At 41.3% G+C, this 274321-nt stretch overlaps 11 protein-coding genes, 1 long non-coding RNA gene, 15 other non-coding genes and 1 pseudogene across 99 annotated transcripts; 10 read left to right on the forward strand and 18 right to left on the reverse strand.

The window, feature by feature from the left end:
• The first annotated feature begins 387 nt into the window (after positions 1-387).
• ZKSCAN4 (zinc finger with KRAB and SCAN domains 4) lies at positions 388-9152 on the forward strand. 3 transcript variants are annotated; one of them, XM_021099808.2, is made up of 5 exons: positions 388-1223; positions 2659-2806; positions 4811-4893; positions 6424-6547; positions 7797-9152. In XM_021099808.2, exons 2-5 carry the CDS (start codon positions 2701-2703, stop codon positions 8657-8659), a joined length of 1176 nt encoding a protein of 391 aa, XP_020955467.2. In that variant the 5' UTR covers positions 388-1223; positions 2659-2700; the 3' UTR covers positions 8660-9152. The 3 variants fall into 3 exon arrangements, with proteins under 3 accessions (XP_020955467.2, XP_020955466.2, XP_084823840.1); XM_021099807.2 differs by having other exon boundaries at positions 388-1082; XM_084967714.1 differs by lacking the exon at positions 6424-6547 and having other exon boundaries at positions 388-1082.
• Positions 9153-15885: 6733 nt separating this feature from the next.
• On the forward strand, positions 15886-18928 carry NKAPL (NFKB activating protein like). The gene has a single exon (XM_001929021.5). It carries the CDS (start codon positions 15955-15957, stop codon positions 17170-17172), a length of 1218 nt encoding a protein of 405 aa, XP_001929056.1. The 5' UTR covers positions 15886-15954; the 3' UTR covers positions 17173-18928.
• Positions 18929-22108: 3180 nt separating this feature from the next.
• Positions 22109-42464, forward strand: ZSCAN26 (zinc finger and SCAN domain containing 26). 5 transcript variants are annotated; one of them, XR_014809812.1, is made up of 6 exons: positions 22109-22162; positions 27963-28443; positions 28755-28872; positions 38720-39807; positions 40677-41445; positions 42309-42464. XR_014809812.1 is itself a non-coding variant. In XM_084967718.1 (5 exons), the coding sequence occupies exons 2-5, from the start codon at positions 28024-28026 to the stop codon at positions 40678-40680; spliced, it is 1413 nt and encodes a 470-aa protein (XP_084823844.1). In that variant the 5' UTR covers positions 22109-22162; positions 27963-28023; the 3' UTR covers positions 40681-42464. The 5 variants fall into 5 exon arrangements, 3 of the variants coding, with proteins under 3 accessions (XP_084823844.1, XP_084823845.1, XP_020955470.1); XR_014809810.1 differs by having other exon boundaries at positions 40677-42464; XM_084967718.1 differs by having other exon boundaries at positions 38720-39590; positions 40677-42464.
• On the reverse strand, positions 33141-34125 carry LOC100152500 (L-serine dehydratase/L-threonine deaminase pseudogene; annotated as a pseudogene).
• A 778-nt stretch (positions 42465-43242) lies between the features above and the next one.
• Positions 43243-112800, forward strand: PGBD1 (piggyBac transposable element derived 1). Of its 17 annotated transcripts, none has more exons than XR_014809789.1 (8): positions 43243-43551; positions 45305-45881; positions 47317-47461; positions 51574-51662; positions 53192-55460; positions 55940-57775; positions 60375-60447; positions 60962-61704. XR_014809789.1 is itself a non-coding variant. In XM_084967670.1 (8 exons), the coding sequence occupies exons 2-7, from the start codon at positions 45486-45488 to the stop codon at positions 60415-60417; spliced, it is 900 nt and encodes a 299-aa protein (XP_084823796.1). In that variant the 5' UTR covers positions 43243-43551; positions 45305-45485; the 3' UTR covers positions 60418-60447; positions 60962-61704. The 17 variants fall into 17 exon arrangements, 4 of the variants coding, with proteins under 4 accessions (XP_084823796.1, XP_020955452.2, XP_084823794.1 ...); XR_014809791.1 differs by having other exon boundaries at positions 53192-53915; positions 57220-57775; XM_084967670.1 differs by having other exon boundaries at positions 53192-53321; positions 57679-57775.
• Positions 50609-65951, reverse strand: LOC146401257 (uncharacterized). The gene is made up of 2 exons (XR_014809842.1): positions 60946-65951; positions 50609-52354 (listed from the first exon to the last, which is right to left on the reverse strand). It is a non-coding gene; the product is annotated as an uncharacterized LOC146401257 (long non-coding RNA).
• Positions 80691-88291, reverse strand: ZSCAN31 (zinc finger and SCAN domain containing 31). 5 transcript variants are annotated; one of them, XM_084967722.1, is made up of 5 exons: positions 88212-88291; positions 84527-84999; positions 84226-84368; positions 83567-83717; positions 80691-83081 (listed from the first exon to the last, which is right to left on the reverse strand). In XM_084967722.1, the coding sequence occupies exons 4-5, from the start codon at positions 83619-83621 to the stop codon at positions 82279-82281; spliced, it is 858 nt and encodes a 285-aa protein (XP_084823848.1). In that variant the 5' UTR covers positions 83622-83717; positions 84226-84368; positions 84527-84999; positions 88212-88291; the 3' UTR covers positions 80691-82278. The 5 variants fall into 5 exon arrangements, with proteins under 5 accessions (XP_084823848.1, XP_005665734.1, XP_084823847.1 ...); XM_005665677.4 differs by lacking the exon at positions 84226-84368; XM_084967721.1 differs by having other exon boundaries at positions 83567-84368.
• ZSCAN12 (zinc finger and SCAN domain containing 12) lies at positions 91930-130876 on the reverse strand. Of its 34 annotated transcripts, XM_084967699.1 has the most exons (8): positions 115730-115943; positions 114149-114638; positions 108608-108752; positions 105230-106373; positions 100234-100343; positions 96637-97077; positions 93274-95428; positions 91930-92769 (listed from the first exon to the last, which is right to left on the reverse strand). In XM_084967699.1, the coding sequence occupies exons 2-5, from the start codon at positions 114572-114574 to the stop codon at positions 100331-100333; spliced, it is 1728 nt and encodes a 575-aa protein (XP_084823825.1). In that variant the 5' UTR covers positions 114575-114638; positions 115730-115943; the 3' UTR covers positions 91930-92769; positions 93274-95428; positions 96637-97077; positions 100234-100330. The 34 variants fall into 34 exon arrangements, with proteins under 34 accessions (XP_084823825.1, XP_084823832.1, XP_084823827.1 ...); XM_084967706.1 differs by lacking the exon at positions 115730-115943 and adding an exon at positions 121904-122137 and having other exon boundaries at positions 91930-95428; positions 108608-108713; XM_084967701.1 differs by lacking the exon at positions 115730-115943 and adding an exon at positions 121904-122137 and having other exon boundaries at positions 91930-95428.
• Positions 118915-135136, reverse strand: ZSCAN23 (zinc finger and SCAN domain containing 23). 13 transcript variants are annotated; one of them, XR_014809814.1, is made up of 6 exons: positions 135081-135136; positions 132387-132805; positions 131616-131763; positions 130641-131267; positions 121632-122551; positions 118915-121584 (listed from the first exon to the last, which is right to left on the reverse strand). XR_014809814.1 is itself a non-coding variant. In XM_084967729.1 (5 exons), the coding sequence occupies exons 2-5, from the start codon at positions 132792-132794 to the stop codon at positions 122528-122530; spliced, it is 744 nt and encodes a 247-aa protein (XP_084823855.1). In that variant the 5' UTR covers positions 132795-132805; positions 135081-135136; the 3' UTR covers positions 122387-122527. The 13 variants fall into 13 exon arrangements, 2 of the variants coding, with proteins under 2 accessions (XP_084823855.1, XP_013832991.3); XR_014809817.1 differs by having other exon boundaries at positions 120710-121366; positions 121738-122551; XR_014809824.1 differs by lacking the exons at positions 118915-121584; positions 121632-122551 and adding exons at positions 127052-127813; positions 128232-129097 and having other exon boundaries at positions 130316-131267; positions 132474-132805.
• Positions 135137-140067: 4931 nt separating this feature from the next.
• LOC100522686 (olfactory receptor 2B11-like) lies at positions 140068-141012 on the reverse strand. Its single transcript, XM_003128233.3, has one exon. The coding sequence runs from the start codon at positions 141010-141012 to the stop codon at positions 140068-140070; it is 945 nt and encodes a 314-aa protein (XP_003128281.3).
• Positions 141013-148792: 7780 nt separating this feature from the next.
• Positions 148793-148866, reverse strand: TRNAT-UGU (transfer RNA threonine (anticodon UGU)). The gene has a single exon. It is a non-coding gene; the product is annotated as a tRNA-Thr (tRNA).
• A 2892-nt stretch (positions 148867-151758) lies between these two features.
• Positions 151759-151840, reverse strand: TRNAL-AAG (transfer RNA leucine (anticodon AAG)). Its single transcript has one exon. It is a non-coding gene; the product is annotated as a tRNA-Leu (tRNA).
• A 1792-nt stretch (positions 151841-153632) lies between these two features.
• TRNAM-CAU (transfer RNA methionine (anticodon CAU)) lies at positions 153633-153705 on the forward strand. Its single transcript has one exon. It is a non-coding gene; the product is annotated as a tRNA-Met (tRNA).
• Positions 153706-156185: 2480 nt separating this feature from the next.
• Positions 156186-156259, reverse strand: TRNAT-CGU (transfer RNA threonine (anticodon CGU)). The gene has a single exon. It is a non-coding gene; the product is annotated as a tRNA-Thr (tRNA).
• Positions 156260-160467: 4208 nt separating this feature from the next.
• GPX6 (glutathione peroxidase 6) lies at positions 160468-172417 on the reverse strand. The gene is given in 5 exon segments (NM_001137607.1): positions 160468-161408; positions 162180-162279; positions 163055-163172; positions 168650-168803; positions 172318-172417. Coding segments are annotated over 5 exon segments (666 nt in total). The 5' UTR covers positions 172405-172417; the 3' UTR covers positions 160468-161201.
• Positions 172418-193945: 21528 nt separating this feature from the next.
• On the forward strand, positions 193946-205248 carry GPX5 (glutathione peroxidase 5). Its single transcript, NM_213886.1, is given in 5 exon segments — positions 193946-194044; positions 196846-196999; positions 201968-202085; positions 202715-202814; positions 204287-205248. Coding segments are annotated over 5 exon segments (660 nt in total). The 5' UTR covers positions 193946-193963; the 3' UTR covers positions 204494-205248.
• Positions 205249-208696: 3448 nt separating this feature from the next.
• TRNAI-UAU (transfer RNA isoleucine (anticodon UAU)) lies at positions 208697-208790 on the forward strand. Its single transcript has 2 exons — positions 208697-208734; positions 208755-208790. It is a non-coding gene; the product is annotated as a tRNA-Ile (tRNA).
• Positions 208791-211585: 2795 nt separating this feature from the next.
• On the reverse strand, positions 211586-211658 carry TRNAR-UCG (transfer RNA arginine (anticodon UCG)). Its single transcript has one exon. It is a non-coding gene; the product is annotated as a tRNA-Arg (tRNA).
• A 3320-nt stretch (positions 211659-214978) lies between these two features.
• Positions 214979-215052, reverse strand: TRNAT-UGU (transfer RNA threonine (anticodon UGU)). Its single transcript has one exon. It is a non-coding gene; the product is annotated as a tRNA-Thr (tRNA).
• Positions 215053-216907: 1855 nt separating this feature from the next.
• SCAND3 (SCAN domain containing 3) lies at positions 216908-237469 on the reverse strand. 2 transcript variants are annotated; one of them, XM_084967667.1, is made up of 4 exons: positions 236439-237469; positions 224915-225053; positions 221279-222474; positions 216908-219025 (listed from the first exon to the last, which is right to left on the reverse strand). In XM_084967667.1, exons 1-4 carry the CDS (start codon positions 236856-236858, stop codon positions 217109-217111), a joined length of 3672 nt encoding a protein of 1223 aa, XP_084823793.1. In that variant the 5' UTR covers positions 236859-237469; the 3' UTR covers positions 216908-217108. The 2 variants fall into 2 exon arrangements, with proteins under 2 accessions (XP_084823793.1, XP_003128285.3); XM_003128237.5 differs by having other exon boundaries at positions 220979-222474.
• A 1516-nt stretch (positions 237470-238985) lies between these two features.
• On the forward strand, positions 238986-239057 carry TRNAQ-UUG (transfer RNA glutamine (anticodon UUG)). The gene has a single exon. It is a non-coding gene; the product is annotated as a tRNA-Gln (tRNA).
• Positions 239058-241620: 2563 nt separating this feature from the next.
• On the reverse strand, positions 241621-241702 carry TRNAS-GCU (transfer RNA serine (anticodon GCU)). Its single transcript has one exon. It is a non-coding gene; the product is annotated as a tRNA-Ser (tRNA).
• A 9051-nt stretch (positions 241703-250753) lies between these two features.
• Positions 250754-250825, forward strand: TRNAA-AGC (transfer RNA alanine (anticodon AGC)). Its single transcript has one exon. It is a non-coding gene; the product is annotated as a tRNA-Ala (tRNA).
• Positions 250826-256154: 5329 nt separating this feature from the next.
• Positions 256155-256226, reverse strand: TRNAA-UGC (transfer RNA alanine (anticodon UGC)). The gene has a single exon. It is a non-coding gene; the product is annotated as a tRNA-Ala (tRNA).
• A 2929-nt stretch (positions 256227-259155) lies between these two features.
• Positions 259156-259227, forward strand: TRNAA-UGC (transfer RNA alanine (anticodon UGC)). Its single transcript has one exon. It is a non-coding gene; the product is annotated as a tRNA-Ala (tRNA).
• A 3308-nt stretch (positions 259228-262535) lies between these two features.
• On the reverse strand, positions 262536-262609 carry TRNAT-CGU (transfer RNA threonine (anticodon CGU)). The gene has a single exon. It is a non-coding gene; the product is annotated as a tRNA-Thr (tRNA).
• Positions 262610-267197: 4588 nt separating this feature from the next.
• Positions 267198-267269, reverse strand: TRNAA-AGC (transfer RNA alanine (anticodon AGC)). Its single transcript has one exon. It is a non-coding gene; the product is annotated as a tRNA-Ala (tRNA).
• Positions 267270-273689: 6420 nt separating this feature from the next.
• On the reverse strand, positions 273690-273761 carry TRNAA-CGC (transfer RNA alanine (anticodon CGC)). Its single transcript has one exon. It is a non-coding gene; the product is annotated as a tRNA-Ala (tRNA).
• Between the last annotated feature and the right edge of the window lie 560 nt (positions 273762-274321).

The raw sequence follows: 274321 nt of genomic DNA on the forward strand, positions 1-274321 counted from the left end.
GGGCAGCCACTACTCTCTCCAAGTAAGTGCCTGCTGATGTGATCAGCCTCTTCCATGTCTCTGAGAGAAAAGGAATGTCCTCCTGCCTGGAGCTCTCAGGAAGCCCTACTTTCTTCAGAATTTTAGTGTCAATTTTATGTCAAGCTTACGTCAGAGCATGGTGGGAGCCTCAACAGCACCTTTACAGGATTGAAAGATTTAGTCTCATTGCTTAAGATACAGAGCCTGTCCCATCCTTTCTTTCTCCTCCCCCTAACTGCTTCCCTTGAGGGGCGGTAAGGGCTTGGTTGCTAATGGGTTAACTCGTGGACAACCACCGAGAGATGCTTCCTAGAGAGCCCAGGAAGTGGCATTGATTCCCACCGAACCTTCCTGTGCCCCAACCGTAATTTTTCTCCAGCATCAGGCTAGTGTTCTCTCTTGACCAAGACATCTTTTGGGGATTTGGCGGTGGGGTGTAGAGGAGGGCGCTGCAAAGGCACGGACTGCAGCCGACAATCTATCAAGCTGCGCCGCAGGGGTGTCCTGGGACCCTGGACACGCGGAAGGGGACCACTGCAGTTTCACAGTCTGCACTATCAGACCTCTCATCCTTCAAGAATTTTCCGAAAAAATACTGCTCCCAACTAGAGAGAGGCCCCGTATCGCCCTGGCCCAGGATGGCTAGGGAATCGAAGGAAAGCGCAGCCTTGGACGCCCCGTCTGCAGAGGACCGGACCGGGATCCTGACGGTGAAGGTGGAGAAAGAGGAAGCTTCCTCCCTGGCTGCAGAGGCGGGCGCCCCCGGCAGCCCCGCTCCCGGCCTCGAGCACTTGCGCCAGCGCTTCCGAGGCTTCCGCTACCCGGAGGCTGAGGGACCCCGTGAGGCATTGAGCCGGCTCCGGGAGCTGTGCCGGCTGTGGCTTCGGCCTGAGATGCACAGCAAGGAGCAGATCCTGGAGCTGCTGGTGCTCGAGCAGTTCCTGACCATCCTGCCAGGGGACCTGCAGAGCTGGGTGCGGGAGCAGCATCCGGAGAGCGGAGAGGAGGTGGTGGTGCTCTTGGAGTATTTGGAGAGGCAGTTGGATGAGCCAGTGCCACAGGTAGAGAGAGCAGACTTAGTGTCTGAAAGCTGCGGTTTGTTTCTTCCTGAAATCTCAAGAGCAGAGTGAGGCGCTTTGCTTTAAGATCCGGGAGTTCTCAGTCTCTTGTTGTACCTGTACCTGAACATCTTTGGGAATAAGGTGAAGTTCCTGGACTCCTGCCCGTAATGGTATTTTCAAATACATAAAGGACTAAAAAGAACACAATTGTATTGAAATACAGTTAAAGCATTAAATGTATGCTACAGTTATATATGTGCTTTTTAAAAGTAAAGATTTAGCAGCAGGCCTAATAACCCTAGTATAATTCCAGGGTGGTGATGAATGACTGACAGCTTTTAAACCTGGTTGTAATGTGATTTGAAAACAGCTGCAGTTTCAGTTGATGACAGATTCCTGTGTGCTGTTTATAACATTTTGGTTTGCTGCTTCCATTCATAATTGAAGGAAATGCTAAGTTTTGCTTAGAAGGTAGTAAAAATAAAGTTATTTTTCCTATTCACATTTGTGGAATACCTGGGAGGGAGTCTGTGGACCACAAGTTAGAAACCCTTGGGTTCATTTTTATCTGCATCTTCCTGAATGTTGTATTAGACTAGTTTCCTTTTGCATTATCATCTGCCCTTCTGTGTTCCTTTCAACTGGTACAAAACCAGACCAAAAGCTTCTAACTGGTGACCAGGAGACCAGGGTCCTTGAGTTGTCATTAATGCTCTCAGCCCTGTAACAGAGAAGAATTATTTCAAGTCTCAGCTTCAGGCTTTTCATTCTTTAGAAAAGATATGGGAAATTCTAAGCTGCCCATGAGCTAATGATTATGAAATTGATCTGAAATCCAACTAATTACAAATATCTGGAAGGAAACCTTTATTTATGAGGACAAACTATGTACCTGGCCCCCTGTGTTAGGTGTTTCATGGACTGGTTTTGTTTTGTTTTGTTTTTGTTTCTTTTTAGGGACTCACCTGCAGCATATGAAAGTTCCTGGGCTAGGAGTTGAATGAGAGCTGCAGCTGCTGGCCTACACCACAGCCACAGCAATGTCAAATCTGAACCCCATCTGCAACCTACACCACAGCTCACAGCAATGCCGGATCCTTAATCCACTGAGCAAGGCCAGGGATTGAATCTTCATGGATACTAGTTGGGTTGTTACTGCTGAGCCACAGTAGGAACTCCTTCACACTGTGATCTTATTTGCTGGTCTCCAAACCCCTGTAAGCTAGAAATTATTATCCTCATTTTTCAAATATATGAGTGTTCTCTGAGAACTCAGCACCAATTCCCAAAGACTTTTCGTGAAGCATAAATGTATATAATGAAGAAGCACTGAGTAATGCTTACACATTACTGAGCTCCCATCCTAGCATTGCTGCTCATCAGCTGAGCAATTTGCTTAAACAGTGTGCCTCATTTCCCCACTACAGAAATACAGATAATAAAGATTAGCTCATAAGGTTGTTATCTGCATTAGGTGAGTTAATATTCATAAAGCTCTTATAAATAGTGGCTGGGAAATAGCACATAGAGAGTGTGATAAAAGTGTCTGATAAATAAATAAATGAATGACTTCTAGGTCCCAGGTGATGACCAGGGGCAAGAACTGCTCAGGTGCAAGATGGCAGTATTGACACCAGCTCAGAAGTCACGAAATGCCCAGTTTCAGCCAATGAAGGCTCTGCTCAAGCATGAATCTTTGGGACCCCAGTCCTCACCAGACAGAGGTAAGTGTTATCTTATGGGCAGTATAAATTCTTTTAAGGATTACCTAAAAGACAAATCTTTTTTTTTTTGTCTTTTTGCCATTTCTTGGGCCGCTCCACGGCATATGGAGGTTCCCAGGCAAGGGGTCGAATCGGAGCCATAGCCGCCAGCCTATGCCAGAGCCACAGCAATGCGGCATCCGAGCCGTGTCTGCAACCTACACCACAGCTCATGGCAACGCCGGATCCTTAACCCCCTTAGCAAGGTCAGGGACCGAACCCGCAACCTCATGGTTCCTAGTCGGGTTCGTTAACTACTGAGGCACGACGGGAACTCCCTAAAAGACAAATCTTGAAAAGTGAGTTTATATGCCCATCACCAATCTACTTTACTTTGAGACTGACACTAACAGGGAAATTTCAAACAATAATGACAAGATTTCCTAACCAAACCTGGACATAGTAAATAAGATTGTTAAAATTGATGTTTGGGAAGAATTGATATTTTTTTTTAGCAACACAGTGGTCTCCATTCATTTAACATGTTTTTGGAGGCTCCCTATGCGATAGCTAGTGTTGTAGGTACCAGTGGTAGCTTTGTCAGTAGGACAAATTTCTTCCTCCAGCGGTGCTTACATTCTAGTCAGGATGATAACAAATAAGTTAGTAATATAACTTCAGATATTGGTAAGCGCTGTGAAGAATTTAAGGCAGAATGTATAAAGCCAGTCAGAATATTCTAGAAATTGTAGGACTTCTGCAAATCAAAGGGTATAAATCTTCTAAACTGGGTGGTCTGTAACTGGAATAGGATGACAATCACTCAGTAGGAAACTATTCTATGTTCCCGAGTGTCCCCCATGTGGTGGGCAGATTTCCAAGGCAATAAACACTGGGACACACCAGCCAACATGAAATCTTTATTTCTCAACAGAGGTCCTAGCCTGACCTAACTTGTTTTCTGGCCCCTGCAAAGTTTACCTTTTTTAGGAAAACTTGGAGTTCCCTTTACTTCTCTGAATCTCAGCAAGTCCTATATAAGCAGACTCCTATTTCTTCCTTTCCTGGCCCAGGCTTATCTGACTTTTCCTAGTCTTTTTGAGCTAAAGTAGAAAGCACCCGAAGAGCTACTAAAAAATTTTAACAACAGTAAAAATCCTCTTATCCCCTCTTAGCAAAATTCAGGATAAAAGACTTCAAATGGAATGCTTTGCTTTGTTTTTATGTTACTTCCATTTCCTGGGAAGGATCCTGCCCATTGCTTCTGTGTGTCTGTAGAGCACACCACATCTCTTTAGGCTCTAGATTTGAGCTGGCATGGATCGGGAATTTTGGAAAGTAATCTTGATAAACTTCTTCACGGGAATTTTTTTTTTTTTTTTTTTTTTTTTTGTCTCTTTGCTATTTCTTGGGCCGCTCCCGAGGCATATGGAGATTCCCAGGCTAGGGGTCTAATCAGAGCCGTAGCCACCAGCCTACACCAGAGCCACAGCAATGCGGAATCCGAGCCGCGTCTGCAACCTACACCACAGCTCGTGGCAACGCCGGATCGTTAACCCACTGAGCAAGGGCAGGGACCGAACCCGCAACCTCATGGTTCCTAGTCGGATTCGTTAACCACTCAGCCACAACGGGAACTCCGAATTTTTTTTTTTTTAATGACCACACCCACAACATATGGATGTTCCCGGGCGAGGAATCAAACCCGAACCTCTGCATCAACCCAAGCCCTTACAGTTGGATTCTTAACCAGCTGTGCTACAGTGGAAACTCCCTTTGTGGGAATTTATTTATTCAGGGGTTTTTTGTTTGTTTTTTGATTTGGTGGCACGGTGGCATGTGGGAGTTCCCGGGCTAGGAATCAAACCTACGACACAGCAGCCACCCAAGCCTCTGCCCTGGTAATGCTGGATCCTTAACTCCCTGCACTACAAGGGAATTCCTAATGCAGTTTTTGAACTTGCACTCCAGGGGGCAGGGAAGCTGAATGCCAGGGTAGATCTCATCCAAAACTTTCCTTCTTAGCTCTCCAGGTTCCTAGGCTTGCCCTGGGAGGGCGCTGCAGAGAAGATGCAGTGGTAGCTGCCAACCTCACCCAGGAGTCCCAGGTGAGCTGGAGCCCTTCTTTACCCCAGCACCCAGCACTCTTCACTTCTGATGGGCTTCCCTTTCTCCCTGTTCCTCCTCCACCCTCATCCTAGAGCCATAGGGAGTTTGACTTCTCAGCTATCTCAAGGTTGCTTGTAATCTGTATTAGTGTCTACTTAAGAGGATTTTCCTATTTCATTACTAGCTTGGAGGCTGTCTGTGCTTCCCTGCTCTTCTTCTCCCATTTGTTTGGTCACCTCCTTCATCAATGAGATTTTCTTCTTCAGCAAGGGAAATTTAGCAGATACACACTGAAGATTTTGTTGTAATGGTGATTTAGTTTTGTTTTTTAAATTGTCATAAACAATTGCTGTTAAGTGTGGGATATAAAGTCATGCCCTCTGCCCTCCAGGAACTTAAAACATGAAGGAACGGATAAGGCATGTCCTTTTAGTCTAAGGTTTATTTATTTATTTATTTATTTATTTATTTATTTGTCTTTTTGCCATTTCTAGGGCTGCTCCTATGGCATATGGAGGTTCCCAGGCTAGGGGTCGAATTGGAGCTGTAGCTGCCAGCCTACGCCAGAGCCACAGCAACGCCAGATCCGAGCCGCGTCTGCGACCTATACCACAGCTCATGGCAATGCCGATCCTTAACCCACTGAGCAAGGCCAGGGATCGAACCTGCAACCTCATGGTTCCTAGTCAGGTTCGTTAACCACTGAGCCACGACGGGAACTCCTTAGCCTAAGGTTTAATATTACATTTTGAACAACCTTTTCCTTTTCTTAACTTAGATTTTAATTTCTTACCCAGTCTTTCTTTCATGTTCGGCTTGAAGATCTCAGGCTTCTGTATTTGAGGCTCTATAGAATCTATTTTCCCTGGTTTTCCCCCACTTCAGACCTAGATTTCATTGTTTTGTAAAATCATTAATATAAATACCCCCCAAATAAATAAATAAATAAATAATAAATAAGCCCCCATCTCCACTTTGCCAAAGCAAACAAAAAATATTTTGAAAAGTTTGGATATGGTTCCATTCTTTCCACTTGTTTTCAAACCTTTTACTTTCTAGACTGTTTAGATATTTATATGAAAGTACTTACCATAATGTGTATAATACTTCTTTCCATTAATTTTTTTTTTGACAAAGATGTTATTAGAGACTGGGTTAGGTAGGCATAAGTGTGCCATGTGCCATACTTGCTCTTTTTTAAAAAGTCCTGTGGGAGTTCCTGTCGTGGCTCAGTGCTAACAAACCCGACTAGTATCCCTGAGGACGTGGGTTCAATCCCTGGCCTCACTCAGTGGGTTAAGGATCCCACATTGCTGTGAGCTGTGGTGTCACGACGCTGCTTGGATCCCACAGCTGCAGCTGTGATTTGACCCCTAACCTGGGAACTTCCATATGCTGCACCTTAAAATTAATTAATTAATTAATTAACTAAAGAACTCCTGTAAAGGGGATGTTCCTTCCTTACGTGTACCCAGCTCTGGAAGTGATTTTGGGCAAGAGGAATTATGTGGGATTACTTATTGTTTCAGAGGCCGCTGAAAATGGAAGATGTGGCCCTGACCCTCAGTCCTGGGTGGACACAGCTGGATTCATCTCAGGTGAATTCGTACAGAGATGAAAGGCAGGAGAACTGTGGCAGCCTAATGGCCCTGGGTAAGATGGATGGGCACTGATTTCTCATAAGGTTTCTTGGCTTTCTTTGTGTGTTAGAACCTTTAAGGCTGTTAGAAACTGTTTGAATTATGTTTGGGTTTAGAACCATTGTTTCTGAATCCCAGCTACTAACCACCTATATGACTAGTGTATTAACCCTTCTGAGCCTTGCTCTTTTTTCTGTCTTTTTGCCTTTTCTAGGGCCGCACCCGCGGCATATGGAGGTTCCCAGGCTAGGGGTCTAATCGGAGCTGTAGCCACCAGCCTACACCAGAGCCACAGCAACGTGGGATCCAAGCCATGTCTGCAACCTACACTACAGCTCACAGCAGTGCCGGATCCTTAACCCACTGAGCAAGGTCAGGAATCGAACTCGCAACCTCATGGTTCCTAGTCAGGTTCGTTAACCACTGAGCCACGACGGGAACTCCGAGCCTTACTTTTTTTTAATCTGTCCTGCCAGTGTACTGGTCAGTTTAAGTGGAATGAGGTAGGTACAGCCCTTAGTACATAGTAGATGCTCAGTTAATGTTGCTTTCTTTCCCTCCCTTCCTGTTGCCAACCCTGACAGAGGAGGAGAGCTGGGTCTCTCCGGGAAATGGGCCATGGGACTGTAGAGTGTGAGATCTAGATGTCACCTAGGGATTGACGGCAGAGCCTGGCCCTAGCAAGATGGTGCAGAGGTGCACAAGATTGCCTGACGCATCTGAGTTCACATAGCTCATTGGTAGCGCAGTGGGGGCTCCAGCTCAGATCGCCCAACATTGATGCCACTTTGATTTAGCCAATCCTGCCACTGCCTGGGCACAGCCAGAAATGATGGCAGCTTTCACTGGTCAGTGCATTCTGACTCCCCACTTTCCCTGTTTCTCGAAGAACATTTCAGAAGTCCTTTCACTTGCCATGCTTCCTGTCACCTTCTGCTCTGCCCTTTACTAACTAATCCTAAGCATAAGACCCTCCTTTCTTAGAACGTAGAGCCCCTACCTGTATCCCCAGCACAGCCTTCAGGCCCCACCACCTTCCCTCCAATCCCTTCATTTACAGTTTGGACCCTTCTTCCAGGGGCCCCATTCTCATTCAGGCCTGCCCCCTCCCCAACACCCTTGTGCTCCCCCTTTATTTCAGTACCTAAATCCTCATCCTCAGCATATATAGACCTCTATAATTCTCTCCTCCCTGGGCTTATCACAAAGCTTTCCTCTGTGGCCAGGCCTAATTGACAGTTGCTGGCCATTTGTTGTTTCAGGTGGTGAAATACGGACTAAGCTCAGGGACCTGCCTCCAGAGGAGGAACCTCCAGAACAGGAGCCTGGGCAGGTACCATGCCACCTGGGTGAAGCCATTGGCCAGATTCCTGTGTGTGCAGAAGCTGGTGAACAGGATGGCAGGTTACAAAGAAAGCAGAAAGGTGCTGCAGGGACGAGGCGGCACTATTGTCATGAATGTGGGAAGAGCTTTGCTCAGAGCTCAGGCCTGACTAAGCACAGGAGAATCCACACCGGGGAGAAACCCTATGAGTGTGAGGACTGCGGCAAGACCTTCATCGGGAGCTCTGCCCTCGTCATTCATCAGAGAGTCCACACTGGTGAGAAGCCGTATGAGTGTGAAGAGTGCGGCAAGGTCTTCAGTCACAGTTCAAACCTCATCAAACACCAGAGAACTCACACTGGGGAGAAGCCCTATGAGTGCGATGACTGTGGGAAAACCTTTAGCCAGAGTTGCAGCCTCCTCGAACATCACAAAATCCACACCGGGGAGAAGCCGTACCAGTGCAACATGTGCGGCAAAGCCTTTAGGCGGAATTCACATCTCTTGAGACATCAGAGGATCCACGGCGATAAACACGTTCAGAATCCTGACCATGGTGAGACCTGGGAGAGTCGGGATAGGATGGAGCACCAGTGGCAAAACGTCGAGGCTCCCGTGTCTTTTAAATGTAATGCGTGTGAGAGAAGCTTCACTAGGAATAGAAGCCTTATTGAACACCAGAAAATCCACACTGGTGAGAAACCCTATCCATGTGATGCGTGTGGAAAAGGTTTCACTCGACCTTCATATCTTGTTCAGCATCAGAGAAGCCACGTTGGGAAAAAAATCCTATCACCATGACCCGTGTCTTATGTGCTAGAGTTGGTGCTCATTCTTCATTGAACTGAAGCCACCCTGGAGCCCTTGCTGATTACAACACTGTGGGCTGGGCTTTATTTACCACCACACGTCAGCAGCTCTTTGTTGGAACATACAGAGTCGGGTTGAAATGAATTCTCTTCTGCGTCCTAGAAGGTGATTAAAAAACAAACAAACCCTTGTTTGATAGGAAGCAACAGGAGAGTTGGTCCGGAAGAGGTAGGACCTGAAATGGTTCTCCCCTTTTGGACTTAAACGGGCTTTTAGACTGGCTAATTAATCATACTGGGTCAGTGTGTTATGACATCTCCTGGGTGAACGGCTCTGATTTGGGGGGCTGCTGCTCTGACTGTTCATTTTGCCTCTTATGAACCCCTCACCACTTGGTTGGATCGATGATGTCTTATACCCCTCATTGTGCCTTGCATATAGGTGCTATAAACATTGATTAAACATACCAGTGAGACGACCTTAATAGCTCTGAGAATCTAATGTTGTCTAGATTGCTGAGGACTTTCCAAGGCTATTGGTGTTTGTCCAGTTCTCTGAGGTTCTAGATTCTGGGTTAATCTTGTATAGTTTTTGTCAAGTACAGAAGATTATCAGAGTTGGAGTGAGGATTCCATATTTCTTCACGAGCATAATAGTAATAGTAAGAATGCCTTAAACAGATTCTTTATCATTAAGACATGGCGAGACTGCTCCTTCCATACAATTCCATTCTGTTGTCTATGTTAATTATATTAATTCACATTAATTTTACTACTCCTTAGGGGGAAACCTTTCACACTCAGGTAAGTAAAAATCAGTTTATCGAGCCAGATCAAAAGGATTATGAATCTGGACATAAATCCTGTGATACTCAATAGCTTGTTTCTCACCTTTTGGTTATCTTGGGCCTAACCAAGTGCCCAGACACCGTCCATATCCCTCCCACTCGACCTAGGGCCAACTGTGCATCAAGGCTTATGCCAGCTTAAGCTTAAACTTCCTCCAGGTCAGAGGATTCACACCAATATTTATAACAAGTATCATTCATGTTTTCAAAACTGCCCTGTGGTTGAGTCTTTTCAGAAACACATTGGGAATCCTGGGTATCTGACCAAACTGATTCCACAACAACCAAAGTATCAACATGTGAGATCAAGACTCTCAATAAGAATTTCATGATTCTCCTATTTTCACCCAGATCACCTGTCTGCTAATTTCCTCAAAGACCGCTAACTTCTTCCTGGGCCCTGAATGCCTCGCTCCAGCTCCCAGCTTTACCAGGCTGTGCCAAGAATGGATTGTTTCTCATGAAATCCTGGACTCTGTTTTTTTCAGTCACCAGCATATCATCTCTTCCGTTCTCAAGTACCCTCTCTGGACTCCTGCTCTGAAGTACCCTAGGTGACTAGGGGCTTTGCAAACTGTAGGGCTCTCTCTTTATCACTTCCCTATGGTCTTTAATCACCTTGACTATCCCCTCATTGCAATCTAAGTTCAAACTTTAGCTTTTCTTCACTTAGTCTTGTCAAGCCTTTTAAAGTAATCATATTTTTATTACCTCCAGAGCTAGCCGTCTTCTTTCCTCTCCTTATCTTTACTTTTCCTAAATATTTCCTGATAGCCCTGATCTTAACACTGTTTTTTTTTTTTTTTTTTTGTCTTTTTGCCTTTTCTAGGGCTGCTCCCGCAGCATATGGAGGTTTCCAGACTAGGGGTCTAATCGGAGCTGTAGCCGCTGGCCTACATCAGAGCCACAGCCACTCGGGATCCAAGCCCTGTCTTCGACCCACACCACAGCTCACAGCAACGCCAGATCCTTAACCCACTGAGCGAGGCCAGGGATCGAACAAGAAACCTCACACTTCCTAGTCGGATTTGTTAACCACTTTGCCACGACAGGAACTCCAACACTGTTCATTTTTATTTGGCATTTGTGTCTTTTATCATGTGAAGAGATATGTGTGAAAGCCTTTTACAAACCAGAAAGCATTATATACTTAACTTGGTAAGTGTAACTTTTTGGAATTAACAAAGGACCATTGTGCCTCCTCTCACTCTTTCTGTGCCTTCCAAACCTAAAAGACTTCGCTAAGAAATCTAGAAGAGGAGTTCCCTGGTGGCTTAGTGGGATAAGGATTTGGAGTTGTCACTGCTGTGGCTCTATTTGCTGCTATGGCGTGGGTCTATCCCTGCTCCATAAACTTCCACATGCTGTAGGTGTGGCCAAAAAAGAAAAAAAAGAAATCTAGAAGAGGGAAATAGGGTAGAAAAATACTTGTGAGTGCCTACTATGCCTGACAGTGAAAAGAATGAAGCACACACACACACACACACACACACATGCATACATACTGGGGCTTAGGCTTTCAGTATGGTAACATTGATAAGACTTGCACATAAAAACAAGGCAGTGCCATGATAAATGACTTGTGAATGGTGAGTGAGCTGAATGCTGTGGAAGTTCAAAGGTTACTTCTGGCTGTGTGCTGTTACTATTACATGGATAGGGTAACATATTAGCTGAAAAGACTAAAGGAGTTTCTCAAATTCAGTAAATAAGGCAAGTTTGAAGAGGTAGGTACATCGTAGGGCCTTCAGTGACACAGCAAAGGGGTTGAAATTGGATTCAGTGACAACAGGAGCCACTGACATTTTATGATGAGAATATTATTTAGGGAACTATCTGGCAGTACTGTATGATTTCAGATTTAAAAATTACTTTGCTGATAGGCTTTTAGACACCCTATTTTTGTGTATAACAGGTGTGTTAAGTATAAAATAGTAGTTATAAAGTAAGTAAATTATAAAATAGCTTTTGTTTTGTTTTTTTTGTCTTTTTGAGGGCCGCTCTCGCGACATATGGAGGTTCCCAGGCTAGGGGTCTAATTTGAGCTGTAGCCACCAGAGCCACAGCAATGCCAGATCCGAGCTGCATCTGCGGCCTACACCACGGCTCACAGCAATGCCAGATCCTTAACCCACCAAGCAAGGCCAGGGATCAAACCACAACCTGAGTTGGTTCCTAGTTGGATTCATTTCCACTGTGCCACAATGGGAACTCCTATAAAATAGGTTTAACTCTAGCCTATTTTTTTAAGATGGTCAAAAAATTATTTTCAGGCAAAGTTAGATCCATTAAAATAAGTTGCTTAGTTAAGATATTGGCAGTGTATAAAGTAGAATAAAATGCCTCCTTTCATGCTTTTAAATACTGTTTTTAGGAATTTTAGTGTCAATTAGCCACTCTATTTTTTCCAACTGAAGCAATGCTGAAATCCTTCATTTTCTTTTGCCTTCTTTTTCATGAATAAGTAACTAGTTATAGCATATTTTTTCTACTTAGGTAGAATAAATAGTTAAAATGAAAAGAGCTTTTCATGAACAGTCCTCCTAGATGTGTTCTTAATTTTGGAAAAGATTCTCTTTCTCTGCCTTCTTCTTTAGTGGGGGGAAAAAATAGTAGGAATGCCAGCTTTCCTCAGGGTTGTGAGGATCTGCTTATACAAATAAGAGGTGCTGGATAGAATGAAAATGCTTAATATTGAGAGAGAAATGGAGATTAAGCACTTTGTTAGCCAAAACCTCTGCATACTGGGATGACAATTGTTTAATCGTAAAAACAGTCTTAAAATAGTGTCCTGATGCAAGTGTACCACAGCAATGATCTGATCTTGTAATGATGAACCAAAATTATCTGTTTGGTTCCACCTCAATTATTCCTCATGAGAACGGTAACCATTCAGTAAACTTATCTACCTTTCTCTGTCTTTTCAGTCTATTTTTTTTGTTTGTTTTTCCTCATGATAGCTAAAATTGGGTTAGACGGATTCAAACGAGGAAACTTTTTTCAGTCAGCTCTCCTATTTTGTATGTTTCAAATGGAGTTGCTACTGCAGAAATACTTGAAGATAACTACTTTCCTGTGAACTTTTTTGTTAGCATACCATTTTTATTGTAGAAATATCCTTTTATTTCTGCATCTACCCACATTTCTCATTTCATTTATGGCATTAGCAATTCCTTTATATTTACCACATTAATCTAAGACCTTGGAATTTGAACAAAGCAAAGGTTCCTGGGAGTTCCGGCTGTGGCACACTGGTTAAGGATCTGGCATTGTCTCCGTGCTGGCGCCAGTCGCTCCTGAGGCACGGGTTCCATCCCTGGCCTGGGAACTTACATATTCCTGTTTTTATTCCAATTTCTAAGCTATTTCAAGATTTTTGAGGGCCTAAGTGAAAAAATCTGAACAATCCTAATGTAAATTATTTGTATAAAAGTAATAAACCATGTGATTATTCCTTTTGTCTGAGTAATTTTTTTTTTTTTTGGCCATGCCCATGGCATGCAAAAGTTCCCGAGCCAGGGAAAGTTCCTAGGCCAGGGATCAAACTTGTGCCACAGCAGTAACCCGAGCCACAGCAGTGACTCTGTTAAGTCATAAACCACTAGACCACTAGGGAACTCCCTATAAAAGTTAAGTGAGTTTTAACTTAAACTTAGTTGAGTTTTTCTTTCCATAGCATTTATCTAGCTAGTAGAGCATACAGCAAAGCACATCCCAGGTAAGCAACTTAATCTGGCTTCCCTGAGTGAATTCTTAAACAGATAACACATTGCATAATTTCCAAGCTGTCAGAAAATAACTATAGTTTCAGGTATTAATTAAAGCATTAAAACTTTAAACTGGAGTTCCCATCGTGGCGCAGCAGAAACAAATCCAACTAGGAACCATGAGGTTGCGGGTTCGATCCCTGGCCTTGCTCAGTGGGTTAAGGGTCCAGCCTTGCCATGAGCTGTGGTGTAGGTCACAGACACAGCTTGGATCTGGTGTTGCTGTGGCTGTGGTGTAGGCCGGTAGCCGTAGCTCTGATTCGACCTGTGGCCTGAGAACTTCCATATACCATGGGTGCAACCCTAAAAAGCAAAAAAAAAAAAAAAGCTGATGGCAGGTCTTATGGGTGAAAATTTTTTTATTTTATTTTTTCAGCTGCTCCCACAGCATGTGGAAGTTCCCAGGCCTGGAATCAAACCCACATCCTCATGGATACTAGTCAGGTTCATTTCTACCACAGCTCCGATTAGACCCCTAGCCTGGGAACCTCCATATGCTGCAGGTGCAGCCCTAAAAAGACAAAAGACAAAACAAACAGCTTTCAACCATTTTCTTCCCTCTGCTCTCCCACCAATTCTGCACATCAGCATTGAGAAACTGGGAAGTGGAATTTGTGGCCTTCCAGATTCATTACAGCAAGGGGTATAGAAGGGCTAGTGTGGGGCTGAGACTTAGGAGATAATGGTCATTTATCTGGAAATTGATCCAATTTGTTCTTGTGTATTATTTGTCAAATAAAATTCGTATTTTATGGCAAGACAAGAAAAACTTAAACATAAAAAACTTTCTCTGCCCTTTGGCATCCTCTCTCCTCCCTACTGTATATTATGTATCTGCATTAAGCAACCAAATCTCCGCATCAGCAGAAATATCTGCTCAACTCTGAAAAGCAACATTCTCCTGGCACCAGCAAGATACTCCTTAAAAGATAACATTCCTGGAGTTCCTGCTGTGGTGCAACAGGATAGGCTGCGTCTCTGCAGCACCAGAATGCAGGTTCAATCCCCAGCCAGGCAAAGTGGGTTATCCGGCATTGCCACAGCTACATGGGTCACAACTGTGGCTTGGATCTGATCCCTGGCCCAGGAACTCCATATGCCAGGGGCAGCCAAAAAAAGAAAAACAAAACAAACAAACAAAAACAACACACCACTCCAAAGTTCAGACTTAGCTTGTCACTTTCCAAGTCAACTGAGCAGCTCAACTTAACTACAGAGAATCAGAATGACAGTAGTCTCTATTCACATTTTAAAATAATCTTGCAGAGCTCCCTGGTCACTCATGGAGTTAAGGATCTGGCATTGTGACTGCTGTGGTTCAGGTCACAGCTGTGGTTCAGGTTCAGTCCCTGGCCAGCAAACTTCTGCATGCCACAGCTGAGTGGGAGGGTGGGGGGTGGGGGTGGCAAAAAAAAAAGTCTTGCATGAAATGCTTGCTATTTTGGAGAATGAACAAAGTGTGTGCAGAAAATGGTTCTCAAACTAAGGTTTCTGAAGATATCAACTAAATAAGAAAACATCAAGTTTGAGTTGGATGCTTCCCTGTGTTTCTAGGGTAGAAAACTATGAATTTAAGAATATAAGTCATCACAGGGAGTGCCCATTTTGGCGCAGCGGAAACGAATCTGACTAGGAACCATGAGGTTGCCGGTTCCATCCCTGGCCTCACTCAGTGGGTTAAGGATCTGGCGTTGCCAAGTGCTGTGGTGTAGGTCGCAGACGCGGCTCAGATCTGGCATTGCTGTGGCTCTGGCTTAGGCCTGCAGCAAGGCAGCAGGAGCCCCATTAATTAGATCCCTAGCCTGGGGACATCCATGCGCTGAGAGTGCGGCCTTATAAGGACAAAAGACAAAAAAAAAAAAAAAAAAAAGTCATCACTACCATCCTCACTTAACAGATGCAGAGCTCAAACTTTGATTTTATTTATTTATTTGTCTTTTTAAGGCCTCGCCTGCAGCATATGGAAGTTCCCAGGCTAAGGATCAAATCGGAGCTATAGCTGCCAGCCTACACCACAGCCACAACACCACCTGATCCTTAACCCACTGAGCAAGGCCAGGGATCAAACTTGCGTCCTCATGGATACTAGTCAGGTTCGTTTTAGCTAAGCCATGACAGGACTTCAAACTTTGATTTTAAAATAAGTTCCAGTTCTTACTTCCAAGTGGGATGTGATAGTCATTAATAAGCATATCTCTGCCATGAAGATTATGAACAAATTTCTTTGTAAGGAGTAAACAAGAGGACCGTGAAAAGTAGGGAATTTTCACCAAGGGGCAAAGATAAAGAGGGTGAAAGTGAGGGTGAGAGAAGAGAAGGGTTAACCAATGCATTTAAAAGCAAATTACCAGGTAGAGAAGGGAGTGTTTGAACGGTAGAGGGACTCCTTGATGTGAATTCCTCATTTTATATTCCCACGGGTCTCAGGTTGGGGGATGTAAATCCTAAAATAGGCGCGACCACGCCCCCTTTATCTGCTCTGGAGAGGAGGCCACCCTGCATCCCCAGCCAGAGCAAGAGCCTCAGAGCCCACAACGCTGATTGGGGCCCTTGCCTGGCAACCAGCCGGAAGCGGAAGTCATGCGCCGGACCGTTGCTAGCGCGCCTGCGTGGGCGGGTACCGTCCACCTGCGGGGATCTGTGTAGTAGCTGTCCCTTCGAAAGGGCGGCCGATGGCTCCGGTGTCTCGGTCCCGCTACCCCGAGGACACCGTAGGCTCTAGGAGACGGCGATGCAGCTCGTCCGGGAGCCCGCCTTCCGCGCAGGCCAGACGCTCCCCTTTGGGCGGCCGTTCCCACTTTTACTCCCGCGGCCGCGAGGGCCTCAGGCCTCCGTGGGGTGGGTCGGGCGTTGGCGCTCTTTATTCCCTTAGCGGTTCTGGGTCTCGGGAGCGGTCCCCAGGGCTCCGCAACTTCTCATCCTCGTCCTCTTCTGTCTATTATGGGGGATACCGCTACCATCACCATCACTATGTGGGCGACAGGCAATGGGCAGAAGACTACGAGAAGGAGAAGGAGGAGAACTATCGCCAGAGAAGGCTGAAAGAGAGAGAAAGAATTGGGGAGTTGGGAGCTCCTGAGGTGTGGGGACTGTCTCCAAAGCTTCCTGAGCCGGATTCAGATGAACACACCCCAGTTGAGGATGACGAGGTAAAGACTAAGAAGACCAGCAGTTCAGATTCCAGCTCCGAAGAAAAAAGGAAAAAGAAGACCAGTCATTCAAAAAAGAAGAGGAAGAAAAAGTCCAAAAGAAAATATAGGAAGTATTCTGATAACAGTGACAGTAATTCAGATTCCAACACTGATTCTAGCTCTGATGATGATGATAAAAAGAGACCCAAAAAAGCCAAGAAGAAAGAGAAGAAAAAGAAACACAGAGCTAAAAAGCCCAAGAAAAAGAAGACCAAGAAGACTAGAAAAGAATCCAGTGACTCAAACTATAAGGATTCAGAAGGGGAGTTGCCAGAAGGTATCTGGATTGAGCAGTCAAAGATTGCAGATAACATGGATCTAATAGGTCCGGAAGCACCTATAACACAGATCTCTCAAGATGAGAAGCCTTTGAACTATGGCCATGCTCTGCTTCCAGGTGAAGGTGCAGCTATGGCTGAATATGTAAAAGCTGGAAAGCGTATCCCTCGAAGAGGTGAAATTGGGTTGACAAGTGAAGAGATTGCTTCTTTTGAATACTCAGGTTATGTTATGAGTGGTAGCAGGCATCGCAGAATGGAGGCTGTTCGACTGCGCAAAGAGAACCAGATCTATAGTGCTGATGAGAAGAGAGCCCTTGCATCCTTTAACCAAGAAGAGAGACGGAAGAGAGAGAATAAGATTCTAGCCAGTTTCCGAGAGATGGTGTATCGAAAGACAAAAGGGAAAGAGGACAAATAAGGACTTCTGTTTTGAAGCAGGACTTTTAACAATAGTTTTATACGACCCAAATTAAAAGGCTTTCTGGTGCTACTGTGCCTGTTATGTTAATAAGTTCCTTGAGAAAAAGCTGCTTTTTGAGACCTCTTGAGCAGTTTATTTTTTGTTACATTTAACTTTAAAGGTAATACGTGTACGTGATTTAAAAAATGTTCAAACTGCAGGAGGAGCGTCAATAAAATGTGAGTCTTTTACCCCAGTCCCTGGTCCTTCTCCCCAAAGAAAGCTCTTTTTGGCATCTTCTATATCTGTCCATAAGTTCTGTGTATATACAAGCATATGTGTTGCAGGATAAAGGCTGGAGCTATTAACCAGAAGAGTTGCTTTTTTTTCTTTTCTTCTCTTCCTTTGAGGGCTTCATTGTCTCATGGAGCCATTCATTTACCCCAGGGAGAATCAGAATAATCCACAAAAGAATGAAAGATTCGATTGAGTGTGTACTTCTGGCTTGCATTTAGCAGACTAAGTTAAAAATTAGACATTTGGGAGTTCCCTTGTGATGCAGCAGGTCCAGTGTTGTCACTGCAGCAGCCTGTGTCCCTGCTGTGGTGCGAGTTCAGTCCCTGGCCTGGGAACTTCCACATGCCAAGGGTGTGGCCAAAAAAAATTAGGAATTTATTGGCTGGTTTTTCTTTTCAGGCTGGTTTCCGTTAAATAGCAAAAAGGCTGCCAAAGCTTCTGAGTTCTGCCCTATGACGAGAGACAGTGAGGCAGAGTGATGTAGAAGGGCACTTTTACCTAGTATGTGAATTGGTTGACACTGAACCACACTAGCTTGAGATATTCCCAAAGAGTTGGGTAAAAGCCACCTTGTTACATATGTGTATTTCCATTTTTAGAAACAAACCATACCACACTATACAAATGGATCTATACCTTGCTTTTTTTCAATGACCTATATATCTTGGAGATGTTTTATATCAGTGCCTATAAATCATTATTATTTTTTTTTTTTGTCTTTTTTTGTTGTTGTTGTTGCTATTTCTTGGGCCACTCCCACGGCATAGGGAGGTTCCCAGGCTAGGAGTTGAATCGGAGCTGTAGCCACCGGCCTACGCCAGAGCCACAGCAACGCCAGATGCCAGATCCGAGCCGCGTCTGCAACCTACACCACAGCTCACGGCAACGCCGGATCGTTAACCCACTGAGCAAGGGCAGGGACCGAACCTGCAACCTCATGGTTCCTAGTCGGATTCGTTAACCACTGTGCCACGACGGGAACTCCTAAATCATTATTTTTAATCATTAATCATTGATTAATTAATCATTAACCACTGTGCCACAATGGGAACTCTGATATGTGAGTCTTTTGTACTCTTGTGTATGTGTATGTGTGTGTGTGTATGTGAGCCACTCACATAATAACCTTCGTCCATTTTCCTACCAAGTTGTTGGTCTTTTTCTTACTGATTATAAGAACTCTTTAAATAAATAAATTAATTTTTGGAGTTCCCGTTGTGGCACATCGGAAACGAATCCGAATGGGAACCATGAGGTTTTGGGTTCGATCCCTGGCCTCGCTCAGCGGGTTAAGGATCTGGCATTGCCGTGAGCTGTGGTGTAGGTCGCAGACACAGCTCAGGTCTGGCATTGGCAGTGGCTATGGTGTAGGCCTGCAGGTGTAGCTCTGATTTGATCCCAAGCCTCGGAACCTCCATATGCCACAAGTGTGGCCCTAAAGAAGCTAGCTAAATAAATAAATAAATTCTTTATTACAGATCTTGAAGATGTTTTCCCCTTATTTAAATTTCAAATTGCTTTTCTGGGAAACACTTTATTGCCCTTTATGTACTAAAAAGAGTTCCCTAATACTAGCCATACAGTTAAATATATTTGTCTTTCTCACTAGAGAAAAAGATGCAGCTGAGAAACCATGGCTCTTAAGTAGGCCAAGGTAAGATTGGTGGGCTTTTTTAAAAAGACAAAATACACACAATGCAAACACTGGTAATAGTGTTTTGTGCTGTTCTTACGCTTAACCTTGCTTTTTAATGTTGCTGTTAGAGAGGAACCTGGCCGATAAACCTACCTTAAAAGAGATTTTGAGAGTTGGAATTTGTGGATCACTTTGTTCTCAGGAGAACCAATAAAAGAAGTTATAGCAACTTTTTCTCCGTTTTTTTTTTTTTTTTTTTTTTTTTTTTTTTTTTTAGGGCCACACCTAAAAAAAAAAGGTTAGGTGTCGAATTGAAGTTGTAGCTGCTGGCCTTCACCACAGCTTATGGCAACACTGGATCCTTAACCGACTCAGCAAGGACAGGGATCGAACCTCGATCCTCATGGATACTCATTGGGTTTGTTACCACTGTGCCACAACAGAAACTTCAACTATCTTTTTATTCTTAACAAATTCAGCTGGATTTTTATGAGGGTACTTGTAAAGTTTCACCATCAAGCATGAGGGAGATTTTAATCTGAGTTTTGCCTTTGTTTTCCAAACCATATAAAGGAACTATCCATATATTCCTGTTCTATTAGGATCCCCCCATTTTTTAAATGGCTGCACCTGTGGCATATGGGAGTTCCCAGGCCAGGGATTGAATCAGAGCCACAGATGTGACCTATGCTGCTGCAATGCTGGATCCTTAACTCACTGCAGAGGCCAAGCCAGGAATGAAACCAGCACTTCTGCAGCAACCACTTCGCCACGATGGGAGTTCCAGGACTTTCCCCTTTTAACCATGAATTCACATTGAATTTTATTAAATGACTTTTTAGCATTCGCAGAGATCATACGATTTTTCTTTGTTAGCCTATTAATATACTGATTTTAAAGTTACAAATTTCCTAGTACTAAATTATGGGTTAAGTTTATTAGAGTCATCTGTAAGTTCTTGGTTGTTTAGAACAATCACTGGCTACATAATTTTCCATGTCAAAATTCAGAGTAATGAATGAGATATTGCTGTATGAGTGGAAGCAGGGAGGAAAGTGAAAAGCCGTTATTACAAAAGTGTAATTATAACTCATGGCTGTAATGCAAGAGTGCCTCTACTGATCATAGATAAGAAGCTTTTATTTTAAATATCTTATGGATGGACTTTATGGAAACATATAGATCACTATTTTGTTTACAGAACAGAAGATAATCCTGGAAAATGAAAATTTCAAGTTTGAAAAATTATTTGTATTATTAGTGATACGTAGCTCTGTCCTGGCAAAAATGGTATTTTGATTTTTCACCTTATCTACCTCTACCCCTTCCAAAAGATACAGACTATTTAAATTAAAAATGCACGCTTTGAGATTTTTTTTTTTTAAAAAAAACCTCTTCTTTATTAAACTACATTTAAGTGTTTTGATTTTCATGGGGTATCCAATGCAATGCGAATAATCTCAGTCTTGATGAATGACATTTAAGAAGCCAGCCATGGTAGGGAGTTTGTAAATGGGAGTAAATGAATTAGGATATATTTACTTCCTTTTAAAATTAAATTTTATGTTTATCCCTTGTATAAATTGGGGTGTAAGCTGCTTTTTATAGAAAAAGCAGATTTTTCATATAAAAATCAAATATGTGTTTCCCTTTCAGGACAGTATTTAATTTCTCATTAGTAAAATATTTGTATTGACTGGATTTGTTAGCCTAGGGAAATTTTTTTAAGTAAATATATATTACTTTAACTTTTAAATGGTATTTTCAAACTTCTGACACTCAAGAATAACCCCCCTTCTGATAATGGAATTTTTTTTTTTCCTATGATCTTTTCGGTCTTGAACACACTATAAACCTTGTCATAAAACAATGGTTAGTATAGTATTGTTTCAAAATCATCAGCTGATTAAACCAAAGTTTTTCAGATTTTTAAAAGGGTTAATTTTGTTCAGAAAGTATAAAAATACAGTTTGTGATGAGGTGGGCAAAATGGAGTATTTCTGTTTTTTTCTGCAGACTTTATTTTGGTAGTGATATCTGATGTCCAGCACACCCCACCCCCAGCCCACTTATACAGCAGAGACTAATCTGATTATTCTCTCCCATAGTAATAGACTGTAACAAAGGAGGACCCTATGGGGCCTTCCTGGAACATACACCTGCCCCGGTGTCCTCTGCTGTAACTTCTCTCTGAAGTACCTAGATAATAGTCTCTGATGAACTCTTTCTAAGTTGTTTTACAGGTGCTAAAATTACCACCAAATGGGAGAAATTAACTACTTGATGGTCATGAGCTCCCAGACCTACAGGTTCCTAAGGACTAATAACTGTTGATGCCCTGTTACCTCAACATCAACCAGTCAGAGAATTGTGCTCCAGCTGATCACGTACAAAAGAGCCCACTTTCCTTACCTGGTTTTTAAAAATGCTTTGCTGAAACCCTTTGGGGAGATCCGGGTGTTTTGAGCACAAGCCTCTCCCTGCAATAAGCATTTTCCTGCTCCAAACTGTGATGCTTTGGTTGTGTGTCTGGCACACGAACTTGCGTTTGGTAACAATTCTTAATTTTTTTATTACTTTAAACATTTCAATCCAAATAGATGTTCATTGTTCAATTGAATCTTCAAAATACTTAAATATTTATTTTTGCCACTGTATCTGATGACTTTCTATATTGGGGAGAAATGATAAAAATATGTGCCTATGTTTTAAATATGTGGGTGGGAAAAGTGGAATGCTGGCTGTTTGTAATAATACTAAAGTGACCTGGCCTGTTTTTACACGAATAAAATAAATTTCGGTTTAAAAAAATAATAAAAAAAAAAAAATCTAAGTTCTCGCCGGCACTCCCCTTCCAGCCTCAAGGCTGGGAGAACATCCAACCAACGCGGGGAGCCTGGCCTCCTTAAGCGAGGCGAGAGCAGGAGGACCACAGAGCCGCGGTCCTCCGGAATTCCTAGAGCGGACGCTCAGGTGCGCCGTGGTGCGAGGGCGGAGCTAAGATGCGCCGCTCTGCAAAGAGATAAGACCGTGGTTCTTTAGAGCGTGTGGCTGTTCCTGCGGGTCCTTGGAGAGGTGAGTGGTGACTGTGCTCCAGGTTGGGGAGGAACGGCGGCCGGTGGGCTGGGGAACATCTGATTTGACTGAGGTTGGGGGTCCAGAGAAGCCTTACCCGGCGGAAGGGTTGTGTGGACTGGGGGCGTGTGTGGAGGCGGGCGGGGGTGTCAATCCTGCGGCCTAGGAAAGGGGTGAAGCTGTGGATGTAGTTTTCAGGGCACAACCTTCTGCTAAATATTTTTCATCCATTGAGCTCAATTTTAAATATGTAGTAAGATAAGTCTTAGATGGTAGCATTTGAACAGAAACCTGAGGGAGGTTACAAGACCTATGTAGCCTTTGGGGGCACGAACTTTCTAGGCAGGGGGAGTAGCAAGTGCAAAGGCCCTAAAGCAGGAGCTTGCTTAACATGTTCAAGGGATAGCACGGAGACCCGAGTGGTTGGAGCACAGTGAATAAGAGGGAAGTGTGTAGAGGATGATATCAGAGACTGGGGGGTAGGGTGGCAGGAGGCGTGTAGAAAAAGTACGTATTTTGTTGTGTAAGAAATTTGGTCATTTCTTGCTGCGAAGAGTTTTCGGAAGATTTTGAGCAGAGGAGGAACATCTGACCTGTTTAAAAGCATCTGCAGCTGGGAACTCATCAGGCTATAAAACTGTAGCGGGGGCGGACAAGAATGGAATCAGGTGATTCCCAGGCAGAAAAAAGCTCATGTCCCAGTTTGAAGGCTTTCAAGCAAGGAGAATTCTTTCTTACTTAGGGAATAATTAGCCTTTTTGTTCTATTCTGGCCTTCAACTGGTTGGATGAAGCCCACTCCTTTCAGAGAGGCTGATCTGCTTTACCCAGTCAACTAATGTAAATGTTAATCTTATCCAAAAACACCCTTCCAGAAACACCCAGAGTAATGTTTGGCCAGATATCTCGGTACCCAGTGGCCCAGTCAAGTTTCACATAAAATTAACCACCATAATACCAAATGTTAATTTTCTGGCAAACAGCCATTACTTTCGTGGACTTTTTTTTTTTTTTACACACTTCCATTAAGAATACAGTTGACCCTTGAACAACACGGGAATTAGGACTCCTATCCCAGGGCATTCGAAGATTACATTGGACTCTCTCTATTCCGGGGGCAAATTTGCAGATTCATCCATCATCAGTTTGTGTAGTACTGTACTACATAGTTATTGGGAAAAAAAAATCCACATGGACCTGCACATTTCAAACTGGTGTTGTTCAAAGGTCAACTGCGGCAGGGTTGGCTTTTTGAATTTTAAGTCTTTTTTTTTTTTTTTTTTTTTTTTTTTAACGGCCACACCTGCAGCATATGGAAATTCCTGGGTCAGAGATTGAATCTGGGGCACAGCTGCGACCTATACCACAGCTCTGGCAATGCCGAATACTTTAACCCACTGTGCTGGGCCAGGAGATTGCTGGCCCTCAGCAGTGACCTGAGCTACTTCAATCAGATTCTTAACCCACTTTGCCACATTGGGAACTCCTTAGGTCCATTTTTTACAAAGAAAAATAAATATCGGTGATACTGTATACACATCCAGGAATATATAACAGCAAGTTGTATTTGGAGCCTAATTGGGCAGAGCCACTAATTGAGTGAGCCTCATGGATATTGGTTCAGAAGTGTGTATCAATAGTCAGCAGACACAATTTCACCGATCTTTAGGGTCACTCAAGAGTAGTCAAAATCAAGAATGCTAAGTCCACGTATACCGAGAGCCTATTTCAAAGGATGGTGTAATTCTGAGTTCATTTTTGACATGTTTGGTTTGAGAGGCTTTTTTAGGGTATCTAGGTACCAGATAGCCAAAAGGAAATACAGATCTGGCAGTATTGAGATAATCTGGGCTGAAAAATAAGGAGGACATCCACATAAACATACCTGTCCTCTACATTACCCCCCTCCAGCTTATGTCCTATGCCTCTCCTTCCTTTCAATGTCCTATCTTTTAAAAGATTAAATTTTTGCCTACTTTTGGCATTTTCTCATTTTCCTGTGTCAAGGTGACTGTTTTCCCTATCCCTAGACCAGAATTGCCTTCGCAGCAGTGCAATGACCTCTGCGTTTTTTAACTAAGTGTATATGTCAGGTTGTAGGTTAACCCCCCTTGCTGTAACATTTCACACTCTTGAACACTGCCTCTTTATAATTCCAATTCCAAATCAATTAGTTCCAATAATTATAAATCAATTGTTTTGTTTGTTTTGTTTTGTTTTTGTCTTTTTGCCTTTTCTAGGGCCGCTCCCATGGCATATGGAGGGTTCCAGGCTAGGGATCCAATCAGAGCTGTAGCTTCCAGCCTATGCCAGAGCCACAGCAAGTCGAGATCTGAGCCGCATCTTCGACCTACACCACAGCTCACGGCAACGCCAGATCCTTAACCCACTGAGCAAGGCCAGGGATCAAATCTGCAACCTCAGGGTTCCTAGTTGGATTCATTAACCACTGAGCCACAACGGGAATGCCTACAGTTATTTTCTCATTTACCTCAAAACATCTCTATGGGAGTTCCCGTTGTGGTGCAACTGAAACGAATCCAACTAGTATCCATGAGGATGAGAGTTTGATCCCTGGCATTGTCGTGAGCTGTGGTGTAGGTCACAGATGCAGCTTGGATCCTGCGTTGCTGTGGCTGTGGCCGGCAGCTGTAGCTACAATAGATTCCTGGCCTAGGAATGCCACAAGTGTGGCCCTAACAACCACCCCCCCCCCCCCCCCCCCGCCACCGCCGCCACCAAAAAAAACCTCTCTGAATTGGGTATTATCTTCATTTTACAAATTAGTAAACTAATGCTCCAAGAGGATAAGGACCTTTTCCCCGGTCAGAGTATATGTGACAGGGCCAGATTGGAGCCCAGGCTCTTTCCACCACTCCACACTTACAGAAACATCTCCTTGGCCTTCTGGATACTGTCTTCCTACCTCTGTAGTCGTTCCTTCTTACACCTTACATGGAGGTGTATCCCAGGGTTCCAGCCCCACTTAGCTTTTTTTCAGCCACAATTAACTACTCCCCTGAACATGCTAGGCTTTCCAGTAGCTTGATGGGTCAGACATTTCTCTGTCTGAAAAGCCACATCCCTGTTTTCCTGCCTAACTTTCACTTGTCTTTTAAGAGTCAGAAGGATTCACCTCCAGAAGCCCTTTCTGACGTGCTAATGAAATTAACTCTCTTTCCACTTGTGCTCTGCTAGGATCCTGCACTTACCTTCATCGTGGGGCTTAATACACTGAACTATTATTGCTTATTCATTTGAGATTTCTTGAGGAACAGAGAGCTATAGAGGCCAGGGAGCTCTTTTATCTCTGTATATCTCCAGCAGCTACGAGAGTCTGGCACATAGTAGACAATAAATGAAATGAGTTATGAATATCCTTACATTCTTTTAGCTAATTCCGACATTGGCTTTAGTTAACATACAAACAGTTTTGCTCACTTTGTGTCTTTTTTTCCCTCTCAGCATTTTAGGAATTTTCAGATCTATAGAAAAGTTGAAGGAATAGTAAAATTTATGCTATGTACCACTCATAGAGCATCAGTTGTGAACTTCATGGTACATTGTGTTCTTTTTCTCTTCAAATACCCACACGCACAGTTCCCCCTCCCCAAAACATACACAATAAATTTATTACCATCTCCTGGGAATATTCGCTTACATGACCATGAAACGTATCCCACAAGAGAAAACTCTGAGAACCTATACACTTTGTCTGTAAAGGGCCGGGTAGCGAATGTTTTCAGCTTTGTGGGTGACATGATTCTTGGCAACTACAGTTGATTGAACAGAAAGCTTTGAATTACATTCATTCAATTGTATGTGGATTTTTTTCAATAAATAGAGTAACTATTTTCATTTTTCAGATCTTTATTTTTTTTATTTTATTTTTACAGCCACACCATATGGAAGTTCCCAGGCTAGAGGTTGAATTGGAGTTGCAGCTGCCGACCTGTAGCACAGCCACAGCAACACCAGATCTGAGCCTCATCTGCAACCTACACCACAGCTCACAGCAATACTGGATCCTTAACCTGCTGAGCGAGGCCAGGGATAGAACCCACATCCTCATAGATACTAGTTTGGTTCTTAACCTACTGAGCCACAACAGGAACTCCTCCAGATCTTTAAATGAAGTATGGGGAAGTTTGTGTTTGATTAGAGATCACAGTATTGTGGAATCAGAGGAGCTAGAGTTTGAGTCCTGATCCTGTCCAAGCTATTTCAGCTTCCAACCCTTAATCATTCATCAGTTCCTTTGTTTTTTGTTTTCTTTTTGGCTGCGCCCACGGTGTGTGGAAGTCTCCAAGCTAGGGATTGACCCAAGCGCAGCCGTAACAATGCTAGGTCCTTAACCTGCTGAGCCACAGGGGAACTAAAGTTCTTTTGTTTTTGAGGTAGAGATAGTAGTACCCAGATTTTTGGCTATGCAGGGGTCATTGTCCTATAGTTCGAGTCAGCTGAACTCGGTCTTGCTAGTGTATTGTGAAAGCAGATGTAAACAGTATCCACACAAATGGGTATGGCTATATTTCAGTAAAGCATTATGTATAAAAACAGGCTTTGGGCCCTGTTTGGTTTCCTGGGCCAGAGTTTGCCTATATAGCATTCATATTCAGATTTCTGAATTCTTTAAAACATATTTGTATCTTTTTTTTTAAACTCGACCAAATTTCACACATTGTTGCTATGTCTCTTTAATCTAGAAAAATACCTTTCCCATGTCTCTTTTTGTTTTCATGAATTTTTTTTTTTTTTTTTTGTCTTTTTACCTTTTCTTGAGCTGTTCCCATGGCATATGGAGGTTCCCAGGCAAGGGGTCGAATCGGACCTGCAGCCTTCAGCCTACGCCAGAGCCACAGCAACCCAGGATCCGAGCTGCGTCTTCGACCTACACCACAGCTCACGGCAACACCGGATCCTTAACCTACTGAGCAAGGCCGGGGATCAAACGTGCAACCTCATGGTTCTTAGTCAGATTTCGTTAACCACTGTGCCACGATGGGAACTCCGAGATTGTCCTTTCACCTAAAGGTTTCCCCCATTTGTGGTCCTTGATTGAATCAGTTATTTCATCAAGGGTTACAAAATGGTAATTGTTTTCTTTTTTGTTTTTTTTTTTCAGGGCTGCTCCTGTGGCACATGGAAGTTCCCAGGCTAGGGGTCGAATTGGAATGCCAGCTGCCAGCCTGCGCCACAGCAACATGGGATCCGAGCCCTGTTTGTGACCTGTACCAACAGTTCATGGCAATGCTGGATCCTTTGACCCACTGAAGTGAACCTGCATCCTCATGGATACGAGTTGGGTTCTTAACCCACTGAGCCACAACAGGAACTCCCACAATGGTGGTTTTTCAAATCCATTCTTCCTGCTATGTGAGCTGGCAGCCTTCTGTAAAACAGTCTTCTCGTTTTGTGTGGTTGTTTCACAGAGAAAAAAAAGGATAGTAATTGTTGGAAATGTATAAACCCAACTAAAGGGTATTGATATTATTATGGTTACTAATACTATTACTGTTTCTGTGATTTGTTTTTCTTTTTAGGGCTACACTTGTGGCACGTGAAAGTTCCCAGGCTAGGGGTCATATCTGAGTTGCATCTGCCGGCCTGCACCACAGCCACAGCCACGTGGGATCAGAGCCGCATCTGCGACCTACACCATAGCTTACAACAAATGCCCAATCCCTAACCCAATGAGCAAGGCCAGGATCGAACCCAAGTCCTCATGAATACTACTCAGATTTGTTACTGATGAGCCACAATGGGAACTTCCTCTGTGATTCTTGCTACTACTTTTTCAGGAATATCACTGAGGAGGCAGTCACAAGAAGGTTCTCCAAAACAGAGCAGTCTGAACTGGGAATGGCGACAACATTGGTGACTGCTTATTCCCCGGCTCCTCTGAATCTCAAGAAGGGGGGGCTGCGAGTAGTGGAGGAGAATCACTGCTCTGCTCAGGAACAGGGAGTCAAGCTGCAGGGAAAGAGCACAGGCCTCGGACAGGAGCCATTGTGCAAACAATTCAGGCAGTTGCGGTATGAAGAGACTGCAGGACCTCGAGAGGCACTGAGCCGGCTCCGGGAACTGTGCCGACAGTGGCTGCAGCCTGAGACCCACAGCAAGGAGCAGATCCTGGAGCTACTGGTGCTGGAGCAGTTCCTGACCATCTTGCCTGAGGAGCTCCAGGCCCGGGTGCGGGAGCATCACCCAGAGAGCGGGGAAGACGTGGTGGTCGTACTGGAGGATTTGCAGTCAGAGCTGGGTGGAGCAGGACAGCAGGTGGTAAGGATCAGCTGTGCTCTTGTGCAGGAAAGTAGGAATTGAGACCTCTGGCCAGAGAAGTGGCCATGAGCTCAGCAGTGGAGAATTGCTAAGGTTTGGCTCAGTTCTTTTCATTCTGGCTGTTCACTGCTGAAGGTCTTACCTCAGCCTTGACTGTCTTTGCTGGGAGGAAACAGAATGTGCTCCAGATTCTCCAGCCTCTTTTCTTTGCCCTTCTGTGGTTTCTCTTCATTCTCTCTTTTTTCTAACATTGTAGTGTTACTCTGAGCAGCAGTTTCCTCCTAAACTCACGTGTACATAATCACCCCTAGGACCCAGACCAGGCAAAGAAACAGAAAATGCCTGTGGAGGAGACAGCCCCTCTGAAAGCAGTGCTGGAGCAGCAGGTCCAACCTGAGTGTGATGTTCCAAAGCCTGAAAGAGAGAAGGGTAAGAAAAGACTGCATCTTCTTTGTGTGAGATGCAGTGGGCTTTGTAGTCCCCCGCTGAGACCTTGCTCAGCACCCTTGGCATTTTGCTTTTTGCTCTGAGTCACGTTTGTCGAGGTATAATTTACATGCAGTAAAATTCTCTCTTTGTAAGTGTATGTAGGCTGTTGAGTTTTCACAAACATGAAATAATTACGGGGTCTAATCATTACCACAGTCAAGGTATAAAATTTCCTTCATTCCGTACCCTTCCCTTGGACCCTAATCCTTTTTTTATGTTTGTTTTGGGGATTTTTCCCTCATTTAAAACTGAATCCTTCTCCTGTGTGGACCTTCACCTTCCTCTTCTCCCTGTTACTTTTGGGGTGAATTTAAAAAGTTTCTCTCCAAGGCAGAGAATTCCAGCCACATGATTCATCACTCATTTTTTCTTACCACCTTCAAATTATTGTAAATGACCGCAGTCTTTTCTTTCTTTCTTTGTCTTTTTAGGGCTGTACCCTCAGCATACAGAAGTTCCCAGGCTGGGGGTCCAATTGGAGCTACAGCTGCCGGCCTACACCACAGCCACAGCACCACAGGATCAGAGCCATATCTGCGACCTATACCACAGCTCATGGCAATCCAGATCCTTATGAGCGAGACCAGGGATTAAACCCTCATCCTCATGGATAGATACTCATCCTCATGGATAGGTTCGTTACTGCTGAGCCACAACAGGAACTCCTTATTTCTGTTTTTTAATTCAATGGATTTGTATTATATTTGTAGTTGTAGAGCCTTCATCAAAACCTAACTTTAGAACATTTCCATCCCTTGGAGTTCCCGTCATGGCTCAGTGGTTAACGAATCCAACTAGGAACCATGAGGTTGCAGGTTCGATCCCTGGCCTTGCTCAGTGGGTTGGGGATCCAGCCGTGGGGTAGATCGAAGACGCGGCTTGGATCCCACGTTGCTGTGGCTCTGGCGTAGGCCAGTGGCTACAGCTCCAATTGGACCCCTAGCCTGAGAACCTCCATGTGCTGCAGGAGTGGCCCTAGAAAAGGCAAAAAGACAAATAAATAAATAGAACATTTCCATCCCAGATCCCCAGCCCATCCCTCCCGTGCTTCTCAACCTGTCTCCTTTGGTAACCATAAGTTTTTCTTTTTTTTTTTTTTTTTTTTTTTTTCCTTTTTAGGGCTGCACCTGTAGCACACGGAAGTTCCTGGGCTAGGGGTAGAATCAGAGATGCAGCTGCCAGCCTATGCCACAGCCACAGCAGTGCCAGATTTGAGCCACATCTGGGACCTATGCTTGTGGAAATGCCAGATCCTTAACCTACTGAGTAAGGCTGGGGATCAAACGCACATCCTCATGGATATTAGTCAAGATTCTTAATCTGCTGAACCACAAGGGAATTCCAAAATTTTTAAAGTCTGAGAGTCAGTTTCTATTGTGCATATAAGTTCATTGTGTTCTTTTTTTAGATTCCACATATAAGTGATAGCATATGATGTTTGTGTCTCATTGTCTGAGCTTCACTTAGCATCATTTCTAGGTCTATCCATGTTGCTGCAAATGCCATTATTTCATTCCCTTGTATGGTTGAGTAATATTCTACTGTGTATATGCACCACATCCTATTTATCCTCTCCTCTGCTGATGGACATTTAAGCTGCTTTCATGTCTTGGCTATTGTATAAAGTGCTACAAAGTGCTACAATGAACACTGGGGTACATGTATCTTTTCCAGTCATGGTTTTCTCTGGATAGATGCCCAGGAGTGGGATTACTGGATCATATGGTAATTCCATTATTAGTTTTTTGAGGAATCTCCCTACCGTTTTCCATAGTGGTTGCACCAATTTACCTTCCCACTAACAGTGTATTCCCCACACCCTCTGCAGCATTTATTATTTGCAGATTTTTTGATGATGACCATTCCGGCTGGTGTAAGGTAGTACCTCATAGTAGTTTTGATTTGCATTTCTTTTTTTTTTCTTTATGTAAATTAATTTTTAATTGTAGCATTTGTTGGAAATTTCTAAATGCTTTTTTTTATTTGCATTTCTTTAATAATTAGTGATGTTGAACATCTTTTTTTTTTTTTTTTTTTTAATTTTCCCACTGTACAGCAAGGGGGTCAGGTTATCCTTACATGTATACATTACAATTACATTTTTCCCCCACCCTTTGTTCTGTTGCAACATGAGTATCTAGACATAGTTCTCAATGCTACTCAGCAGGATCTCCTTGTAAATCTATTCGAAGTTGTGTCTGATAAGCTCAAGCTCCCGATCCCTCCCACTCCCTCCCCCTCCCATCAGGCAGCCACAAGTCTCTTCTCCAAGTCCATGATTTTCTTTTCTGAGGAGATGTTCATTTGTGCTGGATATTAGATTCCAGTTATAAGTGATATCATATGGTATTTGTCTTTGTCGTTCTGGCTCATGTCACTCAGTATGAGATTCTCTAGTTCCATCCATGTTGCTGCAAATGGCATTATGCCATTCTTTTTTATGGCTGAGTAGTATTCCATTGTGTATATATACCACATCTTCCGAATCCTGAACATCTTTTCATGTGTTTTTTGGCCATCTATATGTCTTTTTTTGACAATTGTTTAGATCTTCTGCCCATTTTTTGATGGGGTTGGGTTTTGTTTTGTTTTGTATTGAGCTGCAGCACGTGTTATATATTTTGGAGATTAATCCCTTGTCAGTTGATTCCTCTGTAAATATTTTCTCCCATTCCGTGAGTTGTCTTTTTATTTTGTTTAAATAAAAATATTCCTTTGCTGTGCAGAAACTTTTAAATTTAATTAGGTCATTTGTTTATTTTTGTTTTTATTGTCATTAGGTAGATCTGAGAAGATACTGCTGTGGTTTATGTCAGACAGTGTTCAGCCCATGTTTTCCTCTAAGAATTTTATAGTATTCAGTCTTACATTTAGGTTTTTAATCCATTTTGAGTTTATTTTTGTGTATGGTGTTAGGGAGTGTTCTAATTTCATTCTTTTACATCTAGCTCTCCAGATTCCTAGCACCATTTATTGAAGGGACTGTCTTTTCTCCATTGTATTTTCTTGCTTCATTTGTCATAGATTGGTTGACCATAGTTGTGTGTGGGTTTAATTCTGGGCTTTCTGTCCTGTTCCACTGATCTATATTTCTGTTTTTGTGCCAGTACCATACTGATTTGCTGATTGTATGTTTATAGTATACTCTGAAGTCAGGGAGCCTCATTCCTCCTGCTTCATTTTTCTTTCCCAGGATGGCTTTGGCTGTGGTGGATCTTTTGTGCTTCCAAACAAACTTGAAAATATTTTGTTCTAGTTCTGTGAAAAATGTCCTTGGTAATTTGATAGGGATTGCTCTAATCTGTAGATTGGCTTAGGTAGTATAGTCATTTTGACAATGTTGATTCTTCCAGTCCATTGTTGGTTCTTCCAGTCCAAGCATGGTATCTTTCCATGTGTTGTGGCATCTTTGATTTCTTTCATTAGCATCTTATAGTTTTCAGAATACAGGACTTTTGTCTCTTTAGGTAGGTTTATTCCCAAGTGTTTTACTTTTTTTGATGTGATGATAGATGGGATTATTTTACTTAATTTTTCTTTCTGACCTTTCAGGGTATAGGAATGCGAGATTTTTTTTTTTTCAATAAATACATGTTTTTCTTTTTTTTTTTTTTTTTGTCTTTTTGCCATTTCTTGGGCCACTCCCGCAGCATATGGGATGTTCCCAGGCTAGGGGTCTAATCGGAGCCGTAGCCACCAGCCTACGCCAGAGCCACAGCAATGCGGGATCCGAGCCGTGTCTACGACCTATACCACAGCCCACAGCAACGCCGGATCGTTAACCCACTGAGCAAGGGCAGGGACCAAACCCGCAACCTCATGGTTCCTAGTCGGATTTGTTAACCACTGCGCCACGACAGGAACTCCCACATGTTTTTCTTAAATGAAAACATTTACACATTAGAAAAGGGGATACCCACTGCTGTCCCTCCTACCTACCAGCCCTGGGGATGTGGTGTTTTCCACGTGGGAGGCTGTCACTCTATCCGAGGTGGATAAGGGTGGCCACAGAGTTGTCACATGGATACCAGAGTGCTGTTCACAGCCTCACTGGCTGCTGACCTTCTGGCACCTGTATAACTGACTCATCATGGAAACAGGAAGGTTACTGGCTGCCTGGGCCAAAAGGCTCCCACTGGACACAAGAACAGTATTTATAGTCAGGCACTGGATAAAACTCCAGCCCTTATGGAGGAGGGGAGGGGTCCTCACTGGGGAGGCCTGTTCTTCATGCCCAGCTGTTCCTTGAGGGCCAGCAGCTGGGCAGGCTGATGTTGCTGCTCCCACAGACAATGACCACGAGGGAGGACAGCTGGGTGCAGAGTTTGCCCTCTCCCTGCAGCTTCTGAACCACCTTGCCGTAGTTGGTGGCCAGGGCTGCCCCACAGGCAAGCTCTACCAGGATCATATCATCATCCACAAATTTCTCAAGAGAGGCCACAGCCTCCTGGTCCGAGATAACTTAAGAGAAAACAGGCTTTTCCTGAAACACTTTCATGGCTTAAGCCGTCACGGTGGTCACACCCAGGGCTTTGGTAATACTGGTAATCCGGGGCAGGGTGACCAGCTTGCCGGCCTTGGTGGAAGCATTGAAGCTGTTGGCTCCAATGGTCTCCATGGCAATGATGGAAACATCGCCCCAGCCCACTTCCAGCAGCCCCTGGGCCACTCCATACAACAGGCCTCCACCCCCCACTGCCAGTATGATGGCCCCCGGCTTTGCACTCATCATCTCCTTCAGCTCTTTCATGATGGACATGTGGCCTTCTCAGATGAGGGGGTCATCAGAGGGAGGGATGTAGACCCAGCCTCGGTTGTTTTCACCAGGTCCTTGGCCAGCTTGATGGCCTCGTCCAAGGTCTCACCCCCCACCTTGACCATGGCACCCTTATTCTTGAACCACTGGATGGTGAGGGCAGGTGTGGTGCTGGGCACAACAATCAAGGCAGGGATGCCCAGCTTCCTGGCTGCACAGGCGGCTGCCATGCCTGCTTTGCCTGCAGAGGAGCAGATGAAATGTTCACAGCCTCGCTCAGACCACATCTTGCATAGGTGTTTAATGCCCCAGATCTTGAAGGAGCCGGAGGGCTGGAAACTTTCTAGCTGGAGATAGACTGTGGTGCCAGCCACTTTGGACAAGGTCATACTGTCACGAATAGGAATCTTAATGTGCAGGTGTTTTCCTGACGCCATTGCTGGCACAGGCACCAAGGCGGTGAGCTGGGTGGCTGGACAGAGCCTGTGAGCAGGGGAGAGTTAGACTGGGTAGATGATCCATGGAGAGATGAACAGGGGGGGCAGGTAGAGTGTCTTGGTTGGAATGTGAAATATTTCTGAGTATTAATTTTGCATCCTGCAACTACCCAATTCATTGATGCGCTCTGGGGGTTTTCTGGTAGCATCTGTAGGATTCTCTAGGTATAGTTATCATGGCATCTGCAAACAGTTAGTAAAACATATAGTTTTACTTCTTTCTTTCCAATTTGGATTCCTTTTATTTTTCTTCTCTGATTTCCATGGCTAGGGCTTCCAAAACCATGTTGAATAATAGTGGCAAGAGAGGACGTCGTTATCTTGTCCCTGATCTTAGCAGGAATTCTTTCAGCTTTTCACCATTGAGAATGATGTTAGCTGTGGGTTTGTCATATATAGCCTTTATTATGTTGAGGTAGCTTCCCTCTTGGAACCACTTTCCGGAAGGTTTTTATCAGAAATTGGTGTTGGATTTTGTCAAAAGCTTTTTCTGCATCTATTGAGAGGATCATCCTGGTTTTTATTCTTCATTGAGTTAATGTGGTATAGATCACACTAATTGATTTGAGGATATTGAAAAATCCTTGCATCCCTGGGATAAATCCCAGTTGGTCATGGTGTACCATCCTTTTAATGTATTGATAAATTCAGTTTGCTGGTATTTTGTTGAGAATTTTTGCATCTATGTTCATCGGTGATATTGGCCTGTAATTTTCTTTCTCTGTGGTATCTTTGTCTGGTTTTTGTGTCGGGGTGATGGTGGCCTTACAGAATGAGTTTGGGAGTGTTCCTTCCTCTGCAATTTTTTGGTTTTTTTTTTTTTGTGTGTGTGTGTGTGTGTGTCTTTTTGCCATTTCTGGGGCCACTTCCTGCGGCATATGGAGGTTCCCAGGCTAGGGGTCTAATCGGAGCTGTAGTCACCGGCCTACACCAGAGCCACAGCAATGTGGGATCCGAGCCGCGTCTGCAACCTACACCACAGCTCATGGCAACACCAGATCGTCAACCCACTGAGCAAGGGCAGGGACCGAACCCGCAACCTCATGGTTCCTAGTCGGATTCGTTAACCACTGCGCCATGACAGGAAGTCCCCTCTGCAATTTTTTGGAATAGTTTCAGAAGAATAGGTGTTAGCTCTTCTCTAACTGTTTGATAGAATTCACCTTTGAGGAGTTCCCGTCGTGGCTCAGTGGTTAGCGAATCCGATTAGGAACCATGAGGTTGTGGTTCGATCCCCAGCCTTGCTCAGTGGGTTAAGGATCCGGCATTGCAGTGAGCTGTGGTGTAGGTTGCAGACGTGGCTCGGATCCCGAGTTGCTGTGACTCTGGTGTAGCCCGGCAGCAACAGCTCCAATTGGACTCCTAGCCTGGGAACCTCCATGTGCCGCAGAAATGGTCCTAGAAAAGGCAAAAAGACCAAAAAAAAAAAGGAATTCGCCTTCAAAGCCTTCTGGTCCTGGACTTTTTGTTTGTTGGGAGTTTTTTTAATCACAGTTGCAATTTAGGACTTGTGATTGGTCTGTTCATGGTCTGTTCATCTTTTCTTTTTCATCTTGATTTAGTCTTGGAAGATTGTACTTTTCTAAGAATTTATCCATTTCTTCTAGGTTGCCCATCTTATTGGCATCTAGTTGCTTGTAGTAGTTTCTTATCTTTGAATTTCTGTATTTTTGTAATGTCCATTGTGACTTCTCCTTTTTCATTTCTAATTTTGAGTCCTCAGTTTTTTTCTTGATGAGTCTGGCTAAGGGTTTATCAATTTTGTTGATCTTTTCAAAGAACCAGCTTTTAGTTTCATTGTTCTTTTCTGTGGTTTTCCATGGTTTTCTTTGTTTCTGTTTCATTTATTTCTGATCTGATCTTTGTGATTCCTTTTCTTCTGCTAACTTTGGGTTTTTTTCTGTTCTTCTCTCTCTAGTTGCTTTTAAGTGTAAAGTTGGGTTGTTTATTTGAGCTTTTTCTTTTTTCCTGAGGTAGGCTTGTATTGCTATAAACTTCGCTCTTAGAACTGGTTTTGCCTCATCCCATAGGTTTTGGATTGTTGTATCTTTGTTGTCATTTGCTTCTAGGTGTGTGTGTGTGTGTATATATATATATAATTTTTTTTTTTTTTCTTTTTAGGATCGCACCTGTGGCATATGGAAGTTCCTAGGCTAGAGGTCGAATCGGAGCTGTAGCTGCCAGCCTAGACCACAGCCACAGTAACGTGGGATCTGAGCCATGTCTCTGACGTACACCACAGCTCATGGCAACACTGGATCCTTAACCCACTGAGTAGGGCCAGGGATCGACCTGCATCTGCATGGATCCTAGTCGGGTTTGTTAACTGCTGAGCCACGAAGGGAACTCTGCTTCCAGGTATTTTTTAATTTCCTCTTTGATTTCTTTAGTGACCGATTGGTTGTTTAGTAGCATGTTGTTTAGTTTCCATGTGTTTTTTGCAGTTTTTTATTTGTGGTTGATTTCTAGTCTTATAGAGTTGTGGTTGGAAAAAAATGCTTGATATGATTTCAGTTTTCTTAAATTTACCAAGGCTTAATTTGTGGCCCAGAATGTGATTATCCTAGAGAATGTTCCATGTGCACTTGAGAAGAATGTTTTTTCTGGTGTTTTGGGATGGAATATTCTATAAACATCTATTAAGTTCATCTGGTCTAATGCATCATTTAAGCCTGTTTTTTCCTTGTTGATGATCTGTCCATTGCTATAAATGAGGTGTTACACTTAAAGAGCAACAAAATATATATACATGATTATTTTAAGTTGTCGATCCCTTAATTGCATCTCCAGTATCCTGCATTTGTACTCTCCTCTCCTCACAATTTCTGGTTTTGGTAGCATATTTGTTTGTGGATGATTTCCCACCTTTACTGTATGTATGCCTTTACTGGTGAGCGTTGTCATTTGCAATATGTTTGTTTCTAGTAGAGAAGTTGCTTTAGTATTTATCATAAAGCTGGTGAATTCACTGGTGCTGAATTCTATTAGCTATGACTTGTCTATAAAGCTTTTGATTTCTCCTTTAAATATATATATATATATATATATATATATATATATATATATATTTTTTTTTTTTTTTTTTTTTTTTGCCTTTTCTAGGGCTACATCTACGGCATGTGGAGGTTCCCAGGCTAGGGGTCTAATTGGAGCTGTAGCCGCTGACCTACACCAGAGCCACAGCAACACAGGGTCTGAGCCACATCTGCAACCTACACCACAGCTCACAACACTGGATCCTCAACCCACTGAGCAAGGCCAGGGATCGAACCTGCAACCTCATGGTTCCTAGTTGGATTCGTTAACCACTGAGCCACAACAGGAACTCCCCTTCTTCAAATCTGAATGAGAGCTTTGCTGGGTAGAGTAATCTTGGTTGGAGGTTTTTTCCTTTCATCACTTTTAAGTGTATTGTGCCACTCCCTTCTGGCCTGCCAAGTTTCTGCTGAAAAATCTGCCAACAGCCTTATCGGGGTTCCCTTGTCTGTTACTTGTTTCTTTTCCCTAGCTGCTTTCAATATTTTCTCTTTGTCTTTAATTTTGGTCAGATTGATTAATATGTGTCTTGGAGTGTTCCTCTTTGGGTTTATTTTACATGGTACTCGTTTTGCTTCCTGGATGTGAGTGAGTGATGCCTTTCCCATGTTAGGGAAGTTTTCAGCTGTAAATATTTTCTCTGGCCCTATCTCTCTCTCTTCTCCTTCTGGCACCCCTATAATACAGATGTTGGCGCATTTAACGTTGTCCCAATATTCTCTTAGATTGCATTCATTTCAGTCTTTTTTCTTTTCTGTTTGGCATCAGTGTCCTCCACCTCACTGACTCCTTCTGCCTCCTGTATCTTGCTGTTGGTTGCTTCTAGTGAATTTTTTTATTTCAGTTATTGTATTTTGCATTTCTGCTTGCTTAATCCTTAAATCTTCTATTACTTTGCTCAGTGTTTCTTGTAATTTATCAATCTTTCTCTCCAGTTTATTTCCAAGATCTTGAATCATCTCTACTGTCATCAGTCTAAAGTCTTTTTCATGGAGGTCGGTAATCTCCAGATAGCTGTTTTTCTGTTATGTTTTTTTTTCCTTGCTCCTTTATCTGAGTCATAATTCTCTGCCTTTTCATTCTGTATGGATTTTGGTGTGGTCTCCTTTCTGCACACAATAGATTAGACCCCTAGCCTGGGAACTTCTGTATGCCTTGGGTGTGGCCCTAGAAGAGACAAAAAGACCAAAAAAAAAAAAAAAAAGAACCTACAACCATGCCCTTTACAACAGTTTTCTTGCTTGCTAACTTATGTGTGTATGTGTGTATCCCATGATAACTTGAAGCCATTTAAAATCAGTCACCTCCCACCACAGTCCTCAAAAGGCAGCCCCTATTAAACAGTTTTTTATGTATCATTCTTTGTTCTATGCAAGCACAAGCAGCAGCAACATTTCCATTTTGCACACATGGCTTGATTCAAATTTTTTTCCTTCTAATTACAGATTCCTTTCCCTGAGCACCAAAAAATTGCTAATCGGTGGTATATATGTTTTAGGTAAGGAGACCAAGATTGCGAATGGGAAGCTGGTTGTAGAGAAAGGCTCCTGTGGAGGAGTAGAATCATCTGGGAAAATATCTGAACCCAAAGAGACTCATTACAAGGACTCTGACTTGGATAGGCAGCAGATCAAGCCCAAGGAGATTGACTATAAATGCTCAGAATGTGGGGAGGGGTTTATCCACCACTCAGACCTGATTAAGCATGAAGGTTTGCACAAGGGAGAAAAGCTCTGTGAATCTGAAGCATCTCAGAGTTCTAATCTTACTGGACTTCAGAAAATCCACTCTAGAGAGAAAGGTCATCAATGTGATGAGTGTGGGAAAGCTTTTCAGAGAAGTTCACACCTTGTCAGACATCAAAAAATTCATCTTGGCGAGAAGCCTTATCAGTGCAAAGAGTGTGGAAAGGTCTTTAGTCAGAATGCTGGCCTTCTGGAACATCTCAGAATCCATACTGGAGAGAAACCTTATCTATGTATCCATTGTGGAAAGAATTTTCGGCGCAGCTCTCACCTTAATCGACACCAGAGAATTCACAGTCAGGAGGAGCCCTGTGAGTGTAAGGAGTGTGGGAAAACCTTTAGTCAGGCCCTTCTTCTCACCCACCATCAGAGAATCCACAGCCACTCCAAAGGCCATCAGTGTAATGAGTGTGGGAAAGCCTTCAGTTTGACCTCAGACCTTATTCGACACCACAGGATTCACACTGGAGAAAAACCTTTCAAGTGTACTATATGCCAGAAAGCCTTCCGACTAAACTCGCACCTCGCTCAGCACGTGAGAATCCACAACGAGGAAAAACCCTATGGATGTAAGGAATGTGGAGAAGCGTTCCGGCAGAGGTCAGGTCTTTTTCAACATCAGAGGTATCACCACAGAGATAAACTGGCCTGATGCGGTGTCTTCTGTGGACTGTCAGAGACAGTGCATTAATAAGCAAGCAGCACTTTAGGAAAGGTCACTCTAGCAGAGAACTTTTTGGGGCCAAGTTGGAGGCTATCTACTTCTACTCTTTCTCCTTTGTTTTCCTTGTAGTCGGCTTTGGACCACAATAATTTGACGCTGGGTGGTGTGGGATCAAAGGTAAACAAGCGTTCTTACCGCAGGACTTCTCAGAGCCTTTAATGTGGTAAATGCATATTTGTATATCTCCAGGTAGTAGAGAGCCTCATGAACTATGGCAGCAGACTCCTATACGATAAAAGCAATGAGCTTTGGAAATGTCTCACACTCAGAGGGATCTTAAAGTGCAGGTCAATGTGAACATTTACCCCACTGGCTTTACTACCCTTCCCACCCCCAACCCCCAGTCAGCAGAAGCGTTTTGGAAAGCAAAGATCATCTAATTTTACCATTTCCCAGCCCCATCTCTGCCATAACACCTCACTGATTCAAGTTAGAAATTACAGTTTCATTTAGACTATGGAAGAGATCTCATAAGTCATTTAAATGAACTGGGCTGAATTAATCTAAGTAGCAACTATCTTACTTGATAACTCCAGTGTCAGTATAGTGGTTGCCACATAGACTCTATTCAATAAATGGTTGGGGGAAGAAATTGGACTTTTTTCCTTTAATACTGATGGTGTAATTTTAAAATATTCCTTGTTTTGGAATTTTGGAAGTCAAATAATAAAGTCAGCTTGGAGGAGGTCATGATCTTCACATTGTAAATGCCAAAATGTTAATGGTAATGAATATTGAGCTTTGGGGAGTCCACTTCTGAATACATCACTGGGGTGATTGGTTAACACCACTTGCAGGTTAGTAAACATCACTTGCTGGTTGGTGGTAGTTGCTTGGGATACTGCTGTCTGGAAAAGACTTTGCAGTCTGTCATGCTGATGGAAAGACTGGTGAACCCTCATATTTTACTAAAGTCTTGGTTCTGCTGCATATAGTTTAAAAAACAAAAGTGGGAATGACTTAGTAAAAGTTTGTTTTTCTTTCAGATAGGAAAGGCCAGAGACGAGCAGTCCAGGACTGGTAAGGTGGATCCATGACATCACTAGGGACACCAGTCTCTGCCATCAGCCCTTAAGGTTTACCATGTGATCCTCAGTGACTGCTGAAGCTCCAGCTATCATATGCAAAATGTGGACAAAAGGAGATTCCTCCTGGTCAGTCAGTTCCCTTTGAGCAGCCTTCCCATAAATAACTTCAGCATGTATATCGTAGGCCAAAATTTAGGAAAGGGAAGCTGGAGAGTGTCTTATTCTGGGTTGCAGAGTACCCAGCTGAAAAATCAGTCTTCTGTCACCAAGAATAAAGGGGACAATGAAGGCTGAAGTAAGGGCTTAGGAGTCTTTGACCCACTTCCCACTACACTCTGACTGGGTGCAAGCTGAGCAGAAGCAACAGTTAATACCATTTTTGGGAGGAGGACCAAATCTGCAGGAGAAGCAGCTGTAACTTTTTGAGTATTTGAAGAATTTCTTGAAAAGTCAGTCATATTCCATCGCTTAGGAAGCCATGAGGTATGTATCTTTTATTCTGCCTTTATCAGTAAAGTTAAGTGGATAACGGGAATTTTTCCAAGAGTTTTGAGGGGTTTGCTGAGGTCAGTGAGTAAACATTTAACTCCAGATCAGTTTAAATCCATTGGATTCTGTTCAGTTTAAGGAAAGAACATGGAATATCTTTATTATTCTCATTAGAAAGTAATAATTAGGAGTTCCCATTGTGGCACAGTGGTTAACAAATCCGACTAGGAACCATGAGGTTGCGGGTTCGATCCCTGCCCTTGCTCAGTGGGTTAACGATCCAGCGTTGCCGTGAGCTGTGGTGTAGGTTGCAGACGCGGCTCGGATCCCGCGTTGCTGTGGCTCTGGCGTAGGTCGGTGGCTGCAGCTCCGATTCGACCCCTAGCCTGGGAATCTCCATGTGCTACGGGAGCGGCCCAAGAAATGGCAAAAAGACAAAATAAAGTAAAAAAGAAAGTAATAATTAAAAGATTCAAAGTATGAAGGCTTATATAACAAATATCTGGAAAATTTATTTTGACTTTATCTTTTCATGATGATTCCATACTTGGAGGTATTATAATTATTCTAAGTTCATTGACACTTTAACCTAATTGTTCCTTTCAGTTCCAAAGGAGGTGGTTTTCTCACCTATACCCTGGGGCCAGACCCATAGTCACTTGGGCATAAATGTTGGATAGAGCTATATTTAAATAACATGTTTTCCTTATTTATTCTTGAAAACTGGACAAAGGGCAAAGGTTATAACATCTTGATTCGGGTTGTGCTTGTAGTATAAGACATCCTAAACACACTAAAAGACAGTTAAATTTTTTTTTCAGAGGCAGAAACCCAAGAAACCCCAGCAGTGTCTTGTCTTGATCAGATATTTTTTTTAGGTCTGCTTTTTTTTTTTTTTTTTTTTTTTTTTTTGTCTTTTTAGGGTGGTACCTGTGGCACATGGAGGTTCCCAGGTAGGAGTACAATTGGAGCTGTAGATACTGGCCTACGTCACAGCCACGGCAATACCAGATCTGAGCCACTTCTGCACCCTATATACCACAGCTCATGGCAAGGAGGATCCGTAATCCACTGAACAAGGCCAGGGATCGAACCTGTCAGATTTGTTTGTGGATACCAGTCAAATTTGTTTCTGCTGAGCCACAACAGGAATTCCCTAGGTCTGCTTTTTAGAGGAGTGAAAGAATGTTTTTACTGTCAAAATTGAATCTTTTCACTTGTTAATAAGTGAATTCTGATTAAACATGTTAATTCTGATTTTGAGTCATTATGTTCCTCTTAGCTGTATTTTTCTGTTGGGTTCTCAGTTTACTCTTAAATAGTAGCACCCTTAGAAATTAAATAGGGGAGCTGTATATCAAATGCGCATGCTCTTTGACAAATTAGTTCCAACGTGTAGGATTTATCCTAGAAATATAAACGCATGCGAAGATGTTCAGTGGTGGTCTCTACAGCGTTTCCTATAAGGAGAAATACAGTAGGCATAGTTAAGTAAATTCACTCATACAGTGGAGTACTAATTAGCTGTTAAAAAATAAACTGGCATGGAAAGATTGCCAAGGCATCTTAAATGAAAAAGATGAGGTGCAAAATTTTATTGTGATGCCATAGGTGATTTAAAATACACACTTAACAAATGTTTACTGAGAGCTACAATGTGGCTGGTAGTATCCTAGGAAGGTATACACGAAATATTCAACGATAGTAAACTCCGAAGAGTGGGACACTTTTCGTTTTGTAGTCTCTATACAACTTGATTTTTATTGTGCATATATAAGCTGTATGTTTACGTTTTAAACATTTGCGCTGCTTGCTATTATGTTTAGTCATCTGTTCTCCGCACCGCCCCGCCCCCCCCCAGCAGCCTGTGAAGAACTTAAACTCAGTTTTGCCTTCATCATCTAGTTGGTTTTTAATCGAAACGATTGCGTAAATGCGGGGATGAGGGGAGGGATGAGGCTGACGGACTGAGCCAGCTTGGTGGCGGCAGGAGGGGTCGGCTCGAAGCACCAGAGAGACGAGCAGCCAGGTTCCTAGAGCGGACGGAGTCGGCGCGCGGTGACTCGGCTGCTGGAGCGGCGCGGGGAGAAACCTTGGAGACTGGGCCCCCAAATCCCGACGGCAGGAAGCCGGGATGTGCCGGCCTCCGCTGTCCACTTCGGGTCCGTTAACCCCCAGTTAGACACGCACTTGCCGAGTGCCTGCTGCATGCCCAGCGGTAAGTGCTGGGGAGAAATACGTTCTGGGCCTTCCGGAGGCCCTGGAACTGGCATCGCAGTACAGCTACCTGTGTCTGACAGTATTGGCTGAATACCTGATACACCCCCGACGAGACTCTGTAGAGGTAAGTACCTGGCCTCAAGGAGCAGGGATGATAAGCTGGTGATGAAGGGGGTGTGCTCTGTAACACGGGATGGAGCGGGAAGCAGGTTGATGAGGCAGGTTTGGGCTCACTTTTCCGTGGAAATGCCTTCCCCCTGAGCAGCTTAAAGGGGAGAAGATTGTACATCAGGTTTGGGGGTGGCATTTGCACTGGGGTCCTTGGGAATTTACCATTAGAAGACTGGTACTGGCCATAACATACAAGGTAGGTAGAGCAAGTTTGGTATCAGCTGGCACTGACAGGCATTTGGGAAGACCATGGCTTTCTTAGAGGTAGAGTCTCTGTCTTTTTTAGAGTTATGCCTGGAAAATAATGACGTGCTCAATAAATGTTTTTCGAATGTTAATACATTAATGAAAGTCGGTTAAGATCAGATCCTGAGGAGTTTGAATTTAGTTCAACCTGGAGCAGTTGAAACCTGTGTTTTGGTGGGGGAGGTCGTTGAATATAGTCCAAATTGTGCTTTACGAATATCGATCCAGTGATAGGTGTGTAATAGGATAGGAATACCACAGAAAATCATTGAAATAGTGAATGCAGATTGCTATAAGGGAATAAATGGGAAGGAACGGCTGTTAAGAGGCATTTTGGAGGAAGAATTGACTGGACTCAGAATGATTATATCGGATGTAGGCCAGTTTTGAGCCTGAATGCCTGGAAAATTGTGGTGATGCCAACAGAAAAATACAGAGTGAGTACAGCTTTGAGGGGACTCTGATTTCAGTTTGGGATGTGTTGAAATTATGGTGTGCGAGGGGCCCAAAGCTGGAGGCATCCTTCTGACATTTCAGGATGCGAGTCTGCAATGTGAAAGGCAAGTCAGAGCCAAGCAGAGATTTATGTGTTCTTGGAATAGAGACATATTGAAATTGTGATTAATGAGATCACAAAAGGAGAAAGTGAAAAGAGGAAAACTTGAAGTATTTCTGTTGTTTCAGTTACCTGTTGTTACATAAAAAAAAGAAAACCCAAATTTAATGGCTTGAAACAACTTCAGCTTATTACTTCTTATGATTTATGGGTCAACTGGGCAGTATTGCTGGAATTACTCTTGTGGCTCCTGGTGAGTCAGCTGGGGATGAGGCCTAGCTGGGCTTCAGCTGGCTTCAGCAGTGTGCCAGGAGCTACAAGAGCACTTCCTCTTCGTTTCTGCTGTATTCTGTTGGTCAAAGCAAGTCATAGGCCAGCACAGGTTCAAGGAAAGGAAAAATAGACTCCATTCTTGATGAGAAAAGTGACAGAATCTCATCACAACAGGTTTTGGGGGATGGAGACTTTGGAAAGAGTCTACCCCAGCTACATTTAAGGTGGAGTATTCTGTGAGAAATACAGAGATAGATGATCTTTGAAAATATATTTATCTGTCCATGAAGGCAGCCATGGCTCCTCCATGGATAAAATTATCCCTTCTCTGCATTTAAAGTATGAGCTGCTCAGGCATTCCCATTCCTTCCCTTATATCCCTTACCTTACATCCCTTACCTCTGGGCTCAACTTCCTTAGGATTCAGGGTATACTTCTCATTAATTTCACTGATAACATAGGCAAGGAGGCTCAGTTTTTGAGTGTGACTTAGAGTGCGGACAAAAATACAAGTCTTTTACATAGTTTTGAAGCTCTTATTTTCATGTTACTAATGAATTCTTAGCCTCAGGTATATACTTGGAAAAACATTTCTTTCTTTTTTTTTTTTTTTTTCTTTTTTGCCACACAGGCTGTATGTGGGAACTCCTGGGCCCCAGGGATTGACCCTACGCCGCACAGCAGCAACCAGAGCCACAGTGGTGAGAAGGCAGGAACTTCAACCCGCTAGGCCATCAGAGAACTCCCTGGCAAAACATTTCTGAAGCATAGACCCCAGCTAAGTGAACCTTTTTTCAGCCTTGAAGCTCAACATGGATGAAGCTTTGCCAGGCCCCGCTCCTGAAGATGGAGTTAGCCTTGTGAAAGTGAAGGAGGAAGATCCCGCATGGGAGCAGATGTGCAGCTCACAGGAGAGCAGTTCTCACACTCTGGAGCTTCGCCGCCTGCTCTTCCGGCAGTTCTGCTACCAGGAGGTAACCAGGCCGCGGGAGGCCCTGGCCAAACTCCGAGAACTTTGCCATCAGTGGTTGAGGCCAGAGACACACACCAAGGAGCAGATCCTGGAGCTGCTGGTGCTGGAGCAGTTCCTGACCATCCTGCCCAAAGAGCTCCAGGCCCGGGTGCAGGCGTATCCTCTGGAGAGTGGGGAGGATGCCGTGACAGTGCTGGAGAATCTAGAGAAAGACACGGGAGACTCGGAACAGCAGGTGGGAAGAGACTGTGTGTGGTGGTGTGGGAGGAGAAATGGCAAGCATTTGTTTTAACTTTATTTTGAAATAATTTATAACTTACGGAAGTATTGAAATAGTACAGAGAACTCCTGCGTACTCTTCACACACAGGTTCACCAGTTGTGTTAACATTTCTTTCAGGATGTGCCCCACTCTTGTTGAGCTAGTGCTCTCTATGTTTGCATATACATTATATGTGCACACACACAAACACACAGGCTCACATATTTTTCTTCTTGTGAGTTAGTTGGACATACCATGCCCCTTTACCTCTAAACACTTTAGTGGGTATTTCCAAAGAACAAAGACATACTCTTGTATAACTAGAATGCAGTTATCAAGTTTTGGAAAATTAAAATTTTTATGATACTGTCATCTCAATAGTGATCCTTGTTCAGATGTTACCACGATATCATAACAGTGTTCTTTGTGGCGTTTTCCCCCCATCCAGGGTACATCCAGCATCACACATTTTGTTGCCGTTGTTTAGTCTTCTTGGATCTGGAACAGTTGTTCAGACTTTCTTTGTCACAACAATGATACTTTTGAAGAGTACTAACCAGGTGTTTTATAAAATGCCCCTCAAATTTGGGTTTGTCTTATATTTTCTCATGATGAGACCCAGGTTAAGCCTTTTGGCTGGAATACTGCAAAAGCAATGTTGTATTCTCCCAAGTGCATCACATCACAAGGCACATGGTGATGGATTGTCCTAGTACTGATGCGTTTAAGGTGGTATCTGTCAGATTTCTCCACTATAAAGTTACCATTTACCCCTTGGTAATTAGTAAGTAATCTGTGGGAGACATTTTGAGACAGTATGCATGTCCTATTGCTCCTTAAGCTTCTACCCACTGGTTTAAGAAACCTTCTGGATTTTTGCTTTTCTAGGCAGGGATTCTTCCTTTTTCTTTTCTTTTTAGAACTGCACCTGAGGGACATGGAAGCTCCCAGGCTAGGTAGGGGTCCAGTCAGAGCCACAGCCGCCAGCCTACACCACGGCAACATGGGATCCGAGCCTTGGCCATGACCCTCACCACAGCTCATGGCAACGCTGTATCCTTAACCCACTGAGTGAGGCCATGGCTCAAACCCACATCCCCATGGACACTGTGTCAGGTTCCCAACCCGCTGAACCACAGTGGGAACTCCCTAGGTAGGTATTCTGTGCTTCTCTGCTGTTTCTTGTTTGCCACTATCTCCGCAGCACATAGAACAGAACCCAGCTTTTAGTTGGTATTCAATCCGTATTTGCCAAATAATTGAATGTCTGTTTTGCTACTCTGTCTTACTCGCTGCTGCTTTAAAGGATTAAATGGGGCTTGCATGGGTTCCCTTGAGGATGTCCCTAATGGCTGTTCCCTTCTCATTCCTGCTAGGATGCCTTTTCACAGTGAATCTTTTATCCTCAGGCTTCTGTCTACACTCAGGGACAGGATATGCACCTACTGGTGACAGAATATCAAGGAGCCTCTCTGGAGTGTCAGAGCCCCCTGCTCCTGCCTGGGGTAACCACCTTGAAGTGTGAACCTCCAGAGCTCACGCAAGAAGTGAGTGGTGAGTGTCAGAGGGCGCGTTTACTGAGGACGTTGTGAGCAGGCCACTGACAGGTGTGTGGTCTTCTAAGCCAAAGTGTGTTGTATGTGTTTTTCAAGTTTTTGTCTATCCCTGTACCTAAGCAAGCTTTTAAAAACATTTGGAATTGTGAAATTTAGAAGTCTTAAGATCTTCTCATCCAGTTTACCCTTAACTGTTAGGAAAACCAAAACTCAGAGTTTAAAAGACTTGCCCAGGGTCAACAGAGGCAGAGTTAATTCACCTGACCGTCTGACCAAAAATCCTCTCTCTATTATATACCTCTGTTCTACATTTCTAATTCTAACTTATGGATGTTGTAAGTATTTCTTGGTAGCTTTCCATACATTTGTCTTTTTCCCCATGGTAGCATTTTCTTCAGTAGCCTCCCTTCCTCCAAATTGTCAGTAATTTAAAGACAGCTTTAGTCTTAACCAGGTTCTGTCCTTCCTGCACTTGGAGTGCACCCTCTCGTGTGCAGGGCTCTCACTGTGCACATCCATCCCCGCCACTGGGTATACTTCAGCTCTGTGCAGTAGGATAGGCCATCCAGAGACAGCAGAGTCTGTGGCCTGTGGTTTGCAGATGCATTGAGGACAGACAAAAGTACACAGAATGTCCAAAAAGGAGATCTCACAACTCAGTGCAATTTTTTTTTTTCTTTCTGTCTTTTTAGGACTGCACCCACAGCATATGGAGGTTCCCAGGCTAGGGGTCCAATCAGAGCTGTAGCCGCCGGCATACACCACAGCCACAGCAGTGCGGGATCCGAGTGGCATCTTTGGCCTACTCCACAGCTTATGGCAACGCCAGTCCTTAACCCACTGAGGGAGGCCAGGGATTGAACCCATGTCCTCACAGATGCTAGTCGAGTTTGTTAACTGCTGAACCACAACAGGAACTCCTCAGTGCAGTTTTTTAAGCTCTGTGGTGAGGGAATGCTATGATTTCCCCCCAGAATTTATTGAAAGCGATTAACTCATTTCCCAAGAAAAGACATGTACATAAAAAAATTAAGCCCACAATTCAGAGCATTCGTGATTTACCGTAGTCATGATTTACACTAGTGATCTGAAAATATTGATGTTTTGACATCAAATGCAGAACAGATGGTTCAAATAATAAATGGTAAGAGAACATTCAAGGGAGAAAAAAGGACACGTGTAGGGCTCAGATGACTTGTGATCTTTACCCACTGCAACATAAATACAATTTATATTTCCCTACTGACTTGACTGGTAGTTTTGTCATATTTCTTTCATTATTAAAAATCACCATGACATAAAGCCCAATGTTTTGTTTGTGTGAAGAAGTTTAAAGATGGAAGAAGTTTAGAGATAGTCCTGTGTGTGTGTGTAGGGATGGGATGTTGGGGAAGTTTTCCTGGAGGCCTGAGCCTGTATTGAACCTTGATAGATGAGAGGATTTGCAGTGGAGCAGAAACACTTACCTGTGATGAGATGATGAACACGCATCTGCTGAAATTTCATTCTATTTTGACTGGGGTGGGTGGGTGATGAAGAATGGAAGTGAGTACTTGTCAGAATGGTGATGATAACTGACAGAAAGATAACACGGTCATAGCATGTAAGATTCTTTCATGTGAATGTGAGTTGGCTCATAGAGCTGGACTCCAGCAGCATCTCCTGGACAGAAGGTGGCTTCTTTGGTTCTCTAAGTCCCCACGGGATGAGCTACTGCTGTGGTGTGTGTCACGGGGATGAGGGTGCTCTCTGGACCTTCAGGAAGTGCATCCTGTCATTCTCAAGGGCTTTGTATATCCTCTTAAGCCCTCCCAAATATTCTGGAGAGTCTGGCTAAGGGCCTGTCTGCCTACTAGTTGTAATCCAACCAGGTTACCTGAGACCAGATGAACTAAAGACGGTTTTCCAGGCTACCTGCTCTCCCTGCCCTTCTGCCATTTTCAAGGGGATAATAAATCAATTGGCATGGCTGGAGGCTAGGATTTGTTTAGAGAAAGAGTGGGTGGAAGGAATGGGAAGGTCAGTTGGGGCCATTTTATGGAGTATTTATATTCAAACCAGGAAGTTTGGACTTTTATCATTAAAAAGTTGGGTGCTGGAGTTCCCGTTGTGGCTCAGTGGTTAACGAATCTGACTAGGAACCATGAGGTTTCGGGTTCAGTCCCTGGCCTTGCTCAGTGAGTTAAAGATCCGGCGCTGCTGTGAGCTGTGGTGTAGGTTGCAGACGAGGCTCGGATCTGTCGTTGCTGTGGCTCTGGCGTAGGTCGGCGCCTACAGCTCCGATTAGACCCCTAGCCTGGGAACCTCCGTATGCCACGGGTGCGGCCCTAGAAAAGGCAAAAAGACAAAAAAATAAAATGAGAACTGTTGGAGTTCCCGTCATGGACAGAGGAAAAGAATCCCACTAGGAACCATGAGGTTGTGGGTTCGATCCCTGACCTTGCTCAGTAGATTAAGGATCTGGCGTTGCTGTGAGCTGTGGTATAGGTGGCAGGCGTGGTTCGGATCTTTCATTGCTGTGGCTGTAGTGTAGGCCGGCAGCTGTACCTCTGATTTGACCCCTAGTCTGGGAACCTCCATGTGCCTTAGGTGCAGCCCTAAAAAGCAAAAAACATTAAAAAAAATGAGAACGTTGAGTACTTTATTTTTGCCCATCTCCTAATGCTCAACTGTGATTGATTCTTGGTGTCAGACACATTGATAAATGTTCAGATGTATTGTTGGAGAAGTAAAAGACTTTGAGATATCATCTGATTCATTGCAACTTAAGCCCATTCTCTCTTATTCTGTCTTTGGCAGAGATCGAGAGCAGTGGATTGGTGTGGTGTTTGTAATGAATTTTCAGACGTTTGAAAACATTCCACTGCCTCTCTCCCAAGCTTAACCCTAATTCATTTCCACCTTAGGGGGAGGATAAGGAGCAACACGAAGTCTGATCTCACCTTCGCTTTCTGATTTCCCACTGCCTTTGATCTCATTCCTCACCGCATTACACCTCTGTGCCTTTTCCACTTTCTCTTGCCATCTCGCCCCTCCTCAACCTTACCCCTTTCTCTGCCAGGGAACTCCTCCAACACAGTGCTTTTGAAGCTGTTGGGTTTGGGCATATATGCATTGTAGTAACAGTAAATCTGGAGCAAGGCTATTTTATTTTCTCAGCAAGCTTTATTCACTTTAGATGTGAAAAACAGCAACAAAAGGAATTTAAGGTAATAATATTGTGTCTGGAGCAAAGAAAAGTGGTATATTCCATGTTATATTTTGGGTTAGTAATTATCCCATGTGCTCTTCATTTAGTAAATCCTTATATTGTTGCCATCTTGAAAAATAATAACATTATTACCTCCTGGGGTCTTGCAGTTTACAAAGGATTTTTGTGTTCATTATCTGAATCTTCATTAAGTCTGTAGACTATGTTCTCCCCATTGTACAGATAAGGAATTGGAAATAATCTTTTTAGGTAACAGTGCAGTGCCTGGCACCTACAATCATTTTCACCGTTTTGATTATTGTTGCAGTTTCCAGTGTGGCAGAGTCTCAGAAGTTCTTCTAGCTCTTGGCTAGCATCTCCTCTATGTATGTGTGTTGTATGATTTTATTTTTTTGGAGCAATTTTAGGTTCACAGCAGTATTGAAAGGAAGATAAAGAGATATCCCATATACCCCCTGCCTCTCACGCATGTATAGCCTTCCCCATCATCAATTCAATTTTTTGTGTCTCTTTTCATCTTCCTCTTACCTGCTTTCCTGTTTCCCCTGTGCCTAGTCTCTGTTAACTACTTTTCTTTCATCTTTGTTCTCTGATTGTTTCCTTCATCATCAGCTTCTTCTTTCCCTCTCTTTATTTTCATCTATGATTTCTAATTTTTCTTTATGTATGTGAAAGTACATTACTGTAAAGAACCTTGTGATTCATAAACACCACCTAATTTTGTGGGTGGCAAATCCTAAAGTTTTAGTGTTTTAGACTTCCTGACTCTGTGCTTTAGTAAGATTGCATCCTAGTACTTGGATGTTTAACAAACATAAGATTTGGGGGCTAAGTCCCCACAAAGGACCCTCTTAAAAGCCATGTGTTTCATTCAGGACTCTTGTCTCCTCCTTCCACAGGGCCTGCCCACCAGGGACCAGCCCTGCTCCAGGAGGAGAATCCCAGAGACCAGGCCGCAGTACCTGAGCTGAACTCAGCCAGGTCCCAGGTGAGCAAGATGCTCAAGCTCTGGAAACCTCAGTAGCAGCCCTCCTTTCCTCAAGCACCTATCCCTTGCCTTCTCATGGCTCACACTGCTCCCCCGAGAGCCTTTGAGGTGGTACAGTCCCTCTGCCTTCACATTGTCACAGAATATCACAGACCGTGTATGCCTCATCCAGGAGCTCACACAGGTACATGCTGTTGCCTCATTGTGTACCAAATGCAGGAGGCACACCAGATCTGGGGGTGAGAGTAAGGGGCAGGGTTAGGCCCTTGGTTTCAGAAAGTGCCTCCACTCATTGGATTCTTAGTGCCAGATGTTTTATCCTTTGGGGAGTCTCTGGTTTCTCTTCCCCAGTCTGAGAACAAAGACTTCCTCGTAGTCCTTTACAGTCCCAGTGTCCTGCACATACCCCTTTATAGTATATGATGACAGTGGAAATTCTGGGTATCCAAGGCAAAACTTCACAGCTTCTTGGCAAAGTGGACTCTGTTTTTTTTTTTTTTTTTTTCCTTAGTGATTCAGTTATTTTCATAGTCATTTAGTTAAAAAACATTTAAGTTCTCTGCTGCTGAGTCAGTTTTCTCAAGACAGGGTCCTCATGGAGTCCTCTCTTCTCTCAGTTCTTTTCTGTGACTTCTAGTTGTTTCTTGATGCTGTCAGACCCACTGCCTCCTGTTCTTAAATACCCTATCTTCCTGAAAATAAATGTGTAGCAAGTAAAACTTATGTGTGTATTTAAATAAATGTAATCATCTAAAATACAGAGCTGATATTGCTTATATGTGGAATCTTAAAAAAAAATGGACACAAATGACCTTATTTACAAAATAGAAATAGACTCTCAGAAATAGAAAACAAACTTATGGTTACTAAAGGGGAAGGGAAGAGATAAATTAGGAGTCTGGGATTAACATATACTCACTACAAATAAGGTAATTAAAAGTTTGCACTGATGTATAATCAATAAGTTTGAATTAAGGAGGAATAAGGTCAAAAGTCTAGGAAAATGAAAGGGCAGAGATGTGAGTGGACAGTTTAATGAAACTAGTGTTGAGTCAAATGATGAAAGACTAGCCAGAAAAAGAGAAAAATAGCATTAATTGTAGTAGGGCTAAGATGAAGTTATGGATGATCTTGTGCCTTAAAAAGATATACTGAAGTCTTAACCCCAGGTACCTATGATCTGATTTGGTAATAGACTTTTTGTAGATATAGTCAAGCTAAGATGAGGTCCTACTGGATTAGGGTAGGCCCTATATCCAACGGTTGGCATCCTTATAAGAAGGCTGCGTGATGACAGAGGCAGAGACTGGAGTGATGCATCTACCAGCCAAGGAACACCAAGGACTGCTAACAACCCCCAGAAGCTGAGAGAGACGCAGGACCATCTTCCCCTAGACCCTCAGAGAGAGCAGGGCCCTGATGGTTGGCTCAATACTACTGGTTTGCAGGGTGGTATTCAATAACCTTCACAGCTGGACCCCTTATCTTTACCACACTGAAAACTACGAGACCATTTTTTGCCTTTTTAGACATCAGTGAAGACTGAGGAAGAAGCAGCCCAGGCTCTTGTCCCAGGAGAGTGGCCACATCTGAATCTGGCTCAAAGGAATCTCCATGGGAACTCAGCTCGGGAGAAGGTTACAAATCTGAGTCTGATGAGTAAGAATAAGCCTCTGGCTCATCCCCAACTATGCTCACTTTCCCCGTCATTCACCCTGACTTGGCCCTTGTGAACCCACATTTCCTTCATGCCCTCACCCTTCCTTCCCCTTCTGGCCTCTGCTTCCACACTTCTCTCAGCCCCTGTCATTTTGCACCCTCCCAATCACTTCACCTTCTGTTGCTAATCATTCAGCTGATTCTTTTTATTATTATTATAGTTTTTTTACATTATTCTGCCAATTTCTGCTGTACCGCAAAATGACCCAGTCATACATCTATACACCCTCTCTTTCTCTTATTATCTTTCATCATGTTCCATCACAAGTGATTGGAAATAGTTCCCTGCGCTATACAGCAGGACCTATTGTCTGTCCATTCTAAATGTAACAGTTTGCATTTTTTTTTTTGTCTTTTTGTCTTCTGTTGTTGTTGTTGTTGTTGCTATTTCTTGGGCCGCTCCCGCAGCATATGGAGATTCCCAGGCTAGGGGTTGAATCGGAGCTGTAGCCACTGGCCTACGCCAGAGCCACAGCAACGCGGGATCCAAGCCGCGTCTGCAACCTACACCACAGCTCACGGCAACGCCGGATCGTTAACCCACTGAGCAAGGGCAGGGACCGAACCCACAACCTCATGGTTCCTAGTCGGATTCGTTAACCACTGCGCCACAACGGGAACTCCAGTTTGCATTTGTTAACCCCAAACTCCCCTCCCCCTCGGCAACGAGTCTGCTGTCCATGTCTGAGTCTGTTTCTGTTCTGTAGATAGGTTCATCTGTGCCATATTTTAGATTAAATGATATCATATGGTAACTGTCTTTTTCTTTCTGACTTTCTTCACTTAGTATGAGAATCTCGAGTTGCATCCATGTTGCTGCAAATGGCATTATCTTTTCTTTTTTTATGGCAGGGTAATATCCCATTGTGTATATGTACGATATCTTCCTCATCCATTCATCTGTTGATGGACATTTAGGTTGTTTCCATGTCTTGGCTATTGTGAATAGTGTTGCGAGGAACATAGAAGTGTATGTATCTTTTTGAATGAAAGTTTTTTAATTGGGTTGTTTTTTTGCTGTTGAGTTGTATGAGTTGTTTATATATTTTGAAGATGAAGCCATTGTCACTTACATTGTTTGTTCCAGATTTTAGCAGGAAGGCTTTCAGTTTTTCTCTGCTTAGTATTATATTGGCTGTGGGTTGTCATAAATGGCTTTTATTATGTTAAGGTATGTTCCCTCTATACCCACTTTGGTAAGAGTTTTTTTTATCATGAATGGATGTTGGATTTTGTCAGAAACTTTTTCTGCATCTTGGATTTTGTCAAAAGCTTTTTCTGCATCTATTGAGATGATTGTGTGTTTTTGACTTTTCTTTTGTTAATGTGGTGTATGACGTTGATTGATTTGCATATGCTGAGCCATTCTTGTGAACCTGGGATGAATCCCACTTGGTTGTGGTGTAAGATCTTTTTTAAATGTTGTTGGATTCAGTTGGCTAAAATACTATGTCTGTTTTTTTTTGTTTTTTTTTTTGGCTATTTCTTAGGCCACTCCCACGGCATATGGAGGTTCCCAGGCTAGGGGTGGAATCAGAGCTGCAGCCACCGGCCTACGCCAGAGCCATAGCAACGCAGGATCTGAGCCACATCTGTAACCTCCACCATAGCTCACGGCAACGCCGGATCATTAACCCACTGAGCAAAGGCAGGGACCGAACCCGCAACCTCATGGTTCCTAGTCGGATTCGTTAACCACTGCGCCACAACGGGAACTCCGTATGTCTGTATTTATCAAAGATATTAGCCTATAATTTTCTTTTTTGGTAGTATCTTTGCCTGGTTTTGGTATCAAGGTGATGGTGGCTTCAAGTTTAGAAGGATGGGTATAAGTTCTTCTTTGTATGTTTGATAAATTTTCCTGTGAAGCCATCTGATTCTGGATTTTGGTTTGTAGGGAGTGTTATTCAATTTCATTTCTTGTGATTGGTCTGTTCACTTGGTCTGTTTCTTCTTGGTTCAGTTTTGGTGGGCTGTATGTCTCTAGAAAGTTATGCATTTCTTCAAGGTTGTTAAACTTGTTGGAAAAAAAAAAACCCTGGGAGTTCTGTTGTAACTCAGCAGAAACAAATCCAACTAGTATCCACGAGGATGCAAGTTCTATCCCTGGCCGCGCTGAGTGGGTTGTAGACCTGGTGTTGCCATGAGCTGCGGTATAGGTCACAGATGTGGCTTGGATCCTGTGTGGCTGTGGTGTAGGCTTGCAGCTGCAGCTCTGACTTGATCCCTAGCCTGGGAACCTCCATATGCTGCGGGTGTGGCCCTGAAAAGCAAAAAAAAAAAAACTTGTTGGCATATAATTGTTCACAGTATTCTCTTATGGTATGTCCGTACTTTTGCAGTACCCATTGAGATTTCTCCTTTTTCATTTATTTTGTTTTTGTTTTTGTTTTGAAAGAAGCTTTATTTATTTATTTTATTTTTTTCTGTCTTTTTTTTTTTTTTTTTTTGCTATTTCTTGGGCTGCTGTCGCGGCATATGGAGGTTCCCAGGCTAGGGGTTGAATCAGTGCTGTAGCCTCCAGCCTATGCTAGAGCCACAGCAACACGGGATCCAAGCCGCGTCTGCAACCTACACCACAGCTCACGGCAACGCTGGATCGTTAACCCACTGAGCAAGGGCAGGGATCGAACCCGCAACCTCATGGTTCCTAGTCGGATTCGTTAACCACTGTGCCACATTGGGAACTCCTCTTATTTTGTTTTCTTTCTCTGCTTTTCTTACTCTGGCCAGAGGTTTGCCAATTTTGTTTACCCTTTCAAATACCAGCTCTTGGTTTTATTGATTTTTTTTCTATGTTTTATTGATTTAATTAATAAAATTTTTTAAATTTTAATTTGATAAAAATCTCTATTGATTTCTTCTCTGATGTTTATGATTTGCTTCCTTCTGACTTTAGGTTTGGTTTGTTCCTTTTTTTTTTTCTTTTTGGTCTTTTTTTTGCCTTTTCTAGGGCTGCTCCCGTGACATATGGAGGTTCCCAGGCTAGGGGTCCAATCAGAGCCGCAGCCACCAGCCTATGCCAGAGCCACAGCAGCGTGGGATCTAAGCTGCGTCTGCAACCAACATCACAGCTCACAGCAACGCCGGGTCCTTAACCCACTGAACAAGGCCAGGGATCGAACCCGCAACCTCATGGTTCCTAGTCAGATTCGTTAACCACTGCTCCATGACGGGAACTCCTGGTTTGTTCCTTTTCTAATTCTTTTAGGTGGTAGGCTAAGTTGTTGATTTGAGATCTTTCTTCTTTTTTGAGGAAGGCCTGTATTGCTCTGAACTTCCCTCTAAGAACTACTTTTGCAGCATCCGATAGATTTTGAATGGTTGTGTTTTTGTTGTCATTTGTCTTGATGTAGTTTTTAATTCACTTTTGATTTCCTCGTTGACCCACTGTTTTTTTTTTTTTTTTTTTTTTACTAGCATGTTGTTTAGTCTCCACATGGTTTTCTCTCATTTCTTTTCCTGTGGTTGATTTCTGGTTTCATGCCATTGTGGTCAGAGAAGATGCTTGAAATAATTTCTATACTCTTAAATTTATCAAAGTTAGTTTTGTGCCTCAGTATGTGGTCAGATCGTTCATTCTTGTTCTGATCTTCTCTGATCATCGCTCTACTTTCCCTGAGTCTCTCAACATCTCCTCCCTTGCTCCCCCTTTTCTTCCCTCTTTTTTTTTTTTTTTTTTGGTCTTTTTGCCTTTCTAGGGCCGCTCCCACGGCATATGGAGGTTCCCAGTCTAGGAGTCTAATCAGAGCTGTAGCCACTGGCCGACACTAGAGCCACAGCAATGTGGGATCCGAGCCGCATCTGCAGCCTACACCACAGCTCACGACAATGCCAGATTCTTAACCCACTGAGCAAGGCCAGGGATCGAACCCGAAACCTCATGGTTCTTGGATTCATTAACCACTGCGCCACGACGGGAACTCCCTTTCTTCCCTTTTTGAGGGTCCCATATAATTTGTTATTTTCAGACATCCCTTCACATTTGGAAATGCCATAAACTCCTCTGCTTGATTCCCTCTTTACCTCAGAGGAAGTTCTCTTCACTCTCTGAGAACACTACAGTCCATGTGTAATTTTCTTTAAATATGCTTTGCCCTGTTAGACCCTATCTCCTGAAACTTGACCTTTCTTATTATCTTCCCATACTATGCCATATTTTTTAGGATTGCTGTAACTGCACTCCTGTGATACCTGTTGATTGTTTTAATTTGAAACATCCCATTCCTACCCTGGAGATTTGTTTTTTTCTAAATTCAGGCAACAGATAACATTTAAATTATTAACATTATTTTAGCTGAAGAAGTAGTAACTAAAGATGGATTGTTTAACCCAAAGCAAGAAACTTCTGAAGAAATGGAACCAGGTGCTGAGGCCTCAGGAATAGCCAACAGGTAAGTGTACATGGTCTTAAGTAGAATAAGATGCTATAGATGTAAGAAGAAATTGGAATGGAACGAGAGAAACAAGTTGGTAAAAGCCTACTTCCCAGGAATAATACAGGAAGAGTATCACTCACTTCTGTGATCATAGGAGACCTCGTGCCAAGAAGGAGACCTGTCACTTTATCATAGTTATATAAAATCTTCAGTTTGGGAGTTCCTGTGGTAGCTCAGCAGAAACAAATCTGACTAGTATCCATGAGGACACAGGTTCAATCCCTGGCCTCTCTTGGTGGGTTAAGGATCTGGTGTTGCCATGAGCTATGGTGTAGGTCACAGACGTAGCTCAGATCTGGCATTGCTCTGGCTGTGGTGTAGGCCGGCAGCTACAGCTCCATTTTGACCCCTAGGCCTGGGAACCTCCATGTGCCCCAGGTTTGGCTCTAAAAGGGTAAAAAAAAAAAAAAAGAAATCTTCAGTTTGTAAGTTGTCTCCAAGAATCCTATCCTGACTCAGTCTACCCTGCTTGATCACTCTTCCCCTGACTCCCTTATGTCTTTGTGGGGCTATAGTTAGAGAAGCCAGAAAAAAGAGAAGGCAGAGGATTTAGACAAGAGAGTGAGCACTGCAGGTGAGGTTGCTGTAATGAGTAAGAAAGAAACTCAGGAGTTACCATAGTGGCACAGCGGAAGCGAATCCAACTAGAACCATGAGGTTGCGGGTTCAATCCCTGACCCCTCTCAGTGGGTTAAGGATCCGGCATTGTTGTGAGATTGCAGATGTGGCTCAGATCTGGCATGGCTATGGCTGTGGTGTATGTCGGCAGCTATAGCTCCAATTAGGCCCCTAGCCTGGGAACCTCCATGTGTCGCAGGTGCGGCCCTAAAAAACAAAAGAAAAAGAAACATCAGACCTGGAGGAGGACTTAAGACAGTGTGAATATTTTCAACCTTTATTAGAGTCCTGAACAAGAATCAGAAGGAAAGTAGCTGATGATGAAGGACAGGTGAAAGATAGTAGTAGGCACTTAATGAGTGTTGGTTCTGGAGCTGTGTAGCATAGATGCTCCGAAACCAGAAAGAGAGGGACTGGATCATGAGCAGAGGGTTGGTTTCTGGTGAGGCCATTAACTCCTTGGAAACTTGAGAAAAGAGGAAGGAAACAGCAGGGGATAAGCATTCTCCATATTGACATTTGTTCATCTTAGGGAAACAGGGAGCGTAATCTCAGTTAAATGAGACATGCTTGAAGCTTAAGAAGAGAAGTGAAATCCTCCATAAAGTTGCTGAGGTCTGAGGAGAAGGCATCCCAGAAGAGGTAACATTTGAAACGAGACCTGATGAGTAAGCCGGAATTTACTAGCTAAGGAGCATCGGAGAGAGACAGAAAGAAAATGCAAGTACCTGGAGAGGTTAGGAGAAGAACTAGGAGAGTTAGAGGAGCCACAGAAAAAGGTTTTGAAGAGTAAGTTCTTGCATGAAAAATTCTGGGTCCTCTTTGGAATGGGAAAAGAGGTTATGTTTGGAAATACCAAGAACTTGGGTAGCAGCTGTGAGAAGAGTGATGCAATGCCTGTTGTAGGGAACAGGGAAGAAAGGCACAAGAAGAAATGAGAAGGATTTTTGGGAACTATTAACTAGGGAGACCGACATTTTGAGCGACGCCAGCTTGCCTAGTCATGTGATTTCTCTGGCAGTACTCACTCCTGGTTGAGGAATAAAGAAGACCAAGGATGCTGTTGATTTGGTATTGAATTTTGCTGGTCCAGGGTGGTTGATGATCCTGGCAAGAGATGGACTAAAGTGATGGATCATGGGATCTAGATGGAATGGGAAGGAAGGTAAAAGTAGGAGGGAATGGAGGAGTCAGAGGAGATAGAACAGCTATTGTGGGACAGAGGTGTAAGGAGCCTAGAGTGAAAAGAAAGTGGGGCTAGAGTTCCCATCGTGGCTCAGTGGTTAGTGAGTCTGATTACGAACCATGAGGTTGCAGGTTCGATCCCTGGCCTTGCTCAGTGGGTTAAGGATCTGGTGTTACCATGAGCTGTGGATGCAGCTTGGATCCCGAGATGCTGTGGCTGTGGTGTAGACTGGCGGTTACAGTTCCGATTGGACCCCTAGCCTGGGAAACTCCATATGCCACAGGTGTGGCCCTAGAAAAGACAAAAAAAAAAAAAAAAAAAAGACAGAAAAGAAATTGGGGCTAGAGAGTGAGTTTAGTTTTCCAGTAGTGGAGAGTTCAGTGTAGTGACAGGATTCAGGGACAGTCCTTGAAGTTGAAGATGTTTGAGAACTCTAAGATGGATATGTCGAATGGCTCATACATACAAACATTAAAGACACTCAGGATGATAAATTCTCTAAGCAAATAAGTATATGTAATGTAAATTATATTACAACATACTTTCCCCACTGTGTTCTCTCCTCATGTCTTCTAAAATTAGACCATTTACCAATAGCATACTAGTAAATGCAAATTTCTAAAATTAAAAAAGAAATTTGTGTAAAACAATACTTTTTTCATCTTAGTATCTTTGGCCAGCTTCCTTGTAAACCCCATAAAAATTGGTTCAAGGGCAGTAAGTTTGAGTTTCTGTTTTGTTTCTCTCCAGAGTGGTGCATCAACCAGATGAATGCAGAACTAGGAGAGGCTAAATCCGTCCATATTCAAAAATTCTGTGAGAGGTGAGGGGCTCAGTAAATAACCCATTTCCTTGTCCAAATCAGAACCAATTGATAGAGACACAGGAGTAAAACAGATGATTCTGGAAGCCTCAGTTTTATGACTTACACAAGCTAGACTGATAACTCAAAGGCATGGATGCATAGTGACAGCAGACCTTCCTTCCCCACCGACCCCACCCCCATAGGTTTTTCTGATCCATAGGTTTTTCTGATCCATAGGTTTTTCTGATCCATAGGTTTTTCTGATCCATAGGTTTTTCTGTGGCAAAAAGGCAATGTCTGCAACTTGCTCTGAAAGAGGACAGCCCAGTCCCTTCTCCCAGATTCAGCAGTTAGTTAAGTGGGAAGTGGGGCAAGGTTAGAAATGTTCAGTCTGGCCAAAGTCCTCCCCATGGAACCATGAGAAGTAAGAAGTAAGTATTCCCCACAAAAGAATGCTTAGGTATGAGTGGATTTATCCTGTATCAGTGAAGAAGACTGAGAATTTTTATAGCATACCTTTTTTCTTTCCCAGAGATTGCACACCCCAGGCCCCTTGTGGAATTTCTGTCCCTGTTGAAAGGACAGTTGTGCGTTTGAACACTCTGAAGGACCGTCACCCAGGCGACTTGTGGGCTCGGATGCACGTCTCATCCTTGGAATATGCTGCAGGAGACATTACTCGAAAAGGGAGAAAAAAAGACAAAGCTCGAGTGAGTGAACTACTCCAAGGCCTCGCATTTTCTGGTGACTCAGATGTGGAAGAGGATAATGAGCCAGAAACCCAGCCTGCCTCCAAACGGCTAAAAGTGTCAAGTGTCCCAGAGAAGAACTGGACCAAAAGAGACATTAAACCCAACTTTCCAAGCTGGTCAGCCCTGGATTCTGGACTTTTGAATCTCAAGAGTGAAAAGTTGAACCCAGTAGAGCTCTTTGAGTTATTTTTTGATGATGAAACATTCAACTTGATTGTCAGTGAAACTAATAATTATGCTTCTCAGAAAAATGTCAACTTGGAAGTCACAGTTCAGGAAATAAGGTGTGTGTTTGGTGTCCTGCTTTTGAGTGGACTTGTGAGGCGTCCTCAACGGGGAATGTATTGGGAAATGTCTGATGTCGATCAGAACCTGGTTAAAGATGCAATCAGAAGGGACAGATTTGAATTGATTTTCTCATACCTGCATTTTGCAGATAATAGCCACCTAGATCAAAAAGATAAATTTACAAAATTGAGGCCTCTCATAAAGCAAATGAATAAAAATTTTCTTTTGTATGCTCCCCTCGAAGAATACTATTGTTTTGACAAGACAATGTGTGAGTGCTTTGATAGTGACCAATTGCTGAATGGAAAACCTATTAAAATTGGCTATAAAATTTGGTGTGGTACAACCACACAGGGTTATCTAGTTTGGTTTGAGCCCTATCAAGAAGAATTAACTATGATGGCAGGTAAGGATCTTGATCTTGGTTTAGGTGGAAATCTAGTGATGAATTTCGCTGATGTTCTTTTAGAGAGAGGTCGATATCCCTATCACCTGTGTTTTGATAGCTTCTTTACAAGTGTCAAATTGATGTCAGCCTTGAAGAAGAAAGGAGTGAGAGCAACAGGAACAATTCGTGAGAACAGGACTGAAAAATGTCCCCTTATGAATGCAGAACATATGAAAAAAATGAAGAAGGGGTATTTTGATTTCCGAGTAGAAGAAAATGATGAGATAATTTTGTGTCGTTGGCATGGTGAAGGTGTTATCAGTCTGTGCTCCAACGCTGTTGGCATAGAGCCAGTCAATGAGATATGTTGTTTTGCTGATGACGAGGAGATCCCTGAGATAAGTCAACCATCTATAGTGAAACTGTATGATGAATGCAGGGAAGGCATAGCAAAAATGGAACAGATCATTTCCAAGTATAGGGTGAGAATAAGAAGCAAAAAGTGGTACTCAGTTTTGGTAAGCTACATGATTGATGTAGCCATGAGCAATGCATGGCACCTACACAAAGCCTGTAACCCAGGTGCCTCTCTAGACCTTGGGGATTTTCAGAGATGTGTGGCACGTTTCTACTTGGAGCACAATGCAAATATATCAGATGAAGGCAGGTAAAACATCCACAATGGAAACATTAATAAAACAGAAAAATCACAACACATCAGATTGTACCCAAAGCAAACGTAATGTATGTAAGTGTACAAGGAAATTATAAAGTAATATTTTTAAAATTTTATGTAGAGTTTAAAAAACTTACAAGTAATGTTAAAAATGATCTATAAAAATATTGAAGTCCATTGGTAACTTTATCTTTGATGTTAAATATTGGGAAATTACTTGAATTGATTGGTTACTTTGTGCACTTAGAGAACAAAACCCTGCCTCTTCCCCCACCCCTGGTGGTTTTCTCTGGGGAATGCCCTATTATTTTATTTTTGGCTGCACCTGCAACTATATGGAAGGTCCTAGGCCAGGGGTCAAACATATGCCACAGCAACCCAAGCTGCTGTAGTGACAATGCTGGATCCTTAACCTGCAGTGACAATGCTGGATCCTTAACCTGCAGGTAAAGATACCACCAAGGGAAGAAAAAAAATTACAGACCAACATCACTGATGAATATAGATGCAAAAATCCTCAACAGAATATTAGCAAACTGAGGCCAACAATTGATTAACAGGATCAAGTGGGATTTGTTCCAGGGATGCCATCTATTTTTCAGTATCTGCAAATGAATGTGATACACACCACATTAACAGACTGAAGAATAAAAACCAGATGATCTCAATAGATGCAGAAAAAGCTTTTAACAAAATCCAACAACTATTTATGATAAAAACCATCCAGGAAGTGGGCATGGAGGGAACCTACCTCCACATATAATAAAACCCATATATGACACACCCACAGCTAATATTTTCAACAGTGAAAAGCTGAAAGAATTTCTGCTAATATCAGGAATAAGACAAGGATGTCCACTCTCACCACTTTTATTCAACATAGTTTTGGAAGTCCTAGCCATGGCAATGAAAAAGGAAAAGGAGTCCAACTAGGAAAAGAAGTAAAACCTTTGCTGTTTGCAGATGACATGTTATTATGCATATAAAATACTAAAGATGCTGTCAGAAAACTGCTGGAGCTCAATGAATTGGGCAAAGTTGCAGGATACAAAATTAATATACAGAAATAGCTCACATTCCTATACACTAACAACAAAAGATCAGAAAGAGATTAACAATCCCATTCATCATCACATCAAAAAGAATAAAATACCTACCTAAGGAGGCAAAAGGATCTGTATGCTGAAAACTAAGACACTGTTGAAAGAAATCAAAGATGATACAAACAGATGGAAAGATATACCATGTTCTTGAATTGGAAGAATCAGTATTGTCAAGATGACTGTACTTACTACCCAAGGCAATCTACAGATGCAGTGTAATTCCCATCAAATTACCAATGACATTTTTCACAGAACTAAGAACAAATGTTTTAAGTTTGTAAGGAAATGCTAAAGACCCCAAATAGCCAAAGCAATCCTGAGAAAGAAAAACAGACTTGGAGGAATCAGGTTCCCTCACTTCAGATTATACTACAAAGCTACAGACATCAAAACTTTATATTACTGGCAAAAGAAAAAATAGAAATATAGATCAATAGAATAGGATAGAAAGCCCAGAAATAAACCTACATACCTATGGTCAATCAGTGACAAAGGAGGCAAGAATATACAATGGAGAAGAGATGGTGCTTCAATAACTGGTTACTGGGAAAACTGGACAACTACATGTAAAAGGATGAAATTAAAACATTCTCTAACACCATGCACAAAAATAAAATGGGATTAAAGACCTAAATATAAGACTGGATACTATAAAACTCTTAGAGGAAAGCATAAGCAGAACACTCTTTGGTGTAAATCACAGCAATACCTTTTGGATCCACCTCCCAGAGTAATGAAAATAAAAGTAAACAAATAGGACCTAATTAAACTTAAAAGCTTTTGTACAGCAAAGGAAACCATAAACAAAATGAGAAGACAACCCACAGAATGAGAAAATACTTGCAAACAAAGCAACTGACCATGGATTAATCTCCAAACAACTTTAGATTTAAAAACAAAAGGCAGTCTAAAAATGGTCAGAAGATCTAAATAGACTTTTCTTCAAAGAAGACATACAAATGGCAAAAAAGGAAAACATGAAAAGATGCTCAATATCACCATTAGAGAAATGCAGATCAAAACAACAACGAGGTATCACCTCACACCAGTCAGAATGGTAGTCATCAAAGTTTATAAACAGGAGTTCCTGTTGTGGCTCAGCAGGTAACAAACCTGACTAGTATCCATGAGGTTATGGGTTCAATCCCTGGCCTCACTCAGTGGGTTAGGGATACAGCATTGCCTTGAGCTATGGTGTAGACTGCAGTTTGGATCTGGTGTTGCTGTGGCATAGGCTGGCAGCTGCAGCTCTGATTCAACCCATGGCCTGGGAACTTCCATATGCTGCGGTTGTAGCCCTTCTACACCATTGGTGGGAATGTTAATTTGATGTAGCCACTAAACATAGGAAAAAACTAACAGTTACATGATCCAGCAATCCCACTCCTGGGCCTGTACTTGGAGAAAACCATTAATTAGAAAAAGTACATTCAACCCAGTGTTTGTCACAGCACTATTTACAACAGCCAAGATACGGAAGCAACCTAAATGTCCATCGACCCAGGATTGGATAAAAAAGATGTGGTACATACGTACAATGAAATATTTGGCCATACAAAGAGTAAAGCCATTTTTAGCACCATGGATGGACCGAAGAAATTTTCATACTAAGTGAGGTAAGCCAGACAAAGACATCTCATTTGATATCACTTAGATGTGGAATCTTAAAAACACAAAAATATTACAAAATAGAAACAGACCCAGACTTCAAAAACAAACTTATGGGAGTTCCCACTGTGGTTCAAAGCATTAAGAATCCGACTAGTAGGAGTTCCCGTTGTGACACAGTGGAAATGAAGCTGACTAGGAACCAAGAGGTTGCAAGTTTGATCCCTGGCCTTGCTCAGTGGGTTAAGAATCCGGCGTTGCCATGAGCTGTGGTGTTGGTCGCAGATGCGGCTCAGGTCTGGTGGTGTGGCGTAGGCCCGTCGCTACAGCTCTCATTGGACCCCTAGCCTGAGAACCTCCATATGCCTCAAGAGCAGCCCTAAAAATACAAAAAAATAAAAGAATCCGACTATTATCCATGAGGACCTGGGTTCAATCCCTGGCCTTGCTCAGTGTGTTAAGAATTGAGTGTTGCTGGAGTTCCCGTCGTGGCACAGTGGTTAACGAATCCGACTAGGAACCATGAGGTTGCGGGTTCGGTCCCTGCCCTTGCTCAGTGGGTTAACAACCTGGCGTTGCCGTGAGCTGTGGTGTAGGTTGCAGACGCGGCTCGGATCCCGCGTTGCTGTGGCTCTGGCGTAGGCCGGTGGCTATAGCTCCGATTCAACCCCTAGCCTGGGAACCTCCATATGCCGCGGGAGCGGCCCAAGAAATAGCAAAAAAAAAAAAAGAATTGGGTGTTGCCATGAGCTGCAATATAGATTGAATCTGGCATTGCTGTGGCTGTAGTGAGGCTGGCAGCTGAAGCTCTGATTTGACCTCTAGCCTGGGAACTTCCATATGCCATGGATGTGGCCCTAAAAAGAGAAACAAAATTATGGTTCCCAAAGGGGAAGGGAGGCAGGCAAGGATGGATTGGGGATTTGAGATTGGCATGTGCTCACTAGTGTATATGGCATGGATAGTCAATGGGACCTACTGTGTAGCACAGGAAACTCTACCCAATGTTCTGTGGTAACCTTTATGGGAAAAGAATCTGAAAAAGAATGGATATGTATGTTATAATCACTTTGTTGTACAGCAGGAATGATCACAACATTGTAAATGAACTATATTTCAATAAAACTTTAAAAATGGAATAACCAAATGCAGGCAGAATTTAATGCTATTCCCATAAAATTACTAATGAAGTTTTTCATGGAACTAGAACAAATAATCCTAGGTTTTATGTGGAACCATAAAACACCCAGAATTGCCAAAGCAATCCTAAGGAAAAAACAAAACTGGAAGCATAACCCTCCCAAACTTCAGACAATACTAGAAAGCTACAGTAATCAAAACAGTGTGATCCTGGCATAAAAACAGACATTATGGATCAATAGAACAGAATAGCCGAGAAATAAACCTACACCTATTGTCAGTTAATCTTCAACAAAGGAAGCAAGAATGTACAATGGAGAAAAAAGTCTGTTCAGCAAGTAGTATTAGGAAAATTGAATAACCACGTGTAAATCAATGAAGTTAGAACACACACCATACAAAATTTAAAATGGCTTAAAGATTTAAAGACCTAACACCATAAAAGTCTTAAAACATAGGCAAAACACTCTCTGACATAAACCATAGGAATGTTTTCTTAGGTCAGTCTCCCAAGACAAAAGCAAAAGTAACAAATGGAACCTAATCAAATTTATAAGCTTTTGCACAGCAAAGGAAGCCATAAACAAAAGACAAACTGGACTGGAAGAATATATTTGTAAATGATGTGACTGACAAGGACTTAATTTCCAAAATATACAAACAGCTTATACAACTCAAAATCAAAATATACAAACAGCTCCTACAGCCCAACCAAAAAATGGGCAGGAGACCTAAATAGATAGAAGACATACAGATGGCCAATAGGTACATGAGAAGATGTGCATCATCACTAATTATTAGAGAAAATGAAAACCAAAACTACAGTGAAGTATCACCTCACACCAGTCAGAATGGCCATCATTAAAAAGTCTTTAAAAAAAAAAAAAAAAACAGCTCTACAGATAAATGCTGGAGAGTGTGTGGAGAAAAGGGCACTGTGGGTGGGAATGTAAATTGGAGCAGCCACTATGGAGAAGAGTATGTAGTTTCTTAAAAAAAAAACAAAACTAAAAATAGAGTTATGTGATCCAGCAATCCCATTCCTAGACATATATCTGGAGAAAACCATAATTCAAAAAGATATATGCACCCCAATGTTCATTACAACACTATTAACACAATTAACTATTAACAATAGCCAAGACATGGATGTAACCTAAATGTCCATCAACAGATAACAGATAAATGGTTAAAGGTGTGTGTATAGATAACTGTTGTGAAGAGTTCTAAAGACATATCAGCATCAGCTGTGCAGAAGATACAATATGGTATATATACATTATATACAATGAAATAGCCATAAAAAAGAAATTATGCCATTTGCAGCAACATGGATGGGCCTAGAGATTATCATACTAAGTGAAGCAAGTCAGAGAAAGACAATTATCATATGATACCACTCACATGTAGAATCTAATATAGGATTCAAATGAACTTATTTACAAAACAGAAACATACGTACATAGAAAACAAACTTATGGTTACCAAAGGGGAGGGAGATATTAGTAGTTTAGGATTAGCAGATACACACTACTATATATAAGGTAGATAACCAGCAAGGACCTATTGTATAGCAGAGGGAATTATATTCACTATCTTGTAATAAACTATCATGGAAAATAAAAACTATAGAATGGCACTGAATCCGTAGATGAAAACCAAGACAGGGAGTTCCTGTCATGGCTCAGCAGAAATGAATCTGACTAGCATCCATGAGGACACAGGTTCAATCCCTGGCCTCGCTCAGTGGGTCAAGGATAGAGCATTGCAGTGAACTGTGGTGTAGGTCACAGATGTGGCTCGGATCTGGTGTTGCTGTGGCTGTGGCGTAGGGCAGTGGCTACAGCTCTGATTAGACCCCTAGCCTGTGAACCGCTTATATGCCACAGGTGCAGCCCTAAAAAGCAAAACAAACAAAACAAACAAAAAACCCAAGATGGAGCCAATGATGTAAGGATGATCTAAATAAAATGTAGGTGTCAGAGGCTGAAGACTTGCACATTGGTGTAAAATCACATATGACTGTGAGTATGCAGGGATGTTGAAGGATAGTTCTGTAAAGGGAAAACCAGAGCTGAAGCAGTGTCTTTGAATATTGAAATGAAAGGTGTGTTCTCTTGTGACTGTGCAAGTTGGCAGCAGAAGCCAGAAGAGTCAAGAAAACTAAGGAAATACAGAACAAATCAGGCTAACAATAGAATCATCTAAGGAAAGGAAAGGATAGCAGTAAAGTTGACATACAGCCCATGCTGAAAACTACCAAGGAGATTAAATGAGTCCAGGATTCAAGTCATCAGAATAGATAACCAAAAGAGAAATAGTTGAAAGAAGTGAATGATATGAACTTGTGACTCTTTAGTTTTGAAGCCTAGTTTTGATGAATTAGTCAAAGACAGATCTCACCTCATTTCTGAGTGTCATACCCACAGCTCCTTGTGTCTTTTCACACCATAACATTTACTGTCCCATTCCTGGCTGGATGGCAGATAGGCTTGAATTCTTCCAAAATGTGTCAAATTATGCACATGCTGAGGTGCAAGTGTAAGCCATGCGTTACAGTAACATATTTGCTTACTCCACACTCAGATGCTCAAAGAAAATATGTTCATTATTTCTTTTAATCTGTTATTCCTTGTGAAATACACCACTAAAGGGGGTTGGTTCCCACTTTCAAGTGATGATACTTATAAATACTGGAGTATTAATAGAATGCAGGTTTTAAATGACAAATGAATAGAACAGATAATGATTGCTAATGTGGGTAGGAATTACTTACAAAATAAACTCATTTCAGTTTCATTTCTATTTTGATTGTTAGAGCCTTCTGGCCATCCCCTCCTTGGCAGTTATCAAAGGCTGCGCTTAATGTCTCCCCCTTTCTAAATGTCGTCTTCTCTTCTCTAGGGTTCCATAATTAAATAAATGACTTCAGTACCCACCTAAGTGGATAGTCATCTGTGATTCCTTCTACCACCCACCTCTAATCTGTCTTGAATATGCTTGTATGACTCCACCCCTCTGCCATTACTATCATTTTTAAAAATTATATTTTGTCTTTTCTAGGGCCACCCCTGAGGCATATGGAGGTTCCCAGGCTAGGGGTCTAATTGGAGCTGTAGCCGCCGGCCTATGTCACAGCCACAGCAATGCTGGATCCAAGCCGCGTCTGCAACGCTGGATCCTTAACCCACTGAGCAAGGCCAGGGATCGAACTTGCAACTCCATGGTTCCTAGTCATATTCGTTAACCACTGAGCCATGACGGGAACTCCTGCCATTACTATCACTTAGATCACAGTGCCATGATGTTGCCTGGCTTCCCACCACAGCCTCCCCACAAGATCACCCCAGCCACGCCCAACTCCAAATCACATCTGCTGTGGAGAGTTCTAAAGAGCAAATCAGCATTTGCTATGCAGAAAGCAGAGACACTATGTTATAAAGTAGCATAAATAATATAAACAAAGCAGCATAAATATGGGTATTGGCACCAGGAAGTCATTGAATTCCAACTATATGACCTTGAGCAGATGACTCTCTGAGCCTGGCCCACACTCTTACCATAGTCCTCAATACCACTCCACAGTTGAGAAGAAACAGCTCAAGGGAAATGGTCATTTTTCCTAAGACTAGGGCAGAACTGGCCTGGGCTATCCACACCAGCTTAGGAAATAAATGAAGAAATAAGCTAGAAGAAACTTGTTTCCCTAAAGACTGAAATAAAGCTCTGGAAATTGCCTCCCTCCAAAATTTACATATGAGGACATAAACATATCTTGGTGAAGTCATTGCTACTGGGGGGAGAGCGGGGTTGGATCTTTGTTACTCCCAAGTCTCCCAGAGATGCCTCAGAGTCAAGACCTGGAAAATTCTGGAGGTCTGCAGATTGCCTGGTGTGAAGGACTCTCTCCTAGCAGGCTGGATTCCTGATTCTACATGAAGCTATTTTTCTCCACCTTGATTTGTGTAGCCCTTTTCTGTTCTGGAGGGAGAAGGCATGGCCACACTGGGACTTTTCTTGTTTCTCCAGATAGTCCAAATAATTTAAATAATAGGTTCACTCTGCCTGGAGTCTGGGACTCAGGAGGACATCCATTCAGCATCTTTTCTTCAGAGGTAGCCCTATTTTTTTTTAAAATAATATATGTATGTGTGTGTGTATGTATATATATATATATATATATATATATATATTTTAAAATTGGGCTACCTCTGAAGGTATATAAATAAGCACACATGTATGAATATGGATTAGTTAATTCATATTAAGTGGTTAATATAAAGACTACAAGGAATTTCTAGGAGTTCCCGTTGTGGCGCAATGGAAATGAATCCGACTAGGAACCATGAAGTTGTTGGTTCATCCCTGGCCTCGATCTGTGGGTTAAGTGAGCTGTGATGTAGGTTGTAGATGTGGCTCGGATCTGGCATTGCTGTGGCTCTGGTGTAGGCTGGCAGCAACAGCACCGATTAGACCCCTAGCCTGGGAATCTCCATATGCCGCAGTGCGGCCCTAAAAAGACAAAAAACAAAAGACAAAAAAAAAAAAAAAAAAAAAAAAAAAGAAAGAAAGAATTTCTACACATCAATAAGGAAAAGTTAAAAGGCCCAAAAGGAAACAGGCCAAAAGATATGAATAGAGAATTCACAAAGGAAGAAAAGAAAATGGCCAGTAAACATATTAAAAGATGCATAATTTAGAGTTCCCATTCCCACTGTGCAATGGGATCAGCAGTGTTCTGCAGTGCCAGACTCAGGTTCAATCCCTGACCTGGCAAAATGGGTTGAAGTATCAGGCATTGCTACAGCTGTGGCATAGGTCACAACTGTGGTTTGTATCTGATCCCCAGTCCAGGAACTTCATATGTTACAGGGCAGCCAAAAAAAAAAAAGCCTAACTCTATCAGTATTTGGAGGTTAAAAATACAAATGGCACATTACATACCTAACAGATTGGCAGATATTTAAAAGTTTGATAAATATTGACAAGAATAAGGTATATGTGATATGAATTGGCACAGCCAATTTGGAGGTACCTTAGTATCTATTAAAATTTTAAATGAATAAATGATATATTTTAATTTTATCATCCCACTGTCCTTGAGAATTGGAATTCCTGATATGAGAGAAAAGTGTGGTATGCAGGCTCTAAGATATCCTCAAATTTCTCAGTTCCCAGTATTCAACATTAAATAACCCCTCCCACCACCACTGCCACCACCCCTCCTTCTTTTTGCTATTAATGATAAAAGGATCAATTCAAGAAGATGATACTACACTCATCAATATACATGCCCTAATACAGGAGGACCCAACTACTTAAAACAAATTCTAACAGACATAAGAGGAGAAATTGGTAGGAATACAATAATAGTAAGACACTTTAACACCCCACTCACATCAATGGACAGGTCCTCTAGACAGAAAATCAGTAAGGCAACAGAGATCCTAAATGACACAATAGAAACATTAGACTTCATTGACTTAAGGACATTACATCAAAAAAAAAATCAGAATATATATTCTTTTCAAATGCACATGGAAGATTATCGAGGATTGACCACATACTGGGGCACAAAATTAACCTCAACAAATTTAAGCATATAGAAAGTATTTCAAGTATCTTCTCTGACCACAATGGCATGAAACTAGAAATCAGCCACAGGAAAAGAAATGAGAGAAAACTATGTGGTGACTAAGCAACATGCTACTACTAAAAAAAAAAAAAAAAAGGGTCAATGACGAAATCAAAAGGGTAATTAAAAAATACTTCTAGACAAATGACAATGAAAACACAAGCACTCAAAATCTATGGGATGCCACAAAAGCAGTTCTTAGAAGGAAGTTCAGAGCAATACAGGCCTTCCTCAAAAAAAAAGAAAAATCTCAAATCAACAACTTAACCTACCACCTAAAAGAATTAGAAAAAGAAGAATAAAACATAAAGTCAGAAGGAAAGAAATCATTAAGATTAGAGAGGAAATCAATAAAATAGAGATTCAAAAAAAACAATAGAAAAATCAATAAAACCAAGAGCTGGTTCTTTGAAAGGGTAATCAAAATTGACAAACCTCTGGACAGACTCACCAAGAAGAGGAGAGAAAGAACTCAAATAAAATAAATGAAAAAGGAGAAATCTCAACAAATCTGCAGAAGTGAAAAAAAAATTGAGAATACTATGAACAATTATATGCCAACAAACTTGAAAACCTAGAAAAAATGGACAACTCTCTAAAGACATACAGTTCACCAAAACTGAATCAAGAGGAAATAGCTCAATTGAACAGACTGATTACTAGAAATGAAATTGAATATGTAATAAAAACACTCCCTACAAACAAAGTCCAGGACCAGATGGCTTCACAGGAAAATTTATCAAACATATAAATAACTTATACCCATCCTTCGTAAACTTTTCCAAAAGGTTGAAGAAGAAGGAACACTCCCAAAGACATTCTATGAAGTCACCATCACCCTAATACCAAAACCAGGCAAAGGTACTACCAAAAAAGAAAATTACAAGCCAATATCTTTGATAAATATAGACACAAAAATTCTTAAAAAAATTTTAGCCAACCAAATCCAACAACATATAAAAAAGATCATACACCACAACCAAGTGGGATTCATCCCAGGTTCAAAAGGATCGTTCAACATATGCAAATCAATCAATGTCATACACTGCACTAACAAAAGAAAAGTCAAAAACATATGATCATCTCAATAGATGCAGAAAAATCATTTGACAAAATCCAACATCCATTCATGACAAAAAACTCTTACCAAGGTGGGTATAGAGGGAACATACCTTAACATAATAAAAGCCATTTATGACAAACCCACAGCCAATATAATACTCAGCAGAGAAAAGCTGAAAGTCTTTCTGCTAAAATCTGGAACAAGATTAGGATGCCCACTCTCACCACTTTTATTCAACGTAGTATTGGAAGTCCTAGCCACAGACAAACAAAAGAAATAATATCCAAGTTGGAACAGAAGAGGTAAAATTGTCACTTCATGCAGTCAGCATGATACTATATATAGAAAACCCTAAGGACTCCACACAAAAACTACTCCAACTGATCAATGAATTCAGCAAAGTAGCGGGATACAAGATTAACATTCAGAAATCAGTTACATTTCTATATATTAACAATGAAATATTAGAAAAGGAATATAAAAATACTTTTAAAAATCACCCCCCCAAAATTAAATATGTAGGAATAAAACCTGACCAAGGAGAAGAAAGACATATGCTGAGAACTATAAAACTTTTATAAAGGAAATTAAAGAGGATTCAAAGAAATGGAAAGATATTCCATGCTCCTGGATTGGAAGAATTAATATCATAAAAATGGCCATACTACCCAAAGCAATCTACAGATTCAATGAAATTCCTATCAAATTACCCATGACATTTTTCACAGAACTAGAACAAACAATCCAAAAATTTACATGGAACTCAGAATTGCCAAAGCAATCCTGAGGAACAAAAAGCAAACAGGAGGCATAACTCTCCCAGACTTCAGGCAATATCACAAAACCACGGTAATCAAGACAGTGTGATACTGGTACCAAAATATATATACAGACCAATGGAACAGAATAGAGAACCCAGGAATAAACCCAGACACCTATAGTTAATCTTTGACAAAGTAGGCAAGAATATAAAGTGGGAAAAAGACAGTCTTTTCAGCAAGTGATGCTGGGAAAACTGGACAGCTGCCTATATAAATCAGTGAAACTGGAACACACCCTCACACCATGCACAAAAAGAAACTCAAAGTGGCTTAAAGACTTAAACATAAAACAAGACACCATCAAACTCCTAGAAGAGAACATAGGCAAAACATTCTCTGACTTCTCTGGCATCAACAGTACAAATGTTTTCGTAGGTCAGTCTCCCAAGGTAACAGAAATAAAAGCAAAAATAAACCAATGGGACCTAATCAAACTGACAAGCTTTTGCATAGCAAAGGAAACTGTAAAAAAAAAAAAAAAAAAAAAGAACCTACAGAATGGGAGAAAATAATTTTTTTTTCTTTTTTGCCATTTCTTGGGCTGCTGCCACGGCATATGGAGGTTCCCAGGCAAGGGGTCTAATAGGAGCTGTAGCCACCAGCCTATGCCAGAGCCACAGCAACGTGGGATCCGAGCCACGTCTGCAACCTACACCACAGCTCACCGCAACGCCGGATCGTTAACCCACTGAGAAAGGGCAGGGATCGAACCCACAACCTCATGGTTCCTAGTTGGATTCGTTAACCACTGCGCCACAATGGGAACTCCAAGAAAATAATTTGAAATGATGCAACTGACAAGGGCTTAATCTCTAAAATACACCAACAACTTATACAACTCAACATCAAAAAAACAACAACCCAATTGAAAAATGGGCAAAAGATCTGAAAAGACATTTCTCCAAAGAAGATATACAGATGGCCAATAAGCACATGAAAAAATGCTCAACATCCCTGATTATTAGAGAAATGCAAATCAAAACTACTATGAGATACCACCTCACACCAGTCAAAATGGCCATCATTAATAAGTCCACAAATAACAAATGCTGGAGAGGGTGTGGAGAAAAGGGAACCCTCCTGCACTACTGGTGGGAATATAAATTGGTACAACCACTATGGAGAACAGTATGGAGGTACCTCAGAAAACTAAATATAGAACTACCATATGACCCAGCAGTCCCACTCTTGGGCATATATCCAGACAAAACTTTCCTTGAAAAAGACACATACACCCATATGTTCATTGCAGCACTATTTACAATAGCCAAGATATGGAAACAACCTAAATGTCCACTGACAGATGAATGGATGAAGAAGATGTATATATACACAATGGAATACTACTCAGCCCTAAAAAAGAACAAAATAATGCCATTTGCAGCAACATGGATGGAAATACAGACTCTCGTACTAAGTGAAGTAAGTCAGAAAGAGACAAACAAATACCATATGATATCACTTATATCTGGAATCTAATATATGGCACAAATGAACTTTTCCACAGAAAAGAAACTCATGGACTTGGAGAACAGACTTGTGGTTGCCAAGAGGGAGTGGGATGGAGGGGGAGAGAGTGGGATGGACTGGAAGTTTGGTGTTAGTGGATGTAAACTATTGCATTTGGAGTGGATAAGCAATGACATCCTGCTGTATAGCAGAGGGAACTATATCTAATCACTTGTGATGGAGGATAATGTGAGAAAAAGAATATATATATGTATGTATGTATGTATGTATATATATATATATATATATATATATATATATATATATATATATATATATATCTGGGTCACTTTGCTGTACAGCAGAAATGGATAGAACATTATAAGTCAACTATAATAAAAAAAATCAACAACAACAAAGCCCTTGAAATAAAAGAAAAGGTTTACTTGAAAAAAAAAAAAAAAAGACCGGATACTATAAAACTCTTCAAGGAAAACCTAGGCTGAATACTCTCTGCATAAACCACAGCAATTATCTTCTCCTTGAGTAATGACAATGAAAACAAAAATAAACAAATGTAATCTAATTAAACTTAAATTTTTCTACAGCAAAGGAAACCCTATATGAAATGAAAAGACAACCCACAGAATGGGAAAAAATATTTTCAAATGAAGAAAGTGACAAGGAATTAATCTCCAAAATATAAAACACCTCCTGCAGCTCAATACCAAAAAAAACCAAAAACCCCATCAAAAAATGGGCAGAGGAACTAAACAGACAATTCTCCAAAGAAGACATACAGATGGCCAAAAAAAACCAAAACAAAACAAAACAAAAAACAACAACAACATGAAAAGATGTTCAGCATCACAAATTATTAGAGAAATGCAAATCAAAACTATTATGAGGTACCACCTTACACAAGCCAGAATGGCTATCATCAAAAAAGTCTGCAAAGAATAAATCTGGAGAGGATGTGGAGAAAAGGGATCCCTTGTGCATTGTTGGTGGGAATGTAAATTTGTACAGCCACTGTGGAAGACATTACAGAGGTTCTTCAAAAACCTAAAAATAGAATTACCACATGATCCAGCAGTCCCACTCCTGGGCATATATCTGGAGACAACCGATTCAAAAAGATACCATGCACCCCAATGTTCAATGCAGCACTATTTACAATAGCCAAGACATGGAAACAACCTAAACGTTTATCAACAGAGAAATGGAAAGAAGATGTGGTACACGTATACAAGGGAATATTACTCAAGCCATAAAAAAGAAGGAAATAATGCCATTTGCAGCAACATGGATAGACCTAGAGATTATCATACTAAGTGAAGTATGTTGTACAGAGAAAGACAAATATCATTATCATTTCACTTTTATGTGGAATATAAAGGAGTATTCAAATGAACTTATTTGCAAAATAGACTCCCAAACATAGAAAACCAACTTATGGTTACCAAAGGGGAGATGGTGGAGAGGGTTAAATTAGGAGTTTGGGATTAACATACACACACGACTCAAGGACCTATCATATAGCACAGAGAACTCCATTTGATATTCTGTGATAAAGAATTCTGGGAAAAGAATCTGAAGAAGAATTGAGATATGTACATGTATAACTGATTTGCTTTGCTGTACATCTGAAACTAACACAACATTGTAAATGAACTATACTCCAATATAAAATAAGAATTAAATTTTAAAACAAAAATTGGAATGCATGCACTTACTGGATACATAATGATAAAAGAAATAACTATTAAGCTTTTATGTGATAAAAGTATTAATTCTTATGTTTTAAAAAGTATTTATTAGAAATAGTGAGTTCCTGTCATGGCTCAGCAGAAACGAATCTGACTAGCATCCATGAGGATGCAGGTTTGATTGCTGGCTTCAATCAGTGGGTTAATGATCCAGTGTTGCTGTGGTTGTGGTGTAGGCCAGTGGCTATAGCTCCAACTCCACCCATAGCCTGGGAACCTCCATATGCTCATGGGTGCGGCCCTAAAAAGACAAAAAACAAACAAAAAAACAAAAAACCAAAAAAGTATTTGTTAGAAATACATCCTGGAATATTTCCTGGTAAAAGAGTATATCTGGGGTTTGCTTCAAGATAACAAGAGAGGAGTAGATGGATGTGGATACATAACACAAAACTGTTTGTTTTTTGCCTTTTGGGGGGGCAGCATGCACACCTGGGGCGTATGGAAATTCCCAGGCTAGGAGACCAATGAGAGCTACAGCTGCCGACCTACACCACAGCCACAGCAACCCGGGATCCGAGCCGCGTCTGCAACCTACACCACAGTTCGCGGCAACGCTGGATCCTTATCCCACTGAGCGAGGCCAGGGATCAAACCCACAACCTCGTGGTTCCTAGTTGGATTCGTTTCCGCCGCACCACGACGGGAACTCTGGGCATGGTTATTTAAAAAACAAACAAAACAAAAAAACATGGAGTTGGTAATAATTGTATAGGTCATTTTTGACGATTAAATGAGTTAATACCTGTTAAGTGATTAGAACAGTCCCAGGCATTTAGTAAGTGCTGTTTAAGTTCCTGTTAGTACTAGTTATGGAACATTTATTCCCGAAATGCAGGCATTTACCCTGCCTTGGTTCGTAGTTCATCCTGCACTGTGGGCCCAGCCCTCCCAGACCTGGACCTGGAACCCGATGTACCCTGCTCTCCCTCTCCCCTAAGCCGGGCCAACCTGCAACCAAGACTCTAAAATGTCTCTGGTGGGACTTTGGGACCTGGGCCGGCGGGGCACTGCGATCCCTGTCTGCGTCCGCAGGCGTGGACACTTCGGCTGGGAAGCTGTTTCATCATGTTGGCTTCCCCGCTTTGGGCCCACCCAGGGCAAAGAGGCAAATACGAAACTGCCTCGCTTCCTCTGTACCCCCACATCCTGGGACTTCCCATTTCGATTCACACCAGCCTGGCTCTTTCCTTCCATTTCCAAGCCCCACCACATCCCACTCTCGACTTGCCCCTCAAAAGGATTTCATGTGATGACCAGAGGAGCACCAAGAGACCTAGAGAAGGCTCGCTGTACTCACCGGCCTGCCTTCATGTCTTTCCACTTGGGCACAGAGAAGTCAAGTCACAGCCACACTAGTGGAGAGGAACAAACAACAGCAGTGTGGTGCTACCAGGATGCTCAATCTCCCACCTCTCCGCTTTCCCGGCCCCTCCTTCCCATCAGGCTCTGGCTGCCTGCAGAGCCCTGCACCTGGCCACCCTCACTCCCGGTGTCTCACACCCCACAGCACCTGACCTCCCAGGGGTCCATCCGTTTCTTCCTCTCATGCACCAACATGGTAACCACACCACCTTTCTCCCATGCTTTCCAGACCCAGCTAATCACACAAAATAATTACTTGACGCCTACCTATGTGGTTATCACCTCTATTTTCTATATAAGGAAGAATAATAATTTTCTGGGTGGGAACACAAAGTTTTTGGAAGGTTAATAGGAAAGAGTACTAGATGGAGAGTCAATCAGTCTTGAATCCAGACCTTTGTCATCTTATGGACATGCAATGTTGAACAATCAGATGTCATTAAGTTCCGTTTACTAAACTGTAAGTGTGACTGGTTAAGTACCCATGGCTTCCCCCACAGGGTGCTTATGAGGATCATCTGAGAAACCCCATGGGAAACCTTTTAATTCTATACCTTAAGGCCTTTGCATCAGCTGATCCCTCTTCCTGGATTACCCTTCCAGGTAGCACCGAGCTGACTCCCTCACCCCCTCCAAATCTTGGCTTAATAAAGCCTCCCCTGACCACCCTATGGAGTGAAACTTCACTCCTTTATCCTGCTTCACTTGTTCTGTTTCTACAGTGCTTAATCACCTCTATAAGACTTACTGTACTTAATGCTTTTCTCAGGCACTGTTCACTGTGTCCCAAGCCCCTACATCGGTGACTGCTGGCCCAAAGCGGTGCTCATAGGATGCTTTCTGACCACCTGAGTGCCCCACTCACTGCCTCAACTTCCCTCTTCTCTAGATGCTCCTCTGACCAGAGGCACTGAAAATCCTTCATGTCATTGTTAATGAGGCTGAACGCAGGGGAGTGGTTATCAGCAACTCTTAACACTTTGGACTAGCTTGGCGAAAGAGAAACAGAAAAGACGAAACATTCCCCAATTCTCCCTTCAATTTTCTCTGCTGCAGGCTTGCCTTATCTGGCCCCCTCTTCTTCCTCCATCTCTCCCCTGCTCCTCAGTCATGGGGAGGATTCTCCTCCCCTTTGCTTTTCTCCTTTACCCCACTGGCTTCCATTTTGTGGCTGTTTTTCTCCTCTGTGAGCTTTTCTTTGCTTTTCTGGGTAGGTGAGAGAGGAAGGGGCTATCTGAGCAGAGGAGTTGGAGACTCAGAGGGACCTCACTAAAATTCAGTGTTGAAGGTGTGGTCTGTAGTAGCACCCTATCCAAGGACACTGCAGTGGAGACCTAGTCCTTGTGTCCTGAGATGCTCAGGGAGCCTAGGGAGTACTGCAGGCCTGCTCTGTGCTCATAAACGTGCAAAGGCTCCTTTCCCCTCACCCTGGGAGCTCACGTGAGGGGGGAGAACGGAAGCTCTGTAGCAGGGGCTTTTTTTTCTGAAGCAAACATTACTTCTTGGGTAAAGATTTGGCTGAATTGCCTGTGCTAGAGCAGAGGACCCTGCCTGGCCTCCCAAACCTCGCTCCCCTTAGGGTTAGAGAGAGGGCAGTGGGGAGCACAGGTGGACGGGAGACATGCTGATGTAGAGGTTGCAGGTGTAAGAGGATGGGAAGGAAATGGAGTTGCCTGGCACCTCTAGCTGATTACACAGCCCATCAGGGTTGTCTGGGGCCTGGATGCTCAAGCGTTTTCTCCATGAACCAGCAGCATCAGCATCATTGGGAGCTTACTGAAAATGCAGATTCCCAGGCTCCATGCTGACCTTTTGAATTAGAATCTGTGTTTTAACAAGATCCCAGGTGATTTGTAGATACTCTAAAATTCAATAAGCACTACTCTAGGTAATTTGCATTTAGCTAATTGTTCTACTTTCAAATGAAACAGTCAAGGAATTTTAAAAGAGGTTTTTGTTTGTTTGTTATGGTCCCTAAGTTATAAGGAAAACCAAATATATATACATATAAACTTATTTAACTTTTTAAAAATAAACTTTGAAGATGTATTTAGCACAGTATTTTTTAAGTTGAACTTTTATTTCTTTTGAAACGGTTTCAGATTTTGACTGTGGAGAAAAGTATGAGATTGTTGGCAGAGCCACTGAACATTCTATTTAGTTCAAACCCAAAACTTGTAATTCCACCTACATTCATTAGATTATTTCTCATATAAATCATTGTACACATTTATTGAGTTAGTTGTCAGAGGTTTATAAGTCTGTAATAATTTCATCTTACATACTCTATGAAAAGGTACTCTATCCCCTATCTTAAGACAGGGAGACTGTAGCACAGGGACATTTAATTAAGTTGCCCAAAGTCACAGAGCTCACAGACGGATAGGTGAGGAACTGAACCTAGAGAGCGTGGCGCCAGACTTGTGGGTTTAACCTTTATAATAAATGGCCCGAACATGCTGGTCTCTCCAATTAAGCAGCAAGCTGCCCAAGGTCAGAGGCTCCTTTTTTTATAGTCTCAATGATGCTGCTTGTAATGGCTTTCCATCTTGCTGACTACCCTTCAAAAGGTGGTGGCACAAAAGGCTATGAATAAAACAGGCACATTGCAAAGGTTTTAAAGTTATCATCTTATTTGCTATTTATAACAAAAATAGAAACCTTAAAAATGGCAATGACCGGAACTAAGAATTTGGAGTTAAATATCAAAACACGATATGGATTTATTTATTTATTGTCTTTTTAGGGCTGCACCCAAGGCATATGGAAGTTCCCAGGCTAGGGGTCCAATCAGAGCTGCACCTGCTGGCCTATGCCACAGCCACAGCAATGAATGATCGGAGCCGCATCTTCTACCTACACCACAATTCACAGCCATGCTGGATCCTTAGCCCACTGAGCAAGGCCAGGGATTGAACCTGCGTCCTCATGGATACTAATCAGATTCATTTCCACTGAGCCACGATAGGAATGCCACGATATGGACTTCTAAACCACCATATCTAAGATTTTGCATCATGGGTAATATGTTGCTTAGTAATTGAGTTTTGTCACCCATTCTGATGAAGCACTAAAGAGATCATCCACTACATTCCTAGGGAGACTGTGGCAATGATTTTCTATGGGAATGGGAATAATTATTTCCCAAAACTTTAATTGTATTTAAAATGTCATTTATAGAAAAAAAAAAATTCATCTCTGAATATCCTTTGAACATACCCAATCTTAAAAAATATGCACAAATGCTAATTATTTAGAGTTGTTCAATATTATGTATTACTGAATAATGGCCCCTCCACACCAATTTATTTCCAGGTTAAGATTTGGTCCCTTTAAGGGAAATCATTAGAAGTGAACTGCAGAATAGGGAAGAAAGAGGCTGCCTAGCAACTGCCCACACCCACAGTCATCCTCCCAGGAGAGAGCAGCACCTGCTCTACAGAAAAGCCACGCATTCCAAAGCAAAATAAATTTGATAAGAACAAAATAAGCCACTTGAAAAATCTTACTTCCCAAGATGTCCCCGTTTAAGGGATCTAGTGGTCCATGAGATTAGTCCAGTTTGGTAACAGTATGAATTTTTTTCTCTTTTTGCCATTTCTTGGGCTGCTCCCGTGGCATATGAAGGTTCCAAGGCTGGGGTCAAATCAGAGCTGTAGCCACCGGCCTACACCACAGCCACAGCAACGTGGGATCCAGGCCGCCTCTGCAACCTATACCACAGCTCAGGGCAATGCCAGATCATTAACCCACTGAGCAAGGCCAGGGATCGAACCTGAAACCTCATGGTTCCTAGTCGGATTCATTAACCACTGAGCCATGACGGGAACTACCAACAGTATGGATTCTAAAATGCCTAATGAGGTTGCAATGATGACTGAAGGCTTTCCCACACTCATCACACTCATATGGTCTCTCTCCAGTGTGGCTTCTCTGATGTTTGATAAGGAGTGTTCGCCTACTGAAGCTTTTACTGCACTGACTACACTGATAGGGTTTCTCACCGGTGTGGATTCGGAGATGCTGGAAAAGCCCTGCATTCTGACTGAAGGCTTTCCCACACTCATTACAGCGATAGCGCTTCTCTCCAGTGTGTATCCTCTGATGCTGAACAAGGTATGAGCTCAGGCGAAAGGCCTTCCCACACTCTTCACATTCATATGGTTTTTCTCCAGTGTGGATCCTTCTGTGTCTAATGAGGCCGTTGCTGGCACTGAAGGCTTTCCCACACTCCTTACATTGATAGGGTTTCTCTCCAGTGTGGCTTCGCTGATGTTCAATCAGGCCTGACCTCTGGCTGAAGGTCTTTCCACATTCTTCACATTCATATGGCTTCTCCCCAGTATGGGTTCTCTGATGCTGAATGAGAACTGAACTTTGAGTAAAGCTTTTCCCACACTCATTGCATCTGTGACGTCTCTCTCCACTGGGGTGTCCCCTCTGATTTTCTACTCTGTTCTCACGTTTACAAGCTTCTCTGTACTTAGAATCTAGAGGAACATCTCTTTGGAGTCTGCTGTTCTCAAAATGTCCCATTTCTTTTAAGACTTCTTGCTTCGAGACTAAGTCCTTGTTTTCAAGTATAGTTTCACCATCTGGAATAATAAATGGATCAAACAATGTCATCACTTTCCTTTATGAAAGAGTACAACATAGGATGGAAAACAGGAAGATGTGTATCACATTCTAGGAACGCAAAACTGGTAGCTAATGTAAAGAAGACCTAGAAATATTGAGACCCATGAAGTAAGGGATCATCAGCACCTGTTGAAATGGCTGGCGAGGGTCACCCAGAGAAGGCGAGGTTTCTGTAAAGGATGTGCTCGAGTGGCACTGTTTTAAGTGTTTTTTGCATTTATTAAGTTTTCAAATGACTGACTCTATACTATGACTATCTGTTTTACAGATGCATAAACTGTAGGCATGGGGAGGTTACTTGACCCACCTAGTGTCATATAGATACTAAGCAGCTGCACTTAAATTCCAAGCCAGGCAATTTGGCCCCAGAGTCCACAGTCTTAACTATTACCCTATGCTGAGCCACCAGAGATCACCTGAAGAGACTTATTAAAGTCCTTACCTTGTTCTCCAAGTTTTTGAGGCCCAAAAGATTCATATTTAAGCTGTGTCACCATGGACTGAAGCTGGGTGGCTGCTGATTCCTGCTTGGCCTTCAAATGCACTGCATCCCCTGAGAGCACTTCAGAATGTCCATGTTCACAATCTGGGGCCTGAAGGCAGGTAGGTATATTTGGGTTCATAAGAGAAGGACTATAGGAACCCAGGCTAAAACTCAATGAAATATATCATGTGGAACCACATGAAACATTTTGTAGAGCACACTGGAAGGCCCAGAGTTTAACTCCATACCCAAGAGCAGAAGAGGGAGAACAAGAACGGCCCAATGCAGTGTGGTAGTTTACAGTATGTTCACAAGTTCTTTGGTGCTCCTTCCATTAAAAGGTGGGGCCTCGTTCTTCTCCCTTTGACTAAAAGCTGTATATAAAATGGCTCATTTCTACTTAATAGAAGGTGTATAGCAGAAGTGATGGTGTATAACATCTGAGAATAAGTCATAAAAAGCATGTGGCTTCATCCTTATTCTTTCTCTATTTCTCTGTCTCTCTCTTTTGAGGAGGCCAACTGATATGTTGTAAGGACACTCAATCAGTCCTAAGGAGAAACCCACATGGTAAAGACCTCCCACCAACAGCCAATGAGGAACAGAGGGCCCCGTACCAACAACCACGGGAGACAGCCATCTTGGAAGTGGATCCACCAGCCACAGTCGGGTCTTCAGAGGACTATAGTCTTGGCTGACATCTTCACAGCAACCTCATGAGAGATCTTCCTAAGTGGCTCCCAAAACCCTGACTCAGAAACTGGGAGATAATATTTGTTTTTTTAAGCCATTAAAGCTTGGGGGGAATTTGTTACCCAGCAACAGAGAACTAAGTGGCTATAGCCAACCAACCTGGCTAACCCAACTTCACCCTTCATTTAATATTCTGAGTCTAAGAGCCCATCTTCCTCCTCTCACCTGGTTCTCTGGCTCACTAAGCTCTCGCTCCAGATCTTCAACTGCAGCCACTGCTTCCTCCCCACTCTCTGGGTGATGCTCCCGCACCCAGGCCTGGAGCTCCTCAGGCAGGATGGTCAGGAACTGCTCCAGCACCAGTAGCTCCAGGATCTGCTCCTTGGTATGTGTGTCTGGCCTTAGCCACTGATGGCAGAGTTCCCGGAGCCGGCTCAGTGCTTCTCGGGGACCAGGAGTCTCTTGGTAACAAAAGTGTCTAAAAAGTTGGCGGGAGGCCTCCTGGCCAGAAAAGCTGCTCTCTTGAAGGTAGGTTTCTTGGTTCCAGACAGGGTCTTCTTCCACCTTCACAATCTTAAGTCCATCCTGTTCCCCTGTTGAAGCCATTCTGGGATTAACTTAGAAGGGCTCACTCTAGCCTGGGTGGAGGGATAACTGATTTAAGATCCCCTGATTTAATCTTCTATAGGAGAATATACCTGATGAGAAAACATTATGTATAATGGAAATTAAAAATTATGGGAAAAAACCACAAAGTATAAGAGCAATAAATAGTATGCTATCATTTATGTTAATAAAAGGTATACATAGTAACTTACTTCTGTATGTTTAGAAACTGGAAAAAAAAGGTATATGGCATTAATACATTAAGGAGCCTAATTTTTCACCCTTCCCCATAGACATATACTTTATACTGCCCTCCCACTGTGATTCTGGGCTCAATCATGTGACTTGACTTGATCAGTGTAATACTAACAAGTGTGATACAAGCTAGACCTGAAAAATACTTACGTGATTATGCTTGCTTGCCCTTGCCCTCGACAACTGCTAGGAGGGTATACCGGCATTCAGATGATAAGAAACTTGCAGGACAGAGCCAAATAACCCCAGTGAAGCAGATGAGACCATCCCAGGTCTACTAACAGCTAGCTAACCCTCAGACATGTAAGCCTAGCTGAGATTTGCAGAGCTGTTTTAAAGACCCACAGCTGACTACAGATATACAAGGAAGCCTTGCCTAAAGCAGCTCAAACCCACAGATCCATGTGGTGTTTATTGCTGTATACTTCCAAAGGTTTGTAACTGCTTGTTACACCACATTATTACAGCAATGAAAAACTAAAAGAGGGGTAGCCTCTAAGGAACAAACTAGGTAACTCAGAATGAGAGGAAAGAAAATTTACTTTTCATATAATATCAAGTATTTTTTCTGATTCTTGAACCATATGAAGTACTTATTTCAAGGAAATAAACAAATTAAGAGTTCTATGGCTCAGTGGTTAAGGATCTGGCATTGCCACAAGCTGTGGCATAGGTTGCAGATGTGGATCAGACCTAGTGTTGCCGTGGCTGGGTATAGGCCACAGCTGCAGTTCTGATTTGAACCCTGGCCTGGGAACTTCCATATGCCACAAGTGCAGCCATAAAAAGAAAAAAATAATAAATGAAGAAATTGTAATGATTTAAAAGCTTACCAGACAATATGTGGTAGCTTTAGGGGAAGAACAGGACATACAAAACTAGTCTTGGGAGTTCCTGTCGTGGCTTAGTGGAAATGAATCTGACTGGTATCCATGAGGACACAGGTTTGATCCCCGGCCTCGCTCGAAGGATCCAACGTTGACATGAGCTGTGGTGAAGGTTGCACAAGTGGCTAGGATATGACACCACTGTGGCTGTGGTATAGGCCAGCAGCTACAGCTCTGATTTGACCCCTAGCCTGGGAACTTCCATATCCCACAGATGCGACTCCAAAAAGCAAAAAAAAAAAAAAAAAAAGTTATTTACTAATGCACTGTTTGTGAGCTAAAAGACTGGAAATAACCTAAATGTCCACCAATATGGGACTGGTTAAATACATTACAGTAATCCATATACTGGACTACTGCTATGGAGTTTTCAAAAATAAGGAAGCTCTTTATGTACAGATATAAAAGAAGTGGAAAGATACATTTAATGAAAAAAGCAAGGTGAAGACCCACTGTGAAAACTATTATCAGTTGTTTTAAAAAACAAAAATAGATACATATTATATCTTCTCTATTTGGATACCCAAGCAACATTACTTGTCTCTAGGGATGGGAAATGAGTGGTTGGGGCAAGCATGATATGGAACTTTTCAATGGATAGCCTTTTTTTTTTTGGTCTTTTCGTTTTTCTAGGGCTGCATATGGAGGTTCCCAGGCTAGGGGTCCAATCGAAGCTGTAGGCGCCGGCCTACGCCAGAGCCACAGCAACGTGGGATCCAAGCCTCGTCTGCAACCTACACCACAGCTCATGGCAACGCCAGATCCCTAACCCACTGAGCAAGGCCAGGGATCAAACCTGCAACCTCATGGTTCCTGGTCGGATTCGGTAACCATTGCGCTACGACAGGAACTCCTAGATTTTTTTTTTTTTTCCGGTCTTTGTAGGGCTGCACCAGAGACATATGAAGATTTCCAAGCTAGGGGTCTAACTGGAGCTACAGCTGCCACCCTACGCCAGATCTGAGCCACGTCTGTGACCTACACCACAGCTCACAGCATTAAAAAAACAAAAAACAAAAAACAAGAGAGATTGTTTCTATGTGCTACTTGTAACAAAGGACTTCAGAAATATTTACCAAGTGCCTAGTAGGGCGTCAGGCAGCAGACACATGATAAAAGAGTGATACAATTGCAGAATCTGATGTGCCCTCATCTTCCTTAATCGAAGTAACAACAACAAAAAAAAAATGGCATGGCAGAAAGAGCATAAAAGAGCATTTTTCTACTGGCTTCAGCATGTTAGCAAATAAGGAAGAGATAATGAAAATCATAAATTCCAAAAAAAAAGAGGAATAATTTAAATACCATGAGGAAACGGACAAATCCAGAAATGGAGATACTTTACAGGAGGACTAGCAAGTCAACCAGGCAATAAAATGCGAAGAGAGGGGAAAGATAGAACTTTTTTCTTTTTTGGCTGCACCCACAGCGGCCATATGTAAGTTCCATACCCCGCAGACCTACGACCTAGGCCCAGCTGCAGCAACTAACCGTCAGCGCCAGCCGTTCCTTCACAGAGACAAGCCAGATAAGTAACTCACTGCGCCACAGCGGGAACTCCAGGATAGGGCTGTTTTAAGTTAAGAGACTAACTACTTGCAACGAATGGTCTTTAACTGGATCCTAGTTGGTACATACCAATTGCAAAAAAACACTTGTAGGACGAGGGGAAATTTGAATATTAAGCAGGTGTTATGTAATATTAGGAAATGCGTTTACCTTTATTTGGATGTGTTGGAGTTACGATTTGTGTACGTAAAATGCCCTCAGTTTTTAGAAATGCACATATGAAACTATTTACCGGTGCTAAGTCATGATGCTTGTAATTTACTTTTAAATAAAGAAAAATTAGATGTGATACTGTATAATGTTAACATTTGTTAAATAATACGATAGGTATATAGGCAGTTGGGCTTTTGACAGGGACCGAGACCCTCCTCTCCTCATCCAGTCCAGCTACAAGGCTCCGCCCCTTCCAGGGGTCTTTCCTACGACGTTGGCGGGGGGCAGGGGTGGGACCTCCTTCTATTTCTCTGGGGCCTCAGCCCTGTGTCCAGGCAACGGCGAGAGAATGGCGGGGGTCACTCCCATGCAGACATGCCCTCCCTGCCTCCTGCAGTCTCTGGGGTCGGGCGGGTCGGAACAACGGGCCTGAGACTTACCTTCAGGGTCCAGGGAAGCTTCAGATCCGCGGCGCGGACAGCAACGCACGGACAGCCGATAAACCACAAAGGCCGGAAGTGCGTCAGCGTTGGGAGCCTCTTCGCGGAAGTGGAGCAGCCCTTTCTTGCTAGGAGCGTGCTAGCACCCCCTAGCAGCTCCGGAGGTTACTGCACTCGGTGACTACCTAGTTTCAAAGCTCGAAGCCAGAAATCCAGGCTGATGGGGGCGAGGAGGGAAAACGCAGCGAGATTTCTGTGTCGAGTGGCTCCCAGCATCTGGGAGTTAGACGGACACAGCAACACAAAACGTTAGGGGCGGAAAGGGCTTCAGTTACTCTAGTTATGGTACTTGGCACCCATTCTTTCCTGAGGCTCTCCTCTAACTCCGAGCCCTTTGACACCACAAAGGAAAGATGGTAGTTTAGTGTATGTTTTTAACGCTCAACCTCTATTTTCTGGAATCGTAGTCAAGAAGGAGACAGGGGCACACAAAATGGTAATTACATAAAGCTGATTTGTATGTGAAATGAAATAAAGTAAAATGAAGCAAATGTTTGTAAATCCATTACGACAGTCCCTGGACCATAGTAAAAAGGTATTTTATAAAATAAATGTTATTAGGAGTTCCTGTAGTGGTGCAGCAGAAACGAATCCAACTAGGAACCATGAGCTTGCAGGTTCGATCCCTGACTCACTCAGTGGGTTAAGGATCGGGCATTTCCATGAGATGTGGTATATAGGCCGCAGATGCGGCTTGGATCCTGCGTTGCTGTGGCTCTGGCGTAGGCCGGTGGCTAAAGCTCCGATTAGACCCCTAGCCTGAGAACCTCCATATGCGGTGGGAGCGGCCCTAGAAAAGGCAAAAAGACAAAAAGACAAAAAAAAAAAAAAAAAAAAAAAAAATTGGTTATTCTAGATCATTTGCCTTTCCATATAAATTTTAGAAGTTTATGTATATCTTCAAACAAAATCTTGCTTGGATTTTGATAGGATCTATACTAAGCCTATCAAATCAATGTAGGCAGAAGTGATACCTTTACTGTGTGTTCCCCTTTGCTTCTGGTGTACTGGTTGTTTTTTTGGTTTGTTTTGTCTTTTTTTTTTTTGCCTTTTCTTGGGCCGCTCCCGCGGCACATGGAGGTTCCCAGGCTAGGGGTCCAATCGGAGCTGCAGCCACTGGCCTACGCCAGAGCCACAGCAGCGCAGGATCCGAGCCGTGTCTGCGACCCACACCACAGCTCACAGCAACGTCGGATCGTTAACCCACTGAGCAAGGGCAGGGATCGAACCCGCAACCTCGTGGTTCCTAGTCGGATTCGTTAACCACTGCACCACGACGGGAATTCCTGGAAGTTTTTGTTATGAATGAGTATTTGATTTTGTCAAATGCTTTTCCTGTGTCAATTGTATGATGTTTCCTTAGTCTGTTGACATGATGGACTACATTGATTAACTTTTATTTATTTGTCTTCTGTTGTTGTTGTTGTTGTTGCTATTTCTTGGGCCGCTCCCGCAGCATATGGAGGTTCCCAGGCTAGGGGTAGAATTGGAGATGTAGCCACCGGCCTACACCAGAGCCACAGCAACGCGGGATCCGAGCCGCGTCTGCAACCTATACCACAGCTCACCGCAACGCCGGATTGTTAACCCACTGAGCAAGGGCAGGGACCGAACCCGCAACCTCATGGTTCCTAGTCGGATTCGTTAACCACTGCGCCACGACGGGAACTCCTGATTAACTTTTAAAGATTGAAACAGCCTTACATATTGGAATAAATCCCACTTAATTATGGTATATAAATTTAAAAAATAAATACCTAGATTTGATTTGCTGACATTTCATTGCATCTAAGTTCATGAGAAATACTGGATTCGGGGAGGGGGGGTTGTTTTGTTTTTAGGGTTGCACTCTTGGCATATGGAGCTTCCCGGGCTAGGGGTTGGAGCCACAGCTGCCAGCCTATGCCACAGCCACAGCCACGATGGATCCGAGCTATGAAGGGATAAAAGCTATAGAAAAAGTTGAGAGGGTAAGGATTTTGGAGGTATATGTGGTGATTTTAAATACCACCTGAGTGGTAAAGTGGTAAAGACAGGCCTGAGGTGACATTTGAGTCCCATCTTTGAAATGAGTCAAGCAAGCCAGAATAGGGCCTGGATCCTTCAGACGCGGTAGGACCTTCACAAAGGTCCTTTGCCTCAGCCTCCCAAATGGAAAGGCCTCACCCAGCAGGCCTGGTTGTAGAGGCAGTAGGGAAGAGGCGGTGACAAAGGAACTGAAGGAAGGATTCCCCAACCCAAGAACCCTGGCTCCTGCAGCCCCTTTTCCACATCCCACGGGTCCTAACCAAAACCATACCCGATCTCCTGGATGATCCTGAGAGGAGAGGTGCAACAGTGGACTCTAACCATCTTCCTGGAATCCTCGGACCACCCGCACCAGCAGACCACTGCAGCTTGAGGTTTTCAGTGCCAGGTTGGTACTGGAACTTCCCTCCTCCCAGGTGCACTTCCAGGTCCATTCTCGGATTGTAGGAAGGTCCCCAAACTCTGTGGTTGCTCTTGAGAAGCCTGAAGGACCTCAGCAGGATGGGCCACAGACTGAAGAACCCTGTTCTTTAAGCTGGACTGCCCTTTCCTTGCTGAAGGAGGCATGTTGTACCCCTATCTGTTGCTGTCCAGTATTGGTGGTCATGACTATGGACTTATTTCCTTTTATCTGTTAAATTATGACACTTTCTTTATACAGTTGTTTGCTGATATTACCAGACATACATACATACATACATATATATATATATATATATGTATATACATACACACACACACACACATATATATATATCTGGCATCTAGAGACAGGTACTTTGTTAAAGTAGTAGTGCCTTACCTCTACTGGCCTGACATTCATCTGACCTACCTTTGACTAAAAAAAGGGCAGTGGAGCAGCCATTTTTCCAAAGAAAACATACAGACGGCCAATAAGTACATGAAAAGATGCTCAATATCACTGATTTTTTTTTGCTTTCTAGGATGGTACCGAGGGCACATGGAAGTTCCCAAGCTAGGGGTCAAAGGGGAACTGGAGATGCCAGCCTACACCACAGCCACAGTAATGCAGGATCCAAGTCACATCTGTGAACCACACCACAGCCCATGGCAATGCCAGACTCTTAACGCACTGAGCGAGGTCAGGGATTGAACCCACACCCTGATGGACACTAGTTGGGATTGTTTTTGCTGAGCCACAAGGGAAACTCCAATATCATCAATTAAGAAAATTCAGGGAGTCCCTGTCGTGGCTCAGTGGAAACAAATCTGCCTAGCATCCATGAGGACGCAGGTTCGATCCCTGGCCTCACTCAGTGGGTTAAGGATCTGGCTGTGAGCTGTGGTGTTTGCTAGCCTGGGAACTTCCATATGCCACAGGTGTGGCCCTACAAAAGACAAAAAAATAAAATCAAATCAAATAAAATCAAAACCACAGTGAGCTATCACCTCATGTTTGTTAGGACGGTTATTATCAAAAAGACAAGAAATAACAAGTACCGACAAGGATGCCAAGAAAAGGGAGCACTTGTGCACACCTGGTAGGAATATAAATTGGCACAACCACTAAGAAGGATAGTACGGAGATTCCTCAAAATATTAAAAATAGAACTACCATATAATTCAACTATCCCACTTATGGTTATTTATCCAAAGAATACAAAAACACTTATGAGAAAAAGAATGTATATATATATATATGGATGACTGGGCCACTTTGCTGTACAGCAGAAATTGACAGAACATTGTAAATCAGCTATAATAAATTTTTTAAAAAACAAAGACAGGATAAACTTCAAAAACAAAATAAAACAAAACCTAATATTCACTGTAGCATCTATTTACAATAGCCAAGATATGGAAACCACCTAAGTGCTCATCAACAGATGAGTGTTGAGGAAGATGTGGTGTGTATATACACGACAGAATACTACTCAGTCAGAAAAAAAGAGGAAATCTTGCCATTTGTGACATGCTAAGTGAAATAAGTCAGATGGAGAAAGACTCTATGATTTCACTCATGTGAAATATAAAACACAAAGAAACCCCTAAAACACAAAATAAATGAACAAACCAAATCAAACTAAAACAAACATGTAGATACAGAGAACAGAGTAGTGATTACCAGAAGGGAAAAGGTGGAGGGGAGGGTGAAATTGGTAAAGGGGATCAGCTGTATGACGATGGATGGCAACTGCATTTTTGGTGGTAAGCATGCTACAGGGTGTACAGAATTAGAAACATAATGCTGTACACATGAAACATACAATGTTAAAAACCAATGCTACCTTAAGAAATAAATTTAAAAAAACCTGGGAGTTCCCGTCGTGGCGCAGTGGTTAACGAATCTGACTAGGAACCATGAGGTTGTGGGTTTGGTCCCTGCTCTTGCTCAGCGGGTTAACGATATGGTGTTGTCATGAGCTGTGGTGTAGGTTGCAGACAAGGCTCGGATCCTGCGTTGCTGTGGCTCTGGCGTAGGCCGGCGGCTACAGCTCCAATTAGACCCCTAGCCTGGGAACCTCCATATGCCATGGGATCGGCCCAAGAAATGGCAAAAAATAAAAATAAATAAAAAATAAATAAATAAATAAACCTATCATATTCAGTCATACACTTCTGCAGTTTACCGTATATCAATTTCCCTTCACAAAAATGTTTTAAAGTCATAACAGATATATTACAGATTTTAAGCAAATAACTTTAAAATCTAGACAAAATTGATAGTTTTGTAAGCAAATAAGAGATGGTCAAAACTGGCCCCCCCTATAAATAGAAGGCCTAAATAGACCATTTTGTAGAATAGAAAAAAGTTACCAAAGGAGTTCCTGTTGTGGCTCAGCAGTAATGAACCTGACTGGTATCCATGAGGATGTGGGTTTGATCCCTGACCTCACTCAGGGGGTTAAAGGATCTGACATTGCCGTGAGCTGTGGTGAGGGTCGCAGACATGGCTTGGATCTTGTGCTACTGTGACTGTGACCCAGGCTGGCAGCTGTAGCTCCAATTCAACCCCTAGACTGGGAACTTCCATGTGCCTTGGATGCGGCCCTAGAAGAAACAAGAAACTATCCCACAAAAAAGTACCCAGCCCAGATGGTTTTGTATCAGAATTTAACTTTCAAAGACTAGGTAATTTCAATGCTTTATAAATTGTTCTAGAGCATTAAAAATGAACAATCAGTCCTTTTTATGATGCAAGTAAAATAAAAACCTATACCTGAAAAATACAGAATAAAATTATAGAGCAGTTTTACGTATTGAATAAAAATGTACTAAATAAAATACTAGCAAGTAGAACCCATTAAGACATTATGAAAACACCATGACTAAGGAGTTCTCTTGTGGTGCAGCAAGTTAAGGATTTGGTGTTGTCACAGCAGTGGCTTGGGTTGCTGCCATGGTGTGGGTTCAACCTCTGGCCCAAGAACTTCCACATGCCATGGATGTATCCAGAAAAAAAAAAAAAAGAAAAAAAGGAAAGGAAACACCATGACTAAGTGGAATTTACTCCAGGAATGAAAGGTTGGTTCACTATTAGGAAATCCTTTTATGTAATAGAAGCTAATAATAAAATTAAGGTAAAAATAATGTAATTTCTATAGATGGCTGAAAAAGCCTTTTATAGAACATAGTCCATCTTTTAAACTAATGACTGTAATACCTATTCAGAAAATTGAGGCATATACAACAGATAGAAACTCAGAATTCTGAAATAATCATTACAAAATTTTGAAAGCTGTAGTACTTATATTTAGTGACCTACGATAAAATCCGTACATCTCAAAGAGACTGGGCTACATTGCCAAATTGCTAAAGAGCATCTAGAGATTCTTTCCTCTTTTAGCTTGTATGTTTCAGAACTGAAAAGAACAATAAGCAAATTACTTAAAGTATTAGCCTTCATGATACTATATGTTATCCATAAGGGAAAATACCTCTATCATTATCTGTCAATAAGCTACATGTGAAATATCTTCTTCAATCTTAAAAAAAAACCCAAAGCTAGGAAATGTATACTCTGTGAATGACACCTATATGGCTTTGTGTTGGGAGAACACAGAGGGAGTGCCAAATTTAGGAAAGTGTCCAAAAATTCAAAGATGTGTTTCCTTTCATTACAGTTCCTGAAATTTTGTCATTTTTACATCCTGGGGTACTCATACAAGCCTATTTAGCCCACAAAAATATAGGTGTATATATTTACAATACAGTCTACAATTGTCATATGAATTTAAGATATGATTAGAGTGGGTATGGTAAAATAACACGTCCCAAATAAACAGATAATCCTCTCAGAGACAGTATCACAAGTCCAGGGATACAGGTAAATATCTTAATTTCAAAAGTCCTGGTTGTTAATGTTTATAGATTTCTTTGGGAAGTGAAAAGAACTTCTGACTTTTCCTTTTCTTGACCTGAGACATTCACTGAATGTTTTTAGTGGCTAAAATGGGCCGTTTAAGATAACCATTCTCCATACATCTTGCCCACTTACACTAAATTTTCCAATACTACAGAGATTCTATTGTTAAGGCTTGATGTCTGTCCATACAACTTCCCATAATCTTCTCATTTATAAAAGCCTCTCTAATACAGACTTGATGATGTTTACTAGGTCCAACCTCTGTCTAAATACCTTTTCATATCCATCACACTGCCAGGGTTTTTCTTTAGTGTGAATTTTCCAATGCTGAATAACGCTGATTCCATGGAAAACATTTCCATATGCATTCCGTTTATAAGCTCTATCTTCTATGTAGATTCTCTAGTGCAGTCAGTCCTAACTTTTGGGTGAAGGCCTTCCTTCCTACTTCTTTCATATAAGGTTCTATAAGGTTTGAATGAAGGCCTCCTTACCATTATCACATTTCGTGTGGATTGTCTGATGTCAAATAAGGCCACTTGGACTGAATGCTCTCCCACATTCCTTATACTGATAGCATTTTCCCTTGTGATAGTTCCCTTGTGACTTGTTGCTCTCAAAGACATTCTCTTTGGCATGTACTCCCTAATGCTGAGCAATGACTCACCAGTAACTAAAGCTTTTACTAAAAATTTACTGCGTTGATGTTGCAATTCTACAGATTCCCCCCACATGACTTAGCATCTTCAGAAATTTTTTTGTGTTGGAGACAAGTCGTTATTTTCATTCTCAGTAACACCATCTAAAAAAAAATGCAGACAATTCAAATGTCAGTTGTCTCTTCTGCTGAGATAATGAGACTTATGATGATAATAAAACCCAGTTTTACCTGAAGTATGTGCCTTTTCAGTGTCCCTAAATTGCCATCTCAATTTTGAAAAGTACCCAAGAAGGCATGTGAGGTTCCAGTTTGAGTGAGAAGAGACAGCTGGACAGAAAGACACTGGAAGGGCAAATGTGACAAAGAAATCAGGAAAAGTATAATAAAGAAAGTTAAGAGGAGATCAGTTTGAGTCCAGAGATGATAAACAGGGAATATCATGAAACCAAAAGAAATTTTTAATTTGCTAAAAGGTAGTTTACACCACTTACACCAACTGAAATGTACCTAGACCACTTGTATAGACGAACAAAATGCTCCATAAATGTTTGCTAAGTGGATATAACAAACACTGGCATGTGATGAAAGTTAATTTGAAACAATAGCTAGATCAGCTTCAAAATGCATACTATTTTGATTTGGGGAAAAAGTAAACTGAAAAAAATTATAGTGGGGAAAATAACTTCTCCAGGAAATAGTCAGGATTAAAAGAAGAAAAACATCTTGAAGCTACGGGAATTGAAGTCAAACAAAACAGCAAAACAAAACATAAACATCTCCACAAATACAGCTGAAAGTTTCTACCTAAAGAATTTGGCAGACAATGAGGAGATGGGTAGGGACAAGGTTTCGAGGAAAAGGATACTATTAACAAGAGTTCTATAAAGCTTCCTTTCAAGGTGTCTTCATTCCCTGCAGACATCTTTTCTCATCTTGCTTTCCATTCATAAGGCAATAATGTTGAGAGTTAAAATAAGACTGAGTCTTAACAGGGTGGACCTGACGCCTTTGATTCCAGGGTACTATCTTGTCAAGTAAGCATATTTTGTTCTATCCTCTAGCCTGGGCCCTAAAAGAAATAGAATGAAGACGGTCCTGGAAAACTGAATTTGAAGCTAGTCCCTCAGTGAAAGTACCCAAACAACAACAAAAAAAAAACCCCAAACTATAGACAGAGAAGATTCCAGAGGTACACCTGAATAGCAGGGGGAATTAAAGCACATGAGGGAGACACTGGGTTATGGCTCCAGAGACATCTGGTGGATGCTAAGTTCAGTTTTGCTGCTTCCTGTGCTATTCTTGAAGCTTTCACTAGTCAAGCCATAAATGATCCTCCCAACCCTTCCCACCTGATGGCTTGTCCTTCCAAGCTGTATCTTCACCTTCTCCAGCATAATTGATGCCTCTTCTCCATTCTGGATGACATTATTCTCCCAAGGTCTTCAGTTCCTCAGGCAGAGGTCAGAACCTGCTTCAGTACCTGTTCCTTGGTCTGTATGTCTGATCTCAGCATCTGTGGGCAGAGCTTCTGGAGTCTTCTGACAGCCCTATGAGGTTCAAGTATCTACCTCCTGATAGTAACAACTTAAAAGCTTGAAGAAAGATTTTTTTTTTGCCAGCCTGATTCTTGGCCCCAGGCACAGCCCTCTTCTTCTACCATCAGTCACTATTACAGATCTTTCCTGCAAGAGGACTGCCATTCTGGAATAAGTGAGCTCAGGAGAAGATTCACTCCAGCTTGGGGTTCACATCGATTTTTCAGAAGTATTTCCTTGTAGCTAGTCTTCTTCCTGAGAGATAAAACAGCACTATTAACAGAAACTCTAAATTTTATTTAGCTCTTAACCAAGAACTCACTTACCTGGCAATGCCCTGAAAGAAAAAAATGAACTGTCAGAAAGCTAAAAAAATTAGAAGACAGAGTGGGAGTGACTGCAAATTATTAGCTAGCACTCACTGTCTGCTAGAATCTCTTACTTCTTAAATGTTTAAGTTAATAAAGTTTGAGGAAAGACCATGACCCACTTCCCTTTGGTTTTCGCCTTCTCAGAATCCCAAACAGCAGACAAAAGAACATCGGCGATCAGAAAAATAACAGCTTTTATTGAAAAGTGACTGTGAATTTACTCATCTAAGTAAATTTTATAATTCCACTGACAGATGAATGATATCTAAGCACAGAGAAAACCTACACAACCAGTAAGAGGATTCTATGTCTTTCCTTGTGTTCAGGCGTCAACCTATTTATTCTAGGGAGAGTCATGAGTGACATCATCTCCTTAATCGAAACTAACTTTCCTTTTATCAAATGAGGATTCCAGACTTCCCTTTCTCATAGCCCCAGTATCCTATTACAATTGAAGATTTGTAAGCCATCTTTAACCTTCCCCTGCAACTCAATTATCTTCACCAGAGTCCCTACAGAGCCACATCAGACGTTGAATTGAAGCCAGAGTCCACAAACCTGCAATGACTACTGACTACCGTCTACGACACAAAGGCCCAAAGAGCTCACAGTTCCAGGCCCGCGGCTGTCACCAGGGGCCTCAGCCTTCAGTCTTCTTTAGGAATCTGGAGGTTTTCTCCTCTCTGTGGTTGCCTGACAGCATCCCCACCTGGCTCTGCAGCCGCAGACTCTGACAGCAGGGTCAGGTAATCCACTGGCCTACACTCCGAGGCTGGGGTTCCACAGGCTCCACCCAGGTTCCGCCTTCCTGCCACAGAACTTCTGAAGAGCTCACTCCAAAGACAAAAAGGCTTTGAACCCCCTGGGATAACCAAGGAGGGGACAAAAGATAGAAAACTCTTTCCTTGCCAGTTTAGGTGATGTTTGTCCCCTGCCAGCCACTGTCCATCAGGTCCCAAGGTAAGAAAGTAAAAGTAGGGGAGTTCCCGTCGTGGCGCAGTGGTTAATGAATCCGACTAGGAACCGTGAGGTTGCGGGTTTGGTCCCTGCGTTTGCTCAGTGGGTTAACGATCTGGCGTTGCCGTGAGCTGTGGTGTAGGTTGCAGACGTGGCTCGGATCCCGAGTTGCTGTGGCTCTGGCGTAGGCCGGTGGCTACAGCTCCGATTCAACCCCTAGCCTGGGAACTTCCATATGCTGCGGGAGCGGCCCAAGAAATAGCAAAAGAGAAAAAAAAAAAAAAAAAAGAAAAGAAAGTAAAAGTAGACCTGAGTGGGAGCTTTAATCCCACCTGCAACAATGCAGCAGTCCCGGGAAACTGAGGCACAGCATGGTCACAGCTAATTTCTGGCCTGGGGTTGGAGCATCTAAAGGCAACGCATTTCAGATCCCAGCAATAAAACAATAGTAAATGGTTATAAAGCACTTAGGTGCTAAGCCCTGGTCTAAGCACTTTATACATATATATAAAACCCATTCATCCACATAACTGCCTAATGTGATAGGAACTATGATCCATATTCCACATTATGGGGAAACTGAGGCACAAGATTAAATCACTTGCCCAAAGTCACTTTTCTAGCCAAAGTCACAGCAAGCCATAGAATTCCTAAATTGCCTCCTTCTTTTATCAGGGATGAAATGTTGGGATACTTACTCTTAAATATTTCACTAAAGCAGGCCGAGGCATTAGTTCAAAAAGATAAGCATGTCAAGCTTAGATAAGACTAATGAAGATCTGCATAAATTAGACGTTAACACATGGCCTCCTCTTAGGACTCCTTGGGACACCCAGAACCAAGTCATTTGGGCTTAGGATGATTGGTAGAGCCAACATATAGCTCCCAAAGATCACCTTGAACTGTGAGGGGTGAAAGCTCTGGGAGCCTTGACTGATGAGCTTTCAGAACTGGAAAAGGTCTTTCATAAGTATGTGAAGAGAATCAACTGTTTCTAAGAAATCAAGGGATAATAGTTAGCTCTCAATAATGATCTCACAATGTGAGCTAAGGAACTAAGCAACTGAGAAGTTTAAAATACTTACTATGGTTGGTTTTGTCAAAATCAAATTATATACAAAATAAAAATAACATATTTTACATAAAATATATTCATACTTTTTATATATAAATGAGATTAAAATACTGTGTATGAGAGATAATATATAAGATCTCCTTAGAGTTATACCCAGACATTTGGAAGGAGAGGGGATCCAAAGAAATTCTAAAAAATGATGAACTGCTGGAGGGGTTTTGAAATGTAAAATGTTCAGCATGAAAGTTAGAAAGTTGAGAAAATTCAATTAAAGCCTATCAAAATGATTATCCCTATATTAAACAAGCACCTGTTACTCAAATAAATTCTGGGCTTATGGAGTCAGGAGTGGCATATGAAAGGACTATTTTATACAATTTATACTTAACTGACTTTTTAATCTAAGAAGTGGTATTTGCCACAAATATAAAACCACTTTTAAAAACCTTCATTGGAGTTCCCATTGTGGCTCAGTGGTTAATGAATCTGACCAGGAACCATGAGGTTGTGGGTTCAATCCCTGGCCTTGCTCAGTGGGTTAAGGATCTGGCGTTGCCATGAATTGTGTGGTGTAGGTCGCAGATATGACTCGGATTTGGCACTGCTGTGGCTCTGGCATAGGCCAGTGGCTACAGCTCCGACTGGACCCTAGCCTAGGAATCTCTACAAAAGACAAAAAGACCAAAAAAAAAACAAACAAACCACAAAACACCACCACCACCACCAAACTAGGACTGTGATCCCTTTGTATAAAGAGCTCATTTTTAAAGTGAAATGTCTTCTGTAGACACCCCCACTGTGCAGGTAACAAGAATTAGGGCTATTTACCCTGGCCAAACTTCATCCAAGATTTAGTATGTAAGGGGATGGGGATATTATTACCTTTGCTGTTTGGTCCCGAACTCTGGGGTTTCTTAGGTATTTTCCAGAATAGTGATAGAAGTAGAAAAACTTTTACAGATAATTACTCAAAGCACTGAATACCACTGCAACATGCAGTTTGCTCACCTGAAATAAACAGAGGAAGACTGGGCTCTTGGACTGCTGAGTTCATAGGTTGGCCCCACCATATACTAACTTTGTGACCAGTTTTAATTTATCGATTTCAGTTTCCCCAGCTAGAAACAAAATAATGTGAGTAAAGCATTTAGTAATGTCTGGCCCTCAGTAAGCAATTAATAAATGTTATTTACTACTGTTTGTAAATTCTCTTCTCTATTCCTAAAGATTGCCAATAATAATGACTTTGACTGCTACAACTCTATAATCAATAACCACTGGATATTAACGAAAGAGGCTACTTCTGTTCTGAGAACAGGAGTGCAGAGCATTCCTAAGTGCTTGTAGCTGAACGATCTCCATCCTCACCATGCAGATGAGATTTCTCAATCCCAGAGCCCTGCTCAACCCCCTTCTCTCTCCTACCTCAAATCCCAGCCAGCTCTTCATACAACTGTTGTTTTGTTTTCTTTAGGAGGGGGTCCATCTTTCTTCTCTCCACAATCCCTTTCTATTACACTCTCTGGAACCCTTCTGTGATTATCAGGTTTCTCTTTCATCCAAAGCCCATGTTTTAGCTCACTTTACTTTTCATTGCTTTAGAAATTTGATTCTTCTCCAACTTCTCCAGATGCTTTTTGCCTTAAACACTCAATATCTTGTTTACTTTGAATCAATTAGAAAAGAGAGGCTAGTCAATCTTATTCTAATCCTTAATGTTACTTCTAAGCTGCTGGTTCATGATTCACTTGAGTTTTAAACCAGTTGCTCCATCTGACTGTTGTTACTATTACTGACTGCCATTACTTCTATCGTGGACTTGTTTCACTTTCTTCTTTCTTTCCATCCTGCCTCCTGTTGCTGATGATTTCAAAAGCCACAAAGATGAGCTGCTTCAAAGGACCCTGATTTCCTATATTCTGTCACTGTCACACCACTTCTTTTATATATATAGGTGTACTATTGACTTCATCACAAGGCATTGTCTGTTCACTCTACTCCCCAATTTCATGTCATGTCCTCCACTTGCCCTTTGAGGTCTCTGACTTCTGTGTTGCCAATTTAGTTCCAGCTAGTAGCCTTATATTTTCTCCTTATCTTGGACAACTAGTTTGATCCCCTTTGATGCCTACTTGGAAATACCATGCCACTCCACTTTCTTTTGGGGGGGGGTGGGGCGGTTACTACAACTGTATTTAAGCCCAGGAAACAACTAGAACCCCCCACATTTATTTTTAAATAAGTTATGAACTGTATTCTTCTATATAATAGGCACATACCATTGTTCTGGGTCTTTGTTTATGGTTCCTTTATAATATTACTTAAGAGAGAGGCAAATAGAGGAACACATGTGCATTGAGGGAACATGTTAGGCAGAAGATGAACTGGAGAGACTGTGGGTAACAGCACTGAGAGCAGACAGCAAGTTTAAAATAAGGATTGCATTCCACTGAGCAGTCAGATTAAAAAGAGAGGCTCTGGCGTTACTATGTAGAGTAACTGCAGTTTGGAAAACACATTTGTGAAATCAGATTAGATGACAAGTATGGACAGCATCAGTTTGGTAAAGAGGTGTTCTTATAAAGTCTTGTCATTTAGACCAGTTCCCTCCTAAGAGAAGAATTTACATGAGAGAGGAAAATTCAAGACAGGGTAACCTTAGGTAGGAAATAGACCTCATATACATAGGCTACAGAGCTCTCAGGCTCAGTTTTGGGATCCTTCCCGGATATAAAAAATCAGCTGCCTCATTGCTCTGTGCATGCAATCCAATGTTGGTCTTATGAAAAAGCCTAAATTAACAGTCCTCAACTTGTGACTTGTTTTTCAAATGTTCATTTGCTTTCCTATGTTGTGAACTCAGAATGTTTTCCCACAGTCAATGTACATTCTAATCCCCAAAGCCAATTTAACACATAATATGCCTCAATGATAGTACTAATACCATTATCATTTTTATAGGAAAATGTATTCACAATTATAACTTAGAAAGCTAGGAAAATATGTATTCCTACAAGACTAAGGACTCTTCTGGTTCCAAGCCAGTGCTGATATTTTTATGTCCTTTATAAGGACTATGGACAGAGGGGTTACTGACAGGGGTACTAGAGAGATGGGGAGATGGGATAGACAGGCCTAGGCAGAAAGGTAGTTAAGAGTAAAGAATAGTGATATCCGGAGTTCCCATTGTGGCGCAGTGGTTAACGAATCCGACTAGGAACCATGAAGTTGCGGGTTCGATCCCTGCCCTTGCTCAGTGGGTTAACGATCCGGCATTGCCGTGAGCTGTGGTGTAGGTTGCAGACGTGGCTCGGATCCCGTGTTGCTGTGGCTCTGGCGTAGGCCGGTGGCTACAGCTCCGACTGGACCCCTAGCCTGGGAACCTCCATATGCCGCGGGAGCGGCCCAAGAAATAGCAAAAAGACAAAAAAAAAAAAAAAAAAAAAGAATAGTGATATCCTTCATTTTTCTCCCCTTCCTCTTCTGTCACGTCTCAGCACTTCGAACCCACTGACCAGCTAAAGGTGAGGGGTGATAAGGGGACTGAAGTTGTGTGAGACAGGGTGGGAACGTAGTCCTAGAAATTGAGGAGTTGGCTGTGGCAAGGAAGAAAGGCAAAGAAATAAAAGGTTATCTCAGCAGAGATCAAATAGGATTTCTGTAAATAAAAAGATAAATAGACCAGGAGCTATGTGTACTTCTTTGTGGCTTGCCTATTATCCACTACAGTAATCATCACATGTTCTCATCAAAAAAGAACTGTTTACACAGTAACACAGACATAATGTCAACCAGTTTTTTTTTTTTTCCCCTGAAGCACCAAGGGAAAGACTCACTAATCTTTGGCTCTTTTATGGGTTCAAGAAGGTATACAAAACAAAAAATTGTAAACCACTTCTCAAGAGAAATAATTAGGGAATTCAAAACACGATGATAACTAAAGAGGTGGGGGGGGAGTACCAGCACTTCTGCCCTAACTAGAGAGACACACACAGACACACGCACACACAGGCCTTGCACTCACAAGACCCTTAGGAGCCTTGGAATGTAGGTCAGTCTCTCTTTTTGAAACATTTAAATTTGAAGGGACAGAAAGGCCATCTTAAAGCCCTAGTCTTTAAGTATGATGGCTAATTCCCTGTTCACTCTAAAGAGCTGGTGGACATGGCCCCTGAAAGGCTTTCCTTACGCTAAAAATTTGTGGTGGTCTGTGTTCATGCTTCCTTATTTCACTGGCAACCACACAGGCAGCAGTGACTTAAAAAGATGCTTCTCAAATTTTAGAGTACATCAGGTGACTATGGAGCCATACGAATGAAGATTCTTAATCTCCATCCCAGACCTAATGACACATAATATCTGTGAGTAGGACTCCGGTATTTTAAACAAGCTCCACAGGTGATTTTGACTTTGTTCACTGATGTTGAGGAATCACTATGTAATGAACAGAACTTGAAATCAGAAACCTGCACTGAAGAGCTGATGGTCTTTTCCTTTGTGTGATATTGTAGCTATGTTACCATCTCCATAGCAGAGTATCCTCATTTTTCCTCTGCGTTATTCATTCTGCTGTTCAATGCCTTTAGCCCAGCTTTCATCTCGGCAAATGAATTTTTTTTTTTTTTTTTTTGTCTTTTTTTTTTTTTGCTATTTCTTGGGCCGCTCCCGCGGCATATGGAGGTTCCCAGGCTAGGGGTCCAATCGGAGCTGTAGCTGCCAGCCTACGCCAGAGCCACAGCAACGGGGATCCGAGCCGCGTCTGCAACCTACACCACAGCTCATGGCAACGCCGGATCCTTAACCCACTGAGCAAGGGCAGGGATCGAACCCGCAACCTCATGGTTCTTAGTCGGATTCGTTAACCACTGCGCCACGACGGGAACTCCTCGGCAAATGAATTTTTAAATTTTTCTTGGCTCCTCCTTAGAGTTTCTAGTGAGGGTACCCTCATTTTTAAAAACAGAGAATAATTTATAGAAACATTTTTAGGAATTAAAAAAGTGCTCTTTAAGTCTCAAAATATTAGGTGAAATTACTGGTATCTAACTCTCCCAGAGTTCCCACACAACACTTTTACACCATCAACTTCCCAAATGAAAGAACTCTCTACTTTAGGTTGGCTAGTCTTGTCATGGATGCTTACAAACCACATGCACTTTGTTTACATTTATTCTGCCCTAAATGTTTTCTGCCTTTTGCCTCCCAAATATCCCCATCCAACTCTTATCTTCAATAAAATCTTTTTCTTTTTAGGATTGCTCCTGCGCCATATGGAAGTTCCCAGGCTAGGTGTCAAATTGGAGCTGCAGCTGCTGGTCTACACCGCAGCCACAGCAAAACCAGATCCGAGCTGTATCTGCGACCTATGCCGCAGCTTGCAGCAACACCAGCTCTTTAACCCACTGAGAGAGGCCAGGGACAGGACCTGTATCCTCGTGGATAAAGTCGGATTCTTAACCCTGCTGAGCCACAACAGGAACTCTTTCGATAAAATCTTTCCTGACTGTTTCAGGCAACAGTGATCTGTCCCTCAGAATTTATAGTACTTACTGTTTGCCAAATGCCACTTTAATTCTATCCTACTTCAAACATCAATTCTTCAGTCCTACGTCTCAATTAACTAAATAGGTGGACCTTATACATCTTTAAACTAGACTGTAAACTCTTTAAGAAAAGGAATCTGGCATTATGCTCCTTGTTCTCCACCTCCAGAGCAACTAATAAAATGGGAAGCACATAGTGGATTTTTTATAAAGTAGCTGAGGTTTCCTTATGGAATTAGTGACTAACGTTTTGTCCTAAATCATTTCAAAGCTAGTCTCTCTCCAGCCTGCACTCTATGAGTTAGCTTGCCTGCAGTCATCACACAGAACCAGATTCTTCTCATTTGTGAGTGGTCTGATGTTGAGTAAGAGCTGAGTTCTGCCTGAACGACTCCCCACACTCTTCCCATTTATAGGGACCACCTCTATTACAGATTCTCTGGTGTTTACCAAGATCTGACCTCTGTCTGAAGGCTTTGCCACATTCATCACATTGGTAGGGTTTCTCCCCAGTGTGGATTCTCTGATGTTGGATCAGACTGGTGATTCCTCGGAAGGCATTCCCACACTCATCACACTTATAGGGTCTCTCTCCAGTGTGGATTCTCTGATGTTCTGTGAGGACTGATCTTTGAGTGAAAGCCTTTCCACATGTGTCACATTTATAGGGTCTCTCTCCAGTATGAATTCGCTGATGTTCTATAAGACTTGTCCTCTGAATAAAGGCTTTTCCACAAACATCACATTTGTAGGGTTTCTCCCCAGTATGGATTCTCTGATGCTGTATAAGGCCACTCTGACTGAAGGATTTCCCACATTCCTTACACTGATAGCATTTTTCTTTGTGGTGGATCTCCTGATGGGAGACGAGGGAGGAGTTATAAACAAAGGCTTTTCCACATTCATTGCACTCATAGGGCTTTGCCCCAGTATGAACTCCTTGATGCTGGGTAAGAATTGAACGCCGACTAAAACTTTTATTACACTGAGTGCAATGGTAAGGTTTGTCTCTTGTGTGGATCTTTAGATGGTGAAAAAGGCCTGCTTTCTGACTAAAGGCTTTGCCACATTCATTACAATGGTAGTGCTTCTCTCCTGTATGAAGTCTCTGATGCTGATTAAGAGCTGACCACCGGCCAAAGGCTTTGCCACACTCATTACATTTGTATGGCTTCTCTCCAGTGTGTATTACCTTGTGTCGAATAAGCACAGTTCGCCCACGGAAAGTTTTTCCACATTCTTCGCATTTGTAGGGCCTGTCTCCAGTATGGATCCTCTGATGTTCTAGAAGGCGTGAGTGCTGACTAAAAGCTTTTCCACAGTCATCACACTCATAAAGTTTTTCTCCTGGACAGACTCTCTGCTGTTCAGGACGGTCAGAGTTCTCAGTCAAACTTACTCCATTTTCATGACATGTATCTTCCCTGGAGTATCCGGAAGGCTCTTCTGTTTTTTCTTGAGGTTCACAAGTTTTCTCATACCCAGTAGATTGAGCTATTTCATTTTCAAATTTGCTAGATATATTCCCATATGATTTCATTTCTTCAGAAACTTCTTGCTTTGGAGTTAAATTCCTGTACTCATTTCCAGTATCAACATCTGAAACTAAAAATGGATCATAAATGTTAGCCAGTTTTTTATGAGAGCAAACAGCAACTTCAACAGGTAACATAAAATTACTCAAACAAAAATTACCTAAGAACCTAGGAGTTCCCATTGTGGCTCAGGTGGTTGAGCCAGCTAATACCCATGAGGATGTGGGCTCGATCGATCCCTGGCCTTGCTCAGTGGGTTAAGGATCCAGCATTGCTATGAGCTGTGGTGTAGGTCACAGACACAGCTTGGATCCCACGATGCTGTGCCTGTGGTGTAGGCCGGCAGCTACAGCTCCAATGGGATGACCCCAAGCCTGGGAACTCCCATATGCCACAGGTGTGGTCCTAAAAGGCAAAAAAGGAAAGAAAGAAAGAAAACTGCCTAAGAACCTAGAGTTCCTGGAGTTCTACTGTGGCACAGTGGGTTAAGGATCCAGGACCGTCACTGAAATGGCTTGAGTCACTGCTGTGGCACAGGTTCAATCCCCGGCCAGGGAACTTCCACATGCCTTGGATGTAGCCAAAAAGGAAAAAAAAAAAAAAAAATGGCATTAGAATACAGGACAGACTAATGAAAAGCACTCCAAAAACTATTAAGGAAAAGACCAATAATCCAATAGAAAACTGGACAAAGAAAAAATTGATGGTTTCTGGGAAAGGATATACAAGAGCTCTTAAACACAAGAAAAGATGCTCTACCTCACAGCAAGTGAAAAGAAAATTTAAAAACAATATTGCGAGTTCCTGTTGTGGCTCAGTGGAAACGCACCTGACTAGTATCCATGAGGATGCGGGTTTGATCCCTGGCCTGGGAACTTCCACAAGCTGGGGGGGCAGCTGAAAAAAGAAAAAAATAAATAAAAATAGTTGTGATTGATGTTATTAAAAAAATATTGAGTATAATTTTCACCCATGAGACCTGCCATCAACTTTTTTGCTCTTTAGGGCCGCACCCACGGCATATGGAGGTTCCCAGGCTAGGGGTTGAATCAGAGCTACAGCTGCTGGCCTACGCCCAGCAACCCAGGATCCGAGCCGAGTCTGCAACCTACACCACAGCTCACAGCAACGCCAGATCCTTAACCCACTGAGCAAGGCCAGGGATCGAACCCGCAACCTCATGGTCCCTAATCTGATTCCTTTCTGCTGTACCACAACAGGAACTCCTACCATCAGCTTGATGTTAACGCTGTCTTCATGAAATGGATTATCACACATTGCCAGTGGGAGTATAAATTGTTCCAAACTTTATAGTGGGCACTTTGACAATATCTATCAAATTACAAATGCATATAACTTTGACCTAGTAATTCCACATATAGGAATTTATGTTACAGATATACTCACATATATGGCTATTCAACAGAGCACTGTTATAATAAAAGACTAGGGCCACCTTAAATGTCATCAGCAGGGGAATGAATTAAGTTATTTTGTGTGGTACAGCCACACATTCTAATATTAAGCAGCTATAAAGAAAAAAAGGCAAAATTCTACAATTTTTGTGATAGGAAAATAAAGCTGAATATGAAAAATGTACACATATGCATAAAGAAACCTCTAGGACATACAAGAAACTAATAACGGTGACAACTTATTTCAGAATAGGAATAGGAGATCAAATGGCTAGGGAAATTGAATGGAATGAAAGAAAACTTTTCACTGGATAACTTGGTTTTGAACCATGTGAATTTTCATTCACTTAAAAAAATTAAATAAAAAAAAAAGAGCAAGTAGAACAAAGGAAGATGTAGTCTTTCATCCCTTCACCAGCTTTTAACATTCTATCACATTTGCTTTTTTACTCCTTCTCTGCATAAGAATACACACACACATATATCTTTTCCCCTAGACCATCTGAGCATTCATTAACTACAGATATTATGGGGCAAAGGTTATCATTTACTGAAGGAGGCAGGAAACAGTAATATTGGAAGACAGAGGTATTATCTGGTAGGATAAAGGCTAAAAATAGCAGGAAGCTCAGTACAGAGGAAAATATCAGAAGGACTAAATTAAGTGATCTCAAAATTACAGCCAGAAATTAGGAAAATATTAATATAAAGAGAAAAACAGAGTTGGAGAATGACAACCTAGGCTGCCTGAGGTCTACGCATGAGCTGTCAGATTCCTGGAGACTGTCTTGACTTTGATAATCAGAAACAGCATGAAGTACAAAAAAGCCCCAGTGTCCTGTGTTAGCTGCATCTTCCCTTCCTCCCAAGATGGGTCTTTCCTCTTTACCTTGCTCCTGCTGGGCTTCAAGGTCCGGAGATTCACACTTTAGCTGGACTTTCACGGATGGGAGAGACATACCGGGTTCTTGTTCTGATCCTAGAGGTGCCACCTCCTGCAAGAACATTTCCTGTTCCTCAGTGTGAACTGAGACCTGAGGTAAATGAGATACAGCTGAGAGACTCACTCTGATAACATTAAACGAAAGAGTATGCTATTCATGGCAGCAGTACCCAGCTCACTGAAACTTGAAATTAACTTCTTTGCAGACATCAGTCAGCCAATGTAAGTATCACCTCCTCTGGGCTAACTTCCCTTCCCCAGCTGGAATTCCCCCCACTCCTTTTTTTTTTTTTTTTTTTTTGTCTTTTTGCCATTTCTTGGGCCACTCCTGCAGCATACACTGGGATCCCAGCCACCTCTGCAACCTATACCACAGCTCACTGCAACGCCAGATCCTTAACCCACTGAGCAAGGCCAGGGATCAAACACACAACCTCATGGTTCCTAGTCGGATTCGTTAACCACTGCGCTACGACGGGAACTCCCCCCTAGTCCTTTTTTAAAAAAGCTTATGGCCACACCTGGGCACATGGAAGTTCCCGGGCCAGGGTATTGAATCTGAGCCATAGCTGTGGCAACACCAGAACCTTTAACCCACTGCTCCAGTTCTAGGGATGGAACCTGGGCCTTACTGAGCAGAACCTCTGCATGCAGTCAGATTCTTAAGTCATTGTGCCACCTGGTGGAGGAATGACCAACTCCCCACTATTCTTTTTTTTCTTTTTTAAAGGGCCAGTGTGGTATATGGAAATTCCCAGGCCAGGGGTAGAATCAGAGCTGTGGGCACAGGCCTACACCACAGCAACTCAGGATCTGAGCCTCGCCTGCAACCTACACCACAGCTCACAGCACCACCAGATTCTTAACCTACTGAGCAAGGCCAGGAGTGGAACCCGTGTCCTCATGGATACTCGTCAAGTTCATTACCACTGAGCCACATCAGGAGCTCCCTCCTCCTCTAAATAGGTAAAATATGTCGGCTGTGCCACCTTCATTTCTTTGTCTATGCTCAAAGAATTGGAGAAGGAAAGAAGAGAAAGAAAAAAGGTAAAAAGAGACAGGAGGGGGAAAAAGTGGGAAATAAAACAAGTGAGAAATAAGGAAAAGGGATAAGAAAAGTGAAATACTGGAGAGAAACTGTGAAGAAAGGCAGAAGGGAACAAAGGAGAAAGAGGAAGGAAACAGAGAAGAAGAAGCAAGAAGAAAGAGGAAAGGAAAAGGAGAGAAATCTCTTCCATATTCTCTCCAGAAGCTGTTCCTAAGGTCTCCACTCCTTTCTGGGAAGGTGATCTTATTTTTTATTTATCCAAAATCATGATCACCTCAAAAATCATCTCCTATTCACTTTATCTCCACTCTCATACTCTTCCTCCCTTTTAACTCAGAGAAAGATGTGTTTTCTTTTTCGAGGTTCACATCTCTACTTTTGCCTTAAATCCTATCCCTTTCTGCTTCCCTCTGACCCTTGCTACTTCAATCAGCAATTTCAGCCATTCTGTAGCTTCCATTCTTCCACGGGCCCATTCTCGCTTGGCTTTAAAAATAGTAGGTTTCCCCAGCACAGTTGTCATAAAAAGCAGGGCTCTGGAATCACTCTAATTCCTTTCTCTGTTTCTTGGTTTAGTAGCTCGGTGACCTTGGGTGAGTTACTTGCTCTGAGATTATACATCATATATGTAAAGCACTTTCCATAGGGCCTTGGCATATGACAGGCCCTTAAATTACTTCCCTCATCCCCTTCAATGGCTAAATTTTATAACTCGGAAATCACCACATACTGGCTCTATTTCCCTGACAGTTTCATTTTGTGATCTCTCAAAATACGAGGCGAAAGGCAGCAGAATACTATCCTCAAATGTACAGAAAAAGATGTTTTGATACTTCAAATTTGGGTTAGGGAGGCACGAAAAACAGGCAGTCCAGTGAACTGTCTTCTATCTCTGGATCCCTAGCTAGGCTGCATAGGTCAAGCAGTAAGCTCCATTAGTGCCCCCAGCAAGCCTCACGGGAAAGGAGTGCTTGGCAACACTCAACAGGTCTAAAACCAAACATACTCAACATGTCAAAACCAAATGCTTTTGCCTCTGAGAACCCCGTTGTTTTTTCTCCTGGGCCAGGGATTAGACTCGTACCACAGGAGTGACAGCACCTGATCCCCCAAACGCTGGGCCACCAGGGAACTCCTGAGAATCCCATTCTTTCGTTTCTCTTCCGATCTCCCTGGCTACTCCTCAGCTTCCACTGCTGATTAATCCCTTGATGATCCCCTATTGTCTCATGGTTTAAATATCATCCATATCTTTTCTAATTTTCTATTTTTTTTTCTTTCTTTTTTTTTGGGGGGGGGAGCATACCTCCAGCATATGGAAATTCCCAGGTTAGGGGCTAAATAGGAGGTGCAGCTGCTGACCTAAAACCACAACTACAGCAGTGCCAGATTCGAGCTGCATCTGCAGCTTGCAGCAATGCCAGATCCTTAACCAACTGAGCGAGGTCAGGGATTGAACCTGCAACCTCATGGATACTAGTCAGGTTCTTAACCCGCTGAGCCACAACAGGAACTCCCCCAATTTTATATTTCGAGCACAGATTCCTCCCATTGCATCCCAACTTGTTATAGCCAGTTGCTTGCTCACATTTTCCACTTGGATTCTAATGAGAATCTCAAAATTAACTCATCCAAGGCTTAATTCTGGATTCTTGTCTCTCTCCTCCAAACCTATTTCTCTCCCAATTTTCACCATCTCAGTGAATGACAAACCCATTCCACCAGATGTTCAGACCAAAAACCTTGGCATAATCTTTAATTCACTTTCTCTTATATCCCACAACCTATAAAAAAAAAAAAATTCCTCTGAAGCTCTACCTTCAAAATATATACAAAATCCAATCACATCTCACCACTTCCACTGCTACTGCTACTATGCTAGTCCAAGCCAGGATGCGCTTATAGCCATAGCCTTCTGGTCTCCCTGCTTCTGCTTTTGACCCCTATGTCTCCCCTACTCTACTCCACTCCCCCAACCCCCCCATCCCCACCACCACCAGCACCAGTGTAGAATGTTCCCAACACAATAAGTAGCTAGAGTGATGTTAAAATTTAAGTCAGATTAAATCTCTCTTCCCCTCATCTCTCCAGTGACTTTCCATCTCAGAACAAAATCCAAATTCCTCACAATGGCCTACAAGTCCGTTGTTGGTTTGAGCTCCATATAACTATTTGATTTTATCCTTTACTTGATAAATGCATCTCTATCAAGAAAAGCGCATTTGAATCTTAAAGACCTATCCATTAACAATTTCCTCTGTCTGAACACTCTTATCCTATGGCTGCGTGGCTTGCTCTTTTAATTCAGATCTCCGTTCTAAATGTCACCCTATCTGAAAAGCCTTCCCTGATTAGTCAATTGCAAATAGCACAATCCTAATTTCATTCACTATTCTTTTTCTGTTTTATTGGGTTTTTTTTTCTGGGTTCGTTTTTTCTTTTTTTTTTTTTTTAGAGCCACACCTGCAGCACAAGAAAGTTCCCAGGCTAGGGGTTGAATAGAGCTGCAGCTGCCAGCTTGCACCATACCCACAGCAACATGGGATCCGAGCCTTGTCTGTGACCCACACCACAGTTTGCGGCAACACCTAATCCTTAACCCACTGAGCAAGGACAGGGATTGAACCGGCATCCTCACAGACACTAGTTGGGTTCTTAACCCGCTCAACCACTACAGGAACTCCCTATTGTTGTTTTTTTTAAATACAGAATTACCACCGCCTGATTTGTTGTTTACTGTCTCCTCTCAGTAGACTAGAATCTACCAACATAAGAGCAGCAACCTTCTATGCTTTGTTCACTACTGCGTTCCCAGTGCCTAGTAAACAACAGTCAATAAACATCTGCTGATTCCCAATCCCCTACGATCTTGAACTGTTAGGAGTACCTACATGCTTAAGCTTAAAATCCCTAATGTTTAGCTTAGAATAGACTGCTCAGCAAAGAGTCTTCCATTCTTTTTTCTTTCTTTTTGGAAGTTCCTGGGCCAGGGGTTGGATCCAAGCCACAACTGTGACCTATGCCAATAGCTGCAGCACTTCGGGATCTTTAACTAGCTGCCCCACAGCAGGAACTCCCTTTCTTCCTTTTTATACCTCTCCTCTGTCATCATTTCCAATTAATTCCTACCTAAGACATGACTCATTCATCACTGTCACACTTTCATGGCCCTATTCCAAACTTAGATCTTGGGGCCACATGCTGCTTCCCTCTTCAGTCTTTGTACCCCAATGCTAGATTACACTTCCTGTTTTGTTATTTCACTGGTTTATACTCTTTATACCGAGCTTTCCTAGTCTTGGCTGTAATGACATGCTGGGTCAGATAACTTTTAAGATAACCTAGCAGCATCCCTGCTCTTTAGCCACTAGATGTCAGCAGTACCTCCTTCTGTTAAAACAACCCGAAATGTCCCATGTCTTTGGGAGATGCCCTCTAGGGCACAAAGCTGTCACTGGTTGAGAACCACTGTTTATTATCCATGTCAAAACAAAATAAATGGTCCTACATAATTTGGTTCTCTTTTGTATCTTGGAGTTAGTAAAATTCATTTAGACTCAGAAGAGGTTAAAAGCTTCAGAACACAATAAAACCTAAACTCCAGAGGTTGATATTCAAGGTCCTAGACTCTGTTCCCAACTCTTCTACTCACAATTCACCTTTCCACTTTAACTAGGCTTTCAACTACTCAAATAAATGTGGGTCCCCTGCCCTGGCCCTCCCTGCTAACTTTCCACTCTGCTCCTATGTCTCATTCCTCTGAGACAGTGATTTTTGAGTTCTCCATCTTTCAGTCCTTTAATAGAGACAAAGCAGTGAATGTATCTGCAAAACTTTTTTTCTTTTTAGGGCCGCACCTGCAGCATATGGAAGTTCTCAGGCTAGGGCTCAAATCGGAGCTGCACCTGCTGGCCTACACCACAGCCACAGCAACAGCTGATCCGAGCTGCATCTGAGACCTACACAGCAGTTTGTGACAATGCTGGATCCTTAACCCACCTGAGTGCACCCAGGGATCGAACCCACATCTTCACAACCATGTTGGGTTCCTCACCCACTGAGCCACAAGGGGAACTCCAAAATTTTATTTCTTGATTATTTGTATTGTGCAACAGAAGTGATACCCCTTTCAAGAGGCTGCTGCCCTACTCTGTTACTATCATCTAACATTGTCTCTCTGTCCTAGAAGTCTTCTGTTCCTAATGTTGCTGGGCAGCATCTCATCAAACAGATTTTGTAGCTTAATACAAAAATACAGGATCCTTCCAGAGAAAGTTCCACGTTATGATTATGTTAGCCAGTTTTCTGTGACACTCAGGTCCCTTTCTAATGCACCAAGGTGTAAAGAATACATTGTGTAAAATAATGTTGGACTTTGTTCTGGCCTAGGAATCTATAACTTATCTTTTCTCAAAGAGAAACCACATCTTTGTTCTCACCTGATATCCTGGCTCATCCAACTCTCTCTCTAAAGCCTCCAGCACAGTCACCACCTCTTCCCCACTCTCTGGATGCTGTTCTTGGACCCAGGCTTGGAGCTCCTCAGGCAGGATGGTCAGGAATTGCTCCAGCACCAACAGCTCTAGAATTTGTTCCTTGGTATGGGTCTCTGGCCTCAGCCACTGATGGCAAAGTTCCCGGAGTCGGCTCAAAGCCTCACGGGGTCCAGACGTTTCCTGGTAGCAGAAATGCCTGAAGTGCTGTCGGAAGACCTCCCTGCTATGGGTGTTGTTCTTTTGCAGGTTCTGATCCTGTCTGGTGGTATATTTGTGCTCCTCCTTCACATCCTCCTCCTCCTCAACCTTTACTTCCAATAGTTCGTCCTGGTCTTTGTGGGCCTGGATAGCCCAAATAGATGCCATCATAGCTGTGGGAAAGCTTATCAATGCTTCAAGCAAGATCTCCTGTGCAGCTTCTTCCTGGGTGGACCTGAGGAAGAAGCCATAGTCATTTACACAAACACTATAAAGAGAAACTGCAAATTCTAAGAATTTAAGTACGTACTTTGAAAGCCACCTCCAGGTTAGTTTACTACACTTGTGGAATACTCTGATTAAAAAAAAAAAAAAAGACCTAAGAATGCCCAAATTTTTTCTTTTTTTGGCTGTGCCCACGGTATGCCAAAGTTCCTGAACCAGGGATCAAACCTGCACCACGGCAGTGACCTGAACCACAGATCCTTAACCACCAGGCTTACCGGGAACTCCAAGAATAGATTAATTTAAAGAGAAAGATTAAGTAAAAGGTGCTGATTTGTTTCAGTTCTTTAAGAAAAAAAGGAGTAAGACTTGGTAGGAAATATTTCCACTTAGAATAAAGGACAATTAAACGGAATAAACCAACATTTAGAGCAAACAATAAAAATTGAGACATTCTTTTTTTAAATTTTCTTTTTCAGCGCACCTGCAGCATGTTTAAATCCCCGGGTCAGGGCTCTGAATCCGAGCCACAGCTGGGACCTAAATCACAGCTGCAGGAACGGTGTATCCTTAACCCCTGTGCCAGGCCGGGGATCCAACCTGCACCTCCAGAGACAGGCCGGCTCATTAACTTACTATGCCACAGCAGGGAACTCTAAGTTGCGACATCCTTGATTGGTCGCGCTTTAAAATTTTTTAATTTTTTAATGCCCAGATGTCTAATGGAAATAATGAAATCAGAAAATCAGCAAAGTCACATAAATTCATTCCTCGAGGACTTAACCTTGCTACTTATTCATTCTTCATTTATCAAGCGAAAGGCGTGGAGACATGGGTCTTTAAGGCCCTCTTTTACAGCTAGCGTTGTTACTCTAAGGGCAGGCCGGCCCAGGAAAGAGGCCCTAGGACGACGGTCAGCGTTGTGTGTCCCAGGAGCGTTCAGAAATGTCAGAAGGCGCAGAACCCAAGGCCGGTACACGTCGCGAGGCAAGCCCAGGAGGTATGAAGCGCACAGCCGAGTCTCCCCCTCTCCCGGCCTCCAACCCACTCTCCGAGCGGTGGGCAATAGCTTCTGAGTCAGGGAGCTTCCCGCGGACTCACCTGGGCAAGGCAGGCCCAGAGGCCGCCCGGCTCCAGCCTGGGCCGGGTTCGAGGGGCCCAGCCCCCGAGGACGTCCTAGCACCCTGCCCACCGGGTCCAGAGCACAAGTTCGCTCACCCGCAGCCCCAGGAAGCCAGCAGAGGTTTCTCTCCCAGGGTGAAGGGGATGAGGCCTTGAACGGCTTCGGAACCGGAACCCACCTAGAGCGACCCACAAAGACCGGAAGCGGCCGCGGAGTGCGAACTCACCCGGGCGCGCGAGGCGTACTTCCGCCGCGGCTGCAGGAAGGGGCGGGGGCTTCGCAACGCCAGTTCTCCCGCGCGCCCACGCGTGCCCACGCGTGCCCACGCAAGGGGATCGCTGAGGATTCTCAGGCTCGTGGTTTCACTGAATTGTTTTCTCCTCCTCCACCTCTTCTGCTGGCCAGAATCCCCACTTGCCCCGAAGTGCTGAGAGGTCGAGGCTTGCCGAGCCGATCCGAGGCAGGGAAATCCCGTGTTTATTCACTTTCACTTTTATTTGGGTTTCTACACCTTTGATGTTCTCCCGAAGTCGTTCCCAACTCAAGAAGGGACCTCTTCTACACACATTCTCAAGGGTCAACCTGGTGGTTTCTGGCTGCTTTTTCACCTCCCGCAGTTCTCTTTTATGCACTAATTATGGTGATTATACTTCTGAAAACCCACACAGTTCAGTGGGAAAACTAAAAAGGTCATTTAGTAAAGTAGCAAGATATAAAATTAACACATTAAAATCAACAGCCTTCATGTACGCAAAGTTACAAGATATAATGGAAGAGAGTATCAAATTTACAATAGTAACAACAAAGAAAGAATATTTGGGAGTTAGTTTAGGAAGAAATATGCAAAACCTGTATGGGGAAAATCTCCTGAAAGGCCAAATTTATACTGAGACAAATAGAAAAACCAAGAGCCTTGGCTCAAAAGACACAGTGAAGAAGTCAATTTTCTATATAATAAAAGTATCAACACAGACTGTCCTAGAATTAGACAGTTTGACTATAAAGTTCATATGGAAGAATAGCCATGAAACCCTTTGAAAAAGAAAAATGGTGAAGGACAGCCTAATCAGATATTAGAACATACTATAAAGCATCTACAATTAAGAGTGTGATACTGTGTAAGAACAGGCAGAAGCAGACCTAGGTACACAGGTTATTTAGTGACTGACAGTGGCAGCTTCAATCAATGGGGGAAATGACAGACTTATAAATTCTACTGGGACAAGTGATAGCCATTTGGTCAAAAATAAGACTGAATTAATACCTCTCATCACACATCACAATCAGGATAAATTCCAAGTGGATCCAAAAACCAAATATTAAAAAAATGTACTTATACGGAGTTCCCTGGTGGCCTAGTGGTTAAAGATCTGGCAGTGTCACTGATGTGGTGAGGTTGGATTCCCCTGGAACTTCTGCAGGCTGTGGGTGCAGCCAAAAAAAAAAAAAAAGGCACCTATACATGTTTTAGAAGAAACGAGTAATAATTCTAAACATCTGAGAACAAGGAAACCTTGCCTAACTGTGCCACAATATCCAAAAGCAATAAAAAATATTGATACATCTGGCTAAAAATTAAAATGAACTGCTAATCAAAAAACACCATAAAGAAAAGTCAGAAAACAACACACTGGAAAAACATTTGCAACATATTACAACGAAGGGCTAATATCCCTAACATATAAAGAGCTCTTAAAATATTTTCTAAAAAGAAAATAACCAATAACCCAATGGAGAAAATGGGCAAATTAAATGAACAGTTGACAGAATAAAAAACTGTATGGGAGCTCCCGTCGTGGCGTAGTGGTTAACGAATCCGACTAGGAACCATGAAGTTGCGGGTTCGATCCCTGCCCTTGCTTAGTGGGTTAACGATCCGGCATTGCCATGAGCTGTGGTGTAGGTTGCAGAGAAGGCTTGGATCTGGCATTGCTGTGGCTCTGGCGTAGGCCGGTGGCTACAGCTCCGATTAGACCCCTAGCCTGGGAACCTCCATATGCTGCGAGAGCGGCCCAAGAAATGGCAAAAAGACAAAAAAAAAAAAAAAAAAAAAAAAAGAAATTGTACGGAGTTCCCACTATGGCATAGTGGGTTAAGGATCTGGCATTGCCATAGCTGTGGCATAAGTCCAGCTGCAGCCTGGATTCACTTCCTGGCCGGGGAACTTCCATATGCTTCAGGTGCAGCTGAAAAAGAAGAAAGAAAAAGCAATTGTAACAGCTCTCAAATATCTATAAAGATGCTTAACTTTAATCAAAATATAAACAAACTAAAAACTACAGTGAACTGCCATTAGATTGGCAAAAATCCAGAAGTTTGACTATTTATTCAGTAGGCCCCTATTTGGAAAAATAATAAAATGTAGCAAAACATATGTTTACCCCTTTCTCCCTAAAGACCCCTTATGAAAATCCATCCCAAAGATATGTTGACATGACATATATCTTGATTTCAAAGATATATGAAAAGACATACACACAAGGTTACTCATTCGTATTCAAGCTGAAAGACCAGAAACCAACCTAATGTCCATCAATAGGTAACTGATTAAATAAACTGTGGCATAACTACTTAGTAGAATACTAAGCAGCTATAAAAAAAGGAAAATATTTTGATGTACTGCTACAGAGTGACTGACAGGTCTTGACAGCATACTACCTGTGTTAAGCAGAGTAATGACAAATCCACCCCCTGACCCAGCCCCAAGAGTCTACTCTTCCCCTCATCTCCAGAACCTGTGAATTTATTATGTTGCATGGTAAGGGGGAAGTCAGGTTGCAGACAGAATTAATCTAGCGCTAGGGAGTTCTCATCATGGCTCAGTGGTTAACGAATCTGACTAGGAACCATGAGGCTGTGGGTTTGATCCCTGGCCTAGCTCAGTGGGTTAAGGATCTGACATTGCCGTGAGCTGTGATGTAGGTTGCAGACGCGGCTAGGATCCCTCGTTGCTGTGGCTCTGGCATAGACCAGTGGCTACAGCTCCGATTAGACCCCTAGCCTGGGTGCGGCCCAAGAAAAGACAAAATAAATAAATAATAATTTAACACTAATCAACTGGTTTTCTTAAAGACCAACTTTTTTTGTTCCAATAAAACTTGGTTTCTAAACACTGAAATTTGAATTCAATATAACTTTCTCATATCACAAAACACTATGCTTCTTTTGTTTTTTAAATTAAATTTTATTGTAATATAGATTCATAGACATTGCAAGAAACAATGCAGAGATCTTTTACTTTACCAAATTTCCACAAATAGTAGTATTCTGCAGAACTATAGTACAATGTCACAAGAGTATTTACATTGTTACAGTCAGGATACGGAACATTTCCATCAGTACAAAAAAATCCCTTTGGTGAACAAACCCAACTCCCTCTCACTCCCAACTTCACATTAACGGCAACCAGGACTCTGTTCTCTACTCCTCTAATTTTGCCATTTCATATTTGTTTTCTCATTTTCCTTTTCTTTGCCTTCTTGTAAGCTGGATGTTTTAACTGCATTCTGATTTATCTATAATATTTTTAGTATATCTTTTTGTATAGCTTTTCTAGTAGTTGCTCTAGATGTCAATGTCACATTATAAACAACCTATCACATTCTATTGGTGTCATCATTTCACCAGTTTAAGTATAGAAACCTTACTTCCCTTTACATCCTTTATCCTTCCCATTTATAAGTGAATTTAGATATTTCCTCTAAATATATTTAGCACATCAGACCGTATTATAATTTTTGCTTCAACAGTTTAACATAATTTAGAACAATCAAGAGAAGGAAAGCTTATTACATTTATCCATATTCTTTCTTCTTTCTCAGTTCTCCTTTATTTAGAGAACTTCCTTTTGCCATGTTTTACTTTTATTGATTTACTTATTTTTGGCCATCCCACCCCCACCCCCCATGTGGAAGTTCCTGGGCCAGGGATCAAACCTGAGCCACAGCGGCAACCCAAGCCACAGCAGTGACAATGCCAGATCCTCAACCTGCAACAAACAAGAGTGAACTCCTTGGTATTTTTAAAGGTAGGTTTCCAGGTGACAATTCTGTCTAACTCATCTGATACCCTAATTTTTCCCTTCACTTTTTTTTTTTTTTTAATGGCTGTATCCATGGCATATGGAAGTTCTTGGGGCAGGAACTGAATCCAAGCCACAGCTGCAACTTGTGCTGCAGCTGCAGCAACACCAGATCCTTTAACCATTGCCACCGCAAGGGAATGAACCCACATCTCTGCTGCAACCCCGAGGCACCACAGCAGGAACTTCTCCCCTTCACTCTTGAAAGCTATTTTCACCAATTAGAGGATTCTGGCTTGACAGTTCCTTTCTTTCAGATCTATAACAATAACCATGTCAATGCTTCTGGCCTCCATTATTACTCATAAGAAATCCACTGTCATTTGAATTTTCTCCTATAGATGTCATTTTTCTCTGACTGCTTTCAAAATTTTTTGTCTTTGGGTTTAGGAAGTCTGTGATGTGGTTTTGAATCGATTTCTCTGGGTTTTTCCTGTTCTCACTTGCTCAGCTTCTTGAATCTGTAGGTATGTGTCTACTGCCAACTTGTGAAAGTTTCCAGCCACTATTTCTTCCAGTACTTTTTCAGCCCCATCCTCTTTGGGACTTCAAAACATAAACATTACATCTTTTCTATAGTTGCACATGTCCAGAGGTTCTTAGCATTGTTTCCTTTAGCTGCTAGAGCAAATTACCACAAATTTGTGGCTTAAAACAGAAATTTATTCTCTCCGCAGTTCTAGAAGTCTGAAATCAAGGTGTGGTCAGGGCTGTGCTCCTTGCAGACACTCTGGGGTAGACCCTGTTTTTCTCTTCCAGCTTCTAGAGCTGCTGGTCATGGCTTGGTGTTCCTTGGGCTTGAGGCCACATCACTCCAATCTCTGCCTCCACTTTCACATTACCATCTTCTCTCATGTATCTAATTTCCCTCTGCCTCTTTCTTATATGACCCACCTGGATAATCCAGGGTAATCTTTCTCAAGATCCTTATTTTTCTATATAAAATAATATTCAGTTTTACCACATAAGGTAGTATTTATAGGTTCTGGTGACTAGGAAGTGAACATAATTTTAAGGAACTTTTTTTCCCAACCTATTACCCTTTGCTCCCTCACCGCCCCCCTCCCCCAAGTCTGTTTTCTCTCTATTTGGATTGGGTCATTTCTGTTTTATCTTCTAGTTCACAAATTCTTTTCCTCTAACTCCTCCATTCTGTTGTTGAGATCACCCATAGGCTTTAATTTTACAATATTTTTTGTTCTCTTTTATATCTTTTTTTGGGGGGGGGCTAGGACTTTCTAGTTCCCTGCTGAGACTTTCTATATTTTCATTTCTTTTATATGTGTTCACAATTTCTCATTGAAGCATTTTTTTTTAAATCATTGTTGCTTTAAATCTTCGTCAGACTACTTCTAACATCTCTGTTAGCTTGGTGTTGGCATCTTTTAATTTTCTTCATTCAGTTTAAGATCTTCCTGGTTCTTGGTATTCTGATTATTTCTTTAAATTGAAATGAGGATATTCTGTATTATGAGACTCTGGAGTTAAACCTTAGGTTTTAACTGGTTTCCTCTAAATTATTGTGGCAGGGGAAGTAGGGGAGGGTGACCACGAGGCAATGTCAGAAAAGGGCCAGTTGGGGAGTCAGGACTTTTACCATCATTCAGCAGTAAGAAGTCAGCACTCACACAGTGTCTATGGTGATCTTCTGGAAGCCAGAACTCCCACCCCTACCCGACGGTGAGGAGTTCAATGGAAATCAAAGGTGGAACCTGGGCTTCTACTTTTACCTGTCAGTAATGAGAGGCCACCCTCCCCTACTTCCTCTGCCGCGCTTCTGCATCTGTTTCCTTAGCCACAGAAATTCACAGAGTACTTCCCTTTGTTTTGCAGAACTGTGAGGATCACGTTATAGTATGTTTTTAAAGAGCTGAGCCTCTATGATACAAATATGACCATTATTATATAAGGGATTTTAATTAAAGCTAAAAAACTACTCATGCTAATTCAGAAAAGGTATAATAAACCGTATTTTAGCCTTAAGGATCCGTCAGCCAACGGACCCTGGAGAGGGGCTCCTCACTGGTAAATCTGTCTTCACCTGAGAAACAGGTAATCCGTAGAGACCCACCTCTACTTCTCTGTATCTCCGAAACGCCCGGAAGCGCCGACACGGAAAGTCGAATCCTGAGGGGTCTATGTAAAGGCAAGAGAGAGGAACCCAAGCGAGGCCTGAGAAAAAGGGGTCCACATCCCCGCCTCCAGTCCCAAGATCTCTGCAGAGGTATAAAGTACCCTGCGCGGGGAGAAGGAGCCAAGCTCCCACCAGCACCTGCTGAGGCTCTGGAAGCAACAACTGAAAAACGCTCTTTCGGGCACAGCGCGCACGAGGAACCGGAAATACGTCACAATGCTGGGACGCGTGCCGGCCGGCTCCCCGGCAGCCTCTCTGGAAAATCAGGAGCACCCGTCATCTCAGCAGTTGGTCTGGCACCCGGCCCCGCGTCCGCGTGCTCAGAGGCTTCCTCTTATCGGATCAGGCAGGCATATCCACGAGGGCTCATAACCTGTGGTGTCCAATAGCCACAGAGTCTGGGCTCATATATTTCTCCTCCATTGAGGACACCTGGCCACTCTCACCCGATGCTGCGCAACCCTAGATTCCGTTAGGACCCAGTCTTCTCAGCCTTCAGGGTCCCTCTTCAGCAGTCTCCTGAGATTCCAACTGTCAGCTACCTCCACTCTGTTCCCAGGGTCAGAAGCAGTAATCAACATCCACCTAAGGGAAATGGCAACAACAGGGGCAGAAGTCGGCTTGTTCTACACTGTTTTAAATCTTTGAATCATCAGGTCGCTCTAAGTAACCCAACCAGTGATTTAGTCAATAAGGCATGGGGGCATAAGCAACTGCACCTCCAACAGCCCAGGTGACTGCAATACAAGCATGCACCAAGAAACAGAGGCTTCCTCAAAGGCTAAGGTGGCTGGCACGGAAGTCTGGATGTTGGTCCAAAGAGACCTAAAAACACCACAGCAATTTATAGACTGTGCTGTTCTCCTTTTTATGGAAGTACTAAAATGAGTGAAGGCAGTGACTATTTTCACGCTTAAGACTCTCCTACCCAAGACACTTGAAAAAACTGAGATGGAGAGATTTCTAATAAGTATTACGAAGATGAAGCACGTTTCTTGGTAAAGCTGTCTCTGCATCTCTTTATTTTTCCTTCTCTTTGGTCACCATTGTTGGCCAGGGTTTTAGTGTCTAATTTTGCCTTCTGATTCCTTTTTATGTTCTCATATTTTGTTCACCTTTTTCTTTTTCCATCTCACTTGGTTTTTGCTGATTTCTAAAATGTGTCTCAGGGCTCCAAGTCTAAGTGTCCATGAAACTACATAAAATTCACAATGATCTTTGTTCATAGTTTTGTTTTAAAAAGTTATAATGTGATTAAAAACTAGGAAGATCAATTTAAGTATTTAACCACTTGGGTTTCACTTACTTCACGTAGGTATGAAATGGCTAAACTCCAAAATCTTTTTTTTTTTTTAATAGCCACACCCATGGCATAAGGAAATTCTGCGGCCAGAGGCTGAATCTGAGCTGAAGCTGTGACCTAAGCTGCAGCTGTAGCAATGCCTGATCCTTTAACCCACTGTGCTGGGCCAGAGATCAAACCCATGCCTCTGCAGCAACCCAAGCTGTTGCAGTCAGATTCTTAACCCACTGTGCCACAATGGGAACTCCCCAAATCTCTTTTTAAAGCTCAGTATTCTCTGATTCTATAGTAAAAAGCTCCTATTGCACACACACACAAATACTTCCGAGGATTCTACACTGTTATCAAAGACTCAACTCATTAGCAAAGTGTTCAAGGCCCTCTCAGTCTGGCCCTTATTTACACTCTCCCACTCCTGCATTCTGCAGGAACTCCATGACCCAGCCAAACTGGAAAACTCCTGACTTTTGGCCTTTTTTTTTTCTTAGGGCCGTACTTGCGGCATGTGGAAGTTCCCAGGCTAGGGGTTGAATCACAGCTACAGCTGCCGGCTTACACCACAGCCACAGCAACATGGGATCCGAGCCAAATCTTTGATCTACACAGCTCACAGCAACACCAGATCCTGAATCCACTGAGCAAGGCCAGGGATAGAACTTGCATCCTCATGGTTCCTAGTCAGGTTCATTAACCACTGAGCCATGAAGGGAACTCTTGGCCTGCCTTAAATGGGAGTCTTGCTTCACCTTTCCTTTGCCAAAAACACTTTTCTCTATCCTCCATCTTCCTCTGCAGAGAACCTACTTCTTACTCAGTTATTAACTCAGCATTTAACTAACAACACATGTATATTGGTATATATTTTATATTTCAAAATTCTTCCACAGAAAATACTTCATATTTTATAATTTTGATTTTAAATAGACTTTGTTTTATGGTCACATCTGTGCCATATGCAAGTTCCAAGCAATGGGCTGAACCAGAACTGCAGCTGAGGCTTACACCACTGCCATGGTAATGCCAGATCCTTAACCCACTGAGGGAGGCCAGGGATCCAACCTGCATCCTCACAGTGAAAATCCTCCCACTGAGCCATGATGGGAACTCCTACTTTTATTTAAAAATCTCCTCAGAGATAATTTTTGTCTTACTGGAAAAATATAAAGTGATTTTCCCCTATAAATTATGTTTTTTAAAGGAAAAGTTTTATCAGATATAGAAAATAAAGAGTCATTTCTAAATACAAAATATGGACAGAGATGTGATTCTCCTGGAGTCCTGACCTTCAATTCAAAATTACAGTGAAGGAGTTCCCGTCGTGGCGCAGTGGTTAACGAATCCGACTAGGAACCATGAGGTTGCGAGTTCGGTCCCTGCCCTTGCTCAGTGGGTTAACGATCCGGCGTTGCCGTGAGCTGTGGTGTAGGTTGCAGATGCGGCTCGGATTTGGCGTTGCTGTGGCTCTGGCATAGGCCCCAGGCTACAGCTCCGATTCGACCCCTAGCCTGGGAACCTCCATATGCCGCGGGAGTGGCCCAAAAGAAATAGCAAAAAAAAAAAAAAAGACAAAAAAGAAAAAACAAATCAAAATTACAGTGAAAGTTTGCATTATGTGTCTTTTTGGGGGGCCACGCCCATAGCATGTGGAAATTCCTGGGCCAGGGATCAATTCCAAGCCACAGCAGTGCAATGCTAAATCCTTAACCACTAGGCCACAAGAGAACTCCATATGTCATTTTTAATTGAACATTAAGGGAATGTAGTATTTTTATAACTTTACCAATATCTTTATCTACAGGCCTATTGCCATTTTTGTCTTTTATGAAATCTTTGTCACCAAGAAAGGCAAGATTACATTTTTTTTCCTCCCAGATTGAGTTGGTGTAGTATATTCTTAGTTATCAACATAAAATATGCATATAGCTTTGGGACTTTGAAATGGTAAATATTCATGATGTGTGAAAAAGCATGAATACATAACTATGATCTTAATTACATAAAAATGGATGTTTCATTGTGCAGATACACAAACAAGACCTAGGAGGACCCATCAAACTGTAAACTGCTTGTGATAATGGATAACTGTGTTTTTTGCTTCCTATTTGCTTGTTTTTTGGCTATTATGCACATGCTAACTTTAAGAAATAAATGTTACTGGAGTTCCTGTTGTGATTTAATGGGTTAAGAACTTGACTAGTATCCATGAGGATGCGGGTTCTATCCGTGGCCTTGCTCAGCAAGTTAAGGATCTGGCATTGTAGGCTACAGAAGTGTCTCAGATCCCAAGCCGCTGTGACTGTGGTGCAGGCTGGCAGCTGTAACTTTGAATAAACTGCTAGCCTGGAAACTTCCAACTGCTGCCAATGTGGCCCTAAAAAGCAAAAAAAAAAAAAAAAAAAAAAAAAAGAGAGAGAGAGAGAGAGAGAAAGAAAGGAAGGAAGGGAAGGAAGAAAAGAAAGAAAGAAATGTTACTTTAAAAAATTATAATGAAAGTAAATCCTCAGGGCTCTATCTACATTTCTAGGCAGGTTTTCATTGCAAGATATTTAACCACTTCTTTTTTTTTTTTTCTTTTTGTCTTTGTAGGGCTAGGGAACTAATCAGAGCTACAGCTGCCAGCCACAGCCACAGGCACGGCAGCGCAGGATCCAAAATGCGTCTACGACCTACGCCACAGCTCACGGGAACACCAGATCCTTAACCCACTGAGTGAGGCCAGGGATCAAACCAGCAACCTCATGGTTCCTAGTTAGATGATGGTTCCTAGTTCCCATGATGGGAACGCTGATGTTTAGCCATTTCTTGATGTAGTTCGTGTCCACGGTCCTAACAGTACTCAAAGGGATGCTGGACTGTTCTTCAAGGACCAATAAGGTATATAGTTGAATTCGAATCAATATTTTTTACACTTTGCTCAACCATGAAACTGACTACTCTGCTCTTTCAGATTAGATAAGGAAGGATGGATACTGGGCCACGGAACACCTGAAAGGAGATCAATACTAGAGACTTCAGAGGTTGAATAAAAGGAGCCAGGGTGGAAAAAGAAAGGAGAGCAGTGAGGGAAATTTAGAAATATAAGAGGGAGATAACTAAGAACTGGCCAGGAAGACAGAATAATCACAGAAGTCAAGGTCTACATGCCACTGTCTATAGGTTAAGTCAGATATTTCCTCACATGAGGAATGTGCATCCTAGAAAAAAGAATTAGCACAAGAGAATTAGCACAATTAATATCAGAAAACAAGGAAAGTTAGTTTGGTGAACTATCAGTCATTTTAATCATGTTACTCATCATTGCAGTCTAAGCAGTACATCTCTCTCCAAAGCATATATAACATATTTTGTTTCTTAGTGTTTGACCAGTTGTTGGGAAAATTAAGAATTTTTGAAAAGCTGTTAAAAATAAAACAAAAATCAGGCACAGAACAAACCAAACATCCAAACTTCAACTGCAGGTATAAAAACTCAGTCTATTAAACATACATCCTTTAAAAGCTTGATCTGGGAGTTCCCACTGTGGCTCAGCGGTAATGAACCCAACTAGGATCCATGAGGATATGGGTTCTATCCCTGGCCTCGATCAGTGAGTTAAAGGATCCGGCGTTGCCATGAGCTGCAGTATAGGTCACAGACGCAGCTTTGATTTGGTGTTGCTGGGGCTGTGGCATAGGCTGGCAGCTGTAGCTCAGATTCGACCCCTAGCCTGGGAACTTCTATATGCTGCAGGTGCAGCCCTAAAAAAAAGACACAATAAAATACATTCTTGGGGAAATTTAAGATTTTCTTTTTTTTATCTAAGATTGTTGACAATACCTACAATTAGTCACAAGTAGTGACACAGGTAGTGTGAAATGTTAGGCATAAGAATACATAACAGAGCAAACTACACGAAACTGAAAACCACTAACCATCACTTCTCCAGTGAGGAATTATGTGCAATTACAGTCACCCAAACCCTGCTTCCTAGCGTATGTGGAAGTTGTTCACTTTTAAATAGAAAAGGTGTGATTTGGACTGAACTGAGGAGAAGAATGAAACAATACGTAACTTTTTAAAGGCATGGTTTTTCATCTGTAGGAGTATGTTAAATGATGGAGCACCAACAAATGCGATCTTACCCTCTTGTAAATAGAATGAGGAAGCTCTCTGTTATAATGTAGAAATCTCTAAAGATTATATTGTTTCATGAACATGGCAAGGTGTAGAAGAGTGTAAATAGTATGCCATCATTCTGTGTAATCAGGGTAATAAGATGATATATTCATATTTTCTTGTACTTATGTAAAGAAACACTGAAATACACACAAACTAGTAAATGACTACCTATAATGGGAAAGAAAGACAGGGACTTTTTAAAATATTGTTTTGATGCTAGAACCAGGTGAAGAAAGAATTATCTTTTTTGCTTTGTTTTGTTGTTTTTTGTTTTGTCTTTTTGCAGTTTCTTGGGCTGCTCCCATGGCATATGGAGGTTCACAGGCTAGGGGTCAAATCAGAGCTGTAGGGAGTTCCCATTGTGGCGCAGTGGTTAACGAATCCGACTAGGAACCATGACGTTGCGGGTTCGGTCCCTGCCCTTGCTCAGTGGGTTAATGATCCGGCATTGCCGTGAGCTGTGGTATAGGTTGCAGACGCGGCTCGGATCCCACGTTACTGTGGCTCTGGCGTAGGCTGGTGGCTACAGCTCCGATTCAACCCCTAGCCTGGGAACCTCCATATGCCGCGGGAGCGGCCCAAGAAATAGCAACAACAACAACAACAAAAAGACAAAAAAAAAAAAAAAAAAAAGAGCTGTAGCCACCAGCCTATGCCAGAGCCACAGCAATGGGGGATCCGAGCCGAGTCTGCAACCTACACCACAGCTCATGGCAACACCGGATCCTTAACACACTGAGCAAGGCCAGGGATCGAACCTGCAACCTCATGGTTCCTAGTCAGATTTGTTAACCACTGAGCCACGACAGGAACTCCAAGAATTATCTTTTTTAAAAAGTTCTTCTAATGCTATAAAAAGTTAGTTGTGATGATTGTTATACAACTATAAATGTAATAAAATTCACTGAGTAATAAAAAAAATAAAAAGTCCCTCTAACTAAATTAAAATTTAAAGTGAAAAATACTCAGTACAAAAACATACAAAATACCTCAAATGAGAGATAAGTGGGAGGAATATTTCCTGGAACTCTACTGTAAATTAAATAGAAAGGCTGTGCATTTATTGAAACAGATGTTTACAGATGTTTGTTGCACTAAAAGCAAATCCTCAATGCCTTATAAGCGCTCTAACTTCTCTATGGCGATAGAATGCTTCCAGCAGCTTAGTGGGAAGAGCATTGCACGAGGCATTAGGAGATAGGGTTCTAGTTCCAGCTCCATTAATTGGCTGTATGATCTTACAGCCACTTCCCAGAGCTTCTCTTTCTGTATCTGTCAAAGAAGGGCATGCAGAAGTGATCTCTAAGGTCACTTACAGTGTTTCTATTATTGTTAAGTTACCTGTTGTGTATTTGGTTTTCCAATCTAGATTATTATCACATAGATTTTTCCATTTTTTTGACTCCTAGCCTTAGTACAAAACTTGGTAACAATCAGCGTTAAGGGAAAGAATTTCTTTTAAAATGCATGACATTGGTGATAATCAATAGGTAGTGCTGAGAAGCATGGAGGTTATAAAAAGCAATCAACAGGCAAGAATGATCATACTTTTCTCTCTACTTTTGTATATGTTTGAAATTTTTCTATAAGAAAGGTTAAATAGGGAGTTCCCGTCATGGCTCAGTGGTTAACAAATCCGACTAGGAACGATGAGGTTACAGGTTCGATCCCTGGCCTTGCTCAGCGGATTAAGGATCCAGCGTCGCCTGAGCTGTGGTGTAGGTTGCAGATGCAGCTCTGCTCTCGCGTTGCTGTGGTTCTGGCATAGGCCAGTGGCTACAGCTCAGATTAGACCCCTAGCTTGGGAACCTCCATATGCTGCAGGAGTGGCCCTAGAAAGGCAAAAGGACAAAAAAAAAAGAAAGGTTAAATAAAGAAAAAAAGCAAAACCCCAAAATGCTAAGTCACAGGAAAAATGCAAAGAGGCTTATGTTTTTATAACAAAGATCTGAAGTGAGATATCAGATTTTTAGCTAAGTTTCTTGGCCTTTGTACAAACTTAAAATAATGAGCAATATTTATGACCAGCCACTGATGTACTTATAACGTAGGCTTGCTTTAATCCCTTGGTTCTTAACTGAAGTCTGAATTACTAAAACACTATAAGGAGAAACCTGTTGTATATTTATGGGAGGATTCATTTGACACCTTTAGTATAAAAAGCAAATTATCACATCTTAATAAGAATGGAAACTAATCTAATAGTTTAAATTACGGACTTTACTGCAGTTTTTTTTGCCCCCTCCCCTGGCATGCAGAAGTTCCTGGGCCAAGGATTGAACCCACACCACAGGAATGACAATGCTGGGTCCTCAAGCCATAAGAGAACTCCTACTGTAATTCTTTTTTGTCTTTTTTTTAGGGCTGCACCCACAGCATAGGGAGGTTCCCAGGACTAGGGGTTGAATTGGAGCTGTAGCTGCTGGCCTACACCACAGCCACAGCAATGCTGGATCCACCTACACCATAGCTCACAGCAATACCAGATCCTTTACCCACAGAGCAAGGCCAGAGATCGAATCCATGTCCTCATGGATACTAGTCGGGTTCACTAATTGCTGAGCCATGACAGGAAGTCCTATAATTATTTTTAAATTACTCAGTGAACTACCTTTGACTTAAAAAAAAGTTTTTAAAAACTGAGATGAAAGAGGGTTTTTTTGTTTTTTTGGTTTTTTTTAGGGCCACACCCACGGCATATGGAGGGTTCCCAGGCTAGGGGTCGAATAGGAGCTAAAGCTGCCGGCCACAGCCACAGCCACAGCAACACCAGATCCCAGCTGCATCTGTGACCTACACCGCAGCTCATGGCAATGCTGGATCCTTAACCCACTGAGCGAGGCCAGGGATCGAACCCGCAACCTCATGATTCTTAGGTTCATTTCCACTGCACCAGGATGGGAACTCCCAAAGGGGTTTTCTTGAGGCACACCTAGAAAACTTTTTGGACAAATGTGTTTGAGACTATGCTGATGAAGTCAACACAATATTCAGTATTGCACAGTTATGGCTATCAACTGACCAAAGAGATTTTGAAAGATATACTTAAGATATTATGCTTCGCTCAGCATAAACATAAGGACATTTTCACTAGCTTTCCTTGGAGCTTCCCATAGGAGAGGATTAAACTATTACTGTTCTCTCAGGGACCAAGCAGAACCAGGACCCTTGCTGCCCTGCCTAGTGATGTGACGTCAGGAAATTTTGCCCTACCTGTTCCAAGGAGCTAGCTGGATTCAGCCACAGGGTGGACTTTCCGATGCTGGATGAGGTTGCAGTGGTAAATGAAGTTCTTGCCACAGTCTTCACATTCATAAGGTCTTTCTCCAGTGTGAATTCTCTGGTGCTTAATGAGGACAGAACGTCGACTAAAGCTCTTACTGCACTGATTGCACTGGTAAGGTTTCTCCCCTGTGTGGATCCTGAGGTGATGGAAAAGCCCAGCATTCTGGCTAAAGGCCTTGCCACAAACACTGCACTGGTAGCGCTTCTCCCCAGTGTGGAGTCTCTGGTGCTGGAACAGTCCTGACCGCTGGCTGAAGGCCCGCCCACACTCATCACACTCATAGGGCCTCTCGCCCGTGTGTGTTCTCTGGTGCTCGATGAGGATGGAATTCTGGGTAAAGCTTTTCCCACATTCACCACAGATATAGGGTCTCTCCACTGAAGAGCTTACCCTTTGCCTTTCCAGTCTGCCTTCGTGCTCACAGGTCTCTCCACATTCAGGCATCCGAATAATATCACCATTCAGTTTTTCAGTTACTTCTACCAGAGGTTTCATTTCTTTAGACAGCTCTCTCTTTGGGGCTAACTCCGCATTCCAAGTCCCAGCCTTATCATCTGAAATAATAAATGGACTGCATGACTGTCTTATTTCCAAAGAAAAAAACTACTTAGGAGAGTGGGCAGAAGGGGACAAGCAACCACATTTTCTGTTTACTTTCCCACTCTAAAAAATTACACCTGGAATTCAGGGAGAAATGCTCTGTATCATAACTGCTTGTTTGTTGTCTGCCTCTGGCACCAGACTGTAAACTTCCTGAGGGCAGGAACCACGTCTACTCTGCTCATCACTGTATCCCATTACCTAGCACAGTGCCTGGCCCATAGCAGACACTATGTAAACATGCCAGATTGATGAACATTCAGGGAATGAGTTAGGCTTCCTGAGGAAATTCTAATCCTCACCAGTCTCCTGAGCTGGGCACAACTCTTCCAAGTTGCACTGAGACTGCTCTTCCAGAGTTTGATGCTGGCCACTTGACGACTCCTGGGCTGCTCCTAGAATTGTTTTCCCCTTCACAGGCTCTTCCTGTACATGATCACGGGTTGGGACCTGGTAAAAATTAAAGACAGTTGGGAACCAAACATGAGAGAAGATGTTACAGGTCCTTCTCAGGTCCACTGGATAGGAAAAGAAGGGTTAAGAAGCTGGCAAAGACAAAAACAAAAGTAAGTTTAAAAACAAAAAACAAAAAACAAAACAAACAAACAAACAAAAAACCCCAAGAAGCAGCAGCAATTGGCAAAGAGAAAAAATGGCAGCAAGATTAAGAGCCTATTACAGGAGTTCCCGCCGTGGCGCAGTGGTTAATGAATCCGACTAGGAACCATGAGGTTGCGGGTTCGGTCCCTGCCCTTGCTCAGTGGGTTAAGGATCCGGCGTTGCTGTGAGCTGTGGTGTAGGTTGCAGATGCGGCTCGGATCTTGCGTTGCTGTGGCTCTGGCGTAGGCCGGTGGCTACAGCTCCGATTCGACCCCTAGCCTGGGAACCTCCATATGCCGAGGGAGCGGCCCAATAAATGGCAAAAAGACAAAAAAAAAAAAAAAAAAAAAAAGAGCCTATTACAGATCCAGTCAGACATAAAGATACCCAGCTTTTCCTCTTCCTCATCTTGTTGCACTGAAATGCCACACTTAAGCACACAAGGACAAATCTCTGTGCTCCCCTCTTCCCACCTGCTCTCCTGGTTCATCCAGCTCTCTCTCCAAATCCTCCAGCACAGTTACTGCCTCCTCTCCACTCCCTGGACGGTGCTCTCTCACCCAGGCCTGGAGCTCCTCAGGCAGGATGGTCAGGAACTGCTCCAGCACCAGCAGCTCCAGGATCTGCTCCTTGCTGTGCATCTCTGGTCTCAGCCACTGATGGCAGAGCTCCTGGAGTCTTCGAAGAGCCTCTCGGGGCCCAGGGGTCTCCTGGTAGCAGAACTGCCTGAAGCGTCTACGAAAGATCTCTCTGGTGTGCGGGTTATCTCTTGACTGGCCAGATTCTTGCCCACAGGCATGGTCCTTCTCTTCCTCTTTGACTTTCACTGCTATAAGTCCTCCCTGCATCTCTGGAGTCTGAAGGGCCAAGGCTGTGGCCATTTAATGCTTAACTATTTAGAAAGAAAGTATAGGTTAGAAAAAGAACCTATTCTTGATAATTTGATTTTTTCTTCTGGAAATCCCAAAATCTAAAAAATAATTTGCAGAGAAAAAATATTAAAATGTAGAAAATCTTTTCTGCTGACACTGGGAATATTTATACCAAAACTAGTAAATGTGTCTAGTGAACATGAATGTATGATCAATGATAAGGACTATGCATATACTGATGACGGTAATATAGGAAGGAAAATAAAAACATGCCCCCCCCCGACTCAGTTTTATTGAAGAAAGGGAACATTTCGATCATCCTGAATGAATCAGCCTAAATAAATCAACTTGAATATACTGGGTTTCCATTGGAATGGTAAGACACTAGACTTGTAGTAAGTTTGGAGTTGAGTGGAGGTAAACAAACATTCTGAGCCCAAGTGGTCACACATGACACTAAAAATCAAGGAGGAAAGGGAACGAAAATGGAGGAGGGAGGGAAAGTAAAGACAATAAAAAGACAGAATGAAGAGTAAAAGAACGCGCTTGGGGGAGAGAGTCAGAGTCCCTCCAATCAGGGGAGGTCGGAGTGCGGAAGATGTGGGACTGAGATCCATCCTCCAGGTACCTCCCCCCCAGTCTTCGGCCTCACATTTTGAGCCTTAGTCTACTCGATCCGTAAAACAGGAATCCTAAAGCCAACCTTGCCTCTCTTTCTAGGTTGATAAAGAGATAAAACAAGATCACAGATAAAGGGCACAAAGAAGCTGGCAGTTTGGTAAAACTTTAAAGTATTCTCAATCACCACTATAGTTATTTTTCTTACAAACTTAATTGAAAGATTTAAGTATCCTAGGGACCTAAACACTAAGGCAAAAGAATCAGAAAGCAGTCAACCGAAGTGGTTTTGGCTCATAGATATTAAAATGAAGAAAATATTAGTTCTAATATATTTTTGGCCACGCTCATGGCATGTGAAAGTTCCCAGGCCAGGGATGCAACCCACGCCACAGCTGTAATAAGGCTGGATGCTTCACCCACTGAACCACGAGGGAACTCCAGTCTTAATATTTTTAAAACAGAACTGTAGCTTTCTTGCCCTTTAACTTCTTGGAAATTGTTTCTCTCTGAAGCTCCTTGAGGATGGAGAGTGGGCAACTGTTCTAACAAAGAGACAAATATTGATGACCACTTAAAGCTTACAAACAATCTTAACCAGGATAGTAATTAATGACGGCAATTTTCTGAAACAATTTTTTGACCTAGTGATTTCCAAGCACCATTTTTTGGGCTGAGGTTTTCAAACTTTTTTAACCAGGATTCTCAGTAAGAAACATTTGATATTGTGACCCAGAACACAAACATATATGTGTATATGAATGTGTCTTTGCATGTGTGAAATACACATATAGAAATAAATGAAGTATTTTTTTTTTACAAAACACTTATATTCTTATGTGATAGATACTCATTTTTTAAATCCCATTTTATAAAATAAAAAAACCCAAAAAACCCTGGTCATAGCTCACCACATAGATTTCACGACCAACCCTGGTCATAGCTCACCCATAGATTTCATGACCTTTAGTTTTTAAATGTTTTTAATTTTAAGTAAAATCATTGTAATTCACTGTAAAAATAACCCAACACTATTCTTAGGTATTGGCAAGCAAAAGTTTAAAAACTAAGGATAGGGTATTAACCAGTGCCTACCTCATAGTTATGAGAAGTACACAAGGCAACATTTGGAAAGTGCTTTGAACAGTGCTGGCTGACACATTAAGTGCTATGTAAAATATTCATTAAAAAAAAAAAAAAAAGCCAACAGATGTGGGGAGGGGGAGGACTGGGCACAGCGGGCGCGTGTGGGTCGCAGTACGAGCCTGTACACTCTTGAATGAATCAGACCAAGAGAGACTGTGGCATGTCATAAAACTACCTTTGCTTGTTGTTTAAAATAAGTCCCCGGTAGAGACTGGTAGACGTGGAGAAAATAGAAACGACCCTAGATGTCCGAATCTACCTTTATCCTAAGATGCGGGGAACGAGCGTTCAAAAAGGCACCGGTGGGAGGACAGAGTAATTGGAAGGCTTTGGAAGAGACCAAGGGGGCTGGGGGCGGGGGCAAGGACCCTGGCTTTTGGTTAACAAGGCCCTTCCAGGTTCCAGGCAGCCTCCTCTGCCGCTCACCGGTCCCAGCTGAGCTATGGTCAAGACCCGCTGCCTCCTTCCCACACCCAGTCCGGGGTCGTGGCGCACAGCCCGGACCTGCCGTAGCCCGATTCTAAAGCTCACCCAACATCCGAGGCACCACCTCTGAATCCTTGACAACCGCAGCCGGGACACTCTACAAAGGCCGGAAGTGCGTCACGGCGGCCGCTCTCCGCGGGAACAACGGTTCTGGCCGCGTTCAGTCTAGTAAGCCCGGAGGTTTTCGCACCTCTGTGGTCGCGGCGCTCAATCCCCCGGTCTAGGCGTAGATGGGCGCTAGGTGGCATATTTTCTTACAAAGGGGGGGTTATAATAACACCTAATCGTGTTTTATGCGTATTAACTCATTTACAGACACTAATTCACTCTGCGTAACAACCCTGTGAATTAGATGTAATTGAGCAGATTAGGAACCTAGGGCACCTTCCCTCTAAGGTTATTAGTTGACATTCTTTGCAAAGAAACAGTTTTTGTGCACTTTACCTCTCGCACAAGATATTCCAGGCTCATTTTATACTTTCTTGGCCTTAGACTTGGAGTCCATTGTGACTCCATGAAGCTACGGTTCCTCATAATGGAGAATAATATATAGAAGCCAAGATCTAGCTTTTGAGTAATAGATAAGCTCATTGCTACTAGGCCTTTCAGCGGACCTTAGAACCAGAACATAGGTATAATCCATTATATATGTTTTATATACATATAAAAATCCATTGTATGTAATATATAATTATATATGACATAATATATAATTGAATATATCATATATTTAATAATATGATAGGGATTTTATATTTCCAATGCATATACAACTCCACGGATTTTTTTCATTTTCACCATTCCACGTTTGATTTCCTTTCTCCCACAGTGAAAACCCAGGTTCCCAACACATAGATATATTCCCTCAATTTTCCCTGACAATATATATTTTTTAATTTCAAAATTAAAATATCAACATCACTACTATGTACAGTTCAAAATTTCTTTGCTTGCTTTATTTGTTCTTGAAGTATATCCCATTGGGGGAGTATAATCAGAGTACATATGCATACCTTATTTGAATTCTTTCTCTATGGTGTTATGTTATAAACTTGATATACTGTTTGTCATTTGTTTCTGATATATTCATTTTCAGGATTTGCTTTCCTTTCATCCTTTTCATTTTCTTTCTGAACATGCAAAACTTAGTACAAAACCAAAATTATATATTATAGTCGGAATTTTGCTTTCATCACTAACTCTTTTATCTCCTATACTCTCATGCCTCATTTTCATTAGTTTTTAATTTATCCTTTCCTTCCTAATGCCTTCTCTTATCTCTTCTTTTCTTTTGCAAAAATAAGCATTTACCCCCTTTACCTTCATAAATATACTCTTTTGCAACTTGCTTTATCACTTAATAGAATAGCCTGGAAAATATTCTAAATCTTTTTATAGAAATCGTCACTTTTTTCATTTCACAGTTGCATAGTCCTCCATTGTGTGACTGTACCATAATTCTTTTCAAGTGGTCTCTTAGGGAGGGGTATTTGGATTATTTCTAATATTTTTCTTTAACAAAAAAATGCTTCAATGAACAAAGAAGAGAGGAGAAAGAAAAGTGTCTTCTAAAAGGGTTGTATCATTTTGTGCTTTCAACAGCAATGCGCAATAATGCCTGTTTTCACACAGTCTGCCCAGCTGTGTGCTTTCAGGTTTTTGAATTTTGCCAATATGATAGGTCATTTGGTATTTCTTAAGGAACCACAAACTGAACTATGAAATTTCTGTTAAAAATGGATTTAGGAGTTCCCATCGTGGCGCAGTGGTTAACGAATCCGACTAGGAACCGTGCAATTGCGGGTTCGATCCCTGGCCTTGCTCAGTGGCTCAACGATCCGGCGTTGCCGTGAGCTGTGGTGTAGGTTGCAGACGCGGCTCGGATCCTGCGTTGCTGTGGCTCTGGCGTAGGCGGATGGCTACAGCTCCAATTCGACCCCTAGCCTGGGAATCTCCATATGCCGTGGGAGCGGCCCAATAAATGGCAAAAAGACAAAAAAAAAAAAGAAAGGATTCATTACCAAACATTGGCATGTATTATGGAACAATTGAAATTTTCATACAGTGTTAATCAGCATATAAATTGGCAATACCATCTTGGGGAAACTCTTGCTATGTCTGCTGAAGTTGAACATACACATATTCTATGACCCAGGATTTTCACTTCTACTTATATTGCCACCAGAACTGCATATATGTTTACAACTAAGACACACTTTAGCAGTATTTTTTATAACTTTCAATTGGAAAAAAACCAAAAGTCCATTAACAGTAGGATGGATTAAAAAATAATTTCTGCAGTGGAATACTATACAACAATGAAAACGAATGAACAACAGCTAAAGCCACAGAGATAAATTTCCCAAACATAGCAAGTCAAAAGAAGCCACACACCAAAAGATACATTCTTCATGATTTAATTTATATAAAGTCCAAAACAGGGAAAACTAACATCCGTGTTAGCAGTCACAATGGGGAGTAGTAAAAGAATAGTTTGGGAGGGAGCACAACTGGGGTCTTCTGGGGAACCGGTAATGGTCTATTTCTTTTTTGGCTGCACCCATGGCATATGGATGTTCCCAACCCGGGGACTGAATCTGTGCCACAGCTGTGACCTACACCACCACTGTGGCAATGCCAGATCCTTAACTCACTGCCCTGGCTGGGGATCAAACCCATGCCACCACACCAGATCATTTACCAGCTGCACCACAGCAGGAACTCCTCAGAGTCCCTTTTGTGCCCTTCTTGCTGACTGGAATGTAGAGTTGATGGCTGGTGCTATAGAAGAAAAGGTGCATGCAGAGGATAGCAAAAGGTGGAAAGGACCTGGATCCCTGATGATTCCATGGAATAAAAGCAACAACCCTTAACCATTTACCCTTGGACTTCTTTTACACAAGAGGGGTACACTTTGTTTATTTTTAAGATCTTTTACTAGCAGCTGTCCTAATTTCTGATGTAGGGTGTCTGTACCTTGACTCCCTGTCTGGGATTTTCTTTTCCATTTTTTTTTTTTTCTTGAATCTGATTGAGCCCACTGTCTCTGCTGCCTCTCCCAGGTACTGATATTTAGGAAAATACAAGTTTGGAGGGAAGACAGAGAATTAGAAAGAAGTGATGTCTATGGTAAAGTGACTGGGGAAAAAGAAAAAAAAGGACAAGAGATTCCAAAGAGGGTCAATATTTAACCCAAGCCCACTTTTAAGTGACATGTTAGGAATACTGCATACAGTCTCTGGGAGGTTCAGCACCCAGAAAGCTTGTTTATTCTAAGTGGAGTTACAGTAAGATATACGTCAAATTTAGTTGGGGAAACAAAGATAAAGATGGCATTCAGGGCCTGAAGGGGAAAGAATGGAAGACAAAGGCATGAAAGCTCGAGTGTACCTGTGTGAGGGGTGCTGGGGAAAGTGAGGCCAATAGAATAGGGTTAGTAAAGAAAATTTTCTTTCATTCTTTCTTTCTTTTGAAAATATTTCTTCATTGGGACAAATTTGTGAAGGGGGCTCTTGAATGTCAGTCTGAGGAATTAGATACAGAGGCTTGATGACATTCACAAAAATCAATTGCAGAGAGTCAAGGGATCTTTGAGAGATTATATATTCTAATCTCATAATTCACAGATGAGGAATCTAAGGCCTAGATGTGTAGGTGACTTGTCTAAGGTCACACAGTGGCATAGTGGATACTAGAACCTAGTATCTTTCCTCACCCATGTTAACTCCCTTTTAAAGCAACATCTAACAAGTTACCAAGGTACTGATTGCCACAGATTCATAAAACAAAGGAAGAAAAAGTGAGGAAGAAAAGCAATGCTTAGGGAGTTCCTAGCTCACAATGCCTAGTGAGCTGTGGTGTAGGTTGTAGATAGATGCGGCTTGGATCTGGTGTTGCTGTGGCTATGGTGTAGGCTGGCGGCTACAGCTCCGATTAGATCCTTAGCCTGGGAACCTCCATATGCCGCAAGTGCGGCCCTAGAAAAGACAAAAAAAAAAAAAAAAAAAAAGCTATGTCTAAACCTTTAACTACTCACTTGAAAAATGTTATGGTACTTTCAATTCTGGGTTATGGGTGTGCATTTTTCTGTAAATTGGATTTAATTATGTTTAGGATGAAAGTGGCCATTCTGAAGCTTTATATTTTAAATTAGCCAGCCTTGATGTCTAGAAATAGAAAATCTGTCTTAGCTCACTCTGAGAGAGAATCTAGTCTGTGGATACTTTGATGTCAGAGAAATTCAGACAGATATGGAGAGTGTTCCAGTGGCTTCTCTGAATTCTACAAGGAACAAATGCTGCTTAACAGTCTTACTACAGTAACTAAGACAACATGATTTTGATCACTTGTGCTTTTTTTTGCGTTGAAAGAGATATGACCTCTGTTTGAAGGCTCTTCCACACTTATTGCACATACAGGGTTTTTCTCTGGTGTGGATTCTCTAGTGTTCAGTGAGATGTGAGCTTAGATGGAAGGCCTTCCCACACTCGTCACATTCACAGGGTTCCTCCCCAGTGTGAATTCTATAATATCTTGTAAGATCAGAACTTCCACTGCAGGTTTTCATTCATCAGAGTCATAGGTTTTTTTTCTCCGGTATGAATTCGCTGAGGTTTAGTAAAGTTTGAACCGAATCCTCATGGATTCTAGTTGGATTCGTTTCCACTATGCCATAATGAGAACCCCCAAAAGGGTTGGATTTTGACTGAAGTTTCTTCCACACTCAACACTGATAGGGATTTTCCCCTGTATAGATTCTCTGATATCCAATAGGATTCATGATGTGCATGAAGCTTTTCCCACAGTGATCACATCTGTGTTTTTTTCCTTCCTCTGTGTTTCCTAGATGCCCTTCCAAACCTGTCCTTGCATTTCTTGAAGGTCTCCAGAATGCAGAAAAATATTCCTCCTCTGCAGATTCTATTGAGTATTATCTTCTGTGATTCCATGATTTTGATGGAACATCTATTTAATGGAGGATATACTTCAGGTTGTTGTTGGTCTTTCCCATTCAGAATAAAGCATTGTTTTCTCATATTCTCTTGAATAAAAAGACCCTCCTTAGAAGTCTCCTCAAAGCTCCTTTAACGTCCTTGTTCCTCAAGGTGTAGATGAATGGGTTGGCCATAGGAGTAATAACACAGTAAAACAATGTCAGAACTTTGATAAGGTCCTGAGGGCTGTCCCCTGAGGGCTGCATATAGATGTAGATGCCAGGGCCATAAAACAAAGACACTACTAGTAAGTGCGATGAACAAGTATTGAAGGCCTTATGTCTCCCATCAGCAGAAGGGATTCGAAATACAGTTTGGGCAATATAACCATAAGAGATAAGAATCATGGAGAGGGGACCCATTGTCAGGAAGGTGGCCACCATGGACAAAGTAAGCTCATTGACTGTGATATCCACACAAGCCATCTTAATTAGACCAGGCAGCTCACAAAAGAAGTGGTCCAGTTCCTGGTTCCCACACAGGGGCAGCTGGATTGTGAGTGTGGACTGCAGTAGAGAATTGGCCAGACCAATGAGCCAAGCAGTGCTGGAGAGCTGCCGGCAGAGCTTGTGGTTCATGATTACAGAGTATCTCAGAGGTTTACACACAGCCACATAGCGGTCTAAGGCCATGATGCCAAGCAGGACACATTCAGTACAGCCTAGCCAGTGAAACACATAGGCCTGGATCATACAGCCTATGTAAGTGATATTCTTGTTGGGCCCTCCTAAGTTGACCAGCATTTGGGGTACAGTTGTGGTGGTGAAACAGAGGTCCAAAAAGGAGAGGCTCATGAGGAAGAAATACATAGGACTTTGGAGTTGGAAATCTAGTTGAGAGACCAGAATAATAGCAATGTTTCCCAACAGCGTGAACATGTAGGAGATTAAGAGGGCGAAGAAGAGAGGAAGATCCAGCCATGGATACTTCGTGAAGCCCATCAGAATGAAATCCTTTGGAAAACTTTCATTCATGTGCTTCATTGACTTTTGATGGGGACACCTGCTAAAATCAAGGAAGATAAGGGTGACTTAAAAAAAAACCTGGGTTGGCAGAAGTTTTGATGATACCGGGAAAAAATATTTTTTATGAAGGAGGAATGAAGTACACCCTCAATAGAAATCATAACAACATTAATGAATATAATAATTATAATTATTATTACAAAGTCACATTTAAAAAATCTTTTAGTGGTTTCATTTTTTTTCTCCCTAACTCAAAGCCCTGTGTGGTAAGTCAGTGGACATGCTAAGGTTCTTCTGAATCACTAAAGAAGCCACTGGGAGGTGATTTTTCCCAGCTACCTTGACCTTAAGGGCGTAGGTAATGTAAGAAGTGGAGGCTTGGGTAAGTGCTTAGGTCATGAAGGTGGATCTTTATGTATGGGCTTAGTGCTTTTATAAAAGAGAACCCACAGGAATTCCCGTCCTTTCCACCAGGTGAGGTTACGGCTAGAAGGCACTCTCTAAAGTGGCCTCTTACCAGACACAGAAACTGTCAATGCCATGATCTTGGATTTCCCAGCCTCCAGAACCGTAAGATAAATGTTTTAATAGGTCATCTGGTCTCTGGCATTTTGTTAGAATAGCCCACATGGACTAAGACACATGTTATCTGGGAAATGCAAATTAGAACAACCATGAGATGCCACTACACACCTATTAAATTGGTCAAAATCCAGAACAATGACACCAAATGCTGGTGAGGATATGGCACAATAAGCAATCTCATTTATTGCTGGTAGAAGTACAAAATAGTACAACCACTTTGGAAAGAAGTCTGGCAGTTTCTTACAAAACTAAACATATCGTATGATCCAGCAATCACACTTCTTGGTATGGACCCAAATGAGCTGAAAACCTAAATCCACACAAAAGTCTAAACACAGATGTTTAACATCTTTATTCATAATTGCCAAAATTTGGAAGCAATCAAGATGTCCTTCAGGGGGTGAATGAATAGACTGTAGTACATCCAGACAAAGGAGTACTATTCAGTGCTGAAAAAGAAAACAAGCTCTCAAGCCATGAAAATACATGGGAGAAGCTTAAATGCTTGTTACTAACTGAAAGAAGCCAATCTGAAAGGCAACATATTGTATGATTCCAACTACATGACATTCTTTTCAGAAAATGCAAAACTGTGAAGACAGAAAAAGATCAGGTTGGCAGGGTTTGCGGGGAGGGAGGGATGACTAGGTAGAGGACAAAGGATTTTGAAGCAGTGAAACTACTCTACATGATGTTATAATGGCATATACAGGTCATTATACATTTTTTCCAAATCCAGTACCAAGAGTGAACCATAATGTTCCTATGGACTTTGAGTGATGAAGATGTGTCTGGGGAGATTCATCCGTTGTAATGTTTGTACCACCCTGGTGAGGGATATTGATAAAGGGCGTGGTTGTGCACGTAGGGGCAGGGAGCATTTGGAAAATTGCTGTGCTCAGTTTTGCTGTAGATGTGAAACTGTTTTAAAAATAAAATCTTTTTTAATTGTGATGCTTTCTTACTGAGTAGGATGCAGAGTCAAAGGAACAGTCTCCTCATGGCCCTCTCCATACCCATTGGGTAAACAGGGTTAGGTTGCTGCAGGCTCAAACAGGGCAAGGAACGCTACAGGTCCTTGCTAATTTGGGGCAGAAATTTGGAGACCGTACATGGAAATGAATTCTGAGAGTGTTGGACCAAAGAAATTAGATATGAATTTGTCATAATTATTACCTTTAGCAGAGAGACTTATTAATTAATTAAAACTGCTGGTATGGTTTTGTTTGTTGTTGTTGTTTTAGTCAACACTAAAACTTAAGTTTAAAGTGACCCACCTAAATGATGCTGATTTGTCAAAATTCCCTTAGCATGCAGCAGAAGGCCCCTGAAGATGTTTTAAAGTTATGTTACATTTGTGTTAACTCAGTTGATGAGTACAGACTGATGATGAGAAGATCCCTTGTCTTGTCTCTAAAAACAAACAAGCAAACAAAAACAACAAGAATTGTACTATCTGATCACCTGTGAGAACTAACTGAGAGGAGACTTTTTTAAGGTAATTATAGTTCATTACATGATTCCATTGTGACTAGTGTTTATATAATCATGAAAGTGTAAACTCTCCATGATGATCTAACCAAAAAGTATGATATAAGAGTATCTGGAGAGAGAGGCACAGTTCTCTCTCTGTCTCTCTCAATCTCTCATCTTCACTCTCACCTTCTCTTTGTTACATAAGGGTTAAAAGTTCTCATTTTATATAGAAAAAAATACTTTTTAAAACTAAAAAGAATCCAAATACAATGAAAGCTTGTTATTAAGAAATAGAGATAAATAGAAGAAAACACTGAAATTATTAAAACTTTGTTACCTCAGGAGAACAGGAATTGAGAGTGAGGGATGATGAGAAAGGAACTGCTCTTTTTCAATGTAAGCCCATAGTATTATTTTATTTTTTAAAAACTTAGAACATACATGTCCTCAATATAAATGAAAATTAAATAAGAAGCAATGAAAGGGATTTTAATATCTACCTATGATGGTGAAGGCATTTGAGGCTGATACTTGTTTGAAAGTGTGGAAAGCACATATTATGAATTATGGCAGCATAGGCTGCATACCTGGTGTAGTGGAAAACCAGGTTGTAAAAATAACTTGGGTCCAGGATATGGAAAACCTGGACCACTAAGGAGTCTGATCAAATGAAGATTTTTTTTTCTTTCAGAAGTGTGAAATGATTGGAACAGCACTTAAAACATTTAGCATGGCTGAATAATGAGGGATTAAAGAAGAGACTGGATGGAAGTTGGGAGGTCAGCTGGGAGGCTACTGCAAGAGTCTACAGGAAAGGACAGTGGCCGTGGGAACCAAAAGCAAGGTGTGGGGCTGGGATAGAGGAAAGGGCTCAAAGAATGTTTGACGTTTTCATCTGAGGTGCTGAGACAATGGAAATTCAATGAACAGAAAGACGCCTGTATGTAAGGATGGGTAAGAATACATAATGTAACCCCAAAAAGACCTCCTAAAAAAGGTAAATTTAAAGCTTGGCCTGTAACAATTGGCCTGAGGGTCCATTCACCAAAGGTGGGATTCCTGCTTCTCTCAGACACCTCTAGGTCAATCTAGCCAATTTACCAAATACCATACAACTACTTGAATTCTTGGCCAGGATGGTTTGTTGCAGCTGTTTAACTACACAGAGCCCCGGACAGAATAGGAGCAGAGGAAGAAACAAGGGAATACGTCTCCAAAAACGGAAAAGATAACAGACTATGACATTTTCCAGAAAATTCATATATTTGCATATGAAATGGCAGAAGAAAGAGTAAAACAAGATCCTGTGGTCTCCCTCCGCTGTCAAATCCGCACTATTTTGTCATTGGTTATTGTTTATATTGTCTGATCCTTAAATTTATCTTCAGAGTATTGGCCTTTAATTATTAATTTCCCCTCTTTTTTTCCTTTTCCTTTTTAGGTCCGAACCTGTGGCATATGGAAGTTGCCAAGCTAGGGGTCAAATTGAATCTGCAGCTGCAGGGCTACAACACAGCCACAGCATCCCCAGATCTGAGCTGCATCTGGAACTTATGTTGCAGCTTTCCACAATGCCAGATTCCTAGCCCACTGAAGGAGGCCAAGGATCAAACCTGCATTTTCACGGATACTATGTTGGGTTCTTAACATGCTGAGCCACAGTGGGGACTCCTAATTATTAATTAATTTTAACTCCTCCCCAAAAAAGATAAAAATTTTACTGAGAAATTCTTGTTGATCTTCACATAGGAGTGTGAAAAAATTAACAGAGTATTGGCTTTTAGAGGTTTTTTTTTTTTTTGGTCTTTTTAGGGCCGCAACCACAGCATTTGGAAGTTCACAGGATAGGGGTCTAATCGGAGCTGCAGCTGCCAGCCTACATCACAGCCAAAGCCACTATAACCTACAACACAGGCCATGGCAATACTGATCTTTAACCCACCAAGTGAGGCCAGGGGTAGAACCCACATCCTCATGGATACTAGTTGGGAGTGTTACCACTGAGCCATGACAGGAACTCCTAGAGAACTGATTTTTAGCAACTTGACCTGTTTGCTCATTCCTCCCTGTCTCCTAGATAACTGGATTTTTGGACAAAATTCTGGGATTGAGAACAAAGGAACCATTGGTCTGGCATAATGAGAACTCATTTAACCCATGGAAACATCTTACGCAGCTTGATCTTGTCCAAAACTCAGAACCTTCATTTCCCATCCCACCCCCGACAGGGTCTGGTTTTATTTCCTTTGAGTGTCCAGAACACCTGAAAAACCTTCATTTTCTATCTCAAAACAAAACAAAACTGAATAAAACTCAACACCATCTAGGCTGGTATGGATAGAAAGACACATCACCAGAACATACCTTTTCTCATTTGAATTTGTATTAAGCAAGTGTCTTTAGCTATAGAAACTTAGTCAGGAGAAAGGTTGCAAAAGGATTGGATTCCAACAATCTTGAGAGCAGGAAGCAGGTGCGATCAGGCCAGGACATCAGTAAGAGCAACCAAAGGTCTTAAAGTGGCAGGTATGGTGAAAGTGATTCTGGAGGAATCATATAATTTTTCCTTGTTCCAAGTCTGATTCAAAGGCAGATAAAACCAGTTCTCACCCAGTGTGCTGGTGATCCCACAGGGGCTGTCATTGGTGAATTAATCTCCCTGGAGACAGTATCTCCCTTTTATTTACAGGTTTGGTTGTGATTATAGTTAGCATCAGTTATTCTACTCATTAACCTCATCTTAATATCAAGGGAGAGCAGAACTTACCCCAACAATTTTCAGAAAGATTATAAATACTGTGCTAATAACAATAATGATGATGATAATGGCTTAACACATCCTAAGCAATTTACCTCAATTGTTTCATGTAATGTTCCTAATAACTTTTTGAGGTAGGTACTGTTATTGTCTTCATTTTGCAGTTAAGAAGTTTAAAGCTTTAAAACAGTAAAGAATTTGTTCAAGGTTCATAAGGCTCTCCCATCAAGTGACTGTTTTGCAAATGTCATGAGTAAACATTCCCCTGCCTCTTCCTGGGCAACCATGGCATGTGAAAGTCCCCAGCCAAGGACCACTGGTAGCATTTGGAAGTCTGGGACCAGGGATAGAATCTGAGCCACAGTGGGTTAAGGACCCACTGGGGATCGAACCCTGGATGCTGCAGAGACAACTTGGATCTTTAACCCATTGGACCACAGCAGGAACTCTGAAAAATTGATTTTTAAAATATCCTTAGTGTTTGGTATACTTGTTATTTGGTCTTGTCAACCATAACGAAATTTCCTTGGGGACAAGGTTTATGTCCTCTTTTTCAACTGGTTTAAGCACAGCACTGATTAAGATCCTCCTTTTATTTCTTACAAATGCAGGTACAACTTCCAGCCATCTCTATCCCATGAAGACTATCTCAAAGCAGGTCACTCCTCAGAACAAGGTAGAACTAAAGAAGCAATTTGAAAAGTACTTGAAAGACCAAACTGTTGCCTAACTATCTGATACATTTGTCTCAACACATTTTTTACATCAAATCTGCCTTTTCAGGCTTCACTTGAAAGTTATTAGATGCTGTCATAACTAGGTTCTACTCAGAGATAACCATACAGTCCTCACTCTTCCTACTTGTTACGTACTGGACTGTGTCCTCCTAAAACTCATATGTGGAAGTCCTAACCCCCAATGTGACTACATTTTAGGATAGGGCCTTTAAGGAGGTAGTTACTTAAATGAGTTCATAAGGGTGGGGCCCTAATCCAATAAAATTGGTGTCCTTACAAGATGAGGAAGAGACACCAGGGCTAGCTCCTTGCTCTTACTGTCTTTCTGTCCCTCCCCTTCCATGTACAGAAGAAAGCCATGTGAAAACACAGTCAGAAGGTGGCCTCATACAAAGCATGAAGAGAAGTCTCACCGGAAACCAATTCTGATGGCACCTTGATCTTAGACTTCTAGTTTCCAGAACTAAAAGAAAATAAAATTCTGTCATTTCAGCTGCCTAGTCTGTGCTATTTTATGGCAGTCCTAACCGACCAATACACTACCTTTAAAGAATCAGGGTGCAGGAGTTCCCGTTATGGCACAGTGGTTAATGATCCAACTAGGAACCATGAGGTTGCAGGTTCGATCCCTGGCCTTGCTCAGTGGGTTGAGGATCTGGCATTGCCATGAGCTGTGGTGTAGGTCGCAGATGCAGCTCAGATCCCATGTTGCTGTGGCTCTGGCGTAGGCCAGTGGCCACAGCTCTGATTCAACCTCTAGCCTGGGAACCTCCATATGCCACAGGAGCAGCCCAAGAAATGGCAAACACACACACACACACACACACACACACACACACACACACAAAAGAATCAGGGTGCAAAGACAGCATGCCCAAGGCAAAAAAAAAAAAAAAAAAAAAAAGGAAACAGAGCCTAGGAGATAGAGAAGATTAGTTCAGTTTATTTATACAGTCTGCTCATTTTTTCATGGAGAACCTCCTCCATAGATTCCTGAGGTTTCACTTTGTATTTTCCTCCTCCATAAATTAAAAAAGTTAAACAACTGTTCACTGGGCTGATAATCTTCCAGCAGAAAACAGAAAGTTAGATCAGGATCCCTAATTTATATGATATGACTAAGGTTTGAGATCAGTCTAAGTTGCTTAATTGTATTTAGCTCTGTGGCCAAAAACTTCATTCTTGACTCTAATCAAATAGAAAAACAGATATCATTAGAAAAGCATGGGTTCCAGAATCAGAGACCTGAGTTTGAAATTGAAATTTGTCACTTATTATATTACTGTGAATATCATTGAATCTGTTTCCTCATCTTCGAAGAGCTGATTATAACACATATTTGACAGGATTGTTGGGCTGATTCAATGATGGCATATCTGGGAACATCTGGTATATGGCAGACTTCCAGTATTGCTAACTTGATGATTAGAGGGTAAGTAGGTGTTCATGAATCAGTACAAAAGTGCTAATAGCATAGGTGGGCCTCACTTTCACTTCTGCTCTCTGTGAACGATTCTAAACCAGATTTTTGTAAATGTGAATCATTTGCTTCAAAATCTCTTGGAGTGCTTGTTAAAAACACACATTTCTGCACCTTTCACCAAAACAGAATTAAAACCTCTGGGGCTGAGTCCCAAGAAGTTGTATTTTAACTAGTTCCCTAGGTGATTTAAATGTATACTAAGCTTGGGAATCACTTATTCTGGATTTCTAAATTGTAGAACTAAAGTTTAGTTTCCAGTGGGACCAATCTGTGTATTTCCTTTGGGACTAAGCCCTCCCTTGAAGACTGAGGGCATGTAAGCAAATATAAATTACTATTATAATTTAATAATATTTGGAAAATCATATATAAAAAAGATAACAATGCTGAGTTCCCTAGAATCACTAATAAAATTATATGATAGTTTAGAAAAAAGCTTTAAGAGTCAGGAACTTTTTTTGTTGTTACCCCCCCTAACACCCCCCCCCCAATTTAATAAGAGGACAAGGAAGAAGCAAAGATGAAAAATCAATTTCTGAGTTTCCTAGAATGTCCGGGCCATTACGAGTCCATTTTCTTTCTCAGTTTTCTCTCTTATAGTTACCACTTTAAAAAGACCCAAGATCTCCATGGGAGTGAGAATTTTTTCAGTCACAACCTCTTAGGAGTATCAGAATTTACGGTAATGCCAAGTAGGGTGGAGGATTAGGAATTGCGGGGTTTTAGAGTTGCTGTTAATAAGAAAGACGAAAAGAGTTAAGGCCCCACTGGGATTCGAACCCAGGATCTCCTGTTTACAAGACAGGCGCTTTAACCAACTAAGCCATGGAGCCCACACCTGAAAGGCTTTTAATACTAGGTCTATTCTTACCGTAAAATTAAACACTCGACATAATCTTTGCGATCCAGTGCAGTTTCTAAACTCCAAAAAGATGTTTTGTTACCTAGCTGCGCTGCAGAGATAGTACAAGTGGGAAAATTTTCAGGGAGCTTGGATGTTGGAACCAATAACATTTCGATTAACGCAAGTATAACTATCAGTTAAAAGTCCAGGCTACTCACTTTTCCCAAATGAGATAGTCCTCTAAGCGCAAAATTTGCTGTTACTGCACCTGGTCTTTTGTAACTTAAACTCTTCATTCGGATGTGCTAAGTAAGGAACTCTAAAAATGGAACTACTGAAAGTATCTTTGACCGCCGGGTTAGGGCACCTCATGTCCCTACTCATCACTTGCACTTAAGCAGTGACTTAGCGGGGAAGAATGGGGAACAGAGAAGAGGGGGCTGGGAGTATAGAATTTAGCTACACACAGGCAGCCACATCGCTCTCCTAAAATCCTAAACCGCCGATGTCAAGTACCTTGTCGTTGTCAGACAACCACAGATGTGGAGCCCCTTGGGATGGGGGGGCGGGGAGAGGTGGAACGGTCCCCGGTTGGCCACAAGGTATTTCTGAATTCAGGTACAGGCCTCCTAAGGTGAGGATCCTTGAGATTCCAGAGAGCCACGCATTGCCCACTCCTTGCCCATGCGGGCCTGATTTCGAGTGCACTAGGTCATCAACCCGCAAAGACGGCAACGCCTTCTCCCCTCTCACTCGGTCCCAACACCCCGCGAAGGCCCCTCCTTTCCCCTCACGTCGCATTCCCCACCGCGACAAGCCGAGAGTTGGGCCAGAGGTCCGAGGGAGGTCCACCCGACCCCACTGCTGGCCCCCCCGAAAGGCATCACGCGGGAACTGACCGATGGGATGGTGGTGGGATAAAGCGGGTGAAGCTTGCAGGTAGGCATCTGATATTCCCGGGGGTGGGACTCGAAGCTCCTATTTTGTACAAAGAAAAGCAGAAAAGTGGTGTATTTGAACATACTGTCTTAATTTTTTTTTTTTTTTTTTTTTTTGCGGGGCGGGGAGGAATGAGAAAGACGTTTAATTAAAAGCCCTTTTGGAGGTAGCATGGGAGCCTTCTAGGGTATATAACTGTTGATGTTTTTAGAAACGTGGGTTCAGGTCCCACCACCACACACCATCCCCTTCAGGTTGGCAGACAAAACGCCAAGAAAAAGGCTCTTAAAAGCTAACAGAAAACTTCCACTTCGAGGAATCAGCTTAACTGAGATGAGTTATTTCACAGAAGGCCAGTAGTTAAAGATGTGAGAAACTCTTAATCCAGTCTTTTCCCCTGTTCTAGTTCCTGGAGTTTTCCAGAGACATCCACTCTACAGAGCTACAGTGAAATAATGTTTTCTACCTATCTGATTGGGAAACAAACAGAAACACTTGTTTGTGGTAGCCTTGCCTACCAGCACTTGACATTGTATTAGTTTCCTGTGGTTTCTGTAACAATCACCACAGCTCAATGGCTTAAAACAACAGAAATTTGTTTTCTGACAGTTCTGGAGGCCAGAAGCCCAAAATTAGTATCACTGGGCTGAAATCAAGGTGTTGTCACAGACATTACCTCTTCCTGAGGTAAGGGGAGAATCTGTCCTTGCCTCCTCCAGTTTCTGGTAGATGCCAGCCTTCCTTGCTTTGTAGATATTATTCCTATTTCTGCCTCTGTATTCACACTGTCTTCTCTTCTGTCTCTGAGTAATCTCCTTGTCTTTCTCTCTTGCAAGGACATTCGAGATGGCATTTACACTCCATTTGGATAATCCAGGATAAATTCTCCGTCTCGAGATTTTAACTTAATCTCTCCTGCAAAGATTACCCCCATTTCTTTTGCCAAAGTAATATTTACAGGTTCTAGGCATTAGAATGAAGATATCTTTTTGAGGGCCACTTTCCAGTCTACCCTGGTGTAATAATATTCTGATTCTTCCATCTACAGGCGAGAGATTAACTGGTTATAATTTCAGTTTCCTTCCGTGTAAAATGGGAAATAATATGAAATGTCATATATTATTGAGAATATTATGACAATGTAAAGAACAATGACAATATGTGGGGCTTAGAAAGAGGTAAATGGTTGTTAATTGTCATTGTCATGGCAACGTTCTGTGCTGGTCAGGGTGCCAAGGAAACAGGTCCTTCTTTAGCTCTATAGGAGGATATATTAGTAACATTCCGGGAAGATTAAGAACCACTGGAATTACCATGACAGAGATGATCTGATTTAGCAACTGCACTTTTAGAAAGTTCTCTACTACCACACACTTACATAATGCGGGTATTATTTACTGCCACATTGTTAATATTGTTAAATGTTGCTGGTTAAATAAGGATATGTCTGTAAAATGGAATACTATTGAGACAAAAGAAAAAGCTCTTTCTATGTTGATACAGAAACTACTGCAACATAATAATAAAGGCAAGATGCAGTGGAATAGGTTTGGAAGTACAAAATGTCAGGAAAATAATAGGCTTCTCTTGTCTTGCATGCCAACAATATACCTTGAAGGTAACCCCAGGCTCTGATATGTTTGCTTGAGAAATAGAATCCGATGCTGGAGTGGAACAAGGTGAGGTGAAGGTGGACAGACTTTCACTGTACATTGCTCACATTTTAGTAATTTTGAACCATGTGGAAGTTTTACTTATGACTATACGACCATTTTAAAAACATTTTAAAAAATTTATTTCAGAAATCCTGTTCCTAGATATAAACAATGGACAATCAGACATTTTCCCCTCTTAATTACTCCCGCGACGGGAATAAACGCATGTTCCCAGTCTCAGGTAACTGTTACAAGAGAACGAGTGTAGCAAAACAATAAAGAACAGCTGGCAGCGGTGGGATTCGAACCCACGCCCCCGAAGAGACTGGAGCCTTAATCCAGCGCCTTAGACCGCTCGGCCACGCTACCACGCAAACACCCCTTCTTAAACTCTCCTTAACTGTTTAAAAAACACAACATGTTCGTGATGCTTTTCTTCTAGAGCTTCCTCCTCCCTTCCCTGCCACCAATAGAATCAGCAAATAGGTTCCTACCTGGAGATACCCACTTTTGCCTCCTGTGCTATGTTTCTGATACTCGAGAGTAAAGGGAGAAGCACCCAATGCCTAATATCCATCAAACTAGAAGAGGATCCGTCAAGAAAATGATTTGTAATCACCACCTCTGACGCAGCGCCGGAATAGGACGCAAATATCAAAAGTCTCCAATTTGTCAACTGTGTTTGGGAGTCTGCAGCGGGAAGTTATTTTTAATGTCCTCGCCTAGAAAACACAGAAGCTCTCCTCCCCACTCACCCGGAACCTGACCCGTTGTTTGTATGTCTGTGTGTGATTTCTTACTGAAGGAAACAACTGTGCCGCTGTGCAGACCTCCTTATTGCAGAATGTGATCACGGTCTGAATTTACGAAGTTCAGGGAGGGGATCAGTTTGCGTTTGGTGCTCTCCAGGCCCAGAGAGCACGCGTTCCACTCGCTCCAAACCAACGCGAACTCGCCAGGTCCCCGGCCTTTTTTCTCTAGGTCTCTGCCTCTAGGAGGCTCATGCTCCCACTGATCGGACCTGATGCGCCAGATGCTGCACCTTTAAGTGAGCCCTAGTCATACTGTTTTCACATCTACTGAGTAGCCTCAGGTTTATTGGCAAGTCACTTAAGCTTATTGGGTCTTACATTCCTTATATATAAACTGGAGACAGTAGCAAAACTTGTCTAAAGCGATAGATAGATAGATAGATAGATAGATAGTAGCCAATATATGTAAGATACATATAAATTGCTTGAAAGTGTACCTCACCCATAGTAAGCACTGAATAAAATTTGCTATCAGTATTTGTATCACTATTAACATTCATTGAACAACTTTTTGTGTCAAGCGTTGTCTTTTAAATAATACTATAAAATATCATCCCATTTTACAGATGATGAAGCTTTTAAAATTGACTTATATTTGCAAGAAAACCAGGTGATTTTTTCCCCCCTAAATTAATAGACAGCACATAGAAGATTTACACTTCAGTCCTACAATTTCAATTTCGGGACATTTTCCACTTTGCTAGATTGAAAGCCAGGATATCCTTTCTACCATTGTCAATCATCTCACCTCATCTCCTCCCCCTTATCTCACCTCTTTTTATATTACTCTGGACTTCTAGCCATAATAGAAGGGCCTTCAGGTCATGGCCATGGTCAAAGGCCTTGATTGTAATGGGAATACTGACAGGTAAGGATGCTTCAGAGCTAGATAAGGAGACTGCGGCTTCCTGTCATCAGAGGTAAGCATTTTTCTGTGCCCCTCATGGTTGCAGTTTGGAAATCTTCATGCCCGTGGGCCCAGCTCAGGTCCCTCATATACCATCATATCATCATATATCATCATATGTATCATCTCATATATCATCATATCATATGTATATCATCATCTATGCATGTCGTTAAGTAGGGACACTGTGAAATCTTATGAAGTCTAATGTCTCCCAGCAGTAAATGGTGTTTAAGACAATGGGAAAAAAGGCCACCATGATGCATATTTAATCAAGGATAAAATCCAGAAATAATTTTGATCAATCACCGTGACATACTCGGTATACACAGTAAACACAAGACCTAGCTTACTTTGAACTCTATTATAAAAATCTGACTTAGAAAGTCCATGTAAACCTCAAAGAGAATCTAGAGTTATAGGGAAAAGCACAGTTATCAGTGCCTTCTTAGCGCAGTAGGCAGCGCGTCAGTCTCATAATCTGAAGGTCCTGAGTTCGAACCTCAGAGAAGGCACAAGTATTTTGTCTTTCACCAGTAGGAGGAAGCAGGGTAGTAGATGAAAGACCTCGCTGATCACCACTAACTCCCAGTAGACCTGCTGTGCTTATAAATGGGGGCTCTGTCTGTTCTTCAAGATTAGCAGGTACTTTTGGTACCAACTTGCTTTGATAGCAAGACATACCATAAATCTGCATCAACTGTCCATTTGCCGCCCTAGAAAATTACCTTAAAACAACATAAATTTATTATTTCCACTTCTGGAGATCAGAAGTCTGAAATGTATCCTACGGGGCTAAAATCAAGGTGTGGCAGAGCTGCCTTCTTTCTGGAGGTCCTGGGGAGAAGTCATTCCTTGCTTTTTCCAGCTTCTAGAGGATGCTCCCCTTTCTTGGCTCATGTTCACATCACTCTGACCTCTGTTTCTGTTATCACATCTCCTTCTCTGACCCTCCTACCACCCTCTTATAAGGACCTTATGATTACAGCCAGCCCATCCTGATATTCAGGATAATCTTCCCATGTCAAGATTCTTAATAACATCCTTTTATTATGCAAGAGAACATATTGACCAGTTTTAAAGATTGGGAAATGGTATCTCAGGGAGGGAGAGTGGAAGACATAATTACACCTACCTTAGTCTACCCCCTGGTCCCCCCAAATTCACACCTGTCCCACATGAAAAAAATTCACCCCATTTCAATCTCCCCCCAAATCTTAACTCATTTTAGCATCAACACATCTAAATCTCATCAATTCAAAAATTGCAAATATCATCACTTAAATCACCCAAATTTGGAGTGAGTGAGGCTCTGTGTATAATCAATCCTGGGCACAAGTTTTACTTTATTGATTGAATACTTATGTGCTAGATATCCTTTTAAAATATTTTATATTTTCATGAAGTCCTCCCATTACTTCTATTAGGTAAGCCTATTACTACTGCCATTTCACATGTGAGGAAAGTGAGGTAAAGCAATTTACCAAATGTCCCTTCACTACTAAGTGGAGCCCCTAAAGTTTGAATGCAAGAAGCAGTGTGAACTAGTTCAATAAAGCCCTAATCAAAACGAACAGAGATGAGACCCAGCAATTGTTGGGGGTCAGCTTTCTGACTAGTATATTTTTTGACCCCGCCCCCAGCATGTGGAATTTCCCAGGCCAGGGATCGAACTTGAGCCACAGCAGTAACAACTGCCAAATCCTTAACAGCGAGGTCACCAGGGAACTCCCGCTTATTTAAGCTTACTACTTACTCATCGTTCTTAGTGTAACTATTTCTCATTAAAAAGTTTTTTAAAAATTAGCATTTGCCAGTGATTTTGCCCAAAGAACAGGATAACACCCTGGTTACTCTGCCCCCACCCTATACTCTCCCCATACTCTTTCATTGCTTTATTTCTCTCCACAGACTTCATCATTATCTCATATGCTTATTTAATTCACTCCTTTCTTTATTTTTTGTGTCATCCCCACCAGAATGTAAGACCATGAGAGCACTGCTTTTTGTTACCTTTGTTCGCTGCTGTATTTCATGCTCTTAGGAATATGCCTGGGGTGGTTACCAGAGGCTGGCATAGGAGGGAGAGGGGTGACCAAAAGGTACAAACTTAAACTAATAAGTCGTGGAGATGTAATGCACAGCTTGGTGACTATAGCTAACAGTACTGAACGTATATTTACAGCTGCTAAGAGTTCCCATAAAAGTTGTTTAGAAGTTCCAAGAAAGAAAGAAAGAGAAGAAGGAAGAAAGAGAGAAATATGTTTGGTACATAAAAGACCAGTAGTTTATGTTGTTGCATTAATGGGTGAATGAATGGGAGACAAAAAGACACAGAAGTTCCATAAATCTTTGGGACCAAAACTAAATTGCTTTAGATATCTGGCAAAATTGTACAACTAGCTCTTTTCTCACAGCAACTTTGTCCTAGCTCTGGGGTATTTGTATCTAGGACATTTTTCCTTCCAGTTGGTCATTATTCCTGAAGTTTTCTAGTGTTTTCTTTAAGAGAAATAACACAGGAACATAATTTTCTCCTCATATTCCCTTCAAAATAGCAAGCATGCCCCTGCAAACATCCTAATTTTCCTGTGTAACTAATAGTGGATTCATTTATTGTATTTAATGAAATCAATTAAAGAGCTGGAGAGTGTTAGAATCTGGAGAAATTATACATATCTTCCCATCTGGGCGCTTTAAACTGTAATACATTGTAGGTGCTCAAGAACATTGTACCAGTTTAAGGCAAAACATATGAAAAGTGACTGAGGTAAAATCACATGCAGTCAGTGTTCTTTGGAGGTGGTTTGCATTTGGATTGGCACCTACATAAGAACCTATTTCTTTTTAAAAGTAGGGAATCTGAGCAAAGTGCAATCCTACAATTTGTATCCGACTAAGTTCTAACGCAGTAAATTCGGTGAGAACTTGTGGGGGTCAGTAGGAAGACATAGTTAACATAAAACGAAGCTTTTCAGCTTTCTGAGAAAAACCAAGGCCCTACTGGGAGTCGAACCCAGGATCTCCTGTTTACGAGACAGGCGCTTTAACCAGCTAAGCCATAGAGCCACCTGGAAGCCCCACGCGGGGTCGAATCTACCTCATTTTACTTTGGTTGGGTGGAAAAAAATTAGTTTACATGATTTAGTGCCTTCAGAAAATATGCCAATTCCAGGGAGGGTCTTTCACTTCCTCAGAACGCGCTGGAGACAGAAAAATACAAAAGAAAAATATGCAGTTGAAGCATTGGACAAAGGATTTTTCTATTATCTCAAGGAAAAGTGTTACAGAAAGTCGAGGCTGGGAAATAAGCAGTAAAGACGATTTCAAGGAAATATACATATACTTTAAAAAAAACTTTAAAGGATTTGCATGGAATAACTGGCCATATGTGACAAAGAAAACTCATTTGCGGTACCTGCAGGTGCCAGATTGACGCATCTCTCGGGTGGAGCCGAGGGACTGGGCGTTAAGCCAATCTTCCTTCAGCTACAGGTGTCAGCCCGGTTGGTTGCTCCCCACATCCCACCTTGCCATTCTCGAGAGCACAGTAAAGATCCGTCCTAAGAACCTTCCATCTGGAAGCGCTGGGGAGGGGGCGGAGGCGGGAGTGGGGGCAGGGAGGCAGGAACCCCTGCAGCTTCCGCCTCAAGAAATTTGGTGAGCTTTTGAAAAAACTCCAACAGGAAACAGAGTGTGGACTTCAGTTACCCCCCCCCCCCTTTTTGTGCTCCTCTGTTCCTCTCGGATTAGGTTTTTCTACTCAGGTAGTTCTGAAACCCAGCTCGTGAGGGGGTAACGCCTTCTCTCGAATCCGGTCCCTGCACCCCGCAGTGACCCTCTTCCCTCCGCCCACCAGTCGCATCCTCCTAGGCAAACATCCATTTTTGTACTTCCTTCCAAGAACAAATGTATCCATGTATCATTAACTCACTTTTTACTCAAAGATAGTATATCCAGCAAACTCTTGTGCACCTTAATCACTTCAAATATCCTGGAGTGATTCCTGTAGAAAAATATAAAGAGCAGGATTTTCGCTAAAGACAGGCCAAGGTAGAGGCCTAGTAGGGCCTGACTAAAATTTGGTCAAAAAGGAAGTCTGCCAGATAATACACCTTGAATCTGGACCCAGATGGAAACCACAAGGGTCAGAGACTGAGGAAACAGAAAACCAAGGAGCTGAATTGTCCGCGTCAGCCCTGGACCCTAGGAACATCTAATGGCTGGGAGGAAGGGGCAGTGTGGCAGAGGAGCTGGTAGCTATGTGGAGTACTTATATTTTCCTCATTCATCCTATGTCAAACTTTCAGTATCTTCTGTAGATTCTCCATTCCCTAGAGCAGTGACCTTCAAACTTTAGCCTGTACTAGGATCACCTGGAAGGCTTTTGAAAACAGGTTGCTGTTCCTGCCCATTTCTGATTCGGTAAGTCTGAAAGGGATCCAAAAACTGCTTTTCTAACAAGTGCTCAAGTGATGCTGTTGGCTGCGGGTCAAGGGACCACACTCTGAGAATCAATTCCCTAGAGATGGAAGGCAAGCCAGAGAAAATGACGCCTGAGTGAAGGCCTATGTTGGGGAATTCCTCTAAATAATGAGTTGTTCATGGAGGGTAGCAAATGGTCTCCATAGCCTTATTCAGATGTGATTTAACAGTAGGTCCATCCATTCTCACCTGCTCTGAGTGCTGTCCTCTAATGGCCTATAGCTGCCCCCTTTTCAGAATATTACCTTCAACTGCCTTCTTCAGAGAACCCTTAGCCAAAGGGAGCTGGCTCACATTGGCTATGCCCTTGGGGCCCAAGGGTGAGCCCATAGCAAACAACTGACAGACCTAAGTTATAAAAGGTCATTCCTCTTCCTTCAAGATGGAAAGAATTATAGTGTAATTTATCCAAAATTAAACTCCATAGACATTGCATTCTTACAACTCTGTTTTCTCTGCCCTATTTTGCTTCAGTGATTCCCTCTTCTGAGGCCACCCGCCAGTAAATTCTGCATACCTGAATCCTAGTCTCAGCTTTTGTTTACTGGGACCCGAAGCCACATCGAGGAGTGTTCATGAGACCACAGAGCAAGATTTGATGTGTTTTGGGAGGGACTTCAGCTACTCTTTATCAGATTTGGGGAACTAACACGGGCACTCTCAAAGTCCAAGAACCACCAGTGTCCACACTGTCCACAGGGAAGATACTACATCTATGCAGTAACTGTCATGGAGGAGACTGCATTGGGGTCTTAATTGCAGGGGTGGGCTGCTTGACAAACGGGGAATAGAATGATTCGAAAGGGGTTGAGTCCTGGTTCTCTGCAACTTCAGAACATCCTCCTGCTCAGGGACTCTCCTCAAAGGTTTTATCATTAGTGGAGCCTTAGTGATTTTAGATGCCTGCCAGGTGGTTTGTAGGGGTAGTAGATTTATATGACAACACTGGTCTTGGAATCAATTAGCTCACAACTATCTAATTTACATGGGAGATCGTGGGAATGTCAGGTTCAAAGAAAAAATTTGCAGCATTAGTAGAGCCAGTGATGATGGTGATCACCACGATAGTCCTAGTCAAGTTTTCAGTGCTATAACAGCCTGGAGTTTCTGAGATCCTCTTGGGCAGTCTGCCCCTCCCAGAAGGTTCTGCCTGTGGCTTTCCTTGGGGACTAAGATCTGTCACGTGGATTGGTGGGAAAGGGAGAAGGGGAAAGCTGTATCTCTTGATCTTTTCTTTATAAAGACTATCAGCAGCAGCAGCATCTGCAATGTTGTGATCAGGATGGCTGCTTCCACACCTGCCCCTCACCTATACTCATCTCCCAGGGAAGTTAAGGAAATTAGTTTTTCATTATTCTGGTCTTGGTTTTCCCCAGAACATCCTGTCTTTTTCTCTTCAGAGCCAGCCACTGGAGGGCATCAGGAGTATGACACCTGGATTTTCCCGAGCAGCCGGTGGCAGGATTGAGACCTCTCCTAGACACTCAGGCATAATGCACTCATGTTGAAGCTGCAGTCCTCCACCTTCCTCACTTTAGGTCTTTACTGTGGAGCAGCAATGTTGCTCCCCTGGAGGGTTCACTTTGATACACCACCGTTTCCTGATTTGGCCTGAACCAGTGTCTTGAGAGAATTTTATACATTGTTTCACCCCATCCTCCTCACCAACTTCCTGCACCTGGAATATTCTGATCTGAAAACAGAAGCAGATTTGGAAGCCTTCTGAGGAGTGTTGAGTTCCCTAGAGGTTCTCAAGAAGTGCAGAGATTTCAAAGAAACTAAAAAATGAAACACACCTTTCTCAGCTACCAGAGCTGGCTCTGTAATCCCCTCACTGTCCTAACTGCCCTAGTGCTTAGTAAGAGACTTATAAAGTCTCAAATCCTGTGGGTTATGGCCAAGAATGGCCAGGTTTTGTTTTTTTTTTTTTTAATCAATTTTTTTCTTACTAGGTTTTGAGTTCAAGAAGGCAAAACATCCAAATATTTTGAAACTATTTTCCATTTTTCATGTATGTCTATTACCTATGAATTGTTAAGAGTCTTAAGAATCACTGTTGCTGTATAAAGATTAAGTCAGGGATCACATTTCTATTTAGGTACACAACAGGGTTATAATGTTTGACATTACTCACTGATGTTTAAATTTCATGTTATTTTTAAGTGCAAAAAAAATATTTTAAAGTGCCTGTACCTATGTTCATAGTAACTTGTGAAAAGGGAAAGAAAAACACCTATTTTGTTCCTCATACAATCTTCTCTTTCCTGTTTTTGATATTCTGAAATTCATCTTAATATAAAAGACTGAACTTAAATTCTAAAAGAGCATGGGCTAGATAGGGCTTCCAGCATGTTCTTTACTCCTCTGATTAGGAGAGGGTTTTGTTATGATTTCTTCTATTTTTACCTGGTTTTAGATTTTTTAACAGTGAGCAGAAATTAATTTTATAAACAGAAATGTTTATATATGTTTTGAGAGAGAAAGAGAGGAGATACCTGAAGAAGAAAGGAGTCCTCCCCTTCAGGGGTTCTCCAGGAGACCAGAATGGGAGGGTACAGAGGATGCTGACCCTAAGCCATCTGTGTTCATGTCACAGCAACTCTATGAGCAGCCAGTCCCAACCAGTGTTTTTGGATGGGCCAATGAAAGGTCTAGAGCGCTTTTGAGGAAAACAAAATACTGAAGAGCTGGGTGAGGTAGGTAGCCAAGGAAGCAAAAACAGAGTGAGAAAGGAAGAAGTGGTATGACTCCAAACATAAGGGACTGGGAAAACACCACAGGAAGCTAGCTGCTGCAGAATTTTTGTTTTTGTTTTTTAATTTGAGGCAGTGATTAGAATGAGTTTCAAGGTGATGAGAAACCCATCGTTCAGAATGAAGGAACATCCCCGCCTTGGTGCCATGACCTGAATGCACTAAGGGACAGGCACCAAGGAAGGCTCTGGTAGGGTCTGACCCACAGGGGCTTTGAGATCCACCATCATAGAGATGCCCCTCCTTTCAGGTGAAGTGAGGTTTCTGCTTTCACTCTGCCTTCAGAGATCCTATAAGAAGACTGCAGGGTGTCAGGGGACTAAAGGAAAACTAATTGGAGAAAGAAAGAGTTTAACAAAAATGCATGCCTATCTTGGAGGAGAGAAGAGGCTATTAAGGAGCTCTTGAGAGTCTTGCTGCCAGTTTCTGCTTTCTTTAAACCTTCAGGATGGGGAAATGAGAGGACTTCTGGGACTCCCCTTTTAGGGACATGGGTAGTCTGAACCGTACACCTATAATTATCCTTGGGAATAGAGTGGGGAAAACTAGATGCTTTGGGATCAGAGGGTTGGGAGATAGGTTTTCTTTCCTTTAATCCTCTGTCTCTCTCTCTCACTCACACACACACACACACATATGCACACACACATAGGTATTTGGGCAGTACAAGATGGCTTGATCATGTGGAGGCTGAGTAGGCATCTGGAACAAATATGGATCCTTAAATGTGTTCTTCAGGTGGGAGGCAACTTCCTGATGGTCTCTGGCCTTTCCTATTCGCTTTTGAACTGCTTCAGGTACTCCATGATATCTGACTTGACTGTGCTGACTGAAGCCCGGTGGTACCAGCGCATAACAGGGACTCCATCAGGCCCCACCAGGAACTTCTCAAAGTTCCAGCGAATGTCATGGACCTTCATGGGCTCCCAGAAGAGTTGGTTTGATGAGCCCAAAAGATCAGAGGTTGGAGGGCAGGAGTTCTGGAGCAGAGATATGGAAATAAAAAGATAGGGTTTTTTTTTTTTTTTTTTTCTGCTTCTGTGTGGTCCAGTCTTACCCCACCCCTAGAAAGTCATATATTAACTACTTGATATGCTCCTTAATGAAGCACAGACTTTTCAATACGTCATTACCATTACAACTATTCCCAACCAAATGACCAAGTGTTAGTATGATAGAAAATAGAAAAAATATCTTTCTTTCCTTGTCTCTCCTTCACTTCCATGATGCTTCAATGAAAGACTAACTTCTCTTTTCTATAGTAAGTCATAGCATTTTTATAGCTTCGGTTTCTTTAGCTGAAAAAAAAAAGTGTCCTTCTACCTGGGTTTCTGTGGTTCTAAACCTCTGTGACTTTAAATTTAATTATCACATGACACTTGCATTATATTTTTCTATATCTGTCTCCCTGATTAGATATGAATTCTTTCAGGGAAGAGGCTATGCCCTATTAATATTTGTTAACTCATTGGATAGCCTAGTTCTTGCATATAACTAGGAATTTGATAAATGTTTGTTGAATGAAAGAATTATTACCATTCAGTATGGAAAAGTAGTCTATGTCTGAGCTCCCATATGTTATATATTTCCTCTACTTAAAGCTAAAGGCTCACAACAGATATTGCCTTGGTCCTTGAACTTATCTGAGCATTTCTTTCCAAGGAGTCCAAACTCAATCCTAGACTTGACCTCCACGCTTTCGGGGCATCTCTATCTTTCTCACCAATCCGTGCCAGTATTTGTTCACTTACCTTCAGGAAGGTAAAGACCTTCTGTTCTTTTTCTCCATTTACATCCCCTTTCTCAAAGAGCTGAAAATTGGGAACAAAGCCACCACCTGGACGCACATATCTGCAAAGAACCAGAGGGTTTCTAAGAGGATCCAAGTTAAGACAAGGATGGATAGTAACAGCTTCCAAAACTTCACCACAAAAGGAAATTAGAGATGAAGCAAGAGAGGTTGTGGACAGGGAAAGTGAGAAAAAAGAAATCTCTGGGAACCAGGACTTCATGCATAGGCTTTATGGAGCCAATAAATGATTTCAAGAAAATTGGAAAGCAATATTTAAAGGTTAGGATTCTTTTTTTTTTTTTTTCCTTGTCTTTTTAAGGCCACACCCATGGCATATAGAAGTTCCCAGGATAGGGGTCCTATTGGAGCTGTAGCCGCTGGCCCATACCCCAGCCACAGCAACTCTGGATCCGAGCCTCGTCTGTGACCTACACCACAGCTCACGGCAACACCAGATCCTTAACCCACTGAGCAAGGCCAGGGATCAAACCAGCATTCTCATGGATGCTAGTCAGGTTCATTAATCTCTTGAGCCATGACGGGAACTCCTAAGGGTTAGGATTCTTGATTGATTTCTATTTCCTATATTCTCTCCTTTTTTCCTGTGCTTCTTTTCCATTAGGTGTCCCCTAATTTTCTCATTAAATAATTCAGAAGTAGAGAGAATTAATGAGCACTGCTAGCAGGGCAAGACTGAATTCAAAGCATCACCATGATGCTCTTGAACCCATTAATCTATCAACCACCCCCAGAAGTTTCTGGAATAAGTAGCCTCTAGATAATGTAGAAGGAAAATCTTGACAGGGTCTCTTTGGGGTCTCACGAGGCACTTACTTGAGCCCCAAAAGAATCTCTGAGTTCTTTGCTGGTTCTTGTTTTCCAAATTGGTTGCAGGGAAAGCCCAACACAACTACACCAAAAGGCTTCAGCTCCTCTTGTAGTGCATTCAGTTCTGTTGGTAGAGAAGGAACAGCAAGGGTAGTCTAGTCAGTAGCCCTACTTTGAAGATAAAAGACCACTGATTTATCCCTTTATCACATGAATAAGCTAATGACTATGAAGGGAAGGGTTCAAGATTACAGAAACTGAGGAAGCAGAGCAAAAACCTAGAACATAGGTTACCATAAACACATCAAAATAGCTGCCATTTCTTTTGTGCAATAGTTCCCATAAGTGGCTTCACTTCATCACCCAATAGGAGCCCTTCTTAACAGGCACAGAGTATTTATTATTCTGGGTGTGTGTGTGAGTGTGTGTGTGTGTGTGTGTGTGTGTTGTGAGGGGGGCAGGGGGAGAGGATATCCCTGTTTGATTCTGAAGATAAGTCAGATTTAAATGCCATTGCCTTCCTTATCTGGAGGACTGGTTGATAGATCAAAAAATATTTAAGGAAAGGCGAACAAAATACGCATACTCCCCCCCACCCGTGTCTCATGAAGACACTCCAGTCACCTTCCCAGGGGTGCTCTTTGGGAGTTGTAGAGGGAATCGGAGAAATGCTAAGCCTAGCTCCTGGGCATTCTTTACTTTCTTGTCAGTTCCAGTGACATAACTGATGCCATTTCCCTAGAACACTAACTGAGATTCTAGGCTACAAACTCCAAAGTGTTCTTTACCATTGGCAGGAAGCCTTCCAACTCTCTGTCTGGACTTGTACCATTATTTCTGTCTTCATTGCAGGTCAGATTTACTGCCCCATGACTAGCACCAGTCAGTCTCATTCAGACTCAGCTCTATCTCTTGGCATCTCCCTAAGGACCTCTTCTTACAAGAAAATACCTTCCTATTGTTAGATATTTGTTCAATTATTATCCCTCTTATTGTTAGCCTTGATGAATATTTCTTTCCCTTACTCAGCCATTTGCAGCAACTAGGATGGAACTAGAGACTCTCATACTAAGTGAAAGAAGTCAGAAAGAGGAAGACAAATACCATATGATATCACTTATATCTGGAATCTAATATATGGCAAATGAACCTATCTACAGAAAAGAAACAAACTCACGGACATGGAGAACAGACTTGTGGTTGCCAAGATAGAGGGGGAGGGAGTGGGAGGAACTGGGAGTCTGGGGTTAGTAATTGCAAACTATTGCATTTGGAGTGAATAAGCAAGGAGATCCTGCTGTAGAGCACAGGGAACTATATCCAATCACTTGTGATGGGACATGATAGAGGATAATATGAAAAAAGAATGTATATTAATGTATAACTGGGTCACTTCGTTTACAGCAAAAATTGGGGGAACATTGTAAATCAACTATAATTAAACTTTTTTTTTTTTTTGTCTGTTGTTGTTGATGTTGTTGTTGCTGTTGTTGCTATTTCTTGGGCCGCTCCCGCGGCATATGGAGGTTCCCAGGCTAGGGGTCAAATCGGAGCTGTAGCCACCGGCCTATGCCAGAGCCACAGCAACGCGGGATCCGAGCCGCGTCTGCAACCTACACCACAGCTCACTGGCAACGCCGGATCGTTAACCCACTGAGCAAGGGCAGGGACCGAACCCGAGACCTCATGGTTCCTAGTCGGATTCGTTAACCACTGCGCCACGACGGGAACTCCTAATTAAACATTTTTTTAAAAAAAGAATATTTGTTTCCTAGAGTGGCACAGTGGGTTAAGAATCTGACCTCATCGGTTTGGGTCGCTATGGAGACATGAGTTTGATCCCTGGCCCCAAGCAGGGGGTTAAAGGATCTGGAGTTGCCTATGTCCCAGCTGGGGTTTGGATTCAATCTCTGGCCCAGGAATTTTCATATGCAGTGGGTGCTGTGGCCATTAAAAAAAAAAAAAAAATGGGGGGAAGGAATATTTCCTTCCTATTGCTGAAACACCTAGCGGACCTTGGTTCTAGTCCTTTGACAAGTTCCTTTAATTCTCTCAATGTGATCATCTAGAGTAAATTCAAATCTCATTTGAGTGAGATGCTCTTCACGATTCCCATGAACTATTTTAAATTACAGCACAGCAATATATCTTGAATAAGGAAACTCCTCATGCAGTGATACAGAATGAAGTCGAAGATAGTTTATTATGTGAAAAAGCAAGGTGCAGAACCATTTGTGCATGTGGATATTGGTGTGTGTGTGTGTGTGTGTGTGTGAGATGGGAGGGAGAGAGAGAGGCTGACTTGCTTGCACCTGCGTTAAACATTTATGGAAAGGTACACTATAAACTGATGACACTGGTTGCCCAAAAGGAAGGAAATGTGGATGATTTCGTTGTAAAACCCTTTTGTATTTTTAAAATTTTGAATATTGTGAATGTACCATCTAGTCAATAAGTTTAAGGTAAAACTGAATTTCATTAAAGCAGATTTAAAAGCAAATTCACATTCCATGGTACTGCTGTTTACACACCTCGACTTTTTAAGCTTACTGTATTTTTCAAGTTTAACTTTTTCAAGGGAGGAAAATCTCCACTCACTAAAATGTTGCTAAACTTTTGTTTAGGCTCTTATAATTAAATTCTGAGATTTTTATAAAATATTAAAAAATTTAGTCTGTAGCTTCTCAAATTTTCCCTAGAGTTAATTGTATATAAAAATAATAAATACAAAATGACTCCCAAATTATTTTAAATGTCTAGGTCTTTCCAATATCTGTACTATTGAGAGTATCTTTTTAAACATTTTTAAAATTAAAGTATCATTGGAGTTCCCATCGTGGCACACCGGAAGTGAATCTGACTAGGAACCATAAGGTTGAGGGTTCCATCGCCGGCCTTGCTCAATGGGTTAAGGATCCAGCGTTGCAGTGATCTGTGGTGTAGGTCGCAGATGCGGCTTGGATCTGGCGTTGCTGTGGCTCTGGCATAGGCTGGCAGCTACAGCTTGGATTAGACCCCTAGCCTGGGAACCTCCACATGCCATGGGTGTGGCCCTAAACAGACAAAAGACAAAAAAGAAAAAAAAATTTGAAGTATCATTGACTTACATTGTTATGCCAATTTCCACTGTACAGCAAAGTGACTCAGTTACACATATATATTACTTTTTATATTCTTTTCCATCATGGTCTATGCCTGGTGATTGGATATATTCCCCTGTGCAATACAGTAGGACCTTGTTGTGTATCCATTCTAAATAGAGAGTATCTTTTTATGTACAATTTCACCATTAAATTGAAAAGGTTTTTAACGTCTCTTGGTGAATGTGAACCATTTGGTTTTTGTTGTTCTTTGGACGAGGAAGTATTTTAATATAATTTTTGCTTACGTCAAGCAGTCCCCTCTGCTTTAGTCCATTCAGACTGCTGTAACAAAATACCAGACTGGATGGCTTATAAATAAATAAGTAAATAAGAAATTTATTTCTCATATTTCTGGAACCTGGAAGTCCAAGATCATGGTGTCAGTATGGAATGTTCTGGCAAAGACCCTACTCCAGATTGCAGACCGCCAACTTCTTGCTGTGTCCTCACAAGGTAGAAGGGACTAGGGAGCCCTCTGGAGTTTCTTTTATAAGAGCATTAATCGCATTCACAAGGGCTTTACTCTCTAAGCACCCTACCTATTATGACCACATTAGGAGTTCAACATATGAATCTGAGGGGTGAGGGGACACAAATATTCAAATCAGAGCACTTGCTGTTTCTTAATTTTCAAATATCAAAAACTGGTGCGCCACATATCTTAGAAGTGAGATTGCAATATGCCTACACTTAAGTGGTGTTTAAAAAGGAGAAAATTCTTGGATTTCTTATTATTGAAACTCCATGAAGACAAATTGATAGAGAGTTCCCTGGTGACTCAATGGGGCTCAGATCCTTAATCTGGCGTTGTCACTGCTGTGGCGCAGGTTCGACCCCTGGCCTGAGAACTTCCACATGCTCCCAGTGCAGAAAAAAAAAAAAAAAAAATAAAGACATTGATAGGACTTTATATTTCTGATCAGTTGAATAGATACTAATGTCAATAAGTGGAAAATTTTTCTTAAAACTTGTCCATGTATTATTTTGATTGATTTTTTTTTTTGTGGCATTGGATACAATTGACCTTTTGAATTTATTTTGAACTTTTTTTAAAAAGCAGAAAATAAAGTTCCTGGCATGTTGAAAACTATATCAATCTGTAGTATAATCCATCTAAAACTTTAAATAACCTTTCCTGGTTTTTGTTTTTTTTTTCTCTTTTAGGGTAGGAACTCCCAGTGTAGGGCTGCAGCTCCTGGCCCATGCCATGGCAACAGCAACATGAGATCCAAGCCCATCTGCAACCTACACCACAGCTCACAGCAATGCCAGATCCTTAACCCACTGAGCGAGGCCAGGGATGGAACCCACATCCTCACAGATACTAGTTGGGTTCATAACCCACGGAGCCACAGCAGGAACGCCCATCCTCTTTGCTGCCTTTTGGAGATGCCTGTGGAACTCAAGGGCATTTCCCAAAAGATCAAAGATCAACCTCTCTCCTTTTGTTACTGGAAGTCACCAGTGAGTCAGCCCCTGAAACCTAGGTTCTGGCCTGGGAATCACAGCTAGGATTTGATGTTCTCCTGTTGAACACAGTTTCACAGAAGATCAATTGCACACAGTAAGTGGCCATGACGAATCAAGACAAAAACAAGGACCACTCCATAATAATCAGTCAAAACATGAACATAGTCCAAATCATAAAAATGACCTCAGGAGTTCCTCTTATGGCTCAGCGGTTAACAAGTCTGACTAGTATCCACAGGGGGTTCGATCCCTGGCCTTGCTCAGTGGGTTAAGGATCCGGCATTGCCGTGAGCTGTGGTGTAGGTTGCAGACACGGCTAGGATCTGGTGTTGCTGTGGCTGGCGGCTACAGTTCCGATTTGACCCCTAGCCTGGGAACCTCCATATGCCGCAGTTTCGGCCCTAAAAGACACAAACAAACAAACAAACGAACTAGTACCATCCTATTCTTATCAATATATAACGACTGCTGCTTCTTTACCAGCTATAGTTTTGGCCTTGCTTTATTCCTCCTAATGCATAGATGTGACTTATTAAGATACCCAATCACTGAACTATGCCCATTTCCTCATTTCCTGACAGCATCCAATCCAGAGCAAAACTTCAATTCCTTGAACCCTTCCCCAATCACCTAACACAAACCCAATCCTCAAATAAGTAATTTCTAATTCCTTCTTGCTGAGAAGCCCCCTGGCTCCCTATAGTGTTTGTTCTCCCTTAGGGCGCTGAGGAATAAACTCGACTACAGATGTGCTCCTGGTGATCCCCATCTAAATCTTTGAGAGAATCTTAGTTCTCAAACCTGGAGATAATTCTCCTGGCATTGTAAGGCGCAGAGAAGTGGGAGGATTTAGGGGAACAGAATCACATGATCACCTATCCTCTCATCCCCCTGCTTCCTCCTAATAACAAATTAGCAAAACCTTCTGGATTTAGAATTTGGCCATCTGACAAAGCCAGTTCCCACAGAGTTGAAACATAGTTCTTACCAGGATACTGAGCTGTCAAGCCTCAATAGGTGGCCACGTTGACAAAGAGGACGTGTTTGCCTGCGTACTGCTTGAACGGGATGTACTCCTCGCCATTGAGGGTGAGGGCTCCATACTCATAGATGGTGCCTGTCACCCCCTTGTAGCAATCCATCTAGAATGTAACAAAATAACCATAATGAGGCAATGATCAGATACACAACAATCCCCAACATCTGTGAAAGTTTTGAAACTCTAAGAACTGAAATTTCTGAGTAATGTTTTTAGTTATGGCTGATGCCACAACTAGAATTTATATCTTCAAATTGAAAATCTATTTTTTAAAATGGGACAAGCACTTTATAATGCCTTCCCCATTCCTGGAATATGAATATAATTTTCCCCATTCTTCAACATTGCACTCTCTTCTACACCCTAACACCCCTGATCCAGGCATCCCACCCCCTTCTCAAATATTCTTAACAGGCTTTGGCAGTTTCTGATAACAGAAATAAGTTTTACATCAATTTCTCATCTGTGTATTCTGACTGTAATTTCCTCCCCTTACAACTGGGCCAATAGCTTGCTCCTCTGGATTCCATTGAAGGTTTTCCAGAGATTTGCCAGTGGGAGCTCACCAGTATCTACAAAATTCATCCTCGATATCTGTTTCTTCTTATCTTTATATAAAATTGGAAGCAAAGAGAAGAGACTTCCTCTCTACAAACATACCAAGGGAAAAAGGGAGACAGGACCTGGAGCAAAAGGGTAACGTTATTTGAGGAGATGGGTTCCTGGGAAGTGGAGAAAACTTTCAGAATTTTAGAACAATTTAAGTGAGCTTCCAAGGAACCTTAGTCCATAACATCTGCCCTGTGCAGTGAAGGAAATGCTTGTAGGTGAGTTCCTGTGGGGACAGTGAGGCAAAAAACTCTTTTATCATTTTCTACCTCTGTAAGTTCTTCTACCAGGACAGCAGACAATAGCTTCCCCTTCACTATCCTTGGAGAAAAGGAGGCTGACCCTAGGGCAGGCACCTTCCCTATGTGTCCATACATCCACGCACATCCGTGTACACACATCAATCCACATATCTGGTGGCATTAGCCACTATGAAATTGTTGTCACCTGTGTGCCTGCATTCTTTTTTGCATTCATGCTGCCTCCATGCTAAATAGTTTCTAGCATGTCTTTGTTGCCACTGCAATTTAAAAATATGTATATAATGGAGTTCCCATATGGCTCAGCGGTTAATGAACCCAACTAATGTCCATGAGGACGTGGGTTCAATCCCCACCCTCGCTCAGTGGGTTAAGGATCCGGCATTGCCATGAGCTGTGGTGCAGGTCACAGACAAAGCTTGGATTTCCCATTGCTGTGGCTGTGGTGTAGGCAGGCAGCTACAGCTCTGACTGGACCTCTAGCCTGGGAACCTCCATATGCTAGCCTCCATATGGTATGGCCCTAAAAAGACTCTCTCTATATATACATACATATATACATATACTTATATATATATACATGTACATACATATACATACACATATACATACACACACACACATACACACACATATATATACATACACATGACCTGGAAATCATCCTGTGAGCTGTCATTTATGAGCCTCCATTTTCCTTGTCTTCATCCTACCTCAGCTTGGGTCTCAACAGCTTCTAGTTGTCTGCCTCACACATAGATACAACCCTGTGAACTGGGATGTAGAATACCAAGGATACTGCAGACTTGAAGAGCTTGATCTTCCCAGCTTTCAGCTCTGCTCCAGTTTGCTTAGGTCTATTTGAACACCCTAAAACATAGCTTTTTATTCACAAGATGATTTTCTACAACAGAAATTCCACACTTTACCAGGTAGCAGCTGCTGACACAGACCTGGTTGACTTTTTTTTTTTTTTTTTAAATTTTAGAGATGGGAAATGACCTTACTACAGCTATAATATAAGTAAAGCTACATCTTTTATTTATTTTTATTTTTTATTTCTTGTCTTTCTGCCTTATCTAGGGCTGCTCCTGTGGCACATGGAGATTCCCAGGCTAGGGGTCTAATTGGAGCTGTAGCTCCCGGCCTATACCACAGCCACGGCAACACGGGATCTGAGCCATGTCTGCAACCTACACCACAGCTCACGGCAACACCGGATCCTTAACCCACTGAGCAAGGCCAGGGATCGAATCCACAACCTCATGGTTCCTAGTTGGATTCGTTGACCACTGCACCACGACGGAAACTCCATACATCTTTATATTATATTTATAAAATCTTTTTATTATATGCATAATCTTACACTTCACATGAACCCAATAACAAAGCACTCAAGTGTTGCTTGAGGATCTGCATAAATATCATCTGGGAACATATTAAAAAATACAATTCTGAGGAGTTCCCATCATGGCTCAGTTGTAACAAGCCTGAACAGTATCCATGAGGATGCCAGTTCGATCATCGGCCTCGCTCAGTGGGTTAAGGATGGCGTTGCTATGAGCTGTGGTGTAGGTTGCAATTTTCTGCTAGGATCCTGAGTTGCTGTGGCTGTGGTATAGGCCAGCAGCTGTATTGATTCAACCCCTAGCCTGGGAACTTCCATATGCTGCAGATGTGGCCCTAAAAAAAAACAAACAAAAAACTATATATATATACACACATATATACATATATATAAAATTGTGAGCTCCCCTAAGACTTACTGAATCAGAAACTGGGGGTACAATCCAGTAATCTGTGCTTTAACAAGCCCCCCTGGTGATTCTTATGTGAGTTGAAATCTGGAAATCACTGCACTACACGATGGGTTTTCTCTAGCTTTCAGAGAGGAGAAAAAGGAGCCAATAAAAGATATTTAACAGGCTTAATGTCACAGAGAGGTTGAGTTTTTGAGTGAATTTGCCTAATTTTGAAGTTAATAATGGTTGGTGCTTCAAGTCATTTACTCCAGTTCCCACCCTGCATCCTGAGACATATACACACAACTTTTCCAGGGTGGCTGCCAACACCCAGTGTGGGCCCTTTTCCTGGAGGGCATCAGCTGATTTGGAGCACAAATTCTCTGATCTGAGCTTTACTCCTGCCTGGCCACACCACCTCCCCTAAAACTAAAACTGGCCAACAACCCTCCTGGCCTTTTATGTTTTATTATGCCCTGAAAAAAAAAAAAAGGGCCCTTCTTCATCTATCCTGAAACTCAGAGCACATTCCAGCACCAGCTTATTTTCCACCTGCCCCAGGGTTTCAGGCTCTCCAAGAGCAAATGGGTCAGCCTTCCTGTTAATCCCTTTGCTACTTCACGTGCATTTCCCAGGCCGCAAGGATTCAGACCAGAATGGAGGGGACAGGCTCAAGGTTCCAGACCAGAATGGAGGGTGTGACAGGCTCTGGGCTATCAATTGGCAGACTGGGGCGGCGGGGGTGGGGTGGGGTGGGGGGCAAAGATGAATGCAGTGAGAGCATCCTGCGTCCTTAGCTCACTTTCGGCCAGTGAATCACTAGGCTTAGGAGGGACCACCCGCGCGTAAGAACGGCGGTTTATGGGAGTCTCTGCCTCGGAGGACAGCAGTGGCAGATGTCAGTTAAGAAGCGCTGGGGAGATGGACTTGAAGAGGAGAAAGAACCCCTTGCATCCTTGGAGACCAATTTAGTTAAAACGTGCTGGTTTCCCTGCGGGGCACTCACCTTCATCTTTTGCTCCTTTGGGATCAGCTGAGCGAAGCCAACCAGGCACAGTGAGAAAAGACAGGAGGCCCAGAACTGCGGGGTCATGGCTCCAACTCTGCACTCCAGGCGAGTCTCAGGTCCCCGGGCACCTGTGCTCCTTTTGTGGCCCAGGCAAGGGCCAGTTTGAAGATGTGCCCTCCAATCACAGAGCAGCATTCACACAAGCAAACCTCCACCCCACTCCACCCCCGCCCACCCCGCGCTCCCTCTGCGTTCCTCTTCTTCGCTCTCCCCAGCCTCCACCTTCCTCCCCGCTTCCTCGGCCCCGCCCGCAAGCCCCGAAGGCTCCGCACACCCGGCGCATCCGAGATTGGACCACCCGCGAATGTTTCCGCACCTCGTTTTGGCAGGTGAAGGGGGAGGAGTCCCTCTTTGGAACTTGAGGTACTCTCTCGACTTCTCCAAGTGACTGGCGGTTCCTAGGTGCTGGCTCTGCATCCGAGAAATAAAGCTACCATCATTGGATCAGAATCTACCCTTTGAAATCAAGATCTTCCTGTAATGCACATGCAACTAAAGTTTGAGCAGCATTGTCCCAGATGACTATTATCCTTTGTCCCATCCCCTCAAACTTTCATCACTTAATCAACAGCACACTGTATTTCCTAATTTTGAAGTCCAGACCGGGGGTGGCGGGGCGAGCCCGCTGAGTAATGGGTTCGCTGGAGAAGGGCTTGTTAATGCGGAGTAACACAAATGAGGGATACACATTCACAGATGGAAGTTGTCTAGGAGAAAGCTCTAAACTGTGAGTTAGGGAAGAGCCTTGGGCTTGATGGAGTTTCATTCTCTGTAAATTATTGTAATCATCTCTGCCCTTATTTACTCCATAAAGCTATTTATTATGAGGTTCTAATAAGGTTAACCATCAGAAAGTTGTTGGAAAGTATTTGATTTAGTGAAGAGTCACCGTGTTTTCTCCTGTCCCTCCTCTGCTCCCATGTGGTTTTTCACTGCCAGCTTAGCTTGACTAAACTCTCTTGATTATCGAAGTGATAACTTCTTCCTCCTCAGTTGTAAGCCCCTATCCATCCAGTCCCCTCCACCCGCCCTGCCTCTTCCAGGTTCACACAAAAGGCTTTCTCTGCTCCTGAAACTGAAGTCTGGATGGGGTTGAATTCTTGTGAACTCTGTTGGAAAATAAGCTTTCAGTTATCTCAGATTTCTTCTCAAAGGCCTATAATCTATGGCCTAATCACTGATATCCAGCCAAGGAGGTCCTCAAGACATTTAGAGCAGCCATGCAGAAGGCTGAAGGCTTCTCTCTTTTGGCGCAGACCTTCCCATAATCACAAGTTCCTTGGCCTCTTGGCATCCATTCACAGTTCAAATAATGGCTGAATTTTAGTCTGTGAAGCAATAGAGACCATTGAATTCAATACCCATGTGTGCCACTGACTAACTCCTTGTCTCAGAAAATGTTAATGTTGCTGAACCTTAGTTTTCTCATCTTTAGAATCAGCATAATAATAGTGTCTACTTCCCAAGACTGTTTGAGGATGGAATGGGATACTTCCTACAAAGAACTCTGCCCAAGGCCTGAAACAGTTAAGCAATTAGAAGTCTATTGATCATCCCTATGTTCATCTTTATGCATGAGAAAGCAGAAGCCCATAGAGAAGTGATATATCAAAGGTCACAGGTTGGTAATGATGAAATGAAAGCAAACTCCTAATTCTCACTGAAGAGCCCTTGCTCTGGTTCCACATGGATCATCAATTGTTGTGACTAAATAAATCTTCATCGTCCGAAGTGATTTACACGTGCTCGTCTTGCAATAACTAGCCTTTGAGTAGTGAGGAGACACTGCAGAATAGATCTCATCAGCAGGTCAAATGGTCTAAAATCCCAACTTTCCAGGTTCCCAGTCCAATATTCCTATGAGCTTTTGAGCACCTTGGGTCCTGGCCTCCAGCAATGAGAAGTGAGGTGCAGAGCACACACTGAGCAGAAGAAAAGGAGGCAGACATCTCACATTTCTGATTCACCTGAAGGAATCTTAGGGCTGCAGTTCCCTTTTGCTTCTCTTCTGGAGCCACAGTTCACATCCCCATTAGCTCTTTCCAGGGTTTGCTTTCATCCTTTAGCTTGTCTCCTTCCTTACTTGGGGCTCGGGGCAGGCCACCTCAAAATGTGCCTTAATGGCATGTTGATTATTTTGAATCAAAGTTACTTAAGACATGATCATGCACGAGAGACACTTAGATCCTCCTGTTTCCCTGAAATCAGGAAATTAATCTCCCATGTGAAAGGTATACTCTAAATCTAGAGGCATCAGAACACCCTTATCACCCTATCAGATCGGGAATTTGGGCAGATAAGCTTGTATAAACAAACTTGTCACTTCTTTAATTTACCACCCCAGGCCCAAACTCTGTTTAGGTTTTTCACTAATCAAGCACCCAAAGCTTAAGTTTCTTTGTCCTGTCAATTCTTCTCAAATCTATTGTGTCTTTGCCTAAAAAGTATAAAAGATACCTGATTGGAAACTCCCGAGGACCCAGTTCTTTTTAGGGCTGCACCCTCAGCAGCATATGGAGATTCCCAAGCTAGGGGTCTAATCTGAGCTACAGCAGCTGGCCTACTGCCAGTCTACCCCAGAGCCACAGCAACACCAGATCCCAGCCGCCTCTGGGACCTACAGCACAGCTCATGGCAACGCTGGATCCTTACTTAACCCACTGAGCAAGGCCAGGGACTGAAACCCACAACCTCATTGTTCCTAGTTGGATTCGTTTCTGATGCGCCATGACGGGAACTCCTCTGAGGACCCATTTCTATAAGATCTCTGTGCACACAAATTAAAATTTGTTTCTTTTTCTCTTAATAATCTGTTTTGTGTTCATTGCATTATTAGTCCAGCCATGATAACTCAAAGAAGGATAGAAGGGGAAATTTCCTCTTCTTCACACCCCCGAGATCTTCTCCAGTCTCTTCCTCCACACTCTGCTTCTATTCTATTACTTTTCTAAAAGTCAGTTTTTGTTGACCTCACTCTTGTTAAAAATACTCTGGTTTGGAGTTCCTGTCACGGTGCAGCGGAAACAAATCCAACTAGGAACCATGAAGTAGCGGGTTCAATCCCTGGCCTCGATCACTGGGTTAAAGATCCAGTGTTGCTGTGAGCTGTGGTGTAGATCACAGACGTGGCTCAGATGTGGCGTTGCTGTTGCTATGGTGTAGGCCAGTGGCTACAACTCTGATTAGACCCCTAGCCTGGGAACCTCCATGTGCTGCAGGTGCGGCCCCCAAAAGACAAAACAGACAAAAACAAAACAAAAAACTTTGGTTCAAGAAAAATAAAAAAAATTTAAAAAACAAAGAAAAATTTTTAATTAAAAAAAACTTTGGTTCCTCCTTAATTTCTACATCTTCAATTTGAAATTCTTCCATCTTTCCTGATTTGACATTAGTCAAATTTTCAGACATACCCTTCCCTCTATAAATGTTATTTTTCTGGAAGATTGAATTGTTTTCATCACCCAAAATCTATCTATCTAGGTATTGATTCTTGACATTTTAGATAAAATCTGGGCCAGTACTTTGGGATCACTTCTGAAAGATTTTTTGATATATGAATTACATGTTTTTATTCAAAATGATGAAATATAATTACCAAAAAAGACCTCAGAGGTAATTCTCTGAGACCTAAATCATAAATCATGGTTCTAGTGAGTTCAACCAGGCCTTGAATTGGACTCAAGGTCATTCTTGCTGCCTTTCTCAAATAGCCTAGGGCTAGGGTAGAAAAGGGTGGGAGACTCAGATCAATTTGTCTCCATCACTGTTTCTTTTTCTTTTCTTTTTTTTTTTTTTGTCTTTTTTTGCTATTTCTTGGGCTGCTCCCTCGGCATATGGAGGTTCCCAGGCTAGGGGTCTAATCAGAGCTGTAGCCACTGGCCTACGCCAGAGCCACAGCAACGCGGGTTCCGAGCCTTATCTGCAACCTACACCGCAGCTCACGGCAACGCCGGATCGTTAACCCACTGAGCAATGGCAGAGACCGAACCCGCAACCTCAGGGTTCCTAGTAGGATTCGTTAACCACTGTGCCACGACGGGAACTCCTCCATCTCTATTTCTTTGATCCAATCATTGTGAAACAGTTTAGATAACATAGACAGGGTTCCTAAGAAGAAAACGATTCATGAAAATTTACGATTTTATGGGCTGAATTATATTCCCCCCAAAAGATATATTGAAGTCCTAACCTGCAATACCTCAGAATGCGACCTTATTTGAGAAGTAGGGTCTTTGCCAATGTAACTGGTTAAGATGAGGTGATAACTGGAGTAGGACTGACCACCTAATGCAATATGATTGATGTCCTCATTAAAAGATGGCTTCGTAAAGGACATTTGATAAAGATGGAGACAAAGATTGGAGCTGTGCTGCCACAAGCTAGGGGATGTTTGGGCTTACCAGAAGCTGGAAGAGGCAAGGAAGGGTCTGTCCCTACAGGTTTCAAAGGGAGCATGGGCCATGGTGGCTCTATAAGTTCAGACTTCTAGCCTCTAAAACAGTGAAAAAATACCTTTCTATTGGTCTAAGCCACTTAGTTATGGCAGCCCTAGGAAACTAATACTAATTCCATCAAGTAAGTTTGAGTTCTCTCTGATTGCCGTCATGTTACTTCAATTGCCTTATGGCTACCCCACATTCACCATAGAGTTCTTTCACTCTCAGTTTCTTTGATCAAAAAGGAAACAACATTCTTTTTTTTTTTGTCTTTTTTTTTTTTTGCTATTTCTTTGGGCCACTTCCGCGGCATATGGAGGCTCCCAGGCTAGGGGTCTAATCGGAGCTGCAGCCACAGGCCTACGCCAGAGCCACAGCAACCCGGGATCTGAGCCATGGCTGCGACCTACACCACAGCTCATGGCAACGCCGGACCATTAACCCACTGAGCAAGGACAGGGACCGAACCCGCAACCTCATGGTTCCTAGTCGGATTCGTTAACCACTGCGCCACGACGGGAACTCCTTTTTTTATTTTTCTTTTGGAAACAACATTCTTTATTGCTTTTATATGGGCCTTCATCCTAGTTCCAGAATGAAACTACTTCTTTTTCTTTTTTTGTCTTTTTGCCTTTTCTGGGGCTGCTCCCACGGCATATGGAGGTTCCCAGGCTGGGGGTCTAATTGGAGCTGTAGTCGCCACAGAAACACAGGATCCAAGCCACGTCTGCGACCTACACCACAGGTCACGGGATCCAAGCCACCTCTTCAACCTACACCACAGGTCATGGCAATGCCGGATCCTTAACCCACTGAGCAAGGTCAGGGATCAAACCGGAAACCTCACGGTTCCTAGTCGGATTCGTTAACCACTGAGCCACAACCGGAACTCCTGAAACTACTTCTTTATTTACTTGAAACTCAACTTAGAGGTTCAATCTTCTGCTTGATTCTACCAGAAATATTTCCTTTCTTTCTTTCTAGGGCCACAGGTGCAGCATATGGAAGTTCCCAGGATAGGGGTCAAACTGGAGCTGCAGCTTCCAGCCTATGCCACAGGCACAGCAATGCCAGATCTGAGCAACTTAACCTGCTGAGCGAGACCAGGGATTGAAACCGCATCCTCACGGATACTAGTCAGGTTTGTTTCCACTGCGCCATGACGGGAACTCCCCCAGAAATATTTTCTAATTTAATCTATCTTCCTAGATACACGGGGCACTCTTCCCAGGACTCTAGGGATTTCTTCCCTGCATTGCAAAAGAAAGACATAGACTCCAATTCTATATTCACCATAATTTTGTATAGTCATTCCATTCACATTGTAAATTGCATTTTTACATTTACCACCTCATTTTGCCCTTACTACAGAGTAGAAATGATGCAGGAGAAGCACATTTTCCTCAATTTACAAAATGTGAGAGTAAGGTTTAAAAAAAGTCATTTGACTTCAAATCTGTTTTGTTTGTTGTTTGTTTTAAAATCTCCTTTAATTTCCTTTTTTTTTTTTTTGGTTTTTAGGGCCATACCTGCAGCATATGGAGGTTCCCAGGATGGAGGTTGAATCAGAGCTATAGCTGCTGGCCTACGCCACAGCCACAGCAACATCAGATCCAAGCTGCCTCTGTGACCTACACCACAGCTCACAGCAACATGAGATCCTTAATCCACTGAGCAAGGCCAGGGATCAAACCTGCAACCTCATGGTTCCTAGTCAAATTCGTTTCCGCTGTGTCATGTGTGTGTCGTGTTGGGAACTCCTTCTTTGGCTTCTTTAAATCCATTAAATAAACATGTTGGGAATTTGAATCTGTAACAGGGAAGAACTAATCTGACTCCATATTTAATTCTTTTTCTTTAAATTCCAGTTTTTGTGTTCTGTAGCTAGTTGCCTCCTGCCCAGCCTTGCTAACTGCATATTGGCAAAGTGAATCATAAAAGGAATGTGGCCTATAAACCTGAAGTACATGAAATAGTTCCCTCACAGAAACTCTGCCTCCCAGGCTTAACCTTTAAAGTTAAAATGCTTTTGCTTAGCTCAGATATGCTAATCATTAAAAAGGAAATCTTCCTTTGCTTAGTATCCACTCATCCACATAGAGATAAGGGGTTGCAGAGCAGGGAATAACATCCATCTTGTTCAGGATTAACAGAAGCATAATGACCCACCCTATGTTGAACAACTCAAGAACAAAGGATTACCACGTCCCCTTCAAGGTCTGCAACAACTCTTCACTTCTTGACCTCACTTTCTCCCATTTCCCCCTCTTTGTAGCATAAAAGAAGCTTGTATTCAAATCCAAACAAGATAATTCTCTAGGATATTAGTCTGCCATCTTTTTGGTCTGCAAGCTTTCCAAATAAAGTCTCTATTTCTTGCCCCAATATCTTGTCTCTTGACTTACTCGTCTGTTGTGTGTACAACTTGGACTTGGTAACAAGATGAGTGATGGTGAGCTATCATTTCCTTTTTGTTACATTTTTGCCCATATTTGTATCTACTGTTGCCTTGAGGACAACTCAGATCCAGGCTGGCTGTGGCCCTACTCCCCAGCCTTCATTAAGGCAGCTGGCCCTGAAGCAAGGTATTCCAGTAGATCTGCCATTATTGCCAAAATTTCTACCTTCATCTGCTCCAAGAAATAATTCTAGGGTTCGGTGAGACAAAAGGGATAATGGTAAAGAAGAATGTGTACTTTCCCAGGTAGGTCCCATGTCCATTATTTCCGCCTTAATAGACATGACACGACTATAGGCATCTGAGGCATCCACAGTGTCCATAAGAGCTAAGCAATTTCTTTGGCCACAGAACCAGACAGCTCCCAACAAGGCCTAATCCCAAAGCTTCGGTGACTCTGGCCTTGTCTTCCCTCAGAAGGAAAGTATATGTCCATCTCATCAACGCTGAAAACCAAAACCCAACAATTAACCTGGGGGGAGGGGCTTCAGCTAAAAGATGGCTGCCTTTATGTCTTTTCATAACATTTCCTCATCTTTTAAGAAGTCTTGGTCATCTAATTTGACCAATTTTCACCTTGAGAAGACTGAAAAGTGAGAATAATGACTTGGAAAATTCTGAAATTTTACTGCTCAAGTATTTCAGCTTCTTTAATTCATGTATGGAAAGGTGGAGGCCCAGAAAGTGTAGTGACTGACACTTCTGACCTTGGATAGACTCACCTGAAAAACAAGCATTGAGCTCTGTCACAGTGGTGAACAACTTAGGGGCAGGGTGGACTGAAGCTGGCCGAGCTTGACTTCTATTTGATTCTCTTACTGTCGGTCTTCAACACCTGCTGGTATGTTTCTGCAGTTCTCAACCTATCTCAGGGCCAACTCTGTCCGCTCCCTGGACAATGACCTGTAGGAGGAAATGTCAGGAGGAATGAATGATGGTAGAAGGAATTTGGTCCAAGAAACAGAATGGGAGGAGATAGAAAAGAAATAGGGGTGTGATAAAGGGGAGACAAATAAGGGGAAAAAAAGAAGGAAAGAGCAAGTGTGAAGGACCAGAAAGGGAGGAAAACTAACATGCACTGACTTTCTTCTTACTATATGTCAGACATATTTAGATAAATTTTCTTTTTTTTTTTTTTTTCAGCTGTGCCCACAGCTTGCAGAAATTCCCCACCAGGGATCAAATCCATACCACAGCAATGACTCAAGACACTACAGTGACAATGCCAGATCCTTAACCCACTGCAGCTCCTTAACCCACTGTGCCACAAGAGAACTCTTAGATTTTCTTATTTAATCATCACCAAAATAACCATAATATTAACACTTTCCCATTTTATAAATAAGGATATGATTATAGAGTAAAAATAGTTTATTTCCCAGAGTTACAGATCTACATCAAACTGAGGCTCACATTCAAGCTGTTCTGATCCAAAATCCAAACGCTGTAGTAACCTAAGTAATAGCTGCCAAAGATATCAGGTTTTAATCCCTGAGAACCTGAAAATGTTATTTTATATGACAAAGATTTTGCCAGATGCGATTAAGAATTTTGAGATGAAGGGATTATCCTGGATTATCTGGGTGGGCCCTAAATACAATCATGTGTATTTAAAAAAAAATGTTAGTAAAATATAGTTGATTTACAGTGTTGTGTTAGTTTCAGATATACACCAATGTGATTTGGTTTATATATATATATATATACACACACACATACCCACACATATCTTTTTAAGATTCTTTCCCATTATAGATAACTACAAGAAATTGAGTGTAGGTCCCTGTGCTTATACAGTAGGTCTTTTTGTCTACTTTATATGTAGTGCTGTGTATATTTTAACCCTAAATTCCTAATTTATCCACTCCCAATGATGTGTATTCTTACAAGAGGAAAATAGATTGAGATTTTATTATAGAAGACAGGGAAGACAAGAAAATGGAAGCTAGAAGTTGGAGTGATGCCAGGAAGGGGGTTGTTAGGTTTGCTGAGGGAGGAACGACCACACAAGGTGGTAAAGCAAGAGAGATTTATTAAGGTATCAGAGGGGTATGGGCTAAACTAAAGATGGCGCCAGCCCTGACTGTGAGGAGGTGCTAGGCTTATAAGGGATCTGTGGCGGGACTCTGTGGCTGGAGTTTGTGGCGGGAACTTGTGGCAGGAACAAGAAGAAGGAGGAGGGGAAAGGGAGGATGGGGGTGGAGTCCGGAGACAGAGGGCAGTTAATCCTTGTAGGCGGTTAATCTATGCAGGCAGTTGTTTTATTCAGGTCATTGTTTCTTGCTGCCCAATTTGAGCATCCACATTCCGGGAGAGGGTGTCCCCAGCAGGTCTCTAAGTGAACAGCTACATGTGGGGGTCTGTCTCCATCCTCCTGGGAACCTATCAGGGGTCACAAGCCTCTTTTTCTGTTTTCTATAACATGCTCCTTAACATTCCTTATTTCCTTCTGAATCCCTACCAGCAGCATCCTTTACCACCACATTTCTACCAGTAGTTAGTTCAAGACAGTCCGGCTTTTCCTACCATGTACATCAAGATTATAACAGCCACTACCCGTTATCCAATTCCAAAGACACATCAACATTTTTAGGTATTTGTTACAGCAGCACCGCACTTTCTAGATACCAAAATCTCTTAGTTTCCTTTGGGTGCTCTAACAAGTTATCACAAACCTTGTGACTTAAAAGAACAAAGAGTTATGGAGACCAAAAGTCCAAGAACAATTTCACTGGACCAAATCAAGTGGGGGCCCTAAGGAAGAATGTTTCTTACCTTATCCAGTTTCTGGTCCTTCCTGCTTTCCTTGGTTTGTGACTGCATCACCCGAATCTTTAACTTCTGATCACATTGCCTTCTCTTTTTCTGCCTGTAACCTAATCTCTCTCACAAAGCATTTTAGAACTGACAAGATGATGATGGATTTACTAAGCCAATATGCAGAAAAAGAAAGTTAACGCTAATAACCTTTTTTTCTCAGGAAGGACCGTATCTCTTCAGGTAGAGATGAATTTCTGATTTGAAGGCCTCCTGTGTCTAGGGGATCTGTGATTCTCCAGATACCAATTCAATTCTGACACCAGCTCCCAACTCTCACAGTTCAAGGGCTCAGTTCCATAGACTGCTTCCTCCTCGAGGGTAAGTTGTAAATCTCAGCATGGGAACACCTATAATTCTAATTGACCAATTATAAATTGGGGTTTCCCATGACTCCCTCTGTACTTTTGGTAATTTACTAGAATGACTCATAGAATTTGGGGAGTCACTATACTTTCTTTCTTTCATTCTTTCTTTCCATACCTGTAGCATGCATAAGTTCCTGGGCCAGGGATCGAATCCATGCTACAGCAGCAGTGACACCAGATCCTCAACCTGCTGAGCCACCAGGGAACTCCTGGCTTGCTCTTTTTGACTGCGAAATTTATCCTGAAGTTTTGTAGGAACCCCCAGCCACCAATCTTCTCATTAGCATGCAAAAGACTTACATCTCACTCACGGAGTTTCCAAGGGTTTTAAGGAGCTTTGTACCAGGAACTGGGGAGAAAGAATGGAGAACAAAGGGGCATCCATACATTAATTCAAAAGGGCTGAATGTCTAATGGTTTTCAGGGCAGGGCACATAGATGAATAAGGGCCATAGGAAGGTGGGTTATTCACTCTTGTTGGTTTGTATAACTAGTTTTGTTAATTGTTGTTTTAGTGAAGCATTTGCTCTTTCTTCCTTACCTAATGACTGGGGGCGATAAGGAATGTGGTAGTGCCAGTGAATTTGTAGGGCACTGGAGACCTCCTGTGAAATTTTGAAATAAAGGCTGGGCCATTATCTGATTGGAGAGAACTGGGGTGACCAAATAGTAGGATAATTTCCTTTAGCAGAATCTTAGTTACTTCTGAAGCCTTTTCATCTTTGTTGGGAAACCTCTATCCCATCTGTGAAGCTATCTACTCAGGTTAATTAAGTACCTGGAGCATTTTACTCTGGGCAAAATCAATTAGCCAGTCTTGGCTTGGAAGATCTCCTCTAGTCTGATGTATTGGAAAGGGAGGTGGCCTGATTTGGCTTTGAGGAGAAATCTGACAGCATGTTTTACAGGATTTTGTAATTTGTTCAAGCGTGGAAGATAATGTAGGACAGATGATCTGAGTCCAGAGGAGTTTTAACAAAGGACAGGTTCCTACAAGGAACTGGTTGTGAAATTGTGTAAGAATTTCTTTGGATTGATTAGAAGGCATGATGGGCTTATTGTCTGAGATTAGCCAGCCATCAAAGTAACTAGCCCTCAATTTCAGATAGTCCATTTCTTCTTCCTTTTCATAAGTAGGGGTTGGCAGGGAATGTAATTGAAAGGAAAGAACCCATTTGGGTTTTTATGGTGAGAGACTAGCATGTTTTGCCTCCTGATCTGCTTTGATGTTTCCCTCTGAGATTTGGAAAGGGGGGTGTTGATGTTCCCCAGAGTGGATGACTGCCACTTGTTGAAGAAGTTGGACAGCCTTTAATAATTGGAGGATTAAAAATCCATTTACTACAGGTGTTCCCTGGGTTGTCATGAATCCTCTCTTTTGCCAGACTGCAGCATGAGAGTGCAGAATGTGGTATGCATATTTAGAGTCAGTATATGTGTGGATTACCATATTTTTTGCTAAAGAGCCGGAGTCTGTTTTCTTATTCATTTGGTATCTGGAGCCCTGGTGGAATCTTGATGATATGGTTGTGTTACATCCTCCATTTGGTATTCTCCCCCCAGATTATAGATACAACCTAACAATTTGTAAAAAATTAATAACAGAAACTTCAGTAAAACAGAGTTGGAAGACCAGAAGAGGGGGCTCTCATACTCCATGATGATAGCACAGCCCAACAAGAAAAAGGAAAACTTTTCCAGAAAGAACTTGGCCAGTGAAAAGTTAAGGACTCTTTGTTTACTATTGCCCTCCCCAGTTTCCTTTTCCTCTCCATAAAAGTGTTCTTTTCCTTGCCTACAGGGACTTGCACGTGGGTGGGTTGCCTTGGTTGCAGACCCGGAACTGCAATTCTCTCCTCTTCCCAAATAAACCCATCTTTGCTGGAGAAAATATCTGGCAGCTTATTTGTCTCAGATCAACAATTCATATTTCAGACCCACAGTAAACTAAGAATAGAAGAGACCTTTTCAACCTGATAAGAGAGTATCTAACATGTCTACAGTAAATATCATATTTAGTGGTGAAATATTTAGTCTTTACCCCTTGAAATAACATTCCAGGAAAGAATGTCTCTATTACTACTTCAATTCAGTATCATATTGGCAAACCTGACCAGTGCATTTAAGGCCAAAGGAAAAAAAAAAAAAGGAAATTAAATATACAAAGATTAGAAACAAATGAAACTATCAGCATATCTCGTGAACAAATAGTTTAAGAAGAAACTGCTCACAGCAACACCGAATCCTCAACCCACTGATTGAGGCCAGGAATGAAACCTGCATCCTCATGGACACTGTTGGGTTCGTTACCACTGAGCCAGGACAGGAACTCAAAAACTCAATTTTAAAATAACATAAAACCTGGAAACCTCCATATGCCGCGGGAGCGGCCCTAGGAAAGGCAAAAAGACAAAAAATGTATATATAAATAAATAAATAACATAAAATAGGGGTTCTCTTGTGGCTTAGAGGGTTTTAGAATCATCACTGTAGTGGCTTGGGTAACTGCCATGGTGCAGATTTGATCCCTGGAAGGGAACCTCCACTTGCAGTGGTGATGGCCAAAAAAAAAAAATAAATAATGTAAAATGATCAAATACTTAGCAGTAAATGAAGCAAAAGCTGTACTAGATCTTTATGATGGGAAATATGGCTTAATAGTACCATTTTGAAGAGTTCTAAATTAATTTTGAGGTATATCATATTAATGGATTAGAAGAATAAGTAATGTAAAAATGTCATTTCTACCCAAACTATTTTCTAGATTCAATACAATCTCAACTGAAATCCTAAAAGACCTTTCTGAGGAATTTGAAAAAGATGCTTAAGAAACTTAAGTGTAAGTGCAACTGGTCAAGAATAGTAAAGGTGCTTTTGAAGAGGGTGGGGGAACTTGCTTTATGAAATATCAAAATTCACTTTAAAAACTATATATTAAAAGCTACATTAAACATTGTTTTGTTTTAAGAATAAACAAAATAAATCAGAATAGACTATTGATTTATGACCAAGCACACTGCAAAGTACACTACAAAGTAATAGAAAAATGAAGGATGGTCTTTTAAATAGTGATGATTCAATTGAATGTTCATGAGGAGTATCAAAGAAAAGTGTGGAATGAAACCGAGAAGGGTCCTGTGGGGCTCATGGACACAATAGCCTGTGTCCCCCTTTACTTGTTTTTAAAAAATGGGCCTCATTCAAATAATTAAAACCTTACTCCTACCTTAAATAGTCAGCCATCTGCAACTGGTTAAATCCATGGCTGCCAAACACATGGATACAAAGAGCTGACTGTGTTCATTGTATTATGCTATTTTTATATAAGGGATTTGAGCATCTGCAGATTGCCTTCTGGAACCAATCCCTGGCAGATACTGAGGGACAATTAAACCATTCACAAAATTCCAGTCCATCCAAGTCTTTGACCTCACTTCCAAAACAAAAAATATAGGCACACCATGGCAATATTTTGAGTTTGGTTCCTTCCAGACCACCACAATAAAGCGAGTCACACAAATTTTTTGATTTCCCATTGGGTACAAAAGTTATATTTTTACTACACTGTAGTCTATTAAGTTTCAGTAGCATTATGTCTAAAAAAACAATCTACATGCCTTACTTAAAAAAACAATGCTGTTGGAAAAATGTCACCAATAGACTTACTTGACTCAGGGTTGTCAAAAAACTTCAATTTATAAAAAATAGCATATCTGTGAAATGTAATAAAGTGAAGTGCAATAAAACAAGGTCTGCCTATGTAGGGGAAGAATGATACCATGAGTAAAAGAGTAAGACCAATAAAATGTGGGATATTCATCAGGACACCCTGACTTATATCTTCAAAAATGCCATAAAAGAGAAACTTAGTAGGATTGTTCTAGATTCAAAATAAAAGACATGAAAAGGATATAATCAATATCAAAACATGAACCTTGAATGAATCTAGGTTTTAAAAGAAAAGCTATAAAATCAGTTTAGGAACTATGGGATAAATTTGGATATGGAATGAATATTAGAAAATTTGAGGGATTTTTTTTTTTTTTGTCTTTTTGTCTTTTTGTTGTTGTTGTTGCTGTTGTTGTTGTTGCTATCTCTTGGGCCGCTTCCGCGGCATATGGAGGTTCCCAGGCTAGGGGTTGAATCGGAGCTGTAGCCACCAGCCTACGCCAGAGGCACAGCAACGCGGGATTCGAGCCGCGTCTGCAACCTACACCACAGCTCACGGCAACGCCGGATCGTTAACTGAGGGATTTTTTAAATTGATATTTTAGGAGAATCATACTAAGTAGAAGAATATACTATTTTTAAGATATACATTGCTGATATATATAGAGGTAATATATCCAGATGTCTACAATATGCTTTCAACGGATTCAAAAAAAAAAACAAATAAGCAAACACATAAGTGCACAGACAAAACACACAAGGCAACAACATTAATATTGTTGAAAATAGGTGACAGATAATCCAGTGACCATTTTTCTATTCTATCAACAAAATTTTATGTTTTAAAATTTTAATAATAAAAGCTTGTTGATAAACCAAATCTAAGCATATTTAGACATAAATGTAAAAGTCAGAACAGTGAGCTTCTGGAAGATAATATTTTGTGAACTGGAGGCTGAGAAAAATTTCTTAGATAAGACACAAAAAACAATTTTACAGGGAAAATTATAAAAATGACTAAATGAGATTATGAAATACTGCTCATCGAATACATCATAGGGCATGTGCTTTCAATAATTGTTTTATAGTATTTTATTCATCATATCTAGCTATTTTGCAGAGGGTTTTTTATGTCTTTTTTTTACGGCTGAACCCGTGGCATGTGGAGGTTCCCAGGTTAGGGGTCTAATACAAGCTATAGGTGCCAGCCTATGCCAGGGCCACAGCGCCTTGGGATCCAAGCCTTACACCACAGCTCATGGCAACGACGGATGCTTAACCCACTGAGAAAGGCCAGGGATCGAACCCGCATCCTCATGGATGACAGTCAGGTTGGTGTAGCGCTGAGCCATGACTGGAACTCCTTGAAGAGCTTTTTTTAAGGATCAAAAAACAATCTTTGACATAGATGTGTCAAAGATGGAGATAAGACTCACATTTAAAATCTTTGTATACTGTAAATTCAGTGGGAGGAAAAAGAGACTTTTTTGTTCTTTTCTTTTCCTTCAGTGAAGAACAAACATTATTTAGTTGGAGCACAGTTTAGAAAAGAAAAAGGATTTTGTCTGGGCTTATGGCTAAAGCCATGGCCTTGAAGTCTTTGAACTGTTGTACTGAGAATTATGAGCCTTATCAGCTTATTGAAATTACAGAGCAGAGTAACATGATAAACCAGGAAAATCCTACTTGTGCTTTCATGCTGACCTACAGTATATTTCCATGAGTTTTCTGTAAACATGATTTCACTTCTTGAATTTCCAGCAAAGAAATGTTGCAGTATTTTAGGAATTTTGGTCTCCTAGTTTACAGCACGTCCAGCCCTGATTAGCCTAGGTCACAAGGAAGCCCATCATATGCATAGGTGAGTGTATAGAAGCTTTATAAAAGCTTTGCTTGTACAAGGTCACCAATTCCTGAACTGTTTTGTTCATCATACTTCAGTGTCACGAGTGCATATTCTGTTGCTGAAATTCAGCCTCTGTCTGCCAGTGCCGAATTGAAACACAGAGACAGAGTTTTGGGTAAAGGAGAAAAAAAAGATAGCTGTATTGCTTTGCCAGGCAAAGGGGGCCACAGTCTTTAAGGCATTACCCTGCTGGTACCCAACAAAGTGACAGCTCCAGTCTGGGTTTGGGGCTAATTCTCCTGAATTCTCAGGCAATGAGATTCATTTTGTCTATTAAAGTTCCAGGTGTCACTCCTACTTCTAACTGGGCCTGTTGCACCAGAATGATCAAGGGATTGAGATCATAATCATATGAAACTCAGATCCAGGACTTGGCACTCAGGAATATTTCTAATTTGGTGTCCATTCCCCAAACTGAGTCAGGACTATGCCCCATTTCAGCAGGAAGTAGCCAAAGCAGTCATTGCCCTGTTCCCTGAAAGACTTGAGGAAAGATAAAGCAGAAGTGGAGATTTAAAACTAAGTTCCCCTAAAACCAAGTTCCTTTGCCGAGTTTATGATTAACAACTCTATCTGAAAAGATTATTAAAGATTATTTCCTTTCTTGCCCAACACCTGCTCTCCTCAAGATTGAGGAGTATCAAAGAAAAGTGTGGAATGAAACCGAGAAGGGTCCTGTGGGGCTCCTGGACACAAAAGCCTGTGTCCCCCTTTACTTGTTCTTAAAAAATGGGCCTCATTCCGCCTCTATGACCTTTCCTGAGCTTCAAACTCAGGAAAACTTCCTTCCCTGAAAACTTCCTTCCCTGTTAAGTTGCTGATCAGGGAAGGAAGGGGATGCAAAGACAAGAGAGGAACAACAGTATAGTCTCGGGGCAGGATCCTGGTTCCTTCTCAAGGGATACATAATAATATAGGCATATTGTACACCTAAAAGAAAAGTTATCTTCCTTGTGCTTCTTTTAGAGATGAATACATTAGAACAGGGTGCTTCCTTGTCCTTCTTCCTGACTTAATTGCACCCTAAACACAATCACCTGTAAGCTAAAGATTAGGCACCCTGAGCATAATTGCCTGTGGGTTGAATTATCCAAGTTTAATTTTTCAGGAACTTCCCTAGTCTTTTCTAATCTCTGATTAATATGACCTTTTCACAAGTACTAGGCAATAACCCAGAAGACCACCATCATGATCGTACCTGGATCTCCTGACTCCAGCTTTGATGACTAAGATTCCCCCAAAGAAAGAAGAATGCATGTTTGTTCCAATCCTGATTCCTATCTGAAAACCTGTTTTTCTCTTTTTTACTATAAAACTCCTTGCAATCCTTTCCAATGGGGAGGAGCACAGTCTTTAAAGCATTAGCCTGCTGTGGCCCCCTTTGCCTGGCAAAGCAATAAAGCTATCCTTTTATACTTTACCCAAAACTGTATCTGCATGTCAGTTAGGCACCAGTAGATTGAGGCTGAATTTTGTCAACAATACCAGCACATAGCATTATTTAAATGCAATGAATCCTCGGTGTAAAATTTCTGGCTTACTCTTGTTCCCTTTCATCGAGGGGTCATAATTGACCAAATCCGTTTTAAAGATGATCAGAATTGTTGCTGAAACTCGGCCTCTGTCCTCCTTAAAGACTGTGCCCATCTCATGACTGTTCCTCCCGGTCTTTGCATCCCCTCCCCTCCCTGATTAGCAAGTGCCCTTTGGAACTCACAGAAGGTATTGGAGGCTGAAGCTTATTCCCTAAAAACAAGAAACGGAAGGCACAGAATGGCTTGTGTGCCCTGGAGCCTCACAGAGCCCTGCTCAGTTACTGAATCTCTCAAAAGCTGAGAAAATAAACTAAGAATGATAGCCTTAGAAGAGACTTCTGTGAGTTTAGTATTTTCTCGATGTCCCATAGTTCAATAAAATTGTTGGTGATGGCCTGCAGCATGTGTTGGTGATATGGGCATATATATTCTTCATCTAGGAGCAGCTTGAGACATAGACTGGAGAATTTCCAGGTGGGGGGGATCTGGTTTTGAATGGTGGGTTACTCAAATTCCTGTGGTTATGCTGGACACAGTGCTCTCTCTCCTACACCTTCTCTGAACCAAGCCCCCCTCCACCTGGCCCATTAAAATAGGAATAGGGAGTACACATCCTTCCTCTCACTGCTTCCCAACCCCAACCTCCAAGAAGCAGAGTTCTTCTGGAGCAGGTTAGGGGAGGAAAGCTCGGCATGAGTGAGAGACCCTTCAGAAAGCCTGTGTGTCAGAGCCAGCTGTCTCAGTGAAGGCTCAGAGAGCTCTAATCATTCTGGACCAGAGGTGAGCTTCATGTCGGGGGAAGAGGAAGTCAGAAGTTTAAGAATACATGATGATGAAAATTAAATGCAAAGGAGAGAGATCTCTTTAGAACTTCCCTTCATTTCCAGACACACATTATATGGGGAATTGACCCTGAAGTGGATTTGACAAGTGGATTTGAGATTAAAAAAAAAAACTATTATTGATACAGTCAGATAGACCATGATAAAAGGTGGCCCCATGTAGTCCCTTGCTAAGCCTGAGCGCCTAAATCTTCTCTTAATTTGGTCAGAATTCTTATTTCCAGGGAAACTAAAAGAATAGGACACAGAGGCTGGGGAAGACAGATTTTAGGCCATTTGATCTAACCATTGAGTAGAGTTTATAATGAAAGTTTCTCTTCTGCTCTAGGAGTTAGTTGTGAGATGAGTAAAGATAAAGTAGCAAAAAAGAAAGGTATTTAGAACAGCAAGAGAGAAGCAGTGTGTAATTCCGCTTGACTTTGGATAAGTCAGTTTTTCTATTTGAGCATTACTTTCTTCATCCTAAAATTAACAATAGGTCTTTACTTTGGGCCAAGTCTAGTGCTGTGTTTAAATGAATTATCTCCTTGATTTTTAAAATTAGCCTCATGAAGTTCATTATTATTCTCCAAATTTCACAAATGGGGACCAGAGGCATAGAAGGTAACTTGTCCAAAGTCACACAGGTTGGGAAGGATGAAGGAATTGAAATACATTCTTTTTGAGGCTTGATATTTCAATCTCCATAATTCTTGAACCGTGACTAGACAATGGCAGGAGAGTTAGTATCTGTAGGTGGGAAGGTGCCACAAGGCAGGAAACCTGTATAGCTGCCCTAAAGGGTTTTGAGAGCTTTGTGCTGGATCCCTTAGTCATTGTTTTGGGCTCCTCCCTCTAGATTAGAGGCCCCTGAGAAGAGATCAGAAATCTAGGACAACAAAAAACTTTTGTTTTCCAAGATAGTTCATGAATGCCCAGACTCCACCAGCAGCAAGAATTAAACCCTACTCAGATTTCAATTTGAAGGAGGTGGAGGCAGGTTTTTATGTGAAAAAGGGAGAAGGAGGGCTGGTGGAGGGAGCTGATAGGAAAGGAACTTACAACTAGAGAGGAAGAATTTATCATTTCAATGATTGTGGGAGTTAGTAAAGCTGAGCTGTCCAAGCGAATTCTATGGGAGGAGGAAGAATGTGGGAAGGAGTGGTAAAGGGAAACAAACCCCGATCCTCTCCAACTAATCCAAATATTTTTCAACATTTCTTTGTTAGTTATCTCATTAGATAATTTAGTTGCTGAATGCATCCCTTGTAATTCCAAAGCATCAGGAACTGCCAACCTACACTAACATTCACCCTTATTTTAGTCATTTTGCCTTCTAAGTCATTAGGCAACCATTTTACCAAATGTTTTTTGCGACATAACAAAAGTTGTCAACTTCCTACTCTGTAATAATAATTTCCTTGCCGCTCTTCTCTGAGAGAAAAATGGGATTGGGAACGAAAAGAAAATTTTTAATTAACATAAGAAGAGAATCATTGCACAGCTTAATGATGATAAAGGACCATAAATTTATTTATTTATTTAGTCTTTTTAGGGCCGCACCTGTGGTATATGGAGGTTCCCAGGCTAGGGGTCCAATTGGAGCTACAGCTGCCAGGCTACACCACAGCCACAGACGCCAGATCCCAGCCACATCTGTGACCTACACCACAGAGCACGGCAACACCACAGTGCACAGCAACGCCGGATCCTTAACCAGTGATCGAGGCCACTGAAACCTCATGGTTCCTAGTTGGGTTCATTAACCACTGAGCAACTACAGGAACTCCAAGGACCATAAATTTAAAAGTTTGATTAATTAAACCGTTTAAATCTGAGATCCAAATGGGGAAAAAAAATAATTTTTTAAACTTCAAAGAACTAGTAATCTGATGGGGAATACACAAATTTTTCAAGAATAAGAGCAATATGCATATTAAACATATTTTACCTATAGGAAGAGGGGAAGAAAAATGGAGTTTGGGAATCAAAAATCAATGGAATTTGGGTATGGATAATAAATAAAACAAGAGAGGTACCTTGCAAGGACAAATAGTCATAAATTTAGAGGTATGATTAACTCAAGCTTTAGCAACTGAGGTCCAAAAAGTAAGACTATACTGTGCAGAAGAGGGAAAAGGTTTTTTAAGAGCCTCCCAAGAAGCTGATTAAATGTTATTAAATGCGTTATTTATGTGAAAAACTCAGCAATTTCTAGGGCTCCAGTCTGCATTATCAGCTCATCTACTCAAAAATTTTAGCTGAGACTATTGAACAGTGGCTGGAAACTATTGCTGCATAGATGGAGGGGTTTTTTTTGCTGGTTGAGGAGTGAAACATTTTTGTCCTTAGAGGAAAATGAGTCTCATTTCCATTATCCTTCTTGGGCCCTGGGGCTTCCAGGAGATTAAGAAGAGTGTTTGCAACTTTCTGTACATTTATAATTATTTCAAAATTTAAGAAAAAATTGTAAAGTTATTCACTTTTTAAAAAAGTGTCGTGCAGCAGAAATGAATCTGACTAGGAACCACGAAGTTGCGGGTTCAATCCCTGGCCTCATTCAGTGGGTTAAGGATCCGAGCTGTGGTGTAGGTCGTAGATTTAGCTTGGATCCTGAGTGGCTGTGGTTGTGGCTGTGGCTGTGGCTGTAGCCGGCAGTTGTAGCTCTGATTTGACCCCTGGCCTCGGGTTCTCCATACACTGAGGGTGCAGCCCTAAAAACAAAAAATAAGATAAAATAAAATACATTTTAAAAATAAAAAGCATTGCATTCAGAATGGCAGATTATCCTCCAGCAAGTCAGCCACAGTTAGTAGTCTTCCCTGTCCCCACCTAGTGTGTGAGAGCCAGACTGGGTACCTCCATTCCTTTGAACTTTGGCCAATCTGATAAATGCAAAATGCAGCTTTTCTTGTTCACATCTCTTTGATTATTGGTAAGGGAGAACATTGTATCCTGACACAGATGCCATTTGGTTTATTGTCTGGTGCCCATGTTTCTCTAGCACTGCTTTGTTTTTCTTACTGATGTATAGGCACCTGAAAGCATTTGTAGTAAACATATTAACATGCAAATAGTTTTCCCTTCCTCAGGGCTAGTTTCCTTGTAACTCTCTTAGAGAGATCATATATGGTCCATTCATTGATTTCTTTTTTTTAAAGCTCAAATAATAATATTAGGAATGGAATGTCTATGTCATTTTTGCAGTAACTTTACTGCAATGTCTGGGGGGCGGGGGTTGTGTCTGTACCTAGACATAGCTACCCACTCAGAAAAAAATAGGCAATGGTCTTCAAGAACAGTGGAGGGCTTAGCCTTGTCTTTTCTTACTTCTACAAGAATTTGTATGAGTCCTAGGTCTTTACCGCACTAGTGAGCGCTGAATGCTCATGGGGGTGCATGTAGGCGAGGATGTGGTTTGAATTCTACTCTTCTTGCCCCACTCACATCCGAGAAATTGCTGCCCTGTGATTGGTCTGCATAGGCTTGGACTAGTCCCTGTCAGAATATCAAAAGTCTGCTGGGTGCCTGATGAACTCAGACTCTGAGGCTAGTGATCTATAGATATTAGTCATGACTGTACAGTTAGGGGCCTTCTATCTTTTCCCTCTTTTCATGGCTGGCTTCGTGCAGACAAATTCCAATCTGGAGAAGGTGAGTGACCTCCAGAGGGAGTGGGTCAGGGCTCAAAAGTAGAGTCTTCTGTCCTGCTCCAAGATCCCACCATTGGTCCTTCTTGTAAGACTCTGATCTTTGCTTTCGCCCTCTTTATGGGTTCCCCTGAACCTTTTTTCTCTTCTCCTTGAATTTTCTTTACTCCTATAAATGGGTATTCCTTGAGTTGAATATGTGTAGGGATGGAAATATTTTTTTACTACGATCCTTTCTCCCCTTCTTCTCCAGGTAGAGGTCACCCAAATACCCCTCTAGCCACATCAGTATGTGGATCAGAGCTGGGTTTGAGGCATGGGACATGGTGGGCATCAGAATGGGTGGGGACCAGGGTTTGAAGAGAGGCTCAGCTGAGTCATCTCAGATGCAGCCCAGCAGGAAGCCCATGAAGAAGTGGAAGAACTAATGCGGAAGTTATAGGGATGGATAAAATCAAAGCATTATCAGAGAAACATAAAGCACATGGAAAAAAATTAATTGGGGGCCTAAAACAACAGGAACTGAAATGAGGAATCTATTTCCAATTCATGAATCTATTGCTTTATTGATAAAAATGTGTGTATGGCAGTGGCAGGGGCAGTTCAAGGAAGAATAGCAGCAAACTAGATGACTAAGAAACAAAAAGGAATCATGAAGTTCGGGGCAAGTGACTCTCATTTACAAAGTAGGTTACCAATTTTGGCCTTAGACACGTCACTTCACCTCCGTTGGTCTCTGCTTTCTCATAAATATGTGTGCAACAGTATCTACCTATGTGCTCACCCAATTACTGAGTGGGTGAGCAATAACTATTATACATATAATGTACTCCATAAAAGGCAGTTCTAGTGAGATCTTCCTCCTTCTTAACTGAATAACCTCCTGAGTGATTTCCCTATTTTTGAGAGTTGATAGGGCTTTTACATTATTCAGTGCTGCCCACTTGAGTGTGAAGAACCTGGGCTGTAGAAGTTGCTTTATAAAAAAGCTGAGTTTGGAGGCATTTGAGACATATCACACAGATTTAAATAAATGTCGAACAGAGAGCAATGAATATCAGGAGTAAGTTGGACTGAACTATAAGGAGTCTTCAAGTTCAGAGTCTAAAGTCCCCACAGTCTGCTATCCAACATGATTTTCAATAATTTTCATTGCAGTACCAAAGGAGGAAAAAAAAGGCAAATTCTTAAAAATGTTTAGCTTGGAACCAGGCATCATGGGGATAGGAATGGATGCCTTGTTATAATGTTCTCTTTATACATGTCTCAGTTTTGATGGTGTGTGTAAACGCATTTAGGGAAAGGTGCAAAAGCCTGCACAGAGAAAATGCTTACTCCCCAGGAGCGGGGACTAAGTAGCTAAACCTGGTGTGCTAGTGATACAATCAGTGGAAAAGTTTGATTTGGTTTTGTGCTGGATCACTCCTTCTTTACGTGGGGGCAGACGGTGTTTGACTAAAATATTTTATAGTCCTTTGCATTTCCAGGGAGTCTAGTTTAATTGCAGCTTAAGTCTGGACCTCTCTTATCAGATAATGTCCTTCCATCCTTTCTCTGGTCAGTACCTCTCTGCTTTATTTTTTTCCCACTGGGTGGTTTGGACATTAGCTTTCTTTTCAAGTACCAGTATTTTATATGCCCTACATTCCAGCAGCAATTTGTAGCAGTTTTCTTAATATAGAGGAAGGGATCAAGAAGGGCTGGTGAGCACTGTGGAGTCAGCACATTTTGGGTCCTGCATGGACCCTGCATGGACCCTGCATGGATAGAGACTGAGGAGGAATAAGATGAGAGTTGCCCATAGAGGAATTTAACCTAAGAACAGGCAAAGAGAATTTCATGTAGAACTTATTTCTGTTATGCAGAACTCTGCTCAAATATGTTTAGGAGACTGATGAGGAATTGGATAGATGGAGCTGAAGATAAAGGCAGGTATTAAATGCCAAGAGCATAGTGGGTGAAGAGCTGGGTATGTGGTAAGTTGGATACTGCCAGACAGATCTTAGTGACCTGCTCACAGATGGGGTTTTGAGCTCTCCACTTCCTTTCCTGGGAGCGACAGAAAGTTAGAATTTGACAATATTGGCTTTCAAGACCATCATATGAGTAAGAGAGTGCCATGAAAGAGAAAATGACTCAAGGTGGGTGTAATACTAGATTCTAGAATATTAAACCTGAGGATCTAATAGGATTCTAGATGAATACCTTCATTTTACAATGAGGAAACCAGGAACCAAGGATGAGACTGGTTCACAAGAAAATCCAACAAGAGAACTGGCTTCTGACTCCCAGATAGAGCTCTTTCTACTCCACCATGCTGAAGAATGGGTAAGTCAGAAGACCTAGGGAAAGTTAAAGAAGTAACAGGGCCGTCCTGAAATACTTAGGCAATTTTAAACCTTCCCTTCACTGAGGGGGTCCAGGCAGGATGCCTTCAATCCAGAGGTAAGGAGTAGCTTCGTTTTCACAAAAGCATGAAAGGCAGTGTGCTTTTCTGTTTGGCCCACTAACTTCCAGGTCATCCCATTCCTGCTCATGAACCTCTGCACCTTTCTATTCATCCAAGCAGTCCCTGGTATCTTACCCCTTTCAGGATAATAGAGAGACTTGACTACTTGTTCCCCAAAAAAATTTGCTTTTCAAGTCACAAGATCTAAGTTTCAGTCTCGTCATTGACACCGTAGACAACTCTTATTTGTTTGTGGGGTCTGTTAATATATGGATTATTCTTTGAGTGCTTTGAAAGATTACACTAGTATCAGGAATTATTGTTACTAATATTATGATTTTTAAAAAATCTTCCAGATGGATTGCTACAAAGACGTGACAGGCACCATCTATGACTATGACGCTTTCACTCTTAATGGAAACGAACACATTCAGTTCAAGCAGTACGCGGGCAAGCATGTCCTTTTTGTCAATGTGGCTACCTATTGTGGTCTGACAGCCCAGTATCCTGGTAAGAGTTCAGAGCCAAATCTCCCTGAGACTAAGTTTTCCAGCTCATTATATTCTAAATAATACTGGAATTATCTTCTAATTTCTAACTATATGTGTCAAAATAAATACTCTTGATCAAGTGACTTTATTCCTTGGTGTTAGGAGTCGTCAGCAAACTATGGTCCACAGGGTAAATCTGGCCAGCCTGCTTTTATGAACAAAGTTTTATTGAACACAGCCATGCCCATTCATTTACAGATGTCTGTGGTTGATATTATGCTCCAAGGCAGAGTTGAGTAGTTGTATGGGTAATGATGCCAGAGACCATCTGGCTTGTAAAATCTGAAATTACCGTTTGGCCCTTCACAGAAAATGTTTGCTGACCCCTTCCCTATGTCCTGCCTCTGCTTTGCTCCTGACATTTCCAGGAGAATCAATATGTTTTTGAGAGCTAGGAGACTCTCTGAAGATTCAAGCCTCTTTGGTAAATCAGGAGGTAGGATCAATGTTTTTGAGACTTTTCCAGGGTTTTACAAATATCTTACAAAGACAGGGAAAAGGGGAAAGAGGTTTTATATCTGGAGCTGCATTTGACTGGAGAGAGGCCTGGTAGATGAGACCATAACAGAGGAAAATACTCCCTCTCCAACCTCCTCTTGCCTCCTTTAAGTGTAGTTTTTTCCCCCTCTCTGTACGTTATTCAGGGCAAAATTCTATCTTCCGCACACATCAGGTCATGTTGATTGAAAGCCAATAAATAATGAACAGGATTAATTTTATCAGAAAAAAAAATGAACTTCTTGGAGTTCCCATTGTGTTGCAGTGGGTTAAGAATCTAACTGCAGCAGCTCAGGTGGCTGTGAAGGCTTGGGTTTGCTCCCTGACTCCAGTGCAGTGGGTTAAAAAGGATTCAATCCCAGGCCTGGGAACTTTTATATGCTTCAGGTGCAGCTATAAAACAAAACAAAACAAAACAAAAGAAAGAAAAGAAAGAAAAAAATCTACTTCTTATATTTGAACTAATAAGAACTTCGTTTGCAATTTTTGATTGTTATGCTTTTAAAAGGTAATATATTCATAAGGTTTAAAATTAAAGGAATAAAAAAGTTTAGAGTGAAAAGTCTTTTTACCTTCTTTACCTCCGTACAGTATTATCATATTTATAAAATATATAGATTCTTTTTTTTTTTAACTTTTTCCCTGGTTGATAACATATTATAAATACTCTTTGCCACTTCGCTTTTTTTTTTTTTTGTCTTTTTGCCATTTCTTGGGCCGCTCCCGCAGCATACACTGGGATCCCAGCCACCTCTGCAACCTACACCACAGCTCACAGCAATGCCGGATCCTTAACCCACTGAGCGAGGGCAGGGATCAAACCCGCAACCTCATGGTTCCTAGTCGGATTCGTTAACCACTGCGCCACAACGGGAACTCCCACTTCGCTTTTTTTAATTCATAAGGCACCTTGGGGTTCAGGCAATTTCCTTCCTTGTTTAAAGACTGGATGATATTCTATTGGACCATACTTCATTTTACCAGTTTATAAGGACTTTAAAAATCAACTTATTAGTTCCTGCTCTGTATATAACAGGTGAGGATACTGGGGAATGGTTTCTCAAGAACCAGAAGGCAGGTTTCCTAATTTATTGTCTCTTTCCTTGAGGAAGTGATTATCTACAATTACTAAAGACAAGAGGGGAGAATTGCAGGGAAAGGTACTGAGGAACCATGTGGAAACAGGAAAGCAATCTCTATATTGCAAAACTAAACAAAAGGACTGAGAGGAAACATCAGTTGACCTGTTGGCTGAGCAGAATTTGAGTGGGACTAGTTACTGTTTGTCAGGGGACTGAAGGTATCAAGCTCAGTAAGAGTTAACAAAGAAAATAAAAGTCTGAAAAGACAAGTTAGAAAACGTGGGGAAAACTTGGGGAAGAAGGCAGTTGGAAGCTTGTATTGGGGCATATTAGTGAGGATTTTTAGATAGACTACAGCTTTAACATCCTGAAGGCAAATTTTTTTTTCTTTTTGCTTTTTAGGTCCGTACCTAGGGCATATGGAGGTTCCCAGGCTAGGGGTAAAATTGGAGCTCTAGCTGCTGGCCTATGCCACAACCACAGCAACTGGGGAACCAAGCCGTGTCTTCAACCTACACCACAGCTCACGCCAATGCCATTAACCCACTGAGCGAGGCTAGGTATTGAACCTGAATCTTCATGGATACTAGTCAGATTTGTTACCACTGAGCCACAGCGGGAACTCCCTAACATCCTGAAAACTCTTGAAGAACACTAGGAAGCTCCACTTGGAATTTCTCTGGTTCTCATGGCCTAATCAGATTTATTCTCACTCCACCCAGAGTGAACCAGCCTATACAGAGGAGAAAGCACATTCTCATTGTGCATGTCTTATGCTTTAAAAAAGAAAGATTCAATCTATGAATTAACCAACCATGAAGACAAACTGATGAGCAGTGATATTCAAACAAAGTTTTGTTTTATGGTTTTCTTTCTTTCTTTTTTTTTTTTTTTTTTTTTGTCTTTTTGCTATTTCTTTGGGCCGCTCCCATGGCATATGGAGGTTCCCAGGCTAGGGGTCTAATCAGAGCTGTAGCTGCCAGCCTACACCAGAGCCACAGCAACGCAGGATCCAAGTCGCGTCTGAGACCTACACCACAGCTCACGGCAATGACGGATCGTTAACCCACTGAACAAGGGCAGGGATCGAACCCGCAACCTCATGGTTCCTTGTCGGATTCGTCAACCACTGCGCCATGACGGGAACTCCATAAAGTTTTGTTTTAAAATCACCTGTGAAATAGCCAAGGCATGGAAACAACCTAAATGCCCATCAACAGATGAATGGATTGGGAAGATGTGGTACATACATACAAACAATGGGATACTACTCAGCCATAAAAAAGGACAAAATAATGCCATTTGCAGCAACATGGATGGAACTAGAGGCTCTCATACTGAGTGAAGTAAGTCAGAAAGTGAACGGTAGACACCATATGATATCACTTACATGTGGAGTCTAAAATATGGCACAGTGGGGGAAAAATGTAATTGTAATGTATACATATAAGGATAACCTGACCCCCTTGCTGTACAGTGGGAAAATAAAAAAATTATTTAAAAAAATAAAAATAAAAAATAAAATAAAAAAAAATAAAATATGGCACAAATGATCTACCTACAAAATAGAAAAGATCATAGACATGGAGGACAGACTTGTGTTTGCTGGGGGAGGGGAAGGGAGTGGGATAGATTGGAAGTCTGGGGTTAGTAGATGAAAACTGTTGCATTTGGCGTAGATGGACAATGGGATCCTACTGTATAGCACAGGGAACTATATATCTAATCACTTGCGATGGGACTTGATGGAGGATAATGTGAGAAAAAGAATGTATATACATATATTATATATATATGACTGGGTCACTTTGCTGTACAGCAAAAATTGACAGAACATTGTAAATCAATGATAATTTAAAAAAATTAAGAAGAACCTCTTCTAAAAAGAAAAAAAAATAAAATCACCTGGTAAGCTTTTTATTTTTTACTTGTGGTTTAAAAAAAAGACATAACATAAAATTTGCCATCTTAACCTTTTTTTCTTTTCTTTCTTTCTTTTTTTTTGGGGGGGCCACATCCACAGCATGCGGAAGTACCTGGGCCAGGGATTGAACCTGAGCCACAGCAGTGACAACGCTGCATCTTTAACCTGCTACATCACAAAAGAACTCCCCATGTTAACCATTTTTAAGAGTACTATTCACTAGTGTTAAAAATATTCACATTGTTTTGAAACAACTCTCCAGAATTTTTCTACCTTGCAAAACCGAAACTCTGTATCCATTCAACAGCAACATCCCCTTTTCTCTTCCCCCGCAGCACCTGGTAACCACCATTCTGCTTTCTGTTTCTATGTTTGACTACTTTATTTATTTTTGTCTTTTTGCCTTTTCTAGGGCCACTTCCCGTGGCATATGGAGGTTCCCAGGCTAGGAGTCTAATCAGACTGCCGACCTAAGCCAGAGCCACAGCAATGTGGGATCTGAGCTGTGTCTGCGACCTACACCACAGCCCTACACCACAGCTCAAGGCAACACCAAATCCTTAACCCACTGAGCAAGGCCAGGGATCGAACCCACAACTTCATGATTCCTAGTTAGATTCGTTAATCACTGCACCACGATGGGAACTCCAAGTTTGACTACTTTAGATACCACATGTGTTTGTCTTACCTGCAATATTTGTCTTCATATGACTAATTTACTTCACTTAGCCAAAATGTCTTTGGGTTCATCTATGTTGTAGCATGTAACAGAATTTCCTCCCATTTTAAGGCTGAATAATATTTCATTGTATGTATATACCATATTTTGTTTTTTCATTTGTCCATCAATGGACATTTGGATTGCTTCCACTTCTTGATTATTATGAATAGTGCTGCTAAGAACATAGGTAGGCAAATATCTCTTTGAGACCCTGCTTTCAATTCTTTTGTGTATATACCCAGAAGTGAGACTGTTGGAGCTGCGGTAGTTCTATTTTTAATTTTTTAAGAAATCTGCACACTATTTTCCATAGCAGTTGCACATTTTACAGTCCCACTAGCAGTGATCTGCTGAGCTTCACAAGAATAAAGATGACTTGGGGGCCATCTCAGGAGAATGGGATCAGAGAATTCTCTGGAATGGGACATAGCCAACCCTATTTTTAAGGAAAGACTTCCAGTTGATTCTGATATGCTGCAGATTTGAGAAATACTTTACTATAACAAAGAGCTTTTGAAAACATATCTGGAGAACCAGTATCTCACTTCAGCTCTGCCACTAACAGTCTTTGTGGCCTAGATAATTGTTTTCTTCTCTAGGCCTATGTTTTTTCCTCAGTAAAATGAGTAACTCCAAGGATCTTTCTCTACACAAGGCAGGATCCCTAGTCAGGCCACTATACTGTCCCTTCTCTACCCACAGAACTGAATACACTTCAGGAGGAGCTGAAGCCTTTTGGCCTAGTTGTGTTGGGCTTTCCCTGCAACCAATTTGGGAAGCAAGAACCAGGAGAAAACTCAGAGATCCTTCTGGGATTGAAGTAAGTGCCTACCTGAAACCCTATAGGGGTTTTGTCTACCTTTTCCTCAGTTTGCAGAAGCACTTCCATGTCGAGGGCTTCCAGGATGGCTAGGGGATTAATAGGTTTAGGGGTATCTGTCGCAGCTGTGGCGTATGGAAGTTTCTGGGGTAGGGTTGAATTGGAGCTGCAGCTGAGACCTACCCAACGGCTACAGCAACACCAGATCCAAATGTGCTGCAAAGCCAATCCTTAACCCACTGAGCCACTATAGGAACAAACTGATTTTCACTTTGGCTTCTGCTGATGTGAATTTGGCAGTGTCCACAGACTCTCCTCTTCCCTGGGTAGTGAGGCCTGGATGGACATGAAGGAGCAGGAGCGCAGAAATAGCTCCTGGTATTTCTGGTACAGAAACAGTGGGCGTGGGGTGAGGAGAGAGGAGGGGCAGTGGCAAGATGTGGCACAAAGAAAAATAAAGTGAATCAGGAAGCCCAAAGTTTAAAAAGGGCCATATTTTCCCTTTCCAACCGTGTTTTCTATATCTCCATGTCTTTCTCCCCTTTCCCAAGACCTCAAATTCTGGTATTCCATCATAACATTCTCTTTTATATTTTGGAGCTTCCTGGGAACATTATGGTTCATTGCAGGTATGTCCGTCCAGGGGGAGGATATGTACCTAATTTCCAGCTTTTTGAGAAAGGGGACGTGAATGGTGAAAAAGAACAGAAAGTCTTCACCTTCTTGAAGGTGAGTCAATTACTGACCTAAGCCTCTTCTTCCTTGATATTCCTAGCATAGAGCTGGTGTGGTAGAAATGGACCCAAGGGCTTCCGCCTGGAGGTAGAACTGGACTCTTTGGAGGAGATCCTAGATTAGCAGAGGGACTGGAATTTAATTTGTTAGTATCTATGAGGCTGTGGCTTTGTGTGGTGGAGCATGTGTACAAGGGCAGCCTTTGCTGGGATCACCCTCTTTTGCTCATTGATGTTCATGCATTCGAGGTACCTTTGTTGTGTGCCTGCTATCTCTAAGGCAGTTTGCTAAATAATAAGAATATAAAGATGAGAAGGCACAGTCCTCATTCCTTGATGAGTTCATATTGGAGAGGAAGGCATAGAAATCAACAGGTACAGAACAATGTAGTAAGTGCCTTTATGAAACACTGACTCTTAGATATAGAGAATGTGAGAGCAGAAATGATCCCTGAAGATGATCAGAATTCATTGTTCCTAAATGTTGGAGTGTCAGTCAAGGCTGGCCCATGTTGAGATTTTTTATATATTCTCAGTATATTTTTTAAAAAGGGCAACGTAAGGAGGATTCCAAAAACTCGACTGATTTATAGGATTGCCCTGTATTCTAGTTTCAGGACCTATATGTAATTTATTCTTATAATTGTCTTTTTAAAATTAATGATGAAGTATTTGCGGGGTTTTGTTTATATGCTTGGTTTTTAGGGATGCACCCTAGGCATAGGGAAGTTCTCAAGCTAGGGGCCGAATCAGAGGTACTGCTGCCGGCCTACACCACAGCTACAGGAACACAGGATCAGAGCCAGGTCTGCGACCTACACCACGGCTCATGGTAACACCGGATCCTTGACCACTGAGCGAGGCCGGGGATTGAACCCTCATCCTCATAGATCCTAGTCGGGTTCGTTAACGCTGAGCCATAACGGGAACTCCGAAGTAATTGTGTTTTTAAATTTTTCTCTTATTTGACAAAACAAAATGTTGTAACTCCATATTGGTATCAAGAGCTATTTTTGAAATGTTACTGCCCCATGGAGCACCAATACCTGAGAAACCACATTCTACTCTAAGTCATTCACTTTGCAGAAAAGGAAACTGAAAGCTAGTGAGATGCCATGCCTTATTAATAGCAGCGGGATTTTGCATTGGCGGGGTCACAGGGAGAAACAGAAAGAGGGAATAGACTTTTGCTGTAGTATATAGAAATTTTTTGTTTGTTTGTTTTTTGTTTTTTTTTTGCTGCACCTGTGGCACATGGAAGTTCTCAGCCACCACAGAGGGAACTCCTGTAATATCTACATTCTTGGTAGTTGGCATGGTTGTGATTCAGATATTTTATTAAGAATCACAGAAAATGAAAATATCTAAATATAAGAGGGAGTGGATTACCTGTGATTGAAAATAGCCTGGATCATTCAAGAGCAGAAGTTACCTTGTCATTTTCTCTTTTCCATCTCTCTGCTACAGCATTCCTGTCCTCACCCTTCTGAGCTTATTGGCTCAATCGGATATATATCTTGGGAACCCATCAGGGTCCACGACATCCGCTGGAATTTTGAAAAGTTCCTGGTAGGGCCTGATGGAGTCCCTGTCATGCGCTGGGTCCATGAGACTCCCATCAGTACAGTCAAGTCCGATATTCTGGCATACCTGAAACAGTTCAAAACTGAATGAGAAGACTGGGTAGGGGACAGAAGCCATCCTGCTTCTTTCCTGAAGACCTGCTAAAAAAGAAATCCACTTTTCACTATACTCTCTTCTTAAATGGCCTCCACTTGACTAATCACCTCCATGGTGCCAAAAATATTCAGAAGCCTATTGCTCTTTCCCCTTGCAAGAATATGTGGGTGAAGAAAAAAAATGGAATCCCTAAACCCTCAGCCCTCTATTACAAATTTAATAATATATATCTATCAAAGGAAAATCACCTTCCCATAATAATGGTTCAATTTTCCACAATCTCCTAAAAAAGAACATTCCTGGACATTATGACTCCTCCTTCTCTTTCTATCCTAAAGGTGTAGAAATAGCCATTCAACATAGATTTTCCTTCATAACATCTGTCCTCCCCTAGGACAAACATGTAATGTCAATTTCCAAATCTTTTTGGATCAGTCTTTATCTGTGACACCCCACCCACACCTGCCCCTTCTGATCTGTTATTCTCCTGTAGGAGCCCTAGGTAGACTGGGAGCAGGAAATTGTGTCACTTGAAGGGAAGAGCATCATACTGAGAGTGGGCCCAGAGTCTCTGTCTAATGTGGACCCTACAAAAACTGTCCTATGTCTGATCTTCAGTGCATTCAGGTTATGACACTTGGGCAGAACACCTTTGAAGAATAGGCTTTCCCCTCTCAACCCTATATTTCTCAGCTTCAGAACTATCTCCAATAAAATGTCACTATCTCCAATAAAATGTTTTCTGCAGCATCTGGGATGACAGTACTGGTTTTTAAATCCTGTTCTGTGCTCAAAATCATCTTCTCTCTCTCTTATCTTGCCTTATCTTCTCACTGTGACTGCTACCAACGGGGTATTGACTAAATTACATGAACCCCTTGGACAGACGGATTTACCCTCCCAGATACTTGGAAGGTTGTTACCCAATGGCTCTCATCCTTCTTTAGGAATTGTCTCAGGTCAGGATCATGTTTCATTTCCAGAGACAGCCTGTATCCAATTATTGATCAATGAGAGGTATAACAGCCAAGATCTGACTTCTCAGATTAGACAACTGTGAAGGGCCCAGCCCAGCAGTGGGGTTCCCCAAGAGATAGGCAGATATCTTTGCACTTGCACTGCAGCCCTATTTTCCCCTTTAACAAATTCTTATTCTTTTCATCGCTTCTCAGGTATTGACCCTGAGATAGTGCCCCGTAAACTTTCTGAATGCAAATCCTCACATTGGAGCTTTTCCAGGGAACCCAATCTGCAATAGTTGGTAGCAAAAGTGGTCTGAGAAAGAAGATGCTAAGATGAGATTTTTGAAACTGAATTACCCACTATCTGGTTGGCAGCGAGGGGACTGGTAGAGCACAAAAAGCCACTGATGCAAAGTAGCAATTTTTTTTTTCTTTCTTTTTAGGGCCCTACCGCACCATATGGAAGTTCTCAGGCTAGGGGGTTGAATTGGAGCTACAGCTGCTGGCCTATGCCACAGCCATAGCAATGGGTGATCTGAGCTTCATCTGCAACCTACACCATAGCTCACAGGCAACCAGATCCCCGACCCACTGAGCAAGGCCAGGGATCAAACCCAAATCTTCATGGCTACTATTCAGATTAGTTTCTGCTGCGCCACAAGGGGAACTCCCAAAGTAGCAATTTTTAAAAATTTCACCAAACCGGAACTAAGATGCTATACGGGTGAATATGCAAAAGCGGATGTGATGTATCAAGTGCTTGAGAAATATGGAAGAGATGGTAATTACAATATAATAGAATTGTATGGTTGTTACTAGAAGAAATAGACATTTTGGAGAGAGATGGTTAAAGGCTAAGGATGATGCTTCATCAAATAAAGGCTAACTGTGAAAGCTAGGCTCTCCATAGGAGGAAATAAAGAGCGTCTCATATCCTGCAACTCAAAGGTACAAAAAGCTAAGGTTCAGACTGAAGATTTAATCATAAAATAGTAGAACTCCAAGGTAGGTTAAATTCTCAAACTAGATTATCATCTATGCCTAGGTCATGGCCTTGACTGGAAAAGAACAGAACCTTGAAACACTGAATGGAGACTTCTGCTGGGATGCATTAGAACACCTAAATCACCAGATTTCCAGAGACACCTTGAGCCTTTTAGAAGGAGCCCAGTTTTCCTTATTAAGAGTTAGCTAGTCCTTCTTGCTTAAAGACAATGCGGAGACCTCTCCTCTGCCAAACATGTGCTTCTGCCACCTGCTCAGCATCTTTCCCATATAGAACTAAATTTTAAAGGTGCTGGATCAAGGAGAGTGGAACTCAAATTTAACTGAAGTAGAGTTCACTGATACAAGAACATTCTCTCAAGCATAGAATTTTTACACACTGGCACAAACTCAACATTCTATTATGATTTTTCTGCTTGAAAAAGGAATGGCTCTCATCAAATGTAATAAGAATGCCAGGATTGTTGTGACTGATGGCAGAAAGGAGGGATCAAAAGCTCAGAAAAATGGGCAAGCCAGAGTAGATTTACCATGTATGCTGGAAAACCCACTAGATGAATAGATAGGGTGAAAAGAGCGCCAAAGGACATTCTGTTTGGGGGGAAAAGAAAAAAAAGAAAAAAAAGGACTGTACTGCGTAGAGGGCCACCAGCATCACTGAAAATTTCTTTGGTAAGTGTGCTCTATTGGCCCTGGGCTGATGATAAGAGATTCTGCTACAAAAGTGGCCTCACTGATAGCAATGGGAATTATAGGATCCTGAAATAAATCAGGCCAGAGATGGCAGCACTCAACCATCGTAATCCACGAGTGTGCCTGCCTGTGCACAGAGGCACATGTGCATGTGCCAGGGCTGCGTGGGCACATTTGCTGTAATGAGAGGCAATTTTAGAGTGGTAGCCGACCCTGTCCGGTGTCTGAGATGATTAACAGAGTACAGCATCCCTAGAAACAAGACAGATGGGCAGCCAACAAGCATATATCACTGTCTACACAATAAGAAGAAATCAAGGAAAGATAATCAGGAGAAAGAGGGCAGCCTCAATTAAAAATAAAATCTCAGTACCTTGCTCAATTTCTGATCCTGAACCAGTTTTCAGACCTAGAATGATTTTAAAGGAGAAGCCAAGTCCTGAGAAAGTAGGACCCTGCCGCTCCACTGAAAATACAAAGAATATAATCCCCCCATTTCTTTCCTAAAGGGATTTATGACCATTTACTCAATAAATATAAACTGGAGAAAGAGAAATACCCTCATATTTCAGGGACTGTTGGAAACAAAGTGCAAGTTGATATTGATACAGAAAGACCCAAAGTGATCTTATGGCCCCCCTGTTAAAACGGACGTAAGGGGGGCCAGGTAACATAAAGAATTGTGGCTCAGGTCTGGTTCACAGTGCGTCCACGAAGACCATGAATCCATCTGGTGGAAGTTTCTTTTGTTCCAAAACGTATAATTAGAATTTAAAAAAAGCTTGAAATGAACTACAACATATGTAAACAATAGATTTCTCTGAGCATGAGACTTTAGAAAATTTCCAAGTTATTATCTTTTGGTTTTTCTGCCTTTCCTTGAGCTCGTGTTGCATCTATACATTTGAAACAGTGGTTTTTCTAAAGGAAATATTTGTATTCTGAATGTTTCAGGGAACAAAATATTATAACATTCTTAGGTTAAAAACAAACAAACAAACAAAAACAGCGTGTGACTTGGGTGGGGGTGGGTTAGGTGGCTTGCGAAGCATAAGAAAGGTCAGCAGAGCGGAGCGCCAAGTGGAGAGAATGGGGATGCAAGAAAGCAGAATCACTGAGAAGGGAAGTCCGCGGGAATCCGGAAGCAAGGAAAGGCACTAGTTTCTTACGGAGTACACACTCCTAAGTGGATAGCTTCCCGCCTTTGTGGAACCGACTTAATTTTTTTTTTTCATTCAAATGCTTTCATTTTCATTCAAATACTCCATTCAAAAAACAGTCTGAATTTAGAAAAGCCTTGAGAATCTGAGCGGAAATCAGGATAGAACTGCGACTTTCACCCCGGGCAGCATCTCTGTGTTGTGGAGGAAAGGGCTGCAGATTGGCTAATACCAGGGATGGCTTGATTGCTCATTTTTGGGAGCCCCATATTGGAAAGTGTCATTTTATTCATAACATTTACTACTTTTAACAAAAATATGATCTTTATCTGTGAAAGTATATGCACTTATACCTTCCTAAACGCCTCGCATTTGTAGCTCCAGTGGCGCAATCGGTTAGCGCGCGGTACTTATAAGACAGTACGCTTGTGAGCGATGCCGAGGTTGTGAGTTCGAGCCTCACCTGGAGCAGGTTTTTACTCCTCTCTAACCTGTACAATGAGACAGGTTCAATTTGACATTCTCCCAAAGAGGCCAACTGTTGTGATTTACATCATAGAGCTCAGCTGTGGTTTATCTTAAAATTCTCTGCTTACGGTCGTGCATAACAAATACCATCCTGCAAAAGAAAAAAACCGCCACAAATACCATCCTGTGGGTTTTGGTGCCTACCTTCTGCCAACACTGGCAATTCAGCGTTTGACAGTTGACGAGACGACAGTATCCAATTCAACTACGTCTGGTTTGTCAATGATGTGAAATGTGGACGATCTTGGTTTATTGTAAGTATTTCAGTGGAAAATTTCCTGTCCTTCAACCTGCTTTCCTCAGTTTCTTCACTCCTCCGGGCTTCCTCTAGGATGCTTATTACTCTAAGTCCACGCTGTCTGTAGATATATGAGAGACAGTTGTTTAGTCTCAGAATAGTCTCAGAGTTGAGCCGGGAGCCTATGGGTAGGCCACTTTATCTCACCCCTTGGATCTTAAACATTATCAGTCACCCCGAGACATAGACGTAGAGCTCTACTTGGAGCACCTACTTTCTTCCTGGCCCCACCCTGTGATGCCCACCACAGAAATGGGAGTTCAAAACAAGGCTCACAGATAAATTTAGATTATCTTTGGTAACGAAGTGATAATGGTTAATTTACTTACCAAGATATATAATGGACATATCAATAGAGGCTATTCACAGTGTTGTTTTTAGTGTTAAATGAGATAATAAATCATTGATTGATGGATGGCCACAAATTCTTCCCTTTATGCATGACCTTCTTCAGTGTGATTGTGTAGCAGCTACTAGCAAAAGATGGAGTCTATTTCCCTCCCCCTTGTATGCTGACCCTGTGATCTGACCTGTAGGATGCTGTGGTAATGCTATTGTGGAAGTGATGTTGTGGGAGCTCCAAGATGAGTCTTAAGAGCCTTACAACTTCTCCTCTTGCCCTCTGGGGACCTTGAGACACCATGTGAAGAAATCATATCTAACCCGTCCTAGAGGATGGAGGATCATGTGGAGAGAGAGTCCCTGTCATCTTAGCCTTTCCAGTTGACACCCCAGACTGTGAGTGGGAATATTTTGGACCATCTAGTTGCAGTCAAGCTGCCAGGTAACTGCAATCAATGAGTGATCACAAGCAAAACCAGCAAAAGAACTGCCTGGTTGAGCACAGCCAAAGTTGTTGAACTGCAGAATTGCAAGCAAAATAAATAATCATTGTTTTAAGCCATTAAATTTGGGTTAAGTTTGTTACAAAGATGTAGATGACCGAGTAAAGCATTTAGTGCATAATTAGAATCTATAACAAGCAAACAGATTGATTTAGTAAGTAAAAATTACAAAGAAAGTCCAAGCCCAGACATTGTCACTGCTAAATTCTACCAAACATTTTTTAAAAAATTGATATTAATTCTTCACAGACACTTTTTAAAATTGGAAAAGAAGGCCATTATTACCCTAATGGTAAAACCAGACAGACATCATGAAATAAGAAAACCGTAGCCCAATATCTCTTATAAACTTGGACAGAAAAATACTCAACAAAATACTAACAAAATCCAGCAACATATGAACAGGGATTACAAAAGGCATGAAGAAACATTTGGGGGTAATGTCTATGTTTATGATCTTTATTGCAGTGACGGTTTCATGAATTATACATATGTCAAATTTATACACATGTTTAAATATATGCAATGTATTCTAAGAAAATTATGCCTCAATGAAGCTATTTAAGAGGTACATTCATTGGGAAAAAACTCATTATGGCATTCTGCAAGAGTAGTTGTGGATTTTTTTCTTTCCCCTTTTTTCTTTTTTCCCTCTACTGTCAAAGAGTTTTGTCTGATTAGATTTATTTCTTTGAACGTTTTGAAGAAGTCCCTGGTAAACCAAAGGACAGGGAATTTTCTCTGTCGGAAGATTTGACAACTAATTCAAAATATGCCATAGTTTAAGACCATTCAAAATTGCTATTCCTTCTTGAATCTAATTTGATACGTCATATTTTTCTATTAATTTGTCCATTTCATCGAAATATTCAAATGTATTTGGCCAGATTCTTTCGACTTCTGCAGAGGCGTCTCCCTTCTTGTCCTAATTTGCCTGGCTTACCTCTTCTCATTGTTTCAGTTCTCTGTTTTAACTCTGGTTCCTTAGCTATTGCTGAAAGTCTAATTCATCGTGCGATATGCGGGGACCCCGCGGCTGGTCTTTGCAGAGGTAGGAGAAAGTCCCCGCGTCTCGTGCGAGGAATTAGGAGCAGGTTTCATGACGTTGTTTCTCTAGCTCCTCTAAAATGTGGCAAGCTTTACTTTCGAAAGGGGGCGACATTTAAACTGACTTCAAAAAGAAAAATCTCTCAACAAACAGACGCTTTTTCACTGTCAAATTACTGAGCTCCAACCGAAGACCAGTAGAAGACTGAGAGTCATCGTAAGCTAAAATAACCGAGACGTCCCGGCACTCCCTGACCAGATGAGCAAAATTCCTTCCATTTGTGCCATGTAGTACCCATCTCACTCACTGGGCCCGCCCAACCCACTAGAAGAGGGTCCAAAAGACTACGGGTGGTGCTGTGTCTGCCGGACCTAGTAAGAGCGGCTTGACGAAGGGAGTTGGCGCCAACACCCTTTATTGACTCAAACGCACGAGAAGGGAGATCTCCGGGATGCTCGGAGGCTACGATTCCCTACGATGTGGGAATCGGAGTGCTGGGACCCTGATGCCAGGGAAAGGCAAATCCGAGTGTTTAAAAACGAAGTTGCAACCACGAAGGGATTCGAACCCTCAATCTTCTGATCCGAAGTCAGACGCCTTATCCATTAGGCCACGTGGTCCTCTGGACTTCCAACTCTGAAAAATGTTACAAGTGTTTAGAATCTGGGTTATTTCTACAATACAATACAGTCTATAAAAAGACATCCCCAATAATCTTATTTTAAAGTTGGTGACATTGATACAAAAGCCAAGAAATTATGGTAAGAGACTAAGGCAAAATAGAAATTCCTATTTTCTCCAAACTCCTGCTCTAAGCTTCATACCAAATTTCCTTTCGGAGCCAAATTTTATACTTCCCTTGTGATGCCTCTCATAAGAAGATGATATCCAGAAGGTGGAAAAGAATGTGCAACCATGTAAAAATTTTGCCCAATAAATTTGAAATCTTAAATTCTGCAAAAAAATCAATTGTTAAATGTGATTGATAAAGAAATAGCAAATACGAATAATAGTCCTAAACCATTAAAGGTATTGAATAAATGGTCAACTTTTTCCCACAGAGAAAACTCCAAATCCAGATATTTTAATCTGAAATTCTATGACAGTCCAGGGAAAATAATTTCAACTGGACACAAACACTTAAAATATAGTAACAAATATCTCATTTTATAAGTCTGCTTTCATCTTAATATCAAAACCAGAATGTCAAGAAATTAAAGGAAAAATTTATGTTCACCTCAGTATAGGCAGAAAAAGCATTTAATAAATTTCAGTGTCCACTAATGACACAACAATCTGAAAATAGTAGGAAATTCTTTAACCTGATTTTAAAACAAAAATAATCTTCAGAAAGCATAATACTTAAATACAAACAATTCAAAACATTCTATTTGAGATTGGGAACAGATGGAGTTTCCACTTCTATTCCCTACCAGACAAAAGGAAAGTAAAAATGATGTAATGCCTAGAAAGGAAGAAACATAATTGTTTTTAAAAACAGATTATATGTGTACAAAGATCAACTGAACAAAAATAAATTATTATAATTAGGGTCAGAAATTTAACACATTTTCATGACAGGTATAAAAATTTTTAAAAACAATTATATGCAATAAAGAAAAATCTAGAAATCACCCCAAATGACTTATTAACATGGTACTATTTCAATAATAAGAAAACATTCCAAAACAAATACAACATGGATATATCTATAGAAACTACAAACTAAGCATACTAAAATAATCTTTTTTTTTTTTTAAATGGATACATATATAAGTAGTAAAGCTAATAAGCAAAAGCAAGGGAATGATGATCACAAGCGTTATTGCAGTGGTTATTTCAGGTGAGAGGGATGTAAAGTGGAATGGGGCAAGTGGAACTTCTAAAATAATGGCAATGTTCTCGTTCCTAATTTGTGGCTTTGTTTTTCTTTTTAAAGTAAACATTTTTTTAAAAAAATTGAAGTGTAACAAACATGCAGGAAAGTGCTCAAACACAAGAATATATAGAATACTTATATTAATGTAGACGTATGTCTGAATATATATATGTACATATAAATGCATATATCACTGAATATTTACAAAGAGGACATATGCATGAACCCTCATTCAGATCTTTTGTTACAATTTATTGCCACTATTTCCATCCAATGGGATCCAGAATTGTTTTGTCAAGAAATTGAACATTACCAGCACACCAGAAGCTCCTCTCACGTGCTTCCTCTTCACATTCTTCATAAGGGTCACCACTCTTTTGATTTCTGATATCATCTATTAGTTTTGCATATTTTAGTAACATATAAATAGAATTATACAACATGTACTCTTTTATAAGCCTGGCTACGTTTGTGCAGAGCTGTGAGATTCATCTATGTTGTTGCATTTAATAATGTTATTTCTTGTTATATGTATATATATAGTTCTATTGCATGAATATGTCAAAATTTATCCATTCTAGTGGTAGATGTACGGGTTGTTTCCAGTTTGGGGATATCATGAACAAGGCTATTAGGAACACTTTTGTTAAGGCTTTTTTGTGGACTTGTGCACAAATTTGTATTGAGTATTATAATTAAGAGGTTAACTCCATTTTCGATATTTACCGACAGCTTTCACACTCAGCACTCTCACTCACATCTAAGCCAGACTATGAAAAAGTGCTTATGCTCCCTCTCTTGGCATGGGAGGGAAGATCAAAGCACTCTGGTCCTGGTTCTTACTCAGGAATCTTCACTCCTGGCCTACACTCTAATCTAATAAAAGCCAAAGATTTTATTGTTCTTCCTTGCTCTTTCAAGTCATTTTTGGACTTACCTGAGAACTTCTCCTGCTATCCCCAGAAAGCTTCATTATGTGAGTAATATTTTCATATCCTCCCGGTGAATGTGTAGCATTATCAGTCTTTCCAGCTCTATCATTTGGATGTGGTGACCATTTCACTTCAGCTGAGTGATTGCATGACAGATGTGTACTAAGGAGAAGACTTACCGAGTCACAGCAAGAATGTTTAACTTTACTACAAACACTTTTGAAAGCAGCATATGTGATTTCCATATATCTGTAATTAGATATAAAAGAAATGAACAAACTGAAAATGGGGGAAAAATATGACAAACCAGATAAAAAGATAGACGAAAGGTAATTATGCATACCCTAACAAACTCAGTTGCTGAACACGTCTCTATTTCAACACTGTAAAAATGCTAGTGCCGCTTGGGCTAATGGAGTTTTTTAAAATGTTGATTCAGGTCTTCTTTTATGTACAGAAAGGTTTTTTTAAATTGAAGTATAATTGATCTACGACAATTAGTTCCAGTTACACTATACAGTGATTTGATATTTCTATTACAAAATGATTACCATAACTCTAGTTGCCATCTGTCACCATACAGATATTATAATATTATTGAATGTATTCTCCATGCTGTACACTTCACCTCCATGATTCATTTATTTTGTAACTATTTCACTCATCTCTCCACTCTCCTCCCTTGGCAACCATTTGTTTATTCACCGTGTCTATAAGTCTGTTTCCATTTTGTTATGTTTGATCATTTCTTTTTTTTTTAGATTTCACATATAAGTGGAAATTATATGGTATTTGTCTTTGACTTATTTCACTTAGCATAATAGCCTCCAGATCCTTCCATGCTGTTGCAAATGGCAAGAATATGCATATCCAGCACCTCTCTCAGCCCTGCTGAGACAACCATGCCCTCATGGAGGTGAGGAGGTTTATTTCCCCAGAAAAGGACCCTTGTAGTTTCACTTGCCTTTTTGTGATGGGAAGAAGAGAATCCTGAAGGTTGAAGCTTATTTCCTAGAGTTCTGCCTTTTGGGGGGTCGGAGTGGGCGTTAGCGCAGTTGTAAATCAGGACAATTTCTTCATCCTCTCCTCTGGGCTAAAGAGATGTGCACCAAAAAGAGAGCACACAAAGAGGCCCCACTGGGACTTGAACCCAGGATCTCCTGTTTACAAGACAGGTGCTTTAACCAACTAAGCCATGGAGCCACACAAATGCTGTCTTTTCAAAGTAACTTTTATTTAATTCATCATTTTTTCTTTTTGAGAAACATCCAGATCTGTTTTTCCTACTTCATTCATATACAAGTAATTTGTGTGCTTATCAGTAACTTCTAAACAAAGAGTTTGATAATGCAATGATTACTATGCCTCACAGGAACACAGAAGCTAAAATGAGACCATACACCCCAAGGGCAGACTTCTGAGTGAAAATATTATAGTACCTTACATTTCTATAGCCCTTTAGAATTTGCCAAAAGCTTCTAAATTTACTTCCTCTTTGAACATCAATGACAACCCCAAAGCTGAGCGTATTATTATCATCCCTATTTTATTTTCAACCCCCCACCCCCCAAATTGAAGGACCTGTTCAGATTTGCTCAGATAGTGAGCTTACTTTCTGATGCTAATTCAATCTCATTGTCAGGAGAGCATTTTTCCAGTTCTACAGAAACAATCTCAAGAATCTTAAGAAAGAATCCTCTAACAAAGATACACTCTTACTCATGCTATCTGTCCATCACGACTGCACAGAGGATGATGGAGCCACCTCTACCTGAAACACTGATGGTCTCTTGACAGGGAAAGAAAAAAGATATGGTAAATCAAGGAATGTTTCTTGGTTTGCGCCCAAAAGGAACAAACAATTCCGCTCACATTTCATTACCCAGAGTGAAGTAACTCAGTCAGATATGATGTCTGCAGAGCAAGGCACTAAAATCTGCCCCAGAAAGAGGCAGTAAATACTTCTGAATAATAACATTTTATCATGACTACCATCCAGTGTTCTCTCATTTGTGAAACTCAGGATTTTTCTTTTTAAATATTTCTTTACTTGTTCATCTTCTTGCCTGTGTTTAAAAAGTTCAATTTTGTGGCTTTTAAGCTTGTAGTTTGGGAAACGTGAGTATCAATTTCGTTTGGATAAACTGGGCCAGTGTGGGCACTGCGGAAATTCAGTCAATGTAATCTATCATTGCTATGTATTTGGGGAAAGATGACATTGCAGTTAATTAAGAGGAGTAAGAACAAGGTAGTTCTTGACAGAAGTCCCCTCTACACCCAGACACACTCTTATCTGAGATCTTGATTGACACCTTTGCATATGACTAATAGTAATAGAATTCCCTCCAAAATAACATTTTACTACTGTATTCTAGTTGTTGAATCAACATAGTAAATTTTATTCTGTGAATGGACACCTGGGTTGCTTCCCACTTGGGCCTTTATAACCATTGATGATTTCCCCCCACCTTACCCGCTTAAACACTATGTCTAAACATATACCTACAAAACAAACTTATCAGAGTTCCCGTCGTGGCGCAGTGGTTAACGAATCCGACTAGGAGACTAGGAACCATGAGGTTGCGGGTTCGGTCCCTGCCCTTGCTCAGTGGGTTAGAGGTCCGGCGTTGCTGTGAACTGCGGTGTAGAGAGCGGCTCGGATCCCGCGTTGCTGTGGCTCTGGCGTGGGCCGGTGGCTACAGCTCCGATTCAACCCCTAGCCTGGGAACCTCCATATGCCACGGGAGCGGCCCAAGAAATAGCAACAACAACAAAAAAGACAAAAAGACAAAAAAAAAAAAAAAAAAAACTTATCATTCTCAACCAAACCACCCAAGATCAGTTTAACAAACATCTTACGGATCCCTTCCCTTGCCTTCAAATACTAACTCCTTAACAAACATCTTACGGATCCCTTCCCTTGCCTTCAAATACTAACTCCACCCCTCAAATTCACTTACTTTCACTGATCAAGTCTGCCATTTCAAAGAAAGTATTCCCCATACTGAGGTCATCTTACAATCTAAACATCCTAATAAAATACAGTAATAAAAAGACATACAAAATACAAAATTTTTAATATTAGAATCAACAGATTTAAAATTACATCTTAATAAATATAACAAATAAACAGGGTAAAATGAAAAATAAAAGATTATTCTGTTTATAGAGAACTGCTAATTTAGTCATAACATTTCATACTTCCATAATGCCTATGCATTCTTTGAATTAACACCTTTTAAATCAGTATTTAAAAAATTTAATGTGATAAGTGAGCTTGCTTCTTGCTTGTTAATTTGTCTAATCTGGGTTGGATTGATGACAGCGCTACTCTCAAGGGATAATGTATATTTAAACTGTTTCTATGTTTTGTCTTAATAACACTTAATGTAGAGAACCCAGTCTCACAGAGATATGTTGAGGGGAACAGAAGAAGAGATTTTAAAGCAATTTCAGCAAGCTCAGGATATTCATTTTTAACTTTTATCCAAAATGAAGCAAGTGATGCTGTATTTTCAAAATTCATTTTCAAGCCTTCATCAGTAGCCAGCTTCAGCAACTTATCCTGCAGGGTTATAGTTAAATTTAAATTATCTTTTGATGAAAGAAATGGATTTTGTATCCATGAATTTCCTATGCGTGGATCTTCTTTTGATGGAAAATACAATTCAAAACAATCTAACAAATTTGTAAGATGTTCATTGATAACTTTTCGCAGATGTGCGATATCAAGATCATTACCTACTTCACTGATAATTGTTGTTAAGTTATGAAACATGTCAAAACAATCTGTAGAAACTCTTTTTTTCCAAGCTCCTAACTTTTGTTTTTGTCCTTCAATCTTATCTGCCATTGAAAAACATGTTGCATTCTTTCCCTGCATGCAAACATTAAGATCATTAAAAATACTGAAGATATCAGATAAATAAGCAAGTCTGGCTGTCCAGTTCACATCTTTGAAAAGCTGGGACCAAAATGGTTTCTTGCTTTGCAGAAATACTAAGAGTTCATTTCGTAATTCGAACATTCTTGATAAAACTTTTCCCCGTGATAACCACCGTATCTCGGCATGTAATAACAGTTGCTTATGATCAGTTTCCATATTATCACATAATAAAGAGAATAATCTTGAATTTAATGCATTAGATTTTACATAATTCACAATTTTTACTATGTCAGTAAGCACACTATTTAGTTCAACTGATATTTTCTTCATCACAAGACTTTCTCGATGAATGAAGCAATGCGTTATTTTACATTCTGGCACAAGTTCTTTAATCTGGGTAACCACTTCAGAATGTTTTCCTGTCATTGAAGCTGCACCATCAGAACACACTCCCACACAAAACTTAAACTCCAAACCACATTTGTTGACAACGTAACTCTTCACAGCTTCATATAGTTCTGAGCTAGTTGTGTTTGCTGGTAAAGAGGCTGAAAAAAAGAATTCTTCCTTTATATCATCATCATGTTCAAACCTCACATATACTAAAAGAATTATCATGTTAGCAATATCTCTGCATTCATCAAGTTGCAATGAAAAATACTTGGCTAGTTTTATTTGTTCTATGAGTTGGTCTTCCATATCACTAGCCAGTTCCTGAATACGTCGAGCTATGGTGTCATTGGAAAGTGGTACTTGAGCTACCTTCTTGGCTGCAGATTCACCCAACATTTCCAAGCAAACTTCTTTGATGCAGTCCTTCACCAGAGTCTCGGCAATTGTGTATGGTGTTTTAGACTTAGCGACCGGAAGAGCTACTTTATAAGAAGCCCGCAGGGCACTAATGTTTATGTGAGAAACATTGAACACCTGCTTTGGTTGGCTTTTCAATTCACTGCTCTTTTTTTCAAAGAATTCTTTTGGTTGTGAACTTATTTCTTTATGTTTTGAATATAGATGCCGCTTAAGTTTGGATGGTTTCATTGCTTCATTGGCCAATATATCTCCACAAATAATACACTGTGGTTTCAGCACTTCACCATCAATTACAGCTACAAAACCAAACTCAATATATGAGGGATCATACTTCCGAGTAAAACTAGTATGAACTCTTTTGGTTTTCACTTCTTCAGGATGACTTCCATCATTACCATTTCTTTTACTACTACTGCTGTATTCAGAAAAAGTGTGTCTTTTCTTCACAAAAAAGTCCAGTGAAGCTTGTTTTGCCATCTGCAAATTAGAATCAAAAATAAGTAATACAGATTTTACTTTTGTCCTTTATCTAATGCTGTTAAACTTAAAATAAAAAACTAGGCTTGATTAAATGGCTGGAGAGAGTGTAAAGAAAAGGGAACCCTCATACATTATTGGTGAGAATGTAAATTGGTGCAGCCACTAAGGAAACCAGTATGGAAATTCTGCAAAAAAACTAAAAATAGAGTTGTATATGATCCAGCAAACCCATTCCTGGACATATATCCAAATAAAACTATAATCCAAAAAGACACATGCACCCTCATGTTCACAGCAGCACTGTTTACAATAGCCGAGACATGGAAACAACCTAAATGTCCATTGACAGATGAATGGATAAAGAAGATGTGTTACACTATATACAATGGACTATTACTCAGCCATAAAAAAGTATGAAGTAATGCCATTTGCATAACATGGTTGGACCCAAAGATTGTCATACTAAGCGAAGTAAGTCAGAGAGACAAATCCCATATGATATCACTTATATGTACAATCTAAAATGTGACGCAAATGAACTTATCTACAAAACAGAAACAGACTCACAGACATCAGGAAGACTTGTGGTTGCAAGGGAGAGGGTGGGGAGGGATGGATTGGGAGTTGGGAGTAGCAGATGCAAAGTATTATATATAGAATGGATTAACAACAAGGTCCTACTGTATAGAACAGGGAACTATATTCAATATCCTATGATAAACCACAATGGAAAAGAATATAAAAGAGAATATATATGTATAACTGAATCACTTTGCTATACAGTAGAAATCAATACAACATTGTAAATCAACTGTATTTCAATAAAATTTTTAAAAATCTAGGCTTTATTAAAGATATAAAATGATTTTAAAATTAAGTTATAGAGTTATAAATTAAGTTATAAATACATGCTTACATTTTCTCAGAGTTTTACATACTTTGGGGCTATAGCTGACAAGCTACCCATAATATATCACACATTGTAATGTGAACCTATTGTGCTTGATTAATGTAAACTCCTACAACATGTGACTCACCTTGAGATTTTAACACCCAAATCGAACATTCTATTTGAAAAGATGAGTTCATTAGTCATGTGCTTGGGTGTTGCAGCAATCTCAAATTGCTGTACATTTCCAATTACTCTCAATTTGTATCCTTACCCCTTTGTGGGCTAGTATAGTTTGTAGACCAGCACTGGTCTGAAGAACAAACTGAGTGCCACTGGCCCAAATCATGTGTAACTCCATATTTCAAAACACTAACCTGAATACACATTAAAACCTACTGCTTCAAAATCTCTTTGGCCTTATTTCACACTTTCCATTTAAATCAGAAAACTAAACTCTTTCCCAGCACAAACTAATATCTCTCAATCAACTTTATCATCCCCTACCCTTCCTAAATATTTCACTTGACCTGAGATACCCTTTCTTAGTTTACCTCCCCTCACAAACTCATAAACAATTTTAAAAAGTAACATTAACTTCATCTGTTCCCAGATTTATCCTTCTATAGAAACACATCATCATGCATGCTATTTATCCCTTGGATTCCCTCAAGAAATGCCTGACATCAGAAAAAAATAAAAGAGGTACTACTATTCCTCACCCCAGAATAATAAAGTAGCATCCAATGTTATAATTTTCAACTTGAGAAAATGAGTGGAGGGAGGACATTAAAAGTAATTGGATTTTCTTTGGAGAAAATATATCCAAGATGGCCATAGTTATGCTTTAGAACACCACATCAAAAAATTCTTACTTGGAGTTCCTGTGTAGCTCAGCAGGTTAAATATCTGGCATTGTCACTGCAGTGGCTTGGGTTCAATCCCTATCCTAGCCTAGGAACTTCCACATGCTTCAGGTGTGGCGCAAAAAAAAAAATCTCACTCATCATGATCAAAGCTCTTCCTCTGCTTTGATCTACAGCAGACACTCATACTCTTACCCAATCTCCTACTTTGTCTGGTGAAAATGGTGTTTCTGATGGCTTTAACATTTTGGAAGGTTGAACAGTCAAACTTCTTGGAATCTCATCATGTTTCCTTTTCATTGTAGTGGTCTCACAGCAAAGACTACAGGTTATTCTGTGATGATAACCTTCAGTCTCATGTTGAGAGGGCACTCCACAGATTGCATGGATGTTTCTATCACATGATACACAACTACTAGTACCTGTGCATTCTTTTTCACAAACTACACATGATAAAAAATTCAGCCTGCTTTCAGGAGGAGTTTTTTGGGTTACCTTAGGAATAACACAAAGATTCTCTTCAATATCACTACTATCTGTTCCAGTCTCAATGTTTTCTTCGTACTGGGTTCCTAGAGTATTTTCTAATTCTTTGTCGGCCTGTTCCAATTCATTTTCCGTATTCAGGCTGGCAACAAGTTCTTCAGTTAGCTGAGAATGAGACAGGCGCAGTTTAGCTTCAGAGCTAAATGTACCTTCACATGGAATCTGTTGCATGCTTCTATGATAGGGCTGATTTTGGATCATCTGAATAAACCACAAATATTCAGCCCAGTGTGATGAATTGTTAGTTTGCATCCAGGAGATTATCCTATTTTGGATATCCTGATTAGTTTGATTTATAGAACTCTGGATTTGGCAGGGCTGAGGTTTCCCATGGACAATTTTCAGTTCTGGCCAAATACTACTGAGTTCACTGACTATCTGGCTTGAAAACTCCCTCCCACTGTCAGACTGTAGGACACTGGGTGCTCCAATAATTGTAAAAATATCTAAAAGAGCATGTGCAACCTCCTTAGGCCTTTTAGATTTTAATGACCGCAAAAAGCTCAACTTTGTACCAAGGTCTCGATAATGCATAATAAATTTATACTCTCCATCAGGGTTCAACTGCATGTCGATAAAATCCACTTGGCATCTTGAGTTAACTTCCTTAATTGGCTTCGATGTTAGAACTTTCCTCAGTTTTGAATTTTTCTGTTGGCATGGTTTGCAGAGTGTCAAGTAGAGCATTATAACTTCTTTTGTGATGTTCTTGTATTTTGCTTGTAACTCTTTTTCCATGCGGGTCCGTCCACCATGTCCAATGCTGAGATGTGTATCATGCAGAATGTCAAATAAATCCTCACTGTGTAAATAATACCGTATTTTGTTAGTTTCCCCATTTATAGCCTCAATCAGCTTCTCATGTCCTTGTACAAGGATCACATCAAATCTCGCCAAGCGACGGTAGTCAACTGATTCTTTTTTTGCCTTAGCTTTAGCTTCTTTCACTTCCCTTATTAATTGACAGTATTTTGCTTTAGAAAATATCTTGGTATTATTACTTTTATTTTCCAGTAATACTGATAAGCTTCTGAAGAACTTTTCTCTCATGTTTTCTGGTTCAATTTCTGCTTCATTAGTATCTAAGCTACTGAAGTTATCATCACCCATGCTTTGAGACATCATGGAAAGCCATAAAAATGATCCTAAAATATAAAAAGAAAAAAATCAATGAGAATATTTGGGAATATAATATAAAATACATATATACTGTAACAGAGCCAGAGTAGAAGTAGATGCTATGGACTCACAAGGGAGGAAATACAATTTGGGTTAGGTAATCTACCCTTGGAGGAATAAAGAGAGGGTAAACAAAGAACTCTAGCCAGGAGCAGAGAGTTCTGATACAGCAAGGAGTAGAAAGCCAGGATGTGACTTTCCAGAACAGTATCCAGGGTCAGCCTTAAAGTAAAGCAATGTTTTATGTAAAATGGGAAGTAAATTGATATTATTATTTTTTCATTTAATAACTATAAAGAACTTTTTTTTTTTTTTTGGCTAGAGAAGCCTAAGTAATATAGTTGCAGATTTTTTAATAGCCCCAGGCCATACCACATTTTGTTTTATTCAGTCAGGTTAGCCATTACAGCAACATTTGGGGCTTATGTTTCAACATCATGTATTTACATCAGCTTCCTTTCAGTGCTTATGAAACTATAAACCCAATACAAATATCCTTATTACTGATATTAATAAAGAGTAGCAGATGAACCTGAAGTAGTGAAAAACTCTGACTTAATATAGTACATTAAAATAAATATTTAGACTCTTCATAATAATGAATTAGGATAATTCAAACTTGGCTATTCATAAGGAAACTGCTTTGAAAAAATAATAATTTAGAATTGGCATGTCACCTCTAGAAGTCTTATGGCTGCTTGGAAAAAATACTTTCTCTCAAATCAATGTTGTTTATGCCACCAATTTGCATGCCAAATATTGAACTAGTAAATTTAAATCATTCTCAAATATTCAGAATTTCGGAAATTAGGTTCAAATTAAAGATATGTTGCTGAGTGTTCTGACCTCTTGTTAACTCTCAATTGTTTCAACAAGACCTCCTTGATCATTTAAACTTATGGTGAGTTCTCTTTTCTTCTCCTCACTCTCTTTTTTTTTTTTTTTTTTTAAATTTAAAAATTTTTATTTTTAGAGCTGCTGCACCCACGGCATTTGGACGTTCCCAGGCCAGGGGTCTAATTAGAGCTGCAGCTGCGGGCATAGAGCCAGCACAGCCAGAGCCACAGCAACACCCATATCCAAGCTGCATCTGTGACTACGACATATGCCACAGCTTGCAGCAATACCAAATCCTTTAACCCACTGAGTAAGGCCAGGGACTGAACCTGCATCCTCATAGATATAGTCAGGTTCTTAACCTGCTGAGCCACAAGGGGAATTCCAGAGTTCTTTTTCTTAAGAACATAATTTATTCATAATACAAACTAGCACTATAGTAACATTTTCTTTAACTGTTTCATATGTAGAACTGAGAACTGAGAAGATTGTAGGTTCCTAAAGAAGCAGGGATCGCTTTTTCCTCTAGTATCTTTTCCATTATCTAACACATTACTACATAAAAAAAGTACTGGATAAAGATTTAATTAACTTTATAATAAAGATGACAACATTCATGCTAAATGCTATTTCAAAATGTGACTGAAAAGACCATTATACAGATAATATTTCTTTCCACAACAATACATTTTGCATCCTGCTATGGAGCCGTGAACACACAGGAAGGTAAATAAAGATAAACTGGGGAAAGAAAGAATTAGGGCAATGTAAATGAGAACTAGGAGGATATGAGTTCCAGAAGTTAGGATACGCAGAGGATAGGGAGTTGCCGGGGCTATCAGGAAAGAAAAAAATTGTATTGATTATACTTAAGAAAAGTTTTTCTAAAGATTATACTTTAGAAAAGATAGCTGATTCATAACCAGGCCAGCCTGTGCTCCCACCTCCACCACACATTATATTGCTAATAGTCAGTCCTTAGATTTCTAATGGACATAGACTTCATAAATTCCATTTTCTTCATTAGAATTTCTAAGTAGTATTTCCAGGTTTTAAAAAATTATATGTGATAAGAATTGGGGGCTGAGGCTATAGAAATGGAACCTGTGGCTACACTGACAAGTGATTAACATTTATATACAGAGGCATCTTGGATTTATCCACAAGTACTTAATTCCATTGCAAAATATCCACGGAAAATTTTGGCCGCCCTTCAGTGTATGGAGTTCCCAGCCCAGGATCAGATCTGAGCCATGGCTGCAAACTATACCGCAGCTGTGGCAACACCTGATCCCTTAACCCACTGTGCCAGGCTGGGGACTGAACCTGCTTCCTGGTGCTGCAAAGGTGCCATCGATCCCTTTGCGTCGCAGCAGGAATGCCCAACTATTTTTTACATTATTATCTGACTGCTTAATTAAACTCCTTTAATAACACTGCAACACACCTGTTGACCTTTCAGCTATATTCAATAGAAACTGCAGTGGAATTACTTTGATAACCTCTCAATGACTGGACCCTTCCCTCTCCCAAATCTCATCCTCTTTCTGGAGACGAAATTATCCTCACCATTGTCTTGTAGTGGGTGTGGCTCTGGAGATTCACATTCCATTCTGTCTTCTATAGACTGGAGATGGATACCTAAGGACTCTTTTGCAGGAGTCATTTCTTCTACAGGAACTTCCTGCCCATATGTGGCCTGTGGGACCTGAGAATAAATAGGAACATTTGGAAATTAATATAAGGCTCACTGCATAAACCATAGCTAAACCTCAAAACATTCTTCTACTGAAATAGAATGAATATAAGAAGAAAAAAAAGTCTTCATTACATTCTTTTGTTTGTTTGTTTGTTTTCTTAGGTCCGCACCTGGGCACATGGAAGTTCCTGGGCTACCAGTCCAATAAGAGATGTAGTTACTGGCCTACGCCACAGCCATACCAATGCCAGAACCAAGCCGCTACTGTGACCTACCCCACAGCTCATACCAACTCCCAATCCTTAACCTACTGAGCGAGGCCAGGAATTCAACCCGCATCCTCATGGATCCTAGTCAGATTCGTTATCACTGAGCCACGAAGGGAGCTCCTTCATTAAACTCTTAAGCGGACTGCAAGATAGAGTAAGAAAAGAAATAAAAAATGCTGGGATGAATAAAGCAAGAGCCTGTCTCCACTGAACTCAGTTGGACAGGGATTGATAAGTATTGTATGCCTGTGGTTTCTGTCTTGGGGAACAACAATGGAAGTACATTAAACGAATCTTTCCTCAACTGTGATAACTGTAAGAAAATTATAATTGGGTTTCAGTGTGATCAATTAAAAGTAAATATTTGGGGTGGAGGGTAAGTAAATTAGCTAATAGGGACTAATGAGCTGTTTAACCCAGGAAAAAATCTGACAGTCATTTTAGACTAAATGTGTTATGGTGGGGGAAGAGGGGGAAGCCCCTGAAAGTGGATCACTATGTTGGGTGAAAAGAAAACATTCTCTTCTTCTTACACTATATGGTTTATAATTAAATTTACCCAATTGTCCCCCAAATATACAGTTAACCCTTGAACAATATTGGTTTGAAACTTGTGGATCTACTAAGGTGGATTCATGTACAGGGAGGGCTATCTCCAACTGCAGAAGGTTGAGTTGTTGAAGGGTGACCTGTATTTTATGCTCGTTTGTTTTTAAAGCCCATGATCCATTCGATATTTATACATTGTTTCTGGTTATTTTACCTCTTTGCTAAGACTCATGTCTCTTGATCATTTTTATTGCATTTCTGTTAAGACTAAGAATCATATTTTACTACTGGTATGGTCAAATAAGGAAGAGGCTGAATAGGAGAGGACATTAAGGATCACGAATAGGCTTTATTGGGCAGGAATATTCAAAAGACAAGTTACTGCCACTGACTTTGAATAAACACTGCCTTTATTATAAAAGCATGTTTACCTCCAAATTACCTGTTATGGTACTATTTGTTACACTGGTATTTGATTAGGATTCACTTTCTTGGGAAACCAGAATTAAGTAAGGACCTATTTAAAAATGTAATCCTAGGAGTTTTCTTGTGGCACAGGAGGTAAAGGACCTGATGTTGTCACTGTAGCAGCTGGGGTCACTGCTGTGGCATGGGTTTGATCCCTGGCCTGGGAACTTCCATGTGCTGCGGGGTGCTGCCAAGAAAAGGAAAAAAAATGTAATCTTTCTTTCAGCCTTTGTGTAAGTTAATTTACTAAATCTTTGTAAAATATGACCCTGTAAATCTGGTTGTCACAACATCCAATAGGCATGTTTTTCTGGACTATGTTACAGTCTAATATCTGATTGTGCTAAGGCTAGAAATGATAGCGTACAGTAGAGAAATCTCGTAATAATTCAGGAAGCTGGCTCACTGTTTGGCACAGTTTGTTAGCAGTAATCTAGACTAATCTAGACTGTTCCAGTCTAGCATTTTCAATTATAACACTGTATTTGTGTTATCAATTTACTATCGATTTTCCCACTGAAACAGTTTCCCTAGCTATAACTTTCCAGATGAAGTCTAAAGCACCAGTGCCATTTACCAAAGGAAAAAAAAGTAATACAACTTGAGTTCCCATTATGGCTTGGTGATAACGAACCCTACTAGAATCCGTGAGGTCTCGGGTTTGATCCCTGGCCTTGCTCAGTGGGTTAAGGATCCATTGTTGCCATGAGCTGTGATGTATATCGCAGACATGGCTTGGATCTGGTGTGGCTTCAGCTGTGACATAGGCCGGCAGCTGCAGTTCCAATTCAACCCCTAGCCTGGGAATTTCCATATGCCATGGGTGTGGCCCTAAAAAGACCTCCCCCCCAAAAAAAAGTTGTGTTCCAGTGTGTTATCCTATCCTAGTTTAGGAGAGCTTTAACTGGCTTGTAGACTTTCTATTCACTCCTACACTTGGATCTCTGTTAGTCATTTAAGCAACAGGTAAACTGGGAGTGAGATGTATGTTAGGTATTCTATTCTGAATCTCTATCATCGAGAAATCTATGAAAATAGATTCATTAATGAAAATAAGTATTCAACAGCGAACAACCTTCCGTGGCTGTTTTAAGAGAAAAGCAGCCTCTGGGATTAACCACATCTCCATGGTCAATTCTAAAATGGAGCAAGAATGAAAGTTACACACATTCAAAGTTGTTACTTCCTGAGAACCAGAATTCTAAATTATATTTATTTAGTATACCTTAAAGTGAATAGAACACAAATAACTTTCCAACTGGAGACTTTGGGTATGACAACTGATTCTAATTCTTTAAGTGTACCACTTACAGTGGAAGGAGCCTGGCCACTTCACATTCCTTCTAAGACTGCTCTCTTGCAAATAGCCTGGTAGAAAGAAGCCATATTACACTTAAATAGAACATTCCAATAGTTTGCTTTGCCAAATATTCTTGAGGACAAAGAAAAGAATTTGGTTAAAAAAAAAAGGAGTTCCTATCGTGGCGCAGTGGTTAACGAATCCGACTGGGAACCATGAGGTTGCGGGTTTGGTCCCTGCCCTTGCTCAGTGGGTTAAGGATCCGGCATTGCCATGAGCTGCGGTGTAGGTTGCAGACGCAGCTCGGATCCCGCGATGCTGTGGCTCTGGCGTAGGCTGGCAGCTACAGCTCCGATTTGGCCCCTAGCTTGGGAACCTCCATATGCCGCTGGAGCGGCCCTAAAAAAGACCAAAAAAAAAAAAAAAGAATTTGGTCTATCAATATATAAAACCCTAGCATGGAAACCTAACCAATCCATGCTCGGCCATATACTTAGCATTAATTACGCATGCTCTTCATGAAAAATTCAAGCAAAAGCTTAGTTTATCCTCTGGTAGGCACTTATGAATTTAGTTATTTCTGAAAATTTCCTCACTGGGCTTTGACTTTACAAAAATAATTTCTCATTCACATGATATAGAAATGTAAAAATGTGCAAAAAATGAAGCACCCTAACTTATTATGCAGGAGGCCCCACGATGAGATATAAATCTTCTTCTTAATACAATTTTTACTGAAGTATTTTTTTAATCTTATTTATTTATTTATTTTGTCTTTTGAGGGCAGCATATGGAAGTTCCTGGGCTAGGCGTCCAATTGGAGCTGCAGCTGTCAACCTACGCCCCAGCCACAGCCCCAGCAATGCCAGATCCACGCTGCACATGCGACCTACACCAGAGCTCAGGGCAATGCCAGATCCCTAACCCACTGAGCGAGGCCAGGGATCAGGACCTGTGTCCTCATGGATATTAGTCAGGTTCATTACTGCTGAGCCACAATGGGAACTCCGTTACCGAAATAGTATAAACCTAGAAAAAAGTACAGAATGTAGAGTTTGGTGACAGCACAAAGTGACCTACTCATGTCAAAAAACTAGAACATTATTAGCATCCCAGAAAGCTACTTGTGCCCTACTCTCTTTCCCCAAAGTAACTACTACTCTAACATCTATCACTAGAGATTCATTTTGCTTTTGAACTTTATGTAAACAGAATCATATATTTATTTTTGTCTGGCTTCTTTTGCTCAACATTATGTTTGTGAAATTCCTCCACATTGTTGAATATAGCAGTTGTTCATTCATTTTTGCTGTTTTTCAGTTGTAAAAACAGACCATCATATATTCATCCATTTCACTGTTAATGGGCATTTTCATTGTTTAGAGTTCTTGGCAATTATAATAATGCTGCTATGAATATTATATGTCTCCGGATGTGTTTCTATTAGATATACACCTTGTAGTTGGTTTGCTGGATCATAGACTATGGTTATACACGGTAGATATTTCCAAAGTGGTCATAACAACTTACTCCTACCAGTAGTACATAAGCATATTAGTAGCTCAACATCCTTACCCAAATCTGGTCATGTCAGCACTTTTAATCCACTCTGGCTGGAATAAAGTGGCTACCACGTGTTGTCTTAATTTGCATCTTTCTGATCACTAAGATTGAGGAACTGTTTTGATTTTATTAGCTAAGTGGTTAACTTTTTTTTAAAAGTGTTTGTTCAAGTCTTTTCTTAATTTTTCTATTGGGGTATCTGTCTTTTTCCTTATTGATTGGTAGTACTTTATACATTCAGCTTTTTGTATGTAGTTTGCCTGGTTACAAATAGGGGGAAGCATGGGGAAAAAATAAGTTTAAAAGATTTTAGGGAAGTGATGCTTCCTCTGATGTCTGAGCCTGTATTATTTTCAATGCCAAGCAGCAAGAAGTTAAACAATGGAAATCAATTATTATGGAAAATTAAAACAAGCCAAGCATTTGTTGTTGTTGTTGTTGTTGTCTTTTTGCCTTTTCTAGGGTCACACCAGCGGAATATGGAGGTTCCCAGGCTGGGGGGGTCTAGTCGGAGCCATAGCAACGCCATAGCAACGCAGGAGCTGAGCTGCATCTGCGACCCACAGCACCCACAGCACAGCTCACGGCAATGCCCGATCCTTAACCCAGTGAGCAAGGCCAGGGATCGAACCCACAACCTCATGGTTCCTAGTCAGATTCGTTAACCACTGAGCCATGACGGGAACTCCAAGCAAAGCATTTTTTTAAAAAAGCTTTTTTACCCAAAATTATACTGTTAAAAAAGAAGTTGCCATGAAATGAGTACAAAAGTCAATTATAATGTACATACAAATTCTTAATACTGTTATTCATTGATCAATCTAAATTACACAAGTCCTGAATGAAGTTGTGACACACCCCAAATTACAGTGAAATACTGTTGATCTTCATGTCCTGATTTATATATTTAAGCTGATTGGCTAATTCCCCATCTGCGTATATTGAAAAGAAATGCTAGGTTAAATAATCAAGGGTTAACCTATAATTGACAATAAAACATACAATTTTCCAATTTTTGCTGGATTAGGAAAGTTAACATAGGTATTAACCAGTGTATCAGTGACATCCCATTATTCCCCATGCTAAATTCTGTTATGATTTTTTTTCTCCTCACAAAGAAAAAAAAAGAGGCCATGCCAGCTTTCAGGTGTCTGCTAGTAAAAATGTTATCCTTTAATATGTATAGGAGATTTTAGATAATTATATATTCACCAGCAATATCCATGGAAATTATCTTGTTTCTAGTATTGTCATCCCAGTCTCTCAAAATTATTCTCAACTGAATAATTAAGTTTCTGAAACAATTTTGGTGTGCATAACAATTAGGACTAAAAACATAAGACATTGTGGAGAAAACTTTCCTGATCCATCTAGCATTAAACATCCAACATTAAACGGTGACTAGTCTAGATTGTACGACAACAACGTTGATCTTTTTTTCCCCCAGTTCTACAGACCAATGGATTAGTGGAGAAAAAATACTGTCAGAACTATGAACTCTTGTTCACCAAGCAGAACAAGATCCTCAAATAAAATTAACAGTAGAAGGTGTCAGTGGATATCAATATTCTGTTGGATGGCTAGAAAATGCCCACGGCTATTGAACACAAATTGGACATAAGCCAGAATATTCCAAAAGGAATATTCTGACACATGAGGAAATAAAAGCCAAGATTAATTATAACACCACAGTGGGATTTATGTGCCAAGCTCCCTTCCCCTAAGCTAGACACCATGTTATAAATACATATACTCCCTCTTCTTAGACTGCACAAAGTATATAAGAACTCAATTTTCTTTCTTTTTCTTTTTTTTTAAAATATTTTTATTTTTATTTATTTATTTATTTATTGTCTTTTTGCTATTTCTTGGGCCGCTCCCGTGGCATATGGAGGTTCCCAGGCCAGGGGTCCAATCGGAGCTGCAGCCACCAGCCTGGCCACAGCAAAGCAGGATCCGAGCCACATCTGCAACCTACACCACAGCTCACGGCAACACCAGATCGTTAACCCACTGAGCAAGGGCAGGGACCGAACCCGCAACCTCATGGTTCCTAGTCGGATTCGTTCACCACTGTGCCACGACAGGAACTCCTCTTTTTCTTTTTTAGCCAGCTTGCAGCACACAGAAGTTCCCCAGCCAGGGATCAAAAATCCATACCAAAGCAGCAACCCAAGCCACAGTGGTGACAATGCCAGGTCCTTAACCCTCTGTGCTACCAGGGAACTCTGAAACCCATTTTCTTTTAAAACAAAATTCATGAAATAGTTGAGCCAGTTTCCTTTGGTAAGTTTTTCCTTTTTCTGATCTTAAGAATAAGACATCTTATGTAGATTGCTTTGTATAATATAATAGTATGTGTTTCAGTTTGCCCAAATCTTTCCATAACTGGGGGATACAAGCTCCTGGAGTTAAAGATGTAAGTTATCTGGGAGACAGAGTAACCTATTTATAACTAAACAATCATATCAATTCTATAAAGTTAGTATAAGCACAACCAGAGAACCTACGATATGAAACAAAATATAGATATGGCTCATTGTGATACATTTTGCACTGACTCCTCCCCCACAGCACAAGTGTGAGTATGCTTGCGTGTACGCGCGCGCGCACACACACACACACACATACTCCCTAGCCTATTGATTTCTCTACATTTTCATCAGAGGGGCTAGTCCAAGGTAGGTGGGCCTGGTCTTGCAAGAGGAATTCCAATCTGCCTTTACCACAGAAGTGTAAAGGGTGCCTCTGGGTGGTGAAAACAAATTACAAAGCTGAAATTACTTCTAGCTGGTTATCAAGTTATGATAGTTACTTGTCTTTCACTATATGATTCCTAGATTTGATATTTTATTTATTTATTTATTTATTTATTTAATTTTTTATCTTTTTGCCATTTCTTGGGCCGCTCCCTCGGCATATGGAGGTTCCCAGGCTAGGGGTCTAATTGGAACTGTAGCTGCCAGCCTACGCCAGAGCCACAGCAACGCAGGATCCAAGCTGCGTCTGCGACCTACACCACAGCTCACGGCAACGCTGGATTGTTAACCCACTGAGCAAGGGCAGGGACCAAACCCGCAACCCCATGGTTCCTAGTCGGATTTGTTAACCACTGCGCCATGACGGACTCCTAGATTTGATATTTTAAAAGTCCTAGTAAGAAATTTTGGTCATAAAATAGTGAAGTAAATATGGTTATATTCATTAAAATGAATATATTTTCCAATTAATTCGAACTTCTAACTTACTGTGGCTTAAACACATAGGGGTTTATTTTTGTCATATGATAAGAAATTCAGAGGAAGGCAGTTGCTGGCATTGACTCACAAACCTAACAGTTTTGTTAGGGACCCTAGTTGTCTTTATATTTCTGCTCTGCCATTTATAACATATTGGTGTTTGTCCTCGGGCTTATTATCACCGCATAGTCACAAAATGGCTACCACAACTCTAGACATCACATTCACCTTATAGGAAGTGGGAAAAGGCAGAAGTAAACACATCTGAGCCACTTTATAAGGAAAATAAAAGCTTCCCCAAAAACTCCCAGAAAAATATGCTTATTTCTTTCTGGCCAATACTATGTTGTATGGGCAACTCTAGTACAAGGAAAGATGAAAGTATTTAGTTAGGTACATGGCCAACATGAACAAAATCAACATTTTTTAAGGCAGAAAGAAGGGGTATATAATAGATATTTGGTTGGCAGCTAAACATGTTTGCAACACTTCCCCCTTCCTTCAGAGATCACACAGAAACAAGAAAAATGAGAAACATTAATGCAAACTTGATATTTACAAAGACTTGGAGATTCCTATAACCCTGAGTTACATGAAAAACTATCAGATATAACCAGGGTGTAACCCTGAACATTATCCAGGACTGACCAAACACCAAGTCCTATCAATGGATGCATTTTTCAACAAAGCTGGACAAGGAAAAATTTAAGTAATAGGCACATCGTAAGGGGAAAAAATTATTTGAAATAAAAAGAAAAGTTCTGCTGGCCAGAGGTAAGGGACTACCTGTACAGGTATCTATGTAATAACTCATGAAAAAACATGTTTTCTGCAGACCTGCACAAAAAAATAACAAGGTTTAATTCTAGTAAAAATACAAGTATAGTCAAAATGACATATTAGATAAGGAAATATTACATTAAGCATAGGATTTTACCTTAGAAAGGTGATGATGTCTTGTTAGAAAGAAGTGTTCATTGTACAACCACAAATGTAATAAATTCATTGAGTAATTAAAAAAAAAAGAAAGAGATGCAAGGAAAGGGTGAGGCAAGGGTAGAGGGATATCATTAGAAGTTCAGGTGGACAAGCATTTACACACTTTCCAAGAAATGTAGTGATATTACAAGAAATATGATGGTTTTAGCTCCTCATCTTGCTTTCATTTCTTTGATATTGGATTATAAAAAGATATCCAGTTTTTGCTGCTTAAACATTTTCCTTTTTTCATTAAGAAGCTGCTTATACATGGCCCCAACTAGGACCTTATGCCATGAAATAAAATCCTGCTGCATTCTACATTGCAGTCATTACCTTCTACCCACTGCAACTGCTTCTCTGTCATACTTAAAGCAGAAGATAATTGAGAAGTGAAAAGCTCTTGTGGGTCAGCTTGTTGAACCGCATCATCTTCTTCTTACACATCTTCCATTTGAGCCTCAGCAACTAACAGTTGCAGGTCTTGTGTAGAGAGAGCCTCTGCATGAGGCAGCAACTCCTCAATAGCTGCACTCTCAACTTCTTCAAATCCAACCTCCTCTGCAAGAACAATACAGCTGGCTTTGATTTCGGGGGGGCTCTTCTGAATGTTCAAAGCCTTTAGAATCATAAATTAAATCAGGGAGAATTTTGCCCATACCCCATTCAAGCAGATTTTTGTGATATCATTCCAGGCCTCTACAATAATATCAATTGCAACTTTAATGTTGAATTGATTCCAGAATTCAAAAACTGTGTATACATTGTCATCCACTAGAGATGCAATAAACATCTTGAATGCTATCTTAAATAACAAGCTTTAAAGGCTGTGATCATACCCTGATCAAGGGGCTAGAGTAAAGCAGCTGTATTAGAAGGTGAAAAGAACTTTAATAGTTGAAGAAAGTTCAGCTCAGGAGGATGGCTTGGTGTATTACTGAGAATCACAATTTTGAAGACAAACTGTTCATCTTGCAATATTTTTGAAAATCATCTACAAAAACATCACCTAGAAGATAAATAAATATCTGCCCTGTCATCTAGCCTCTCTTGTTGACTTACAGTAGACACCCAGGCTAATCTTTACAATTCCTTTCAAAGCTTGTGGGTTGGCAGAGTGATAAACCACACAGGCTTTAGCTTTAAATCCCCACTGACATTTGCACCTAGCATCATAGTCAGTTGATCTGTTGTAGCCTTAAACATTGGAGCCTATGTTTCCTCGTTCTGGACATAGAGTATTTGCTTCCAACAAATACTGGTTTCATCAAAATTAAAAATCTGATCCAGGGTATAGCCTTCTTCATCAATCAAATTTCTTAACACTATGGAAAATGTTTTTGCAACTTCTGCACTCTCAGCTTCACCAGAGAGTTTAGCATTGTGGAAATCATAGCAGTTTTTGAAGCCGCTAAACCAGTCACTACTTGCACTAAATGAAGGCACTTCTGCAGGATTTTCCATATTTCCTTAAGGTCCTCACATATTGCTAATGTATTCCCTTTAATTTTGAGAAAAGTTGACCCTGGTTGCTTCTTTGTTTGATATTCAATCCACACACTTAATGTACCATTTCTTCCATTTACTTATATCTTGTTCTAACAGATTTTGTAGCACTGGCAGTTATGCCATCTAGATAACTTTCTTTTATTTTCTCAGCATTGTCTGTAATTGTTTGTAAAGTTGACTCTTTTATGCCAGTTGCACAACCAACATCAAGTGTTCTTTTCTTTCAAGACATAATTTCAAGCTTTTCTTCAATTGCTAAATCTTTTCTTTTATGCTCACCAGCAGAAATTTTATCACTAGCATGCTTCTGTGGCACTTGCAAATCCCTGTGCTTGCTCATTTTCTGGAATACAAAAAAGTTTAGCAAAAAATGCACTAAAATGTGAGGGAACTATACAAATAAGCACTTTCAAAACAGAGACTGGGGCCAAAAGAGCCAAAAGGAAGGATATGGAGGTGAATGGGCATTATGTGCAGTGCTGTATGTCTTCACAGCTTGCTGCTTCAACTTGCCACTCTTACTTGGTGGCCTAAAACATCAACTTTCTGGGAAAACTTAAGTATGAGCCGGCACAATCTCAGCATTATACTGACTCATTTCCCTATTTACCAATCTCATATGAAAGATACTGCATTCCAGAGAGATGTATTTTAACAGATCAGACTGTGTTCATAAAATGTTCATATTCCAAGAGGTCAGATAAATGTATGGATAGTATCAGAAATGCAAGAGTTTGGCAATACCCATAATGTTCTAAAATTACTGTCATAAAAACCAAGTATACTCTCTTAAAAATAACTTCTAGCATACAGGTAAAAGACAATACTAGGCTCAATACGTCTCACATACCAACAACTGCAAGTACTGAAAAGTGGCCCAAAAATGATCAATTAATCTCCACTGTACAGAGAAAGCACACAGGAGGTGTGATATGCCCAAGGTTACACAGCTAATTACTAACAGAGCTTATCATAGAACACAGATCTTAACGATTCACAGTTTCCTGACATTTCCATTAACATTGGGCTACTTCTCTACTTGTTTCTCCTAGAAGGTTCTCCTTACATACTCCCCCCACCCCCTGGAGTGGCGACCGAGGCTTGTGGAAGTTCCCAGGCCAAGAATGGAACCTGCAGCCACAGCAGTGGCAACAACGATCCTTAACCCACTGAGCCACCAGGGAACTCCATCCTCATATTCCTTTTGCTTTCATATATGGTAAAAAGTAGTAGGTATCCTGAGAGATAGCTACTTTAATCTCACAGTCACTAAATAAAATATATTTTCTATTGGCAAGTAATAGATTAAGGTTTCCCATTTGGTTAAATCACCATCTTACTAGGATGAGCATGAAAACTGCTGTCCCAGAAGCATGAATCTATTCATCTACACCAGTGATGATATAATAATGGCCAGAGCCAGAATTTGCAGCCACCAGTGTGAAGTTAACCCTGCTTACTCCACCTTGGACCCATGCACTCAAATTCTCCACAGAAGATGGCGCTTCGAATTTCTCACCTGCTGTCTTGGTTCATCAAGCTCCCTCTCCAAATCTTCCAGCACAGTTACCACCTCCTCTCCACTTTCAGGATGATGCTCCCGCACCCAAGCCTGGAGTTCCTCGGGCAGGATAGTCAGGAGCTGCTCCAGCACCAACAATTCCAGGATCTGCTCCTTGGTGTGTATCTCTGGACTCAACCACTGCCGGCAAAGTTCCCGAAGTTGGCTCAGAGCCTCCCTGGGCCCGGGAGTCTCCTGATAGCAGAGCTGCCGGAAGCGCTGCCGAGAGAGTTCCCTGGTGTGAGACAAATTCTTCTGGATGCAGGATTCCTGATCCCAAATATGGTCTTCTTCTTTCACCTTCACTTTAATAATCTCCCCTTGTTCCTCTGAAGCCTGGCCAGCCAAGGCTGAGAGGGCCCTGGGGGCTGCCGCCATCCTTAGCTCAAGAGGGAGGTTCGCTCCAACTAGGGTCTAGGTGGACGGGTGATTTAACTTGAGGTCCCCAACCAATCCCTGGACAGGAAAGTTTTCGATATAAGAAAACCCTATTCACAGAGAAAAATCTCAGACACGGCTAAAAAAAATTTTTTTTTTGTTTAGGTGATAACAGAGCAGTTACTCAAGCAATTCCATTGAAAGTGAAGCCGTTCTCTGTGGACAAGACTGGAAATAGTGAGCTCTGAACTACTGATGAAAAGCTCTAGGGTCACAAATTGAGCAGCAGGTTACTTGCGAGACAGAAAACTGAAAGAGACGTTGGCCCTAAGTAAAGCCTGAGTATATATGAGGCTGGGCAAGGAAACCAGAGGGGTCTCTCAGAAGTCAGCGCGTCCTGTGTCCCAGGCCCGGGCGGAGAGGGCGAGGGTCTCCTGCCACACCTCGAGCAACCTGCGGAGGCCCGACTGACACCGCGCAGTTGCCCCTTCCCTCCGCCGCAGCTTCCACCTCTGAGGAGTTCGAACCCTCGCGCGCCAAGCCAGAGACACGGGCCGTGGGCGACACTTGGCAGAGGCTGCAGCTGCCCTGACACACCCGCCTCGGGCCCCAGCACTTTCCCGCCAGGCCCGGGGAGCTGCGCTCATTTCCGGTCCGCTCTAGGATTCCGGGTGGTGCAACCATCTCGGTGGTCGTGGAAACGCGGACCGGTGAACATTGCGAGGCAAGTGCTTTGTAAACCGTCCGGAAACAACTCCCGAGTTCTCCGATTACTTGTCCTCCGGTGAAAAGAGTTTCACAGTGTGAGTAGCGACAGTGTAGGGGCTGCTCTGAGTTCTCTTCACAAGGTGATAAGCGGTCGCTGCACTCAGACCTGCGGTACTCACCGCCAAGTCGTAAAACAAAGAGCATCCCTGCGGGGCGAATGCCAAGTTAGCGAATTTGTAGGCTCCCCCTGGCCTTTACTCATTCGATTTGGGCCACCGGCTCCTTTCCAGGCACCAAAAATCAAACTCGAAAAAGAACAGAAGATCTAGTCACTTCTTGCCGTTTTATAGATGGGAAAAATCAGGACCCATATGGTGAGATTCCCCGTTAACGACAGTAGTGGCTATTTCAATTTCTGGCTCTGTGAGCTGTAAACACTTCTAGGAAACTGGCCCCGGAAACAAGCAAAACCTATGTGGACGTGTTTTCAGAGTCTAACGAGTCTCGAGTGGGGCAACCAGAAAATTCGCACCTGGCTCAAGCTCCTTCAGGCAGTGAGTGTGCTGTGCCAGGCAAGGCACTTGCAGATGCACCGAGCAGGCAGTGCTGGAGTGGACGCAGTTTAGCCTGAAGAAACAGCTGCTTCGAGAGGAAAGAGGCTGAGGCACCAGATTCTGCTGGAGGTCTAGAAGCACGAGAATCATCGCAGATGCCAGTCTTCCTCCTCCCCACCCAGTCTGTCCCCACGGCCTTGTAAAGAGCTCTCAACAAATAATAGATGCCCGAGGAATATTTGCTTAATTTTTATATTGGTTCCTATTGTGATTACTCACATTTTGGCATTTCCGATTCAAGTGACTTTTTTCTTTTAAGAAAAAATGCTGAGTAGATATTATTTTGATGGGTATTGCCAAACTGCTCAAGTCCCCTCACTTGCATGAGCCCTTTCCATGGCCCTGGAAGGGGTCGTCCGGTATGAACACAAATTTTAGCAAAACTTTCAAAAGTATATAATAAAGGAAATTAGTTATGACTGAAGCCTCTTTTTTCTTCGAATTTCCACAGATACATCGTGTATGCCTTGGAGAAGCTGTATCTAATTTTGTGTTGACATTGGTCTATTATATTTCTTAAAAAGGAGCCCCTAAATCATATAAGCTTCAGACTACAAAATTTGGATCCACCTCGCCAGTCTTCCGAAAGTTAATTTATATTCCCAGCAGAAGCGGAAGACAGAGTGCTGATATGGCCCTAAATTGTATTTTGCCCATTGCCTTTTCCCCCAGCAAAAGAAAGCATCAGATTTCGTTATCAGCGTGCTCTCCCTGAAGCCTGACCTAACTTCTCTGTTGGAGCTACTGAAAACTCGTGGAGGAAATATTTAACCACAATTACGGGTGGTTGGTTAGTTTCTCGATTGGTCCCATGGTGTAATGGTTAGCACTCTGGACTTTGAATCCAGCAATCCGAGTTCGAATCTCGGTGGGACCTCTCAGAGGACCCTTTTATAGTTCTTGGGATCGCATTCAGGAAAGAAAGCATATGCAGCAAGTATTTGATTCTCCTACTCTTTAAACAAAAGAATCGAATAATTCGCCTGGGAAGTAACAGCTTTCCAAGCGCACAAAGTTCCACAGTAAGGAGCCTGGAAATGGTGGCCTCTTGCAAGCAACCTCAGGAAGTCAGAGGCCAGGCGCAACAGTTCAGCAGCGTTCAGTTCCTTGGTGGAGACGGCGCCTCTAAATCTCCGTGCCAAGGCCTCCTCGCCGCCTCGCCCGTTTCTAAAGCCTAAAACCAGAGTCTCAGGAGCGCGATTTCTTGATGGTGAACCCCTCCGGGGTCGCTTTTCTTCCCATTCCCATTCACTGAGACAGTTCTCTCTCCTTTCCTTCCCGTCCTCACTACCGACCCCACCTACCAAGCCGCCTTGGAAAGAAAGCCAGCAGCTGCGAAGCGCGCGGTGCCTGCGGTCCAAGAGGAAAAACTCGTCTACCGACGAGTGGCGGGCCCTCGTTCATCACAGAACGTCCGCACTTGCTGAGAGTAGAGTGCACAGTGAGGGTTGCACGCGGTGGAAGGGCCCAGAGAGGAGCCTAAATGCAGGTGGGAGAGGCGGGCGCTGGGTGGGAAGCTCTCTACCTTCACGGTTCTCCAGGCGTCTCGTCTCTCCACCGGCCCACTTCCTCTCAAACTTTGAAAGAGAATTTAATGATGTAATCATTATCATCATATCTAAGATCAAGGACCCACTTGTGCTGGCTCAAGTCCAGTAACTCAAATTTATTCCAAGCCTCTAAATTACGATAATGAAAAATCCTGGGTAGAAGAGGCACCTTCACTCAAGTGACCCAGCGCTGGAGAGAAGGCCAGGGAACAAACAGCTCCTCCGCGGAGGAGGAACCAGGCACAGACATGACACGAAAGAGGCTGGGAGAGTATGCGGACACTTCTGTGGGTATCTTACCTGTTTCGTGGATCTCCCATTCCTTTAGGAAGCTGAGGGAATTACTGTGGATGTTAACAAGGACTCTCTCCTTGACCAAACTTGTGTCTGGCTCCTCTGAGCCCTCATAAATTGGGCACCATCCTTGGCTTGCCTAGCTCAGTTTTAGGAAAGTATCCTGTTGGTTACAGTTTGGGCAAGAATTCTGTTCAGCCAGTTTATCTAGAATCCACCCCCCACCACACACACACCCCTGAGAGTTAATCAAGTTCCTCTTCCTTCACTCTTGATACTTAATAATTTTCCATTTGGCTATATAAATCCCCAGCTGCCTCTGTTCTATTCTGAATTGAGTTCAATCTTCCCTGTTGCAATAGTCTTAGAGTCTTCCTGCTACAGTGACAACACCGACCCTCAACTGAGTACCACAAGAGAACTCCCCTGAGATAGTAATTTAATAGATCAAGAGTGAGGCCCAGAATTCCTCATTCACAACAAGCACTTGAAGCAGCCCAGAGATCATACTTCAAATGTTGCTCTCAGCTTTAAAAAAAAATTTAAAAATTAAAATTAAAATGGATTAAACAGAAATTGTTATGTTTTTATAAATGCAACAAATATTTTATGACAACAAGAAAAATGAAAATTAAATTGCACTGCAATATGACTTTCATCTACTAAAATAACAGATAAGCCAAAGTTGACAGCATAGCTCATTGGACAAGGTGAGGAAGGAAAAACCTCAGTCATTACTGGCTGGGAGTATAGATGAATAAATTTCCTTTGGAGACCAACTTGGCAGTGTATGTATATACTTCAAATGCATATATCTTAGGACACACTGAACTCCTTTTTAAAAATTTGTGTTGCAATATTACAGATGCACACATTCAAAATTATATACATATGAATACATTTGTACATAAATGTCTCTAAGTAATGTTTTATATAAATGTATAAAGTTATTCATTGCAGCATTGTCTGTAAAAGCAAAAGATGAGGGAAAGCTCCTAAATGTCCAATAGAGGACTGGTTAAATAATATACAGTAAACCATAAGTTGGAATACCATGCATCCTTGGAAAAGAATGAATTGTTATTTTTGCGATGATATGAAAAGTTCTCCAAGATAATATTGACTAGGGAAAAAGGGCAAGGTACAGCTATATACAGTATTTTTATAAATAATAACTTTAAATTAAACTATATTTTATTTATTGAAATATTTTAATAAATCTTATAATATAATATTGTATATACATATAAAAATATTCCCCCACAAATTCCAACAAGATGGAGATTTCGGCAGAAACCACACAATATTGACATTCTTCTGTTTTGCTAAAGAAGGAATCTTTGTATCTAACAAAATATTGTGTGGAATGTATTTTCAGTTTTGTCTCTAAGCAGAGACACAGCCTCTTCCTCAAAGCCAAATATCCTTAGTAATAACATGATTGGGTAGGATGAAACACTTTTAAGTCAGTAAGTGGTGAAAATTTCGGTTAAAAACAGGGTGCAAGTATCCTGCTCTAGGGGGGGACTCACATTGCCACGTGATGACAGGCTTCACAACGGAAACGAGGAAAGAACCCACACTCAGTGAGGATTACGACGAGGGTGGGATTCGAACCCACGCGTGCAGAGCACAATGGATTAGCAGTCCATCGCCTTAACCACTCGGCCACCTCGTCTGGTGCCAAGCGCAAGAAAAAATCATGCCCTTTATCCCTGAACTTCCGTTGGGTAGTACTCTAATTGCTTTTTTTCCTGGTTTAATTCATACCCAATTTTCACAATCAGATCTTTTTAGATACATTTCACGGCAACTGTAAAACTGATAAATGATGCTTAGAGTGCTTCGGTTACCTGGCACATTTACAATGAACAGATAAAACCAGTATGCTTCCCTGTTTAAATACCCAGATCCTTGCAGAACAAATGAATGAATGAACATAGCCAGGATTTCAACGCTGATTTGCTGATTCCGTTCCAGTCCAGTGCCCTGTGTTCTCCAAAAGACTAGGGGCCCTCTGCCGCTGCAGTCTACATTCCAGGGCCGAATTCCCTATGTCCTGATTAGAACACCTCCCGGGATTCCTGTTCTCTGGGAGGGACCAGGAAACAACAAAGAAGCTCCGTGATTCTTGCTTTTGCTTCTGAAATATGCCAGAGTCCTAGGAGACGCCTACACTTCTTGTTGCTTTCTCCGAGGCTTGGCATTCATCAGTCTGCGACATACAGCAACGGGTGAAAACGTGCTTGGAAAAAAGGCAGAAAAACCGCACACATCCTGACCTGGCCGTTTTGGTCCTAGAGTATCCTGGAGTGTACCATTGATTTACGGTGGCTACCACGAACACCAAGAAAGGCCGGGTGGGTGCAGGAGCCAGGATGCCTGGGTCCTGGTTGTGGTTCTGTTCCGCTCACCGTGTGACCTTGGGCAGACCACTTGCCCCAGTTCCTTAGCCACTCCCTCCCTCCCACCTCCACAGCTCCAGTGCCTCGCCCCGACCCCCTGGAGGAAGCTGAACTTGACCACTTCAATAAATCCAGCATCGAGAAACCCCTCTCACTCGCTAGGGTTCAACTGCTTTTTCTATATTTTGTGCAGAATTTTGGAGAGAAATTTGAAAAGATTCTCACAGGCCAAAATGCTGTAGCCCTTTCCTTTCTGTGAAGTTTATACTTTAGTTCTTAACTTTGGCAAGACTGATCCTCTCATGTTCCTTTACTGAATTTCATAAACTCTTCTTCAGCACACAACATACCCTGAACTACCTCAGTCCTGCTATAGGTTTTGGCTTATAAAGAGAAGGTCAGACTCAGTTCCTCCACTTCTCTGCTCTTCTGATATTAAATATTCATCCTCACAGTTGTATTTCTATTGCTGCCTGGCTTCAGGATAACCAGTACTCTGTTGATCCAGGTCCATGAGCTGTAGTTCTTGCTCTCAAGGGCCAGCCCACTAAGCAGGGCTTCCAGATCTAGAGCTTTATCACTGATCACCCTGACCTGGGCTCCACATGCTCCTGAATCACTTTAGGTTCCATATCATATTTTTTTATTTGTTTTGAGTGACCCCTGTAGGGAATCCTCCAATTCTTTGAGAGACTACATATGTCACAAAGAATACACTATCTAGCATTACTTGTTGGAAAGTGGGAGTCCATCAGAGCTTCTAGTCAGTCATAACTGGTAAAGGTTTTTTTTTTTAATTCAAATATTTTTAATTTTGTTCTGAAAAGCAACTTTTCACATTGACATTATTTTATTGACTTTTTCTTTATTCATGTGCTCAACCTTTTGAAAGAAGTTTTCAGAGAGGAGTTGATCATTGATGTTATCTTCTTACAGGATAAGTAGAGTTTTACTAGGTTGACAGGGAGAGCAGAGCATTTTAGAAGAGAGAAGGTGTATGTGAATGGGTCTGGTGCATCATTTAGGGTGAGTATAATATAGGAAATGACCAAAGATGATTCTGGAAAGCTAGAACTTTAATGCCTGTTCAAAGAATTTGAATTTTTTTCCTGTTGTTAGTAGGGAACCTACGTATTAGTGATGGTTCCTAGGCTGGAGTCGATGATTAATAAATGGTTTCCTTCAGTGGGAAGAAGGATATATGAAAACTATTCTCATAGGAGAAGATTGTGGTTATGTTTCTGTGGCACCTCTTTCTTGTCACTACTATAATCTCTGTCTTTGCACATTCGCAACAGTTCCATTTTTTAAATAGACTTTTAAATCGTAGTAAAATATATATGACAGAATTTATAATTTAACCATTTTAGGTGTATAATTCAGTAGCATTAATGTAAAAACATTCACAACATTATGCAACTACTATCTTTTTCTATAAATGTTTTCTCACCCCAAACAGACACTTTATACCATTAGAGCAATAACTCCTTAGTGCCACATCCCCTCAGTCCCTGGTAACCTCTAATCTATTTTCTAACTCTATGAATTTTTTATTCTAAATATTTCATATAAGTGGAATACAATATTTGTTCTACTGTCTAGGTTATTTCACTTAATATTTTCAAGGTTCATCATGTAGCATGCGTCAGAATTTCATTCCTTTTTATGACTGAAGAGTAGTCCATTGTATGTATATACTACATTTTTTAAATCTATTCAACTGTTGCTGGACACGGGTTGTTTCTACTTTTTGCCTATTATAAACAATGTTGCATTGAATATTGGAATACAAACATCTGTTTGAGTCCTTGTTTTCAATTCTTTTTTGGAGTAAAATTGCTGGCTCATAATTGCTTAGCTCTTTGAGGAACCAACAAACTCTTTTCCATGGGAACTGATCCACTTTACATTCCCATTACTTAAAAGGATGTTAAAAATGAGAACAAAAAGGCAGAAACAAATCACTGAAAACTGATAATCCTATCATGAAAAGTGATGGCTTTCATTTAATAAAAAACAACAAAGATAAATTTCATGGACAGATAATAGATCAGAAAGATATATTTGCACTAACTGAAACTGACAGGAGATTGATGTATACTCTATAAAACATCCCTTTCAAAAGAGCAATTGAAAAACAAAAATAATAAACACTACCAGAAAAAGAGGAAACACAAAAGAAAAAAGGGCCAAGAAAATAAGTTATTCAGAGAAGTGATACCTAAATGGCTTATAGTATTAAGAGATGTTGACCCTCACTAGAAATCAGAGAAGTGATTTTTATACCCATAGAATGATAAAATTATAAATGTATATAACACCAGTATCATTAAAGATGTTGGAATATAGAAACTTATCTGTACTGCTGGCAAAAGAGAGATTATTGCAGCTATCCTGGAATGCAATTTTGTAATACTTAGTACAATTAAATATATGGATTATATATTAGTTTTATATAGCTGATATAACAAATTACTGGAGACTTGGTAGTTTAAAACAATACACACTAATTCTCTTAGCTTTAGAGGTCAGAAATCAGTGTGTTGGCAGGACTGTACTCTCTCCAGAGGCTGTTAAGGGGGAATCTTTCCCCTTTAGTTTTCCAGGTTTTAGATCTTCATTCTTTGCATTCCTTGACTTGTGACTGCCTCCTCCATCTTCAAAGTCTCCAGTGTAGCATCTAGCTTAAGTCCACACATTGTCTTCTTCATTTTTGCTTCCCTCTTATAAATACAGGCATGATCACATTTAGGGCCCATCCAGATAATCCAGGATAATTTTCCCATATTAAGACCTATGATTTAATCATATCTTCACTCTATTTTGCCAAATAAGGTAACATTCACAGATTTTAGGATTTAGGACCTATATATCTTTGAGGGCTGTAATTTGGTTTACATATTATGTATATTTTTGAACCCAGTGATATAACTCCTGGGCATATCGCCCAGAGAAATTCTCCCTCAGATATTTAAGGAAGACTTTACAATGATGCTTACTGTAAACAGGCATAACATTTATTTATTTACTTTTATTTATTTACTTTTAAATGGCTGCACCCACAGCATATGGAAGTTCTGGAACCAGGGACATCTAATTTTAAGTCTTCAATCTAGTCATTCTAAATATTATTAATGTGAGTTCTCCCACTGCAAACCAGAATATCTGGGCTTGATGCGGTCACTAGTTCTGATTTTCAATCCTTCCTGAACACTATTTTCCATTCTCATAGCATCTTCCTCCTTACTTTCTTCCACCCCCAAATCCATAAAGAACAATTTTACCTAAAGGAGGTTTTGGTAATTTCTACTTTCATAAGTAACAAAAAACCTTTTGTTCTTTCATCACAAAAAATTCCTGGATCCTGATTTTCTCTAAGAGCAGTGAGCCTATTATCTAGACCATGTTTTTCAAGAAAAAAATCTTTAAAGAACATTTTTGTGATATGGCTGATTTCACAGAGGGGTCATTTCTTTCCCTGTGGTTCCCCTTATACTTTCAGAGATGCTTATGACCAATGAATCATATGCAGTCCCAAACACCAGGGGAATTCCTAAACTGAGGAAGCTGGTGCTTATCAAAGGGATAGAAGTAGATACCTCCAGGTCGAGAAATCTCAATTTAATAATACCACACCCAACAACAGAAATAGCCACCAAATAGTAAAAGCACTCTCTGCTCCAGGCCCCAGTGAATACAGGTTGTGAATTGCTGGAGTCCAGCTCCAGCAGGTCCAGGGTTTCCCCAAGGATGGGCGGCGTGGGCGAAAGAATAGACACAGACCCAGCGTTTATGTGGGACTGCTTGTTTATTGATTTCACAGGCTTAGCTTATGTACATTTTTTTATTTCCTGCTATTATGTGTCATACATCCTTTGATATTTTTTAACTTTCCAGTCCATCAACTATGTCCTCATGATTTTGTGAATCATGGGAACATTCACAATGGTCTTTTTTCTTGTACTTTCCACTTGACTTCTCAGTATTTAATGTACTTATAACTATGACCTAATTCTTATGGAACAGAAAAGAGCAAGCTTGTTAACTACAGAAATCTCTTTGTTTAGCTCTATTTTTCATTAGTAAAGTTGAATTACATTATCAAAGGTTTCTAAAGAAGATCTTTTTTAAAATTTTATTTATTTATTTATTTTTGTCTTTTTGCCATTTTCTTGGGCCGCTCCTACGGCATATGGAGGTTCCCAGGCTAGGGGTCCAATCGGAGCTGTAGCTGCCGGCCTACGCCAGAGCCATAGCAATGCGGGATCCAGCCACGTCTGCAACCTACACCACAGCTCACGGCAACACCGGATCCTTAACCCACTGAGCAAGGCTAGGGATTGAACCTGCAACCTCATGGTTCCTAGTCAGATTTGTTAACCACTGAGCCATGACAGGAACTCCAGATGATCTTTTTAGTCTTTGTGGTCAGATCAAAAGGACAGATCACAGTAGAAACAGAGGTCGTGATATCTATACTCTTTGGGGTAGGGCTAATAGACCTGACATATCAGTTCACAACTGGTTGACCTTCTGCCCATATTTCCCTAACTTGTTTCTAGGTGCTAGGTATAAACTGTACCAGCTTTCCCCGTGTCAATGCCCAGTGCCTATTGTATTTATCAACCATTCCCTGTTAGGGAAAACAACTTCACACATAGGGGTTAAATGGCCCATGTCTTGGACTATTGTCAAACCTAAACATATTGTTCTCAAAGTAGCAGTGGTAATCAGAAAGCATTCTATTGGGGACTTTCTTAGAGAGGGGCAGTCCCCAAAGTGGAAAAGGGGATGGAGAAAGGGGGAATTGTAGGGACTTTAGGGATTTGTTGCAGCTTATGAGAAAGCACTAATCCCCGATGTTTATCCTCTCCTGGGCCTTTTTTTTGGGATCTTTTATTAAGCTGTTAATTCCCCAGCTCCCAAAGTTTCCATTGGCAGTATGACTAACAGAGAAGAAGAAGCAGGACCGTCACTTTCCCAGACTTGCCATGCAGTCTGGGGTCATCAGCCTCCTTGACCATGTCAGAAGGCAGACCTTCATGAATGGCTCCCAGCAGTGAACCTTTCTTCTTTAAACTTCACAAGAATTGTGAGATATAGGTATTATCATTTTCAGTATATATGTGAAGAAACCGAGATTTAGAGAGATTAAATAACGTATCTGACCCAGACAGCTGAGAAGGCTATTTCAAGCCCAAATCTGGCAGATTGCAAGTCTCCATAAAAAGCAAGAACTGCTGTTTCCCTTTTCCCCCCAGGCCAGTGTTCTCTATTGTAAAACCCAAACGGTGTTTGTTCCTGAAAAAAATGTCTATCTAACATTAGGTTTCAATGGACTTTCCCACCCAGAAAGCAGAATTGACCAGCAAGACCCTTGAGGAGGATAAAGAGATCTCTCTAATCTGCTCTTTAGGATTCTTCTGTGTTCTTAAAACCTTTTAAAAGCTAACAGAACACAGAATTTTAAATGAGTTTAAACTGAAGAGGAAGAAATATGTGCTATAGAACACTACTCTGCACAGAGTATGGAGCTTAAATCAGATCCTGTCAATAGGTCTTGATGATGTGTGGGCATCTCCATAGAGAGCTGCAAGTTGGAGGGACAGAGGCAAATGTCCACCATTGCATTTGAGAGTATTTTAGGAGGGGAAATTCTAGGAAAATGACCCAGATATCACTGGGAAAAAAAAAAAAAAAAGAAAGAGAAAAAAAAAGAGAGCGCTCAACTAAGTGTGGAAACACTATTTAGGGGTTCAGGTCACTTACAATTTTCTGGAGCTCTGAAAATAAAGCTTACAGAAAATAGTTCGTTTCATTGTCCCACATAAAAAGATTTTTGTTGATTTTTGATAGCGCCTCTTGCTGTTCTGTATTAGCCACTATACAGTGTATCTTAGTGCAGGAAACAATAATGAATTTATCTGTTATTTCAAGGTAAGTCATGATATCCTTGGTAAACACTGTACCTTGGAAGGGAAATCTCTTCTGGAGATGAATCCCAAACAGAAATGGAAAGAGGAACCTCCCAGTGATGGAAATAACCTATCTCTCTACCTACTGTTCTCCTGTTTGGAAACTTCCATATTGAAGAATAACAAACATACAGAAAAATTGCACACATCAAGCTTGGTGATTTTTCTTAAAGTGAACTTGTAGCAACATCAAAGTGAAGAAACAGGTCATTCCCAGCACCCCAAAAGCTTCTCCCCTGTCCTCTTCTAACCACCACCCACAAGAGGGGAACTAATTTGACTTTTTATACCACACATTAGTTTTGGCAGTTTTAAAATTTCATAGAAATAGAATCATACATTCTGCTGGTTTCTTTCACTCAACTTGTCTATGTTTGTGATTGTTTTTCTTACCCATATTTGTTTTGCTAGGGATATATCAGAGGAGGTGGAAATCAGTTTAAAAAACAAAACAAAACATAACAACTCTCCAACCCAAACTCTCATCCTGATCATCGGCTCCCTCATCCACCTCCATTGGGCAGAAACCCAGTGTTGGATGTTTATTTACTGGACATGTGGACAGACTCAATCTAGGATAATGGGGATAAAAGGGTGGCTGAGAAAGTAAAAACTACTCAATAAATGATGAGACATTGCAAGCAGACATAAGAAGCCAGTTTGAAGGGACTCCCATTGGCCAAATCTGGGCAAAATCATTATGTACTTAATAGATTACAAGTCATAGAAAAAATAGAAGTCCACACAAATGGTACATTGATAAATGAAGAAAATAATCTGGATAAAGCAGTAATTCTTGTTTATTAGCATGCCAAGCACTGACTGTAAATGTGGCAGGAGGGCTGCAGTTAGGAAATCATTATTTTGCAACTGTCATGATAAAGATTTGTTCAGACAGTGGATGTTAAATCTTGGGGGAGATTTGATAAGGTACAGGATATCTGCAGTCAAATCACTGTTCTACAAACCAGGTGATCAAAATGAACCACACCAGTGAATAACAGGTAGTCCTTATCTGTCTCCAGGTATGACAATTTGAGAAGCACATATTATCTGTGTAGTATTCCACTGGGGAATACATAACCTGAATCTAATCAAGAGAAAACATCGGTCAAAAACAAAGAAAAAGATATTCTATTTTTAAAAAGAAGAGGAAGAAGAAAACATATTATTATTAAATGGCATGTCAACGTCACAAAAGAAAAAAGCTAAGGAAATGTTCCAGATTAAAGAAGAAAAGACACATCATCTAAATGCAATACCTGACACTAGACTAGAGCCTGTCATTCTAGGGGGAACTCAGGACAGTTGCTCAAATTGGAATGCAGACTGCAGGTTAAATACAGCTATTTAAGAGTAAATGAACATGATGTATTGCAGCTTATCCTCAAATGGGAGAGAGGAAGCAAATGATAAAGCAAATGGGAAAAAATTATTAATGATAGCTAAGTCTGGGTAAAAGGTATATGCTTATTTTGGGTACTGTTTTAATTTTTTCAAATTTTTAAGAAGTTAAATTGTTTCGGATGGAGAGAAAGAGAGACTACACTGCATATGCCCGAGAAATCAATTGGCTGTGAATTGGGTCAGGGCCCGGGTCTTCAAAATAGAGGAAACTTCCCCTCCCTCCTTCTCCAAACCGTAAGCGATACTAATAATTCTTCACAGCTCCCGGGTTCACAAGGGTTTGTTCGCGAAGAAACAGAAGCCAGTCCTGCCTTGCCTGCTCTCATCTTTCATCTAAGCAACACCCCCAATTCCATCCCTTCCCATCCTCGACCAGCCCTGCAAAGCAGCGGACCGCCAGATTTTTTCAGGAGGTTTATGTTGCTCATTTTATTGGACTATTTGGGGCGCCTACGTGATGTCTGTCTCCCATGCTCATGTTTCCAATTTGTCGTGTGATCCATGAAGGACATCATGAGCTCGCAGGGACTTTCTCTGCCATCACCGCGAAACATTCAGTAGATGTGTTTGGCTTCTGGAAATGGAGATTATTTGAGGTCTTTGTTCCAAGGGAGGTGGTGCTGGATGGGGGAACTGGAGCGCCACAGGCAAGAGCCCCCTTGACTCCACTCTGCTCCTTCTCAGAGGGTGCCCTACCTGAAGCCGTCCACGTGGGAAGAGCAGGAATGGAGGCTGGAGAGGACGAAAAACAGATTGTCTCTTTTCATCCTCCTTCCTTCGGAATCTCATTCTGTTTCTTTCTTTTGAGGCCGCTGTGCAGTCTGTTTCGCAAATGGGGGGGTTTTACATTCATGTTTCCTCTGCAATTTGCCAAATCTTTGAGAATCAAAGAAATAATGGTTATAAATCACGAAAGGAATGCAAGGAAGACGGCCCCCAGTTGGGGGTGTAGCTCAGTGGTAGAGCGCGTGCTTAGCATGTACGAGGTCCCGGGTTCAATCCCCGGCACCTCCACAGTTTTGAGCGGCTGCATTCGTGATCAGATGACCCTTTCATTTCTCTCTGCCTTCTTTCAATTTTCTACTTACTTGTACCGCCTTTGTGGTACCTGGTCTCCGCCCCGAGAGTGTAGCCACCCCTAGAAATATCCTGGATCCTATGTGACAAGCATTTCTGAAAGATAAGTGGCCTGATTTCTTTGGATTCCAAGGTAAAAATAGAAAAGAAGAAAAGAGAAAGAAGACAAGAAAACAACAGACCCTCAGTCTCATTCCCTTTCTTCTGAATTCTGAAGAGTTCTTGGAGCAAAAAACACACTGGAGATGGAATAGAAGAAAAATAATGTACTGATTTCTTCCTTATGAGTATCTGACCCCTTTCTTGAATCACCGAAAATGGAAGGAGTGGGCTCCAGTTATAAACGTAGAGTTCTATCTACACAAGAAACAATAAAATGCTGTCTGTCATAGCATGTGGTCCCTTCCAAGCCTCTGCTGAATGATACAGATTGAGAAGACTGGCTGCTTCAATGAACCTGGACAGAGGCGGCTTTGCTGAGATAACTGACTGGGAATGTGAGAGATCAAGCATCTAAACCCTGTTTGAGAAGGTTCCAATCAAAATAAATGACATACTGGGCTCATTTCAGAAATAAATTTAAGTGAACGACCATTTCCACTCCTCCCAACACAAACAAGTATCCCACAAAACCAACAGTGTCTTAACCAATTTAAAAATCAAAACTGACTTTCTTAAGCTAAGCCTAGTCTGAAATATTGGTTGAATATGTAATATGAAAGGAAAAAAAAAAAAAACAGTTGTCCTTTTTAGACATATTGATTTCTAGGAATTTTTTTCCTGGAAAATAATTTTGTGCAATATATAGTCCCACTGGGTTTTTAAGATCTATACCACCTATTTAAGTCACTTTAAGGTGTACTTGTGATCACATATATTTAGCTTTTTTCATGACAAGACAAGGATATCCACTATCTTCACTGTTCAAATGCTGTAATGAAGGCACTCATCAAAGCATTTAGCAGGAAAAAATAATTCATGGAGTAAGTATTGGATAAGAAAGGATAAAGCTCTCTCTCTTGGTAGGATTATCTACCTGGAAACTACTCCTCAAAGCAGAGAAGTTACTACAAATGAACAATTTAGTGAAGAACCTGGTTGTAAAATTAATACAAAAACACGCACACATGTACACACAGACACACATGTCTTCCTACATTCAGCCTTTGGAAGTTTTTGGTTATTAATTCATTTTTGAAAGCTAACAAAGGGGAAAGAATCAAGTGTTTATACTACCTCTCTTATATGAAATGTATTTCAGGATAAACATATCATTGATAAGGAAAAACTTTTCTCATAGAAGAATCACAGTTATTATATATATAGGAGCAATGATAAAGTTAGAGTCAACATTTTGCAACTAATATTGCTATAATGTATCCAGGTCACACTCATCAATAGCTACTACAACCATGAGGTGAAACTGGATAGGGGAGTTCTAGGATGGATGGAGCGGGCTGGTATTGCCTGAAACCAGTGATCAATTCACCTCACTAAAAGTGAGACCACTACACACCATGTGCCTCTTGATGCAGTGAAATGGAACACAAGCAATGAAGTGTTTGTAATAAAAAATTAATACTTTGTCTAATCTAATAGCTGGAACCATCTACATGCAGTAAATATTGGGATTATAGGACTATGTTTAATAACAACACAAAAAGGCAATCAGCAAAATCCAAAATTTGGGACAATCTGACCCTCAAGGAATAAATGGCATGGGGGGAAAGGGGGAGGTGGAATTGATACAGAGTAAATGACGTAAAGAAAATAATAGACAAAGGCAACATATTTGGGTCCTGATCCAAACAAAGTAATTAGAAGATGAAACAATTGAATATGGACTGAGGATTCAATTATATTAAGAAGTTTTTATCGGCATTCCTGTTGTGGCTCAGCAGGAATGAACCCTCTAGAACCATGAGTATGCTGGCTCGATCCCTGGACTTGCTCAGTGGATTAAGTATCCAGCATTGCTGTGAGCTGTGGTGTTGGTCACAGACATGGCTTGGATCTGGCAGTGCTGTGGCAGAGGCTGGCAGCTGCAGCTTGGTTTTGACCCCTAGCCTGAGAACTTCCACATGCCCTGCAGATACAGCCCTAAAAAGCAAAAAAAAAAGTTTTTACTATTTTTGCTGATTGTGATGATACTGTGGCAGTGTTATAAAGAAAGTTTATAATTATTGTTATACATGGTAAAAATTTGTGGTTGAAATCAATATACCATCTGGAATTTGACCTTTATTAGAGGAAACAAGAAACACAAAAAAAGGATAAAACAAGAACAACCAAATTATGATAAATGATGAATAAAGTTGGGTGATAGGTACATGGATATTCATTACAGTATGATTTCTACATCGTTTTTAAAAGTCCAAAACAAAAAGTTAAAAATGTAATACTTTTATATATATATATAGTACATATAAAGTACTTTTTATATATAATATATTAAGTATATTTTAATTTTTACCAAAGAATAAAAATCTTTTAAAAAAGATTTTTAATTGATATAATTGACGTAGAAATTGTATTAGTTTTATTTGTACATGGCTTCAAATCATGTACAAATAAAATGATGAAAATCATTGTAGTGTATATAATTTTTTTCAGCTTTATTGAGGTAAACTGGCAAAATTGTAATTATACACAATTACAGATTGTAAAGTTATAAAATACATTTCAGGAGTTCCCGTCGTGGCGCAGTGGTTAACGAATCCGACTAGGAACCATGAGGTTGCGGGTTCGATCCCTGCCCTTGCTCAGTGGGTTAAAAGCGTGACCTGTGGTGTAGGTTGCAGTACCCGGCTCGGATCCCGCGTTGCTGTGGCGTTGCTGTGGCTCTGGCGTAGGCCGGTGGCTACAGCTCAGATTCAACCCCTAGCCTGGGAACCTCCATATGCCGTGGGAGCAGCCCAAGAAATAGCAACAACAACAACAAAAGACAAAAGACCAAAAAAAAAAAAAAAAAGATACATTTCAAGTGTAAAACAGTGATATACATATAATGTATTGAAACTACAGTGGGATATCATCTCACCTGTTTGGATGGCTATTATTTTAAAAAAGTATTGGTGAGAATATATATATATAATGTGTAAAGTTTTCAAATATGTATAATTTCATATATATATATATATATATATATATATATATATATATATATTTGAAAGTATGAGTTGGGTTCCAGTCCAACTCTGAACTCCTGAGACTAGGAGCTCTGAGGGCAGGAGATGTTCCAGCTCAAACCATCAGGCGGGCTTCCTCTCTGCCTTATTGTTCTATTCTGGCTTTCAACATATTGGATGATGCCTGCCCACATTGATGAGGGCTATCTGCTTTACTCAGTCTACCAATCAAATGCTCATATCTTCTGGAAACAACCAGGCATACCCAGAAATAATACACAATACACAATAATACACAATTATTTAATAATACACAATTATCCAATTAAATAATGTTTAATTGGATATCTGGGCATCCCATGTCCCAGTCAGGTTGACACAAAAAGTTAATCACCACAGCCATCAATGTTATTAAAAAGTTAATTAATAACAGAATTTTTGCTAAGATATTCTTAGTTTTGAAGGTATCCTAATCTTTAATAATTTTCAGTTTCTTGGAATTCCCGTCGTGGCTCAGTCATTAATGAATCCGACTAGGAACCATGAGGTTGCAGGTTCGATCCCTGGCCTTGCTCAGTGGGTTAAGGATTTGGCGTTGCCGTGAGCTGTGGTGTAGGTTGCAGACTTGGCTCGGATCCTGTGTTGCTGTGGCTGTGGCATAGGCAGGCAGCTACAGCTCCGATTAGACCCCTAGCCTAGGAACCTCCATATGCCATGGGAAGCAGCCCTAGAAAAGGCAAAAAGACAAAAAATAAAATAAAAAATAAAAAAAATAATTTTCAGTTTCTTTAAAACTAAAGAATAAAGGTAAAGAAATTTAGTTTTTATTTATTCAGATCTATCACCTTTTTTTTTTTAACTTACAGATGGTGCTTTTTGAAGTCTTGTGTGCCTATGCAGGCTAATGATGAGGAAAATTAAAATGATGATAAAGGTGATGATGATGACAATTAACTTACTGTGTTCTTAATAGGAAATAAAAACTTTTTGGATTGTTACAAGAAGAACTGTTCTAACCTCTTTGAGAATTCATTCTACCTGAGCTAATGTATGTTCTATGGTGTATATTATTTAAAAGCAGTTGGCTTAAAGGGAAACTGGAAAGAAGGGAAGGTAGAATGAAGGACTTCCCTGTGGCAAAGATCATAGGATTACTGCAATGACAGATGACCAAGTGGGACACCCACCCACGTCTTTATTCTCCCCCTACCACCAAAGAGTTGATGGAGCAGCATCCGGAATGTTGTAACATTGAAAGAAATGTGGCTTCATTTCAGCATCTGAACTTCTTTTTCAAACTAAGATAAAGATGGTACTGACTTTCATGTTTAAGTTACTTGTAAATATTCAGTATTTACATGTAACAGAACACAGGAAAAATCATGAGCATATATGGTCAGTGTGGCATGACAAAGGAAATAAAATAGTCATGAACAAACAGATGAGCCACTAGAGGTTTAGCTTACTGCATCCCTTTTGGAGGAAGACATTAAGAGGAGATATTAAGTATAGAACTGGAAGCACCATGCATGCAAGTTATAAACTCTTCTACTTATTATATCCTTGCTGCTATTCCTGTTCTTTCACCAATCTTTGATCAAAAACATTTTTTAAAAATCTGATTTGCTGAGTTTTTGTTCAAGACTGTGTCAGTAATTCAATTCTTATTGATGAGGAGAAAAAAAGTTATGATTGAGGTCACTCCAGTCACCTTCTATTCAACTGAACCAGATCATGCTGCATCAAGTAAGCAATTGAGAAACTGGCTCTGGAAAGGTTGTATACATGACAGTGGTTTTTGTTTGTTTGTTTTTAAGTAGCATATTGGTGAAAAAAACCGTAAAAAAGTAGAGTAAAAAAGGATGATCCAGATAGCTGAGAGAGCATATCTTCAACTGTTCTTTAATAATTGTATTTCTGGCCACAAATCATCCACCTTCAAATAGTTGAGGACTGCCTGTTTGTACACCCCACCAAGGTTTAAAGGAGTTGTAAAGTATGTACGTATTGTTTTTGATACATTTTATTTATAATTCTTCTTGAAATCACTGATTTGATACATCTTACTCTTAATTTTAAAAGGCTCTGCTTTCCATGAATTAGTTAATTGTGACTACAATGCTAGAGCTCAGCTATATTGGAGATGCCGGGGATTGAACCCGGGGCCTCATACATGCAAAGCATGCGCTCTACCACTGAGCTACATCCCCACATGCAATGCTCATTTCTTTTTTTTTTTTTTTTTTTTTTTTTGCTTTGTTTAAAGTTCTTCCTAAATAGTACAGTCTGTGGCTAGAAATTCTACCTACTTTTTCAATTTGTATTTCTATGAATAAAACAAGATCAATTTAATAAATACTTATTAAAAAAGATTACCCATAGTTTCCCTGTACTTCCTTTTAATATCATTTAGCACAACTTGTAAGGGTGGATTTGTTATTTGACTAAGTTTGCCTCCTTCTCTAGTAAGGTAACTTCGGGGGCGGGCGGGGGGGGGGGAAGAAACTGTGATTGATTTTTCCCATAGCTCTTTATCAAGCCCTTATTAGCATCGAGCCTTGCACATAGCGGTTACCCAATAAAGACCGGCGAAAAATAAATTACAGGTATTCTCTTTTCAGGATTTATGTTACAGAACAGAAAATCTTGTAACGAAGTGTGTGTGGGAGAGGAGGATTCACAAATATATAAACAGATAACTGTGCACTTATACAGTATGACAAGCGCTCCGACAAAGATAAGCTTATGTAACTACAGCAGCAGACAGAAAGTATACCACACTCTTGATCAGAAATTGACTACTGCAGGAGTCTTGAAAGGAAAGACTTGGCCAAGTGAATAAAGGTCAAGAGTTGCACCTCTCGTTGCACATTTCCTGGCACCTGGTTTACCCCTCCACGGAAGCCGCTTCTCTAAGGTTGGAACAAGTCTTGCTCTGTCCCCAGTCCGGCGGGTCCTGGGGCCTCTGGAGCACTGGAAATCTCCCGGAAATTGCCCAGTGCCTCGATGGTGCCCTACCTCTTCCTCAAATTCTTCTGGGCCCAGCCGTGTTGAAAAGGAGAAGGGAGGTTAGGACAACCTGTATTTTCCAAGATCTTGGGGAGGCCTCAAACAACGTGTTCACCTTGTACCTTTGCAAAATTTGTGTCAGTGAGATTTTATCCAAACCAAGATTTGATTTCAGAAATAGGAGCCTGGTACACGGGCTGCCACATCCAAAGACGGCAGCAAGAGTGCAAATGGTCCACCTCCCACCCGAGCAGGTAGTGAGGAGAAAATTAGGAGACGAGCCAGGATTCCAGCGTGGAAAAATGGACATGGTGGTGGCTCTTCTCCAATTCGTGAGTGGTGGTGCCAGGCCATTCTTAGTGGTGGAGTGAATTTTTTGGTGAATTGAAATAGCAAATGAAACTCGGATGTTACATAATCCCCTATTGGTCAATGTTCCCAGATTCTTAAGAGACTATCCTTCCGAGTTTGAGCACTGCCAGGTCTAAATGCCTTTAGGTATTCACTTCGAGGACTGCTTTGACCAACACAGAGGTGCTAACATTTGTACCTTTGAACCCCATTGGAGATGGGTATCAGGGATTTCAATTGCTTTCCACAAATGAGTAATTCTTTGTAATTTTGGCCATAAACTGGGTGATTTAGACCACGCCCTTTGTGCCCGACCTACTAGCGACTGGATGGTTGAGTAAAGTGTTGGAGTGGGCGGTCCCTTCCTTCCTCTCCCTCTCGGATGTGGCTTGGTGGTAGACCGAGTTCTCAAGCGTGAGGTCATGGGCTCCATCCCTGGTATGTCTCATTGCAAGACAGCTTTTACCTGTAGGTGTGCTTTATTTCGGCTTTTTTTTTTTTTTTTTTTTTTGCTTTTCTTAACTTGTTCTTACTCATCTTTATCTTCCTCTTTCCTTCTCTTCTTATGACTAGTGGCTATATTCTCTAACGCTCAGGGCTTTCCAATATCAAGAGAAATGCCACTTGGGGTTTCCTAGTGGCCCGCGAATTTCTGCATGCTTGCATGCTTGTGGGCCCAGTTAAACCGAGGAAAAAAGTAAAAACTGTGTCAAAACAGCTGAAAAAAATTGCTACTGTTTGTAATTTAGAGTACAATGCATTAATTTTTAAAAATTATTTTTAAATATTCATATACTATTTTCTCAATATATAAAAAAGCTTAGATACCCTTAGATATCCCTCACACATGTAAACATTTATTTAACATCTGGCTATAAAAATTCAGGCCTGATATGTGAAATTATTTTGTCTTTAAGTGTTGAAACACCTTAGTACTGCTTTATTGTTAGAAAATGATACAGTAATGTCCTATTCATCAATACCTCACATCGGCGGTCCTCAAACTATAGCATGTATCAAAATCACCTCCAGGGCTTATTAACACAGATTATTGGGCCTGCACCCCCAGAGTTCCTGGTTCACGGGTCTGTGATGAGGCCTTAGAATTTGTATTCTTAGCAAGATCCCAGGAGATATTGATGCTGCTGGTCCACAGACCACAGTTTGAAAAGCACCGCCTCACTCCAAAACTGATATAACATGGATTTATATTTGAACTGGCAGCATCTCTCTCACAGGATATAGTTTTCCTCACCCATTCTACTCAGTGGGATTTTCCTTCTTGGGCCAGGCGAGATTTACACACATACTGACTATGGATAATTCCAAACCCATAACCTGAGACTGGATCCACCTTGCAGGATCCAGTTCTTTCCCCAGCCGAATTGGCTCCTCTTTACAGTTTGGCTTTGTACCACATCATGAAATTTCCCAGTGGTTTGCTGTAGCCATCTATAGTTTGTTTGTTTTGTTTTGTTTTTTTGATGCCAGCTTTTCCAAAATGCTCTTAATCTGAATGATTTATATTCACAGTGCTGTTGCAATAAAAGCCAACTTTACAACTGCTTGTTCTGAGCTTGTTCTGAGTTGGGTCTGGTCAGGTCCAAGAGGATCTGAAGGTTTTAATTAGCACTGACTTGCACAACGCACCTTCTTTCTGACACTGGCTTGTGGAATTCATATAATTCTTACACAACAAAATGAACTATATTTTAGGGCACAGTTGATCATGTATTGATAAAGAAAAGTATTTCAGGGTCATAAGCTGGTTCAGCTTGTGGGGATGTAGCTCAGTGGTAGAGCGCGTGCTTTGCATGCATGAGGTCCTGGGTTCGATCCCCAGCATCTCCAATTTATCTCTTCCCACTTACTGTTTTTAAATGTGGGATCGTTATAAACAGACACAGTTGGTTTTCAGCAGTTCTGCTATGTCTGAGCAATTTAAAGTTAAACAACAAAATTATATTTCATTCTAGTTTTAAAGTCAAATATGCTGCTGAGTAAAATTCACTTTGCTTTAATTTGCCAAGGCCGCATCCGACTCTGAGGCCATAACATGCTTTTGGAGGAGGCAAGAAGTGGGAAGGGTAAGAAAGGACTTCAGGACAAAGGGTAGGTTGATTTTCACTCCTGCTCCTAGGGTTTTGCTGCTGCTGCTGCTTTCAACCACTCTTTCACCTTTGTCACAAGTGCTGCTATCTTATTCGGCCATAAACAAAAATTTTATTTCTCATTCTTTCTGTTTTAGAAGAGATCATGCTTGAGGTTAACTGCTGAATAGAAAATACACTATTGGTTTAAGTGGGTAAAAGTATGACTAATTTCTAATAAATTGCCTACCTGAAGCGACGAATGTAACTAGAAGAAATTGTAAGCAAAGAATAGGTTTCAGACAAGAGGAGATACTTGATTAGAAACGTGTGTAAAGAGGAGGAAGAATTTCTACTAGCTTTTCCTTGGTTCTTTTTGAGAATGAAGGGGAAAAAAAAAAACAACTGCTGCTAGCAATCATCATCAAGGACACAGGATGAGAAACCGTGTTCTCTACACTTCACACTTTACACAGAGCCATGCTTTGCTTTATAAACCGCTGCTCCATTTAAGTTAAATTAAACTAAATTAAACTCAACCCCACCCCCACCCCCAAATCCTATAATAATTCTATCTCGGGTGTTGCTTGGTGAAAGCCTGTACTTGTTTCTGCAATCCTCCCTTGCCTGAGCAAGGCTTAAATTAGCCTTTTCCCTCTTATGGATGGATGATTGCGATTTATCTAACATTTTGAATATAGAAGCTAAAAATAGATATTGTGAGGTCTCAAGGTTAGGAAACAGAAGTTGGTCTATCAGTAAAATAAAATTACAATTAAAGTTCTTGATGTTAGCGTAGGGATGGTTTACTCAAGACACACAAAGAAACCACTTTCAATCATTTCATTGCCAGCTTTCTCTTTCTCTCCATATAAACAGTTTTTCACAGTAAAAATTTAATCCATTGAATGAGTAGTGTTTTCTTTACAGAGAAGAAAGCATTTCTGAATTGAATTGAGAGCCACTACACTTTTTAAGCTATGCCCCAGTGCAGAATCATTGTTGAGCTTGCACAGTTAGGTTAACTCTGCTCTTTGCTGAGTTAGAGGATACTGCAAAACTCCATTAAACCCTCCTAGATAACCCCTCTTGGCCTCCAAAAAACCTTAGACAGTGACCTCCAATATCTCTCACTTTGGTAGTTAGGAACTTCCAATAAGAAACAGAATGGAGAGTTAATGTTTCCAAAGAGGACTTCCAGTTAGTACAAATGCATGCTCACCAAAACATTGGTGAATTCATCATCATTACATAAAATGAGAAAAAGAATAGGTTTATTTTTTACTGATCTAAAATTAAGGAAAAGGAATGAATGCATTTATTTTATTTCTGCCAGAGTTTTACCCCAAAAATGTCTTGGAAAAAACGTTGTGAGCAATGCCTCCATCGAAGTTGCAGAAATAGGCTCTTTCTCATTCAGGGGTATTTTCTCCCTAAAACTTGACACCAGTTTACTTTTGTAATTTTTACATTTACAGTTTCTGCACCTCTGGTTAAGTTGCTTTAAATGTACTCTTTTTCATTTTAAATCTATTTTTCAAAAAGAAAACAATAAATAACTTAGGGGAATAAATTTGAAACTTCACCATTTTTTCTCTTGGTTAGTAATTTTTCCAAGTGGTTATGTATCCATATTGACTTCCACATGCATTCTGGTTGCTTTTAATATAAAACTAAAACTCCCTAACACAGCCAAGAAAAACCTGTGATGGTTTAGCCCTATCCTTTTCTAGCCTCATTCTTTATCCTGCCTGTAACTGTTCTTTGCATTCTAGCCATACTGGCTTTCCTTAGGTTCTTTACTCATTGCCCAGCTTCCTCTGCTGGATGATTCTATGCTCTGCCTCTCTTTCCTATATAATTCTTCCACTTTTTTGCAACTCAAGTCTCTCCTTCTCTGACCTCCCCAATTAAACAAAGTCTCCTATATATGTTCTCCTAAATATCAATCATTCTTTTTTGTAATGTTTATCATAGTGCTGCTACTATATTTCTGTCTGTGATTATCTGATTTGTATCTCCTCCTCATTTAGTACTAAGTTTTTTTATCCTTGGAGGTGGAGACCAGACCTATTCAGCTCACCTTTCCACACACTGGTTGAGTAGGCATAAAACATATAATTTTTGGAGTGAGGGGATGAATGAATGTTTCATAATTATTGACTAAAATAGCTAACGGTAGATCTTTCACTGCTTGAGGCCAGCTGTTTGTGTGCATAGATTTTCTTCCAGAACTCATTTCAGGGATCTCACATCCTGAAATATAATTTCCTGAAACTGGCATGCTAGCCCAGTGTCATGGAACTGCCAGCCAGATAATTGCCTCTAATGGTCTGATGTAAGTGAGCCTAGGTGAGGGAATGATAGTCCTATAGAAATTAACATCAAGAAGCAAATATGTGCTATAACAGCTTATGTTTCCTTAATACTCATTTGTGATTTGTAAGAGTCAAGGGTTTTTTTCAGTCGTTCCTGGACACCCAATATCTTACCATGGTCAGTGAACACCTTCAAAGAATATACAAATTTATCCATATGTCTTTTGGTGTTTTGTTTTGTTTGGTGGTGGTCATAGGCAAGTTTTCCTCAGATAAGCTAACAAGTTTATATGCCATACAATTTTAAGAACTATTATTCTAAACCATATGGGGCACTGTTTGATTTTATAAATAAGATTATTTGACATTTTAAACCATGACTTTGAATGGAAAACTATTAACTTTAAACCCTAGCTTGATTATTTATTTACTAGCTGTGATTTGGGCAAGTTAGTTCATTTCTCTCCAAGTCCTAGTTTTCTCATCTGTAAACTATGCATAATAAGGCTTAGTTTCGTTAGTTTTCCAATTTTATTTTGGAAAGTCTCTATTCATAATTGATCTTGAACACCTAAGTAAATTCCAATAAAACCACGTGCTAGATCAGCAGTAGACAGCCTGAGAGTCATTATGAATGCAGGTGCAATAATAAGATGTTGTTGAGATTAAATGCTCTAACCAGTGCATTTGATACTGTGATTAAAGATGGTAACAGACTAAAAATTTCAGTACATCAAAGGTAAAAGTAGATAGGCCCCGCTGGGATTCGAACCCAGGATCTCCTGTTTACGAGACAGGCGCTTTAGCCAACTAAGCCACAGAGCCCGCTGCCTACCAGGTAAGGCTTCCTTTCTGATCAAATTGTACTCAATTTGGTGACAAGCTGAATTATCAATTAGAGTTACTGTGTACTTTCTTCTCAAACAAATCAACTGTGTAGCACAGGCAGAACTGGGATGGAAATTCCTGGAACTTAAGAATCCCATCAAGCCTAACAAAACACATACACACACCCACACCACAACATAGAAAATGTACTTAGAACAATCACGGAATGGGAAAGAGTGGATACGAGCAGAGTGTTCATTGTGGAGGAAGGAGCTTCTCTGAATGAGGCCAGAGAAGTTCTTATATTCTACCCGATTGCAGTAATTTAGACTCTTCAAGTAAGTGGATATTCTAAAAGTAGACTGAAAGGCTTTTCTAGCAAAATGGGTATGTTAGAACTTAGGTCAAATTACTGGCATTCCTGGTTACTAGCAGATGGCAATTGTGCACTGAAAAACAAACAAAACAAAAACAAACAACCCCAAACGCCAAACACATTCACTCTACTAACATTTGTCGGCTTGTGCTCTGCTTGAGAATATAGGAGACGATCAGCCAGGAGGTGGCTCAGTCAGATTTCATGGTTTTAGGGCTCAAATTCCAAGAGCCTTTGCCTGCCTGAGGCAGGGAAATGACCTCTGTTCCTGCAGCTCTTAGCAAAGGGCACAGAGGGAAACCATTGCTCGCTTGAATCTGGGAGGCCTCACAGACTGGGAAATTCCTCCTTCTCTCTATTGCCTTCTTCATGTTGGTTCTTCAAAAGGATGTTCTTTAGTATTTTCCTCATGGACCCTTAACTTGTAGACGCTAAAAAACATTAACATCAACTATATTTCAATAAAACACATTTTAAAAAATTAACTGATTCTACAACCACAAAACTAAGAATCTGTTCTTAAACTTTTAATGATTGCATCCTATTTTTCTGCCTTTAATTAGAATAAGGCTGGCGCTGAAAGGGAGGGGAGTGAGTTCTTCAGATTATCAGATGCTGCTGCACATCTACCCAGGTTCAGCATGCTTCCTGATTAAAATAAAAAATTCTTTATTTAACCAAATAAAAGTTGAAGGGAGCTCTGGGCCTGGTAAGGCTATCGAATCCCAAAGTCATTTTTAATTCCTTTCCTGAGTCAAATGTTCTGTCACTGCCATTTCCTATGCCACTCAGAATGTTTTTATAGTGAATATAAACTTATTTTCTTGCTAACTTGGATAGCCCCTTTTAAATTTAATCTATACTAACAAACTTACATGATTAGGTCTCGACTACTACTCCATTTCTGGGTACTGTATATTTACTGAGTTTAGAAAACAACACCCTCAAAACCATAATGCATCAGGAATCATGGTGTTTCTGAATTCTAATCAGCTGAACTGTTTATGATCAAGACTGTATAAATTTCTGTCACAAAAGTACAACTGGGATGACAGCATTTACAGGGGAAGTATTGTTCAGGTACTGTCCAACAAGCATGATACTACTGAGAGCCTAGGATGTGCCAGGTGCTGAAATGAGTTCTATACATAGCACTAGGCATAGGATAACCACCAATAATAGAAAATAAAACAATACATTTTAATGAAAATTTTAATATTATAGTAAAAGAAGTACAAGATGATAGATGAGCACCCAACAAAGGCTGGCAATAATACTCTCTACTATAAATACTGCTGAATTAAATACATTTTTTTTGGTGATTTCTCTTTAATGTATTTGCTTTTTTAAAAGAAAAAATAAATATGTGGGTATATATAAAACTTGGACAGTTATAGTTATATGTAACTATAACTATAGCTATATATATATATATACACATACATATATTTATATCAACAAGAAGTACTTGGAAACATCTTTAAAACTTTAAAAGTTAATCCCAGATATTAAGCTCTGCCAAGGTGGAATGAAATAAATCTGACCAAAACCCAGCAGTAGGAAGGTATACAAGGTACTTGAAATAACATTATCATGAGAGTAGAAGAGGCAGAAATAGTGGAATTTATTCATGAGGTCCTCCCAGAAATAGACTTGCATTCAAGCAAGAAATGTGTGAGTGAATTGAAAGAGCAAATAATACAGCAGACCCCAGAGCAATCTAATGCAAAAGTGCTTGATTAATATTAGACCCAAAATAACTAATGGACAAAAATGAATATGGACACTGGAACATGGGGATTTTTCCTAATTGCAATGATTTCTCATTACCCTCAATGAATGTGTCTTCTGTTGAGAACAGGGCGACTTGACATAATACCAGCTAGTAGGTGTTATCAGTTGAATTTTGTTCCCCTAAAAATCCATACGTTGAAGTCCTAACCCCCAATACTTCAGAATGTGACCTTATTAAGAAAAAGGGCCATTACTAATGTAATTGGTTAAGATGAAGTCATCCTGAAGTAGGGCAGGCCTCTCTGTTACAATAAGACTGGCATCCTTGTAGAAGGGTAAAACTTGGAGACAGACATGCACACATGTGAACATGCAAGCAGAGCCCCCGAGGGATGCATCTACAAACCAAGGGATACCAGCAAACTGTCAGAAACTAGGGGAGGGGCATAGAACATTCTCCCTCAAAACTCTCAGAAGGAACAACCCTGCCAACATCTTGATTTTGGATTTCTAGCCTCCAGAATCATGAGCTGATAAACGTCTATGGTTTAAACCAGGTAGTTTGTGTTATTTTGTTAGAGCAGCCCTAGGCATCCTCCGATCCTTTTTTAAATGCTGATATCCTTTCCACACTCCAGAAATATTAAAATAGAATCTCTCAGAGTGGAATCCAAGCATCATAAAATTTCAGAGATCTCCAGGTGATTCCTGTGTCCAGCCAAATTGGATAACCACTGCTTTAACTTTAAAGAAATTTGGGGGTTTCAGGGAACTATATTGATTTCTATCTTTCCTCATCCCTTCCACCACCCAGTGTACACTTTACCTATCAGATGAAATAGTTTAGTTGGGACACTGTTCTCAAACAGCAGCTAAATCTTGTTGTTGGTTAAATTAAGGAGAGTCTCTTCATGTGGTTTGGAATAGAGGAATCTTAAAAGCAATCTTTGACCAAGTTGATCATAGTCTGGTGAATTGAAGTAACAACAAAAGCAGTTGGTAAGTAATAATTACAACTCAAAACTGTTCCTAGGAAGAACTCTTGGTATTTCACAACTACTAATCTTGACGGTGGGTAATATGGCACGTTGGAAATGAGGGGAACAAACAAGGATAAAGTTTTCTTACTAACTGCTCAGTTGGTAGATGCTATGGCTACTACTTTAAGTTGTTCAAAGTGTTCTAATATCTTTAAGGCTACGTGAAAGTTACACGATTGCAGGCCTGTAATAATAACTGACAAGAGCAATGGTTCAATAAATGACAGCACAGGATGATTTAGCTTGAAGCTAATAGCAGCTAACAGAATGTAAGTTTCGGGGTACCAACTTTCAATGGCCGGTTCCAAGACCCATGCCTTAATTTCTTATATTTTTTTGTAGTATATTGTTTTAAGTAGGTGGCACAAACCTAGATCTCTCCATGACCGACAGAACAGATGATTAAAGAGTCTTATATAAAGGATGGTAGCCATTATTATTTTTTAAACTCTGGGCTCTTTCCTGTAAGAATTTTACACATTCCATCCCCTCATGTCTGTAAGCCCTTGGCAACAGCCAAGCAGGAGCCGCCTGGAGCTGATGGAGGCTTCGCTGAGAAATAAACAAAACTACAGAAAACTGTTTTCTAAATTTCCTTACTTGTGAATGTGATAAGGTGTCACATATTCAAAGCTGAAACAAAAGCTCCAAGATACAAGAGATGCTGCTTTCCAAAGGGGAACACATCTTTAACAAAGCACACAAAGGAGCTAGCCAGAGAAAGTCCTTAGCCACGTAAATGGTATAAAAGGGCTAGATTTAGAAAGAGAAGTGGATTTTTTGAGAGAATCGATGTGATGAGCTTTAGAATCAGTGGGGGCAAATTTAAAGATGTATAGAAGGAAATCAAATCCACAGCGATGTGAACACTGTGAGCTCACTGGCAAGATGCGCAGGGAGAAAACACGACTGCGTCAAAATGCTTCGACTTCACTCTTTTGCGTTCGATTTCTGGGAGAACTGCCACGTTTTGAGAGGCGAAATTTAACCAATGCTTTCATAGCCTCCGGCTTAGAAAGAGTGTATTTTCTTTCTAGAAACCTTCCGGTGAAATTAATCTTTCTTATTGAGCTTCAAAATGTGAAACCTGAGACAAAAGCTCGGCCTACCGTCCCAGCCCCCAGCCCACGCCTCGGCACCAAAACTAAGTGAAACTGCTAAACCATTCGCAAATCGTATAATTTAGAGTTTACGGGGATAAGTGTTATTTTTTTTTTCGTGGAACAGGGTCCGAAGTCACACTTGATTTCACCTTGTGGAAGACCGTATGCAAACCCTGCTGAGGATGTAAAGGAATAAAAATTTCAAAAGGAGGGTTTACTAGCATAACCAGGGCAAATTTTAAGTGCCTGGAGGCAAGATGATTAATCTTCAGATTCTAGAGGAACGTGACAGGACCTTAACGCACATATTCCAAAACGGGGAGACAAAAGGATGGAGATGCTGGGGATCGAACCCGGGACCTCATGCATGCTAAGCATGCGCTCTACCACTGAGCTACATCCCCACCACGTGAAGACCTCTCTTTCTAAGCCATTTTCATGAAATAAAACAAATTTATCCTTGTATTTTTAAGGTAAAATTATTATGTTCCTTTCTAAGGGATTTTGTTTTCATCTTCTATTTTATAGCACTCCATTACCAAGGAATCCGGCATTTTGAAGGCACTCAGTAGCGCATAAAAATACACTGAGCTCGGAAATCTGAGTAGGGAGCAATCTCCCAGACCCACCTTTTCTGAGTGCTTTTCTCTTTTTCAGAAGGTAATATGGGATAAAGAAAAATTCCTTACAGCAAAGATTAAAAAAATACTTTGCCAATGACTGCCTTTAATTATCAAATCTAACAAACTATGCCCAATTCCCATCCTCAATTCTGAACCCTGTTTTTCCCAGACTCCAGAAACCGCTATGCACCTATTTCTTTCTTTCTTTCTTTCTTTTTTTTTAAATGCACCTATTTCTTAGAAAGCAAGGAGCCAATGGAGGGATTTCTGTTAGAAAAATAAATTCCTTCCATCCTTAGCAACTGGAAGGGCTAAAATGTAAAGATGTTAGATTGCTTCCTACAGCCTTCCCATCCTTATTTTATCCAACGAACACAAATAAAATCCAGGGAATATGAATCCTCAGATCTTGCTCTGATTCTTTGGAAAGAAAAGCCAGGAAGTAAGAAATATGTTACTTTTAAGATTGAGGCAAAACTCTGCTTCCATGCTGGTTTATTATCAGCAGAAGAAGTGGTTCTTTAGAATTCACACTACTTTCTCAACAAGAGATGCACACCAAGGGGGTTTTATTCCTGACTATTCGAGGAAAGTCCCCGAATACAGTAACCTGTGAGAAAATCTAGAAGAATGAATAAGAATGTCAAGGAGAAATGATAAGAAAGCTGAGATACAGCAGGTGTAAAGGCTTGGAAATGTATGTAGTTTAGAATGATTGGAGTTGGGAAGAGCAAGGTGTAGATGAAGCCAGAAAAATCAGCTTGACAAGATAACACCAGTATTTCTCATCCTTTCACCATGCTGAGAATCTAAATTTTATTCATGTAGTAGAGATGATGGGCCCAGACAATTTGCATAAATCATGAGTCATCTAAAATAATTACATTTTTTTCAATTTCCTTTTGCCAAGGATTGCTTTAAGGGTAGGTCCATGACCCTCCGGTGGATAAGATACACTAGGTAGTCAGCTTAAAATCTTCAGATTTTTTTCAGGATCAAAAGAGAAACTTGAGAGGAGAGTCACGTCTTAGTTTGGCATTGCTATTTGATTTTCAAGGGATATGGTTTCTGATAACAGTCTGGAATCCTGAGAGAAACAGATATAATTTTTTTTCTTTTCCTTTCTTTTTTTTTTTTTTTTTTTTTGTCTTTTTGCTTTTTCTAGGGCTGCTCCTGCGGCATATGGAGGTTCCCAGGCTAGAGATCGAATTGGAGCTGTAGCCGCCGGCCTAGGCCAGAGCCACAGCAACGCGGGACCCGAGCTGCGTCTGCAACCGACACTGCAGCTCACAGCAGTGCGGAATCCTTAACCCACTGAGCAAGGCCAGGGATCAAACCTTCAACCTCATGGCTCCTAGTTGGATTCGTTAACCACTGCACCACAATGGGAATTCCAAACAGATATAATTTTTATTTTTTGTAAATGATTATTATTTTCCTAAGGGAAATGTTAAAAAAAAAAGTCTTGCTATGAATATTAGTTATCTATTGCTGAATAATACTCCAAAATTTGCAGGGCTAAAAAACTTAATGTTTATTATCTCACAGATTCTGTGGGTCAGGAACTCCATGGTGCCTTGGCCGGGTATTTCTGGCCCCAGGTGCCTTTGAAGTTGACCTCAGTGTATCTACAGATCATGCAGTTCTCTGATGGTTTAACTGTGTCTGGAGGATCTGCTTGCACAATGGTTCACTCAAGTTTCCCCCTCACATATGCCTAGGTGACTGACTCAAGTGTGAGAAGTCTGCACAAGGGTGAGATTACCAGGAGGTAAGGTCTTCTTGAAGGTTAGCTAAGACACTGTGTTATACTTAACTGTATATCACTATTTACTACAATACTTGGTGTAAGTAAATATTCGAAATCATTTCTTAAAAAGTAAATGAGTAGGAGTTTCTGCTGTGGTTCAGTGGCTAACGAATCCAACCAGGAACCATGAGGTTGAGGGTTCGATCCCTGGCCTTGCTCAGTGGGTTAAGGATCCAGCATTGCCATGAACTGTGGTGTAGGTTGCAGAGCGGCTCGGATCCTGCGCTGCTGTGGCCCTGGCATAGGCCGGTGGCTATGGCTGCGATTCGACTTCTAGCCTGGGAACCTCCATATGCCACAGGAACAGCCCAAGAAATGGCAAAAAAGACAAAAAAAAAAAAAAAAAAAAAAAAGGAAATGAGTAGATGGATAGAGATGCCTACATAGAGGAATAAATAGGAGAATATTTTCAGTGGCTTCTTTGGAGATTTTAAAGTTAAGAAATCATGACATTTGCCTTCAATTCTTTTAATTCCGTTAGAAGAAATGGAAAATGTATAAATTATCAAAACTAACATAAGAAGTTATAGAAAAAGCTGATTCATTATATAGACATTTAAAAAAATCAGGAATTTAAATAAAATTTCTGAGGCAAATTTACTGGTATGTTTTACGAAATCTTAAAGGAAATGATACCCTCTGTGTTGTACAAAATATTCCAGCAAACAGAAATGCTCTCTCAGTTATTTTAGGAGATGAGTATAATACTGATACCAAAACCCAGTGGAGAAAATACAAGAAGGAAAACCTATAGGGCCGATTCTCTAATAAGCACAGAGGGAAAATCATGTGTTAACAACTAGCATACAGACTTCCAGTTTCTGGTTCCATATATAAGTTGCTTGGAAGTCACCATTCCATCTCAACAAGAAGGAAAAAGCTGAACGGACTAAGAAATCAACACTTCTTGAATCTATGAGAGGTGAGGACCCAGGGTGGATGGCTGCCCCCAAGATTGGAGAGTTAGACAGCTGAATAAAGGACGTCCTGACTTTCCTGAGCAGTGGCTCACAAGCAAAAACTATGGGAAGAATCACTGCCAGGTAGAAAAACCTGAACTGTAATTGTGTATCAAGTATCCATGTAGGCAAGTCTGATAGTTAAAGATTCCAGGAACACTGAGTCATGGGTCCGGGGTGAGGGCCCCCCACACTTTTGTGGTTTTGCCCCTAGGAGTTTGACCAGATTCTCACTTAAATATCTAAATATTGGAGGGAAATTCCCTCATGCTTCCAGCAGAGAGGAGAAAAGTGGAACCATTTTGAAATATGCCAGAGCACAAGGCTTGCCTTCTAAAGAATCTATTTAACCAGACCCTAAGCTGCTGGTATTTTGTCAGAGCCTAACTGACCTGGAAGAAGGGAAATACTCAATTCCAGCTGGCTCTAGACTTTCACATGAGAAGAGGGAAAACCCCAACTCCAGCATACTCTAGCTGTCTTGTCCCACCTAAGTCTGGGAGGAAAAAAGAAAACTGAGAAACAGCAGTGAAATTCACAACCCAGAGCCATAAAGTCATTAAAAGACTGAGACCTAATCATAGCCCTATAGAAAGTTCCCTTCCCCCTGCACCTCACCATCACAGTACTAAAGTCTTGTTTATCCTTTTATCAAGTATACTATGTCAGGCTATCAAGAAGAAATTACAAAGCATATCAAAAGGCAAAAAATAATTTGAAGAGACAGAGCAAGAACAGAACCACTCATGGCAAGGATGTTGGAATTATCAGACCAGGAATTTAAAACAATTATGTTTAGTAAGCTAAGGGGTCTAATGAATAAAGCAGAGAGCAGGTATGAACAGAACAGACTGGCAATATATGCAGAAAAATGAAAATCCTAAAAAAAATGCTCAAGATTAAAATTATAGTAACAGAAAGGAAGAATGTCTTTGATGGGTTTATTAGTAGGGTGGACACAGCTAAGGAAAGACTCTGAACTTAAGGATATGGCAATAGAAACCTCCAAAAGTGAAACAGAACAAAGACTGGGAAAAAACACATACCCAAGGATTCTAAGACAAGTACCAAAAACATATGTGTAATGGGAATACCAGAAGGAAAAGAGACAAAGGAACAGAATATTTGAAATAATAATGACTGAGAATTTTCCCAAATTAATATCAGATAGCAAACCACAGATTGAGGAAGTTCAGAGAGCACCAAGCAGGACATATGAAAAAAGAAACAAACAAAAAACTGCATATGACCATATCATTTTCAAACTACAGAAGATCAAATATGAAGAAAATAATCCTGAAAGAAGTCAGAGGGGTAGAAAAAAACCACCTAGCTAATAGAGGAACAAAGGTAAGAATTACATTTGACTTCTATTAGGAAACCATCCAAACAAGAAGAGATTAAAATATTTAAAGTGTGTTGAGAGAAAAAAGCCACAACCTAGAATTCTGTACCCTACAAAATTTCATAGTGAAGGAGAAATAAAAATGTTCTCAAAAAGAATTTGGAGGAATTTGTTCCCTATAGACCAATTTCACAAGAAATGTTAAAGGAAGCTCTTTGGTGATGAGGAAAATATAGATCAGAAACTCAAATCTTCATAAGGAAAAGGAAGAATATCAAAGAAAGAATAAGGGAAGGTAAGTAAAAATTTTAGTTTTCCTAGTTTAATTGATCTCATAGATACCAGTTTGTTCAAAATATAATAGTAGCAATCTATTTGATTATGTGCTTATGTACATGTTGTATGTAGGCTTATGTATGTTTATATATAATTTAAATGAATGATAGCAAAGATACAAAGATACAATGACTAGGAGGGAGGAAAATAGCTGGGATTTTTAAAAATTACAAGGTATTTACATTACCTATGAAGAAGCACAAATTTACTGGAAAGTGAACTTGGATTAGTTGTAAAGAAGAGGCAGAATATTAACTCTGGTGGTCAGTGTAGGAGCACGGGCTTTGATGCATTCTTTGATATGGCCCTTGATAACATTTGTGGTTTAAGGGCTCCAGGGTGTAACATCCCCAAGGCCTTGTTTACTATAGGGAGTGGACCTACGCCCAGTTGGACATTAATCCCTAATCCCCTGTGACTCAGTTTTCGGGAGGAAAAGGACAAAGAAACTATGAGATTTATAGGACATTTCCACCCCTAGGACCCTGTTGGACAAGGACTGATATGGGTAACTGAGTAAGGCCAATGGGAGAAGACCACATCTCTCTGGACCTCACTTGGTACCCCCCCAACTTTAAGGAATAAAAACCCCTATAGGACAATAGAGAAAGGGGGGCTCTTCTCCCCCCTCCCAGTAACCCTGGGAGCCATCTGCTTTCCTTTAATAAAAGCTTTGCTCGCTTGCTGCCTGTGTGTTCGTGGAGTTCATTCTTCAACCGCAGTGAACAAGAACCCATCAAAGGTATACAACGATGGCATCAAAGGTATACAACAAACATTTCGTGTTTTTTAGGTAACTATTAAAAAAAAGTTAAAGAATTAGAACGAATAAGCTAAGAAAGGAGAAAAAAATGTTTTTTAAGGATCTTCAAAAAAAATAAAAATAGAAATACCACCTGATGCAGCACTGTCACATCTCAATATACGTTACAAATATTTTGATTTATAATAAGAAATATATATTTGGTCTTCAATCCTGCTGCTGGCAAAGAGCTCCTAAAATCCTTAGACTTTTAGGGAAAGACGTATTTTTTATGTTACTGAGGTCAACTTTGGCCTTGGGTCAGAGGTAGGGCTTGATGCCAGGAGATCTAGTCAAGGTATCGAACTCTGCCTTCCATTTCCACGGGCTATTCCTCTTTTCCTACTTTCCCAGACCTGCTGCCCTGGATTGTGAGCACTGCACAGAAACATTGAGTAGAACCAAAGATGCAGTGGAAAATAAAACGGTAACTAGGTTAAAAACAATAGCCTATGAGGAAATTCCTTATGTGGCCCTGAGGTGGACCCTTGAATACCAAAGTGCAACTACCACACCAATACTAAAAAAAACATGCTATCTTCTCCTTCCCCTTAAAAAAAAATTACTAAGAGATATTTTATTTTTACTGACTGGAAAAGTGGAAAGTGGGAGTAAATAGGACCACTTTAATTGAGCTAAATAATTCTTTGATATGCAACCGTATTCCCTCTTCCTGGGTCTATTCCTGGGATGATTTTACTTCTAAAGTGTTCCTCTGGCTTTGTACCGCTCACGGCATATACCCCCAAGTAAGTTTTTGGGAAGAGGGAATATGGCAGTGGTTAGTCAACCAAACGGAAGATAAATAAAAACATAGATGGAAAATAGCTTCAGTTAAAGGAAATGATAATAGCAAAAAATGGAGAAGGACTGAACCATTTTATTTAATAATGCGAGTCCAAAGGCTGAATTAGACAATAAAGAAAATGAAAAAAAAAAAACAAGCCAGTGGAGATGCCGGGGATCGAACCCGGGGCCTCATACATGCGAAGCATGCGCTCTACCACTGAGCTACATCCCCTGGCGAAAGCCAGCTGCGAGGTAGGATCCCTGTCCTTTTAATAGCTCAAAGCTTTTTGCACAATAATTTCTTGGGTTTTGTTTGTTTGTTTCCAAAATTGGAGAGTAGCCGGAGAGTAGCAGTTATTGAGGATTAGAACCGTCACTGAGGATGAATTACACCTCTAAAGCCTCTTTCGGATCATATCCAAGTAAAGTAGACGCCTTCGGTATCGTTGCTGAGAGCAGACCCCAATTTTAGTAATTTCAGGACAATTTTCTCCCATTGGCCAAATCGAACCCCAGGTGGAAACACTGAGAGGTTTTTCAGGACCAAAGGGTCCTGAAAAATGTTCTGCGAGCCAAAACTCATGGAAAAGGCGACCCAATTTTTTTGCAGCAGAGTGGGCTAAATGGCGGAAGGAATCTTTAGAGCTGCGTCTCCAAACTTGATCCTGCTCGGAGAAATGCAAAACAAACCAACACCCCCCTCCCCCCCAATTGTCGAAAAAGATTAAAATGTGAAAATCCTGCCTTGATCTTTGTCTCCAAGAGGCAACGGCTATTCCCACAGAGACCATC

Source organism: Sus scrofa, chromosome 7 (genome assembly GCF_054392235.1).
Source record: "Sus scrofa isolate SSC_HxYL_T2T_F1_AM1 chromosome 7, Sscrofa_HxYL_maternal_Yorkshire_Landrace_v2.0, whole genome shotgun sequence".
NCBI lineage: Eukaryota > Metazoa > Chordata > Mammalia > Artiodactyla > Suidae > Sus > Sus scrofa.

Bases quoted from the DNA above. Each gene is read 5' to 3' on its own strand.
- ZKSCAN4 (XM_021099807.2), top strand. From the start codon at position 660: ATGGCTAGGGAATCGAAGGAAAGCGCAGCCTTGGACGCCCCGTCTGCA. The intron at 1,083-2,658 runs GTAGAGAGAGCA...AATGACTTCTAG, and splicing joins TGGATGAGCCAGTGCCACAG to GTCCCAGGTGATGACCAGGG. The intron at 2,807-4,810 runs GTAAGTGTTATC...TTTCCTTCTTAG, and splicing joins CCAGTCCTCACCAGACAGAG to CTCTCCAGGTTCCTAGGCTT.
- NKAPL (XM_001929021.5), top strand. From the start codon at position 15,955: ATGGCTCCGGTGTCTCGGTCCCGCTACCCCGAGGACACCGTAGGCTCT.
- ZSCAN26 (XM_021099811.2), top strand. From the start codon at position 28,024: ATGGCGACAACATTGGTGACTGCTTATTCCCCGGCTCCTCTGAATCTC. The intron at 28,444-28,754 runs GTAAGGATCAGC...AATCACCCCTAG, and splicing joins GTGGAGCAGGACAGCAGGTG to GACCCAGACCAGGCAAAGAA. The intron at 28,873-38,719 runs GTAAGAAAAGAC...TATATGTTTTAG, and splicing joins AAAGCCTGAAAGAGAGAAGG to GTAAGGAGACCAAGATTGCG.
- PGBD1 (XM_021099793.2), top strand. From the start codon at position 45,486: ATGGATGAAGCTTTGCCAGGCCCCGCTCCTGAAGATGGAGTTAGCCTT. The intron at 53,322-57,678 runs GTAAGAATAAGC...ACATTATTTTAG, and splicing joins TACAAATCTGAGTCTGATGA to CTGAAGAAGTAGTAACTAAA. The intron at 57,776-60,961 runs GTAAGTGTACAT...TTTCTTTCCCAG, and splicing joins GCCTCAGGAATAGCCAACAG to AGATTGCACACCCCAGGCCC.
- ZSCAN31 (XM_005665677.4), bottom strand. From the start codon at position 84,907: ATGGCTTCAACAGGGGAACAGGATGGACTTAAGATTGTGAAGGTGGAA. The intron at 83,718-84,526 runs GTGAGAGGAGGA...ACCTGCCTTCAG, and splicing joins TTAGTGAGCCAGAGAACCAG to GCCCCAGATTGTGAACATGG. The intron at 83,082-83,566 runs GTAAGGACTTTA...TTATTATTCCAG, and splicing joins TCAAAAACTTGGAGAACAAG to ATGGTGAAACTATACTTGAA.
- ZSCAN12 (XM_084967687.1), bottom strand. From the start codon at position 114,574: ATGATGGCATCTATTTGGGCTATCCAGGCCCACAAAGACCAGGACGAA. The intron at 106,374-108,607 runs GTAAAGAGGAAA...ATCCATTTTTAG, and splicing joins TGAAGCCCAGCAGGAGCAAG to TTTCAGATGTTGATACTGGA. The intron at 97,078-105,229 runs GTCAGATCTTGG...TTTATCTCTCAG, and splicing joins GGCAAAGCCTTCAGACAGAG to GAAGAAGACTAGCTACAAGG.
- ZSCAN23 (XM_013977537.3), bottom strand. From the start codon at position 132,794: ATGGCCACAGCCTTGGCCCTTCAGACTCCAGAGATGCAGGGAGGACTT. The intron at 131,764-132,386 runs GTGGGAAGAGGG...AATTTTTACCAG, and splicing joins TGGATGAACCAGGAGAGCAG to GTCCCAACCCGTGATCATGT. The intron at 131,268-131,615 runs GTGAGGATTAGA...TTATTATTTCAG, and splicing joins GTGCCCAGCTCAGGAGACTG to ATGATAAGGCTGGGACTTGG.
- LOC100522686 (XM_003128233.3), bottom strand. From the start codon at position 141,012: ATGAAGCACATGAATGAAAGTTTTCCAAAGGATTTCATTCTGATGGGC.
- SCAND3 (XM_003128237.5), bottom strand. From the start codon at position 236,858: ATGGCGGCAGCCCCCAGGGCCCTCTCAGCCTTGGCTGGCCAGGCTTCA. The intron at 222,475-224,914 runs GTGAGGATAATT...TTTATATTTTAG, and splicing joins ACACCCACTACAAGACAATG to GATCATTTTTATGGCTTTCC. The intron at 219,026-220,978 runs GTAAGAGTATGA...TCTAATTTGCAG, and splicing joins CAGACAAAGTAGGAGATTGG to ATGGCAAAACAAGCTTCACT.